Here is a 256,650-nt window from a genome sequence, read left to right on the forward strand (position 1 = left end):
ATTAAAGTTTTAATTCCAGTATTAGCTGTATAGTTGAGACAATAAATAACATCCATTGGCTTACTGAAAATTTTGAAATCTGTTGTCATTTCAATGTGGCATTTTGAAAATTACTTCCAATTTTAAAATAACTGAATGATATATGATACATGAACATATAAGAATTTCTTTTTGAATATGTACATGACTGGAAATGCAAATAAACTCTTAAAAAATTTTTTTGTGAAGGCTGAAAATGTGTTTGTTAAATGTTAACATTTTAGTAGTTGATTCATGTTGATGTGTTTTTAATTTTACAATTTGATTATGTTCCCAGAAGAGCTGCTTTTGTTTGTTCTATGCCCAGTTCACTTTCTGCTATTGGATTGCAGTAAATGGCTTAAGGTCCAATGAGAGGTTGGCTAGCTATTCATGGTGTTGAGCACTACCCATGTTCAGACACCCATTTGGTTTCAGAGACTGGCCACCTACCACATAGAGATTTGTTTCTGTTCAATAGCCACTGCTCACCTCCTTTCTCCCCTCCTACTGGTTATCTTCAGGTTTCTTCCTTTGCCTGAACATCAGAAGGCAGCTGGCAAAAATTCCTGTTAGTTAGCTGTCTAACTGCAACATGTATTTGGATAATAAACAAACAATTAAATAAAAATAATACATATGCACACACATACATTTATACATACATACATACATACCCACTGAAAATGAACTTTCCTGAGTGGTTGTTTGTAGAACTATTCAAATGAGGAAACTCTCATCCCTAACAAGCAGAAACCAAGTCCTATCAGAGCACTGTTCCACAGCCCTTACATTCTCAGAACTTAGAGATACTCAAGAGGCTGCACTTAATACTTTTACTTATTTTGTTCATAAGCATTACATGTTCCCCTTATCCTCTGGCAGCATCTCCTCTAGTTAGGGTTCTTTACCTGATAGGGTGATCCAAAACTTCATCCACAGCAAATAAACGTCAGCAGCTTAATTACCTTTGGTATTTTGAATCCATGACTACAGCCAAGAGAGTAACACAATCTTTGACTGAATTCTGAAGCAGAGGAGCTCAAAATAATCAAGAAACATTCATGGTTTATAATCTAAGTAAATCATGGCCATATCATTCCTCTTTTGAGAAATGCAACCTCCAACTGCCTGACTTCAAGTTTTAATAATGGAAAACAAACTTGTCTAAGGAAAATGGTGAAGCATACGTGTAGGGGACTCATTACCATTTTCAACCCCTTGAGACCTGAACCATGTATTCAAACTAAAATACAGAAGACTTTTTATATGAGACTCTGATTTGAAGCATACATTGCATCCTTTGAGACAGCAACTAAAATACATAGGATATTGTCTCCCAGCTAAAACCCTGAAAATCTTTCATTAGCTAAGGGGGAATTTGGTAAAATCAGCAAATTCCATGAATATTAGATTTTGCTGCATTTCCTTGGCTGTAAATATGTTTCCTGGTCATACACAATGTTGATATCAAAACCAACATTTTTACTAAGGCCTCATGTGCATAGTTTGTGATCTGGCAGAAATACTACAGATAAGGTGAAGGGGAAATCTGTTATCTTGAAATTATAACTACTTCTATGAAGAATAAAATGGTTCATTCTTTCAGTGGAAGGTGACCAATTTTTCTACTTTCTAGCTAGCTAGAACCTTAGGCAGTTTACCATATTGGGAAGGAGGTGGGGACATATTTGCTAATAACAGATTGAGCATGTAACAGCTGGCACAGCCAGATGAGCCTTGGTGAGGTGAACTCCTTGCTGTGCATTCATACATAGTTTCATCCCAGTCTTCACTGCTTTGTGCATGAGCTTTATGATAAAATTCTGGACTGTCTGGAAAAAGACTCCAACAGGACAGGACTGCTCATCCAAACCACCTTATTATTGATACCGTTGTCTATAGCACATGACTTCTGAAGGGAATTTTTACAGAATATAAGTATCTTCATAATCTATGCAAGCTCCAAGAGGCTTATTCACATACCTCTACCCTCAGATCTTCTTGCCTTTAATCTTCTCTCTAATTATTCCTGTCTTTGACAAACCACTCAATCCATTAGTCTTTGCCTATGAATCTATAGAGTTGTAAAGCACCTTTTCCCCATAAAAACAGAGTTACCTAGATATACTCCTTGATATTTTACACATGGGGAAAATTTTGTTTTCACCACTATCTTTCAGAGACACCTTTCAGTGGAGCTGTAACAATGGCTACTTCCTGCTGCTGGGAGAATATCATGTATACTCATACATAAATTAGCCCTGGGAATGTTTTCCCTATTTTCAAAGGGTAATTCCTTTGTGATTCTGAAAGTGAGGATTGACAAATTTATTTAAAAATATTCGTTAAGTTCCATGAGAGTCTAAGCCACCTGCAGAGAAAATTTACTTGTTTTTCTGGGCCTGCTTGGCCTGTTCTCATATATACTGTATCTATTTAATTGTGTTATGTTGCTGCTAACGTTCAGTCACATTTTTCTTGCTACCACAACATAGGCCATCACAAGTAGCAGAGTCACTTGGTGCCCATGGTCAAGTGTCTCATCTCAGCCAGAGCTCAGTAATAAGCCAGGAGATGTTTTTTTTTTTTTTTTCCTATGGGAAAGAGATATCATGAAAATGGATCATATTTTTGCTTCAACATCCTAAGATTCTCTTTTTTGGGGGTTGTCAAAAGTTTATTTAACATTGCTATCTGGTACTGGCATAGTAGTTACCCTTGGATTTTCTTTATTATTGTGGTAAACAAAGCAACACATGAGATCTACCCTCTTACCAAAATTTTAAGTATATGGTACAGTGTTATTAAAGCATAAGCCCAGTGTTTGTACAAAAGATCGCTAGAGATCATTCATCTTGCATAACTGAAATGTTTTGCTTCTTGAGCAGCAACTCCTGTTGACCCATCCCTCTAGCCTCTGGCATCTACCATTCTACCTTCTGCTTCAATAAGTTTGCTTACTTTAGACACCTCGTATAAGTGGAATCATGCAGTATTTTTTCTTCTACGCCTGGCTTATTTCACTTAGCATAATGGCCTCAAGTTTCTTCCATGTTGTAGCATATGACAGGATTTCCTTCTTTTTTTAATGCTGATTAATATTCTATTTTATGTTTATGCCACATTTTCTTTATCCATTCATCTATGGGTAGACATTTATGTTACTTCCACGTCTGAGCTATTGTGAATAATGCTACAAGTAACCAGGGAGTACAGATATCTCTTTGAGATACTGATTTTAATTCTTTTGGAGAAGTATCCAGAAAAGGACTTGCTGTATCATAGAAAAATAAATTTTTAATTTTTTGAGTAATATCCATACTGTTTTCAATAGTGGATGCATCATTTTATTTTCCATATGTGTTACATTACTTACATTTATATTATAACAGTGCACAATGATTCTGATATCTCCATATCGTCACCAATACTTTCTTTTATAATGGCCACTCTAACAACAGATGTGAGGTGATGTCTCATTGTGGTTTTGATTTGCATTTCCCTAATGATTAGTTATGTTGAGCATTTTTTCATATACACATTGGCCACCTGTATGTCTTCTTTGGAGATATGTCTATCCAGATCTTCTGCTCACTTTATTCAGATTTAATCACACAATTTCCATGCAGATGACAAAAGTCACCTAAGATGTTTCAAACAAGATCACTTCAATGAAAAGAATACTTAGCAAATATCTGGGCAGTGTGAAGGATACTAAAAGGAATGGTGAGGCCCCCAGACTAACAACAGTTCAAACCATTAACCCATTAGGCTAAGGCATAAAAGAAAGCGGTAATATTTCCAGAGACTAGCGAGAATAGGAACTGTGTAGGAAGAAACCAATGACAAGAGATGTAGTAATGGAAAGACAAACCAATTGCCGAAGACAAGGTCCCAAATCAGGGAGGAAACAGCAAAAAAACTACAATTGCTCTGTTCTACCATTGTCTGAACCAGAAGTGACAAGGCAGAGGAACTCACATGATACAGTGCACAGATGTGAGCTTCCTGAGAGCCAAAAGTAGAAAAGAAAATTGAGGATAATAAATCTGGGAATATAAATAAAGAATAATTAGAGCATTCCAGGTCCACCATTCAGAACAGAGACAAAGAAACAGAAGTTATAAAGTGAGAATAAGAAAGAATGACTAGGTATCAGGAGTAAAACTGGAGATTTTATTGTTAGGGAAACCAGGAGAGGATGCTGCTTCAAGAAGGAGGGAAAGAATAATTGTGAAATTATTTAAGCATTCTCATTGATACATGATGCAAAACCAGGGAAACTTTTACAATACACTAACTTTTAAGACACGCATGAGTTATCACTGAGAAGGACACCAATGTAATCAATTTTACAGATACAATTGTTTACCTGAAGGTCTAAACTTATTTAATCAAATAACTATTAGAATTAATAGAAGCTCAGTAAAATGAGCAGATACTAAAAATTCTACATCCTTGAACTTACTGAGTAAACTTTTCCCAAGTATTTGTGAGGTGATTTATACACATTTCTGTAGTACTTAAAACAACTCCATGATGCAGACATATTCATCTTAGTAGAATGAGTAAGAAAGCCATATGTATGTACTTAATGTTATTTTGTGGGGACATAAAATCAGAAGATACATCAGGGGCACCTGGATGGCTCAGTCCGTTGAGTGTTCAACTTCAGTTCAGGTCATTATCTTACTGCTCGTGAGTTCAAGCCCCACATCAGGCTTTGTGCTGATGGCTCAGAGACTGGAGCCTGCTTTGGTTTCTGTGTCTCCTTCTCTCTCTGCCCCTCACCCACTCATGGTCTGTCTCTCTCTCTCTCAAAAACAAATAAACATAAAAAAATTTTTAATAAAAAAATAAAAAATAAAATCATAAGATGCATGAAAAAACAAATGTTTATATATAACTATGTACATAAACTACATGTTAACAGTGCATATATATTTTTATTTTTATAATAGTCTCCTCTTACATTTGACTTAGAATTTTTTTTAATATAATTGTCAAATTGGCTTACATACAACACCAAGTGCTCATCCCAACAAGTGCCCTCCTCAATGCCCATCACCCACTTTCCCCTCTTCCCCATCCGCCATCAACCTTCAGTTTAGGGGAAAAAATAGTTACATATAACTCATTTATATAAGTATAATTACACTTGTAAAAATTATATGTGCTAATGAACAATGACTAGAAATATGAAACTTCATTCAATGTTGATTTAATTCACTCATTTATTCAACAAATATTTTTAGAGAAAACATGGAGAAATTTTGGAGAATAATTGTGCTATTACAGAGGATATGATAGTTAATAAATTAAACACTGTACTTCTTTATGAAAAATGAGTAATTTTCTAGAGAAAAGAATTGCAAGTGTGGATATGAAAATAATATTGAGAAGTTTATGACCATTATGTCTTTCTGTATTTTTCTACCATAAATATGGCTGTCCTTATCCATTTATCAACAACAGAAATTAAGTTAGGTGCCCTTTAAGAGCTTCTATTAGATTTCAAGTTTTCATAGAGAAAAGTACAATGAAAGGGAAGTGTCCAGGGAGGAGAAAATTAAGATGGACTCCTGGATTTCTACCTTGTGAGTGTATTTGGACAGAGTGTGCTTTTACAGAAATAGAAAACAACTTGAGGGGCAGCTTCACTGAGATTAATATGCTGTGTTCTGTCTCGAACTTATTTACTTTGAAGAGCCAAAGTGATATTTGGATGGAGATTTTTAGAAGTCATTTGGATAACACAAGGTCTCAATCTCAGCAAACAGCAAAAGAAATAGATTGAAACTCAACAGCAGAAAGGAGACTTTATGGAAATGAGAGACCTAAACATGGGTTGGTTCTCTATCAGTGTGATGGTAGATTGTTTTTAAGTAAAAAAAAAAAATTGCATAACGCATTCCAAGTCTCCAAAAAAGAAATGTAGTGTGTTAGGGATTTTGGAAAGAAACAGTACTGAGAAGGAAAAGATAGTAACAATAAATAGGGACCAATACTATTTAGCTAATAATAGGGTCTGTGAAGAGAGGCCATCTTTTGCTTGGGTTGTAGGAATATGAGTAAAATCTCTTTGGGAAGATTGCAAGGTAAAGGAGGGATCTTGATTCCTATTTATGGTACAATGTGTACTGATGTTTGAAATTTTATTTCAAGATTTTGAATATCCTTTTTTTTCCCTAGTCAAGTTATAGTTGCAATCCAACCTCGACTGAGAGTTACTATTGTAGGAGTAATGAGTCAATATTTATTAGACATAAAAAATAAGGCATGACATTTTTCATGGCTCTCTAGATAATATCCCATTCTTTAATATTATATTTTTTCTTCTACTCTCATTTTTCACACATAAACACACACACATATTCACATGCACATACACATACCACACAATGAGTCACAATTCTTCACAGTCATCTCAGTGATGCAAGATGGGAAAAATTATACTCTTCCTCCCTTTCCAAATTCACCTATTGATATAAAATCTTGTGCAGTTTGAGTACTGCTGGAAACATTTTCATTCAACAGGGTAGACATTGTATATTGAGTGTGTTAATAAAAAAAGAATTACATTGATGTACATTCATTATTAACATGGAGGGATAGATAGATAAATAGATGAATGATTATCCACTTCATATCTTGAAACATTATCATGTACTTAAATCTTAATATTCAAGGGGCATATAAACATTCCCATAAAGTTGTCTTATTAAATCAATCACTGTAGGGAAAAAAAATCTCAAATAGATGATATTTTATTCCTAGACCTGCTGTGTTTTGTGTATCACATCTTACCTAATGATATTATCAGCCATTTGGTTATTGAGGCAGAAATCACATTTCTTCACCTCTTTGTACAAAACCATACATCTTTACTCTAATATATTTTTTCTAGTCACAGACCTAATCAGTAATTACAAATTTCAACTATGTTTCTAACATTTACTAGTAGCAGTCCATGTTTCAGGCTATTTTGATTCCATGTTTAAGTTATTAACCCATATTTTTAAAGATTTTCTGTTCTTTTTTTTCATTTTCTGTTCTTTAAACTCTTGCCTTTGTATGCCAATTTATATTTAGCTGCCAGAACTGTCTGCTAAAGGAAAAATTTGATCTTGTGATTTTTTAAACCTAAGTAAATATTTTTTGCCTATGAATTAAAATCCAAACTTATTTTATATTATTCAAGTTTAACTTAATGTCTCTTATGTCAATCCAACTTTCTTCTATAACCTACTGCCCACAGCTTTATCTGAGATCCATATCCATTTGAATACTTCCCTAATATCCTTTAACTTTCCCCCTTCTTCTATATATCGTGAAACCTGCCTTTTTGCCATACTCTGCCTAGATTCTACCAAAGCTTTCATCTCATCTCATGTGTTATCTGACTTACTAAAGTTGTTTCTAATTGTTCCATAGCAATAATGACATTTATTTTCCTCTGGAATTCTGAACACCCCGCACTATTTATTTGACTTTTACCAATGTATTCCTCTAGGTATCCAAGTGTATTTAAGCAAACTAGTTGCTATTCCACGTTGGGAAAAAGATGTGGAATATGTTTGCCTAAACCACCTGGCTCCTTTAAACATAGTGTGTGTGTGTGTGTGTGTGTGTGTGTGTGTGTGTGTGTGTTTCAATGTGTGAAATACTAATTATAGAGCGTTCTTATTTGTTGTTTATCTCATTGTCAATCCAGAGAATACGTGTATCTCTATTTTATGTTAGTTCTATAAGTTTGGAATAATTTTTCCTAGGTATTTTTGCCTGTATGTTTTATTCTCTCAATCAACATAAAACTTGCAAGCAATAAATAAAATTTTTCCTTTAAAATTAATTTTTAACTTTTTCTGTGTCTAAACTGTCATTTTTTCTCTGCATCCAGCAGCAACACACTGCAACCTCTGCAGAACAATGTGTGAGGGTGCTGTTGTCTTGGTGTCCGAGAAGGGGGCTAGGGCAGTTCTCCTGTTGCAGCTCTGCTCTGGTTGTAGACTCTGTGGGAAGATTCTGGGGTTGGCCCTGTGACATGAGCCACTGGCTTCATGGGAAGATCATTCTGGACAAACTCACAGTGAAAGACCATGAGGTAACAGTGTTGACTCCTTCATATGCTCTCCTCATTGACTAGAAGAAGCTTTCCTGCTCTGAACTTCAAGGTAATCCATTCAGTGGATATCAAAACATTATTTGAAAATTCAAATAATAAACTTATAGACCTACCTCTTAATGTCTTGCCAGAATTAACATACTGGTAGTCAACAATGAAACAGAGATTTCTTTGTCGAAATGACTGAAACTAAAAAAGTCCTGTGGGAGAGTATAATCTACAATCACATTCCAGGAAATCAACTACAATGTAATGATTACAGATCCTGTGATGCCCTCTGGGGAGCTGGTGGCAGAATTGCTTGCAGTCCCTTTTGTGACCACGTTAAGAGCCTCTGTAGGAAGCATGAAGGAGAAACATTGTGGGAAACTTCCAGCCCTACCTTCCTATGTAGTTGTTCACATGACAGGATTAACAGAATGTCCTTTCCGGAAAGAATGAGAAATGCAATGCTTTCTGTTTTCTTTGACTTCTGGATCCAGGACTATGACATTCATTTTGAAACAGTTTTATAGTGAGGCATTAGCTAAGAGACACTGCTTTTCATTTTAAACTTGTTATCAGAAGAAATTTAGAAAGATTTAAGTGAAATCTATATCAATGAAAGGAATACATTTTAAAACATTTGTCTTCCATTTTAACTCTGCAAGTGACAACAATGAACTGGTTATCAAAAACTAAGCGAGAATGGAGACAAGAAATTTCTTGCCATGGTTACTCTTTATAGTCATCAAATCATTTCCCATAAGATACCTTCATATTTGTTAAATTCATGTCCAAAACAATGCAAAACACTCAAAAAATTATTAATCCTCTGTAAGAGAGATTGTTTATCAGGTTTGGTTATGACATACAAGTTCAGTACCAAGAGTTTTCATATAGGAAGAAATTGTAGATATTCTTGGTAAAAATAGTATAATATTTATTCTAAGAGTAAGATAAAACCTACTTACTGACACCAGTAGTAAATTGAAATATGTCAACATTAACAAGGAGATGAACAAAAAGATTTAATTTATCTGAATCTGCTCCAAAAATTATTGATAATTAGGGATTATTACACCCAATCTTATACCATTCCTATTGGAACAGACTGCTCATCATTTTTGCCCTCTTATAAATTTTAGATGAAACTTCAGAAAGTCATATTTGGAAAGTTTCATCATGGCTTGTCACTGAAAAGTTTCCTAGAATGCTTTATATTTTTGGAGAGAGTACCATACAAAATCCTGAAAAAGCAATTAGAAAACTCTAAGAAACATTGTTTCTTAGCAGTAAAAAAGAGACGTTTTTTTACTTCACTGATATAAATTTATTCTACTTGTTTTTAATTCCTTGCCTTTTCTGATAAAAATGCTTTTTCTTTGGAATTTTCATAAACTCAAGTATGGTCAGAATCGATCAACTCAGACTTCCACTTCAATTGTCTCTGAGTATTAGACATAGATATGAAGTAATGAACAAAGGTTCATATTAGAAAGAAAATATTACCTAATTTAATTCATTGAATGTCTAATTATCTCACCAAATTGATGTTCAAAGGAACCCACTTCAAAAGTCCTTAGATTTAGACATGATTTTAATTTAAATGCATTGATTTACTATATTTAATTAATTTAATAATCAGTACACATTGCCTAGATGCAGACTACATGTTAGACTATATATAGATTGGGTAAAAAACATAAGGATCTTGGCCTCAAGTCCACCTCAGAGGTAAGTTAAAGAGATGGAACTATAAATTGGTCACTGCCATACTTTAGTAAAATTGGATTATTTTAGTAAAGACCTCTGGAAGGACTCATGTTGATAACAAGAGGACAGAAGCATTATCAAAGGATAATTAAGCGGGGGGAAACAGCCTAATGTGTTTAGGTGGGGGGAAACAGCTAAAGTGTGTACTGGCCATGCTTCAGGCAATCCCCAAGAACTGTAAATATTTATGCCCCAAACCTGAAACACCAAAATATATAAAACAATTAATAACAAACATAAACAAACTCATTGATAATAACAATAATAGTAGGGGACTTTAACATCTCACTTACAACAATGGACATATCATCTAAGCAGAAAATCAACAAGAAAACAATGGCTCTGAATGGCACACTGGACTGGATAGACTTAACAGATATATTCAGAACATTTCATCCTAAAGCAGCAGAATACACATTCTTTTCCAATTCACATGAAATGCTGTCTAGAATAGATCAGATACTAGGTCACAAGTCAGGCCTCAAGAAGTACAAAAAGATTGATGTTATACCATGCATATTTCCAGCCATAACACTATGAAATGAAGTCAACTGCAAGAAAAAATTTGGAAGACCACAAATACTTGGAGGTTAAAGAACATCCTACTAAAAAATGAATAGGTTAACCAGGAAATTAAAGAAAAAAAAAGACAGAAGCAAATGAAGATGAAAACACAACAATCCAGAACCGTTGGGAAGCAGCAAAGACAGTCCTAAAAGAAAAGTATATAGCAACACAGGCCTACCTCAAAAAGCAAGAAAAGTCTCAAATAAACAACCTGAACTTATACGTAAAGGAGTTAGAAAAGGAACAGAAAGTGAAACCTAAAGCCAACATAAGAAGGGAAATAATAAAGACTAGAGCAGAAATAAATGATAAAGAAACAAAGTAAGAGTAGAACAGATTGATGAAACCAGGAGCTGTTTTTTTGATTTATATATAATTGATAAACCTCTAGCTAGACTTATCAAAAAGAAAAATAGACCCAAATAAATAAAATCACAAATGAGAGAGGGGAGAGATCACAACCAACACCACAGAAATTCAAACAATTATAAGAGAATATTATGACAAATTATATTGCAACAAATTGGGCAATCTGGAAGAAATTGATAAATTCCTAGAAACATACAAACTCCCAAAACTGAAATAGAAGAAATATAAACTTTGAACAGACTGATAACCAACAAAGAAACTGAAATCAGTAATCAAAAGTCTCCCCAAAAACAAATGTCCAGGGCAGATGGCTTCACAGGGAAATTCTACCAGACATTTAAGGAAGAGTTAAGAGCTATCCTTCTCAAACTATTCCAAAACACAGAAACTGAAGAAAAACTTCCAAACTCACTCTACGATGCCAACCATACCTTGATTCCAACACCAGACCAAAACCCACTAAAACAGAGAATTACAAGCCAATATCCTTGATGAACATGCAAAAATTCTCAACAAGATACTAGCAAATCCAATCCAATAGTACATTAAAAGAATTATTCACCACAAGCATGTGAAATTTATTCCCAGACTGCAAGAGTAGTTCAATATTCACAAATCAATCAATGTCATTCACCACATTAATAAGAGAATTAATAATAATATGATCCTCTCAATGGATACAGTAAAAATATTTGACAAAATACAGTATCCATTCTTGATAAAAATCCTCAACAAAGAAGAGATAGAGGGAACACACCTCAAAATCATAAAGGCCATATAACAAAGAAACACAGCTAATATTATCCTCAGTGGGGAAAAACAGAGGTTTTCATGTAAGGTCAAGAACAAGAAAGGATTCCACTCTCACAACTTTTATTCAACATATTACTGGAGGAGAGGTGGATAGGGGGATGGGATAAATGGTGCTGGGTATTAAGAAGGGCACTCGTTGCATTGAGCACTTGGTGTTATATGTAAGTGATGAACCACTAAATTCTACTTCTGAAACTAATATTATACTATGTGTTAACTAACTAGAATTTAAATAAAAAATTGGAAAAAAAGACAGAAAAAATGAAGGGGCATCCCATCCAGAGACCACAACAATGGAAGATATAGAAGATACTTAGTAATTATTAACTGGAATAGTGAATAAATAAGGAACCCTCATATTTACTAGACAGACAGAAGCTACTATAACGGGGGTGGGGAGGAGGTGGAAAACACTAAGTGGAGCAAATAGAAGGTAGATGAAAAGCCTGGAGAATATGATAAGTCACGAAGTATAGGAAGAATTTTAGCAGATATAGGAAAATGCTATTAAATTTAGGTCATATAAATAAAACTACTGATACATTTTTATCCAATTTCAGCAGAGAACATAGTTATTACTCTATTTGGGATCCATAATTTACAGATAAATTTTGGGGATGGTTTAGTCAATTAAGTGTCAGCCATTCTGTTGTCTAAATTAAGTATCAAGTATGTATGTCATTAAAAGCCTATGCATAAGTTTTACCACATTTGTGCAAACTAAGTAAATGATTTTAAAAGATTCCTTCCAAAGTATTAATACTATTCAAAAGAGTGGCATTCCTTGTTTCTATGCCATTCATTGGTGCACATGAATTTAGTCACACTGTTTCCACATTCCCTAGGTCCTGATTTTGTTAGTCTTATCGAGTCCAACCATGTCATCTATTGGCCAGCCCAGAAATAAGTTTATTTAATGTCTTTTTCTCAGAAACAGCTTTGTGTGATACAGTGGAGGTAAGAAGCCTGTGTTATGATTGTCTTGCTCCCTACATGCTTATGTTCCACTGTATGTGTTTTATCCATATCAGTCTTATTGATGAGTGGCCATTTTCTCTTTAAAATCTATTTTAGTTTTCTCCCATTTCTGCTTTCTGCAAAAGAAAATACCTTTTGAAAGTTTCAACATTATTATTATTTATTTTCTATTTTATTATCAACAAATATGCTACTTACACTGTGATGTCATAGTATTCGCCATTTCCAACACACTGAACATTACCAGAAATCATGTTACATGATTTTCATATAGTAACTTATAATTCTCAATAATTCCATATGTTGATGTTGTTGATGTTGTCATTGCACTTTACAGATAACATTAATAGACTCAAATCTCCTCAGAACATGCTAGTCTGGCCTTTCAATCAACATATCCAAATATGAGTTATGAAATGAATCAACAGGAATGACTTAGGTGATAAACCTGAACATCAAAAGTAGGTTTTCTACACTGCTTACTATTTATTTCTGCACAATGTCAAATACAGTCTTCTCTAAAAATAATTATATATAATGATTATATACATAATGATTATATGTAACATATATTGATTATATAATGATTATATAATGATTTTGTTTAGATATTTTATTTAAACCCACAGCTACATTATTCCTCACAATCATTCAATGTTTAAATATCAAAATTTTGATATCTTATCACTTAGGCAAATACTGGTTTTTTGTTGTTGTTGATTTTTTTGTCCTTTATTTTAAATAGGCAGACTTATTTTTCTGTTTTGTTTTTCATTTCACTCAGTAAATATAATTTGCATTGTTTTAACTTATAGTATAAACCTAGGGATTTTATTTTGCTATGGTTATCCTTTGATTCTTTTTTTTAATGCTTATTTATTTTTGAGAGAAAGACAGTGTGAGCCAGCGAGGGGCAGAGAGAGACACACACACACACACAGAATCCAAAACAGGCCCCAGACTCTGAACTGTCAGCACAGAGCCTGACAGGGTGGGGGGGAATCGAACTCACAAACCACGAGATCATGGCCTGAGATAAAGTCGGACGCTTAACCGAATGAGCCACCCAGGCACCTCATTTATCCTTTGATTCTTAAAACAATCTTGTATGTATAAGAAACAGAGGTCTAAAAAGGTTAAATGGCCCAGTTAACACAATTTGTTAATAGCAAAGACAAAATTCAAACCTAGTTTTTTTTTTCTCTTTTTTTTTCTTCTAAGATTTTATTTAAATTCAAATTGCTTAACATATAGTGTAGTGTTAGTTTTAGGAGTAGAATTTAGTGATTCATCACTTACATGTAACACCCAGTGATCATCCCAACAAGTGCCCTTCTTAATGCCCATCACCCATTTAGCCCATTCCCCACCCACCTCCCCTTCAGCAACCCCTAGTCTGTTCTCTATAGTTAAGAGTCTCTTATGGCTTGCCTCCCTGTCTGTTTTTATCTTATTTTATTTTTCCTTCCCTTCCCCTATGGTTATCTGTTTTGTTTCACAAGTTCCACATTGAGTGAAATTATATGATATTTGTCTTTCTCTAACTAATTTTGCTTAGTATATACACTCTAGTTCCATCCATGTTATTGCAAATGGCAACAGCTCATTCTTTTTGATTGCTGAAAAATATTCTTATATTCTTATATATTATATTACTATTACATATTATACATTATATATTATGATTATATATATTAATCATATGTATTATTCATATATATATACACACACATACACACATACCACCTCTTCTTTATGCATTCATCAGTTGATGGATATTTGGGTTCTTTCCATAATTTGGCTATTGTTGATAGTGCTGCTATAAACATTGGGGTGCATGTGTCCTTTCAAATGTATTTTTGTATCATTTGGATAAATACCTAGTAGTGCAATTGCTGGGTCATAAGGTATAAGTTGTTTCTATGAGAGAAAGAGATTCTGAACTCTAGACTACTAAGTTACAAGGAAAGTTTTGGACCTGTCCATTAGCTAAAAACAAAATGACAAGCGTTGGCAAATATGTGGATTAAAAGGAACACTTGTGCACTGGTGGTGGGAATGTAAAATGGTGTAACTACTATGGAAAATTATAAGTTCCCAAAAGTTACCATATGATGTGGAAATATCACTTATGCGTATATATTCAAAGTGATATTTGCACACTCATGAAGCATTATTTACGATAGCCAGGATGTGAAAGTCATCCAAATATTCATTAACAGATGAATAGATAAAATGGGGATGCACATACAAAAGAATGTTATTCAGCAAAAAACAAAAGAAATCTTATCACTTGCCATAACACGGATGAACCTTCAGAACATTATACTTAGTGAAATAAACCAGTCACAAAATGAAAACAAAAACAAAACCAAAAAAGTTGTAAATTAGAGTATGAGTCCTCAAAGTATACATCTACCATCACTCCAATATTAAGAGAATACAACAGTGACAGAAAATATATATTCTGCTCAAATGAATATTCAAATTAATCTAAAGAAACCAAGTATTATATTTGAACAGGCATTGATGATGAGCTCTTTTTCAATACTCTAAAATAGTTCTTATTAAATATTTATTAAATATAAAAGAAGACTCATAGAATTCGCATACATTTTAAAGCAGTGATTCTCAAATTTTAATGTGCAACAAATCACCTGGATTCTTGTTAAAATGCAGGGTCTGATTCAGGCAATTCAGAGTAGAACCTGTTTCTGCAGTTCTAACAAAATCCCAAGTGATGTCAGTGTTCTCTGTTTTGCAGACTCTCCTTTGAATGGCAAAAGTACTGATAATACAATGATCACTTGTGTACAATGATGACTTCTTTCACATTCAATTAGAAACTACTCTGATTAAATTTTAAGCACTTGTATTCCTATCCTCTAAATGTGGCTTTTAGAAAAATGTTGGTAGTTTGAGCAATGTTTCTCAATTTTATTGACATTTTACATCAGAACTACTATACTCAATTTCAAATGCTGGCATAGGCAGGCTGTCCAAAGTTCAGTCCATTCACCATTAACTGGATGAAAGAATGAAGTATGGAATACATTTATCATAACTCTGGATTATGAGCTTCCTGTGCTTGATTTGAGTCTGGGTTTAGTTAGAGCAAGACCTCTGTTTTTGTTTTTTTTTTTATGTTTATTCATTTTTTGAGAGAGATAGAGAGAAAGAGACAGAGCATGAGCGAGGGCTGGGGGAGAGGAGAGGGAGACAGAGAATCCAAAGTAGGCTCCAGGCTCTGAGCTGTCACCACAGAGCCAAAGTGGGGCTTGAACTTACGAACCGTGAGATCATGACCTGAGCCGAAGTCATTTGCTTAACTGACTGAGCCACCTAGGTGCCCCTAGAGAAAGACTTTTTTAAATGAAAAATTAAAATGACTTTAGGAGCTTCCTCTGGCATGTAATCTAATTAGGGCAGACCATATGTTAGGTAACTACTGCTAAGGTATCAATTAAAGAAAACACACACACACACACACACACATATACACTTTTATACTCTTACTGCCAATATGTCTATACTTAAATGTTTTATAGTAATATAAGTATATTACATGATATCAATACCAAATCACAGGAGAAAGATCTAAAAATCTCAATTTTCATAATTAGTTTCATATTGCTGCTCATTTCTGAGTCCTATATATTTCTCATTTATTAAAGTCCAGAGAAATAACTGCATTTATATTGTAGTAATAATTTAGTCCTTCAAAAGAAAAAACAAAATTGTCTGTCCTGACAAATCTCAACAGAGCTGTTTTTTCAACCCATATTTCCCTACACAGCAACTACAACTGCCACCATGTACTTAAAAATCAATCTTTATTCAAACCACCAATATCACAAAAATTGCTTGAATAAAATACATCTAAGTGTTTGGCAGCTTTTCTATAAATGCATTTTAAAATATAACCTCATTATAGATAAGTTTCAAGCTTTAATCACTAACGCTTATTTTCTTCATGATAGTGTCACATAGCTTCACCTGTATTTTTCGTCTGAGATAAAATAGCGTTCTAGCTTTCTTTGCTCCAAGAAATTCTGATATGCAAAGAATTCTGTTTTTAAACATAATTCTTGATTGTAGCATTTAGAATATGAACATGATGCTGAGGGTATAGTTTGCTCAATACAGAACAGAATGGACTATTGTTTGCTATATTAAGGAATAACCTTAGAGACTTGTTCGAATTATACAGTTAGGAAAATGCCCATGGCTAGGTGATGCCAACAAGATGGCAGAATAGGAGATCCCTACTCATATCCACCAACAGCAACAATAATTTTGCAGCCATCTGCCAACAAAAATGCTTTTGTGGGAGCTTTGGGATTCAGGTAGGAAGTTTGGAAACCCCGATGAAGCCTAGGACTAAGAAGGGCTATTTTTAAAAAGGCCTTTAAAAAGGCAGGCACTCAGGTGGCAGGCTGGCCAACCATAATGCTAGCTACAGACCAGAAATATACCATACCCTTGTGGATTTTGCTAGAGTCATGACTGATCCTGGTCCTGCCATTAGTATCATTTAAGGAGGGACCCAGGAGGAGCTACGCCTATGTGTGCCTTGGGTAACAGGCCTGCTGACCTTGGTCCCTGCTATGAATCCTTGAAGTAGTTCTGTAACTCATGAGGCTCCAGCCCCACCCTAGCCATGGTGCAGCCCAGAGGCCCGATGGGAGACATGCCCATCGTTGTCCCCTAGAGGCCGGTCTGCAAACCTCAGTCCACTGCAAGTCCTGATGCAATCCTTTCATTGAGTTCCTACCCCTCCTAGTCACAATCCAGGAGATGTCTTGCATGAGTAGGAATCTAGTAGGAGAGATGCCTATTAATGCTCCCACAGGCAGGCCTGCAAACCTTGGATTCAGTTGTGGACCTTAAAGCATCTCTGTGACTTAGTTCCAGACCCCACTTAGCTGTGGTACAGGGCTAGTCTTACCTGCCCAAGGACCAACCCAATGACTCAGTAGGAATCCTCCCAGGAACATGGAGAGAACCACATTCATGCAAGCAACCTGGTAACAGGCCTTCTGTAATGCGGACCCAACTTTAAACACATGAGAAAACTATAACCATTGGGACAATATGACATTAGAGCAGAAAGGCAGATTGAGAAATGGAACCAAATGCATGTATGGATATTTGCTATATGACAGGAATGATTGGAGGCATAAGAGGAGAAGGGTACATGTTCCATTTTACTGCATTGGGACAATTGTGTATCTTCATAGGAAAAAAAAATCCCCTTTTCTCACAGCATACAAAACAAAATCAACCCCAAGGTATGGAAAACCTGATGTGAAAGGCAAAACTTCAACTATTTTAAAAAGTATGTTATAGAACAACATTTCCATGATCTCAACACAGAGAAAAATCTCTAGAAAAGAAGACAGTGATAGCACTAATCATAAAAAAAATTACAAACTTAAGCACATCAAAGGAAAGAACTTTAACCCATTAAAGACACCATGAAAACAGTGAATAGACAAGGCATAGAGTGAGTGGACAAGTTTGTAATGGACTTTATCATATGACCAGAAGTATCTGGCCTAACTGAAAGGAGGGGTGGCTTACTGATGAGTAAGTTATGGTAACACTTGAGAGGCAACACCTAAAAGGTGGGGTTCTTTGTTATAGGAGATAGTGTATGCTTTGATTCAGAGACTGTTATATAGTGCTTCTCCTCATAGCCAGAATATATGGGTGCAAGAATCAAGGGGTAGAAGTGGGATTACACTATTACCCCTGCAGAATTTTTGCTTCCCATTCCAGCAATTGATCTTAATCCTCAATGGGAAATGTTTCTGCCAGGGAACACAGTAATGGTTCTATTGAAAGACGAGATGACCACCTAGCCATTTTGGACTTTTTATGCCTCTGAACCACAGGGTGGAAAAAGGTAGTCTACTGTATGGAGTGGTTTATTCTGATTAACATGGAGAAGTTGTTACTGCTACACAATGGAGGTAAATAGGACCATGTATGGAACCCAGGGGATTCTCTAGAATGCCTTTTTACTTCCATGTCAAATTGTAAATGTTAAGAGAGCACTAACAGCAACCAAAAAAGGAAGAATGACTAAAGACTCAGACCTTTCAGAAATAAAGATTTAAGTCACTCCACCAGATAAAGAATCCCGAGAAGTTTTTGGCTGAAGATAAGGGAAGTATGAGATGGGTGCTAAGGAAGGAAGCCATCGATATCAACTATGACATCATGACCAATTTACAGAAGTGAGGACTACAGTAGCTTTGACATTTTCTCTTTGCTTCTCACTTACATGTTTTATTTGTATATACTAACCATTTTCCCCTCTTTCTTTCTCATTTTATGTCTTACACAAGTCATTAGAGGTTAGCTCACAATATAATCTTTGGATAATAGAATATTTATTGGGACTATGACTGAATATAGTGATTTTTAAATATTATTTTGAAGAAATTATACATGCACGAAGTCAATCATCTATATATATTTGAATGTAAAACTTAAGTGAACAGAAGCCAGTGTGCAAAATAAATATCACAGGACTGAAGTAAGACTATTATTATGTGTTGAATAAGTCTAATTTTTATACAACCATTGCCTCTAATAATTATCTTGGTCACACATCTCCATTTCACAATCAGATGGCCCACCATGTGACAAGTTCTATGATTTTTGGCAAGATACTTTTTATTACCTATAAAATATGGATCGCTTAGGGTACCTAAAATGCTCCCTAAGCTTCTTTGTGACTTCAGATTATTCATTTTAGTCTTTTATTCCCACAGATCCACAAACCCACTGATTCATTTCAATCACCATCCAGCTTTCTACTTTGATTCTTTACCATTGATGAACTGTTTTCCTTCACGTCACCTTGCATGCCTTTCTTCGGAATCTCATTCCAAGAGCTTATTTTCTGTGACCTGTGATACATGATTAATTTTTACAGATTTATACTGGAGACTTTGGTCTTGGCCTATGCTTCAACTCACTGGCACTGGTATCCTCATGTATTATATATATACAGACAAAGGTTAATATTTTATTAGAACTCAAGTATTTATTTCCTCTGTAACTGTAAATTAATCTTGCATACCTTCTTAGTCTTTGAGAGTAATTATTACATTTATGCTAAGGACAGTTAAGTTCCATTCAAAAGGGATTTTTTTAGGTTACTAAAATGTTTACAATAATGCCCCAACCAAAAATGCTTCACATATCTTAGTAAATGGCAGTGAGGGAACATCTCTCTTAGGAAATATAAATTTGGATAGGTGAGTGATATTCTAGCTATGGAAGGTGTCTGTTAAAAACACCACCCAGATCAAAAAAAACTAACCTAATGGTCTTCCTTGGTGCTTGGTACAATGTCTTTATGAGTAATATGTTGGGTTTTGAAGTCAGGTTCCCTCTATTTCCTTTTATTAAATGCAATATGGAAGTGATTAGGTCCAGGAGCCAGACTGCTGCTAATTTCAATCACATCTCCACCACTTTCTCTCCATGATAGCTAGGGTAAGTTACCTGAACTTTCTGTACTACAGTTTCCACATCTGTAAAATGAAAAGAATAATAGTGCCTATAAAAAGGATTTCTGGGGGCGCCTGGGTGGCGCAGTCGGTTAAGCTTCCGACTTCAGCCAGGTCACGATCTCGCGGTCGGTGAGTTCGAGCCCCGCATCAGGCTCTGGGCTGATGGCTCAGAGCCTGGAGCCTGTTTCCGATTCTGTGTCTCCCTCTCTCTCTGCCCCTCCCCCGTTCATGCTCTGTCTCTCTCTGTCCCCCCCAAAAAAAAAAAAAAAAAAAAAAAAAAAGGATTTCTGGGGGCAACTGGGTGGTTCAGTGGGTTAAGATCTGACTCTTGATTTCAGCTCAGGTCATCATCTCACACTTGTGGGAATGAGCCCCATGTTGGGCTCTTTGCTGAGCATGGAGCCTGCTTGGAATTTGGAATTCCCTTTCTTCCTCTCTCTCTGCCCCTCCCCAGCGCTCTCTCTCTCTCTCTCTCTCTCCCCTTCCCTCCCTCTCTCTCTCTCAAAATAAATGAAAACAAACTTAAAAAAAGTAAGGATTTCTCCGTGTGTTTTTCATGAGTTAATAAATATAGAAGATTTTCTTGGAGACAGTAAATTCTCAACAAATGTTTATTAATTTCCCCTTTAACCAAAAGACATAAGTGAAGCTCAGTAAATTTTTGTTATTGAATGAATGTGATCACAGAATCATGACAGGAATCAGTCGGATATGAAAAATACATTGGACCCTCAAATATTTCTTCATTTTTCAAACTGAGGAGAAGTGCTGAATCTAGCATCAAAAAACAGAAATTGATAATTCTAATGTAATTCCCAATATTTTAGGTTTACTTAGCAGATAATTTTGATCCAATGAAAAGAAAGGAGTAATAGTAAATAATTCCCAGAAATAACTCATCCACAACTAGGCAATTTTCTTTCCTAAGGGAGATATTCCATGATCAGATCAAAGAAATAATACAGATATAACTGAAAATTGAATCTAGAAAACAGATATCAGAGACTTTGATTTTCAAAGCTGAGTGGAACCTTAGCTATAAGTTCATAGAAATGTTTAATTGTAAAGGACAATAAACTTAAAGTTCATGCAAAGTGGTCATACTTCCATACAGATAAAGTATATATTTTTATTATAAACAAATTTGGAAAATATATTTCCCCAAGACTAACTTTCACTTGATTTCATAAATATATTTAATGAAGTTTTTTGCTATAGTATATTAAAAATGGTTACATTTTTTTGCAATTTCTCCTATCAGGGGGTGAGACTATTTCTCCAATCTTTGATTGGACTTGCCTCATGACCTGTTTTACCAATAGAGGTGGCAGAAATGACATAGATTGACTGCTACACTTAGGCCTAGAACTTTCATGCAAGCTCTTGTAGACTTCTGCTGTCACTAGAAAAAGCACAAGATGGTCCACTGGAGAGACCACATGAAGTGAGAATCAAAGTGTCCTGCTAATCTAGAAAACCTAGCCACATGAGTGACACTTTCCTGGACCTTTCCTCCTTAGTTAAGTTGAGAGCTAGCTTCAGCCTACTGAGTGAGCCCAGGAAAGCCCCAAAGAAGAAACATTTCCTTGAGTCCAGCCCAAATTGCTGGTCCACAGGATCATGAGCAAATAATGTTTCTGATTTAAACCCTAAGTTTTAAGATAGTGGGTTACACAGCAATAAACAGAGACATTAGGATTTGTGAAAAATACCATGCATATTTTGCTCTTCAAATAAGCCCTAAGAATGTAAATATAATGGATAAATGTTTAACTGGAGAGAGGTCTGGACTATTACAGGATACTTTGCACAAGCTGTCTATAATGGCCTAAATATATTTTGACTAAGAAACCATCATATTTCCACTTCCTCACTACTCCTAACAGATGTAAAATATTTTAATTCATATATATGAATATATGTATTATATAAACATATATGAATATATGTATTATATACATATATGAATATATGTATTATATAAACATATATGAATATATGTATTATATAAACATATATGAATATATGTATTATATAAACATATATGAATATATGTATTATATAAACATATGAATATATGTATTATGTACGTGTATAATATATAATATATCATATTAAATTGTTATAATGATTATGTGTGTATATATGTGTGTGTGTGTGTATATATATATATATATATATATACATACAAACATACATATGTACATATGACACAAATCAAAGTTTCTATTTAACTGCAGGGAAAATGTAATAAATAAACAATTCACTTACCTAATACTCCAGTGTTGACCCAGAGAGCCCCTGGACAGTGTGAACTGAAATATTTATTACTTTCAGCTATGGTGAATGGGTTCATATACTTTTGGGAGAAAAGGCACTAGTAGTTTGATATTTCAGGTATTTGATAAACAACTCCATCTCCTGGAGTTTGAACACAGGACAAATTACGAAGACAGTGGAGATAGTGGTTTCTGCAAAATTCATGCTTTGGAAAATAAAATGAAAAGGTGATGGTTATTAACCATCAAATTAAGGCAAAGTGTGAAAGCCAGAGAGGCCTCCTTTGTGGCATATAAAGAGATTCTCATCTCTAGCAAAAGGCAAAAAAAAAAAGTGTATATTTTTAAAATAGGACATTTCCAGTTCTACTTAAATTCCCAACCTAGTCTGATCTCTTACCAATGTCAGGGCCCTAGTTGAAAGAGAATAGAATCCCAAGTCATATGAGAAATGGTTAATTGTATTTGGCAATCTTGAATCCCAAGATTCCCCTGAACGCTTTGAGTCTACAGTGGCCTGCTCCTCGCTGTTAAGAAATAACACTTTTCCATTGTTTGAAGATGATATATTATGATCTTTTCCACAGGGCTTCATGTGTCCCTCTCAGAACCATAGCTCTTGGCCATAGTTCAATAAGTAGGGTTAAATCACATTGTCAACAGCCAGGTATAAGCTGGACCTATTAAGGGAGAAAAGATATTACTCTAATTCAAAAGAACTGGAGGACCTAGAAAATATCTCCTAGTAGTAACTAGGAGATTATATTGGAAACTGTATGCTGAGGGACAAGATTAAGGAAAGTAGAATGTAAAACTGCAGAAGGAAGAATAGTTTTATTTCGTAGCACTCTCTCAAAACACAGAATACCTGTGTTCAAACTCCAGGACATGGTGGTAACAGACTACTAGGATGCCCACAGAACCTTGGGAAAAGCAATGGCCTACACAAAGTAAAACTGACAGGCTGAAAGTGCCATGGTAAATAGTGGAAGAAGGAATCAAAAGGCTTAGAGCAGTGGATATACTAAGATAGAGGTACTATATAAGTCTGGAAAATCTACCAGTGATTATTTACTTAAGTTACAAGAAATGCTCAATGTGGCTGTTCTCTGACAATTAGTTCTTTTGGTAATTACAAAACTGAGTTTTAGGTTAATTATAATCAAATCTGAAAATAATAGAGACACTTGATGGTGCTTCGGTCATCAGAAGTCAACCAAAAAGGATGATCACAATGAGCAGTAAGGTCAGAGTGGCAGCCAGGCAGGCCTAAAGCTATGGATATGGTTATACAGCAGGCAGAGCTAGGGACAAAATAGATAAGCCACCAAAAACGGCATTGCTCAGTCTATACTACCAGATTACTTCAAAGATAGATATCTAAAGGGTGAGGACAATTGCTTCCCTAGAATCACAATCACTTGCCAAGTTTTTGGACCTGAGTATTTTCATACCTCAAATTCATTGACTGATATAAGAGTGGGTCCCCCAGAGAAAAAATCCTGTAACATCACAGTGCGTGTACTTGCTAATAACTCCCTCAATTTTTTTCCTAAAGGGACAACAGAATCCCTGGAACAACTGATGATTTTCTCAGTCCCCAAAATATATAATTGAAGAGGTATACTTTGTCATTGGCACAAGCCCCAGATTGCATCCTCAGCCTATGGGATAAGGTCATAATAGAAAAGACCAAATAGAAGCGCTTTTCATGAGTTTCCTAAAGCTGCTGTATCAAATTAACACAAAGTTGGTGGCTTAAAACAATAGAAATTTATTGTTCCAATAGTTCTGGAGGCCAGAAGTCTGAAGTCAAAGTGTTGTCAGGGTCCATTCTTTCTGGAGGCTTGGGGAAAAATCCATTCCATGCCACTCTTTTACCATCTGATGGTTTGACAACCCTTGGTGTTCCTTGGCTGTGGCTTCCCTCCAATCTCTGTCACTATTTTCACATTACCTTTTCTTTTATAGGTATCAAAATCTACCTCCATCTTTCTTCTTATAAATAGTCCTGTCATTGGATTTAAAGCCCATCCTAAACCCAAAGGAATGTATTTGATATCCTTGACTTAATTATATTGCAAAGACTCTTTCTCTAAATAAAGTCACTTTCATATATTCTGGATGTTATGACTTGGACCTATTTTTGGAAGGACCACTATTGAACCCTCTATATCCTTGAAATAACTTCCTTCCACCATCTCCCTGGCCACAACCAAAAGACGAATAGAATATAATATCACATCTCTGGGGGATGGGTGGACATTAAATGTCTTAAATTCTAAAATAATTTAAAGGATGTAGAATGATGGATTCCATTACATTTCCATTAGCTCTGTTGCAGTTTGCCACTGCAAACCAACAGATCCTGAAGACTGATAGTAGACTCCTGGAAACTTTACCAAGTAGCTGCTCCAGTATCATCTCTTGTGCCAGAGGTGCGCTCCCTGACCGATCAGATTAACTCATCTTTGAGGCCATTGCTTTGGTGTCCTCTTTCAACCTTATCTGGAAAGAGGATCAGAAACATTTCTCATTCTTATAATTTTCATTCTGTTGGAGCAGTCAGTCATTGCCATACATTTACAGTTCTGCCTCAGGATTATATAAAATAACTTAGCTCCAGGAGATATGGATTATATGGAAATCCTTCAGAAAATTTCTCTAATCCACTATGTTGATGTCATTATGTAAATCACACAGAATGAGCGAGAAGTGGCTAGGATTTTGGACACTTGTGTGAGATACATGAGATCCAGAAAGTGGGAGATAAACCTTGACACGTCCCAAAGAGAATGTATTTTCACATTTTGCCATTTTCTCCATTGATAAAGGAGAGAATAAAATGAAATAAACATTGCTAAAAGTGTTGTTTAAAATGGAGCTAGGAGGACATTGAGGAACTAGGGTTTATGCACATCTCCTGTCTCTAATTCTCAGAATTGTTGCTGAACTCAGTTAAAAGCCAAGGAATCTTTTCCCATTCCGTTGGTTGCCTTTTAATTTTGTTGGTTGTTTCCTTTGCTGTGCAAAGATATTTGCAAATGACATATCGGACAAAGGGTTAGTATCCAAAATCTATAAAGAGCTCACCAAACTCCACACCCGAAAAACAAATAACCCAGTGAAGAAATGGGCAGAAAACATGAATAGACACTTCTCTAAAGAAGACATCCGGATGGCCAACAGGCACATGAAAAGATGCTCAATGTCGCTCCTCATCAGGGAAATACAAATCAAAACCACACTCAGATATCACCTCACGCCAGTCAGAGTGGCCAAAATGAACAAATCAGGAGACTATAGATGCTGGAGAGGATGTGGAGAAACGGGAACCCTCTTGCACTGTTGGTGGGAATGCAACCTGGTGCAGCCACTCTGGAAAACAGTGTGGAGGTTCCTCAGAAAATTAAAAATAGACCTACCCTATGACCCAGCAATAGCACTGCTAGGAATTTACCCAAGGGATACGAGAGTACTGATGCATAGGGGCACATGTACCCCAATGTTTATAGCAGCACTCTCAACAATAGCCAAATTATGGAAAGAGCCTAAATGTCCATCAACTGATGAATGGATAAAGAAATTGTGGTTTATATACACAATGGAGTACTACATGGCAATGAGAAAGAAGGAAATATGGCCCTTTGTAGCAACGTGGATGGAACTGGAGAGTGTGATGCTAAGTGAAATAAGCCATACAGAGAAAGACAGATACCATATGTTTTACTCTTATGTGGATCCTGAGAAACTTAACAGAAACCCATGGGGGAGGGGAAGGAAAAACAAAAGAGGTTAGAGTGGGAGAGAGCCAAAGCATAAGAGATTCTTAAAAACTGAGAACAAACGGAGGGTTGATGGGGGGTGGGAGGGAGGGGAGGGTGGGTGATGGGTATTGAGGAGGGCACCTTTTGGGATGAGCACTGGGTGTTGTATGGAAACCAATTTGACAATAAATGTCATATATTGAAAAAAAAATAACAATAAAAAAAAAGCCAAGGAATCTGATGCATATTAGAATAGACATAAATGGACTTTCTGCCTAGCATTTGCCCTAGTAACCAATCACATATAGATTCATGTAACTGTAGCTATACCAGCACCAATCAGATTTCGTTCAAAGCAACTTGTATCTTTCCTCTTTAAAAACCCTAAACTTCTTTGTCTCTCAGAAGCACATGTTTGATTTTAGTCAACTCTCTCTCCCAGATTGCAATCCTAAGATCCCAAATAAACACATGCATTTTATTTTGCAGTTTTTAGTTTTGTCATTCATTGGTTGCCCTCCTTAAAAGGAACACAGTGACATGTAGGCCTCTTCAGGAATTAAAGGAAGAATATTCCATCCCCCCTCCCACAACCCCTCCTGTAACCCTTAGTTTATTGTCCATATTTATGAGTCTCTTCTGTTTTGTCCCCTCCCTGTTTTTAAATTAGTTTTGTTTCCCTTCCCTTATGTTCATCTGTTTTGTCTCTTAAAGTCCTCATATGAGTGAAGTCATATGATTTTTGTCTTTCTCTGACTAATTTCACTTAGCATAATACCCTCCAGTTCTATCCACATAGTTGCAAATGGCAAGATTTCATTCTTTTTGATTGCCGAGTAATACTCCATTGTATATATACCACATCTTCTTTTTTTTTTTTTTTAATTTTTTTTTTTAACGTTTTATTTATTTTTCAGACAGAGAGAGACAGAGCATGAACGGGGGAGGGGCAGAGAGAGAGGGAGACACAGAATCAGAAGCAGGCTCCAGGCTCTGAGCCATCAGCCCAGAGCCCGACGCGGGGCTCGAACCCACGGACCGCGAGATCGTGACCTGAGCTGAAGTCGGACGCTTAACCGACTGAGCCACCCAGGCGCCCCATACCACATCTTCTTTATCCATTCATCATCGATGGACATTTGGGCTCCTTCCATACTTTACCTATTGTTGATAGTGCTGCTATAAACATGGGGGTGCATGTCTCCCTGCAAAACAGCACACCTGTATCCCATGGATAAATGCCTAGTAGTACAATTGCTGGGTCGTGGGGTAGTTCTATTTTTAGTTTTTTGAGGAACCTCCATACTGTTTTCCAGAGTGGCTACACCAGCTTGCATTCCCACCAACAATGCAAAAGAGATCCTTTTTCTCTGCAAACTTGCCAACATCTGTTGTTGCCTGAGTTGTTAATGTTAGCCATTCTGACACGTGTGAGGTGGTATCTCATTATGATTTTGATTTGTAATTCCCTGATGATGAGTGATGTTGAGCATTTGTTCATGTGTTGCTTGGCTATCTGGATGTCTTCTTTGGAGAAGAGTCTATTCATGTCTTTGGCCCATTTCTTCACTGTATTATTTGGTTTTTGGGTGTTGAGATTGATCAGTTCTTTATAGATTTTGGATACTAACCCTTTATCTGATGTGTCGCTTGTAAATATCTTCTCCCATTCTGTTGGTTGCCTTTTAGTTTTGCTGATTGTTTCCTTCGCTGTACAGAAGCTTTTTATTTTGATGAGGTCCCAGTAGTTCAGTTTTGCTTTTGTTTCCCTTGCCTCTGAAGACTTGTTGAGGAAGAAGTTGCTGTGGGCAAGATCAAAGAGGTTTTTGCCCGCTTTCTCCTCAAGGATTTTGATGGCTTCCTGTCTTACATTGAGGTCTTTCATCCATTTTGAGTTTGTTTTTGTGGATGGTGTAAGAAAGTGGTCCAGGTTCATTCTTCTGCATGTTGCTATCCAGTTTCCCCAGCACCACTTGCTGAAAAGACTGTCTTTATTCCATTGGATATTCTTTCCTGCTTTGTCAAAGACTAGTTGTCCATACGTTTTTGGGTCCATTTCTGTGTTCTCTATTATGTTCCTTGATCTGAGTGTCTGTTCTTGTGCCAGTACAATACTGTCTTGATGAATACAGCTTTGTAGTATAGCTTGAAGGCTGGGATTGTGATGCCTCCTGACTTTAGTTTTCTTTTTCAAAATTGCTTTGTCTATTTGGGGTCTTTTCTGGTTCCATAAAAATTTTAGGATTGTTTGTTCTAGCTCTGTGAAGAATGCTGGTGTTGTTTTGATAGCGATAGCATTGACTATGTAGATTGGGTAGTGTCGACATTTTACCAATATTTGTTCTTCCTATCCAGGAGCATGGAATCTTTTTCCATTTCTTTGTGTCTTCTTCTATTTCTTTCATCAGCTTTCTATAGTTTTCAGGGTATAGATTTTTCACCTCTTTGGTTAGATTTATTCCTAGGTATTTTATGGGTTTTGGTGCAACTATAAATGGGATCGATTCCTTGATTTCTCTTTCTGTTGCTTCATTGTTGGCGTATAGGAATGCAACCAATTTCTGTGCATTGATTTTATATCCTGCAACGTTGCTGAATTCATGAATCAGTTCTAGCAGTTTTTTGGTAGAATAGTTTGGGCTTTACGTATAGAGTATCATGTCATCTGCAAAGAGTGAAAGTTTGACCTCCTCCTGGCCGATTTGGATGCCTTTTATTTCTTTGTGTTGTCTGATTGCAGAGGCTAAGACTTCCAATACTATGTTGAATAACAGTGGCAAGAGTGGACATCCCTGTCTTGTTCCTGACCTTAGGGGGAAAGCTCTCAGTTTTTCCCCATTGAGGATGATATTAGTGTTGGGTCGTTCATATATGGCTTTTATGATCTCGAGATATGCTCCTTCTATCCCTACTTTCTTGAGGGTTTTTATCAAGAAAGGATGCTGTATTTTGTCAAATGCTTTCTCTGCATCTATTGAGAGGATCATATGGTTCTTGTCCTTTCTTTTATTGATGTGATGAATCACGTTAATTGTTTGCAGTGGAATTGTTGCAGTTTTCCTTCCAGTTCTATTTTTTGGAACAGCTTCAAGAGAATAGGTGTTAACTCTTCCTTAAATGTTTGGTAGAATTCCCCTGCAAAGTCATCTGGCCCTGGACTCTTGCTTTTTGGAAGATTTTGGTTACTAATTTGATTTCCTTACTGGTTATGGGTCTGTTCAAATTTTCTATTTCTTCCTATTTCAGTTTTGGTAGTGTATCTGTTTCTAGGAATTTGTCCATTTCTTCCAGATTGTCCATTGTATTGACATATAATTGCTCATAATATTCTCTTATTATTGTTTGTATTTCTGCTGTGTTGGTTGTGATCTCTCCTCTTTCATTCTTGATTTTATTTATCTGGGTCCTTTCCTTTTTCTTTTTGATCAAACTGGCTAGTGGTTTATCAATTTTGTTAATTCTTTCAAAGAACCAGCTTCTGGTTTCATTGATCGGTTCTGCTATTTTTTTGGTTTTGATAGCATTAATTTCTGCTGTAATCTTTATTATTTCATGTGTTCTGCTGGTTTTGGGTTTTATTTGTTGTTCTTTTTCCAGCTCCTTAAGGCGTAAGGTTAGGTTGTGTATCTGACATCTTTCTTCCTTTTTTAGGAAGGCCTGGATTGCTATATGCTTTCCTCTTATGACTGCCTTTGCTGTGTCCCAGAGGTTTGGGGTTGTGGTGCTATAATTTTCATTGACTTCCATATACTTTTTAATTTCCTCTTTAACTTCTTTTTGGTCCATTCATTCTTTAGAAGGATGTTCTTTAGTCTCCAAGTATTTGTTACCTTTCCAAATTTTCTTGTTGTTGATTTCGAATTTCATAGCATTGTGGTCTGAAAATATGCACGGTATGATCTCGATCTTTTTGTACTTGCTGAGGGCTGATTTGTGTCCCAGTATATGGTCTATTCTGGAGAATAGACTATTCTGGTCTATGTGCACTGGAGAATGTATATTATGCTGCTTTAGGATGAAATGTTCTGAATATATCTGTTAAGTCCATCTGGTCCAGTGTGTCATTCAAAGTCATTGTGTCCTTGTTGATTTTTTGATTAGACAATCAGTCCATCGTGTGAGTGGGGTGTTGAAGTCTCCTACTATTATGGTATTACTACTGATGAGTTTCTTTATGTTTGTGATTAATTGATTTATATATTTGGGTGCTTCCACATTTGGCGCATAAATGTTTACAATTGTTAGGTCTTCTTGGTCTATAGAGCCCTTGATTATGATATAATGCCCTTCTGCATCTCTTGGTACAGTCTTTATTTTAAAGTCTAGATTGATATAAGTATGGCTACTCCAGCTTTCTTTTGTTGACCGTTAGCATGATAGATGGTTCTCCATCCCCTTATTTTCAATGTGAAGGTGTCTTTAGGTCTAAAGTGGGTCTCTTGTAAACAGAATATAGATGGGTCTTGTTTTCTTATCCATTCTGTTACCCTATGTCTTCTGATTGGAGCATTGAGTCCATTGACATTTAGAGTAAGTACTGAAAGATATGAATTTACTGCCATTATGATACTTGTAGAGTTGGAGTTTCTGGTGGTGTTCTCTGGTCCTTTCTAATCTTTGTTGCCTTTGGAATTTATTTATTTATTTATTTATTTATTTATTTATTTATATTTTCATCTTTTCTCCCTTCAGAGAGCTCCCTTAAAATTTCTTACAGGGCTGGTGTAGTGGTCACAAACGCCTTTAATTTTTGTTTGTCTGGGAAACTATTTATCTCTCCTTCAATTTGAATGACATCCTTGCTGGATAAAGAATTCTTGGCTGCATATTATTCTGATTCAGTACATTGAATATATCCTGCCACTTCTTTCTGGCCTGCCAAGTGTCTGTGGATAGGTCTGCTGCAAACCTGATCTGTCTTCCCTTATAGGTTAGGGACTCTTTTTCCCTTGCTTCTTTCATGATTCTCTCCTTGCTTGAGTATTTTGTGAATTTGACTATGATATGCCTTGTTGATGGTCAGTTTTTGTTGAATCTAATGGGGTTCCTCTGTGCTTCCTGGATTTTGATGTCTGTGTCTTTCCCCAGGTTAGGAAAGTTTTCCACTATGATTTGCTCACATAACCCTTCTAACCCTATTTCTCTCTCTTCCTCTTCTGGGACCCCTATGATTCTGATGTTGCTCCTTTTTAATGAGTCACTGATTTCTCTAATTCTTAAATCGTGCTCTTTTGCCTTAATCTCCCTCTTTTTTTCTGCTTCATTATTCTCCATAAGTTTGTCCTCTATGTCGCTAATTCTCTGTTCTGCCTCATCCATCCTTGGCACCACTGCACCAATCCGTGATTGCAGCTCAGTTATAGCATTTTTAATTTCATCCTGAGTAGCTTTTACTTCTTTTATCTCTGCAGAAAGGGATTCTAATCCATTTTCGACTCCAGCTAGTATTCTTATTATCATGTTTCTAAATTCTGGTTCAGACATCTTGCTTGTATCGGTATTGGTGAAGTGACTGGCTGTCGTTTCTTCATGCTCTTTCTTTTGGGGTGAATTCCTTCGTTTTGTCATTTTGAAGGGAGAAAAGGAATTAGTGAGGTAGAAAAAATTAAAATTAAAAAAATATTAATTCAAAAATTCGAAACACACACACACAAAAAGTTGAATAGCTGATGCTAGATCCTAGGTGTGTTTTGCTCTGTGTGTGGAAAGTGGCTTGATAGATTAGAGAAAAAAAGAGGAAAAGAATTGTTTGAAAATTTGAAAAAATGAATACACTGAAGTAGACTAAGATGAGATGATGGAAGTAAAACAGAATTTGAATAAATTTTCACAAAAGTAAAAAATATAGTAGAAACAAATTTTTAAAAATATGTTTAATAAAAATTGATAATAAAAATGATTTTTTTCTTTTTCTGTATTCAAGAAAAAGAAAAATGAAAAAGAAAAAAAAAGAAAGAAAGAAAATTGAATAGATGGACCAGCTAACAGACTCAAACATGACTGAAATTCCTTCGTTTTCCCCTAGAAGTCCAACTATGAGGCGCTTTATAGTTCATAAACTAAGTAGGCATGAGACTTGTGTTCCTGAAGAGCGAGGTTGGCCCAGTTGGGCAGGGCTTAGTGTAACGGCTCTGTTATCCACTAGATGGCGCTGCTAGCCTACTGGGGTGAATTGTTGTGGCGCTTGTAGGTGCGTATGTGCATGCGCAGGAGTGGTGAAAATGGCATCACCCACCTACTCAGTCTCTAGTATTGGAACTCTATTCTCCCTGGTCAGCAATCGAGCACCAGTCCGTCTTGGGTTCAGTCCACCCCTCTTTTCCACACTGTCCATGACCAAGCTCCAGGAAGCACATCCCTCCTGAGTTTTGTCTCAGATGCAGCTGCCTTCTCCAGCCCCCCACTTCTGAGGAACTGCAGCTTTGACCCACTCTCCCCCTCTGTGGAGGGTCTCACTGAGCAATGGCCGGGTGCCGGCCGCACCCAGGAATGCTTGTGGGACTGTGCTGCTGCCAACGCCCATAGACTGTGGCCAGGTGCCAGCCCACCCCAGAAAAAGTTTGCAAGACAGTGTAGCAGCAGTGCCTCAGGGATTATGGAAAATCACAACACACATCTGGCACCAGGCTTCACCCACAATGAACTTGTTCCAGTAGCAGCAAATGTGGCCATTCTCTGGGGTCTGTTGGGCCCAGGTGGTCTCACAGCCTCTACCAAATGTCCTTCCAACAGTGGAACCACTTCTCCCCATGTGGCCCAAGAACCTCCTAGACCCCACTCTGCTCTTGGGTATTCGCCCTTCCCACCAGAGCACCGCCAGGTATTGAGCTGCGGAGTTTCAGACTCTGCGCTCCCCCCTGTTTACAGTCTTAATGGAATTTAAACCCTCTCCTTTCTCCTTTATCCTTTCTCCTTTCTCCCTTTTTAGTTTAGTCCCTGCGGCTGTTTCCAATTTTCCACTTTCTCTCCAAGCTGCTTTTGGGGAGGGGTGCTTTTCCCGTAATCTCCCCACCATCTCCATTCTCTCTCTGCACGCAAGAGCACCTCCCTGGCCGCCGTGGCTTCTCTCTCCCCAAGTTCACCTCTCCATGCTTCATACCTGCTGAATTCTGTGGTTCAGGTTGTGCAGACTGTTGTGTTAATCCTCCAGTCAGTTTTCTAGGTGTGCAGGATGGTTTAGTGTTGGTCTGGCTGTATTTCATGGACGCAAGACATACAAAAAACTTCCATGCTCTTCTGCCATCTTGGCTCCTCCTCCTGAAAAGATCAGTTTTGACAAAGTCATTACCTAATCTGCAGAAGTTAACTTCATTAAGAAAACCAATAGGTTGGAATTCAGTTTCAGTATTGCACAGTGGGGCTTCCTTATACCTCATGCTAATGTATACGTATGTGTAAGGTTTCTCTCCTCTGATGCCTCCCCCGCTCTCCTATTTTTTTTAAAAAAGATATTAATGTATTAAAGAACACTAATGCCTTACTTTTTTTCTTTTTTGTACTTTACTATTATATGTTCCAAGTTTAATAAATATTCATTGTTTCCTTTCTGGATATTATTATAATTAGTTTCATCAGTGATTATTGCTGAAAATAATTTTGTTGTATAGAAGAATGCTATAAAAATATCCCTGTATATCAAAAGTGCAAAGTATGCCTCATTTCTGTCCAACTGTTTAAACATGTCTCTTGTCAGGCAGAAGAACTGCTCTTAACTTGGTTTCTTTCTTCTCTTTGTGGTTCACTTTTTAAGTTGTGTTCGAAAGGCTCGATTACCAATATTTAAAGGCAAGCTTTGGAGATCTTTTTGCTATTTCAAATGTTTTCTTATGCATGGACTTAAAAATTGTTGCATACAATATTTGGTTCTTTATGCCATCTGCAATTTATTTTTCTATGAGATATGTGGAAAAAAATCAACAAAAAGACTATATAAGTTTCTGTTTTGATATTCTCAATATCCCAGGTATTAGAGTTGGAAATATCTGACTGACTTGACAAGGTAAGACCAAAATATGGGCGATCATATTGCAGGAGGAGGGAAATCTAACATAATCCAGAGGGTTGGGCCAAATCTTGCTGGGCCTCACCTAGCATTCCTACCCTCCTTTTATTTTGTGTTTTACCATCCATTTATAAAGCATTGTTCGATAGATTGAGAAGAGTAATTGAAACATATCCAAGGCTTTGTGTGGAAATTATCTTTAGTCTTTTTAACCAAAGATCTTTTTTACTGGTTGCCCAGATTTAGGTAGGAATCCAGTAAGAACCATTCAGATTCCTGTAACAAAGGATATTTACAGGAAGGAATATTTTGTACTTCATGAGGGTTGTGAACTGTAAACACAAAGGACTTGCCTAAACACTGTGCTTAAGGGACTTGTCCAAATTTTAACTTCTTTTCCATCTGTATGTAGGTCATGGTTTGTGTCCTTCAAACTGGCTCCAGCTTCCTTATTTAAATCTTTGCTCTGGGGCGCCTGGATGGCTCAGTCGGTTAAGCGTCCAACTTCGGCTCAGGTCATGATCTCACGGCTTGTGAGTTTGAGCCCCACATCGGGCTCTGTGCTGACAGCTCAGAGCCTGGAGCCTTTCAGATTCTGTGTCTTTCTCTCTCTCTCTGTCCCTCCCCCACTCACACTCTGTCTCTCTCTCTCTCTCAAAAATAAATAAACATTAAAAAAAAGTCTTTGCTCAAGAAATTATGATCCTACCAAACAACAAAACATACATTGTCAAACCCAACTTGCCAAGCCATTTTCAGTAATTTTCTACTTACTCCTTTCTGTAATCTTCCATTTCCATGTAGTCACCTCGTCTCTTTTTTGTTTCCCTTTTTACTTTTCCATAGTTCCTTTTTGTTCCTTGTCTGCTCTCCCTTTAAAAACATCAGTCACCTTTATCTTAGTTGGAGTTGAACTCATTTCATACTGGAATCTCTCTCCCCTTCTATAAATGGATGAATAAAATCTATCTTGCCACCTTTAACAACTGTTCAGTTGTGTTTTTCTTTGTCAGGGACACATATGTTCTATTTGATTGATTTTATTTATACAGTAGATGTTTCTGAAAATGCTTGGTAAAAACAATCAGGCTTCTCACTCTTAAATCACAGAATAAGGCTCTAGTGAAATCCCTGTTTTTTTTCAGTTAGGAAATTATATATGTCAGTATTAAAGTAGAATTATTTGAGGATTTATACAATTAGAATTATAAATTGAGCATAATCCATCTATAGGTACCACATCTTCTTTGATTTGATGAACAGAATTGAAGAATCTCAAGATAAATATTGAAGAAGTGTTTGTCAAAAAATACATAGAGTTATTTCTCCCTTAGGGTGGAATGGGTTAACTAACACAATATGTTTAGCCAAGAGGAAAATATTTGGATATGGCACACATCTTACAACATGTGGAGGAGAATCTGTCACAACTTGATCCACAGTGGTTGAATTAAATAGAATGACTTTGCTTGTGCTTACTAGCTATTTCAAATGTTTACTACGCCTACTGTGTCTCAAAAGCCTACTCCCTGTTTTTTTCTTATTTTCTTTTTTAAACTTTTGACAACAAAACAAGCAACATTTTATGACACAGAAAGTAGCAATTACCACACAAGCCAGTAGGAATCCGATCACATCCAAAGAGTGGTCCTGGAAACAGGTGAGGTTGTAAGAAGCTGGCCGTAGGTGCTCGGCAACTTTGTGCCGTGTGACAAACACAGTCCAGAAGACTGCTCCATCCAAAGGCTTTAGAAGCTGATCATGATGAATGGTTGATAACCACATAGCATTCTCTTTGTAGCTGGAGGAAAATCAAATAATTTATAGAACAAACTGGAGAAGTATGTTGATTTTCACGTGGAGGGTAAAAATGAGTGCCACATAACCCTGGAAGAAAAATCTATCATTTTTCTTAGAGATGATTATAGAGATCTTAATGGGCTAGAATTTGCTAATGTCTAGGATTTCAAGCTGTGAAGAAAAAGAGAAGTTGGGCAAGGACAAGTATTTCTAGTTTAGAAAGGCAAGAAAAAAAAATGAAATACATGATTTCTGTGTGCAAATTTTGAATTATCCAGTAAGGAATTGTTAATAGATCTGTTGAGAAAGTTTCAAAATATTATTATAATCCAGAGATAGGATATAAGTCCATGATGAGGTTAATGGACATGTCCGGGCAGAGCTGATCAGGAGCTGGTATTGACATGATAGCAGTGAAATTAGTGATTAGAAGTGTGGAAGTGGATTGTATTGGCTTGAATCCTGACTCTGACACTTGTGTGCTTTTTTTAGTGTTTCTGTTCCTCGGGTTTTCATTTTTGAATGGATAGGAATAGTACTTTTCTTATCTGATTATTTTGAGGAATGATGTATTGATTCTTGGATTTGACCCTATCATTTGGTGACCCAGTTTGTGTTTGCTGTTGTGGTTTTTCTTGTTGGTATTGTCATTTTAGAATCTGGAGAGTGCTCAGCATTCCACTTTCAGGCATTGCCAGTTTCATTGGTTTCTACTGTTGAAATGATTATGAACTAACAGACAAGGAAGAAGGCTAAATAAAGAGGGCTTACAAACTTTAAATCACAAAGTGCTACAACATGGGACTGTAGCAGTACAGTGGAGGTAATATCTGTCTCAGTCCTGTAAAAACCAGTGAGAATGCTGGGTTTTTGAGAGGAGAGAAGTAATCCTGAAACACATTTGTAATACAATAGGCAAAGACTATAGTGAAGAAGTTACTTACTCCCTACAAAGAATTTACTAGTACAATGTGTACCATATCACAAACATTCAGTATACATCAGCTAGTTTTCTTTTTTGGGCACAGCTTTACCTTATTAAAAATTTTAAAATGTAGAAAGACATCTATATTAGAAAGATGTGATTTGACATAAAACCACCAAATGGAAGATACAATCCTTAAAAAAAATGTGCTTCTCGTGGTGCTTATTTAAGATGAATAATAGTTGGACTAAATTAAAACTAGACAACATTGTTTTTAAAATGCAAATGTCCATTTAAAATGCAAATGATACTATAACCAATATATATTCAAGCAAAATTTTATTTCTAAAGTCATTATGAAACCAAAAAGAGAAAATGTATACATAATTATGATATTAATAATAATAGGAATAGTAACATCCTGAACTAATTTGGAAACCAAATATTTCTGATACAGAAAATTTGACTTTTAAAAGGAATATTCCAATATATCTCTTCTAAGTCAACTGCTTTTTGATTTTATGGTTCTTCTACCAAATAAGACAAAAACAAGTATAAACAAAATTAATAGAATTTAACTAAATTTATAAGTAGTGTTCACATAATTTTTAATCGAGTAAATTTGAAAGCCCTAGTTATTTATCATTTATCTGTGGTGGGAGCAAAATATTACCATAGAAAATTTGGGAAGTATTTAATGGGAATTTGCGACTGATCAGGTCATACTGGTTTACAGAAAGTAAACTATTTTAGATGAGTTTTAAAACAATTTAGTTCTCATGCTGAAAGAAAATCATAATTGTGCAGATTAGTACTATAACAGTACTAATCTTTTTTTTTTTCTGTTTACTTTTTTTGATTTTTTTTTGCATGTCCCATCTAGCTTGGGTAATGAAACTAGACTGGTCAGTTTTATTCCAGTTTCTGTAAAACTCAGTTTTCCTTCCTGGTTTTCTGAGACTTGTGTGTTGGTTCAGAGCCCTGTGGGGAGTGTTGGAAAGCAGGCGTACTCTGTACCTCCTGTTTTTCTGAACCTCGCAGATGATGCCAGTTTTGATATTTTCCTCCTTTTCCTTCTCCAGACGTCCAAACGGATTCTTTGGACAGAGGTGTTTGGAGAAACTGCTTTTGCGATTATACATGTCAGAGCCTAGACAAAGTATGTTTGAAGATACAGACACTAGTCTCTGCTCCTTAGAAAGCTTCTGGGTATAGTCTCCCCAGTGTAGGGCATAGGGCCAGGTGTATTGGTTGTTTTGATATTTGGCTGTTTTATTTCTCCTTGTTTTTTTGTATTATGGTTTGTTCTCTTGTTTTGCTTTGTTTTTCTTTTCTTTTTAATGTTTTATTTATTTTTGACAGAGAGAGAGAGAGAGACAGAGACAGAGCATGAGTGGGGGAGGGGCAGAGAGAGAGGGACACAGAATCTGAAACAGGCTCCGGGCTCTGAGCTGTCAGCACAGAGCCCAACACGGTACTCGAACTCATGGACTGCGAGATCATGACCTGAACTGAAGTAGGACGCCCAACCAACAGCCACCCAGGCACCCTGCTTTGTTTTTCATTTTTGCCCTAATCCTTGGGTTTAAAGTTCAGGGCTGCAGGTAAGGGGCAGAGTGGCAAGGCCAGTACAAGTGGTACCCGTGCAAAGGAACCCAGCTGGCATCACTATAACAACATTCATGGTTCCCGACTTCAACTTTGTTCTCAGTGCTTCCTCTTAATCTTTCTGTTAACCATTTCAGTGATTCTTTTTATTGATATTTCAAAATTTATCCACTATTCTTTGTTTTAAAATTTTTAAACATTTATTTTTGAGAGAGAGAGACAGACAGAGTGTGAGTGGGGTGGGGGGTGCAGAGAGAGAGGGAGACACAGAAACCAAAGCAGGATCCAGGCTCTGAGCTGTCAGTACAGAGCCTGACTCAGGGCTCAAACCCACGAACCATGAGATCATGACCTGAGCTGAAGTCAAATGCTTAACTGACTGAGCCACCCAGGCACCCTAAAATTTCTCCACTGTTTTTAAAACTGTTACAAACTTTTCCCCTAAAACCATTGAAGAAAATTTACTGTGCCACTCAAAATGGGTTATTCATGGCTATCTTCAAAACATTGAGCAGATCTTACTCATAATTGTGTTCATGTCAGGACTCATTTTTGCTCACCTGACCTTCATATTAGCATCTCTCTAGAAATAGTATCTAGTAAAAAAAAAAAATTGTACTCGTGAAGAATCATTAATGACTCACTTCAATGCATTGAGCAAATCTGTACTTGACATTGTGTTCAAGTTCAGTCTAACAGCTGCTTTTCTGGCCTTTATGTGAGTGATGTTACCGGGTTGATCCACAAGCAAAGGAATGCCCACCATTGGATCCCCGTGATAGATCATCAGTTCCACCATGAGTTATACAAGCTTCAGTTTTTGGATGACCTAGAATTGAGTGAATTTTACTAAAATTATTTTATAAGTCTTTAAAATGAGAAATGAGCATTATAATGCACTGAATCTAGAGGCAGTATTTTTTAGATAACAGAATATTATATATGTGAAATTGCATTTAAATTGCTTTCAGAGCTCAGAGCAAGAAGCATGTAAGTCTGCTGGAGAGGTAAATGAAGACTACATGAAAGAAGTGGTGTGTCATTTGAACTTCAAAAATGAACACAAGATTGGCAGGTGAACAAATTGGAAGAACATTTTGGATAAAAAGAAACATGTGCAAAAAAGCAGGGGGCATGTTGGAAACATTCTCTTAAAGTAGTGAAGTCATTGAGTCTGATATAAAGGACTTCAGGGCAGCAGAAAGGGTGATGGTGGTGGCACTGGAAACAGAATTAGGAAAATCCACATTTATTCATGAAACGTATTATTAATTAATGAAAAACATTGTATACTTTTTCCTATAGAAAATGGAGTACAATAAAAGCGCTGTTATTTTTCAATAGCATTTGAAATACCCCTGCAACTAGGAGAAAGATAGATAGGTGTATGGAGAGAATTAAAAGACAGCAACAATTTTGGAAGTTATTGAAAAATTCACCTGTGAAAAGTAATTACACCTGAAATAAAGGTATTTTGATTTGGGCCATAAGGAATGTAATGAAATGCCAACTCTTACATTTTTTCCTTAATTTTCCTAGGACTGGAAATAATAAAAATAACTTGTTTTATTTTTTAATATTTCAATAATAAATGCTCACTAAATTTGTTTTTTGTTGAGCTATTATCGCATTGCTCAGCTGTTATGTTTTCAGTTTTTGTTCTCCTGAGTCATACCAGGAAGGTCATTCTGGGGGATCCACATATACAGCCGAGAATTGATTGGGTCCTAAGGTTTCTGGCTTCTTGCCATCAAATCACCATAAAACCTGTTAAGATAAAGAAAATACTTTTCTGTAGTTGAACTTCAAAGTTACAGCGTATTAGGATTCTAGGGTGATTCAAAGACATCCAGTTAAATCCCTTCCATATGATGGATGAAGAAATGAGGACAGGAGGTGTTAGGTAACGAGAACCAGTAAGACACTGTTATAATAGAAATGCTCATATAACATGTACATATTTTTTATGTTAAGTCAACTATGGAGTAAAGTCACATATTATGGTGTAGGCAAATCATAGTGGCATAATCAATGACAAATTCAGATATTTAAGAAATTGTAAGACTGTCATGATTCTAGAGCAGAAAACAGTGGCAAATTAATCTACACATTTATGTTACTATATATACTAGCTCTCATTTTCTAAACTTAATATTAGCCTGTATTTGTTTTTGGCTCTTGTAGAAGGGAATTTACTTATATCCACTTGTTTCTCAAGTTATTACATGGAGTTTTGTATCTTTTGATATACAAAAAGGCTAATATATGCAATCAACTACTTATGAGAAGTATTTGTATTTCCTTATAATTCATAATTAATTCGGCTTAGGAAATAAATATAACTTCTTTTAGATTATAGATTGTTAAAACACTACCCCCAAGAAAAATGTCAATTGATAAGTTTTGACATGAATCCAGAGTATTAACACTACTGCTGGTTTGGAAATTCTTTCGATGTTGATAATGTATAAATAGCAGTGTGGCTGTTGAAAAAGTTCCAAAATTGTAATGCTAAAATTTATTCAGCTGACTTCCAGTACTTAAAAAATGAAGCACAAAGCATTGACGGCATTGTTTAACATGGTTTATGTATATACCAGTACCAAAATACGGTGCCAGTTTTGGAATTTCCAAGCAATCCCCATGACTTGGATTATAATTTACTAGGGTTTAACTTCTGTTTGTTAAGCAGAATGTAAAGTAACTTTAGATTTTCAGCAAAAAATGAGCATAGGTGATTAAGTGAAGATTCTATCAGATGGGAAACTAAAAAGTAGTTCACAAATACCCAAAGACCCCAGGTATTTTTTTATATGTTAGTAGAAACTATTATATCTTAAGGTGAAGGATGCATCTGAGCCCTTTACATGCAGTCTTCCCTCTGCTTGACTCCTTTTATTCCTTCTTTCTCCATCAGGAGCAGTAGTTAGAAGCAGAGTCCATTTGAGGCCAGATTTTATAATGCACAGGGTTCACTTAAGGACAGGACCCATCTCAACTATCTTTTATTTTCTTGTTTCAGATTTTAGTAGGGCCCAGTCAACCAGGACAGACTGATTTTTCTTTCTCTAAATCATCGTGGCTGGCTTAGATACCTGGACACGGCTTGGTGAGCTCTGGCCATCCTGAAAAGCACACTGAATAGGCCTATTCAAAATTTAGAGGAAAGAAAAGAAGGATTATATGGCATGTGTAAAAACTGCATGATGCATTCAGATTTTTATCAATATTGCTTAACATTATTGTGCTAGTACAGCTACTGTGAAAGTTTAACTTTTTTTCTGATAACATCTACAGCGTGCACAGTGTCCTCAGGAATCCTTCAGTGAAAAGGAGCAAATGATAAGGTCGAATTTAGTGATTTTGTACCTGCCCACAATACCATTATAATACCAAAATTTAATCGTGTACCTCATATATAAATATATATACACACACACACACACAAACACACACATATATATAATTTATATATGGTATATAGATATATATTACAGTGTCAATGTCAAAGTTACTGTCAGACACCCTTGATACTACTTTAGCCCCTGCTGTGTTTTATTTTGGTTTTTAAATGGATATCTGAGGTAAATTTGTAGGCATAATAGTTACCTGTCTTGCAGGAAATGTTTATAATCAAAACTTTTACAGAACTTGACTTATTAAGTAGCTGTTTGTTATAAGATACTTTACCTTCTGTGGAATCTGGCAAGGGCTGATGCAATCACGTCGGCTCTTTTTTCTGTCATGTTACTGACCATTGACCCCAGAATAAAAACCACAATACCATTTTTTTCCAGAGCTCTGGGAAAACTTTCCCATTTCCTGTGAAAAAAGAATTTGCTCCATCACAAAAAAAGGAACAGCAAAGCCAACACTATTTAAAGGATACCTGTAGAAACAAACACGTAAAATATAATCAGGAATTAAGGGAGCAGCTGTTTTTTTTTAAATTGTAAAATGCATATAAATTTTACCATCCTAATTATACCTAAGTGTACAGTTCAGTAGTGTATTCGTTGTGCAACCAATCTTCAGAATTTTTTGTCTTGTAAAGCTGGAAGTCTATACCTATTAAAACTCTCTATCTCCCTCTTCCCTAGCCCTTGGCAATCATCATTCTACTTTCTGTTTCTATGAATTTGACAAGTCTAGATACTTCATGCAAGTTGAATTGCACAGTATTTGTCTTTTTGTGACTGGCTCCTTTCGCTTACTGTCAACTTAGTCCGTGTTGTGACATGTGTCAGAATTTCCTTCCTTTTAAAGGCCAAGTAATATTCCATTTTTTGTTTATACCATGTTTAGTTTATTACTTTATCTCTTGATGGCCACTTGGGTTGCTTTTGCTTCTTGGCACTTGTTAATAGTGTTGCTGTGAACATGGCTGTACAAATCTGTCATCTGGATCCCGATTTCAGTTCTTTTGGATATATACCCAGAAATGAAATGGCTGGACCATTTGATAATTCTATTTTAATCTTTTGAGGAAACTCCTTGTTGTTTTCAGTAATAGCTGTTTTTTAACAGATCTAATCCCTCATATCCTGGGAAAGAGATGTGTCCATGAGGTCAATTTCCTCTATTATATATATTTGTGCAAATGAGTGTATGTGTGTGTAAGCAAGAAATTAAATAGAGCCAGTACACAATAGTGTGGAGGAGATACTCTTAGAGAGTATTATATTCAGACTCTTTATAAATAATGCTATCAGTTACTACTGTGGGGGCCCCTGAGTGACTCAGTCAGTTAAACGTCTGACTTTGACTCAGATCATGATCTCATAGTTCGTGAGTTCAAGCCGCGTGTAGGGTTCTGTGCTGACAGCTCAGAGCCTGGAGCCTGCCTCATATTCTGTGTCTCCTTCTTTCTATTCCTCTCCCGCATTTATGCTCTCTCTCTCTCTCTCAAAAATAAATAAATATTTTTTTAAAAAACCTTTTTTTTTTTTAAATTTCTACTGTGGATTTTTGGAAGAGATCCACACAGCATTTTTTTTTTCTTTCTTTCTTTTTTTTTTTTAATATATGAAGTTTATTGTCAAATTGGTTTCCATACAACACCCAGTGCTCATCCCAAAAGGTGCCCTCTTCAATACCCATCACCCACCCTCCCCTCCCTCCCACCCTCCATCAACCCTCAGTTTGTTCTCAGTTTTTTTTTTTTCCCAAAGTTTATTTTATTTATTTATTTATTTTTTTAATTTTTTATTTTTTAATATATGAAATTTATTGTCAAATTGGTTTCCATACAACACCCAGTGCTCATCCCAAAAGGTGCCCTCCTCAATACCCATCACCCACCCTCCCCTCCCTCCCACCCCCCATCAACCCTCAGTTTGTTCTCAGTTTTTAAGAGTCTCTTATGCTTTGGCTCTCTCCCACTCTAACCTCTTTTTTTTTTTTTTTCCTTCCCCTCCCCCAAGGGTTTCTGTTAAGTTTCTCAGGATCCACATAAGAGTGAAACCATATGGTATCTGTCTTTCTCAGAGAGCCACACAGCATTTATCGTTTATTGTTATACTTCTACTAAATCATTTGTGTTTATTCCAGGCAGGTTTTCTGGAGAATTATTTTACTCATTAGAATTTCATTTACCTGACTATGAGCACTAGGAAAATGTTACTTACGATTAAGATGAGTTTATATCTAACATTATCTCAGCCTTATAATTCTTTATACCTTACCTTCAAATTTTTCGAAATTTCCCAAACTCTCTCCTTAAATTACTGATTGCTGACATTGAGGAGTACAGTATTATAGTTTGAACTTTTGTGAAAGCATCCTACGAATCCTCTTTATAACCCGGAAATATACTTCTGTAGTTACATATTTGAGTAACAATATTGCTGGGTTTGTCTACATATGATACCATATGCCCTGAAATTATATTGTAAAATTGATGTCTCATCAGAATGTGCTCTGTGTAGCTGGAAGTGAATGGAGGGGTCCTGGTCATCACCACAGTGAGTGTCTCAGAGAGCACTTGCACTACGGTGGGAGAAGTATGCAGGGCTTTGTCCAGCAGACATGTGGTCATCCTCCTTAGTAGTTCAGTTCAAACTATATAAGGCTCCTGGTGAGGACATATTTGCCTGCAAATGTTTCAGAATCACCATGTCTTGTCCCTGATCCATGGCGATTAAAAACAAATATTACTTTCTACGCTAGACTAACTCCACGTTGCTCAGTGTACCCTCCTACCAAAAAAAGAAAAAAGAAAAAAAAATTGTAGAGGAACAAAAGTTTCCTGGATACCTGGTCGAAACCATATACTCATCTTTGTCTCTTTTTTTTTTTTTTTTTTTTTTGCTTCTTTTCTTTAAATTGGTTATTAGTTCTTTTCTCTCTGGAACATAATGATCTAACTTTCCAATATAAAAACTCTACTTTCTCACCCTAATCATTGTCAAAAAACTTCTTTTCAAAATTTTTTTACAGAAAAAGGAAACTGTTTTCAAGCTTTGGTGATCCTGCGGACTATTTTTGTAGAGCATTCTTCAAAGTATAATTCCACCCAGATGACATTATTTTTAATATGAGGATCACTGAACTTTCCTGTAATTCACCTAGTGCATCCTTGTAACATGTGTGATTTCAGTGATGTGTACCAACAGTTAAGGTTACCTGTGTTCAGTGTTTTGTTTCATTGGCCTAAAGCTTCTTCATTTGTACTGTGGAAGATTGTTCCTTATGGTATTACAGTAATATATCCTCTGTGGATTAATGACTGATGTGCACTGGTTGTTCTCATTCCCTGACATGCTTATGAAAATAATTTAAGCTTATTGCAAGAAAATTTGCAAAAGTATAAAAAATTACAAAGAAGGAAATAAGAGTTACTCATGCTTTATATCAGGATATGCCTGGCTTAATATTTTGTATGCTTTCTTTTTTTAAATTGAAATATGATATATAACATTGTGTAATTTAAGGTACACAACAGGTTGACTTGATACATTTGTATATTGTGATATGATTGCCATTGTAATTATAGCACCTCTATTGTGTCACATAATGATTTCCTTTCTGTGGTTGGAATAATTAAGATCTAGTCTCTTAGCAAATTTGGGGACTATAATACATTATTTTTGTATTCACTATACTCTGCGTTAGCTTTCTAAGACGTACTTACTGCTAGTTGCAAGTCCGTACCCTTAAACAATATCTCTGCTATTTCTCCACTTTTTTTGGTGGTTAGCCCCTGATAACCACACTAACCACTCTCTGTTTTTTATGAGTTTGGCTTATTTAGATTCCACATATGAGAGATATTGCATATTTTTTCTCTGTCCTTTTGAAAAGATAAACAAAATTGGCAAAGCTTTAGATAGACTAAGGAAAAAGACTCAAAATTAGAAGACGTTATAGTTGATAATTCAGAAATGCATAGGATCACAAAAAACTACTATGAACAATTATATGCCAACAAATTAGATTACCTAGAAGAAAGGGATAAATTCCTAGAAACACAGAACCTATCAAGACTGAATTATGAAGAAATAGAAATCTGAACAGACCAATAATGCGTAAAGAGATCGAATCAGTAATCAAAAAACTTCCAACACAGAAATTCCCAGGAACAGACAGCTTCACTGGTGAAGTCTAACAAACATGTAAAGAAATATTAATGCGGGGCGCCTGGGTGGCGCAGTCGGTTAAGTATCCGACTTCAGCCAGGTCACGATCTCGCGGTCAGTGAGTTCGAGCCCCGCGTCAGGCTCTGGGCTGATGGCTCGGAGCCTGGAGCCTGTTTCCGATTCTGTGTCTCCCTCTCTCTCTGCCCCTCCCCCGTTCATGCTCTGTCTCTCTCTGTCCCAAAAATAAATAAAAGACGTTGAAAAAAAAAAAAAAAAAGAAATATTAATGCCAATCCTTTTCAAATTCTCCCAAAAACTTGAAGAGGAGGAAGCACTTTCAAAATCATTCTCCAAGGCCAACATTACCCTGATACTAAAGCCAAATAAGGACACCTCAAGAAAGAAAACTACAAATCAATATCCTTGATGAATATAGATGTAAAAATTCTCAACAAAATATTAGCAAACTGAATTCAAGACCATATTAAAAGGATTATACACCATGACCAAGTGGGATTTATTCCTGAGATGCAAGGATAGTTCAATATATGGAAACTAGTAACTCTAATACATCACATTAATAGAATAAAAAATAAAATAATCCAATCCTAATAGATACAAATACAGGTTTGATATAATACAACATCCTTATGGTATCTGTCTTTCTCTGTATGGCTTATTTCACTTAGCATCACACTCTCCATTATGTGGATCCTGAGAAACTTAACAGAAACCCATGGGGAGGGGAAGGAAAAAAAAAAGAGGTTAGAGTGGGAGAGAGCCAAAGCATAAGAGACTGTTAAAAACTGAGAACAAACTGAAGGTTGATGGGAGGTGGGAGGGAGGGGAGGGTGGGTGATGGGTATTGAGGAGGGCACCTTTTGGGATGAGCACTGGGTGTTGTATGGAAACCAATTTGACAATAAATTTCATATATTAAAAAATAAATAAATAAATAAATTTAATTGTGAACTCCTCAAAAAAAAAATAATACAACATCCTTTCATGATAAAAAAAAAAACCCCTCAACATATTGGTCATAGAAGGAATACAACTCAACATAATAAAGGTTATATCTGGCAAATCCACAACTAACACTATACTAAATGGTGAAAAATTGAAAGCTTATCCTGTAAGATCAGGAAGAAGATAAGTATACTACTCTTGCCAGCCCTATTCAATATAGTACTAGAAGTCCTAGATAGAACAACTAGGCAAAATAAGAAGTAAAAGACATCTGATTGGAAAAGAATAAGTAAGTTGTGTTTTTTTGCAGATTATATAATTTTGTATATAGAAAATTCCAAAGACTCACCCAAAGAAACTGTTGTAACTAATCAACCAATTTAGTAAAGTTGCAGAATATAAAATTGACATACAGAAATCAATTGCATTTTTATACACCAGTAGTGAAACATCTAAAAAATAAACAAAACTGTCCTATTAATAAAAGCATCAAAAACAATAAAGTATCTGGGTATAAATTTAACCAAAGAAATGAAAGGTCTATACAACAAAAACTATAAGACATTGTGGGAAAAAAAAAAAATAGAAGACTCAAATGATAAGACCTCCCATGTTCATGGATGTAAAGAATTAATATTGCTAAAATGTCCATAATACCCAAAACCATCTATAGATCCAATACAATCCCTATCAAAGTGTCAATGACTTTCTTCACAGAAATAGAATAAACAAGCATAAAACTGTTATGGAACCACAAAAGACTACAATTAGGCAAAGCATCCCTCAGGAAGAAGGACAAAGCCGAAGTCATAACACTCCCTGATTACAAACTGTGTTGCAAAACTATAGTAATTAAAACACTATGGGACCAGCATAAAAATAGACATATAGGCCTGTAGAACAGAATACCGAGTCCAGAATTAAACCCTATATAAATGGTCAACTAATATTCAAAAAGGGAACCAAGAATAACCAATGGGGAAAGGATAATCTTGTCAATGAATGGTGTTAGGAAAACTGTGTCAGAAAAATGAAATTGGACCTGTATCTTATACCAGTCACGAAGACTGACTTGAATAAATCAGAGACTTAAACATAAGATCTGATACCATAACACTACTAAAAGATAAGATAGTGAAGAAGCTCCTTGACATTGGTCTTGGCCGTGATTTTTTTGGACATGAGACCAAAACCACAAACAACAAAAACAAAACCAACAAGTGGGACTACATCAAACTTAGTAGCTTTCAAACAGCAAAATGAAAAGGCAACCTATAGAATGGGAGAATATTTGCAAGCCATATATTGGATTAGTGGTTATTATCCAAAATATATAAGGAATTCCTACAACTCAATTACAAAAAAACAAACAATGTGATTAAAAAATGGGCAGAGGAACTAAATAGACATATTTCCAAAGAAGATATCCAAGTAACCAAGAGGTACACAAAATGATGCTCAGTATCACTTATCATCAAAGAAATGCAAATCAAAACCACAATGAGATATAACCTCATATCTGTTAGAATGGCTATTATCAGGAAGTGATAAGTGTTTGTGAGGATGAGGAGAAAGGGGAACCTTTGTACACTGTACATGGGAATGTAAATTGGTTCAGCCACTATGAAAAACAATATGGAGATTCCTCAAAAACAAAATAGATCTGCCAGGGCTCCTGGATGGCTCAACTTTGGCTCAGGTCATGATACCACAGTTTGTGAGTTTGAGCCCCTGCTGTTAGTGCAGAGCCCATTTTGGATTTTCCGTCCCCTTCTCCCTGCCCCTTCTCCACTCACACTCCCTCTCTCTCAAAAATAAAACACTAAACAAAAAATATATCTACCATATAATCCAACAATTCCATTTCTGGGTGTATACCCAAAAGAAATAACAGGATATTGACAAGATATATGCACTCCCATATGTATAGAAACATTATTCACAACAATCGAGGGAAACAGCCTAAGTGGCCATCAACAAATGAATGGTAAAGAAGATGTGATATATAGATATATATATAGATAGATAGATAGATATACACACACACACACACACACACACACACACACACACAATGGAATATTATTTACCTATGAAAACAAAGGAAATCCTGCTATTTGGGACCAAATGGATGGAGCTTGAGGACATTATGCTAAAATTTGTATGTTTTTATTCTAATCTTTATTCATATAATTAAATCTATATTATGACATGTTTTGAAAATTTTAATCCTAATTTATACTTTTTTTCATTCTATAAGGAAATTGTGCTCTTATATTTACCATTTTGTCCCTTTCTTTTCAACTAAACCTCATATTACAGCTAATTTAGTGTAATTAAGCATTATTTGATTAAACCGATTATAATGGTGTAATATGCACAAATATAAGTTATTTACTCATTGCTTAATTTTGGATATTTACGATACTTCCATTATTTACAGTGTTTACTCTTATGAATAATTGCCCAAAATAGATTTTGCACCTCTGGATTATTTTTCTTTGTATAGTTTTATGAGTATATTATGAAGCCAAAGGCTATAAACATTTTTAAGACTCTTGATGCATCTTGCCAAATGTCTTAATTCTTAAAAAGTGTACAAAAATTTTCTGAGAAGGTAATAATTAATGGAAAAGTAAGTAGTGTGTAGAAACCATTTCTTTGTGTAACAATGTCTTCACAGTCACTGACATGGATTCAAATCTTGGTTTTGCAACTTAATAACAACAGCTACTATTAGCAATCATTATTATCTGCCACACATCCTTCTTGTCCTTCTCTTCCTCCTTTTTTTTCTCCTTCCTACTGACAATTATTTTCTCAAAACTGAAAGAGGAAATCTTTTAAGAATAAGGTTAGCTAAGGTAGAACTTTCACTAATTTTACCACTGTCATTGAACTTTGTGAAACTTATCAGAGGTAGCATAAATAATTTGCAATCAAAAGATACATTGTGTTTTACTCTCAAATAAGATACCAGTTTTATGTTGCTACCAGTAAAGAGGTAGACAAAAGGATCTCTTAAGAATTGTAAAGTAGTCCACTAAAGATCATTTGCTTCCTATTTATGTTTTAAAGATTTATCAATTTAAAATGTATTAGATTATTGTTTTCCTTCATAAGGAATATCATCCTATAAACTGAATAGAATTGTTTGTAATTTTAAACTGTGGGTAGTTTTAAGATTCAAGTGGTAGAGATTATTTGATCTTTATTATATGGCAGAATTTATGGTTCTTATTATATATGAAGTCTACATTTTCTCTGTGCTCATTCTGTCAGGCAGCTATGATGTTGAGACCTATATTCCCTAGGGGAGCTTTACTGAGGTTTTCTGTAAATTTGGTGTAGGAAGAAAACATCTGTTCTAACAGACTAAGTCACTCTTTTAAAATGCTCTAAGATGGGGGGTGCCTGGGTGGCTCAGTCGGTTAAGTGTCCAACTTCAGCTCAGGTCATGATCTCACACTTTGTGAGTTCGAGCCCCGCGTCGGGCTCTGTGCTGACAGCTCAGAGCCTGAAGCCTGCCTCAGATTCTGTGTCTCCTTCTCTCTCTTTGCCCCTCCACTGCTCATGCTCTGTCTCTCTCTATCTCAAAAAGTAAATAACAACATAAAAAAAAAAACTTTTTTAAATGCTCTAAGATGTAAAATCATGGGATTTCATATGAGGAATGTTTTTTATTATTAATAATTTATTTATTTTTCAATTTACATCCAAGTTAGCATATGGTGCAACAGTGATTTCAGGAGTAGATTCCTTAATGCCCCTTTACCAATTTAGCCCAACCCCCCCTCCCACAAACCCTCCAGCAACCCTCTGTTTATTCTCTATATTTAAGACTCTCTTATGTTTTGTCCCCTTCCCTGTTTTTATATTATTTTCACTTCCCTTATGTTCATCTGTTTTTTGTCTTAAAGTCCTCATATGAGTGAAATCATATGATATTTGTCCTTCTCCGACTAATTTCGTTTAGCATAATACCCTCTAGTTCCACTCACGTAGTTGAGGAGTGATTTAAATACTGGAGCAGATGCAAATAAATGTTGGATTTAGCTCCAACACTGTTAGGGAACACATTTATATCATCGAGGAATGGTTTTCCTTTTAGTTAGAGAACTGGCAAAAAGCCTTAACCCTTACCAAAAAAGGTGAGCATTTTAACATGCTTGTCTCATTGCCAATCCTTACACATATACTTTTAAACAACTCCATAGGATACCTGCTCTCTAGGACTTTTCTAGAGAGTATAATCTTGATGTGTTAGAAAACCAGTTCCTATTAAATGAGGAATTAGATCTGGGTGGTTGGCACCATTGGGTTGATTATTAATAGTATGTGATAGTACCAAAATAACAATAATACCGAGTTAACATTTCTTCTGGATTACTGAGTATGTGCCAAAGATATTTGGGATGTTTTATGTGTACTATTTTTTCCTCCACAGCAGCAATACGAGCAATGATGATTATTACTATCATCTCTCTATGAACAGTGTAGTGTAGTTTTCCATAATTGCTGCCTATATTTTGCAACAGCCTGCTGAGTGGTCCCCCTTTTCACTCTTGCTCTTTTGCAGGCTAACTCAGTGACTACATCCCGAGGGATTTTTTAAAGAAGGAAATGTGATCATATTACTCCCTTTCTTAAACCTTTTCGTTTTCTCCTTAATGCCCTTACTAGAGGTTTGAACCTCCTTATGATTGTCTGTCTCCAGCTTCTCCCTCCAGCATCATCTGTCCTTCACTTGGCATCTTCCTGCTAGGCTAAATTTGGAGCTCTTGAGAACTGTCATCCTTCTTTTACATGCTTTGCTTTTGTGTCTTCCTTACTCTCTGCTCCCATCACTTCTACATATCCTTCTGTATATCCTTCTGCATATCCCGTGGATTGCACCTTGATTATCAATGACTGAGATATGCTCTCTGTGATTCCCACTGAATGTTCCTTACCGCTGTGATCCTTCATTATTATAACATGTTTCATTCTGTTTTTATTATGTGCTTGTATTCTGTCTTTCCAGATAGAGTGTCAGGTCGGTGATCATGAAACTACAGTTTCCCTGCATGTTGGCACTTACCTTTAGAATATGCTAACTACTTTGGAAGTATTCTTTTAGTGAATATCTGCTACTTACTTATGTATTGAATAATTTAGGCCTTGATTTAACTGACACTATTCTCAAAGTCTCCCAGGAATTCCACTTTATTTTGTAATGTTAACGAAATTCAGGTACTTGTGTTGTATAGAAATACGTGAGTTTCTAATTGGCAGGTCACTTTAGCTTCCCATATCTCTCTCACTATAAATAAACTAAGTAAAGAATAGAATCATTCATATTGAAAATGCAAAGTGACCAAAGCAAAATAAAGAAATATATTACCTTAGGCAGGGGTTCAGCAGGTTTGCAGGTGAGTCCCCCAACAAAATGAAAATGTGGTAAGAGTGGACGAGAAAATTCAAAATCCCAGTAGGTTCAAATGAGCCATATTTGAGCCTTCGCCATTAACTCAGATAATATATTGGTTCTTTGTGGGTGGAAAAACACATACAAAAACATAAAACAACTGTTAGACGAAATGAGAATTTTGTCATATGACTGTAGTAATTTTCTGAAAGCAATTTGGAATGATGAGCCAAAGATGTTTGACAGTGTTCTTTGATAAAGCAATTGTGTGTGGGTGTTGTGTATATCTATATAGATCTACATATATATTTATATATATATATATATATATATATGAAAGGTGATGTGAGAGAAATGTGAGAGGAACATTTTATCTCTAATGTCATTCACATCAGTACATTCACCAACAAAATACTAACAACCAAATTCAAAGGCACATTAAGATCTTTCACCATGCCAAGTGGAAATCATCTCTGGTATGCAGGGATGATTCAACAAATTAACATGATACATCACACTAACAGAATGAAGGATAAAAGTCATATAATTATTTTAATAGGTGCAGGAAAGCAGTTGACAAAATTTAACATCCTTTCATGATAAAAGCTCCCACCAAATTAGGTATACCAGGAACATACTTCAGTATAATAAAGGCCATATCTGGCAAGCTCACCTCTAACATCATACTGCTTGATAAAAATTTGAGAGATGCCTGGGTGGCTCATTTGGTTAAGCGCCTAAGTCTTGGTTTCAGCTCAGGTCATGATCTCAAGGTTAATGAGTTTGAGCCCTGCCCTGGGCTCTGCACTGACAATATGGAACCTGCTCCCAAGCAGAAAAGAAGTAAAATTCTCTCTGAAGGTGGCATGATATATATAGAAAATGCTAAAGACTCCACCAAAAAACTGTTACAACTAATAAATGAATTCAGTAAAATTGCAGGATCAAAAGCAACATACAAAACCCAGTTGAGTTTCTATACACTAACAATGAACTATCTGAAAGAGGAATTAAGAAAGGAATCCCACTTACAGTTGCATCAAAGGGAATAAAATTGTTAGGTGAACATTTAACCGGGAGGTGAAAAATCTGCACATGTGCACGTTGTCGTTTTTCATGGGTATATACCGAGAAGTGGAATTGCTGGTTCATATAGTCACTCTCTGTTTAACCTTTGAGGAATTTGCAAATTGTTTTCCAAAGTGGCTGTACCATTTTTAATTCCTAGAAGCAATATATAATGATTTTAATTTCCCCACATTCTTGTCAACACTTGTTATTGTCTTTTTGTTTATAGTTATGGTACTGGGCATGAAGTTGTATCTCATTGTGGTTTTCACTTATATTTCCCTGATGCCTAACGATGTTGAGCATTTTTTTTCATGTGCTTATTGGTCATTTGTATATCTTCCATGTAGAAATTTGTTTTAGATACTTTAGATACTCATTTTTTATTGGTTATTTTCCTATTATTGAGTTGTAGTATTTCTTTATATATTTTCAGTACAAGCTCATTATCAGACATGATTTGCAAATATATTCTCTAATTCTGTGGGTTGTTTATTTTTCACTTTTTTGATGATATCCTTTGAAACACAATAATTTTAATTTTGATGTTCAACTAATACAAATTTAATTTGGTTGTTTGTGCTTTTGGTGTTTTACCTAAGAAAACATTGTTGAATCTAAGGTTACAAATATTACCCCATATTTTTTACTAAGAGCTTTTAAAATTATTTTTCTAAGTCTTACATTAGATTTTTTATTTATTTTGAGTTAATTTTTGTATATGGTTTGAGGTAGAGTGATCCAACTTCATTCTTTCACATGTGGATAATTAATTTTCCCAGAAGGAATTATTCTGGATTTAAAATCTATTGATCTATACATCTATCGCTATGCCTGTAACACACTCCCTTGAGTACTGTAGATTTATAGTTGGCTCTGAAATCAGGAAGTGATTTAGATAGTCTTTAATGTCCTTCCACAGTATTTTAGAGTTTTCAATGGTGTGAGTTTTGAATTTCCTTTGTTAAATTTATTCCTAAGTATTTTATTCTTTTTGATGGTATTGTAAATGGAATTGTATTCTTAATTTCATTTTGGAGTGGTCATTGCAAAATATATAGACACTCAATTGCTTTCTGTGTATTGATCTTGTATCCTGAAAACTTCCTTAGTTTGTGTTTTGATATAATATTATTTTAGTGTCACCCTTAGATTTTCTCTACATAAGATCATGTCATCAGTCAATAGTTTTACTTCTTCCTTGCAAATTAGGATTTATTTTATTTCATATTCTTGTTTAAAGTCTTAGCTAGTACCTACATACTACATTAAATGAAAGTGAAGAGACTGGCTTTCCTTGTCTTTTTCCTTATCTAAGAATGAAAGCATTAGGTCTTTCACCATTAAGTATGATGTTGGCATGGATTTTTTGTAAATGCCTTTTCTCAGTGTGAGGAAGCTCACTTCTATTCCTTGATATATTGAGTATTCTTGTCATGAAGGTTGTTGGAGTTCATAGAATAACAACAGTGAATTTGTTTGCATTTATTGAGATAATCATGCAGTTTTGTCTTTTATTCTATTTGTATGTGGTATTATATTAATTGATTTTTCAGATATTAAAGCCACTTTGCATTCCTGGGATTAGTTCCATTTGTGTGTGTGTGTATATATAATTCTTCTTACATGGTTAAAGATTTGGTTCACTAGCATTTTTTTGAGGGTTTTTGGGTATATTCAAAAGGGATATTGGTCTGTAGTTTTCTTGTGATGTCATTGTTTGGTTTTAAATTTTTTTTTTCCAACGTTTTTTATTTATTTTTGGGACAGAGAGAGACAGAGCATGAACGGGGGAGGGGCAGAGAGAGAGGGAGACACAGAATCGGAAACAGGCTCCAGGCTCCGAGCCATCAGCCCAGAGCCTGACGCGGGGCTCGAACTCACAGACCGCGAGATCGTGACCTGGCTGAAGTCGGACGCTTAACCGACTGCGCCACCCAGGCGCCCCGTGTTTGGTTTTAGTATCATGTTTTATTGAATGTATTTTCTGCTCTTGTATTTTTTGGAGAATTTTAAAAAATAATTGATACTAATTTTTCTTTAAATTCTTGGCAGAATCACTCAATGGATCCATCTGGGCCTGGGCTTTCCTTTGTGGTAGTTTTTTGATCCCTAATTCAATCAATCTTTTTGTTGTTGTTGTCATAGGTCTATTCAGATTTTCTGTTTCTACTTGAGTTCTTTTCATATTCATGTCTATCTAGTGATTTGTCCATTTCACCTATATCTCATTTGCTGGCATACAGTTTCTGTTAATGTTCTCTTATGATCCTTTTTATTTGCCTAAGGTTGCTAGTTGTATCTCCAATCTCATTTCTTATTTTAGAAATTTGTGTCTTTTCTTTTTTGGGGTGTCCATCTAGCTAGAGATTTATTAATTTTGTTGATATATTGAAAGAACCAAATTTTTGGTTCTGTTCTTTTGCTTTACTGTTTGTTATTCTCCGTTTTTGGGTATCTCAGCTCTAATCTTTGTTATTTCCTTTCTTCTACTATATTTGAGTTTTGTTTGCTCTTCTTTTTCTAGTGTCTGTGTTTTAAAAATCTATTTTCTGGTTTTACTAAGAGATATTGGCATATAACACTGTAAGGTATACCACTTAATAATTTGGTGCATGTATATATTGTGTGTATATATATAAGTTTAGTTAATATCCATCACCTCACATAGGTACAAATCTTTTTTCTTGTAATGGGAACTTGTAAGATCTATTCTTTTAACAACTTTCAAATATACAATACAATATCATTGATTATAGTCAACATGCTGTATATTACATCCCCAGATCTTATTTATATCATAACTAAAAGTTTGTACTTTTGACCACCTTAACCCATTTCCCCCAAACTCCAGCTTTTATCTCTGGCAACCACCAGCCGGTTCACCATTGCTGTGAGTTCAATTTTTTTGATTTCACATACAAGTGAGATTATACAGTATTTGTCTTCTCTGTCTGATTTATTTCATTTAGCATCATGCCCTTGAAGTCCATTCATGTTGTCACAAATGGCATGATTTCTTTCTTTTTTATGACTTAATAATATCCCTAGGTATATATCAATACACCACATTTTCTTTATCCATTCATCACTGATGACACTTAGAATGTTCCTATGTTATGGCTATTGTAAATAATGCCAAAGTAAACATGGGAGTGCAGATACCTTTTTGAGATAGTGATTTCATTTCCTTGGGTGGCTGGGTCATACAATAGTTTTACTTTTAATATTTTAAAGAACCTCCCTAGTGTTTTCTGTGGTGGCTGCACCAATTTACATTCCCACTGAAGTGCACAAGGGTTTCTTTTTCTCCACATCCTTGCCAACACTTGTTACCTCTTGTCTTCTTGATAAGGGCCATTTTAATAAGTGTTAGGTGACATCTCATTATTTTGTTTCTGCATTTCCATGATGATTAGTGATGTTGAGCATCTTTTCATGTACCTGTTGGCTATTTGTGTGTCTCCTTTGGAAAAACGTCTATTCAGTTCATTTACCCATTATTTTAATTGGATTGTTTGTTATTTTGCTATTGAGTTACATGAGTTATTTACATATATTTTGGATGTGAACTGCTTATCAGGAAGATAATTTGTAAATATATTCTCTCATTCTACAAATTACCTTTCCATCTTGTTGACAGTTTCCTTTGCTATGCAGAAGCCTTTTATTTTGGTGTTGTCCCACTGGTTTATTTTGCTTTCGTTGCCTTTGCTTTTTGTGTTATATCTAAAAAGTTATTGCAATGACCAGTATCAAGAAGCAGATCCCCTATGTTTTACTCCTAGAAGTTTTATAGTTTCAGGTCTCATATCTAAGTTTTCAATCCATTTTGAGTTAATTTTTGTGTAGGGTGCAATATAGGGGTCCAGTGTTCTTATTTTGCATGTGACTGTCCTGTTTCCCCAATATTTATTGAAAATAGTGTCCTTTCCCCATTGCATATTCTTGCCTCCTTTGTCTTAAGTTAATTGACCATATATGTGTGAGTTTATTTCCAGGCTCTCTATTCTGTTCCTTTGATCTCTTTTGCCAATATTTTACTGTTAAGATCACTATAGGTTTGTAACATGATTTAAAATCAGAAAGTGTGACACCTCTAGCTCTGTACTTGTTTTTCAAGATTGCTTTCACTATTTGGGGCCTTTTGTGGTTTCCTACAAATTTTAGGGTTGCTCTATTTCCATGAAAAATACTAACGGGTGTCTGGGTGGCTCAGTCGGTTGAGCATCCGACTTCAGCTCAGGTCATGATCTCGCAGTTCGTGAGTTCAAGCCCTGCGTCAGTCTCTGTGTTGACAGCTCAGGGCCTGAAGCCTGCTTCAGATTCTGTGTCTCCCTCTCTCTGCCCCTTCCCCGCTCATACTCTGTCTCTCTCTGTCTCTCAAAAATCAATAAACATTTTAAATAAAAGAAAAATACTAAATACTATTGGAATTTTGATAGGGATTGCATTGAATCTATAGATTGCTTTGGGTAGTGTGGACATTTTAACAATGTTACTTCTTCCCATACATGAGCATGAAATATCTTTCTATTTATTTGAGTCTTCTTCAGTTTCTTTCATCAGTCTCTTTAATTTTCAGTGTACAGATATCTCGCCTCCCTAGTTAAATGTATTTAAGTATTTGTTCTCTTTGGTACAATTATATATGGGGTTGCTTTCTTAATTTCTCTTTTTTTAACACAAATATGACATGCACATAAGCTGTCTATTCATTTTCTTCATTGTGCAGCATGCACTGGAATTGGTGACTCTGATGGCCAACTGGGCTGCTCTGTCCATAATGACTTTACAGTTCTTAGAGGAGACATTGTGAGCAATCTCTGCACTGTAAGATTTGCTGAAGAACAGTAGTGCTTTAAGCTCCTTGATGTTGTGGACTAGGAACTTCCAGAAGCCACTGGGCAGCATGTACTTTACTTTCTTGTTCCCATAGCCAATGTTGGACATCAAGATCTGGTCATTGAATCTTCTGTGCACCTTATTGCCAATGTCTCTGGGTTTCTTCCAGTTGCACTTAGTTTTGACATATTGAATTTCTGACTGGTGCTGGATGAATTTCTTGGTCCTCTTTTTAATGATCTTTGGTTTCACCAGAGGTCTGAGGGTGGCCATGATGCCCAGTAGGAGATGGCTGCCACTTTTTCAGGTAGCACTGAGGAAGACAGCTTAATTTTCCTTTCTGATAGTTGATGTTAGGGTATAGAAATGCAACTGAGATTTGTGTTTGGATTTTGTACACTACAAGTTTACTGAAATCCTTCATTACTTCTAGTAGTGTGTGTGTCTATGTGTGTGTGTAGTCTTTATGGTTTTCTACATATAATATTATGTCACCTGAAAATAGAGACAGTCTTAATCCTTCCTTTCCAATGTGGGTGATTTTATTTTTTTCTTGCCTAATGCTATGGGAAGGACTGCCAGTACTATGTTAAATAAAGGTGGCAAGAGTGGGTATCTTGTCTTGCTCCTTATCTTAGAGGGAAACCTTTCAGCTTTTCACCTTTGAGTACCAGCTGTGAGATGGCCATAAATGGCCTTTATTATGTTGAGGTGTTTTCCTTCTATACCCACTTTGTTGAGAGTTTATGTCATAAATGGATGTTGACTTTCGTAGGTAGGTTTTTTTCCTGCATTTATTGAGATGATCATATGACTTTCATCTGTACTTTTTTTGATGTGGTATGTTACATGGATTGACTAGCAGATGTTGAACCATCCTTGGAATAAATTCCGCTTGATGATGGTATGCAATTTTTTAATACATTCCTTTAATCTGTGGTTAAATTCAGCTTGCTATTATTTTGTTGAGGATTTTAACATCCGTGTCATCTGGGATATCGACCTCTAATTTTCTTTTCTTATAGTGTTCTTGTCTGATTTTGGTTTCAGGTTAATGTGGGCCTCATAAAATAAATTTGGACTGTTCTCTCCTATTTTTTTGGAAGAGTTTGAGAAGGATTGGCTATAATTTTTCTTTAAATGTTTGGTAGAATTTGGTAGTGAAGCTACCTGCTCCTGCTCTTTTATTTTTTGAGTGATATGATTACTGTTTCAATTTGCTTACTGATAAGTGGTCAGTTCAGATTTTCTATTCCTTCATGATTCAGTCTCCGTGGGTTGTGTGTTTCTAGGAATTTGCCCATTGCTTGTAGGTAGTTCAAATTGTTGGCATGTATTTTTTCACAGTAGCCTCTTATGATTTGTCATATTTGTGTGTTATAGCTGTTACGTCTCTTCTTTAATTTCTAATTTTATTCTTTTGAGTCTTTTCTCTTTTTTCTTTGTAAGTCTAGCTATAGGTTTTCTATTTTGTTCATCTTTTTAAAAAATGGCACTTAGTTTCATTTATCTTTTCTATTGTCTTTTAGTCTCTATTTCATTTATTTCTGTTCAGATCTTTGTTATTTCCCTCCGTCTAATAATGAGTGTGGTTTGTTCCTTTTCTAGTTCATTGAGGTGTAAAAAAACTTTTTTTAATTTGGGATCTTTCTTTTAAAGTTAGTGTAGATGTTGGGGCACCTGGGTGGCTCAGTCGGTTAAGTGTCCGACTTCAGCTCAGGTCATGATCTCACAGTTTGTGAGTTAGAGCCCCACGTCGGGTTCTGCACTGACAGCTCGAGCCTGGAGCCTGCTTCCGATTCTGTGTCTCCCTCTCTCTGACCACCCCGCCCACCACCACCTTCCATGCTCTGTCTCTCTCTGTCTCAAAAATAAACATTAAAAAAAATAAAGTTAGTATAGGTGTTTATCCATATGAACTTCTCTCTAGAACTGCTTCTGCTGCATGTTATAAATTTTCTTACTTTATACCTGTATTTTCATTTATCGTTAAGATATTTTTTGATTTCCCTTTAATTTCTTCTTTGACCCACTGGTTGTTTAGTAGTATGTTGTTTAATCTCTACATATTTGTGAATTTACCAGTTTTCTTTTCTGAATTGATTTCTAGTTTCTTAATGTAAGAAAACATTCCAGTCTTCTTCCTGTGTTTCTCCTTACTCTTATACTACTACCATGCTAAAAACATTCTTGACACAACTGGCCACCAAATATGTGTTTTGTTTTGTTTTTTACCATATCAAGAAATTCTCTGTGATACCACCTGGGTGTCCTCGAATTTGATTCTGACACCAGCTACCTGGAGGCAACAGATTTCACAGGTTAAGGGCTCTTGTCCCATGAGATGTCACTTCAGATGCCAATTACAAGTAGTCCATACTCTGGTTACCCTCAACTTCTGTTCAACTTGGCTACAAATTGTAAGTTTCCATGGCCTCCTCCCTCTTTGGATTTGATAAGTTGCTAGAACAGTTCACAGAAGTCAGGGAAACACTTAATTATGTCTATCAGAGTATTAAAGGATGTGAACAGCCAAATGAGAAGACACGTAAGACAAAGTCTTAGAGGTTTTGGATTGTAGTAGGTTCTATATCAGTGGATTTGTTCCATGTTCCATTTGTTCTATGTTCCATTTGTTCCATTGTTCCCCCAATCCATGGATGTGTTCTCCCATTTAAAAGCTCTCTGAACCTTGTACTTTTTGGAGTTTTTATAGAGGCTTCCTCATGTAGGCATGATCAATATTAACTCCAGTCCTAGCTCCTTTGCTCTGTCTAAAGCAGTGGGGAGTGAGGTTGAAAGTTGCAAGATCAAATTATGCTGTGGTCTTTCTGGTGACCAGATCCCACCCAGGAGTCGGCCTAGAGTTACCTCATTAGAATAAAAGATGCTCTTAGTGTTCTTATCACTTAGGAATATATAAGAGTTTTAGAAGCCTTGTGTCAGGGACAGGGATCAAAGACCAATTGTTAGAATAGAAGATGTTCTAGTGTACTTACCACTAAGAAATTTATAAGGAGTTTAGGAGCTCTCTGTCAGGACCTGGGAATCAAGACCAATCTATATATTTCTTATTATTCCACACTACAACACTTCTGACACTTCTGACGAAGTCAGGAAAGTTGCTTGATATGATTTCAATTTTCTTAAGTTTATTTAGACATTTTTGTGACCTAATGTGTGATGTATTTGAAGAATATCCCAGAACCAAGGATCAAGTTTGGTGTTTCCTGTGCAGCTGCCACAAAAACTGGCATGTCAGACGTGTGTACAACCTCATTCCAGTGAAGCAGTGGTAATCTGCAATGGGCAAAAATGTGAACATGAAAATGGTACCCACAGGCCTCCCTGGACTCCAGGGAGAATTGCAATCTGTTGATAGATTTGTGCTGAATTGGAAGCCTATTCCTTGGGAAGCAGCTTTTAAAGTACGAAATAGACCTCTTTCAGGGAAAGACTGGAAGATGGGCATTTCTGTCTGCTGCCTCTGTGTTGAGCCTTAAGAGGTTAACCAGGTAGTAAGACCTTACATCTGTTACCTATCAAAGGCTGAATATGAGAGTGAAAGCAGCCAGGTGAATATTTTTTTAAAAATATGTATGTTTATTCATTTTTGAGAGAGAGAGAGACAGAGTGCAAGTGGGGGAGGGGCAGAGAGAGAGGGAGACACAGAATCTGAAGCAAGATCCAGGCACTGAGCTGTCAGCACAGAGTCCGATGCGGGGCTCAAATTTGTGAACCATGAGATCATGCTCTGAGCCAAGTTAGACACTTAACTGGCTGAGCCATTCAGAAGCCCCAGTCACGTGAATATGTTTAAAGGTCAGGAAGAAAAGAGAATTTGGTCATGAAATCAAAGACTTTCACATAGTTCAATTTTATAATAGGATGCAGGTGTTAGTGGTTATATTCATTTATTTTAAGTTTATTTATTTTGAGAGAGAGAGCAAGCACAAGTGGGGGATGGGCAGAGAGAGAGAATCCCAAACAGGTTCCACAATGTCAGCACAAAGCCAGATGTGGGGCTTGAACTTATAAACCATGAGATCACGACCTGAGCCGAAATCAGGAGCTGGATGCTTAACTAACTGAGATACTCAGAGTAGCTCATGGATTGGAAGAACAAATACTAAACTGTCTGCACTACCCAAAGTAATTTACAGATTTCATATAATCCCTATCAAAACACCAACAGCATTTTTCACAGAGCTGGAACAAACAATCCTATAATTTGTATGGAACTACAAAAGACCCAAATAGCCAAAGCAATCTTGAAAAAGAAAAAAACTGGAGGTATCACAATTCCTGAATTCAAGTTATACTACAAGGCTGTAGTAATCAAAACAGTATTGTATTGACACAAAGACAGACACATAGATCAATGGAACAGCATAGAAAACCCAGAATGAACCCACAATTATATGGCCAATTAATCTTTGACAAAACAGGAAAAAATATCCAATGGGAAAAAAATCTCTGCAACAAATGATGTTGGTAAAACTGGATAGCCACATACAAAGTATAAAACTAGACCACTTTCTTACACCATACACAAAAATACATTCAGAATATGTTAAAGACCTAAATGTGAGACCTGAGAACGTAAAAATCCTAGAGGAGAGCAAAGAGAGTACTGTCTCTGACATGAGCAGTAGCAATATTTTTGTAGATATGGTTTTCTAGATTTTTCTCCTGAGGCAAGGGAAACCAAAGCAAAAATAAACTATTGGGATTACACCAAAATAAAATAAACCTTCTGTGCAATGAAGGAAATAATTTTCAAAACTAAAGGGCAATTTAACTGAATGGGAGAAGATATTTGCAAATGATATATACAAGAAAGCGTAAGTTATCCAAAATATATAAATAATTTGTGCAACTCAACATCGCAAAACCAAATAATCCAATTAAAAATTGACAGAAGACATAAACATACATTTCTCCAAAGAAGAGATACAGATAGCCAATAGACACATGAAAAGATGCTCCACATCAGTTATCATCAGGGAAATACAAGTCAGAACTGCAATGAGATACCACTTCACACCTTTCAGAATGGCTAAAATAAAAAACACAAACAAGTGTGGAGATTTCTCAAAAAGTTAAAAATAGAACTACCCTACGATCCAGCAATTGCACTACCATATACCCCAAAATACAAAAATACTAATTCAAACAGATACATGTACCCATATGTTTATAGCAGCATTATCTATAATAGCCAAATATGGAAACAGCCCAAGCGTCTGTAGATTGAATGGATACAGAAAAATGAAATCTTACCATTTGCAATGACATGGATGGAGCTAGAGAGTATTATGCTAAGTGAAATTAAGTCAGAGAAAGACCAATACCAAATGATTTCACTTATGTATGGATTTAAGAAATGAAACAAACAAGCAAAGGACAAAAAGAGAGAGAGAGACAAATCAAGAAACAGACTCTTAACTGTAGAGAACAAACTGATGGTTATCAGAGGGGAGGTGAATGAGGGGAATGGGTAAAATAGGTGATGGGGATTAATGAGCGCATTTGTTGTGGTGAGCACTGAGTGATGGATGGAATTGTTGATTCACTGTATTGTCACCTGAAATGAACATAACACTGTCTGTTAACTATGCCGGAATCAAAATAAAAACTTAATAGAAAAAAAGAGTAAATAAGTAAGTACATAAATAAATGAATAAATAAATAAATAAATAAACCCACACCAAGCAACAGGTAGAGGAGATGAAAGTAATATAATGTGAATATATGAGGGAATTTTCTGAAAGGAGTTTGGAATAATTTAGCCAAAAATGTTTAAAAGTGTTTGTGGTTTAATTATGCACACACACAATACATATATGATACAAAGCATGTATGATGATGCAAACATATATAATGATGCAAATATATATTTACATATATATGTTGTTCACATGTATATATAAAAGACAAAGTGTAAGAGGCTCATTTCTAACATCACAGTAGTACATTCACAATCATAAACGATTATTAAACCTAAGCCACTATCAAATTAAACACACATCTGTTTACTCTGAAATGCTGCAAAGGTAACAGATGCAAATGTAAGCAACTATTTGAGCTCCCCAATCAGTTAACCAATGGAAACACCTTTCCCTAGAATCCTGTCTAATTTCTATAATTTAGCAAGTTATTTCCTTGATCCTAGATTTTCCAAGAAAACTGTGAGGTTTTGAGGGTATGGCTTGATTCCTTGTGCTTACCATTGCAGTTGGTTCATATGAGTAACTTAATAATTTTTGTGTATTAAATAATATTTGCAAATAACAGCTGGAATATTTTCATCAAGTATGGAAACACGTGCCCTGTTAACTTTGGCTCATTTTGTCTTTAATGGAGTGACATAGTTGTGTGCACCCTTCAACAAGATTTTTAAGCCTTTAAAACATGATTTGTAAGGCCTTGTGAAAGAATGTGTAATCATTAGAAACTTCATATTATAGGTTCCTGAGTCTGGGATAGAGCCACCATATCTTCCAATTGTGAAGGAATCTTTCAGGTAATGTGACAAAACACTTTAAGTTTTAAATGAGGAAACTGAGGAGAAACAAATGAAAATAATGTCCTCAATACTCTATACAGACTGTTGTGCTAGAAATATGGAACTCCTTAGTCTACACGTCTGCTTACATCAAGATGGTGAAATTTCTAATGCCTTTTCTTAAAGATGGGAAAAGTATAGTAAAATGGATATGTAGGAAATAGGTGCAGCAGAGAGGACTTTTAAGGCACTACTCTGATATAATAGTGGCGGGTACATGTCATTACAAATTTGTTAAAACCTATAGAATGTACAACACCAAAAGTGAATTCTATTGTAAACTATGGACTTTGGATGATAATGTGTCAATATAGGTTCATCAGTTGTAATGAATGTACCATTCTGGTGGGAGATGTTGATAATGGGGGAACTTACGAATGTGTGGGGACAGGGGTTATATGGGAAATCTCGATTCAGTATGCTGTGACTTAAAATTATTCTAAAAAATAAAGTATATCATAAGTAATATTTTCACCCTGTATTTAATAAACAAAGGAAGGATTAAACACTTTACCCAGAAAAAAGTAAAAAAAAAAAAGTTTAAATATTAAAAACAAACACACAAATAATGGATATGTAATTGCTTCAAGAAATCCTCGGTGCTTTATTTATGGGTATTGACTTCCTGGAGTATAATGTATTAATACTGGACCACAGGTTCAAACTGACCCTGTTGTATAAGTCTTTCCGTAATATTTGTGAGATTGAGGATTGAGAGATCATTTCATATTTTCATTTCATCGTTTCACTTATAAAAGACAAATTCCTCTGACTTTATACAAATGTACCTTCCGAGGCACTAGGATAATTAAGACTTCATGCCACCAGTGAAAAACATGACTTAGTACTTCACTGTAAAACTGATCCAACCTCTTCTGATTAAATGTTTGGAACCAAAAGTCAAAATAAAGCACGTATATCATATTTTTTACTCTTTCCACGAATGCCATTTGATCACTTAATTCTGACATAATAACAGGTACGTAAGATGGAGGGAGAGAAAGTCCTCCACTATACTCTTCAAATGTAAAGCCCAGAGAGAAGTGGAGACTCTACACTAAAGGTATTTTGAGTAGCTCAGCCAGCAGGTCACCACAGGGTCCAACGGTATCTGCAAGTATGACATCAAACTTTGATTCCTGTAATTTTGTCATGAGTTTCCTGTTCAAAACTGTGTCTTTACAGAGCTTTTCAATACAGTCAGAATATTCCCACGAGTTTTCTTGCAGTTGTGAAAAATATGCCCAGAATGTATCTTTCGATAAATCGCATGTCCATTTGGTGATCAATTTTCTGAAGAGAATCCTAAAATCATCTTTCAGTAAAAGTGTAGGATAAATCTCATATTTAATAGTAGATGATTTGCTTGGATCAACAAGAATGGAAGCTCAGGATGTCAGAACAGTCACTTCATGACCTCTCTGGACAAGTTCATCCAGGATTGTCTTCATGTTGATCCAGTAGCTGTATTCTGTGGGCCACACCAGCACCTGTCCACAACTCCCAGAGCTAAAGTAACAGCTCAGCTGTAGCAGCAGAAAAACTGAAATCCATTTCATAGACATCCTGGTGGAATGTAATGCTTCTTTTCAAATTCCTGTTTCCTTCTACCATCGCTTGTGCTAATACCCAAGGAGAAGTCAATCAAGAAGTTAAAATGTAACGCTTACACTCAAAGTAAACACATTATATGAACAGTCAAAGCATTTGGATGGCAAGCGGAAAAAGTCAAAGGCAGATGACTTCATCTATGTACACATGTGCTTAGTGTCTGTTTGATGATTATAAGTTCTATTATCTAGCTAAGAGCCAATGACCTTGCATGCGCAAATCACCTATCTTATGTAATATATTTTGAAGAGGCAAGAGGTAACTGTGTCTGCAATCTTCTTGACACAAGAATTAAAGTTATTATACAGTTGAATTATATTTCTTGGATATGATTGTTCAAGGGATTTTTTTGTTCTGTTCATAGAAATTTTGTTGACATGTAATTCACATATTATACAACTGCCAAATTTAAAGTGTACAATTTAGTATTTCATAGTATATTCACAGAATTGTGCAACCATCGTGAACAAAACTGATCAATTTTAGAGCACTTTCTTCACCCCAGATGGAAACCTTTACCCTCTAATGAAACTCTCCATTTTCTTCATCTCTCAGCCCTAGCCAACATTTTATCTACTTTCTGTCTTATATATTGCCTATTCTGAGCATTTCATATAAATGAAATTATACATTATGTTGTCTTTTGTGCTGGTACTATAATTAGCATAATGCTTTATTTTAAAATTTTGTTTTCTCACTTTATTGAGATATCATTGATATAACATTGTGCAGGTTTAAGGTGTACAAATATATTGTGAAATGATTACTCCATAAAATTAGTTAACACATCCTTCACCTCACAAATTTTTTTTTGTGGCATGGACTTTTTAAAGATAATCTTCTTTTCTTTTTTTTATTGAAGCATAGTTGACACACAATGTTATATTAGTTTTAGGTTACAACATAGTGATTCAACAAGTTATCTGTTATGCTACGCTCACCACAAATGTAGATACTATTTGTCACCATACAGCGCCATTGAAGTAACTTTGACTATATTCCCTATGTTGTACCTTTTATCCTCCTGACATTCATTCCATAACTGGAAGCCTGTGTCTCCTACTCCCTTTCACCCATTTTGCTTTCCCCTTCCCCCTCTTTTTTCTAGCAACCATCGGTTCTCTGTATTTTTGAGTCTTTCTGCTTTTGGTTTATTCATTTGCTTTGTTTTTTAGATTCCACATATAAGTGAAATCATATGGTATTTGTCTTTCTCTCTCTGACTTACTTCACTTAGCATAATACCCCCTAGGTCTGTCCATATTATCACAGATGGCAAGATCTCATTCTTTTTTCTTTTTTTTACGGTGGAGTAACATTGCATTGTCTATATATACTATATCTTCTTTATTCATTCATCTATTGATGGACTTTTGGGTTGCTTCCATATGCTGGCTATCGCAAATAATGCTGCAGGAAACATAGGGTGCATATATATTTTTGAATTAGTGTTTTTGTTTTCTCTGGGTAAATACCCAGTAGTGGAATTACTGGATCGTATGATATTTCTATTTTTAATTTTTTGAGGAACCTCTATACTGTTTTCTATTGTGGCTGCACCACCAACAGGATGGTGGTTCCTTTTTCTCCACATCTTTGTCAATAGCTGTTATTTTTTGTCTTTTTGATTCTAGCCATTCTGACTGATGTAAGGTGATGTCTCATTGTGGTTCTGATTGGCATTTCCCTGATGATTAGTGATGTTGGGCATCTTTTCATGTGTCTGTGGGCCATCTGTTTGTTATCTTCTTCTTCTTCTTCTTTTTTTTTTTTTTTTTAAGTAGGCTCCATGCCCAACATGGGGCTTGAACTCACAACTCTGAGACCAAGAGTCATGAGCTCTACTGACTAAGCCAGACAGGCACCCCTTCATCTATTTGTCTTCTTTAGAAAATGTCTATTCAGGTCCTCTATTTTTAATTGGATTATTTTGTTTCTTTGGTGTTGGATTGTATAATTTCTTTATATATTTTGAATATTGACCCCTTCGTGGATATGTCATTTGTGAATATCTTCTCCCTGTAACTTGCCTTTATGTTTTGTTGATGGTTGCCTACCCTGTGCAAAACCTTATTTTGGTGTATTACCAATAATAAAAATAGAAGTTTATTTTTGCTTTTGTTTCCCTTGCTTGAGGAGACATACCTAGAGAAATGTTGCTGCAAATAGTGTCAAAGAGATCGCTGCCTATGTTTTCTTCTAGGAGCTTTATGATTTCATGTTTCATATTTAGGTCTGTAATCCATTTTGAATTTAATTTTGAATATGTTGTAAGGAAGTGGTTCAGTTTTATTCTTTTGCAAATAACTTTCAGTTTTTCCAGCAGCATTAACTGAAGGGACTGTCTTTTCCTCATTGTATCTTCTTACCTCCTTCATTATAGATTCATTGACCATATAAGTGTGGGTTGATGTCTGGGCTCTCTATTCTGTTCCATTTATCTGTGTGCCTGCTTTCGTGTCAGTACCACACTGTTTTAATTACTATAGTCTTGTAGTTGTCTTGAAATGTGGGACTGTGATGCCTCCAGCTTTGTTCTTCTTTCTCAAGATTGCTTTGGCTATTTGGAGTCTTTGGTGGTTCCATACAAATTTTAGTATTATTGATTTTTGTTCTATGAAAAATTTTATTGGTATTTTGATAGAGATTGCATTGAATCTGTAGATTGCTTTAGGTAGTATGGACATTTTAACAATGTTACTTCTTCCAGTCCATGAGCATAGAATATTTTTCCATTTGTTAGTGTCATTTTTAATTTATTTCATCACTGTTTTATAGTTTTGAGTAGGTCTTTCAGCTCTTTTCAGCTTCCTTTATTCCTAGGTTTTCTATTCTGGGAAACTCTTTATCTCTCCTTCCATTCTGAATGACATCCTTCCCAGGTAGAGTATTCTTGATTGAAGTTTTTTCCTTTCAGCCCTGTGAATATATCATGTGTTCCATGAAAGGGAGATTTATGCAAAATGATCTCTAAAGGCCAGAGGAACCATAAGACAAAATATAAAGACTGACAAGTCCTGCTTGACAATAAATGGTTTATTAAGGGGACTTAAGGGCAGAAACACATCTTAGGTAGCTGCAAGTATATCTCCACAACCCCACCTCCTGTAAGACCTGCTTTTATAACTCCAGTGGCTGGGGAGTATGTGCTGGTAGGCCACTGGGGAGGAGATGTTTGAGAATTATAGTCATATCTCGAAAGCAGATCAAGGACATTATGTCCCAAGGGTGTATTTAAGGGTCGATTAAACAAAAATTGTAACCACTAATGTAGTTTACTTATTAAAACACATAGGTTATTCACGAAAACAAGTTTCAAGATCTCACCTCACTGTGTCCAACAATCCAAAGTTATGTCATAAACTTTTCCCAGTTCCAACCATTGCCATGCTTTACAAAATCTTCCTTGTGATTACCAACCCAGGCCCCAGCACCTTAGAATGATCTTCCCTTGACTTCCTTCTTCTCAAATCATAGTAAAACCCTGTCAAGGTGCTGTTCTCCCTTCTTGTTATGTCAAATAAACCTAGCTTTGATTGATCAACTTTTAATTAATTTATTTATTTATTTTTGTATTCTTTTGAGGAGTTGGCAGTTGACTTATATATTCAAAAGGATCTGAAATGCTAACAGAAATCCTTGAATACAGTGAAAGACAAATCCATAACTAGGCTTCTTATATTTGTGTGTCATTGTGTCCAATATAGGTGTTATTGAATCGATCCATATTTCTTCTTCACAACATTTCATGAAGTCTCTTTTGATATATAGATTTTCCTGATTGTGAAGGCTACATATGATAATATAACCTAATTATGAGATTACATATAACTACTTTGGTAAGAGGACAGCACTCTTGTTAAAACATTGAAATGCACATAAGAAAGAACCCTCAATTTATTAACCACAACCTTTCCTTGTGTTTCAAATTCCCACTATCAGTAGGCTCCCCAAGTTTAAGCTTCAGCTAAGATTTATCCATTAATCCTTTTTTCTGGTGGTATTATATTAATTGATGGAGACAAAGATTTATGGAAATATTTTCCTTTTCTTAAGGTTTTATATCTTTTTTCTTTCTGCCTTATGCTCTGCTAATATCTGGCATGGTATATTAATCTCATCTCACATTAAGGAAATAACTGTTCAAAACCTCGTATACTTTTTTTCTTCGTTTTTACTCAGAACTTTTTACTCAGAGTTCTAACAAAATTGCAATGATGTGCATTAACATTATTTTTATATAAAATGATTAAATCTTGTATATAAATGTGATGCTATTTCTGATCCCGGCCCAGATATTTAAAGGGAGCCAGAGCCATAGTTATAATAATGAGTGTGACAAATTTTGCTTATAAACTATTTCAGGTGGATTTTACTCCTTGACAGTGTGATGTAATGGATAAGACATTTAATCAGTCTATATATAAACTAATTGGAGTGCATTACATAAAGTTATTTTATTTGTATTTCTAACTTTGTGGCTTCTTGTGTAGGTTAACATTAAACTGGATATTTCCTTCCTGGTATCTTACTTACTATATTTGTCTCAAGCCTAGCCAGTGATACTAAGCAATTTAAATGATTGAAATAAAATTATTCAGTTTATGCACTAAAGAATGAATTTTAGTGCACCAGAACAAATAATTTCTGAGAAAGGCTTCTCAGAAACTATTCACAGTAGTTATGTTCTATAACAGAAGGTGTTAGCAAATATTGAATCATTGCTCCCAGGGGAAATATACAGTTAGGTTCCTACTAGTCTCTCCTCACATTTTCCTCAGTTGATACACATATAACTTTGTTTCAGGTGTATTTCTGTTTAAAAACACTTTATTTAATATATATTATTGATTCATTACCATCAAATTCATAGTCAAAAGTGCTATAACTAATGGAACTGAATGAAGCTTAGCCAACAAACATATTTTCTCTCTGAGGCACATCACAATCTTCTTGCCTCCTCTTAGGAACATTAGAAAACACTTCAGCACTGTCCTCAGGGGCCATTCTAAACAATGAAATCACCAAGAAAGAGCACAGAAATGCAAAAGATATGTAATAAAATATACTAGGAAAGGGACACTTGTTTATAATCTGAAATGAAACAACAAGGCAGAGTATGGCCTTATTCAGCCTCAACGGGGAACATGCCTGTTGGGTGAATCTACGTTTGTTGCTGCTCTGTGCATATCTGTGAGTGACCATGAAAGCGCTACACGTATTGGTTTGGGGGTTACCAATAAACTTTAGTGAGTAGACAAGTTTGAAAATATGTCATCTGCAAATAATGAAAAATGACTGCCATAGAGCTTTTTATTCTCACACCGATCCAATAAGGTAGGTATGCAAAACCTTTTTTTTTCTTCCCATTTTTCTCTCTTTTTTTTTTTTTCTTGTACAACCATATTTTACGGAAAAGGTATTACTGTCAGGATTGGGGTCTTTGTATATTTTCTGGCTATCATAATACAATGTATCAAAACACTAGACTCTATCTTATCTTGATTTCATGAGCAGTAAGTTCATGACCTGAGCTGAAATCAAGAGTCAGGTGTTTAACTGATTGAGCCACCCAGGTGCCCCAACATCTATAGTTTTCATAGCTGCTTATTCTATAAGTTTCCCAAGAGCAGTGACTGCATTTATGTCATTCACTCTCCTTCAGTGCAGAGGGTGGAATCTAGCATCTAGCGGAAGCAGCACACACATTTGTGGGAAAAATTATCCTTTCTTAGATGTTGGACAGTGAAAGACTGTTTTATAGTGGCTATATCCACATGATCTTACACTTCTTTCACACTTTTCTCAACGGTTACGTAGCCCGGAATCTTCGGTGATAGGTGAACTATGAAACACTGTCATGTGAGGGACTGGTGTGAAGAAATTTTACACATTGCCCCATGTCTTTTCGGTAAGATGTCTGAATGTCGGATGGAAGACTCTTTCTAAGGGATTAAAGTTTTACATTAGGCAATATTTTGGCAAGTTTTCAGTAGAGTCCTCCAATGAATGCAAAATTAGTTAATGGGGGTGGGATGGGGAGGAGGGGGTGAGGAAATTCAAAATCCCAATATTTTGTATCAGCCACATGCCAGCTTTTCCCATCATTTCACATAATGTAGTGGATCTTCCTGAAAAAGAAAATAGAGAAACAAAGATATATTAGTTTGTGAATTTTTGTTTGTATTTCTTAGAAGATATAGTAATACAGTTTCAGATCTCTGTGGGGCAGGATGTTCAAAGTATGCCCATGTTTTAAAGTTTAAACAAACATTTAAACAACAAAAATGAAAAGAAGACCCTGTGCGTGAAAAGGTTACGTATTTAATAAAATACTCCCACTTCTGCAGCCTTTCTAGGTTCAAATATTCAATAAAAAGTCATTTTCTTTCATGTATTACAAATTCAAGATGACTGATATGTTTGTGAGTATTTCTCTGTGAGCATTTATATGATTTATATTACATTCTAAATGGCTATCTTGTTTTCCATCTCCGTATCATTAGGCTTGTGTCTCTTTTATGATATTTGTGGTATTTTTACTTAACCCTATGGCATTTTAAGTGTGCTTTATTTTCCGTGCTAATGATCCTCATCATTTGACGAAGACACATGTGACTGAGTTTCACATGGCTCCTGGGCCCAGCTCAGAACTCACTTTGCTCCTCACTGAAAATGGAGAAATGCCCCAAGGTTGATGTGAGTGACTGAATAAAAAGTTGTTTTCTTTTTCTTTTTTTTTACTGATTTTTTTTAATGTTTATTTATTTATTTATTTATTTATGTCTCATTTATTAACTCGTTTTATTTTTTATTTTTTTTAAATTTACATCCAAATTAGTTAGCATATAGTGCAACAATGATTTCAGGAGTAGATTCTTTAGTGCCCCTTACCCGTTTAGCCCATCCCCCTTCCCACAACCCCTCCAGCAACCCTCAGTTTGTTCTCCATATTTATGAGTCTCTTCTGTTTTGTCTCCCTCCCTGTTTTTATATTATTTTTGTTTCCCTTCCTTTATGTTCATCTGTTTGTCTCTTAAAGTCCTCATATGAGTGAAGTCATATGATTTTTGTCTTTCTCTAATTTCACTTAGCATACTACCCTCCAGTTCCACCCACATAGTTGCACATGGCAAGATTTCATTCTTTTTGATTGCCAAGTAATACTCCATTGTATATATACCACCTCTTCTTTATCAATTCATCCATCGATGGACATTTGGGCTCCTTCCATATTTTGGCTATTGTTGATAGTGCTACTATAAACATGAGGGCGCATGTGCCCCTTCAAAACAGCACACCTGTATCCTGTGGATAAATGCCTAGTAGTACAATTGCTGGGTCATAGGGTAGTTCTATTTTTAGTTTTTTGAGGAACCTCCATACTATTTTCCAGAGTGGCTGCACCAGCTTGCATTCCCACCAACAATGCAAAAGAGATCCTCTTTCTCTGCAAACTTGCCAACATCTGTTGTTGCCTGAGTTGTTAATGTTAGTCATTCTGACACGTGTGAGGTGGTATCTCATTATAGTTTTGATTTGTATTTCCCTGATGATGAGTGATGTGGAGCATTTTTTCATGTGTCACTTGGCCATCTGGAAGTCTTCTTTGGAGAAGTGTCTATTCATGTCTTTGGCCCATTTCTTCACTGGATTGTTTTCTGGGTGTTGAGTTTGATCAGGTCTTTATAGATTTTGGATACTAACCCTTTATCTGATATGTCATTTGCAAATATCTTCTCCCATTCTGTCAGTTGTCTTTTAGTTTTGCTGATTGTTTCCTTCCCTGTGCAGAAGGTTTTTATTTTGATGAAGTCCCAGTAGTTCATTTTTGCTTTTGTTTCCCTTGCCTCCAGAGACGTGTTGAGTGAGAAATTGCTGCGGGCAAGATCAAAGAGGTTTTTGCCCGCTTTCTCCTCAAGGATTTTGATGGCTTCCTGTCTTACATTGAGGTCTTTCATCCACTTTGAGTTTGTTTTTGTGTATGGTGTAAGAAAGTGGTCCAGGTTCATTCTTCTGCATGTCGCTATCCAGTTTCCCCAGCACCACTTGCTGAAGAGACTGTCTTTATTCCATTGGATATCCTTTCCTGCTTTGTCAAAGATTAGTTGGCCATACATTTGTGGGTCCAGTTCTGGGTTCTCTATTCTGTTCCATTGATTTGAGTGTCTGTTCTTGTGCCAGTACCATACTGTCTTGATGATTACAGCTTTGTAGTATAGCTTGAAGTCTGGGATTGTGATGCCTCCTGCTTTGGTTTTCTTTTTTAAGATCGCTTTGGCTATTCGGGGTCTTTTCTAGTTCCATACAAATTTTAGGATTATTTGTTCTAGCTCTGTGAAGAATGCTGGTGTTATTTTGATAGGGATTGCACTGAATATGTAGATTGCTTTGGGTTCTATCGACATTTTAACAATATTTGTTCTTCCTGTCCAGGAGCATGGAATCTTTTTCCATTTCTTTGTGTCTTCTTCAATTTCTTTCATAAGCTTTCTATAGTTTTCAGTGTATAGATTTTTTACCTCTTTGGTTAGATTTATTCCTAGGTATTTTATGGTTTTTTTGTGTTGTCTAAATCTCACCCTGATCTTCCATATTAAATATGGGTCTGTAGCATGAAAAATTTGCATTGATCACACTTATCTCAATCTGGTCTTCAGTTGCACTCAGCCAGCCACCACAGCAAAAACAGGAAGCTGATTTCCTTTAGAAGTATAGGGAAAGGCAAGCAGAGAAAACCCAGTGGCTCAAAGGTCCTCCCTGATGATGCAGACCTCACCAGGAATCAACATGCCTCCCTTTCCATAGCTTTGCAGACTCATCCTTTCCTGTATATTTTACAAAAGAAAAGTTATTGCAGGACCAAATTCCTGGACTTTCTATAATCAGTAAAGTGCATCATGAATGAGATGCACTACATAAAATGATGTCTTTCACCTCCACATCCATGTCATGTATTTTTATCTGTTCGAGGAAACGTTAAACATTCTGACATGTATTAATTATGATTTAATGTAAAGGGAAGGCTGCTTGATAACTGGAAAGAATGGGAGCCGAAGAACTGTTCCATGATTCAGTCCATTAAATGTTTTCTAAATTTGTGTCTCTGGTCTCCAGAAAAATAATAAAATGAAAAAACTGAAGATAAATATTACTAAGCATGTGGAGTGGGTGGTAAGAGAGATTCACTTTCAAAGTGTTGTAAATTTTCCTTTTTATATATTTGTAATTTAACCAAGCGATCTCCTTTGTCACTTTCTAGGCCTAGAATAAATCAGCAGTGCTGTGACTGGTGCCTGTTCAAGAAAAGGCAAACAACTTCTGGAGAACTAAGCTGGAAATCTTCTTGTTGTACATGTTTATTTGCATCAGTCTTTTGCATCTTTGTCCCCTTATTTACCCAAAATAAGGGTTCCCTTGCTTCTTTATGACTTTGGATTATTTATTTAGTTTTTTATTCCCACAGACCCATCAACTCAACCACCCATTCCACTCACCATCCGGTTTTCTACTTTGGTTGTTTGCCTCTTGATGCCCTGTTTCTTTCGTATTATTGTGTAAGTCCGTATATTGCATCATCTAAAAGATTATTCTCTATGACCTGTGATTCTTGGTTAATTTTTAGCAGATTTATCTTAGAAACTTTGGTCTTAGTATTATCTCTTTAGTGTTTTTTGTGTTTCAGTTTGGTTTTTGATCATGGATCTGCCCACCTTCTCACTTCATTTACCATCCAGCTTTCTACTTTAGTTGTCATTCAATGCCCTGTTTTCCTTCACATTACCTTTCATGAACTTGCAATGGAATCTCAGAGAGTCAAAAAAGTCCCCAATGTTCTAGGTTTACCTAAAAGAAGAGTTTCTTTTCTATGACCTGTGATTCTTTAATTTTTAGCAGATTTATTTTAGAGGCTTTAGTCTTACTTGTATTCTCTAACCCACTGCCTCCAGTAACCTCATACAAAATATATAGTCACAGGTTAATGTTTTAATAACTAAGAGCTTTATTTTCTCAGTAACCTTAATCTGACATACCTTTTAGCTCCTAAGAATAATTGTGACATTTATGTGAGGGTAGTTAACTTCCATTTGAAAGGGATATTTTTCTTAGGTTTCCAAAATGTTTATAATACTGCTCAACAAAAAGATGCTCTTTCTATTGAGTAAATTGTCATAAGAGAACACTTTTTTTGGTAAAGTTAAGTTTGGGTAGTTGGTGACATATGCTGGCAATGGAAAGCATCCGTTAAAAAGACCACTCAGGGGACGCCTGGGTGGCTCAGTTGGTTAAGCATCTGACTCTTGATTTTGGCTCAGGTTATGATCTCATGGTCATGAGATCAAGCCCCATATCAGGCCACATGCTGGGTGTGGAGATTGCTTATGATTCTCTTGTTCCCTCTCCCTCAGCCCCTCCCCCACTCCTGCTCTCTCTCTCTCTCTCTCTCTGTCTATCTCAAAAAAAAAAAAAAAGACCACTCAGATTAAGAAAAATTAACTTTCTTGGTCTTCTATATAATAGTATACTTGGTACTTAGTACAGTGTCTCTCCCAGTAATAGGTTTTGAAGTTAGGGTCTCTCTCTTTTCTTTCAGTTATTGCAATATGCAAATTTGTTAGGTCCAGGAGCCAGACTGCTGTGTTTCAATTCCATCCCAACATTTCTTACCTATGAGAACTTGAGTAAGTTACCTGAACTTTCTGTACTTCAGTTTTCACATCCGTAAAATGAGAAGAATAATAGTGCCTACAAAAAGAATTTCTATGTGTGTCCTCCATGAGTGAATAAATATGAAGGACATAGAAGATTTCCCGGGAGACAGTAAGTTCTCAACAAATATTTATCAATTTCCCCTTTAAACAGGAAACATAGGTGAAGCTCAATAAACTTCTTTATTGAATGAATGTGCTCACAAGATCATGATTAGAAATCATTCAGATATGACAAATATACTGGACCCTCACATTTTGCTTTATTTTTCAAGCAGAAAAAAACTGAGAGTAAGTAGTTAATCTAGCATTAGAAAACAGATATTGATAATTCTAATGTAATCCCCAATGTTTTAGATTTACCTAGCAGATGATTTTTAATCCATTGAGAAGGAAGGAGTAATATAAATAATGCCCAGAGACAACTTATCCACAATGAAGCAATTTTCCTTTCTAATGGAGATATTAGATGATTAGATGAAAGAATTAGAACAGATATAATAGTAAAAAAAATTGAATCTAGAAGAGAGATATAAGAACTTTGATTTTTTCTTTTACATTTATTTATTTTTGAGAGACAGAGAGAGACAGAGAATGAGCAGGGGAGGGGCAGAGAGAGATGGAGACACAGAATCAGAAGCAGGCTCCAGGCTCCGAGCTGTCAGCCCGACTGGGGGCTCAAACCCACAAACCGCGAGATCATGACCTGAGCTGAAGTCGGACGTTCAACCAACTGAGCCACCCAGGCGCCCCAGGACTTTGATTTTGAAAGCTGAAAGGTACCTTAGCTATAAGTGCACAGTAAATTTTAATTGTAAAGGCAAGCAAGTGTAAAGTTCACACAAAATAGTCATTATTTCTTATATATGAAGAATATTTTAAAACAGAAAGAGGTTTGGAAAATATGTTTCCTCATAACTGACCTTCATTGATTTTATAAGTATATTTAATGAAGTTTCTTCCTGTAGTGCTTTGAAAATAGCTACATATTCTTTGCAAGTTCTTCTATCAAGAGGTGGAGGCTATTTCTCCAATCTTTGGATTGGATTTGCCTCATGACCTGTTTTACAAATAGCAGTGGTAAAAGTGACATAGTATGACTTCTAAGTCTAGGCCTAGAACTTTCATGTGAGCTTTTGTGGACTTTTACTATCACTGGAAAAAGCACATGCTTGTCTTTGGATAGGCCATATGAAGTGAGAATCAAAGTGTCCTGCTAATTTAGCAAACCCTAGCCATGCGAGTGACACTTTTTTGGACCATTCTTCCTTAGCTGGGGCCTAATGAGTGAGCCCAGGAAAGCCCCAAAAGAGAAACATTTCCTTGAGCCCAGCCTAAATTGCTGGTCTGTAGGATCAGCAAATAATGTTTGGTTTAAACCCTGAGTTTTAAGATGCTGGGTTACACAGCAATAAATAACAGAGACATCAGGATTTATGAAAAACACAGTGCTCTTTAAATAATTAAAGCCTTAAGAATATTAATATAGTAGATCAATGTCAAGTGGAGGGACATCTCTAGTGTCACAGAGTTCTAGATTACTTTACACAAGTTCTCTTGAATGGTTGATAAATTTTGATTGAGAAACTATCATATATCCATTTCAACACTAAACCTAAGAAAATATAAATTCTCTTTAGTTTAAAATTATATATATATAGGGGCACCTGGGTGGCTCAGTCGGTTGAGCGTCCGACTTCAGCTCAGGTCACGATCTCACGGCCCATGAGTTCGAGCCCCGCGTCGGGCTCTGGGCTGATGGCTCAGAGCCTGGAGCCTGCTTCTGATTCTGTGTCTCCCTCTCTCTCTGCCCCTCCCCCATTCATGCTCTGTCTCTCTCTGTCCCAAAAATAAATAAACGTTAAAAAAAAAATTATATATATATATATATTTATATATATATATATATAAACTCTACATCTATATCAACTATATCTATGTATCTATGTGTAGTATATCTATGTACAGTATATATAAAATAAGGTTTCTTTCCACCTACTTTAGATAAAATGTAATAAATAAACTACTGACTTATCTTTCACTGTAAAGCTTATCCCAATTCTTATTAAAGGTCTCAAATACAAAGTCAAAATATAGGAGTAATGCAACATATTTGTCACCCTCTTCGTAATTATCACTTTGTCATTAAGTTCTGAGATGACAGCAGGTACAAAGGAAGATCACGTAAGCCTTCCACAGTTTTGCATACATATTGCTAGTGGTAAAGTAAAGACAGTAGACCAAAAGTAGGTTAAATGATTCAGACAGTAACTCACCACAAGGAGAAATGGCATCTCCAAAACTAATATCAAAGTTATATTCTTGCAGTTTCTTCATAAGTTCCTTGTTCAAAACTGCATCCCTCACAGAGCTTTGGAAAAGTATCAGAATATTTATTTTTTTGCATTTTTGAATCATACGTCCACATTTTACTCTTTGGTAATTCATATACCCACATCTTGAACTTTTCATGACAAGCAAATCAAATTCATTCTTAGTAAATGATGTAGCATACACTTCAAATTTCAAAACAGATGGTGTGGTGGAATCCGCAAGGATGAAACAGTCACCTCATGACCCCTCTGAGCAAATTCAGACAGTATTGTCTTTAAATTGATTTAATGATTATTCCAATCACCACATTAGCACCTTGCCACAGGTCCCACAGCTGAGATAAAAATACAGCACGGAAAGATAAGTCCGTTTCTTAGACATTCTGGTAAAATGAATCCTTTTTTATAAACCTCTCTTAACTTCTGATGCGGCTGTCATTCACACACAGGAATGAATGAATGAAGTAGTTAAAATATAACTGGTACGAACTAACAGTAGAGGTTTCGGTAAGCAAATAAGGAAAAGGGTAGATGATCTTATCTTGTATTTGTATGTGCCTCTAATTAATCCCAGTATCACTGGAAATACTGTTATCGCTGGGCTAGAAAGAAACTACCTTGCATATAGGGAATCTTCAGATAAGAAAGCAGCATTGTGTTAGAGCAAATCTTTTCTGATTTGAGCATTTCCAAACCAGCTTTCTGAATTTCCTCTTCCATATTTTACATGTTATATTTAGCTCTATTTCATTTCTTTGCCTTTGTTTTTCTGACTGTAGATACTACTACTACTTTTTTTTTCTTTTTATCCATACTTGGGTGCCCTTTGAGTCCCACTTAAATTACTTTCATTCATTTGAAAATGCTACCTCCCAATTATGATATTTTCCTTTTCTGAACATTTGCAAAATTCTTATGTTAGTTTTACTTCCTCAACACTTTGACAAAGTATTTATCCTCTAGGTATCTTCTGAACTTTGTTTTGCAGTCTACCTTCGTAATCCATGTAAATTGTATTTTAAAAATCTTATCAGGAAGTCTCTTCAAATTAGAAGTAGAAAGGGGAAGACTCATGTCATGGAATAGGTTTGTTTTCTTGCTATCAATAATCTGTTGACTTGAAATGAGAGGAGATTCTCTCTTAAAAAGGATTTGGACAGAAGATTCTAAGCAAAGCATTGTCCACAGAGTTGCAACATCCTTTAATATGGCAATGCCCTTTGGTGGATGTTTGATGTGTTACCCAGATTCTCCTTTTGGGAATATAGAAGTTATTCCTCCGCTGCTGAGAAGATTGACAGCTCTCATCTATCAGCTTCCTTTAAGAGCTGCTTCTGCTGAACAGAACTATATAGTCTAAAGTGATGTCTTTTTCCTGGGGCAGCCCATATCCAATGCCTGACTCTTCATTTCAATTTGGGGAAACTCTTAAAGGTGATCTTACTTTCAGATTGGGTTGGTTGAGACCTAGGCTGAAGCTTCATTGCAGTAGTCTCCCCACCCCTTATCTGCAAGGATATGTTCCAAGACCCTAACTGGATGCCTGAAACCACAGATAGTACCAAACCCTGTATATGCTATGTTTCCATATCCATACATACCTAAGCTAAAGTTTTAATTTATAAATTAGGCAACAGTAACTAAATAACAGATAGAAAAATTAAAACAGTATACTGTAATAAAAGTTCTGTGAGTGTGGTCTTTTTCTCAAAATGTTTTACTGTACTGTGCTCACCCTTCTTCTTGCGATAACATGAGATGATAAAATGCCTATGTGATGAGATGAAGTGAAGTGAATGATGTAAGCATGGCGATATAGCACTAGACTACCTTTGATTTTCTGATGATATGTCAGAAGAATCATCTGCCTCTGAACTGCAGTTGACCAGGGGTAACTGAAACCACAGAAAACAAAACTGTGGATAAGGGGAGGGATACTGTAAGTCTCTTTTTTTTCTTTTTTCTTTCCATCTTTTTAAATTTTTTTAAAGTGTTTATTTTTGAGAGAGAGAGAGCACGAAAAGCAGAGGGGCAGAGAGAGAGAGGAAGACACAGAATCCAAAGCAGGATCCAGGCTCTGAGTTGTCAGTACCGAGCCCATTGCAGGGCTCAAACTCACAAACTGTGAGATCATGACCTGAGCCAAAGTCAGATGCTTAACCAACTGAGCCACCCAGGTGCCCTGTCTCTGTTTTTTCCACTGTTCAATCTTGCTTCAAATCCTTCATTTTCACAGACTTTGTTTCCAAGATCACTCCTTAATAATCTCCCTGCAAGCTTATCTTCAGCTTGATAATGGAATCAAGAATGGAATCAGAGTAGGGGCGTCTGGGTGGCTCAGTCGGTTAAGCGTCTGACTTCGGCTCAGGTCACGATCTCGCGGTTCGCGAGTTCAACCCCCGCGTCGGGCTCTGGGCTGATGGCTCAGAGCCTGGAGCCTACTTCCGATTCTGTGTCTCCCTCTCTCTCTGCCCCTCCCCCGTTCATGCTGTGTCTCTCTCTGTCTCAAAAATAAATAAACGTTAAAAAAATTAAAAAAAAAAAATGGAATCAGAGTAGACACTGAGATTGGATTTTGGAGCTGGCTCATTCACTGCCAGTTGTAACGAGGAAGATATTACTCAAACTCAAAAAACTGGAGGACATAGCCAATATCTCCTAGTAGGAACTGGGAAATTATATAGAGAACTATATGCTGAGGGACTGGATTTAGGAAAGTGGAATATAAGCTTGCAGAAGGAAGCATAGTTTTATTTTGGAGCACTCTCTCTCAGGACATAGAATTCAATACCTTTGTTCACACTTCAGGAAGCAGTGGTAAGGAATGGCCCACACAAAGTGAAACTGACATGCTGGAAGTGCCATGGGAAACAGTGGAAGAAGGAATCAAAGGGCTTGGAGAAGTGCATATATTAAGATAGAGATGCTACATAAATCTGGAAAATCTGCCAGTGATTGTGTACTGACTGAAGTTATAAGGAATGTTCAGTGTGGTGTCTTCTGATGGCCAGGTCTGTTTGTAGTTACAAAACAGCTCAAAAACAAGTTGATAGCACTCAATTGTTAGAAGCCAAGTGGTCACAATGATCACAATGAGCAGTAAGGTCAGAGTGGCAACCAGGCAGTCCTAACCCATGTAAAGCTATGGATATGGTTATATACAGCAGGCAGAGCTAAGGGTAAAATATATAGGCAGCCAAAAAGGCTTTGCACATTCTATACGTGTGGAATCTCTGGCAAGCCTAGGAGAATAACAGCACAGCCAGATGATGCCATCTGGACTGAAGGATTACATGCATTTGAAAAAAAGAAATCCTGGCATGTTTCAGGACCCTGTTAGAACCCTTGACCATGAGATGCCATGTTAATGCCCACCAGAGAACATCTATCATGGAATAGGTGCTAAACACTAAAGTAGGCAAAATCACTCAGCCAGTCTCTATAAACAGCCATCCCAGTGCTGGCCCCAATAACAAATTAACGAAGTGACCATCATAGCAGACAGTAAGGCCATGTTTAGGCCTGCATGTATGGACTTCTATTTACCAAAGTGATCTAACTACTATTTAAACTGAGTGTCAAGAATATCCAATCTGCTAGCTATAGAGTCGAACACTGTATCCCTGATATGGAATAGTTGAGGGTGCCAGTTTCCCAAATTGGATCTTTTCCACTCTGGCTATTTTCCCTGACAGCAATAGCCACGTATACTGAGAATTACTTTATCTTTCTTATCTGCATGGGCTCTGTGGAAAGGTCACATTCCATTAACCTGGAATTTTAGCATTTAAAACAGTTGATAAGGCTGAGAGATATAAATTGGTATTAAAATCAAGATAGTTTAAGGTCATGTGTGAAAACTGACTTTTGCGTGTCAAAACAAAGCCCTTTCTCAGTATCTTAATTTTCAGTAGAAAATAGTGTGGGCTATTTTGAATTTGCAAATTACATAGTGGCTATAGTCAGAAAACTGGAGAGACCTTAAGATTCACTTCATTAGTTTACCTTCTTTTAGTTATCATCTTCCTGTGATGCCTAATATTCAATGTCTGAAAATAATTGTTATATATAATTTTCGCATTTTCTATTTATTTACAGTAGAGGTCTAGTCTGCCCACAGTAACACCATAAGGACCAGAAATGGAAGTCCAAACCTATTTTTAAGCAGTGCAAACAACTAGGAATAGTCTTGAGTAGACAAATTAAAGCAGAAACTGAAGAAGCTTTGTGGCAAGGGAATATTCTTTTTTTAAAAATATTTTTAATGTATATTTATTTTGCAGAGAGAGAGACAGAGCAAGTGGGGAAGGGGCAGAGAGAGCGGGAGACACAGAATCTGAAGCCCACTCCAGGCTCTGAGCTGTCATGAACCATGAACTGACTACATGAACCATCAACTCACGAACCATGAAATCCTGACCTGAGCCGAAGTCAGATGTTCAACCTACTGAGCCACCCAGGCACCCCAGGAATATTCTTAATATAGATGTTTGGTGACTTACTGAACTGAGAGAGTGCACACCTTCTTATTTTTCCAGACTGCCTAAGATTAAGAAAACAAAATAAGCACCCTTTTCCCCTAATAAAGAACAAAATAGTTTACACTCATGCCAGGATGCACCTATTAACATTGCACAAATAATACTGATAACAGATAAGTTCACTGGCTGTAGATTAGTGGTTTTTTAGCAATTCTGTGGTGAATAACAGATATAATCAAAATAATGTCTGATTTAGGGAATTTAAAAAAATGAACCAAAGCATAAAGTTAGAAAATAAAATATGTGATTTGAAATGCCTCACTTTATTATTTGAGTAATGATTTCTTCACATTTTTAGCCCCAGTTTCAGAAAAAAGTGCTATGGTATGTTAGCTGGGGGCTGGTGAATTAGATACATGGTCATTTCCTCTAGAGCTCTCCAGATTATTTGAGGAAAAGAAAGAACACTGTGTGTGTGTGTGTGTGTGTGTGTGCGCGCGCGCGCGTGCGCGCACACGCGTGTGTGTGGTTGAAAAAGCTAATTACAGTGTTTTATTTTTCTATTTTATGCTTATTTGGTTGTCTCCTTGTTTAAGGAAACTCATGTCAGATGTCTTCAAGTGTAAGTATATTTTTCATTAAATATGCTGGTTCCTTTGAGTTGGGAGTTTATATTCTTAAACGGGATAAATACTTTTCCATATATTTCTCATTCAAAACTATTTTTTAAAGCATGGAATTAGAATTCCACTGAATGCCTAATTACTTTAAGAAAGATAAGAAATGGGAAAGGACGTTTGGTTAAGAAATAATGACAAATTTGTAATTAGAAGATATTCTTAAGGACAATCATTGGAAAGATCTTTAATGATCTGAATTGCAAAGAAAATACTAAGTAACTGTAACCCTAAGGGTTTTCTTATAGTTTAAGTTGGAGTGAGATAATTTTTACTGATAAGTTTAATTAGGAAATATACCAAACTTATATGTACCAGTTTAAAAATGTTATTTTTTCCCTAAAATCACCTCATACTTTTTATATGAACTTAAAAAAATCCTGTTGTAAACTTTCCTGGCAGGAACATATCATTAGAGTTTTATTTTGAAATGGATTTAGGCTGTGAGATTAAGACTATTTTGTTATTATAGATCTTAGATCATGAACTTCTTGATCAACTGAGATATTTACACGTCTCTCCTCATAGAAAACTCATGAAATAATTTTTGTGAGGAATTGTTAAATCTTTGTGAATTAGATTCTAATTTTTCCCAATATCTTTATAATTTTTTATTTTGTCATTTATTAGAGACTTATATTACTTAAAACACAGAGAAGGAGTTATTTTTAATATCACCTCTGCTGAAAGACTCCGTGTTTATATGTTAAAGAGATGAGATGAAAGAAAGAGCTTTGAGAAAACATAGAAAGAATGAGAAAAGAGAACCTAAATTTTGTTTACGGGGAAAATAGCTTTATATACAACTTATTTATAAAAACACTTTCAATAACACAATACAGCCTACAATTTTGAAAGAATAATTATTCAAAGACTTTAACTTCATTAGATGAATTGCATTTGAGAACTTTCACTATTGAAGGATATGTGTAGAGGGAGAAGATCTAAGTAAAATATCTTTAAAGCCATGAGGAAAAATTACTGTAAGTTGTGAAAGAAACAACTTTCCTAAATAGCTCCATATACCATAATAAAATTTAAAATCTAATGTAAATTTCTTTTTGAGGTGATCTATTTTTCAAACACAAAATTCTGGCCATTCCCTTTGAAGGAATTTGCCTGCATAAGGAGGGATTCTAAGGATGGATGTAGCACTATTGATCTCTCCAAACCTGATCAAAGCTGGACTCTAAGATTCAAATCTAGAATTTCTGTTTTCAGTGAGTGATGAAGCTGTAGGAAGTAAATCACATTTAATTAAAATATGGTGAGCATTTGCCAACAAATATTCTTTAAACTAGTTTGAGCACTTACACTTCAATAATCAAAGTACGTTTAGCACTTGAAATGATTTTTATTTATTTTTAATTTTTTTTCAGTGCTCAAAGGCCAAACTCACACTTCCCCCAACTCTGTGAATGGCTACTTGGACATACATCTGAGATTGGCAGTAAAAGTAAGCTCTGTTAGAAAGGGATCGTGCACAGAAAATTAGCCAAGGTCTATGGGCAAGGGAGAAACCACAAACTTGAACTGTAGTGTCTCTTTAGGAAAACAAAAGCAAAGTTTCAAGCAACTGGCCTGATGAGCTTTAAGATCTGGAAAAGACATAAGAAGCTTAAGGTTTCTGCCACAAAAGGGGGCAAGAAGCATGAAACAGGCGTATCCATACAACACTGAGAAAGCCCCAGATATAAGCAAAACCAATGTAATGTATCTCTCAGTTGTTAGCAGTTGTAAAAATTGGAGGAGGTGACCAATAACCTCAAATGCAAAACTCCAAGGAACATCAAAAATCAAGGAAATATGGCATCACCAAAAGGTCACAAAAGTGTCCAGTAACTATCACAAAGACTCAAAATTCTGCAACTTACCCAATCAAGAATTCAAAATAGCCATTTTAAGGAAAGTTTATTGGCTCCAAAAAAACCATAAATAATTCAATAAAATCAGAAAAATGATACATGAAGAAAATAACACATTTAACAAAAAGATGGAAATAAAAAAGAATCAAATAGAAACTGTAGATCTGGAGAATACAGTGGATGAAATAAAAAATATATATTTATTTAATAGAGACCATCAACAGCAGAATCGACCAAACAGAAGATAGAATTAGTGAGTTAGAAGATAGGAATTTGGACATAAGCCAATCAGAGGAGAATTAAAAAAAAAAAAAAAAATACAGTGGAAAAAGTCTATAGAACATCAGTAAAAAGAAAACTTATCTACATATAAGTGAATCATTGGAATTCCAGAAAGAGAAGAGTGGGAGAAGGAGGCAGAAAGTTCATTTAAAGAAATACTAGCTGAGACCTGCTCAAACCAGAGAGAGACTTGGATATCCAACTTAACAAAACTAATAGAGCACCCATAACTACAATTCAAAATAATCTTCTCAAAGACATATTATAACGAAGCTGTCAAAAATCAAAGACAAAGAGAGAATCCTGAAAGCAAGGGAAAAGAAGATTGTAATCTAGAAAGGAACCTCCATTAGGCTATCAGCAAATTTTTTTCAGCAAAACCCTTACAGGCCAGGAGGAAGTGAAAGGATATATTGAAAGTGGTAGAAGAAAAAACTTCCAGTCAAGAATCCCCTATCGGGCAAAGTTATCCTTCAGAATTGAAGAAGAAAGAAAGACTTTACCAGACAAATAAAAGCTGAGGGAGTTCATTATTCCATATTTGCATTGTAAGAAATGCTGAGAGGAGTTCTTTAGCTGAAATGAAAGAAGTTCTTTAAAATAAAAATTACTACACATCCACATTACAAGAAACAGTGAAAAGGAGTACTTTAGCTGAAATTAAATGAAAAAGTCCTTTACCCGACATGTTTTCAATGAAAACATATGAAAATATACAACACAGTAGTCAAATAGTAAATATACATATAAAGGTTAAAGGAAAAGAGAATTAAAAATAAATATGACAACTGTAATTTGTTAATGAATACACAATATAAAAAGAGGTAAATTGTGACATCAAAATAAAAGGGGTGAGTAAAGGGAAGAACTTTTTATGCAATTGACTTTAAGTTGTTATCAGTTTAAATAAATTGTTTTTATCTATAAGATGTTTGATGTAAGCCTAATAGTAACAACAAGGCAGAAACCTATAGTAGATTCACAAAAGATAAAGAGAAGTGAATCAGAGCACACAACCATGGAAAATCACCTATCCACAAAGGTAGGCAGAAAGAAAGTAAAAGGAGGACAATAAAACTACAGAACAGCCAGAAAGCAATTAATAAGATGGCATTACCAAATCATTACAAATCAATGATTATAATAAATATAAATGGATTGTTCTCCAATCAAAACACACAGGGTGGCCTGATGGATTTAAAAAAAAAAAAGACCCAGCTAACTATACGGTGCCTAAAAGCTTCTTACTTCCACTTTAAGGATACACATGGGTTCAAAGTGAAGGGATGGAAAAAGATATTCCATGCAAGTAGAAACCAAAATAATAATAATAATAATAATAATAATAATAAATAAAAATTTAAAAAGAGAGAGGGGGGACAACTACACTTATATTAGACAAAATACACTTTAAGCCAAAACTGATAATAAGAGGCAAAGAAGGTCATTATATAATGATAAACGGGTGAGCTCATCAAGAAGATATAACCGTTCTATACACATATGCACGAGAGAGAGAGAGAGAGAGAGAGAGAGAGAGATGGAACGCTAGCAGAGGAGGCCAGAGACAGAGGGAGACACAGAGCAGGCTCCAGGCTCTGAGCTGTCAGCAGAGCCCCATGCGGGGGTCGAACCCACTAAGGGCAAGATCATGACCTGAGCTGAAGTTGACGCTTAATCGACTGAGTTACTCTGGTGCCCCTAGGGCATTTTTTAAAATTACAAGTTGTTATGTACTATATGCTAGGTCATTTCTAAAATAACACTGTGATATAAGTAGTGTAGGTTTCTTGGAAGGAGTTTAGATCAGGCATGAGCCTGGCATGTAGTTCAAAAACAATGAGAAAGCTGATCTTATAATTTTAGAAAAACACTAAGATTGCAGAGGGAGAAGAGTGTTTGTTTCTTTTTCCTAGGTTAGACATAATTCTGCCCACTTATTTTTTAACCAAGTGTATATCTGTACACTCTTACCCCAGCTGAGAATGTTCGAGTTGTTAACCTTATTTTTTAGAAGAAATTGGATTGATTGGCTTGATCACGTTCTGGATGGGCAAGTGAGGAAACATTAAATTCAGGAACCTATGTCCCAACATTTTTGTTGCCATTTCCCACCTGAAACTAGAAAAAGGACTAGCGATTTTGGACTGGCTTTTGGTTTTTCTCCTCTACTCCACAGAGTTTTAGTGGACTCATCATGGCCTATGAATCTCTCTCAGGAGATAAAATAAGTATGCTATTCCCAAATTTTACACTGCATTTGGTTTGGCAAAAGAGGGAATATGAGCAAAGGCAGGAGTTAGAGGTCATTTTAATCTAGAGTCAGAGCTTGTAAACTCAACACTTTGCCAATTCTACACTGGTTAACAGGTAGTGGGAGTAACATGACTCCCTCTGAAACTGCCCCACCCCCTCCAATGGGAATAAAGCCTGCCTGATGGATGAATTTAGAAATTCTTTTGCTCCTAGCCATACTGCCCGAATTTTATCCTTAATTTATAACATATAACTTCCTGAAAGCAATCCAAAGCAAGATTTGCAGAATTTAAGCAAATGAGTAAAAAGATATCTGGTTACACGTGCATTTTGAAATATTACCTCCTTTTGTAGAAAGCAATGTATAGTATGATAGAGTTTAAAGTTTATCTAACTTTCCATAAGATCTGGGCAAGGGCCACTGATTATGTTTGTGTTTTCTTCTGTGAGATTTTTGATTACTGATCTCAATGAAAGCATTGCAATACCATCTTCCCCAGAGCTCTGGGCAAATTCTTCCATTTCCTATAAAGAAAGAATTTCCTCATCTATGAAAGAAAGTCAACATAGGGTTTTTTTAAAAAAGAAATGGGAGCATATACTTGGAATTAAAGTGTTAATACAAACTCTTATGTCTAGGAGTCCTTGGAAAGGAGACAGGAACTAGAATGAGGCATGCTAATCAGCATAAAGGCTCCCCAGGACAGAGTGGGTAGCTTCCCTTAGTCAAAGAATCATGATTTGATAATCTGACAATCACTTTAAAAGTAAAAAAATAAGTGTCTGCATTTCATGGTATCATACGGATTGCTGGTATCATATGTGAAGGGAGTTCAACTGAGCGGAGGAAAGGACCGTCTCTGGGAAAAATAATTGACAGGAATTAAAGTGAGAGATTAAGATTTCAGTCTCTTTAGCTGCGTTTAGAGCCAGAATCAGAACAATGGCAGAACTGAAGTGGGACTGAGAAGCAAAGAACCCGGGGAGAAAATAAAAGTGAGATTAGAAGGCACGTAGTGATTCAGTGTAAATTGTGGAACTTACATTTTTCTGTCCCATAGGCAGCAGACACATTTTAGTCTCAACTACAACAGTTTAAAATATCATAAATATAGAGGTGCCTGGGTGGCTCAGTCAGTTAAGCCTCTGACTTCAGCTCAGGTCGTGATCTTATGCTTCCTGAGTTCAAGTCCAGCATTAGGCTCTGTACTGACAGCTCAGAGCCTGGAGTCTGCTTTGAATTTTGTGTCTGCCTCTCTTTCTGCCCCTCCCCTGCTTGTGCTCTCTCTCTCTCTTTCTCTCTCAAAAAGAAGCATTAATTTTTTTAAAAAATAAAATACCACAAATACAAAAAAGAAATTCACAAATACTATTCCCTTTAATGTAGGGAGTATGGTAGATCTGAGCCTGCAGGTGAATCATTACTTTTGGTAAAATATGTAGAATATATGGGGTGCCTGGGTGGCGCAGTCGGTTAAGCGTCCGACTTCAGCTCAGGTCACAATCTCGCGGTCCGTGAGTTCGAGCCCCGTGTCAGGCTCTGCGCTGATGGCTCAGAGCCTGGAGCCTGCTTCCGATTCTGTGTCTCCTTCTCTCTCTGCCCCTCCCCCCTTCAAGCTCTGTCTCTCTCTGTCTCAAAAATAAACGTCAAAAAAAAATTAAAAAATAAAATATGTAGAATATAACAGAAACAAATCCCTCATTGAAAAAGCCAAACAAGTTTAAAAATCAAAACATACAATATGAATGAATTTTTATTCACATGTAGAACATTCTTTGTGCTAACATATGTGCTCATGTACAAAACAATTACATCTACCTATTAGCATTTTCAATTAAATTATGATCTACGTTTTAATTGACTAGAAAAGCCAGAAGTCATTAAACTCCTGAAAAATGTGTTCTTATTAAAACTTAAACTGGAAAAAATGTAATGCTTCAATGGTTTTATTTAGCCTTTGTATACCTAAAATTATTATCAGAGTTTATATATTTAATATTATGCTTTATAGATTATTTAAATAGGCAAATATTTCTTTTTAAGAAAAGCTTTCATCTCCACAAGGTAGAAAATATTCCTTTAATTGTTAAGGTAGTTGTTTTGAATAAACTCGGTAATTGCTAACAAGGTATGCAAATCTTTACTGTAACTCCTTTATGTCATTTTATAACAAAAAAGAGAAGGAATATCTTTAAGCTATGATTTTAAAGACTATTATAGGAAAGCACATTATCTAATTGCCAGATAAAATAATTCAGCAATATGATACATTGCTTTGATAGATCTTAAACCAAGCAGCATTAGGGTTTACATTTTGAAACTTTATTCTTCAAAGCATCATAATTATTTTCAAATTCATCAAATTGAGAAAATATGTTGTTTATATTTCTTTATTGTTAATTTAACGCCTAAGAATTGTTTGCCTTGCTGTTATTTAGGCCACTATTCCTGTAAAACACAGATAATCCTCCAAATGATTTATATTGTTCTAAGATGCAGCTATAATTTTAGGTCTATTAAACTTGGATTATAAATATCAAACTGTGGTAAATCATTTACTGAGTTTGTTTAATACATAATTCCAGTTGGATTAAATAATTCTTCAACCTCAAGGGTAAAGAACTGGCAGATGTACTGGAAGACAGTTTTTTTAGAAAAGAAAGGGAGAGAGAATCCTTACTTCTACTGAAATTCAATGTATATCCTCATGCTTACTGCAGATTTCTGGCGAATGCTAGTTATCAAGAAGCCTAACTATTTGTGCTTGGTATAGTGGTCACAGTACAGTTTTTGAGAGGACCAGGAGAAGTGCTGGGGTAAGGGAAAGGATGAAATGGGAAAACCCACTGCATTTCTGTTAGATGGAGAAATCATCCCCACAGCAGACAGAATTCTGAGAAATGCATATCCCCCCCCCTCAAATTATCTGCAGTGCAGTTAAAGAGTTATAGTTTTGTCTCTTCTTTCCAAACATGGATATTATAAGTAAAATTGGTGGGAAGAGTAAAGGGCAGGTATTAAATTATAATTGTTTGGTTTTGTTCCACCATACCATCTATAATTCTAAGTAATCGAAATCAACTAGTTCTCTAAAGTCACAAAGTATTATGGTACAAATCTGGTACTATTATTATTAATTTTTAAATCAAGGGCAATCTTCAAATCAAAGACAAAAGATAGTGTTTTGTACTCCAAGGGGAACAAAGATCGATGTGTCATATGAGATGAAATTAATGGTTTTAAAACATGATTCCCAGCAGAGTAGAAACTTTGAATCTCCTAATATTTCTATTAGAAGGGAACCTCTGCTTTTTTTCTACTTTGTCTAGTTTAGAGAATATGCAATCATTATAACATACTGGATGCAAAATGATGTTAAGTATTTAGAAAAGGTTTAATATGATTGGTACTGAAAATAGAATTTATTATTGCATTCCTGAGTTCTCAAACACCATCCTAATTTGTTGAGCTAAAACAAGTGAATAAAGTACTAGGATTTTAGTAGTAGGAACCTCCATGTGTTTATCTTCTCTTTTTAAAGAATAAGGTATTATACATCTTAACTCTAAATCATGTGGTGAACTCCTTGGGTGATTCTTTGACCTTTGACTTCATAAGCTGAGGAATGGACAAGAACTGGGAAAACTAGGAAAGGAATCTGTTCAAATCACTGGCTGGTTAATTCAGATGGGCCCTGTTTTCTATCTAAACTATTAAACTATTCTCTCTTGTTCTTCTTCCCTGTCTTACCAAATTTCCAGCAACAAAACAGGCAACATTTTGTGACCAGGAATATAGTAGTAGCCACACAGGCCAGCAGGAACCCAATCACATCCAACGAGTGGTACTGGACCCAGGTGAGGTCATGGGAGGTTGGCCGAAGGTGTTTGGCTCCTTTGTGGCGCATGACAAATTCAATCCAGAAGACTGCTCGATCCAAGGGCTTTGTAGGCTGATCATGGTGAATTCTTGATAACCTCATAGCATTCTCTTTATAGCTAAAGATTGGATACATAGATAGCAATTTGAAAAAATTCATTAAGAACATGAGATACCTAAAATTATGTTTCTATCAGTAAAAGGATATTACATAATTATATAAGAAATTGTCATAAATGATATCGAGTACAGAATGCCTATGACAATTTATTTCCTCTTGAGAGATTTCTAGATACGTTGGCCCTATCAGCAGAATTGTTTGTAGTTTAAGTAATAATTGGAAGTAAGGGAGAAAAGACTTGCTAATTGGAAATACCATTAAAAAGTTTAGAAACAGGAATGTAGAGGGACACCCGGTTGGCTCAGTGGGTTAAGCCTCTGGCTCCTGGTTTTGGCTCAGGTCATGATCTCACGGTTTGTGAGTTCAACCCTGAATGGGGCTCCTTGCTGACCGTGTGGAGCCTGCTTGGATTCTCTCTCCCTCCCTCTCTCTGCCCCTCCCCATTCATGTGCACTCACGAGCTCTCTCTCACTCTCTCAAAACAAATGAAAGTTAAAAAAAAAAAAAAGAAATATAGAATATGTAGGCTGAGAATACAGACTTTTGATCTCATTTGCTAAGCAAGGTATTAGGAACGAGCTAGTGATAGGAAGCAGTATTGAGGGGCAGGCCAGTGATAAGGGGCCCCCTCTCCCCCTGCCTGAGTTTGAGCTGGAGTGTGAGTGGGATGATGCAAGCAAAATGAATCTGTGTTCCTTTTCTTCTTGGGATGTTATTTTCAGTTTGTTGTTGTTGTTGTTGTCGTTGTTGTTGTTCTGATGTGTTGCTAAAATTTGTTAAGTGGACTCTAGTTCTTTTCTGGAGCTGTTTTCTTTCCTGGAGGGCTCTATAAGGTTGACCTTTGCCAGGCAACAGAGAGGCTAGGGTCTTCATCTTGCTGTTTGGATCTCTCAATTGTAATGTATCTGCTTTCTCTTGTTTTAAGTTAGTATATACCAATATAGGATTTAAAAAAAAATTTTAATGTTTATTTATTTTTGAGAGAGACAGACAGAATGCGAATGTGGGAAGGGCAGAGAGAGAGGGAGCCACAGAATCTGAAGCAGGCTCCAGGCTCTGAGCTGTCAGCACAGAGCCAGACACAGGGCTCAAACTCACAAACTGTAAGATCATGACCTGCGCTGAAGTCAAGACGCTTAACTTACTGAGCTACCCAGGCACCCCAATATAGAATTTTTTTAATCAAAAAGTAGCATGATCCAATTTTTATAAAATTATTTCTTTTTCTTCCCTATTTATAGATTAGCAAAATATTTCTCTACTGCTAACTAGTTATATCTGCATCAGGAAAGTTATTTTTTATTTTTATTTCTCTATTTTTTGTTACATTGCCTAATTCTTTATACTGGTAATATTTGCAATTTTTAAGAAATAAACAATAAAATTGTTAGTAAAAAATAAAGATCTGCGTCTCTTCAACAATAACTTATTTTCTTTAAATAAACAATATTTCTTTGAGGTTGTAATCTATTACCTATTAACGGTAGGTGAATCAAAAGGCCTACATAAAATTTGAGAAGTATAAAACAATTGAATTTGATATTACCTAAAAGTGTCAGCTTAGGGCACCTGGGTGACTCAGTCATTAAGCATCTGACTTCGGCTTAGGTCATGATCTCACGGTGAGTTTGAGTCCCACATCCGGTGAGCTCCAGCCCCACTTTCGGTGAACATGAGCCCTGTTTCAGGTGAGCCCTGCTTCTCTCTCTCTCTGTCTCTCTCTCACCCCCTCCTTTCTCTCCCTCTTTCCTTCCTGCCCTGCCCCCTGCTCACTTGCACCCTCTCTCTCCATCTCAAAAAAGTGTCAGTTTAAAAATTGAATGAAACAATTTACTCCTTTTAAAACACCAGATGCTTCTCAGAAAAGAATATATTCTATACTTACGAAGGGTTGTTAATAACTGCCTTCAAAGCGTTAAGTAGATCCGAACTTGTCATTGTATGTAAGTCTACTTTAAGAGCTGCCCCTTTGGCTTTCATACGAGCAATATTATCATACTGATCACCAAACATGGGAATTCCCACCATAGGGACCCCATGGTAAATAGCTTCATAGATCCCATTGGTTCCACAGTGAGTGATAAAAGCTCTGGTCTTGGGATGACCTAAGAGGAAAAAACATATCATTATTCAAAGTTGTGAGAGTTTCAGAAACAGAAAATCGTGACACCTATAAACCATTGATTCAATTAGGTAACATATACTTAAATTCAAGTTAGTTAACATGCCATGTGGTATTGGTTTCAGGAGTAGAATCCAGTGATTCATCACTTTCATATAAAACCCAGTGCTCATCCCACAAGCATCCTCCTTAATGCCCATCACTCATTTAGCCCCCTCCCTCCCTCCCTCCCTCCAGCAACCCTCAGTTTGTTCCATTTTTTTATGGTTATTTATTTTTGAGAGAGAGAGAGAGAGAGAGAGAGAAAGAGAGAGAGCATGAGCTGGGGAGGGACAGAGAGAGAGGGAAACACAGGATCCGAAGAAGGCTCCAGGCTCCAAGCTGTCAGCACAGACCCCTACATGGGGCTTGAACTCACGAAGCGTGAGAACATGACCTGAGCCAAAGTCGGATGCTTAACTGACTGAGCCACCCAGGCACCCGTTCTATGTCTTTAAAAGTCTCTTATGATTTAGGCAGCATCTTCTACACAATTCTGTGCCATGAGACTATATATAAATTCCTGTAAGATCTAAAGAAAGCAGCAATTCGTTATTCCAGGCTAAGCAGCAATTACTTACTCTAGCAAGTAAGTCATTTCACAAACCTCTAAGAAGGTCTATGTGGACTTTAAATGATGGAGAGTAGTTGCCAGTTGGACAAATTGGGGTGAGGAATTAATAAAAAAAAGGATGGAGTGATTTAAAAAATGAAATTCTTGTATGGATAAGGGAAGGAGTGGTGGGAGGTACAGGGTTTCAGTGGGAGAATGTTGGCATAACAGTCTAGGAAGATAAATTAGGGAAAGTTCACGAAGCACTCTGTTTAATAAAATGGGATTTTACATTTGATTTTATAGTAGTATAGAGACATTTATAATCTTAGAGATGGTGAATAGGATTCTTTTTTTTTTTTTTCAAACAGAAGAGGAAAGAAGAGAGGTGGGAGTAAGTGGATATAGAGAACCAGGAGGCTGCTGCAGTATTTTATGCAAGAGTTAATGAGAGCCTGATCTAAATGTGTGTCGACTCTGACTCTGAGGAGTCATAAATGGGAGAATTCTATTTTGATTGTAATTTAGAGCTCGGGAAAGATTTGCTCCTTGACCAAACTCTAGTCAAATTTCTTTGAACTCTCTTCTCAACTAGGCTCTGATTTTGGAGCTTCTGAATTTCTCTCTGCATTGCCCAATTTTAGCAAGAATCCTACTAAATCAGTTTAGCTAGACTCCCCCAGTTTGGTATCTGATCACCCATATTTATATCTGATTGGTTTCCTCATCCTTCACCTTCCCCAGGTGGTGTCTGATGACCCTGGTCTGTTTTCGGCAAGAATCTGCTTAGGTTGGTGTAGCCAGAATCCCTCCCTTGCCCTGATGTTTCCTCTTAGTATTCTTCTACCCAGTGACCCCCACTCTGCTCCTTGGCTATAAGATCCCCACTTTTTCTTATTGTATTCAGAGTTGAGTCCAGTCTCTCTGCTTCACTGCAAAAGTCCATGAACTAGTATCTATATTCATCATAATGGTCTTGAATAAAGTGTGCCTCACACTTTTTAACAAGTATCATGAAGAATTTTTTCTTTAACAAGTTCCAGAAGAAATGCGAAGAAGAAATTAAAGAGTTTTTTGCTTGTTTTTAACACAAATTTGTTGGATTGATCCGTTACTAAATTATCATTCAGAGGATCCCTCATTCAGCTCTGTTTAGTTTTGCTTCTCTTTGGTCTTACCAAGAAGATCATTCTGGGGAATCCATTCATATAGCCGGGTATTGGGTCCTAATGTGTCTGGTTTCTTTCCTGTGTATCTCCACAGAACCTGTCAAAATAAATACCTTTAATCTATTAGAAGATTTTCAGAAGCACATCCTTTCAAAATGAGACACTTACTCAGAATTAGCCTAGTTCAATGCCTCCCTGTAACAAATGAACAAAATAAGGCCTTAAATGATTAAGTAATGAATGTTTAAAGCACTGAAACGGCAACTATGTTTTCAAACGCTTGCAATAATCCTAATAGACTGTCATCATCAGGGCCATTCTCAGTAGGTGAAGAAATAAAAACAGACAATCTGTATATGGAATAACTACATATTGGTGTTATTAGGCCTTTGTGGGAATTTTTGGTAATTTTTTTAAACAACGTTTAAAATTTTTTTAAACAACGTTTAAAGGGAATTTTTTTAAACAACGTTTCCAGAGGCAAAGGAGAAGGATGTTACATTCCCTTTAGGAATTTGTAAGTGTTTTGAACTTTTGTTATAAACTTGACAGTGACATAGAAGCAAGTATTGTTGGGGTGCCTGGGTGGCTTAGTTGGTTAACCGTCTGACTTCAGCTCAGGTCATGATCTCATGGTTCGTGAGACTGAGCCCCACGTTGGGCTCTGTGCTGACAGCTTGGAGCCTGGGACCTTCTTCAGATCCTGTGCTTCCCTCTCTCTCTCTGCCCCTCCTCCGCTTGTGCTCTCTCTCTCTCAAAAATAAATAAATAAAACATTTTTTAAAAAAGAAGCAATGTCTTTTTTATTGTGGTCGAATATATGTAATGATATTTAGCATTTTAATGTATTATAAGTATACAATCCAGTGGCATTAAATACATTCACAATATTGTAGAACCATTACTACTATTTTTAACTCAAATGTGTCTGTCCATCATCTCCAACATGAACTCTGTATCATTAAACAATTAACTCCCTATTCCTCCGACTTGGCAGACTTTGGTTACCTTTATTCTACTTTCTGTCTCTATGAATTTGACTGCTCTAGGTACCTCATCTAAGTGTAATCATACAGTATTTGTCTTTTTCTGACTGCCTTATTTCACTTAGCATTATGTCCTCAAGGTTCATTCATGTTGTATCATATCAGAATTTCCTTCCTTTTTAAGGCTGAATAATATTCCATTGTGTGTATATACCACATTTTGTTTATCCATTTATTTGGTGGTTGTGAATAATGCTGCTATGACCATTGGTGTACAAATATCTCGTTGAGTCCCTGATTTCATTTGTTTGGGTTTTTTTTGGATATGTAGGTAGGATTGTAAACACTGGGTCATATGAGAGTTTTATGTTTAATTCTTTGAAAAACAAAACTGTTTTTCATAGCTACTACATTATTTTGCACTCCTACCAACAATGTGCAAGGGTTCCAATTTCTCCACATTCTCACTAACACTTGTTATTTCCCAATTTTTAAATAATAGCTATACTAATGGATTTGAAGTGTTATATCTTTTGTGCTTTTGATTGCAATTTCCTTAATGATTAATGATGTTGAGCACCTTTTCATGTACTTATTGGCCATTGTATATATTCTTTGGAGAAATATATATTCAAGTCCTTTTCCATTTTTGAATTGGGTTTTTGTTGTTGAGTTTTAGGTGTCCTTTATGTATTGTGGACATTAATCCCTTATCAGATACATGATTTACAAAGCTTTTCTCCAAATCTGTATGTTGTGTTACTTTCTTGGTAGTATCTTTTGATGCACAAAAGTTCTTAATTTGATGAAGTCCATTTTTTTCTTTTGTTGCCTATGCCTCTGGTGTCATATCTGTGAAATCAAAGCCAAATCCAATGTGATGAAGTTTTCCTCCAATATTGTCTTCTATAAGTTTCATAGTTTTTCTTCTAAAGTTTAGGTTTCTGATCCATTTTGAGTTAGTTTTTGTATACGGTGTAAGATAGGGTTTTAACTTCATTCTTTGGCATGTAGATATCGGGATTTTACCAGCACTTTTTCAGAGACTCTCCTTTCCCTACTGGTCTTATACCTTTGTTGAAAATCAACTGATCATATATGTGAGGGTTAACTTTTATTCTGTCTTTCATGCCACTGGTTTATATGTCTCTTCTGCCAGTTCCACATTGTTTAATTTACTATGGTTTTATAGTAAATTTCAAATTTCAGAGTTGAAAAATGGGAGTCCTTTAACTTTATCCTTTTTCATAGATTGTTTTGTCAATTTATGGCTCTTGCAGTTCCATATGAAGTTGAGGATTGGATTTTCATTTGTACAAAAAAGTCTGTTAGAATTTTGATAGGCATTGCATTAAATCTGTACATTGCTTTAGATCATGTTGACAACTTAACCATGTTAAGTTTTTCTATCCATGCACATGGTATGACTTTACTTGTTTAGATATTCTCTGGTTTCTTGAAGAAATGATGTTTTGTTGTTTTCAACATACAAATATTTCACCTCCTTGGTTAGATTTATTCCTAAGTATTTGATTTGTTTGGTTGCTCTTGGGAATGGAATTGTTTTCTTAATTTTATGCTCAGATTGTTCAAATATGTGTGTATAAACACAGCTGATTTTTGTGTATTGATTCCACAATTTTGTTGAGTTTGATTATTAGCTCTATTAGCTCTTTGTGGATCCTTGGGGATTTTCTATGTATAGGATGATGTCATCTGCAAATAAACATTATTTTACTCTTTTGTTCCAATTTGGATGCTTTTTCATTTCTTTTTCTAGTGTAATATGCCCAGACCATAACTTCTGGTACAATGCTAAATAGCAGCAATGAGATTAGGCATCCTTGTATTGTTCTTGATTTTAGGGAGAAAACTTTTAGTTTCTGCCATTAAGTGTGATGTTAGCTATGGGTTTTCCGAGTTTACTCATTATCATATATTGAGGAATTTACCCTCTATTCCTAGATTTCTGAGATTTTTTTATCATGAAAGAATGTTGGATTTTATCAAATTCCATTTTTGGGTAAGTTGAAATAATCATGTGGTGTTTTTTTTTTTCCTTCATAAGTATTAATGTGATGTATTGCACTGATTAATTAACTTCGGCTGAACTACTCTGGCATTCCTGGGATAAATCCCATTTATGGTGAAACACCTTTCAATATTATAGTGGATATCATTTTTTTAAATAATTAATTTTTTTCTAGTGGATTTTATTTGCAAATATTTTACTGAGTATTTTTACATCTATATTTACAAGGGATCTTGGTCTGTAATTTTATTTTCTTTTACTGTCTTTATCTGGCTTTTGTATAAGGGCAGATTTGGCCTCAGAATCATTTAGGAAGTGATCCCTCCTCTTCAATTTTTCTGAAGAATTTGAAAAGCATTAGTTTATTTAATTATTTCTTAACTGTTTGGTAGTATTTACCAGTAAAGCTATATGTCCAGGACCTTTTGTCATTGAGAGGTTTTTGATTACCAACTGAATGTTTTGAGTTGGTATAGGTTTGTTGAAATATTTGTTTCTTTTTTAAAGTAAATTGTGTTTTTCAAGGAATTTATCCATTTCTTTTAGGTTGTCTAATTAGTTGATATACAATTGTTCCTAATAAGCTCTTATAATCCTTTTTATCTCTGTAAAGTCAGTAATCTGCCCAGGTTCATTTCTGATATTAATTATTTGCATCTTCTTTTTCTTTTTTTAATTCCTCTTTGCCAGCCTGGCTAGAAGTTTCAGAAATTTGTTGATATTTTCAAAGAACCAACTTTTGGTTTCATTGATTTTCTTTATTATTTTTCTATTGTCTTATTTCTGCTCTAATGTTATTTCATTCCTTCTGGTAACTTTGGGTTTAGTTAGCTTTCTTTTTAGGTGTTCTTTTTAGGTGGTTCTTTAAGGTGTAAAATTAGGTGTTGACTTTAGATCTTGCCTCTTTTTCAATGTAGACATTTATAGCTATAAACTTTCCTCTGAGCACTGCTTTCATTGCATCTCATATATTTTGGTGTATTGTCTTCATTCATTTTCAAAGTATTTGTAATTACTCTTGTGATTTATTTTTTGGCTTATAAGTTGTAAAGTACAATAGCATACATTAACTCTGCTCCTTCATAGCTACATCCCCCACTCTCTGTTCCTGATGACACAAGATACACATTTATACATTATGTTTATAAAAATAGATTAGATTAATAATGGCTATTTATGCATTTTTAAAAAATCTTTGAGAAGGTTTTAAAAAGTAGAATACAATAAAATATTTGAGATTTTAAAAAGAGGAATACAATGGCACAAAAACAGACACTCAGATCAATGGAACAGAATACAGAACCCAGAACTGGACCCACAAACGTATGACCAACTAATCTTTGACAAAGCAGGAAAGAATATCCAATGGAATAAAGAGAGTCTCTTCAGCAAATGGTGCTGGGAAAATTGGACAGTGACATGCAAAAAAATGAACTTGGACTGCTTTCTTACACCATACAGAAATATAAACTCAAAATGGATGAAAGACCTAAATGTGACAGGAAGCCATCAAAATCCTCAAGAAGAAAGCAGGCAAAAACCTCTTTGACCTTGGCCGCAACTTCTTACTCAACACATCATCTCCCGAGGCAAGGGAAACAAAAGCAAAAATGAACTATTGGTACCTCATCAAAATAAAAATCTTATGCACAGGGAAGGAAACAATCATCAAAACTAAAAGGCAACCGACCAGAATCAGAGAAGATATTTGCAAACGACATATCAGATGAAGGGTTAGTATCCAAAATCTATAAAGAACTGATCAAACTCAACACCCAAAAAACAAATAATCCAGTGAAGAAATGGGCAAAAGACATGAATAGACACTTCTCCAAAGAAGACATCCAGATGGACAACCAACACATGAACAAATGCTCCACATCACTCATCATCAGGGAAATACAAATCAAAACCACAATGAGATACCACCTCACACCAGTCAGAATGGCTAACATTAATAACTCAGGCAACAACAGATGTTGGCAAGGATGCGGAGAAACAGGATCTCTTTTGCATTGTTGGTAGGAATGCAAACTGGTGCAGCCACTCTGGAAAAAAGTGTGGAGGTTCCTCAAAAAACTAAAAATAGAACTATCTTATGACTCAGCAATTGCACTACTAGGCATTTATCCAAGGGATACAGGTGTGCTGTTTCAAAGGGACATATGCACCCCAATGTTCACAGCAGCACTATCAACAATAGCCAAAGTATGCAAAGAGCCCAAATGTCCATCAATGGATGAATGGATAAAGAAGAGGTGGTATATATATATATATACAATGGAGTATTATTTGGCAATCAAAAAGAATGAAATATTGCCATCTGCAACTATGTAGGTGGAACTAGAGGGTACTGTGCTAAGCGAATTTAGTTGGTCAGAGAAAGACAAAAATCATATGACTTCACTCATATGAGGACTTTAAGAGACAAAACAGATGAACATAAGGGAAGGGAAGCAAAAATAATATAAAAACAGGGAGGGGGACAAAACATAAGAGATTCTTAAATATGGAGATCAAACAAAGGGTTACTGGAGGGATTGTGGGAGGGGTTTTGGGCTAAATGGGTAAGGGACTTTGAGGAATCTACTCCTGAAATCATTGTTGCACTATATGCTGACTAACTTGGATGTAAATTTAAAAAATGAATTAAATTTAAGAAAATAAATAAGAAAAAAAGTAAAAAGTCGAATACAATTAAAACTACAATAATACTAGCTTTTGTAATTGCCTTAGTTTTTACCTTTGCTGCACATCTTTATTTTTTCATGATTTTGTGTTACTGTCTAGTAGCCTTTCATTTCCACCATAAAGACCTTTCATTCTTGCAGGGGAGGTCTAGTGGTAATGATCTCCCTTGCTTTTGTTTATTTGTTAATGTTTTAATTTCTGACCTCATATATGAAAGAAACGTGCCTGAAATGAAATTCTCAGTTGGCAATTTTTTCTTTCAGCACTTTGAATATATCAACCCATTACCTTTTGGCCTCAAGGTTTCTGTTGAGAAATCGTCTAGTCACCTTTTGTGTGTTGAGTTGCTTCCCAAGATTCTCTCATTGTCTTTGTCTTTCAACAACTTGATTATGTATCTTAGTGTGGATCCCTTTGAGTTTATTCTACTTTAAATTCATTAAGCTTCTGGATTTTTAGATTTGTGTCTTTCATTGAATTTGGGACCTTTTAAGCCATTATTTCCTCAAATTATTTTTGCCCATTACTCTCAGGAACTCTCAGAGTGTGTTTGTTCTTCCACTTTATACTATCCCATAAGTCCTTTAGGCTTTGTTCACTTTTCTTTGTTTTTCTTTTTGTCCTTCTGTCTTGATAATTTCAATTATTCTTTCTTCAAGTTTATTGATTCTTCTGCTGGCTCATAACCGATTTTGAATCCCTGAAGTGAATTTTTTATTTGTTATTGTAATTTTTAGCTGCAGAATTTCTTTTTGGTCATTCTTATGATATCCTTCTCTTTACTGATATTCTTATTTTGTTCCTACATCATTTTCTTCTCTTTATCAGGGTCTTCCTTTAACTATTTGAGCATCTTTAGGGCAATTGTTTTCTTTATCTAGTACTTCCAACAGCTAGGCTTCTTCAGGAATGGTTTCTCTCAGGGTGCCTGAGTGGCTCAGTTGGTTAAACATCTGATTGGGCTCAGGTCATGATCTCATGGTTCATAGGTTTGAGCTCTGTGTTGGGCTCCACACTGCTGGTGTGGAGACTGCTTAGGATTCTCTCTCTCTCTCTCTCTCTCTCTCTCTCTCTCTTTCTCTCAAAATAAGTAAATAAACTTTAAAAAAAGGAACGATTTCTCTCAATATATTTTGGTCCTTTTGATAGGCCATAGTTTTACATACCTTTGTATGCCTTGTCACTTTTTTTGTTGTTGAGAACTGGACAAACGATTTTTGTAATCAATATAATAACTCTGGAAATCAGATTTTTTTAGGCAATTTTTTTTTAATTTTAGAGAGAGAGCATACAGGCAGGGTATTGGGCAGAGGGGGAGAGAGGGAGAGGAAGAGAGAGAGAGAGAGAGAATGAATCTTAAACAGCCTCCATGTTCAGCATGGAGCACAATGCAGGGCTTGATTCCATGACCTTGGAACACGACCTGACCTGAAATCAAGAGTGGGACGCTCAACCAACTGAACCACCCAGTGCCCCTGGAAATAGGATTCTCTCTTTCCTTAGGGTTTGAGGCTTATTTGTTTATTTTCATTATTGAAGAGTGTCTCTTTGCTAGGAATCAGACTGAGGTGAATGCTTTAGATCTTCTATATCTAAAGCATTTTTTTTGAACCTGTATCTTTCCCTTGACATAGATATTGCTTTCTAAATTCCATTGTAGGTCAGGTTGTTTTGTTTTTTTTTTTTTTTTTAATTTTTTTTTTTTTGTCAACGTTTTTTTTTTTTTATTTATTTATGGGACAGAGAGAGACAGAGCATGAACGGGGGAGGGGCAGAGAGAGAGGGAGACACAGAATCGGAAACAGGCTCCAGGCTCCGAGCCATCAGCCCAGAGCCTGACGCGGGGCTCGAACTCACGGACCGCGAGATCGTGACCTGGCTGAAGTCGGACGCTTAACCGACTGCGCCACCCAGGCGCCCCAGGTCAGGTTGTTTTGAATGGCCTCATTCCTTAATGTCTGGCTCACAGGCAGAGAAAAGAGGGAAAAAGAAAAACAAACAAACAAACAACAGTGCTGCTTCAACTAATGGGTGTTGAAATAATTATGACCAACTTTTGTTTCTACATATCAGTGGATGGAAGGCAATAGTTAGCAATCAGAATGCAGAATCATAATATTTAGAGGATAAGATCCTTTTTGTCCATCTTGGCTCCATCAAATCACACAGTAATACAGGCAGGTTAGCTGCCATGAGGCTGGGTGATACAGGATCTGAAGCTCCTGCAATGCCAAAATTAACTACAATTGACCAAAATTAATTACAATTGATCAGCCAATATTTCACCGCAAATTGCAAGTGCTCAGATAGACTGCAGAGTTCTAATACAGTTACTTCAGAGTTTTTGCTAGTGTAATTGCTGTTTAGGTGCTTCCTTGGTGCTTCCTACTTTACCTTGATGTCACCTCTAAACATACTTCAATACAATTAAAAATTTAATACTTTTATGAAGATTTTTAAAAATTAAATATTTAAATGGGTACTGCTTCCACAAACAATTTTCCAAAGGAATTTAGTTATGAATTTAAGCACTGTCATGATTGTTTGGAACTTAAAAATACATGTAATTGTCTATTTTGACTAAAGCTAGAAAACAAAAAAATATCCCTGGTAGTTTAAGAACATTATTAAGTTATAACCTAGAATGTTATTAACTTAAAAATCAGATTTTGCTAGGAACATCATAGAGTGAACTGCACAAATTTTTTATTGTATTACTAAAATTTTTAACTGTTTAAGAGAATCCTTATTTAGGAGTATTCTAGGAAGCGAAGCTGTCAGTTCCAGGCTAAACCAGGACCTGGTTCAAAACCATCAATTAAAAGTCCCAATTATATATAGTCCCAATTATGTCCCAATTATGAATTAAGTTCATATTTTTAAAATATCTTTTCCTTTACGATCATATTCGTTATAACTGGCATGTGTGCCTCAGACTTAAAAATAAACAAGAACAACAAAATAAGATTAGATTACATAGAAGCCTTAAATCCTAGACATAGAGCCAACAGATTGCTTCAGATTAGTGAATGATTTATTTTATCCTATTAGTAAAAATAAAAATACTACAATATGTGTTCCTGATAGTAATGCCAAGTTTAAAGCAAGATAATAATCAAATGTTTTTAGTGGCCCTCTCTAGCATTTAATACTTTTTCCTCAGAGTTCAGTTAAATTGATATTAACAATACTAATAGCTTTTCTTAACATTCGTTAAGTAGATTTTTAAGGAGAACTTCATGGATTTTAAAATGGCTGCCCCTCAAAAAAAGATAAGATTATCCGACCTTCTGTGGAATCTGGGCAAGGGCTGATGCAATTAGATTAGACTTTTCTTCTGTGAGGTTTTTGATCATTGAACCCAGAGTAAATACCACAACTCCATCCTTTCCAGAGCTTTGGACAAACTCTTCTAACTCCTGTAAAGAAAACAGTCTTTGTAATAATGAAAATTTAGAGCTTACAAGAACAAGAAAGCCATATAACTTTAGCACTGTGTTTGAATTATTGAACAGTTCTGTCTTTCCATGTTAACCATTTTGGAGTATGAAATATGATCACTGGTTATCAGGCAAATAAAAATAATTTAGTTTGGAGGTTCCCTTCCAATGTGTTCTAAACACTTTTGAGGTATGTTTGTGTGTGCCTGTGTTTACAAATTATTGACTATGTGTTATCTCCTGCCATGTGCTGAGGTCTTTGGATGCATTATTTAACTTAGATATATGGTGAACTTAAGAGATACGTATACATTTCCACACGGGAGAGCTGTTTCAGAGAGGTTAAGTAATTTGTGCAACGCTACACAGCAGTAGCCGGCAGAACCAAATTTCTCAGTGAAGCTTGTTGACTGTACAGCCAGTGACCATACTTCGTGCTCTCTACTGCCTCTAACATCCTCTCCATAATGCCCCAAATGTGGCATTTGATTACTGCTTTAAGTTAAATTCTTCTGGTACTTCACTTTATATTTAGCCTTGGATGCTAAGAAGATTATCATGAACTTTTATGTTCATTCACAGCCAGAATAATGATATGCTAATGGATACTTACTTTTTTTCTGTTTCTAAATTTAAATTTTCTTTTGGTTACATTTGTGCTTTATATAAGCTTCCAGTACCACATTTAGAAATCAGGTAGCCATACAACTTATCAGATAAGTAACACAGAAATACCTATAATATAATACCTATAAGTGACAATAATATTATGGAAATATATGGCTTTGCATTAAAGATAAAAATGGCATATTTAATCCTGTTGAAGTCAAAAGCAATCTTTTTATCCCATTTTTAAGTACTAAATAAACTAAGCCAATCAAGTAAGACAAGAAAAAAAAATGTATGATGACTGAAAGGGGAAGGCAGGAAAGAGATTCATTTTAAAGAATTGGATCACATGATTATGGAGGCCGACAGGTCCAAAATCTGCAGGATAGGCTATCAGTCTGGAGACTCAGACAAAAGCCAATACTGTCTTTCAGTTCTGAAGGCTGTCTGCTGTCAGAATTCTCTTTTGCTTCAGAATGGTCAGACTTTTGTTTTATTCAAGCCTGCAGAGGTTCACCAACATAATGGAGAGCAATTTGCTTTACTCAAAATCCACCTATTTAAATGTTAATTTTATCCAAAAATTACCTTGCAGAAACACCCAGAATAATATTTGACAAAATATTTAAGTATTTGGCCCAGGCAAGCTGACACATAAAATTAACTATCACACTGTGATGATAGATGGATTGACTTAATATGTAAACCCAACAGTCTCTTTAATTTTCAATTACAGCAAAATCTTCTTGAGAAATCGGCAAGTATTTTATAATGTATGTAGAAGAATATCTTTCATAAATAATTAACGAATTTTGGAAAATAAAAGGAAATACTTGGAAGTACCTCAGATAATAATATGTAATATATAACATGAAATATGTAAAATGATTGCTCTGATCTCCTAGTAGATGATGTGAACAATAGAACAAAAGTGGTAAGACCAGAAAAAGAACTGAGTATATGAAAGCCTGCCATGGGATAAGAGTGATGTCAGAAGTTAGTGAGACAATCAGTGAGAAAAAAAATCACACTGAGTAGATTATTAGGAGTGGTGTAATAATATATAAATTATTGAGACAAAAAAGGGAAGTGAATATTTATCTCCTACATATATTTATATGATATCATAATAATAATTTAAAATCTAAATAAGCCTGTTCAAGCCTTTAACTGACTGGATCACCCACATGATGGAGAGCAATTTGTTTTACTCATAATCCACCTATTTGTTAATTCTTTAATATGCAAGCATTTTCGCAAAATTTCATTCCCTGAATAATTCAGGTGTTTAGTTTTGGTGTTAGAATATTGCAGGATTTTCAGTAATATCCCTAATTATAAAAAGCAGATTAAGGACACTAAATGTATGTTACCTACAAATACAAAAGTCAATGTGAATGTACAAAGTAACCCATAATGAGGATGAAAAGTGAAGTAATCATGAGGTTTGAGGCTCTAACAGAAAGAAACATGATGACAAAATCTGATAAAACTTGATTCTTTCCACAAATAATAACCACATTTGTGTGCTGTTTTTGAGTTAGTGTTTGTACACTTTTGGAGTGTCCCTGGGGTCCTACTATGCTCTGGTGGGAAGAGATATGGGAAATAAGATTGCATTGGAGAAACATATATTATTGGTGAAATAAATAATTATGTAAATACACACAAACATAGATTATGTAAACACATATGGTATGTTATGGTATCAGTAATAAGGCAATAGGAGGGTTCTGAATAGTACTGAATTATTAAGATATAGCAAATAAGCCTATAAGTAAATCTTACACTATCCTGACAGTTTTTTCTTTGTCTTTAGAATTGAATCTATACAGTGCATGGATATTTTATCAAAAACTATGAAATAACATAAAGAAGGCTCAGAATATTTAAGTGATTACTTATTTTTTAATGTTTGTTTATTTTGAGAGAGCAAGTAGGGGAGGGACGGAGAGAAAGGAAGAAAGAAAATCCCAAGCAGATTCCATAAGGTCAGCACAGAGCCCAAAATGGACCTTGATCTCATAAACTGTGAGATCATGACCTGAGATAAAATCAATAGTTGGAGCTTAATAGGCTGAGCCACCCAGAGGCCCCTAAGTGATTACTTTCTGAGCAAAAGCAATAGTTTAGAATAATATAGAATGGATTTCCAATATTATTTAAGTTGTCAAAATATTAATTTATATAATAAAATAAAGTAAAACTTCCTGTTACATGGTTTAAAAATTCCCAAATATTCTCAGTCTCTTCGATGAGTATTCCATATACTTTCTGGTCTTACTGAAAATTGGATTTTGCCCTATAATCCTTTAAGTATACTCTATTCATTCTACCATACTTGTATCAGTCAGGGTCCAGATAGACACTTGATCCGTGTTCTCCTCTCTTCTGACTGTATTTCCAACGGTTTCCTTTACTATGCCTTAAAAAAGTATCTTCATCTTTATGTTTTTAATCATAAAAACATATCAATATCAATAACCCATGATTCCTAATGCCAATTGTCAATCTTTTAGGAACAGCCCCCATTCACAGAGGCATCTAGTTCATAGTCTTATGCTCCACCCCAACTTCTGTTTTTACTCTGGGTAACTTAATGTTCACGATAAGCACCCAATATGAAATCATGTTTTTTTTTTTATCCCTTGACATCCCTAATTTAAGACCATTGCTTATTTAAAAGGCAAAACCATGGAGGCAGTAAAAAAGTGGTGATCCCAGGGATTTAGGGATAGGGATAGATGAATAAGTGGAGAATAGGAGATTTTTAGGGCAGTGAAACTGTTCCGTATGATACTATAAGGGCCGATACATGACATTATACATGTATCAAAACCTATAATATATATAACATAAAGAGTTAACTTTAAGTTATGGAAATTGGTTGGTATTGATTGTAACAACTGTGCCCCACTAGTGTGGGATATTTATGGTGGAAGAAGCTGTGTGTAGGAAACAGGCAGGAATTCTCTATATTTGCTGCTAAATTTTGCTGTGAATGTAAATGGCTCTAAAAACAGCGTATTAAAATTAAAAGAAGAAAAACACAAATACTGCCTATCCCCTGAGATTAAGACACTGTATTCAACAGCTGCTTACTTAACATCGCATTGGTACCTCAAATTTAGCATGCCCAAATATGAACACATTATTTTCCCTCACAGCTGCTCCCCTTTAATTCTTCACTTTAGTAAATGCCACTATTCTCTGCTAAATTGGCTGTAAGAAACCAACAAAGACATATACAAAGAAACAACAAGCCAAGGATTCATTCTCGAACTCTCTCCCTTAATCCCCACCTCCAGCCAATCACCAAATCATAATGATTTTTTTTGTAAGTACTTCTTAAATCTCTCTACTTCTACTCAAAAATTACTATCATATTATAGTTTGGATCTCTATAATCTCTTGCAGGAATTATTGCAACTGTATCTCAGCTCATTTCCCTGTGTTAAATCTTGCTTCATTCCAAACAATTCAATAGTCAATGTTTATGAAAAGGTAAGTCAATGTTTATGAAATGTTTTGCTGTTTAAAAATTATACACTGATCTTTCATTGATCTTAAGTTTGAAGAATACTTAGTATTGCCCATTTGTTGTTTTTTTGTTTTTTTTTTTTAATAAACTATCTCCTGATAACCTTCTCAGTCTAATTTCTCTTCTTTGTTAAAACCAAACAGTTCATCATTGTTGAATTTGCCAGGTTTTTTGGATGGGCCATTATATCTCTATTTGAAATATTCTCAAAGTATTATAATTTCCCCACTATTATCCATTTCTAAGACTAGGTTATGCTAAATAACATGCAGCTACAAAATCTCAGTGGCCTAAGACAACAATTTATTTTTTTCTTATGTTGAATCCTTATCTATTGAGCTGCAGCTGGTTTATCCATTCTTTAATCGGGAACTCAGGTTGATATATTATCTAGAACACTACCTGTAGCTACTATCTATAGCCCTTTGACATAACAAAGGAAAAGAGAACTCTGTAGTAACCAGATCTGACAATTAAATAGTGGGCCTAGAAGGGATACATACCACTTTACCTCAGTCTCATTGTGCAGAGTACTCCATGGTTCCACTATACTCAGGGGCTAGGAATCTCATCCTTAGCAAATATGTGACATAGCTGATGAACAACATCACTAGTGGTTGTCATGATAATGTTATAAGATACCTATGGTAGTATAATAGTCTAAGAAAATAATGCCCATTAATTGCTGTGTCTATGTTTTCAGCTTAGGGATTAAACATTATAAATAATAAACTAGAAATAATTCCAGGAGATAAAAAGTTAAACAATCAAAAATAAGCACACTTATTTACCTTCGGTAGGGGCTTTGCAGGCTTGCAGTGCAGTCCTCCAACAAATTCAATGTTAGGTAAATAAGGGTAAGGAAATTCAATATCCCAGTAAGTTCGAATCAACCACATTTCAGCTTTCCCCATAATCTCACATAATGTGGCAGGTTTTCCTGAATAAAAATGAAGGATAATGGAAAACAAACTGGTATATTAAATAGGGAATGTTTGACCATCTAATTTTCTAAGAAAAATCTTTAAAGAACCAATATTGGGCCCATGCAAACCATACAAAATCAATTCACCTTTTCCTGAAGGCACATAATAGTGAGATTTTGAATAACCAAGCAAGGATTTAAGTCTAGAACAAGACCAAAAGCCTGCTGCTTTCTCCTGCCAATGGAGTCTGTCTCTTCAGCTAAGCCTGAGCCCTACTTCATGCTCAGAATTGGCAAATACTCTCAGCAAAGGATAAGAAACAAGCAGTGATCCTTGGCTCATTGTAGTAGGGTCTCTGACTCTTCTGGAATTACAATTTATCTCATTCTTGTTGCTCCAAAAGCCTTTTGATTTCTTTAAAAACTGACCTTTGAAATTCATCTGTCTTCTCGTGTTTTCGAGTGTGCTGTAAACACCTAATCACATCCAGCCAGGAATAGAATCTTTTAATACATTTTTGAAAAGTCTTATCTCCTTTGCTATGCAAAATTAAAGTTCCTGTTTCACAAGAGTTTGTCCTCTTTGGTGGCAAAATATTAGCTATTCTGACATATTTAGTTGACTGACAGCAACAAAGGAGTACCTTTCAACTGATGTGGCAACCAATTGAACATTAACAGAATAAAAACTCAAATTAGTGGCTGAATTAAATGATTTTCCTTATTTAGGAGCCAGAGCTTTATTTCTGAATTCTAGTCAATTACTATGGTGTAAGGAAACTTACCCACAGGTTTTGTGTCCTTTTGAAATATATATTCAGTATTGCTGATACGAGGAAATTGTAACTATATAGTTTTCCACCATAAGGCCTTTTAAATATTCTCCTTGATAATTCTAAACATGTTAAAATTTTGATCAGAAAATATGAGGGATTTTGAATTGACCAGGACAATCTATCTGTATAAGCAATCACAAACAAATCTCAGTAATTTATGGGTTTGATTCTGGTAATGGCAATGGTATTGAAAATCCAACTTCATACTCAGTACATACTCCATTTTAGTGACTTCCTGGTGTCAGCCACGGATGTAATCTTCTTCTCTTTGTGTAATGCTTCACTCGCCCCACCTTTTTTATAACAGTTTTGTAATTTATATGCCATACAATACTTCCTTCTAAAATACACAGTTCAGTAGTTTTTAGTATATTCATAAAGTTATGCAGCCATCACCATTATTTAATTTTAGAATATTTTCATTACCCCCTCTAAAAAACCCTGTATCCATTGGCAGTCATTCTGTTTCCCCTTCTTCGCAGCCTCTGACAACCACTACTCTACTTTGTCTGTATTGGTCTGTTCCAGAATAATCTCACTCATTTCATATAAATAAATTACAAATGGTCTTTTGTGCTCCCATTTTTCACTTAGCATAATGTTTTCAAGGTTCATCCATGTTGTAGTCTGTATCTGTTCTTCATTACTTTTTATCGCTTAATAAGATTTCTTTATATGGATATGCTTCATTTTCTTTATCCATTTATCAGTTGATGATCATTTAGGTTGTTTTCATTTTGGGCTACTATGAATAATGCTGCTATGAGCATTCATGGGTATGTTTGTGTAGGCATATGTTTTTATTTATTGTGGATACACAGCTAAGAGTAGAACTGCTGGGTCATAATGGTTGATTCATTTCTTCATAACAAGATAACGTCTTTTTGCTGTTGAATCTCCATTCCTGAGATATTAGGACATTAGGATATTTAGGACACTTAATGCTATTTATTGAAATGAAGTCAATATAGTACAAGGGAAGTAAAAATAATTGATTTGGATAAAGAGATTTTTAGAAACCATTGTCTCAAATTTGGAAGTCAAAAGAAACCACAGCATGCCTTTTTGATGTCATACTGAGACACTGTTAAACAATAAATGATGGAAGAATTATTTAATTCTTTAGAAGAATGTGCCTATATTTTACTTTTTTATTACTGATTCCCTATTTACTTTTGAGTCCACATATACTTGGGTTAAATGTTAGCTTGCGTATTTCTGTCTGGTAGAAAATATCATCCCCCAAATTATGATTTTATTGCTCTATATGACATTAAGCAGTTTTGTGTCTAACTTTAGTAGTATTACCCTAACATTACTTTTTCCCCCCAGTTGTTTACAAGTAGCTCCTCAAAATATATTTGAACCACACTTGCATTCTTAACTGGTTTCCTCCTCAATGATTGAAAATATATATATACATATATACATATGTATATATATATGTGTGTGTGTATGTATATATATGCATACATATATATATTTATGATTCATTTAATGATTGTATAAGAATTATGGGTTGTATTTTTTTCAAAAATAATTCAAAAAATACTTGGAATACGTTACATAATGAAGATCCTAAATTCTGAATAACCCTAAATAAAAAACTTTATTCTACTAAAGTAATAGAATTTTTAAACTTCTGAGCCAAAGAAATGTTTTTCGTCTACCTATCAAGCCTTCACATTCTTCTTTCTCAGATTACTGATATATTCCCAAAAAGAATATTCTAGGGTGCCAAGAGCTAAGAATCAGAGACAAAGTCATGTTCCACCAATGATGGTTCACCATAAAAGAGGTTCCAAAACTTCATGTTAAGTTTCTGGAACCAGAAATAAACAGACAACTTAGATCCAGCAACAGATCACTCACCGCTTTATTCATGACTCAGAAAATGTCTCCAAGATGAGATGCTGTTACCTTTGCTCAGTTTTGCCTTTTGCTGTTTGGCCCCTGACCATGGGTAAGTGATGGGCATAGCAGTTTCTGTCCACATGTTTTTAGGGCCAAATCTAGAAGAAATAAGCACCTGCTTCCATCCACAGAAGGCCCAGAAAAAGTCACAGTGCTGTGTATTAGATCTTATACTGTCCTGAACTAATCACTGGCATATCTTGGGCAGCATACTTCATCAGCAAAGGCAAATGCTGTTTGATATCGATTATATGCAGAGTCTAGAAAAATCAAACTCATGATAAGAGAGATCCGATTCGTGGTTGCCAGAGGCTGAGTGTAGAGTGGACGAATGGGACGAAGGTTGTCAAAAGATGTCCATTTCCAGTTATAAGATAATAAATACTGGGGAATATAGTGTACAACATAATCATTATAGCTAAGAATACTATTTTGTTTATTTGCAAGTTTCTAAGAGAGTAGATCTTAAAAGTTCTCACCATAAGGAAAACAATTATAAGTATGTGAGGTAATGGGTGCAAACTTATCATGGTAATCATTTCACAGTAATACATCTCTCAAATCATTGCGATGAGTATCTTATAAAATGTTATACCTCAACTGTTATCTCAGTAAAAGTGCAAAAATTCATAACAAGAAAAGAGTTTTGGTTATCACCTATTACTCATGATCTTATTGGAGCAGTCAGTCAATGGAATACACAGCACACACACATACACACACACACACACACACTCACAAAATCACACAAAAACAAAAAACAACCCTCCAAAACAAACCAAAAAGTGAGATCAACTTCTGAAAGAAAAAAAATGACTGTCATTACTTACTGACTTTTTTTTTAAATTTTTTTTAACGTTTATTTATTTTTGAGACAGAGAGAGACAGAGCATGAATGGGGGAGGGTCAGAGAGATAGAGGGAGACACAGAATCCGAAACAGGCTCCAGGCTCTGAGCTGTCAGCACAGAGCCGGACGCAGGGCTCGAACTCACGGACCATGAGATCACCCGAGCCAAAGTCGACCGCTTAACCGACTGAGCCACCCAGGCGCCCCACTTACTGACTTTTTATGAATTGGCAGTCCAATCTAAATCTAACTTAAATACTAGTAGAGTTGCTAAGGGATTATATTTAGGTTGCTGAATTCAAGAGTGAAATACAAAAGCACCAACGGATCTCCTTATCTTTATAACTATAAAAAAGAGATATTAATGGTAACTAGACTATAAAAATAATGCTAGAAATAAGTGAGAGTTTTAGCAAAGAATGGTAAAATATTACTGATTGTTATAAAAAAGATCTGAATAAAAATTTGTTTTGAAAAACTTTAGATGTTCAAGAGGTCAGTTTTCCCCTGATTGATCTCTGAATTCAGTGTAAACTTAACTCAGTAAACACATAGAATGCTTCATAAACTTTCCATAAAGTTCATTTGAGAGGAAAGATGCAGAAGGCTATCTACAAACATTTTATAATAAACAAACATAGTAGGAATTTATACTCTTAAGCTCCAGAGATATAACTGAAGAATCTTATATGGGAGTTTTTTTCCCGACATTATTGTGTTCTGGCATTGAGAAGAATGAATAGAGAGAAACCTAAAAGCAAAGTGAAACTAATATGTATAATGTGAAAATGTCTCGCATCACAAGGAAGTGTGATTCAACAGTAATAGTTGATAAGTTATTTGGCCATGTTAAAATTTACACTTAAGGTATTAATATTCTAAATCTTTAGGGTTACATAGAAAAACTTCATAGGGAGGGTAAGTGATTATTTTGTTATTGTTAAGATGCCAGTAGTAATGCCAGGGACCAAGTTGTTGAGAAGAGAGATTTTGCTTTTAAAATATATTTTAAAGAGAAAGACAAGGATGTAAGATGTCCAAAATATGCAGACTTGTAAACTGGAAGACTAGGCAAGCATAAAATAATAATGAAGATACTTTCTATTCTTATAGCTTTTTTTTTTTTTATGTTTATTTTTGAGAGGGAGAATGAGCGCACAAGTTGGGAAGGGGCAGAGGCAGAGGGAGACACAGAATCCGAAGCAGGCTGCACACAGAATCCGAAGCAGGCTCCAGGCTCCTAGCTGTCAGGACAGAGCCCAACATGGGCTCAAACCCACAAACTGCGAGATCGTGACCTGAGCCAAAGTCGGTGCTCCCTCAACTGACTGAGCCACTCAAGCGCCCCTATTTATATAGCTCTTTGTAATGTAAAACAAGACAAGCCATAACAGCAAAAACTTCCTCACCTTTTGGAAAAAAGAATTATTATTATTATTTTTAATGTTTATTTATTAGAGAGGGAGGGGGGAGGGGCAGAGAGAGACAGAGACAGAACCCAAAGCAGGCTCCAGCCTCTGAGCTGTCAGCACAAAGCCCAATGAGGGGCTTGAACCCACAGGCTGTGGTATCATGACCTGAGCTGAAGTTGGGACACCTTAACCAACTGAGCCACCTAGGCGCCCCTGGAAAAAGAATTATAATGAAACTTCCCATTGAACTAATCTATAGTATGGGAATGTAGAATATAAAGAGGTAAAAGGAATTGCTGAAGTAAGAGAGAAAACAGTGTGCTCAGGGTCAAAGCTCACAATTTGACCTCTAATGCAATTTTGAATAGAACAAAAAAAAAAACAAAACAGTGAGATTTAAAAATCTGGAAACATGGTCTTTTAGGGGAAAAAAAATCACATTTTGCCATTGGGAGAGAACTGCATATGAAACCAGTATATATTTATTTATTTTCTAGTTTTGTGCTCATCACATGCTAAACCCTGCAACCAGCAATAAAACCTAAATTGGATGCAAACAGAAAGCCTGAGAAAAAGCAAGTCGATCAGGAAAAAAAAAAAAACAAAAAAAAACCCCCAAAAAACCAGACTGTATAAAAGCAAAACTAAACAAGAGAGGAATAGTCCAGAATTATGTCAAATTCAGCACACAGTTTTCTAGATATTCCAAAAACATTAGTAGCAGCAACCAGGATTTATGTGTATACATGGAGAATATTCTTCCTATGATAATTTGTAAAAAATCAATCATCCAAAACGAAAAAAAATTTTTTTTGTTTTTTTTTTTTTGTTTTTTACTTAAAAAGCTTGGGTCCTCACTTAAAAATATTTTTTTAAGGGACACCTGAGTGGCTCAATCAGTTAAATGTCTGACTTGGTCTCAGATCATGATCTCACAGTTTGTGGGTTCAATCCCTGCATCAAGCTCTGTGCTGACAACTAGCTCAGAGCCTGGAGCCTGTCTTTAGATTCTAACCCTCTCTCTCTGTCCTTCTGCTACTTGCACTCTATCAAAAATAAATAAAACACATACAAAAAAATTTTAAAAATACGTTTTTTAAGATTTTATATCGTCAGGTAAACATTTACATTTTATTTTTTAAGTGTTTATTTTGAGAGAGAAAGCACACAGGTGTGAGTGCATGAGTGGGGGGAGAAGCAAAGAGCGAGGAGAGAGAGAGAGAATCCCAAGCAGGCCTCGGGCTTGATCTCATGATCACAAGATCATGACCCGAGTCACAATCAAGAGTCAGATGTTTAACCAACTCAGCCACCCAGGCACCCTTTTTCTTATGAAGTAAGAATCTTTAATGCATGCAAATATATCTTACCTAAAGCCTTGCTGTAATAGTCATCCCATTCCGGAAATACAAAATATAAAAACATAATATCAGTCACTATGTACAGTAACCAATTCTCTAGTCTCTGTACAAAAGTCATGCGGTCTGTCAGTCCCGATGTGATGCCAGGAACATATGAAGAAGGGATAGGAAGCTGAGCACACAGTCTCTCAATGACATTCCCATAAGAAAATCGAAAAGAGTATATAAATGGAATATTGAGGAGCTCAGCCAACAATTCCCCACAAAAGCTTAAGGGATCAGCTAAACAGATATCAAACTTAGCTGCTTGTAGCCTGCTGAGTAACTCCTTATTTGTGATAGCACTCTCACACATTCTTTTGGCTGTCCTAGAAAACCTGTAGACAAGTTCTGTCAGTTTTCCTTGCATGCTCCACCATGAAAGTTTTGGCACTTCAAAGGAAATATCATAGAGAATACCATTGAACTCTTCCATGAGAGTTTCTTTAGTTACTGGAAGTTGAAGGATCTCCACATTAAAGGGAATCTTGGTATGATCAAACAGATAACTTGGTGAAGGTACCAGGACAGTTACCTCATGCCCACGAAGCTGGAGTTGATCCAGGATAACTTTTAAATTAATCCAGTGACTAAAATCCAAGGGCCACACAAGTATTTTCCCAGTCCTTCCAGAGTCGAAGAAATACAGATGCAGCATGAAAAGAACCCAGAAACCTTTTACAGTCCTCATGATCAACTCTTGCTCTAACTAAACCGAGGCTTAAACCAAGTTCATGAAGTTCACAATCCCACAGATCTCTTTCATGACTTTCTCAATCAATTTATAGTAGGTTGAGCTGAACTTTGGAGTACATAGTTGGTTTTAGCAAATGCAGCTGTTTTGTTTTAAAAAAAAATCAATACAGTTGGGGCGCCTGGGTGGCTCAGTCGGTTAGGCATCCAACTTTGGCTCAGGTCATGATCTAGTGATTCGTGAATTTGAGCCATGCATCAGGCTCTGTGCTGACCCCTCAGAGCCTGGAGCCCACTTCAGATTCTGTGTCTCCCTCTCTCTGCCCCTCCTCCACTCGTGCGAGTGCGTGTTCTCTCTCTCCCTCCCCCTCAAAAATAAACAAACATTAAAAAAATGTTTTTAATCAATACAAACAACAAAATGAGTTAGGTAGAAAATAGAATGAGAGTTTTAAAACTTCTTTTAGAGGATATGAAAACAAAAAGGCTTAAACACAAATTGAGAATAAATTCTAAATGATGTTAAAATCCATCACCATGTGAAGCATATTCAATTAAGGCTGGGTATTTTGGTAACTTTTTCTCTGGTATCTTAAGTTCCTTTGAACAGAATGGTCTGTGTAGTATTTTTCTTATGGACAACTCTGCTAGGAATTCTAGAGGAAAGAGGTTATCACCTACTTCCAGCAGCAGAGTATATGTGCCAGAGGCATTAGGGCAGGGAGAAAATTTAAATCCAAATGTTCTCATGCTGAATTCAGTGCCCTTTCTGCCAAATCACATCTATCTTTAAGAGAAAAAATATTTTTTTTCTTTTGCTATTACTTCATATATGAATTCAAGTTCTGATTCTAGATCAGATTCATATTATGTTGAAAAGAAACAGAATAAAGGCAAGTCATGAAGAAGATACCTTAATAATCTTATTCTTCCTTCCATCACACTCAATTCTATTTTCTTTACTTTCTTGTTCTAACAAACTTTTTATAATGTAAAATTCTATTTTCTTTTTTTTGCTTGGATCCCTACACCTGGAAACCACCACCCCATGTAGAAATGGGTCCAATGATATTTAGGACAATAACTTTATCAATAATCCTTTTGCTTAAAAAGTTGATTTTAGGGGCGCCTGGGTGGCTCAGTCGGTTGAGTCTGACCTCAGCTCAGGTCATGATTTCACAGCCCATGGATTCGAGCCCCACATGGGACCCTGTGCTGACAGCTCTGAGCCTGAGGCTGCTTTCGATTCTGTGTCTCCCTCTCTCTCTGCCCCTTCCCTACTTGTGCTCTGTCTCTCTTTCTCTCCCTCTCAAAAAAAATAAAAAATTTTTTTCTTAAAAACAATTGATTTTATACAAGGAATTAGTAAGAAATATATCATAATAACATTATCATTTCCAATATCATAAGAATATCTGACTAATAAAAAACAGGATTGAGCAATTATTCAATTGATCACCGTATCTATAAGTTCTACTCCCAAGTTATATATTGATCTGTTCTTCTCTGTCAGTTGTTATTATCACTTTAAACCTAGCCATTTTCATATCCAACTTGGATTTACTGCAATAGTTTTCTAACATCCCTACTTTCATTTTTACACTCTCATAACCCGCTTTATACAAAGAAACTTTCCTGACTTTCAAAAAGTTTGTTTCAGAGAATGTCAGTCTTGGGTAAAATATGTTAACTCTCTTTTTCGTGTATGTTAAAATCTGTATTCTCTGAAATGGACCCATGAATCCTGACTGATATTCTAATCTTATGTTATTCTACTTTATTCCTCCATCCACATCAGCTTTCTTTGAGCTTTTTGATTATTAGCAATTGTTTTCTGAAGTGATATCAGCAAGAATTATGGACTCCATCAGTAAGCCTGCCTACCAGCTTTTGGGGACATCTCATCTTCACACCTCCCTTCCCCAGCTAGGCCCACAGTTGTCCCCAACACTGCATGTACCTCACTCCTATTACCTTTGATAGCTCAAGGTGCATGACCCCATTGTGGTGAGACTAAGCCTTTGTAGACAGCTTTTGGGCAAGTGAAAAAGGCTGGCCTGAATCTGTGGGATTGGGAGAGTTTACACAAACTTAAACATTTCAGGGCTCTGCCCTAGGGAAAATGAATGGGAAGCTCTCAACACTAGGTCTGTTTTTGTGGGTTAGGATAAGTCATACAATCTGAAGACATCCCCTCAAGAGGGAACAAGAAGTAAGGAGCAGACATCCATAGAAAAGGACTGAGAAAGCTAGTGGGACTGACGGGTGAAGGTGTTTTTCTCCCCCAGAGCCAGTCAGCAAACCCTGGAGGGAATGATCACTTCTTTAATGTGAAAACTGACACAAGACTTCAAGGAACAAGAAGAGTCAAGGAAATATGACACCACCAAAGAACACAAAGAAATGCAAATCTGTGAATTGCCTGCAAAAATTACAAATTAGATTGTTCTAAGGAAGCAGAGTAAGCTTAAGAGAACACAGAAAAATCAGTGAAATCAGAAAAACAATACATGTACACAATGGCAGTTTCAATACAGATAGAAATCATAAAAAAATGAGCCAAAGATAAAGTTAGAAAAAAATTAAAGAGGATATTTTGCTTATATGAGGACCAAACAAACAGAAATATTGGGTCTGAAGAATATAATGAATGAAATGAAAAAATGAATACAGATCATCAACAGCATACTCTATGAAGCAGAAGAATCTGGGAACTCAAATACAAGTTATTGAGATACTGGAGGAGCCAAGATGGCAGAACAGCATGGAAGTTTTTTGTGTGTCTCGTGCCCATGAAATACAGCCAGACCAACACTAAACCATCCTATACACCTAAAAATCTAATTGGAGGATTAACACAACAATCTGCACAACCTGAACCACAGAATTCAGCAGGTATGTGGCACGAAGAGGTGAACTTGGGGGAGAGAGAAGCCAGTGGAGGGCAGGGAGCCACTTTTGCAGGCAGAGAGGATGGAGACTTGGGAGGGGGAGGAATACGGGAAAAGTACCCCTCCCCAAAAGCAGCTGGAGAGAAAGTGGAAAATTAGAAACAGCCGCAGGGACTAAACTAAAAAGGGAAAAGGAGAAAGGAGAAAGGAGAGGGTTTAAATTCCATTAAGACTGTAAACAAGGGGAGCGCAAAGTCTGCAACTCCACAGCTCGATACCTGGCGGTGCTCTGGTGAGAAGGGTGAATCGCCAGGAACAGAGTGGGGTCCGGGAGGTTCTCAGGCCACACGGGGAAAATCAGTTCCACTGCTGGAAGGACATTTGGTGGAGACTACTGAAGCCACCGGTCGCAGCAGACCCCAGAAAACAGCCACATTTGCTGGTGCTGGAACAAGGTCGTTAAGGGTGAAGCCTGGTGACAGATATGTGTTGTGATTTTCCATAATCCCTGAAAAGCTGCTGCTACACTATCTCGCAAACTTTTTATGGGGCAGGCAGGCACCTGGCCACAGTCTCGGGGCACGGGCAGCAGCAGGGTCCCACAAGCGTTCCTGGGTGCAGCCAGCTTTTGGCCATTGCTCAGTGAGACCCTCCCAGAGGGGCAGAACGGGTCAAAGCCACAGTCCTTCAGAAGTAAGAGACCAGGGTAAAAAGCCGCATTTGATACAAAACTTGGGAGAGAGGTACTGCCTGGGTGGGGCCTGGTCACGAAGAGTGAAAAAGCAGGGAGCAGATGAAAGCTAAAGAGAGAGGACAAGTGCGCAATTGCTGATCGGGGAGAACATAGATCCGATACTAGAGACTGGGTAGCTGTGTGACATCATTTTCACCTCTCCTGCGCACGCGCATACACACCTACGAGCACCACAACAATCCCCCCCCCGTGGACTAGCAGTGCCATCTAGTGGAGAACGGAGCCGTTACAATGAGCCCCGCCCAACGGGGCCAACCTCGTTCTTCAAGAACACAAGTCTCACCACCTACTTAGTTTATGGACTATAAAGCGCTACATAGTCTGACTTCTATGGGAAAACGAAGTAATTTCACTCCTATTTCAATCTGTAGGTCCATCTATTCAATTTTCTTTCTTTTTTTCTCTTTACACTATTTTTCTTTTTCTTGAATACAGAAAGAGAAAAATTCATTTTTATTTTCAATTTTTAGTATTTTTAATTTCGTTACTATATTTTTTACTTTTGTGTAAATTTTTTCAAACTCTCTTACTTCCATCATTTTATTTTAGTCTTCTTCAGTGTATTCACCTTTTCAAATTTTCAAACAATTTCCTTTTTTTTTCTTTTTCATTTCTATTCTTTTTCTTGAATGCAGAAAGAGAAAAACTTCATTTCTACGTTCAATTTCTATTAAAAATATTTTCCTTTAATTTTTTAAAGGAAATATTTTTTGATTTTTGATTTTAAAGGAAATATTTTTTGATTTTTGATTTTATGTAAATTTTTTCAAATTCTATTTTACTGCCATTATTTTATTTTAATCAACTACAGTGTATTTATTCACTTTTTCAAATTTTCAATCATTTCTTTTTCATTTTTTTTCTTGAATACAGAAAGAAAAAATTCATTTTTATTTTTAGTTTTTATTAAAAATATTTTTAATTTTTTTCTACTATATTCTTCACTTTTGTGTAAATTTTTTCAAATTCTATTTTACTCCCATCATCTCATTTTAGTCTACTTCAGTGTATTCACTCTTTCAAAATCTCAAATGATTTCCTTCCCCCCCCCCCCGCCTTTTTTCTCTGTCTAATCACTATCAACACCCAGAACAAAACACACCTAGGATCTAGCACCATTTATTAGATTTTCTGTGTGTGTGTGAGTGTTTATTTTTTAACTTTCATATTTTTTAATTTTCATTTTTTCATTTTAATTTTTCTACCTCATTAATTCCTATTCTCCCTTCAAAATGACAAAACGAAGGAAGTCACCCCAAAAGAAAGTGCAGGAAGAAACAACAGCCAGGGATTTAACCAACACAGATACAAGCAAGATGTCTGAACCAGAATTTAGAATTGCGATAATAAGAATACTAGCTAGAGTCAAAAATAGATTAGAATCCCTTTCTACAGAGATAAAAGAAGTAAAAAATAGCCAGAATGAAATTAAAAATGCTGTAACTGAGCCGCAATCATGGACGATGCAGTAGCAGAAAGGATGGATGAGGCAGAACAGAGAATCAGCAATATAGGACAAACTTATAGAGAATAATGAAGCAGAAAAAAAGGGGACGATTAAGACAAAAGAGCACGATTTAAGAATTAGAGAAATCAGTGACTCATTAAAAAGGAACAACATCAGAATCATCAGGGTCCCAAAGGAGGAAGAGGAGAAATAGGGGTAGAAGGGTTATGTGAGCAAATCATAGTGGAAAACTTTCCTAACCTGGGGAAAGACACAGACATCAAAATCCAGGAAACACAGAGGACCCCCATCAGATTCAACAAAAACCAACCATCAACAAGGCATATTATAGTCAATTAAACAAAATACTCAGGCAAGGAGAGAATCACGAAAGCAGCAAGGGAAAAAAAAAAGTCCCTAAACAAGGGAAGACAAATCAGATTTACAGCAGACCTATCCACAAAAACTTGGCAGGCCAGAAAGGAGTGGCAGGATATATTCAATGTGCTGAATCAGAAAAATATGTACTCAAGAATTCTTTATCCAGCAAGGCTGTCATTCAAAATAGGAGAGATAAAAAGTTTCCCAAACAAAAATTAAAGGAGTTTGTGACCACTAAACCAGCCCTGCAAGAAATTTTAAGGGAGACTCTCTAAAGGGAGAAAAGATGAAAATATATAGAAAATACATACATACATACATAAATAAATACCAAAAGCAACAAAGATTAGAAAGGACCAGAGAACACCACCAGAAACTCCAACTCTACATGCATCATAATGGCAATAAGTTCATATCTTTCAGTACTCACTCTAAACATCAATGGACTAAATGCTCAACCAAAAGACATAGGGTAATAAAACAGTAAGAAAACAAGATCCATCTATATGCTGTTTACAAGAGACCCACCTTAGACCTAAAGACACCTTCACATTGAAAATAAGGAGATGGAGAACCATCTATCATGCTAATGGTCAACAAAAGAAAGCCGAAGTTAGCCATACTTCTATCAGACAACTAGACTTTAAAATAAAGACGGTATCAAGAGATGCAGAAGGGCATTATATCATAATCAAGGGCTCTATAACTAAGAAGACCTAACAACTGTAAACATTTATGCACCAAATGTGAGAGCACCCAAAGATATACATCAATTAATCACAAACATAAAGAAACTCATCAGTAGTAATACCCTAATAGTAGGAGACTTCAACACCCCACTCACAGCAATGGACAGATCATCTAATCAAAAAGTCAACAAGGAAACAATGACTTTGAATGACACACTGGACCAGATGGACTTAACAGATATATTCAGAATATTTCATCCTAAAGCAGCATAATATACATTCTTCTCCAGTGCACATGGAACGTTCTCCAGAATAGACCATGTACTAGGACATAAATCAGCCCTCAGCAAGCACAAAAAGATCGAGATCATACCATGCATATTTTCAGACCACAACACCCTGAAACTTGAAATCAACAACAAGAAAAAATTTGGAAAGGTAACAAACACTTGGAGACTAAAGAACATCCTTCTAAAGTATGAATGGGCCAACCAAGAAATTAAAGAGGAAATTAAAAAGTATATGGAAGCCAATGAAAATGATAACACCACAACCCAAAACCTCTGGGACGCAGTACAGGCGGTCATAAGAGAAAAGTATACAGCAATCCAGGCCTTCCTAAAGAAGGAAGAAAGATCTCAGATACACAACCTAACCTTACGCCTTAAGGAGCTGCAAAAAGAACAACAAATAAAACCCAAAACCAGCAGAACACATGAAATAATAAAGATTACAGCAGAAATTAATGCTATCAAAACCAAAAAAATAGCAGAAACGATCAATGAAACGAGAAGCTGGTTCTTTGAATTAACAAAATTGGTAAACCACTAGCCAGTTTGATCACAAAGAAAAAGGAAAGGACCCAGATAAATAAAATCAAGAATGAAAAAGGAGAGATCACAACCAACACAGCAGAAATACAAACAATAAGAGAATATTATGAGCAATTATATGTCAATACAATGGGCAATCTGGAAGAAATGGACAAATTCCTAGAAACATATACACTACCAAAACTGAAACAGGAAGAAATAGAAAATTTGAACAGACCCGTAACCAATAAGGAAACTGAATTAGTAATCAAAAATCTGCCAAAAAACAAGAGTCCAGGGCCAGATGGCTTTCCATGGGAATTCTACCAAACATTTAAGGAAGAGTTAACACCTATTTTCTTGAAGCTGTTGTAAAAAATAGAAATGGAAGGAAAAATTCCAAACTCTTGCTATAAGGCCAGCATTACCTTGATTCCAAAAGGAGACAGAAACCCCCACTAAAAAGAACTAGAGATCAATTTCCCTGATGAACATGGATGCAAAAATCCTCAACAAGTTATTAGCCAACCGGATCCAACAATACATTAAAAAAATTATTCACCACGACCAAGTGGGATTTATACCTGGGATGCGGGGCTAGTTCAATATCCACAAAACAATTAACCTGATTCATCACATCAATAAAAGAAAGGACGAGAACCATATGACCCTCTCAATAGATGCAGAGAAAGCATTTGACAAAATACAGCATCCTTTCTTGATAAAAACCCTCAAGAAAGTAGGGACAGAAGGAGCGTACCTCGAGATGATAAAAGCCATATATGAACGACCCAACACTAATATCATCCTCAATGGGGAAAAACTGAGAGCTTTCCCCCTAAGGTTAGGAACAAGACAGTGATGTCCACTCTTGCCACTGTTATTCAACATGGTATTGGAAGTCTTAGCCTCTGCAATCAGACAACACAAAGAAATAAAAGGCATCCAAATCGCCCAGGAGGAGGTCAACCTTTCACTCTTCGCAGATGATATGATACTCTATATGGAAAACCCAAAAGATGCCACCAAAAAACTGCTAGAATTGATTCATGAATTCAGCAACATTGCAGGATATAAAATCAATGCACAGAAATCAGTTGCATTCCTATTCACGAACCATGAAGCAACAGAAAGAGAAATCCAGGAATCAATCCCATTTACAGTTGCACCAAAACCCATAAAATACCTAGGAATAAATCTAACCAAAGGGGTGAAAAATCTATACACTGAAAACTATAGAAAGCTTATGAAAGAAATTGAAGACACACACAAAAAAAGGAAAAAGATTCCACGCTCCTAGATAGGAAGAACAAACATTGTTAAAATGTCGATACTACCCAAAGCAATCTACATATTCAACGCAATCCCTATGAAAGTAACACCAGAATTCTTCACAGAGCTAGAACAAATAATCCTAAAATTTGTATGGAACCAGAAAAGACCCCGAATAGCCCAAGCAATCTTGAAAAAGAAAACCAAAGCAGGAGGCATCACAATCCCAGACTTCAAGCTATACTACAAAGCTGTATTCATCAAGACAGTATGGTACTGGCACAAAAACAGACACTCAGACCAACAAAACAGAATAGAGAACCCAGAAATGGACCCACAAATGTATGGGCAACTAATCTTTGACAAAGAAGGAAAGAATATCCAATGGAATAAAGACAGTCTCTTCAGCAAATGGTGCTGGGAAAACTGGACAGCGACATGCAGAAGAATAAACCTGGACCACTTTCTTACACCATACACAAAAATAAACTCAAAATGGGTCAAAGACCTCAATGTAAGACAGGAAGCCATCAAAATCCTCCAGGAGAAAGCAGGCAAAAACCTCTTTGACCTTGGCCACAGCAACTTCTTCAACACGTCTCCAGAGGCAAGGGAAACAAAAGCAAAAATGAACTACTGGGACCTCATCAAAATAAAAAGCTTCTGCACAGCAAACAATCAGCAAAACTAAAAGGCAACTGACAGAATGGGAGAAGATATTTGCAAATGACATATCAGATAAAGGGTTAGTATCCAAAATCTATAAAGAACTTATCAACCTCAACACCCAAAAAACAAATAATCCAGTGAAGAAATGGGCAAAAGACATGAATAGCACTTCTCCAAAGAAGACATCCAGATGGCCAACTGACACATGAAAAAATGCTCAACATCACTCATCAGTGAAATACAAACCAAAATCACGATGAGATACCACCTCATACCTGTCAGAATGGCTAACATTAACATTTCAGGCAACAACAGATGTTGGTGAGGATGCTGAGAAAGAGGATCTCTTTTGCACTGCTGATGGGAAGGCAAAGTGGCATAGCCACTCTGGAAAACAGTATGGAGGTTTCTCAAAAAATTATAGAACTGGGGCGCCTGGGTGGCTCAGTCGGTTAAGCGTCCGACTTCAGCTCAGGTCACGATCTCGCAGTCCGCGAGTTCGAGCCCCGCGTCGGGCTCTGGGCTGATGGCTCAGAGCCTGGAGCTTGCTTCCGATTCTGTGTCTCCCTCTCTCTCTGCCCCTCCCCCGTTCATGCTGTGTCTCTCTCTGTCTCAAAAATAAATAAAACGTTAAAAAAAAAAATTAAAAAAAAAAATTATAGAACTATCCTATGACCCAGCAATTGCACTACTAGTTATTTATCCAAGGGATACAGGGGTGCTGTTTCGAAGGGGCATATGCACCCCAATGTTCACAGCAGCACTATCAACAATAGCCAAAGTATGCAAAGAGCCCAAATGTCCATCGATGGATGAATGGATAAAGAAGAGTTGGTATATATATATATATATACACACACACACATATACATATGTATATACACACACATATATACATATACACATATATACACATATACACATATATACATATATATATATACACATATATACATATATATATATACACATACAATGGAGTATTACTCGGCTCAAAATGAATGAAATCTTGCCATTTGCAACTGCATGGATGGAACTGGAGAGTATTATGCTAAGTGAAATTAGTCAGAGAAAGACAAAAATCATATGACTTCACTCATATGAGGACTTTAAGAAACGAAACAGATGAACATAAGGGAGGGGAAAAAAATAATATAAAAACAGGGAGGGGGACAAAACAGAAAAGACTCATAAATATGGAGAACAAACAGAGGGTTACTGGAGGAGTTGCGGGAGGGGGGATGGGCTAAATGGCTAAGGGGCACTAAGGAATCTACTCTGAAATCACTGTTGTACTATATGCTAATTTGGATGTAAATTTTAAAAAATAAAATTAGGGGCGCCTGGGTGGCTCAGTGGGTTAAGCGTCCGACTTCGGCTCAGGTCACGATCTCGCGGTCCGTGAGTTGGAGCCCCGCGTCAGGCTCTGTGCTGACAGCTCAGAAGATGGAGCCTGTTTCGGATTCTGTGTCTCCCTCTATCTCTCTGACCCTCCCCCATTCATGCTCTGTCTCTCTCTGTCTCAAAAATAAATGTTAAAAAAAAATTTTTTTTAAATAAAATTAAAAAATATAAAAATACGGTTTTTTGTTGCAAAGTAACTACTATAATTGAGAAATAGTGTGTGAAAAGATTTCCCCCCACTCTAGTAGACATAATTTCAAGGCCCCCTCTATAATGCCTCATTCATGGTATAATACCCAACATTTTTTTCTCAGGCCTTTTTGCTCTTATGGAAATGACAGGTACTTTAAAACATACTGGATGTTAGAGTTTGCTTACAGATTGTTGAGAAACTACATGAATACGAACTATCTCATTAAAAATTCAGATTATGTATAGAACACCGTATCTTAAGTGTTTTCTGTTTCAAGTAGAAGTACTTTCTCTTAGATTTTTCTTTTTACTTCATAACACTTGTCATGGTCTTTCAGGTGGAAATGAGGTATAGTCAGCATTGTTGCAAATGCACCTACATTCCTGTATATATTATGCATTTGTGCATAATTAACCTCATTATAAACTAAAAGCCACATAAATAATGCAAACTGTCCCTGTGATAACTGTGCATATCATAATGTATCTAAGTGCTGGATGTAAATGTGGATAAAAGCATCAGTGAAACTGAAAATATTTTAATGTTTTCTGCTCTGCAACAACAATTTTCAAAGCTTTAATCACTCAGAAATTAAATACCAGAAAGGTATTTAATAATACCAGGCTTCCTTGGAGCCTTCTCTGGTAAGAAGATAAGCTAGTATTTTATAGACCAATTTGGATGCCTTTAACATAACATAATTTCTAAAAGATCCAGTTTTATAAATCTAGAATAATGGTTAAATAGAAGGCTTTACCAACAGTTTTGTTCAAATAAAAATAAAAGTGCGAACAGTCAAAATCTAAATTAACTGTAATTATTTTCTCCTAAGTGTTGTAACCCTTGTGGGAAACAGCATTTCTGGCAGTATTCCCAAAGGACTTGAATATAAAGCAAACCTAAAGCACAAGCAAAATTGCTTTTATTTACATTGTCCTTGAGTTAAGCACCTATTCTTTATATTTGCATACATATTAATAATTTGTGTTAAGGGAATTAAATTACTTTAAGTGTAATTTTATTCCACTGTATTTTAGCTTGATAAGTAATTTTTATAAGTTGACTACAGTGGCTTAAAAACATGGAATTTAAGTAAAATCTACGCTGAAAATAATACCTGTAAACCACACCAAAAATAACAGAAAATGGGTTAGGTAGTATATTTGGTATACAAGGTAAAGTTTTAACAATATATTCATCATACAGTGTATAATGTTATTACCAAAAATCACTTTAATAATAAAATAATTTTATGTCATTGTTATAATTGCATTCAGAAATTAAAAATGTTTTTAATTGTGTAATTTTTAAACATGTGTTTTGACTATATTAAAATGTAATAAATAGTTTTATTCTAAAAAAAATTGATCTTTGCAATTCTTAGACCATATAATCAGATACATAAACCTATGTCCAATTATACATGATCAAAGAATCCTCTATTCACTTTAATTTTGCAGTTTCACATAAAGCAATATATATACATAGAGTTAGGAAAAGACGTGAACATAAAGATACATTGAACAGAGTCACAAAAATCCCATTATACACTGCAAAAACTACAATACTATCCATGTGGTTGTTTCTTCAAGATCAATCCTAACACCTTTCAAATGTCTATGTTGTCCAAAAAGATTTAAACACAAAAACTCCAAGCGGTTACACAGAATGACAGGATTGATGTAACTTTTTCATCTTTATAATCTCTGTGTTAATACTGTTTATTTCAAATATACAGCTTACAGTCAGAATTTTGTAAGCAACATAGAGGTCAAAGACAAAAATCAAGTGATTATGAAGTTAATCTTGAAAATAACACAGGGAAGATGGGTCCATCTACATCAGGAACTGTGTAGGAGTTTTAATTTCCATATAGAATGCAGTATCTATTAAAGGATAAGTAATACAAATAAGTAATACAAATATTAAAATTTCTTATATTTTTAAAAGTATCTTTAGAATTTTTAAGTACATTTTTAAAAATATATGTTCTTAAAATCCAATAATATTCACAAAAATTACCAGATAATAATAAAAGTCACTCCAGGGACCTCTACTGGTGAAGCTTGACATTTATCCAGTTAGCAAAGAAGAAATGTTTACAGGGTCCAGATTCAAGATCACAAAGCTGAATCTGAAGCTGAGACACAATAAACTGAAAACTGGCACGGCAGATATTCCAAATTTCTCATTTTTTAGCATCCCAAAGATTCTGTACCTTTGGGTACTGCACCATGATACAACTCAGATGAATAATTTTAAAGTGAAGTCTGTGAAATGGGGGTTATATGAAGCCCTGACAAAGATAAGCATGAAGGAGGCCCACCGAATCTTCAGCCCCATTGATCTCCAGAAGTATAATCCAAGTAGACATACGAGCAGGCTAGATTCTTTGTATCAGTAGTAGTAGCCCAGTCATAGTTAGAGGGAGTCATTCTGTTAGGCCATGTGTAAACCTTCATCTCTGCACCCATCACCAATCTGTTGAAAGAGCCATCAGACCAGCTCTAGAGTAACCAGTTATTTGGTGCTTCTCCTATGGTGGATATTTATTTTACCAATGCAAAACATATGGAAATGCAGTTTATTGGGTTTAATTGGCCATCTTTTTGTATGTTTTTTGTCTCTTCAGGTTTATTGTTGTTTGCACGTACTGCACACATTGTCTACTGTGGTGTTTTTTTCTACTGACTCTTCTTTGGTGAAGACAAGTTGCAAAGGGTAAACTTAATCTAAAAAATATAGAATTCTGGGGTCATGGATGACAGGGCCCAGAGTGGCAAAAAAACAAAGATTGATTATACGATCAAAAATAAGATCACATAAACTAGCAACAATTAGAAATACTAAGTCAGAGATGAACTTTGGAGCTATGACTGATCAATCATAATGAGGACATGCAGGTTTTGAGAGTCAGAATGGAATGAAATAAAAACTGGGGCAAGGGGACACCTGGGTCGCTCAGTTAATTTACTGTCTGACTCTGTTTTGGCTCAGGTCACAATCCCAGGGTTGTGTGATCAAGCACCACATCAGGGAGCTCCACGCACTGAGTGTGGAGCCTGCTTAAGATTCTCATTCTTTCTCTCTCTCTCCCCCACTTGTGCACTCAATCTCTCTCTCTCTTTCTTAAAAAAAAAAAAAAAAAAATGAGGGGCGCCTGGGTGGCTCAGTTGGTTAAGTGGCCGACTTCAGCTCGGGTCATGATCTAACGGTCCGTGAGTTCGAGCCCCGCGTCGGGCTCTGGGCTGATGGCTCAGAGCCTGGAGCCTGCTTCTGATTCTGTGTCTCCCTCTCTCTGACCCTCCCCGGTTCATGCTCTGTCTCTCTCTGTCTCAAAAATAAATAAACGTTAAAAAAATTTTTTTTTTTTTAAATAAAAAATAAAAAATAAAAAAAAAAATGAGGGCAGCTCGGTCTACTGAGTGTTGGACTTTGGCTCAGGTCATGATCTCATGGCTGAGTTCGAGCCCCACATCAGGCTCACTGCTGTCAGTGCAGAGCCCACTTCAGATCCTCTGTCTCTGTCTTGCTCTGCCCTTCCCCCACTTGTGCTGTCTCTCAACAATAAATAAAACATTAAAAAAATTATTTAAAAAAAATTTTCTAATTGAGGCAAAGACACTGAAATCAATCCCAGATGCTTCAATAAAATATAGGATAGGTGATCAATGCCAGGAGAACAATTAGAAACAAAAAAGCCTTAGAAGTACAACAGGTAACCATCAGAGCTCTAATGTAGGCGGTCAGCATGTAACACCTCTATTTTAATCAGTTTACTGTAAATTCCTAGAGTCTTTAGGTCTAGGGGGCTCTATCAGTCAAGGTTCAGTCAGGAAAACAGAAAATTCACTAATTCTATCTACAGCTGATCTTGTTCGCTCTTCTATTCATCCATTCAGTTCAGTTTCACTTCATATAATATTAAATTTCATATAATAAATGAATTTCTGATTTCTAGAATTTTGGAATGGTTATTTTATATATCTTTCTCAACTCATTCCATTCTTATATTAACTTACCCTTTCATGTCTAAACACTTTTTTTCTCTGTCTACAATCTTTAGGTGCAAATCATCCTATTTTGTATAGTTGTTATCTCATGTGGTTTTCATGAATTAATCTTCAATAGGTGCTGATCTCTGCAAACACTCACTGCACATGTCCTGGATTGTGAAAGCATCCATTCAGAATGTTTTTTTCTGACCTCCTTTGCTGCAGCTTAACGTGATCACCAATTTCATTATAATTTAACTTTTTTAGCCTGAAGTCACTGCACTCTACAGATAGTGTAAATTTTGATGCCTATTGTTAAGGCACTTACCTTTTTAAAAAAATTTTTTTAATCTTTTTTTTAATGTTTATTTATTTTTGAGACAGAGAGAGACACAGCATGAGCAAGGAAGGGGCAGAGAGAGAGGGAGACACAGAATGTGAAGCAGGCTCCAGGCTCTGAGCTGTTAGCACAGAGCCTGACGCGGGGCTCGAACTCACGAACTGTGAGATCTTGACCTGAGCCGAAGTCGGACGCTTATCCGACTGAGCCACCCAGGCGCCCCAAAAGTTTTTTTTATTCTCCCCCAAAACCACTTTTTTATACTTCCTACAAGCATCTATTCATGGAATTTCCTTTTATTAAACCTAACAATCGGTGGATATCCTTTCGTGGTTTCATACTTGGCTGTGTATGTTGTTCTATGTTGTCTTTTCTTCAGGATGTATATGCATGCGATTGAAGCAGAAGTGGAAAAGCATGGAGTCCATTAAAATCAACTCAGTCCACTACACTGAAGAGAACTCTTAATGTACATGTTTGGGAGAAGGAAATTCCTTTTAATTAATGATGTTTTAAAATTTTATTGCACTATAGCCAAGAGTTGTTTTACATAGATACGTTAGAAATTGTTGAGGTTTTATCTGTGACCATGTCTAAGTTCAATTTTACAAAATTTTTCATCTGCACTTGAAAAGAATGTACATACTTCCTTTGAGCTCCCGAATTCAACTGATGAATCTTGTTACTTGTTTTGCCAAAATACTCAACTTCTGGAGCGCCTGGGTGGCTCAGTAGGTTGAACATCTGACTCTATGTATCAGCTTAGGTCTTGATCTAGTAGTCGAAAGATCATGCCCCACGTTGGGCTTTGCACTAACAACATGGAGCCTGCTTGGGATTCTTTCTCTCCCTCACTCCCTGCCCCTGCCCCACCCCCTCTCTCTCTCAAAATAAAAAAATGAACTTTTTTAAAAAAAATCAACTTTCAACTTTTGTTACAAAAACAATTTTCATACTAATTTATTGTTTGCTTGATTTACTGGTTTCCGAGGTATACTGAAATCTTACAATTTTTCTTATTTGTTAATTCTTAGTGAATTACTTCTATCCATAGAAATGTTTTTCTTTATTACATTTCATACTGTGCATCTTTTATTCTACTTTGATATTAATAGCATTACATTAATTTTCAGTTAGTACTGGCTAAATACAGACACATATATAAAACAATTCAAGGTCATTCTGTGTTAGTTATTTTCATTTTAAACAAAAATAAAAGGTGGATTAAACAATCTTTCTTAATAGATGAGTTTACTTGATGCATACTTAAATTAATGTAAAAGTAATACATTAAATGAAAATGAAAGCAACTACATTAAAATACTAGTTTGCACTTACCTGTAACAATTTAACATTTAATTACCATGTTTTTTCTCACTGCATTCTCTTTTTCCTGCCTTTTTATTAGAATGATCAAAATGTTTCTATTCTCTTGAACTGCCAATAAACGTTATACTGTACACATATTTTTCTCAACTCTAAGAAGGGCCTAGAAACAGTAACATCCCAGCAACAATAAGCACACCTACAACCCAGATCTTAATTTCTGTATATTACTCCTCAAAAATAGGAACCACGGCTTCCTGGACAAATGACTGATTTTAATTCAAGGCAAGAAAAACTACAAGATGAGCATGAATCATCTTGAAGTACATTAAACAATGGGAACACATCAAAAGGGTAGTGAGCAACTGGAGGGCTCCGATGAATCAAATCTGGAATAATTTGAGTGTAAAAAATTAATAATGATAGTTTTGGATTAAACTCCATAGGATAAATCAAATACCCATAAATCTATACTGACAGAAACAAAAATAAATAAAGGAAAGGGAAGCTCTTCCTTATGTTCTAATTCCAATTAATAATTAATGGATACTAAAAATAGAGGGCAAAAGTATGATGACAAACAGGATATTTACACAGTTTCAAGGTATCTCCTCACAAAATACTTAATTTCAAAAGGAAAAATTGTAACATTATAGTGCAGAAACCTGCAAACATCATCTTAAGTGATCAGAGCTAATTTTACCATTAATGAGATACATTAACATCATATGAGCCATGAAAATCATAATGAAAAGAGCATATCACTTCTGTCATATTCTTGCCAAAAATGCACAACTGGAATTTAATCATAAAGAAACATCCAACAAACCTAAGCTGAAAGTCATTCTATAAAATAACTGGCCAATAACTCATCAACAGTGTTAAAATTAAGAAAGACAAAAACAAAACAAAACAACAACAACAAACACCCCAAAGGATTATCTCAGATTAAAAGAGACTAAGGAGGTATGATAACTAAATGCAACATATGATCCACGACTAGATACTGGTACAGGAAAAAATATATATACATATCAGCTTCTAGACACTTACACTTGTGGTCCATACACTTCTACCCTCCTTAATCCCCGCCCCCCCCCCCCCCGCACTGACCACAAAAAAATTAAGAGTCCTCTTCTAAAGGAAATGAAATAAACAGTCCAAGATGAAATAACGTAACCAGAATCAATGTACCACATACAAGTAAAGCCTTTTTCATTTTGACATTTATAGTACTTAGTAATGTCTAGTAATATACACATATTTAGCATAAAAGTCAACATCAGTCAAAAATAAAAATCTCAAATTAAAAAAAAAAACTAGCCAGTTAACAAGTCCTTCACTGGTGCAGAGACCCCTGTGAGTCAAAATGCATGCGCACACACGCACACACATACACACACACACACACACACACAGACCCTCAGGACACAGTGAAAAAGGATAACTTTAAAAAACGAAAGGTTAACTGTTTTAGCAAATATAGATATCCAAAATATTTCATCCATATAAATAAGATACTGTAAAACAGAACAGAAAAAAGGGAGGACTCATATATTTCACACCTCTTATGCCCCACCTCATATCTCTTCAGCCCATTTTTCTCCTCCAGTTTTTGCTGTGGCAAGGAGCTTCTGCACAGTTGTAACCTAACAGCATAGATCTCTTAGCTTCTGCACTATGACTTCTTTGGCACCACTGCATTCTGCTGAAGAACCTCACCTAGCACTCACATGTATATAATTGCAGTATGTTCAGTAGGAGTGCTCGCCTATACTTCAGGTAGTCAGGTCCCGGCTGGATTAAGTCCCAATTGTTCACAGTGATGATCAGCTTGGTATTGTACTTTCCTCCTTTCTCTGGACTTTCCTGGTTTACCTTCCCCTGTTCCCTACTCCTATAACCCTTGGATTTCTCAAAATAAACTACTACATTCTGATCCTCATTTCAAGCTCTGTTTTCAAGGAGAACACAGACTGAGACAGTCTGTAACAGAACTGGAAATAAGAGCAGAGCCACAAAATAAGACTTGGGAATTGGACAATTAACTTGTAACTGGCAATAACAATCTCATTGCTGATGACATGAGCAATAACTATAACATGAGTGATAACTTCTAGAACTCAATGAAATCAACAACTTATGATTCACACAGGGGAGTAAAAAATTGGGAGATGGTAAAGTACTGATTTATGGACAGTATGGACACAATGGTAATTAAATAATATATATAGAGAAAATGGCTTTTGTTAACAGTTTTCTATGCCTTGTAAAAAAAATGACAGCGTCAGTTTAAATAAACATCAAATCAAAACATGCTGTCAAAGTCAGAAGTTCTCATTGGCAGTGTTTAGACTCTTTTCTTCTGAAGCAGCAGAAAAGCAGTTTAGAATTGCAAAGGTAGCAGAGCTACAAAGGAGACTCAACTCACAACTTCAACAGCCCTCCTGTGCGAGAGTCAGGACCTAGACAGAAAAAGAATGAAACCCTGGGAGACTTGGGGTGAGGGGAAAAAGCCTGAAAATACTGAATCTCCCAGATTCTTCTGGGTTCTGTTTCTGGGGGTAGGTTGGTAGAGAAATTTCTATCAGAGGACACAGTAAGGTTTCCACTCACCTAAAGCTATGACTTGCTCATTTTGGACTCCTCGTATCAGTGGGACAATGGGCAAAGAAAATAGTTATTATTAGTGGGAACAACTAACTTTGACAATTACCCTGATTAGGATCACAGTTACATGGTAGGAAAAACAGATTTTTCCAAGACCCAGGAGATGTAGAGGAGTGCCTAAAATTCAGAGTGGTAGAAATCATTGCCTAATGATAACTCTTACGAGTTTACCTGCAGCAACCATGATCGAAGAATGCTAAGGTAACTTGGGGATGAAGGCTCATGTCATCCCATCAGACTAATAGTTCAGAACAGCCAAACTGCAGGCCCAGAGAGAAGGAAACAAGAAATTTGTAAAAGGGGAGGAGGATGATAGATACTTTATTAATCCTTCAGGGCCAGCTGCAGTAGCTAAGACCAAACTCTGTTCCCACTAATTCCCTTTGGTAAAGGGGAATGAACTTGGCCACCATATTGAAAACACTGTAACTAACTGTACTCAATAGAGGGCACCAAGGGATATGCGCATTGCAAAATGTGGACTATAGTTATCACTCATTTTGCCCTACCTCACCTCTCCACTGCTTTCTACTCCCCAACCATCCTTCAGCCACTGCCATACTCAAACCAACTTCCTTAAAGAGATAACCAGACACTAGCCAGTGGTCCTGAACAATCTTGCTTTCTGCCCTGGAGTTTCTCTGATGTGACTGTGGGACGTCTATGAGCAGCTATGTTGACCACATGCATCCAAATACGGCAGAGAGTTACTGGCACCTTACACCAACCTTGACAAATGGGGGACAAGAGCCAATAATACATTCTCTCCTTCCTCTACTATTTTTTAGGTGGCCTAATTAATCTAAGAAGCATTCTACATACCACCTGAAATGGTCCCAGGAGGATAGAAACCAACTCTCCACAGTACTGACCAGGCGGGTAACATACCCTGGTACTGACTTTCCCTCCTTCCTTATGTCACTTTCCTTGTCCTACACTCCTATTTCATGGAATCAGTTCTAGAAACAAAACACTAACATGCAAGTCCTTTTCTTAACTGCAGCTTTCTGGGGTAACTAAGCTAAGAGACACATTCTTAGAAGAGAAAAAAACACAGTGGCTGAAATTGAAATAGGTGAAAACAAAAGGTATGTTGGAACATAATATAAGGAAATCTCTTAGAATATATAAACAAAAAACAAAGATGACAGAAAATGTGAGAAATGAGATAAAGTGAGTTATTAATAAAGTAGAGGTCCAACTAAGATCAAATGAAGAAAAAAAGAACTGAGAAAATAAAAAGCAGCAAATTATTAGCAAACCAACACAATGAAGTTTTCCAGAACACAGACATGTATGTAATCTTCAAAAAGAAACAGCCAATGGAGAGCCAAGCTGGATGCATAAAATATTCATTACTATGAAATTTTAAACAAGGATAAATGGAAGATCCTAAAAGATTTGAGAGGAGGAAAATTTTGATGACCAGCAAAGGAATAGGAATTGCACTGCCATCAGCATATCATCAGCAACAAGAAATGCAAGAGGACAACATAACAATGTCTTTATATTCCAGAAGGAAATGGATTTTTAACATAGAATTTTACATCTCTCCAAATTAACTATCAAGTATTCAGAAAATAATATAATTTGAAATATTTTAGGAGTTACACTCATATCTTTCTGACGTCCGTCAGGATATACTAGGTTATGCTGCAATAATCACTCAAAACTCTTCCAGGCTTAAACCAATAAAGGTGTATTTCTCTCTCATGTTATATGTCCACTGCAGTTATATTGAGAGTTCTGTGTCAAATAACCCTCATTCTAGAAACCAGACTGACAGAACTGCCACTATCTGGAACACTTCTAGTGACTCTCAGACAGGAAAAGAGGCTTTTCACTGAAAAGTTAAACTTGAAAGCAAGTTAACTTTTAGGCAGCAGAACTATACAAACCTACAGTGTGCCTAGAAGTTGGGTGGTGTGTGCAGGGGAGAAAAATACATGCTATACAGCACTAATGACTATTATACTTTCTCAGGCAGTTATGTGAATTTACCTCAATAAAACAAAACTCTAATCCAAGGAACAAAAAAGAAACTGGAACCACCGAACGGTGGACTCACAGGGGAACTGCTGTGCCAAGTGTAGGCACCATCAAGTTGGAAAAGGATGACACATGGCTCGCAGAAGACTTAGTTAAAAATGAGTGAAAAAGACGACTGAGAAACTGGAAAAAAGTGAGGACATGATGAAGAAAATTATGGGGTGGGGGTGCTGAGGAGGAGGAGGAAGAAAAGAGGTGAAGAAAGAGGAAAAAGGAAGAAGGGAGAAAGATGGGGGCAGGGAAAGAAAAGAAATCCAATTAAAATTTACCCTAGGAATATTAACCATTCAGTAGCATGGGTGTCACAACATGGAACATGTAAAGAAGTAAACGGTATTATTTGGCTTTGGAGTAATAGTTGCAATATACAAAGCAAAGAAAACTGTATTTATTGACTGTTAAGAATCAAACTATAAAGACAGAAACTTTATGCTTACAAAGCAATACAAATGTCACTAACCTTGAAAATGTAAAAGCAGCAGCGTATTTTAGAGTAGTTAGGTAAAGGCAGGAGGTAAATGGAGGTAGAGAGGTAGGTGGAAGGATAGAAGAACCAATGTCCTGATCTTAAAAATGAAGACACAAGTGACACTGTCTCTTAAAAAAACAAAACAAAACAAAACAAAACAGTGGTTGCAGTTTCTCAGTGGAGAAACTGAGACTAAAAAACTGGAAGGATTTGAAAGGAAGTAAAAAGTTTTACAAGGGTTAGGTAAATTTATTCAACACACATACATTATCTAAACTTTAGAAGTCTTTTTGTTTTTCTTTTTAAGTTTGTTTATTTTGAAAGAGTGCCCCAGTGAGCAAGCAAGGGAGGGGCAGAGAGAGCGAATCCCAAGCAGGCTCCGCACTGTCAGCGCATCCAGAGCTGGACTTAGGGCCTGAACCCATGAACCGAGAGGTCATGACTTGAGCTGAAACCAAGAGCCAGACATTTAACCAACTTAGCCACCCAGGCACCCCTAAACTTTATAAATCTTCAAATAGCTACATATCATTATCTAGAGATGTGATAACCATCAGTAAAAACCAAAACTGAAATGGTTAAATAAGGCAGATTGTCAGAAGATACTTTTTCTTTTTTTTAATGTTTTTTTTATGTTTTTGAGAAAGAGAGACAGAGAGTGAGTGGGAGAGGGGCGAGGAGAGAAGGAGACACAAAATCCGAAGCAGGTTCCAGGCTCTGAGCTGTCAGCACAGAGCCCCATGCGGGGCTCAAACCCACGAACCATGAGATCATAACCTGAGCTGAAGTCAGGCTTAGCCAACTGAGCCACCCAGATGCCCCACTTCTTTTTCAATAAGCCCATATATACCATTTGATCTATCTAATCACAATTATAAATTCCCAGGATTTTGCTAAGTTGTGTTTATTTTTTTCCTTTCCCCAGTGAAATATTATCCTTGAAGTACTGGACAAGAATGTTTAGTTGTTAATCTGAACTATTCACTATGGTACTGGAAGTCCTAGCCAATAAGAAAATTATGTAAAAAAATAAATAAAATTTGGAACACAGGAGGAGAATTTGTCATCATTTGTGAGCAATGTGGTATTGAAGAAAATCAAACACAACAAATAAAAAATTATCACAGATTATTTTAAATTCTCTAGGATAACCAAATATAAGATCAGTATTAAAAATCTAAATATTGGGGCGCCTGGGTGGCTCAGTTAGTTAAGCAGCTGACTTCGGCTCAGGTCATGATCTCACGGTCCGTGAGTTCAAGCCCCGCGTCGGGCTCTGTGCTGACAGCTCAGAGCCTGGAGCCTGTTTCGGATTCTGTGTCTCCCTCTCTCTGACCCTCCCCTGTTCGTGCTCTGTCTCTCCCTGTCTCAAAAATAAATAAAACGTTAAAAAATAAAAAAAGTAAAAAAATAAAAAAATCTAAATATTTCCTGAGAAAAAAAAATCAATCATAAGGTATTGTAGAATTTGCCACAATAAACAGAAACACAAAATAAAGGATGATTTCTCAATGATAAATCATGTTGGAACAATTATGCAGTGAGATCTCAATACCATATTCTCACAAAAACAAATTTCAAATTGAATATTACATCTTTAAATGCAAAAAACAAAAAAACCCGAAACTTTAAAATTTAAAAATATGTAAAAAAAAACTTGAGACGAAAGCAGTAGAAAATCAAGAACTCATAAATAAACTACTTACATATTTAACTATATGAAAGATTTTAAACATTTATATGAAGGAAGATACCATAAACAAACAGAAAGCCTATCATTGGTAGAGAATACATACCACAAACCATTAACATTCATGTGTATTATTCATATGCATAAAGCATAATAAAAAAGTAAACTCATAAATATATGAGCAGAGACTGCAAAAAGACAATTGCCACAAAAAAAAATATAAATGGTTAAATGAATTATGAAAAGATGCTCAAACTTATAAATAATTATAGAAATACAAATTAATACAAAAATGAAAATAGTGTTTTTCTCTTGCTAGAATGGCAGGAATTTAATGGCTCTATATTTTCCAGTACTGATAAGAAAATATAGTAAATGGGCAAGTCTCAGAGACTGTGTAAACTGTACAACTATTTAGAGAATGACTTGACAATACCTACGAAAATGTAAACTGACCAAATTGTATCATTCAGTATTTTTGAAAAATAGTATAAGTGTTAAAATACATGTGCAAGAATATCCATTACAGCACAGATGCAACAGCAACATTTAAAAGTTCTCTGCCCAAAGATAAGTAAATAGATAAAGACGTTTTGGTTCATCTATACACTAGAAAATATGAAGCTACTAAAAAGAAAAAGGGATGGCTGGGTGGCTCAGTCAGTTGAGCATCTGACTTTTGACTTCAGCTCGGTCATGATCCCAGGGTAGTAGGATCAAGTCCTGAGTCGGACTCCATGCTGAGCATGGCCCCTACTTAGGATTCTGTCTCTCTCTTTTCCCCTCTCCCCCACTCGCTCCTCTCTCATTTTCTAAAATAAAATTTAAAAAAAAAATTTTTTTTTAAAGAAAAAAGGCAGTCAATATGCACTAACTCAGAAGTATGTTCATGATATACTGTTGAGTGCAAAGAAGCTATCTACAGAAGTATTTATTATTCTCTAACACAATAATCTTAAAACATAAGTATACAGATGATTACAGAAATATAGGGGGAAAAAAGCCTGGAATAATAAATAACAAACTGATAACACACTACCCATGGAAATGAGATTCGACTGGAAAGTGAGACTCCCATTTTATGTATTTTAATTTAGTATTTGTTCAAGGGGCATGCACTACTCTTATAATTTCAAGAGATAATTACAGTACTTTTTCTACAGTTATTGCTTTACATAAAAAAACCATTCCCAGCAAATAATTCCTGGCAATCTAGCTCTAACATAGCTTTTGAATACACTTTCAACTATAGTCCTCTCCCATGTTCCAACACTCCACCTTACATGTAGCATTTCTAAATCTCACCCATTTTCCCCAAACAATCCTGCTTCATCATCTGAATTTATACTCATATTCTTCTTGCTTATGTACTTTATCTCCATATAAGATTTAATCTCGGGGCGCCTGGGTGGCTGGCTCAGTCAGTTGAGCGTCCGACTTTGGCTCAGGTCATGATATCACCATTGGTAGGTTCGAGCCCCTGGTCGGACTCTGTGCTGACAGCCCAGAACCTGGAGGCTGCTTTGGATTCTGTGTCTCCCTCTCTCTCTGCTCCTCCCTGGCTCATTCTGTCTCTCTCTCTCTCAAAAATGAATAAACATTAAAAAAAAAAATTAAAAAAAAAAAAAAAGATTTAATCTCCTTGAGGGCAGAGATTGTCCTTTTATCTCCCAAAGTGTCCCACTGAAAATGTTTAATATGTTGTTAAATTGAATTAATGTAAATTTACAGATATGCTATATTGAACATACTTTGAAAATCTGCACTAGTTCATATGTGTTCACCATTTTTTAAGGGAAGCTCTAAGAAAACTAGACAGAAGTGTTTTTATAGGAGATAGTTCAAGACAGTGATACAGAAAAGATCCTCAATTGGCCTCCTCCCACAGACAAACCAAGTCTACGGCTACATATGTAATGATTTCCTCCAAGAGAGACCTGAAAACTACCTGAGTAACTCCTTCACATTGGGCAAATGAGAAAGAAGCGACATTAAGGCAGAGTGCAGACCCTAAGACCCAAGCTCGCCATAAGCCCCACCCCCAGTGCAGTGAACCACAACTGGGAGGGAATGCACAACCCTGAAGCTTCTTCCTGAGAAGCAAAGGGTTAGTCCCCCAAATTAGACACACCAACTTTTAAGACCCCCAAAACATATGCCTTGAAAGCTAATGGGACTCCCGTCCACAAGCCTCAAAGGACTGTAACGAACTAGAAATGGCTCTTAAAGGACTTATGTGCAGACTCACTCACCACAGGGCCTAGCGCAGAAACAGCCACAAAGCACAGAAGCAGCCATCTGAGAAAAGGTACCAGACCTTATGTGAAAGAAATTCATTTGCTGACCTTAAAAGCACTGGCCAGAAGGGCAGGGGCTTTTGGGGATCTCTCAGGGGATGGAGTCTGCTGGGATCCACTTTTGACATTTTCCTCCCTCTCTTCTTGTTATCTTCACACTCTCCCTCTACCACTCCCCAGAGTGCCAGTATCTCCCAGAGGGAAGTTTTTACATTCGTCTGGTGCCCCGGTTTTTACATCTGTTTTCGCATCTGATTTTACAGCTGCAACTCAGGTGAAACCCCTGGCTCACTTGGCCCTGGGAGGCCTGTGGGGCTTGCATTCCTGGGTACCATGGGACTAAAATAACTGGGAAGGTGGTTGTTAGCAGATTCCAGTCCCCATAGTACTGCACAGATAGCAGACAGAAAGACATCTGTGGCCTTTCTGAGAAAGAAGCCTATGTACATAGGAGCTTTGGCCTGAGAGCTAGGCTTCTGGTCTGGCACACTTCTAGAGGCCTATGGAGATGTTCTCAGGGAACTGTTAAAACTAATAAATTCAGTGAAGAGTATACAAAATCAATATTAAAAAATCTGTTGCATTTATATACACTAATAATGAACTACCAGAAAGAGAAATTAAGAAAACAATCGCATTTACAATGCATCAAACAGAGTAAAATACCTAGCAATAAATTTAACCAAGGAAATGAAAGAGCAGTCTACTGAACACTATAGACACTGCTGAAAGAAACTGAAGATCCAAATAAATGGGAAAGATATTCTGTACTCACAGATGGGAACTGTTAAAATGTCCACACTACCCAAAGCAATGCATAGACTCAATGCAATTCTTACCAAAATTACAATGACATTTATCACAGAAATAGAAAAATAATCATAAAATTTATATGGAAACACAAAAGACCCTGAACAGTCAAAGCAATCTTGAGAAACAAGAACAAACCTGGAGGCATCAACTCCCTGATTTCAAACTACATTACAAAGCTATAATAATTAAAATTGTAAGGTACTGGCATTAAAAAAAAAACAAAAACAAAAAAACACAGAATAATGGAACACAATCCAGAATTCAGAAATAAACCCATGCATATATGGTCAATTAATTTACAACAGAGAAGCCAAGAATACACAATGAGGAAAGAACAGTCTCTTCAATAAATGATGCTGGGGAAACTGGACAGCCACATATAAAAGAATGAAACTAAAATCACTATTTTACATCATACACAAGTTAAGTCAAAATGGATTAAAGACCTGAACTTAAGACCTGAAACGATAGAACTCCTAAAAGAAAACACAGGTGGCAAGCTCCTTGACATTGGTCTTGGTGATGATTTTTTGATAGGACTCTAAAAGGAAAGGCAACAAAAGCAAAAATAAACAAGTGGGACTATACCAAAGTAAAAAGCCTCTGCACAGAAAGGAAACCATCAACAAGATGCAAAGTCAACATACAGAATAGTAGAAAGTATCTCTACGTACAGAAAGTAGAAAGAAATCATGTATCTGATAAAGGGCTAATATCCAAATAAAGAATTCATACAGAGCTCCTGGATGGCCAGTTGGTTGAGGGTCTGACTCTTGACGTTGGCTTAGGTTATCATCTCAGTGTCCCGGGGTTGAGCCCTACATTGGGCGCCATGCTGAGCATGGAACCAGACCGCTTGGGATTCTCTCTCCCGCTGCCCCTCTCCCCTGATCACACTTTCTCTCTCCAAAAAACCAAACAAAACAACAACAACAAAAACAAACAATCTAATTTAAAAATGGGCAAAGGATCTGAACAGACATTTTCCCAAGAAAGGCATACAGGTAGGCAACAGGTACATGAAAAAGTACTAACATCACTAATGATCAGAACCACAAGATATTAGTCACGCCTGTTAGAATGACTATTATCAAAAAAGACAAGCAATAGTAAGTGTTGGTTAGGATATGGAGAAAAAGGAACCCTTGTGACTGTTGGTGGGAATGTAAATTGGTCATAGCCATTGCAGAAAACAGTGTAGAGGTTCCTCAAAAAATTATATAGCTACCATGTGACCCAGCAATTCCATTACTGGGTATCTATCCAAATGAAACGAAAATACCAGTTCAAAGATATATATATGCACCCCCATTTTCGCTGAAGCATTATTCACAATAGTCAAGATATGGAAACAACCCAAGTATCAATCAAAGATAAACAGATGAAGATATGATATACACACACAAAAAGGACTACTACTCAGCCATAAAAGGAATATTTATCTTGTCATTTGCAACAACATGGAGAAACCTTGAATGTATTATGCTAAGTGAAACAAGTCTAACAGAAAAGGACAAATACCATAGGATTTCACTTATATGTGGAATCTAAAAAAACAATCAAACAAAACCTAGACTCACAGATGCAGGAAACAGATTGGTGGTTGCCAGAGGTGAAGGGGGTGAAGGTGGGAGATGACAGGGGTGAAGGCAATTAAGAAGTACAAAAAACAATGTCCAACTCTTGACTTCGGCTCAGGTCATGATCTCATGGTTCATGGGTTCAAGCCCTAAAACTGGTTCCTTGAGGAGCCGGCTTGAGATTTGGTGCAGAGCCTGCTTGAGAGTCTCTCTCTCTCCTCTCTCTGCCCCTCTCTCTCAAAATAAATAAAAATAAACTTAAAAACAAAAGAAGTACAAAGGTCCAGTTATAAAAGTAGTCATGGAGATACAATGTATAGCATGGGGAATATAGTTACTAACAATGTATTAACTTTGTAAAGTGCCAGTGACTAGACTTTGGTGGTAACCATTTCGCAGTACACACGAATGACAAATCACTATGTTGCATACTTGAAACTAACATATGTCAATTTACCTCAATAAATTTTTAAAAATAAGATTGTGGGCTACTGAGTTAAAACAATGAGGCTCAAAGCCTGACTTTATTGCATGCTGGCAATAAAGTCTGAGGCACCTACCAGAGATGATGTGAGAATTAAATATGACATCATAAAAGCTCTCTTTTGCTTTTCCTCCTTTACCTTATTTTTTACTATGCAACTCCAATGTGCTCTGAGCACCTTTCTGCCCCCATCCACGCTTGGGTCTCATGAGTCCAGTCATAAAACCTATCCCTGTGTGATTTCTAAACGAGCAGAAATGTACTTTAACAAAATCTATTTGTCCCTATTAATCCTGCACCCTCACCCTCTACTTTATTCAGATGATCTCTTCCCAAATAGTTTTTGTTTCTGTAAGTCTCTGATCATGTTTAAAGGATCTTTAGGGGGCGCCTGGGTGGCTCAGTCGGTTGAGCATCCGACTTCGGCTGAGGTCATGATCTTGCGGTCCGCGAGTTCAAGCCCCGCATCATTATCTGTGCTGACAGCTCAGAGCCTGGAGCTTGCTTCTGATTCTGTGTCTCCCTCTCTCTGCCCCTCCCCCGCTCATGCTCTGTCAAAAATAAACTTAAAAAATAAAAAATTAAAAAATAAAAAATAAAGGATCTTTAGGTCAAGGTCCAGTGGAAAAAAAAAAAATTTCCTCAAAGATTAAAGAAAGTTCTATTCTATGGGGGGCCTGGGTAGCACAGTCGGTAAACTGTCCGACTTCAGCTCAGGTCATGATCTCACGGTTCCTGAGTTCGACCTCCACATCAGGATCTCTGTCAACGCACAGCCTGCTTCAGATCTTCTGTCTTCCTCTCTCTCTCACTGCCCCCCTCCCGCTCGCACACACTCTCTCTCAAAAATAAACAAACATTAAAAAAAAAAAGTTCTATTCTATCATGCAAGATATTTCTGGCTTTGTCTTGTTTGTTGGATTTATCTTAAACCAGTTTCCTGAAGCTGACAAAATAGTTCTAACAACTTCAGGCTTGTCACATAATTTAGTCCCCTAAGGTGAAAAAGTATCTATTCTACTGTCTCTTTCCTAAGAGCAAGTAAATCTCTTTTCCAGAAATCCTCAGAAAAACTCTCACAGCATTCATTGGCATATGTAGGGTAAACTGCTCAGTTCTAAACCAAGTCTTGGGAAAAAGGAATGCCATGCCCAGACTGATTTAGGAGTTCCTGTGGGAAAAAACGAATACAAGGCAGAGCCAGTTATTTCTGAACCACATGGGGGGGGGGGGGGGATACTTCAGTGATAGTTCAAGAACTGTTAGGATAAATACAAGAACGGAGCCATACAGGAAACCAGTAACGTTCACCATAACCGTTATTTAAAATTTATTAATAAAAGGAGTCAGTGGAATCTGTTCTCAAACTCTTCAACTGTGTGTCCTCATGGCAGTGGTAACAGACAGCTGCTATACTAAAGGCAATGTATGTTTCTAAAGATGTCTGCTTGCAAAGTATGAGAATAGCCCACTTTTGCATGAGGTTTTCTACACAGGACATGGGTGTGATTTTGAAATAAGATATGACAAAAATGGGATTTAATCATACCCAAAATCCCCCAAAGAAAGTCTGTATACAGTACATATTTTATATGCGTTTAAAGTTTGAAAACACAAAAATAAAAAAAAAAACACACATTAAGTATTGTGAGCTGAAAATTAATCCCAGTAACATTCTATCTCCACAGATCTCAGTTAAAAACTCTCTCAAGTTAAATAGACAAAAAATACTTCATCTAGAGAATGTTCCCATAAAAACCACTTAAGTCTTAATTTGTACCACGATTCTCATACACTTCCGAAATACCACCACAAATGAACTGGGAAGTAGGCATGTTTGCATTCTATAAGCCAGTTATGTGCCAAGTGATCCAATATTTCCAGCCAAAAACTAAGCTTACATTTCAAATCAGAGTCCCCTGGAAACTTTGAGAGGCTAACTGTAGCCTCCTGTGTTCTGGCCATATAATTTAAAAAATAAAGTTCCTTTCAGTGGCATCAGTGGAAGTCAAATCTAGAACAATAATTTACTGACCTGTTACACCCTGAGTACCGTTAGTAGGACTGAACAGTCTTTCAGATGCCACACAAGAGACAGAAAAAACTGAAAGGGAAACACAAAATGTAAGATTTAGGGTCACGGAAAGAGGCAAAAATATTAGATGACCTGTATTACTATAAATTAAATTCATAAGATTCCTATCCCCACTACAATGAACTTGAGGTCTGAAAGTTTGCCCCTCCCCTCAAAAAAATAAAATTTTGCCCCCATAGTGTCATATGTCTCATTTTTAATTTGTGTATCAAATTGCGTTAGGCATTTTCTATCCAAACCAAACAATTCTAAAATTCAGAACAAAATGACTTACGTGGCACCCTTACCTTGAGGTCGGGGAACTCTAGCAAAGTCAGTGAAATGCTGGCAACAATTCTCATTTCCTTCTTTGTATTCCATACATCCGACATCCCTTGGGATCATTTACAATAGTATAGCAAAGCAGAATCTATGTCCTTCAGAAGAGTGACCAATGCATTCTACAGCAAGAAAAGAGATATCCAGGAAAAGGAAGCTATGCCTATGACAAAATATTCTCAGTGAGTGAAAAGTGAAGACATTCAGATGTTAGTTCTGTATGAGATCACACATTTTTATCAGATATGTTACTCTGTCCACCATTTGGAAGCCATCCTTCCTGACAGAATTCCTCTGGAGCTGACCATTATCATCTCCTGCCTCTTTTGCCTCCCACACTGGTTGGTCAAAGAACCCCACTTCCCTGGACACACATTAGGTCAGAGCTGGCTCCATGAAACTAGCATGGCTATTCAGAGTCCTTCTGAGGAAGTGCTATAGAAACATAGTGGAAAACTGGTCTCTCTCTTTCTGACATTGAGAAGTATATGGATAATGGAAGGCTGGAGATGATGATGGACATTTATAGAACACTTAAGACTATGACTGGGGCACTTAGGTGGCTCAGTCAGTTAAGCACCCAACTCTTGATTTCTGCTCAGGTCATGATCTCACAGTTCATGAATTCAAGCCCTGTGTCGGGCTGTGTCGGGCTCTGTGCTGACAGGGCAGAGCCTGCATAGGATTCTCTCTCTCCCTCTCTCTCTCTCTGCCCCTCCTCCACTTGTACTCTCTTCCAAAATAAACTAAAAAAACTTTTTAAAAAAAGACTATGACTAAGAATAAAGCATAGAGGGAAAGCCAAACCAAGAGAAGTGATACACCTGGATTCACACTCTTGAACTTTTGCTCTTGCCAATAAAATCCCAGACTGATTTTTAAACTTTGAATAACTGAAATTTCTTTTACTTGAACCTATGTTATATGTTACTGATTAGAGATTTTTAGAATTAACATCATAGAGTACACAGAAGAAACCATGCCTCTCCCAGTAAGAAAAACGATCATGTCTTCAACTATTTACTATTATGACTCCTTTGCAGAGGGGAAAAATTATAAAGCAATCTTTCACACTATGTTCCTGTCAGTTTTTTCGTCCAAACAAAAATTAGAAGAGAAATCAATTCTTGTGAAGATTAAATGAGCTAACGCAAGTATACAGAATGCTTAATAATTAGTAAGAACTCAATAAATGTTAATTTTTTAGAATAAATTAACTGGATAGCAAGCTTATAAAGCATAGGTTAACATCTAAGTGACTACACACTCCAGGAATAACTTCTCCTTAGTAAGAAAGCTTTAAGAAAATGTTTAATATCCTTAGGAGAACCTAGCACCCTGGTTTTAAACATGTATTAATTTATGTTCTCTTTCTTTCCAAAACAGATGAGGTGACTTCTTTGGAAAGACCAAATTAGATACAATATGGATGGACACTTGCTCCATCAACTGCTACCTTTGTACTCTTGGGCGAGTTTAATCTCTCTGGGCCTGTCTCCCCATCTATAAAAAGAGTAAGTGAGATGTTACAGAAGGATGAAATGAGTAATGGAAGCACAAAGTGCCTTTTTATACTAAGCACTCGATGATTTACAATTTATTACTATTATTTCAGGAAAATGACTTTAGTATTACCTAATTTTGCGTAACTGGTTATTTCTTAAAATAACATTTTTGGTGATTCCTCTAAATCTTAGAAATTTTCAGTTTAAAACTTGAAGAAAACCATTAGCTATTAACTTCTGTACCTTATTGATGAATACCAACAAATGTCAGTTATATTATTGACTGTTTTAAGTCCAATTAAAGGCAATGCTGCAACTAGAACCCAGGTTTCCTAACCTCCCCCCACCCCACCCCAGCTAAATGTTCTTTCTTCTCTACTACACTGCACATAATTGAAATAAATCCTTAGGCTTTATTTCTGAAACAGGTAAATAAAACTACTAATTATGAATGCATGGAAAAAACATTCTAAATGCCAGGCAGAACATAATACAGTGAACATAAAAGCAGTATCCTGGTAGCTTTAACATCTTTCAAGACTGAAATTCCCGCATTCCCCTTTTTAGACCAATACAGATTACGTTTCTGTAAAACTGTGATCATGATTTGGTACACAGTGCAACAGTAAATGCAACACTATGTAAAAAAAGAAAAAAAAGTGGCCAAATATTTAAATATCCCAATGCCTGAACATTCAACTTAATAAAAGTCAAAATTTCAAGTTAAACTCAAGAAGCTGAAATACAAAAAAGGCTTTTATACACTGTTTTGTGTGGCCCTCTGTTTTATATAGCTTGTTACCACTAGGAAGGATTGATGGTTAATTTAAAGTATGTAACTGTAAGAAGTTAAATTACAAAAGTGTATTTTAAAAGTCAAACAGAAAAACATCTGTAAAATAATTTATTCATCAAAGATGAAAACAGAAAAACCTGAAATAAGAAAACAATCCTACGACCAGACTAGATCCAAAAATGTTATCAGATGAATACTTAATCAAATACTAACTCAATCACATACCATCAGTTCTTATATTAGAAACAGAAGTAGGCTTTTAAGATTAATTGGCCCAGATCAATCATTTCTGCTAAAATATGCAAAAAATGGGAGGGTGGCAATCAGGGTTCTTATAGTACCCAAACATAAAGCATCATTTTATGTCCACTAATTCATAAGAACACAAACTGGCATCCAGACAAAAATGAAGTACAACAGGTAAGTGTCAATCTTTACCAATTTATTTTATACAAAACAGTAGCAATGTAGAATATGGAATATCTTCCGCTGCCACACACATAAGTTGTGAACATTCCAAGCCAATGTATACAGTTGGAGGGGAAGGCTAACGATAGCATCAACCATGCTACTGAACATAGGAATTTTTTTATTTAAAAAGATTAAAAATTAGATAGCAATGTCTTCTTAATATTGCTCTCATCATTGAAGACCGAAGAAAAATAAAAAGTGACTTTTTAAGATTAAAAAAAGAGGGAAAGGGAGAAACAAAGAGGCTGCTACAACACTGCCATACTGTCAAACCATCATACTTCAATATTTGCATACTTGATAGCAGCATTATTTTTACTGAACCGTGTGCAACTACATTTAGAAACACATCAAAGCAAAATATCATGGCAGTCATCAATCAAGATCCAAAAGAAAACAAACAAAAAATAACTCTAGGATGAACACACTATAAGTAGATGAACATTTATGGAGAATGAATCAATATCTACATTCTTGGACTGTTCCATTCTGCTCCTTTAATAAAAGTGTCAACTCAAATTGTCAACTGTGCATTTTTGGAGGATTTGAGTTTTTCCAGTTCGTATTATACTGCATGCTTGGAACATAAAGGGATATAATAAACCCTTCTACACAATGAACTTTAAGTAGACCGCTGAAAATAAATTTACTACTTGTAAACACACACAAAAAAAAAAAAAAAAAATACAAGATTTTCTTTATCTTTAAACAATCAGTGCTTCCAAAAGCGCATTATCTTCTATATCGACCTCTCTCCCCTCGGTCTCTGTCCCGGTCACACAATCGCTCTCTTTCTCTCTCTCTATCACGTCCTCTATCTCGTTCTCTGTCTCTTCTGTTATCTCTAGGGCGGTCTCGCTCCCGCTCCCGATCTCTTTCACGGGGTCTACTTCTCCGACCACTGACAACAGCTTGTGTGCGACGAAGGAAATCATCCACTCTCATGTCATAATCATGCTAGAAAATAAGAAATGGATTAGGTATGTCAAAAATCAAATGGAACTTATGAGTCCCCATACTGTAATTACTGTATAGTATGGAGAAACAATCTACAGAAATGTACTAACGCATTAATTCACAGAATGTAATTTTGACACTGCTTAGAAAAAGATTGTGACACCTAACTAGTCACCCACAACAGTTGATTATTCAAACCTCGTTGCAACAACTCACTTCAGGAAGTTTCTTATACAACTCTAATGACTTTTCTAGCCAATTCTTTTTACTAAGATTTAAGCCAAAATAATCACCTAGTGATGACGATCAACTATCATGGATGCAAGCCTGATGCCAACTATGCTAAATATCATCCATGTTTTTCTCCAACAGGTGAACCCTACTTTTTTTCCTCCTTTGACTCTACAACCTGAACCAAGTCTGCCCTCTTAAGGTAAAACTAGGAGTTGTTACATTCCAGATTTTCTTTCAAACTAAACCATTGTTAATGACAAGCAAGTTTCGAAATTTGATAGACTTTTAAGAAAAGAGGGACATCTGGGTGGCTCAGTTGGCTAAGCATCCGACTCCTGATTTCAGCTCAGGTCATGATCTCACTGTTGTGGGATCGAGTCCCACATCGGGCTCCATGCTGGGTATGGAGTCCTCTGCCTCTCCCCGGCTCGCTCTCTCTCAAAAAATACAAAAAAATTTTTATTTAAAAAAATTAGAATTTTAAGAAAATATGTACTTTAGTAAGATTGTGAGGTCTACTCCACATAGATCTAAATATACATGAAAGGCTGGGGAGAACAAGAGAGGGTAAGATGAGCAACTGTCTAAGTGAGGTGCAAGGTGTCACTGTGACTACTTCTAAGCTTAATCCCTGCTCTAGCTTTCTACTCTTAGTTCTCAACTCACCTTTCCTTACTGAACTTGGTCTTTTTCCAAAAGTCAGCTTAAATATTCAGATTATTGTGTTCAAAAACAATTCCACCCTCACATACCTTGAATACATGAATATTATACTAGCATAAAATATATACACTAACCAAAAAATTACATACAGATGCTTAAAACTTAAAAGGACAATAATACCTTTTAGTAAAAGAATCTTAGAAAGAACTCCTAGTTTGAAAATTATGTAATCATTTATAAAAAGTACCACAACCCATCTAGCCAACTAAGTTTTCATCATACATAAGCCGTACATTTCTTCCTGTATGACTGAAAAAAAAAAACTATGAACATCTATTAGTCAGTTAGGATTCTCAGATTGTTTCACTGAATATTAAAGATCCTAATAGGATTTGATTTTGAAAAGTTACTGTCTTTATGAGAATAAGAAAATAAATAACAGACAAAAAGTTATCTCAAAAACGGGCTAGGCCACTACTGCTCTGACTGGCCCTCTCAAATATGCATGCTCTTCATCTAAGTGGGAAGATAATGTTTATTTGGCTCAGCCAAAAGACTCATCACCTCAATTTGGTTGGGGGGGGGGGGGGGGGCGACAGAGGGTTGAAGAAGGTGTCCAAACTGTACATCCTACTTTAACAACCTAACTACGTAAGACTACCAAACTTATATACAAAGGAATTATGCTAACAAGTGCCAGGAGACAATTTCAGTTTAAAAAATGAAAGTATTATTAGGGAAAGGGGAAAAAAAAAAAAAAAGGAATATCAACCATTTAATAAACAAACTCAACCCAACTAGTATAATGGAAAAAAAACACCCATAAATCTCAAACTAGAGACTGTCTTTCATTCACTCTGTTTTGAAGAGATCAAAAAATGCTTTTCATATCAACCATATCAAATTATTAGAACCAGTAATTACTAAAGGAAAATTATCCATCTGCCTTTCTTAACATCTGTTTATTTGTTAGCATTCTCTTAAGAGTCAGATAGAGGAGGTGAATTGACAAAATTTGTCACAGAAACAAGTAACTAAATAAGACCAGAGACGATCGGTTAACTAACTTAATACATACCATCCAATCTATGAAAATTGAGTCAGAATATACAGAAAGCTTAAAAATACCTATTTACAATAAAAATTACACAATTATTTATAACTGAAGACCCCAGTACAGAAAGAAAATCTAATTCACCATATCCCTAGGACAGTATTACCTAAGAGTTATATGTAGAAGTTGCCTCCACTTGAGCAGTTTGTTTGATCGGTGAAAGAAATAAGTCTATTTAAATAATCCAAAGGAATTAGCCATTCTTAATAAAAACAAGTTGTGAATTACTCCAAAACAGTATGGAGTAAGAATATCCCCACATTTAAATTATCTACAGAATTCAAGGTAGTTCCTTCACACTTTTGCCTTCTTGTGCACTTACTACTCGTTTATCTCTGTATCTTGCTTCATGTGGTACTGGGTGATGTCCTGAGTAAGGGGGATGAGCTTGAGGAGGTGGAGCATGGTGCTGATAGTAAGGATGGTGTGGAGGTTGTTCCATTCCAGGATAAGGAGCCTAAGAAAAGAAACCACTTCCATAAGCATCTACCAAATATCCGTGTAAATAAACCATTTTTAGAATTCCACTATCCAAACAAATAATTTAATAATCTGTCCTACCCATTTACTTCCACAGAATTAGGGTTTGTCAGAATACCCTCTTGTTGTGCTTGTTGGAAATATGTGCATAACAAACTAATTACACATCCTTGAAGATTTAACACGTTTGGGGCTCCTGGATGGCTCAGTCGGTTAATCATCTGACTCTTCATTTCCACTCAGGTCATGATCTCCCGGTTCGTGAGTGCGAGCCCTGCCTCAGGGTTCCATGCTCACAGTGTGGAGCCTGCTTGGGATTCTCTCTCCCCCTCCCCTGCTGGTGCACACACCATGCACCCACCGTGCACTCTTCTCCCCCTCTCTCTCAAAATAAATACACCAACTTAAAAAAAGAAGATTTAATATGTTTACACTTTCATGTTGTGTCATTTAAATACTAATAGAACACAGTAAACCCTTAATCAGTGCTTACAATGAGCCAGACACTGTCCTAATAAGCACTGAGGGAGGCACCAACAACTGGTTAAGTAACTTAAGATCACACTGCTAGTAAAAAGGTGGAGCTGGACACCATAATCAGGCATCCTGGATCTAGAATCAATCATCTTAATCTTAACATCTACCCTTAAAAAAAAAAAAACAAGGGGCGCCTGGGTGGCGCAGTCGGTTAAGCGTCCGACTTCAGCCAGGTCACGATCTCGCGGTCCGTGAGTTCGAGCCCCGCGTCAGGCTCTGGACTGATGGCTCGGAGCCTGGAGCCTGTTTCCGATTCTGTGTCTCCCTCTCTCTCTGCCCCTCCCCCGTTCATGCTCTGTCTCTCTCTGTCCCAAAAATAAATAAAAAATGTTGGAAAAAAAAAAATTTAAAAAAAAAAAAAAAAAAAAAAAAAAAAAAACAAAAAAAACAAAATCTCCAGAACCTAAGGAACTTTTAAATGCCATTATAAAATGTGTAAGAGCAAATCAAAGGTTACTTTCCTAGTTAGTGCCAAGATAGTATTTTGACATTTAAAAATTTTCACAGAATCTAAGGAAAGCAATCTTATTAATCCATCTATCTTGTACACAGTACCTTAAGTGAAACAAGTCAGATGAAGAGGCCACATTACAGGCAGCATTAAAAAAAAAAAAAAAGATAAGAACTATTTAAACTTCGAAGTTTTTTATTTCTTGGGAATTAATTCTTCAGCTATCCTCAATACCTTAAAAGATACTCTTAAGAAGAATATTCAGCTTTCTTACAGGAAAAAAAATTTAATAGTTATGAACAGCATTTAATTAACCTTATTTTATAGAAAAAAAATTAATGAGTGTTGGGATCAAGCACTTTACTAAACTTCACATGTATTTTATAAATCATTTTGACAATCCCATAGAGTAAACACTGGTATTCATTAAATTTCAAGCCACAAAAGGACAGGCACAATGTCGATTTCATTCACCAACCAAGCCTAAAGCAGAGTGCCTTGCACAGAACGAGTACATTAATTTGATGAGCCAAAGAATGGACAAATACCCTCTGAGTTTTACCGATAAAGAAAACTAAGAAAGAAACCTATTATGAAATTTGCCTAAGATCACAGAGTTAAGAAGGGAAGGTATCTGAACCCAGGCAGTTTGCAGTACTAGCTACTACAAAAATAAACTATAACACTTACTAATTAATCTTGTACTATTAACACAAATCAAATTATTCACTAGTTTTTAGTTGTAAAAATAGATTCCAACAATTTATTTAATGGATAACTGTAACAGTCATCTTCCAAATAAGCATTCAAAATATATGAAACTGCAAATGAAGTGAAATAATTTGCAAAAAAAAAAAAAAAAAAAAAAAATACAAACCATTCCTTGCCAAGGTGGTGGTGGTCCCATGTTATGAAATTCCCTCACATAATCATTGTAGGACTAAAATGAAAAATAACAATGTCAATAATAATAAAAATCAAACCCAGAACTATCAAATAAATCAGATCCTGGTTTTACGAACATTAAATGTATAAAATGAAATGCTTACCCCATTTAAAAACACATCTCGGCGAACTCCTGAAAATCGTCTGTTGGGAATAAGATTTGTGAAACTAAATTCAGGTAATTCATAAACTAGTTCTAAGAATGTAATTTGAAACTAAGCAAGAGTGAACCCAACTTACCTGTCTACTTCCTGGTATCGTGGATCCTTTAAATACCCTGTTCAAACATCAAGCATTTTAGTAAATCAAATTTATATTTTTTATTATGGCATTATAATTAAACCTTCCTTACCACTCATTTCAATTCTTTCCAAGAAATATAGTGATGCTATTAAGTGATGCTATTATTGTATTATTCCATTTTCAGATTTTCTTCTTAGATTACATGATAATCTAGAAAGTAACTAATAACTTACTGATACCACAGAATTATAAACTGCTAGAGAGGTTTTCATATGAATCTTCTAAATCCATACCCCAATTCTCGCTAGATAGAAAATTTCTTCATTCTGCTCCATAAGAAAAGTAAGGGCAGAGGAATTATCTTGAGGACACTGTAATAGGACTTCCTTAAAAACAAACGTTTACTTTCCACCTTAGGTATTCACAAGCTCTGCTAAGTCAACCACAGACAGTTTTTAAAAATGCAAACTTAAGGGGGAGAAAAACAAGTCCCAAAAATGAAGATGTATACATTTTAAGTGAAAGAACCATGACAAAAAAAGAAATATTCTTTCTCCCCATCTTAAAAGATGGAAGGACTCAGCAAATTAAAATGTAAAAACATTTGAGTGCTCATGTTTCTGAGGAAAAACTAATTTCACTCTCAGGAATATCCATTTTGGAGAAGAATAAGGTTTATCAAGCCAAAAAATGCTGTAATGTTCACTAATACCAACTTCCAAATTGCCTAATTTTTGTAAGTGTATTATAAGCACCGTCTCTTAAACTCTGCCTTTTTAAATTCTGATAAGACTAGCTGAAAGCTGCTTTCTAGATTATAAACCAAATATTTCTCATTCCTCTCTAAAAACATGTGAAAGATTTTTTTTTAAAAAAAACACAGCATAACTTCAGTTTCCAAATAAAGCTATATACCACATGAAATACTAAGTATCATAGAAAATGAAAAACATAATAAAGTGTAAGATGGCTGCTTTCCCTAATCATCTTTAATCTTAAAACACATGTGCAGTTTCCATTTGTGAAATAATTGTAAATTAGCAACATCAGGTAATTAACAGATGATGATGAGTCACACTAAAATAGATAACCTTCACGAAGTAGAATTTAAGTGACAACTATTGATAATTTCCTATGATTTAAGCAGTCATGTCCTAAAGTTTTCTCACTTTTAGAACTACAAGATTACAATAAATGTTTTTGTGTCGTTGTTGTTTTTGTTGTTGGTTCATAATTTTAAGTCAAATATCTGCAGGATTATAAAATATTAACCTGGTCTCTGGTGAAACTCAGGGGCATAGTCAATCCTTGGTTTCTTTCTGCTGTTATGAATATCATAATCTTCTGGTCGACGCCTACACAAATTAGACACATTAGAAATTAAACCAAAAACTGCTGGGAGAACAAACAGCAATGCAAGAGTTTCTGACAGAAATAAGTACAAAGAATAGCCCATTATTTCCTTTAAAATAACATCCTAATTTCTGGTGAGCAAATCTTAAAATTTCTAAATTTTAATTCCTCTAATTACTATATAAATCAATCCTTGAATGTATTGCTGGAAGTAGATATGCTCTATAATCTCATGCTATCATGAAAAACTTGGAAAGAGCAGTCTGCTCAAAATATGTAAATCACATTTTAGTATTCTAAACAGAAGTAAATGAGCTGCTCTCAAACTAACGTAAACATCCAGTTTAACAAAACACTTTCCCAAATAAAGTCTCCATTCACGTGAAAAAACAAAGAAAAAAAAAAACTACCACCATTACACAATAGGTAACTCTAAAATCTATATATTCAAACTTATTAATACCATCTTAGAAGAAGTCTACACAGAATTAATTATTTCTTGCTTTTGCTTTGCACAAAATTATGCTTTTCACATGATCATACAGAAAATTTGATACTTATTCCAAGTGACTTTACAGGAAAGTTTTGATAATCTTAATACTTGGAAAAACTAATTTTCTATAATTAATAACATTTAAAAACTAAGGGAATTTTTCCCAGAGACAATGTCTTAAAATAAAACTGGAAAATAATGGAGCAATTTAACAGAGTTCATAAAACGAGTTCAAAGTATATATTCTTTAGAAAGTGAAATTTTACTGTCTGCAGAGGGCTGCTCTTTATGGTCTCCCATAAATCTCAATGGCTAATGTAATACATCATTAAGTACACTTCACTTTATTTAGCATTTAATAAAGAGCTACACAAAATAAAAACAAGAATTCCAAGTTTTTTTGGCAATAAATGTATCTTTTTACCCTTACTTTCAAATAAAGTCTATATAATAACCTAGCATCACTAGTTTTCCAGCTGTTTGAGTTATCAACTGCTTTCATTAACTTTTCCAAGACAAGTTCACTCAAACTGCAAAGTGCAATTACCCCAAGCCCCCGCCCTCCCCAACAAAATAAAAACAGTTGCATCTACAATAAATAAGACTAAGAAAATTAAAAGCTGGTTTAAAAAATAAACATACCGCTTTCTTGTAGTTTGGGGAGTGCATTTACGACCGGTATAAAACATGATAGAAACAGTTCATATAGTAGTCCAACTACTGACTTTAAGCTGTAAGCCATACATATATGGAGGCCCTGGCAGGCTTGAGAGAAGGTGTAGTGGTGTAATAAGTATAGTTTGCAGTCCATTGCAAAACTGAGGTAAAAACTTCACTTGTATATATTGTATTGCACTGGAAACCTCTTAGCTTAAACTTCAAAAGACATCTTGGTGTTCAGTCCTTTAAGGCCAAAAGTAAGGGGGCTCTGCCAGGTGTCCTCCTACCTACTTGACAGTGTCCTTTTTAAGCTCAAAGAAATGGGGACTCTTGTTGGATTATCTGTACCTACCACAGGATGTTTCCACCAAAAGGAAACTTAACCAAAGGTTTCATCCCATCAACCATACATCCAACAGTCTTTAGCAGAATATTTTAGATTTAGCTGTATGCAAATCTACACAGGGGAAGGTGTTGGGTGGAAGGGCTTAAATCAGTCCTTTGCAAAGACTTCTCCAATTCTGTAACAAGTTAAACCCCCTTTTCCTGGAAAATGCTGCTTAGTTCATAAAGTAGTGATCAATAACCATGACGATCCTCTAAAAAACATTTTAAGTCCACAGGTACTGCCAGCATCTGGAAAAGTTGTAAACAGACACAGCAACAGCCCTTCTTTTCGGTTTGTTGCCGGGTCTCCCAGGGCCACTTGATCCCCTTTGGAAAGAACCTATTGTTTTCAGAAGCTCAGCAAGATGTGTGAATTCACTGGGTACATGTTAGAGAATATCTGGCAATGGGGTTAACACATCACGGTGATAAAATTTGAAACAGTCCCAATAATGCTCCTCTTGAATATCAAAATAACTTAAAATATTTTATCCTCTAAATGAGGCGTCATCTTCTGAAAAAACATTAGTGATCCTTTATAAAAGTCCCATATCTGATAAGGCTTATCCAGAGACACACCTGAAAGAAAAGGCTTTTTACAAAATATTAACAATTTTTGCAAATAAAGACTTCCTTCTCTCTTCCTCCTTTCTAGCCTGTTCTGAGCAACAAAGGCCTACCTCATTGCAATTGCATACATTGTATTATCAGAAACTATCTAATTTAAACTGGTTATCACTCTTTAGCAAATAATTTTTTTCTGCATAAGGAAAGATCCCCATTTTCCTCTTGAAAAATGACTGAGACCAAGGTGACCATGTGAAATCCTCAATGAAGCCACAAACTAGTCCATGCAGCTTGATTTGAGGATTTTCTCTTTCTTCTTTACCGCAGGACAAACTTTTGACGAATCACATTCCTCCATCATGTTATTCTGATACATGTGCCTATTATCAGTCCAAAGAACGTTTCTAACCTTCCCACATCCCGGACTGGTTCTCGACGGGATGGACGTCCTCTTGATCGGGGCTGAGAATGCATTCTTCTCTTGTGACGCATTTTATGAATGACCTGATACAAGTCAATACTTTCATCGGGGGGAAATAGAAGACAAAGCTGGGTTCCACATTCAAGTTCAATTTCCTAGAACAGGAAAGTAGTAATTTACAAGACGAAAACAGGAGAAATTTTCAATAGACTTGTTGTATTTTCCTGAAGTACAAGAACAAAAACAGACTGACTTGAAGACTTCCTTCTTAAAGCTGATGATCATACAGGATTCCAATAAACTTCCTTGAAAGGTTTTAAAAAACCTTTCAGAAGTGTTTCATGTATTTATATACGGGTAAAAACTAAAAGTTATATAATCTGCAAAGTTAAATACACAAATGCAGTTGCTTAAAACTCTACGACAATCATCCTCTGCAAACAAAGGAATGTTTCTTTGTGCAAAATACAAAAACATCAGGACAAAGTTCTCTACCTTAACTCAGCGGAGGAAAAACATTGTTAGTGTGTGCCAAAATACATTACAAAACTACATTACAAAAAATACATTACAAAAACTACAAAGGGAGACTAATGTATGGCTTTTTAAAATGAAGATTTATTTTCAACCACCAGCAATTTCATTTATGAGTAATGAAAGCACACCGCTTCTGGTTCAAAGTTACATGTAGAAGATTCAGGTTTAAATCACTACACTTATAATTTCATTTGCAGACTTGAAAACCTGGGTATATATACTTTTCATATAGCTTCCTTCTAATTAGAAAACTTCAGCAAAGATGTTAAATGGCATTTCTAAAATTATACAAAGTGCAGTAAATAACATAATGAAAAACAATTTAAAATCAGGACCAGAATTTCTCATCAAAAACTTTTCTTTCAATTGTATTAAGTACCATATACAGCTACCTATCTTTCAACATTTATGGAGGTCTTACTAATTGGTCAAAACCACAGTGACTGTGAGTTCCAAATAAGAATATTTTCCCTTAATCTTTCACACGAATTCTTTCAAAAATGGCTTAAAAATGTCCTTCAATAAAATTCTCTAAAAGGAATGATTAAATGTATGTGTTTTAAATAATCAAGTAAGACAACAAACCTGTCCATCACGTCCAATCTTTACTGGCTTATGTTCATTCCAAGGATTGGTGAGATGAGCTGACTTAGTGAAGGGTAATTCACGCCTAAATACAAAGTAATACCAATTATATTCTTTTGTAGAATCCTTTAGAGACCTTATATTACTTCAGCAGTTAATCCTGATTTAAACATGACTAAAATTTAAAGAATTACTTAGGCTAGAAGCATTCATTCCCCAGAGAGGGAGCACCTTTAAGAGAAGGGTTCTTTCCACATTCTCCAGTGTTCTCAAAAATAAGCTAAATAATACAGTGTGTAAGAACATGAGCTTGGAAACCAAGACAGTTTGGGTTTAAACCCCAGCGCGTGCTGGCTCGCTCTCACATGCTCGCTCTCTCTCTCCCTCCTCTGAGCTGCGCTGAATTCTTCAGCTTATAAACAATGGTATCACCACCTACACTTCATACCTGTTTTTAATAGTGTGCAAATGGAACGACATATAACATGTTTAGTTAGCTCGTTTCTGTGTAAACAAACCGCATTTTTTATTAACTAATCAACAAAGAGCTGAACCTTCATCAGATAGTTAACACCAAATGAAAGTAAGTGTTCCCTATGCTTCGTTCAGAACTGCTCTCCCAGATTCCAATGTCCTCTCCTTTTCAGGAAGACAATATTTCCCTATCACCCATGGAATGACTCTTGACAATACAAATGTTTATACGTACAAATTCATATGTCTGCACATATGAATTATGCCCTCCACTTAGGTGCAGTACTTATATAACTTAAAGAAACTCATGCTCTAAACTCTGAGCCACAGGGCAAAATGGTCTCACCAACTTAAAAGAGACAGCCTGTATTTTTATATTCTTTATCAACCTAGCATAATGCTAAATGCAATCATTCTTATTAATTTTCAAGGAATAATCAAGTTAACAGCACTTAATAAGGCTTTATCTATGTGTGTGCAGAGTAATGCCAAATTAAATAAATGCGTTAAAGAATTATTTATTGTATCTACAATGCACATGAAACTGCTCAGCCCAAAGACATACAAAGATGAGTAAGATAAAGAGCTGCTTGCATTCGTAAATTTCTTCCACAGCTATCAAAGAAGAATAAACGAGCACAGAAAAGTTTTGCTGGTCACATCTATTTTGGAGAGAAAGAAAATAATCAAAAAATGCTTCCTGGAAGAAGTAGCATATGGAATATGCCTGAAAGAAAAGTGACCCAGGAAAAGCCAAATGTAAAGAGCTAAGGAAGGGTTACGTTTGAAGCAATGAGAGAGCTTGAGCAAAGGTATAATGGAGAAGAAAAAACACAACCTGATCTAGTGGATAAGCTATATAGTCATATGTTCTACTCTTACACCAATTTTCTTAAAGATGAATATAGAATGCTGAAATTTTATAACTTCTTTAAACTTTGGGGAAGAGTAAAGTGTATCTAAAGTTAACACAGTGGCATGCTCTGTGGTGGTGATCATGTGAATATATGGGGGAAGTGGGCTATGAATTACGGAAATACCCACTAGGTATTACTAAAAAGCTTGAATTCTTAGTGTAATAATATACATCTTACTTCACACACCAAAAGTGGCTCAAGAACGTATACCTAATATGTATACAAAATATATACACACATTTTTTTTTTTTAAACTTTTCAGCTCTCAGAAGTTAAAAGAAACAAGTCTATACCAAAGCCTAGGGTATCCAGAGGGAAATCTCTAGTAACAATTCTTTGTACTTTAATACTTTCTTAGATTTTCCCTCTAAATTGCCAGTTAAAAAACAGTTACAGGAGAGGAATAAATAACCTACAAGCCACCAAAATACAGGAAGTTACAAATTGTTCCTGCAGAAAGTTATCCCTGTTATTTAAATATTAGCAATGAAATACTGAAGGACCAACATAAAACCACACATTGAGTTGGGTTGAGTCACTTGTAGTTAAGCTTCTCGATGGCATTGGTTCTAACTAGATTCTACAAATGTTTTTTGTGTGTGTTGACAAATTAATACCTACCAGAGTATCACCAAGAACTGTGAGGCCCTAAGCAAAATAGGACTCAGAATGTATTTAGAGAAACTACAGGACCACAGTCATCGTAGTTATAGAATAAACATCCTAAAGTTACCTTTTAAACTGACATGTGTAATGAAGACAACTACAGATGACCAGCTTTATTGTGAGTAATCCAATGAACATGGAAGTAACTCGCTGATTTAAGGGGTTTGGTTAAGTGGGACAAATTTAACAAAAGAACATACAACTGTACAAAGGCTCTTATGTACTATATAGAGGTTTGGCTACTAAAGTTAAAAGAAATAATGGAGAAATTCTAAAAGAAAAGAGAAAATGGGCTAATTGGAATGAACATGGAAGGGGTGAGTATAAAATAGCATCAGTAGATGCTAATTTAATTCTGGACAAATGACATTTTATAGAGTATAGCCTTATTTAGAGCTAATTCCCAGTGATAACTTAAGTCACTTTTTATGGCTCCTCTCCTATCTGCTAACACGCACCATGTGATCTTAAACTTCAGTGTGCCTACAAAACACATGAGCCATCAGAAATTCAAGAGGTTTGAGGTGTGTCTTAAGATTCTGCATTTTAACGATCAGATACTACTGACACAAGTGGTCGAGAGACCACACTTAAATAAACTTAAGTCTAGTTATTATTAAATCCAAAGGGTGCTTAAATAAGTCTATCAAAACTATCATAAAAAGAAAAAATATCAGTAACAATTACTATTACTGATAGAAAGCCTTCAGCATTTATATTTAAAGTTTGATCCTCTTAACTGAACCAAATGCAATTCTCATTTTATACACAAAACTTAAGAATACAATAGACTTACCCAAGGAAATACCAATGTAATATTACATGCCCCTCAGAATTCTTCATTATAAAACTACTCTTGAACTAAGTGATGAGTATTGTAAAAATTAAAGTTGTAGTTTTTCTTTAAGAATATTCTTGAGGATACAGGAGTACTGATGCATAGGGGCACTTGTACCCCAATGTTTATAGCAGCACTCTCAACAATAGCCAAATTATGGAAAGAGCCGAAATGTCCATCAACTGATGAATGGATAAAGAAATTGTGGTTTATATACACAATGGATTACTATGTGGCAATGAGAAAGAATGAAATATGGCCCTTTGTAGCAACGTGGACAGAACTGGAGAAGGTTATGCTAAGTAAAATAAGCCATACAGAGAAAGACAGATACCATATGTTTTCACTCTTATGTGGATCCTGAGAAACTTAACAGAAACCCATGGGGGAGGGGAAGGGGAAAAAAAAAAAAAGAGAGGTTAGAGTGGGAGAGAGCCAAAGCATAAGAGACTCTTAAAAAATGAGAACAAACTGAGGGCTGATTGGGGGGGGGTGAATGATGGGTATTGAAGAGGGCATCTTTTGGGATGAGCACTGGGTGTTGTATGGAAACCAATTTGACAATAAATTTCATATATTTAAATAAATAGATAAATAAATAAATAAATAAAACCTCAATAAAGAGAAAAAAAAAAAAGAATATTCTTGAGGTATGTGGGTGGCTTAGTCAGTTAAGTGTCTGACTCTTGAATCCAGCTCAGGTCATGCATGATCTCATGGTTTGTGGGAACAAGCCCTGACAGCATCTGCGTTGGCATGGAGCCTGCTTAAGAGTCTCTCTCTCCCTTTCCCTTTGCCCCTCCCCCCGCTGGTGCACACTCGCTTACTTTCTCCCTCTCTCTCAATAAATAAACATAAAAAAAAAAAAAAAAATTCTTGGGGCGCCTGGGTGGCTCAGGCGGTTAAGTATGCAACTCTTGATTTTGGCTCAGGTCATAATCTCACTGTCATGAGATCAAGCCCCACATGGGACTGTGTGCTGGGCATGGTGTCTGCTTAAGATTCTCTCTCTCACTCTCCCTCTGCCCCTCCTGCACACATACTCTCAAAAAGAAAAAGAGAAAGAAAGAGAAAAAGAGAAAAGGAAAAAGAAAAAAGAAAAAAACAAAAGAAAAAAAATTTTTTCCAGGTCAACATAAAACTTAAGTACAATAAAGAAACTTTACTACCCAAAGTTCTGTACAAAACGTTAGTATTTTGGGTTTGTACCTCTTGTTAGTGAACACATATCAAACAAGTTGGTAAAATAGCCAATAAGTCAGTGAGAAAGACAATACATGAATAAATTAAGCTCACCTTCTGAAATTAAAAAACAAATTTCCTTATCACGAATTGGGAAATGAAGGTTAATAGAACAAGTAACATTCAAAACAAAATTAGCTGCAACCAATTTAAAATGGGTAATTATTTTGTCTTCTAATCCTAAGACAACATTATCTCCAAATACTTTCCAATAACACCAATAATGTTTCTAGTCATAAAACCACAGACTAACAAACTTCTTTGGTTTTTACACAGTTATAGACATCCAAATAAATAAGTCTATCTCTGCTAAGAAATAGCAAGCACCTTGTTTTCCCTAAAAACTGCCACCAGATCTTTAAATTTTATAATTTTAATTTGATTATAATAGAAGTATAACTTAATTATAACCTTAATTTCTGAAGAGCCATAAATTTTTATTTAAAAATCCTGGGTATAACGGAGTAGGGGAATTATCACCGACACCCTCACCAACATAGCACTGCATTCCAACATTATAATTATGCAATTTTTCATTTGTTTTTTCCATGTTGTCACATGGATAATTACTTCTGTGTATTACATTTAAGTGACAAACCATAATTCACTTAACCAGTTTCCTATATGGAAGAATTTAGATTGCTTCCAATTTTTCCCTATAGAAAGTAATGATGGGATGAGAAGTGATGATATATTTTTATGCAGTTTTGCTACTCTATCAACAATCAACCTAATATACTATTTTCACTATATTATTGCTTACGTAAGTTCACAGTTCTTCACTTTCCCATACATAAAAGTTTAACTCCTTTGGCTGGCCCACATTACTGTTCATCTCTATCTTTTATCATCTGTTTCATTAAAAAAAAAAAAAAAAAAAAAAGGACTCCCTATCCCACTCACATACCTTCCCCCCCCCCCCACCGCTTTCCCATCTCCTAAGCCCCATGGCTTCTGCTTGTGTTTCCATGCTCTTCCTAGTCTGCCTTCCAGACCAGATATGAATAGCATTTTTCATTCTTATCCAATTCTTCCATCCTCATCAAAATCCAACACCTAAGCTAATTTCAACTTATAAAAAATACATATGGTCTGTTTCAAGTAATATTTTTTTACTGAAATTAATTTTATAGGCAATAGATATGTACATGCCATATAAAGTTCACTCAAATACTTAGTTTTTTATGTTAAAATAACTTTCTAGGCTCAAGATGTAGCCGCTCCTGCTGGATGTGTCATGTCAGCAAACAGAAGCTTAGATCTAACTTTTGTGTCCCTGTATGTGCTCAGCTTGACCAGAAATGCAGTATATCCAATCAGCCAATCCCCAAACACCAAGCCACCTTTAGTCTGGGCTTTCTCACCCCAAATGAGGTTGACAACGTAGCCCTAGGCAATAAGACATTTTCTATTTGTCTCTCTCTTGTTATTTATCCTATAAAAGCTTTCTGGGATGCCTGGGTGGCTCAGTTAAGTGTCCAACTTTGGCTCAAGTCATGCATGATCTCAAGATTCTTCAGTTTGAGCTCTGCATGGGGCTCTCTGCTGACAGCTCAGAGCCTGGAGCCTGCTTCAGATTCTATATCTCTCCCTCTCTCTGCCCCTCCTCTGCTTGCACTCTGCCTCTCTCTCAAAAATAAACATAAAAAAAATTAAAAGCTTTCTGCCTTCTGCCCCATTTTGCAGCTCTCCACAGGAGAGTGTCCATTTCATGAAGTGTTAAAGTTTGTATCACCTAAATTTACTTCTTTTATCATTTTCTTTTTTTTTTTTTTTTAATTTTTTTTAACGTTTATTTATTTTTGAGACAGAGAGAGACAAAGCATGAACGGGGAGGGTCAGAGAGAGGGAGACACAGAATCTGAAACAGGCTCCAGGCTCTGAGCTGTCAGCACAGAGCCTGAGGCGGGGCTCGAACTCACGGACCGCGAGATCATGACCTGAGCCGAAGTCGGCCGCTTAACTGACTGAGCCACCCAGGCGCCCCTCTTTTATCATTTTCTAACAATGCATATTCAGTAAGAACACAACAATAGTTGTAATAACTCAGTTATTTCTAATAAACATATTTAAATCTTAATTACCATTTTCAAAATATAATACCAACTAAACATGTTTTGCTATTTCCTTAAGAAAAAGTACTTGTTCACAACTAAATTAGTTACCTCCAAAATATGAGCCAAGTTAAACAGTGGCTATTTTCCTATACCAGTTACTAAATGACACGTTAAAATCACTAAAATCACATAGATCTATCCAGGTAACATTCCAAGCAATTGTCTAATTCATGACAAACTTACTGCTATGTTACTAATATAGAGTACAAATGAACTACATAAAACTCCTGACTACATAAACCTTTGCCTTTACATCCTATAGGAAATATAAAGACAGTGAACAAGATAAGCAAAACGTATTAATGTTTAACTTTACTTTAACACTGTTAATTTTTTTGGATCCAAATCAGCCTAGGAATGAGTCCGAAAAGAGAGTATAATCATCAGAGAGAATAAATTAAAGCTAAAAAACTGTGGAGTTTTAACATTACTCCCAATTGGCAGCCATTTAGTGCAGATTTAATTATCTACACTAGAATGTATAATTTACCTGCAAATCCAGTCAATTTTAAAAACTCCTCCCAACATTTTAGCATTCATTCCTGCTGGAAGCACCCAATGTATAGGAGATCCTCCATGATGTGACTCTGAAGAAAGTCTTGCAAATCCTAAGGGGATCAAATCACAATAAATAGGTGCCTAATATAAATGATGTTTTTATATATCCAAATTATTTTTATCCTTACCTTGAAATTTTCCACTCTCTCTGACAGAAAATATTAAGATAACACTCCTTGCAGATCTGAATGCAGCATTTAATTTCTTCTCATTTACTGGCAGCGTGGACCAAACACCCTACACAAATAACATAAAGATCACAGACTGAAATTAATGCAAATCTTTCACCACTGCAATTATATCTGCAAAAGACCAAGGCTACTGATACTGCTGTATTTTAAATTTAAGTCAGCTATAATTAAGAAAGGTCTTACTTATCAGCTGTCAAAATAATGTGCTAATTTATTAAAAACTCAAGAAAAATATGGAGAAAATTCCCAACCTTAACAAAATCATTAAAGATTTTGGGGGAAGGATGTCAAATCTTATGATATAGAATTCTACATAATAGAAACAATCACCTAGAATTATTTTAATTATCACAATGATTTACTGTGGGTAAAAACATGTCTGAAGGTGAATCACAGCATGTACATTTTTCTCCTTAAACTACTTAATCAAAATAATTAAAAATACTATATTGGTAAATTATAACTGGAAAATTTCTGTCTGGTTTCTAGCATTTCTCATTTTTCCTATTTAAGTTCAAATTTTTAGGCATTAATTAATAGTTTGACTAAAAAAAGCCTCCGTTGTACACAGAGCAAGAACAAAGCTACTAATTTCTAAAGCATTTTAATCTATTACTTGTTCGTGAAAAGATCAAAAGAAATAGCATGGTAAGGTAAGGCAGAAGCTCTAATTCAGTCAGTCTAGTCTTACAAACTAGATCTCATTCACACTAAGTGCTTAATTACTTCTGCCTAAATTCACTCTAGCAGAGAAACAGAATAAACTTCCACGGGATAGCTATTTGGTATATTATTCCACCTAGTTTGATGGATAATGACAAATATAAGACAGTAATACTGACAAAATATGGTTTGAAAAATTATTAATTTTCTAAAAATCAGTAGAGGCTATAATGATTCATTTTAAATCAAGAAAAGGAAAATTTTGTAACGGTGTAACAAATATAGGTATTTTAAAAGAAAATTCATATCTTACAACATCCTAACAGCAACTAGACATATCCTTTTTGTAAAGCCTTGCTTGGATGGGCCTTTTAGCTAACTCTTTCTCTTTTCTTCTAAATCCAAGTGATACAAAATAAATAAATAAAATAAGTCCAAGTGATGTCACTTCTAAAAATAAAAGAAACTCCCCATAAAAGAATGATTTCTTTTCAACAACATCAAGGTGTAAAACCAGCATCAATATAAAACAAAAAATGGTTGTAGAAACTTTTAAAACGTTACTTCAGTAAGTTAGCATTTGAATACAGAAACACAAAAATCCAAAAAAATACTTCTACAGTACAAAGTATAAAACATACATAATTCTTCAATATCAAATATTCTGACTTCTAAAATCACCTTCAGACTGAAAAGAAAACTCAAATTACTATTAGGTCGCTTACATGGCCACAAAGCAGACCTTAAGTGGCAAGTGGGCTGTGGATCTTTAAAGCTCTAATGAAAATCACAGTATACCACTCAAGATACTCAAGTCTACCTTCACACTTAAAATTTTCAAAACTGGGATAGTTTCAACAGAACTGATGCTAATACCTTAGCTTTGGCAAGAGACACATTCTCATGGTTGTTACTCTTTATGAGAAAAAATCTTGCATCCTGTAGTACATATTTGAGTTTACTGGTTTGATCTGAAAAAAAGAAACCCAAACTGATTAACCAGAAGCCATTATCACAGACATGTAAGCTGTACCAACTGAAATTAGCCCTCTACAACCCAGCTAAACTTTTAAAATTCATAATCACCCATTCAACCTGGAAAGCTAAGCCACAACACATAATAGAGCAAAGCTAAGAAAAGACACCAGCATTCTGCAAGAAGTTAAACCTAATCTAGTGATGTTCCGATATATCAGATTCATATTTAAGTATGAAAATGGTTACAAATTTTATAGATTTCTTTTCCAAAATCACTCATTTAAAGACAATTATGCTATTAAAAACATATATACTATCCACGGTGTCCAAAACTATAAAATATCCTGAGATTTTTGTTACTGTTCTAAAAGGTATGCAGTAAGAAGTAAATGTGGAGCTGTCTCTATGTAAAACTACATCATTAATTTTTTCTTTAATGCAATATATCAGAACATTACTACATTAAAACCAACTATTAATGGAGAACTAATAAGGCAAAATAATGACTTTATGCAGCATGCAATGAAAACAATTTCAAATTTAAATGATACCTTTTCGGACAGCACGAACGGAAGATGATAATTTCTCATGCTTCTTTTCTGAACCTGTATTTAGCCAAAGTACATTTGTTCAGATTGAGCTTTAATAGAGATAAGACAAAATTTCTACAGTCTTGTCACATAAAGTTCTCATTCAAGACAAATTATTCTTCCTGGCGCACCCACACACAAAAAAAAATACTTCTCAATGTGTACGAGTGTTTTGTTTTTTGGGTTGTTTGGATTTTTTAAAAATATATTTGAACAGTTTCCCACTCAGAAAACTAGTCACTGAATCATCATCTTCCAAGAAAAAAAAAAAGTGAAATTCCACTTAAGCAGTAACAGAACAGGATTAAAATAATAAGAAAAAGCTTAGTTTTCTCTAGAATTATTACACTGAACATGCCAAAAATCAATACTAATGAACATCAACAAGTTCACACTAAACTACAGCCTCCACACTTTCTACAGCAAATTACATCAGAATCAGTCAGATATGACCACAAATGAAAGTAAAATGAGGATACCTGCATAGGACTCTGATGCAGAGCTTCCACTTCTATCAAAAACAATTGGAGAGATGCCTCTAGCTCTCTTCCTTTCCTTCTTTTTCTCATCTAAAAAGAATTCAAATGAGATTTTTAAAAACATTACAAGACAGGTACTCAAACAAGAACGTATCACGTGCCTGGTTTCTGCACAATCTCTAATAGTCATTGCTAATCTCTCCCCTGATCCCTCAATTTCCTCAGAAGGTGTTCCATTTCAAAGGTTTGTTCAAACACAGAAACATGTTTCTCCCACCAACTTAAATTAAAAACACATGGCCATAACTGAGAATGACTTATCCTATATATAAAGGTAGTCCTTTGAATAAAGTTTTCCAAGAGGGGGAGGAAATCTGCAAATACAACTTTTGTTTCAGTAAAATATACTGTTTCTTTCTACATATGAGGTACCACTGTTCCAAGTCTCTCTCTAAAAAGTATACTATCATTCTTCATTACAATTCCAACTCTGATTCTTAGGTGTCTGATGAGCCCTAGAACCCAAAGCTTTTCAATGTAAAAAAAATTAATAATAATACACTAGAGTAAGTTGGTGATTGCTTTTCTGGTTGCCACTGCCTGCTCATGTGTCTTCGAGTTCATTCTTCTTGTCCACTTCCTTCTTGGATTACTGGTCTTTTCTTCAAATTCAATTTAAAGTTTATTCCAAAAATCTTACTGATAGCCTATGTATTTCTACTAAAAAGCTAGGAATCTTCAGTGGATCCAAAAAGTTTACATTACCGGTCAGTTAAGAACCATTTTAAGTTTAATTTGGAACTTCATTAAGCTTAAAAACAAAGACCTAAAATGGATTAGGCTCTCCTGTCTCTGTTTATTGGTATTTTAATTATACCATTATAAGCTCTTTTAATTTCCAGCTAGGAAATAAGAAGGAATAAATATGAAGAGAAAATGCACAAATTTATTTGTATAAAAACAGCAGAAAAATGATCAATGATCCCGCATAAAATTTTATATTATAGAATGACTATAAAGAGTTACCTACTTAAAAAGATTTAGCTAAATTATCTCCTTAATCCTCATAACAAACTCATGCAATACTTAAAGCCATTATTCTCATTTATTGAAAAGGAAACAGAAAAGAGGAGTGGTTAAGCAACATGGCCAGGGTCCCAGTTTCTGGGTACAGAACCTAGTTCAAATGCAAGTCCTCTTGAAGCCCTGAGCTCTCTTCTTAGGAGCAAACAGAAAAAGTATTTTACTACTGAATGGGGCTTCCAGATCTAACTAGTCTGGAGATGGAAAATCCCAAAGACATTCTAAATTCCTTTTCTTTTAGTTTAAGCATCTTTCCCTTTTTTTATGTTCTGCGGCCTCTCCAAATAGACATAACAATAAGCTTGTGAGTGAGGCTGGTTTTCCTACTGGAGGGCTGAAAGAGAAGAGCAAAGCAGCACATATAAGCACAATTACAAAGCCAAGCCCATTTAAAGCTAGCATCCCTCAGGGGCATAATGGTATCTCAAATAACCAGCTATAGATAAAAGCATTTGTTTCCAGGCTTGCCTGCTTTAAATGATACCCAACTTTCAAAAGTTTTAAGAATCCTTTCCCTCAGGGCAAACTAGAAGACTGCAACTGAACAGACTGAAGCTTTTTAGTATAAAATGGCTGAAAATCTCACCCAAATAGATGAGAGCCAGGAGGTTCAAATCCTAAATCTCTCTCATACATGTCTGTTTTGTTCACTGACTACACATTCCTGCATAGTGCCTGGCACTCAGCAGAAACCCAATTCGGTGACTCAATAAATAGGAAATTCACAGAGATTAAAAGTAAAACCTTGTTAAATTTTTATTTAAAAATTCTAGCATGTTTTATCATTTTTTTCTCTTTGAGTATGTAGGAGTCTAATGAGCATTATGAACTGATCACTAATGATAATACACCTTTTGCTGCTGCTTAAAAAACAATACTTTATGGTTCAATCTCACTAACATGATACAGGAAAAAAGAAAAAAGAGAAGCAGAGTTAAGACCCTGCCCAACTGTTACTTTTTTTTAAGAGAAAGCTTCTAAACTTTTAAAATAAATACCATTAGAAATAACTCCCACTGCTCTTAAGAGTTTATGATCGCCTCTTCCAACTATTATTTTCAGATCAAAAGAACAATGAAAGTCATCTAACAAATAAACCTTTAATGACCACCAAATGTCACTTTTATAAAGAAGTTACCAAAGATTCTGAGAAAAAAATAAGGTAAAATAAACTAGAATCTGGAAAATTCATGACACAGAAACTAAACTGTGATCCCCCATGTTTAAAAATAGACATCTCCTAATTACGGAGTTCCAAATCCACCCCCATTTTTCTTTCACACATTATGATGAGAAAGTACTCCATGATAAAGAATAACTTCCTGCCCACAATACAGTCTCTGAAACATGTCCCACATAAGGGATCTTCCAAAGACAATAGTTTCCTTTAATAAGGAAAGTAAGAATTCCAGGTATCTCTTTTATAATAATAAATCTCTTCTATAAATAGTTTTGATATCAAGGTTCATGAAACTATTGGTTACCACTGAATTTGAAATGTCTTATCCACAAAAATATGAAGTATTATTAAGCACCTTGATACAGTATCAGCAGCATCTAAGAGCTTATTAAAACTGCAGACTGTTTCAAGTCCTACCCAATTTAAATAAGTCACCTTTGTTTGACTTAAATAAGACATACAAGAAATATTGTTCATAACATGGATACCAAAGATGGCTATAATAAAATATCCTCTACCCCCCAGATGTTTCTTACAGTCGTCACAATAAATGAACAAACATTCATTCGTATTGTCAATGCACTTTTTGTTTTCCATCCATTATTATAAATTACAAAAAATACATCATCTCATCAGTTTGCAAAAAGTATAACAGGAGAATAGAATTAAAGATTCTACAAATTATGGGGCCCCTGGGTGGCTCAGTGGGTTAAGTGTTTGACTTCAGCTCAGGTCATGACCTCACAGTTCGTGAGTTTGAGCCCAGAGTTGGGCTCTGTGCTAACAGCTTAGAGCCTGGAGAGCCTGCTTCAGATTCTGTACCTCCCTCTCTCTGCTCCTCCCCCACTCACACTCTTAAGTCTCCAAAAAATAAATAAGCCTTAAAAAACAAAAAAAAAAAAAAAGATTCTGCAAATTTTTATATCAAACTTAACTACCCATCAATTCAGTTTAACTCTTTAAATCTCTTAAAATCCTGTCTAAACTCTGAAACCTAGAACTCCAGTGAGCAAAAGGTTGAAAGCACTTCAGTTGCCAATCACTAGAAAATAGCTGGCCATTTGCTCTATCACCTATACAATTTTAAGAATGTGACTTACTAACAATGTACTATCAAAATGATAAAACTCTATTAATAATGAAATTGTAACTACTGTGTAATAACAAAAGAATAGAATTGTTCTTATATTCCAAAGTTTAGTTCGTTTAGTATATATAGCAGATCTGGCTGCATTTTGACATAAGACAGTCATGACAGTATGTGTAACCATCATATAATGGCAAGGGTTCTTTGAAGTACCCTGACCTCTCCTTGTTGTACTCTGAATTTTCCCCCAAAAGATGGTCCCCTCTTAGCCTCATGACTGCAACTACCTACCATTCCTATATTTACATCTCATTGATCAGACAGGGATAAAGTGGTAGGACATGTAGTATTGAAGGAATAACCCAAGACAACTCTTAACCAATCTCCCCACAAGAATCTTACACTCTTATTTTCCACCTCTTGTACTTTTACACCAGCCTTTGGGAGATCCTGCAAGTCTGTCAATCCACAGGTACAGAATTGGAAAAACAGTGTGTGTTCCCAAGAGAAAAAGAAAGTTGTTTTGATTTCTATTGCCAAATGATAGAAATCTACAGGCATCAGACATAGAAATACTGTAATGCCAACCAGACAGGTTCCATGTCAGTATCAAGTAGATCAGGTATCAGTGTTTAAACAAACTGCTGACCGGTATGAAAACCTAAGAATTTATAACCTTAAAACCTGAAATACATTTCCATTGAGAAACAATCAGACTTGCATTCATTTAGAATACAATATGAAGTTGGGAAACACATTTACTAAGATATGTAAACCTTACTCAAATGTATTTCTAATACTCAAAGGCATATAATTGTAAAAAAATCATGAGACAGTCTTATTAACATCCCACATCTCAAAATATTTTATAATTCAATTTAAGTATGTTCAAAAATAAAATCAGGTCAATTTTTTTTCTTAAGAGAAACTTATACATACAAAGAGTAGTACCTGATCCATCTGTGCCTGAACCAGATCTGACAGATCCATCTGTGAAGGAAACGGATTCAGAATCAGAGTCGCTAGCTTCACTTCGAGTGTCATAATCATTTCCCTCTTCCTTCTGGTCTCTCTCATCCTGTTCATATTCTTCTTCTTCCTCCTCCTCCTCCTCTTCTTCCTCCTCCTCTTCCTCCTCCTCCTCCTCCTCCTCTTCTCCATCTTCGTCCACTTCTTCATCTTCCTCCGCATCTTCTTCTACCTCTTCATCTTCTTCCACATCTTCCACCCCTTCCTCCTCATTCTCAGTGTTGTTGCCTTGCTCATCAGAAGAACCACTGCTGCCAGTCTCATGGTCAGAGCCATATTCTTCAGAGTTAACTTCTTCCTTAGAAGATTGGCTGGATCTGCTTGCACGTCTATCCACTTCAAGCCCAATTCTCTGATGTTTAAAGAAAAAGGGAATCAGCAGTCATATAACAGATAAAGTCAGACTGAATAAATAGTTCTAATGCCTCAAAAAGAATTGTTTTCTGTTTTATATCTGCAATAACATTTACTACCTCAGAACCATCTGGTGTAGGGGATTTGGTCCTCCTTTCGGGATCCCTTTTCCGGAGACAAGTTTTTTCAGGCTGACTCTTATAAGGTTCTCTAGAAGCACTGCTTGACAAACGAATCTTCCGATCAGCTTCTAGACGCTTGCTTCTTTCAGATCTTTGATATTCCTCATTTTTATACTCTGCAACTGACTTTCCCTTGGTACTAACTATTCTTTTGTTATTGCTGACAGATGAGCTCAGTGGCTTAGAAATCAGCTGTCTTGAATGAAGAGAAGGCTTTTGCCGCTTGATGTCAGTAGATTCCATTCGGTCACTTTTTCTTTTTGATCCTTAAAAATACAATTTAAAGAACACATGTAAGTGTTTTATGTCTTCTACTTATTTCACCAAAGATTAACAGAGAATATGTATCAGAGAGAAAAAGAGCTCTTATCTTTAAAATGTCTTCTGAAATATTTTTACTGCAAAGTTAATCATAAAGAAACCATAGTTTGCAAATACTGGAATAAATTCATGTATTTGAGAAATTTCACACATTTGAAAAGAAATAGATTACTTTTATTCATATTGAATTCGGTACCACAGTTTGTTATGCTTGGACACTTTTGGTGTTAACTGACCCCAGGAACAAGAGCAAAAGCAAAGTCACTTTCTTAATAAATTAAATCTCTATTTAAACTTTTTAGGGACACCGGGGCAGCTCAGTTGGGTAAGCATCTGACTCTTGATTTTGGCTCAGGGCACAATCTCACAATTCATGAGTCTGAGACCATGTCGGGCTCTGAGCAGACAACACTGAGCCTGCTTGGATCCTTCTCTCTTCCTCTCTCTCTCTCTCTGCACCTCCCCAGCTCACTCCCTCCCTCTCTCTCAAAATAAATAAAACATTTTTTAAAAATTTTAATAAAAAAATAACCTTATTTTAACAAAAAAATTTAAAATATTACATACCCTTTTTCTCGTTTTTATCTTGTTCACTCTCTGGATTATACAGTTCATCATCCTGTTCTGGTACTTCAGTCAAAATGTCATCTAGAACATTAAGTTCTCCATCTGAAAGCAGGAAATTAAAAATAGGGAAAAATCATTACCATTAAGCATTTATCTTTGACTATGTTGGGTCTACGTAAATATGGAAACATAACCGTCAAAGATCTTTTATTTCAGGATCAAGACACGACAGTAATTCTATAAAACCATACAAGATAAAGGACATGATACAGAACTCTGGACTACAAAGCCAGGAGTAGTGTACACCCACTCCATAGGGTATGAAAGGACATAGTGGAGTATAAGAGAAAACGTTAAAAACTTCTATATCTGTACTTCAACCTCTAATTTCTCATTTTTGTAACTGCTTTAAAATGTGCATAAAAAATTAAAACAGAAATACTTGTGTGTAACATAAACACACACCTACCAAGGATGGTGAGTACTCCTCACAACCTACTTATTGATTACCAAGAAAAAAATAATTTTACAGTGGAGAAACCTGGCAGATTCTAACTTAACCAAGTAATCAAAATTAACATCACCAGCAGTATGTCCAATCAGTATTACAGACTTGGCATGATGCACTAAGAATAAAACAATTCTGTGATATTCCCATCCAAAATGCAAACTCTGGGGGTGTCTGGGTGGCTCAGTCGGTTAAGTATCCGACTTCGACTCAGGTCACAATCTTGAGGTCCATGGGTTTTGAGCCGCGCATCGGGCTCTGTGCAGACAGCTCAGAGCCTAGATCCTGCGTCTCCCTCTCTTTCTGCCCCTCCCCCCTCACGCTCTTTCTCTCTCTCAAAAAAAAATTAAATTAAAAAAATGCAAAAAAATGCAAACTCTGAACCTATACTTAAGGAAACATCAAACTGAAACAAAGGGTCATGAAATAATACCAATCCACTAATACCAATCCACTAAGAAACTACTCCAGATTAAAAGACTTAGGAGACACAATAACTGAACAAGGCACACGACTGGGAAACTAGTGAAATTTAAATAAGGTCTGTAGAGTATGGTACCACTCTGTTAATTTCCTGATTTTGATACTACTATAGTTAAATTAAAGAAAATCCTATTTCTTAGGAAATACACACTCAAGTATTAGGGACGAAGAAGCACCATGTCTAAAACTGGCAAACAGTTCAGGAAAAAAGTGTGTCTGCATATGCATATATCCACATATATACACAGAAAGAAGAGAGAATGAATTCAAGAAAAACAATGTAGTAAAAAGTTAACATTTGTGGAATATAATTGAAAGATAAAGAAAATTTTTGTACTATTCATTTATCTATTCTGTCCAAAATATGTCAAAATAACATTAAAAGTAAAAAAAAGTATTGATGTGCTACACAATCAAAAACGTTTGAAACTGCTGATATCAACTCTGAAAAGTGTAACTTGTTCAGTCAAGAGAACTACTGACTACAATTAACATACTGAATGATCATGAAAACCTACAACTCAGTTTTGTCACTGCATCCCCACGTATACAACAGGACAAAGTAAGTTCTAAGAAATACATGTAAATATTTACTACCTTAAATTGATTTTTTTAAATAATACACTAAAATTAATGGTAAATGCTTTGAACACTTAAGTATTCTGGTGTCAAAAATATCTTTCCAAATTCAAGGTGTGGTAAAGAGAAATGTGAACTCATAAACGTTGATGGGTTAGGACAATTACATTTATGGTTCAAGCCAAAAAGCAAAGCCCATTCAAAAGTATAGCAAGCATGGAGCCACCTGGATGGCTCAATTGGTTAAGCGTCCAACTTCCTCTCAGGTCATAATCTCACAGCTCGAGCCCCACATCGGGCTCTCTGTCAGCACAGATCCCGCCCTTTGGATCCTCTGTCCCCTTCTCTCTCTGTCCCTCCCCCGCACACATGTGTGTGCACACACACTCTCTCTAAAATAAACATTTTTTTTAATTAAAAAAAAAAAAGTATAGCTAGGGTTACTTTTTTATATATATAGCAAGGGTTATTAACCTGACATGAGGTCTATAAACAATTAAATCAGACTAAAATATCTCCAAAGGGAGACAGAAATCAGTGACTGAAGAGTACTAAAACACAATGTAGGCATGATAGGAAAGTAAGCAAGGTTACTTACATAGGATACAGGAAAAAGTAACATCTCAGTATTTGGAGTCAAACACAGTTTCTGTGTAAGAACATCAAAAGTGACACTGCCTGGAATGGCATAGCAATTCCTTTCTTTGGGTGGTTAAGAGTATTCTTTACTGTTTTTCTAAAATATATACATTATATGAATTTTTATTTACTTCTAGCTCTCTGATCAGTAAAACACTGGATCCAACAGATGTTCACAGAATTAACTATATTTCTGAACAACAACAATTATCACAACGAAATAAGCAATTAAGTAAACATAGTGCTACACATCTTTTCATGAAATCACGAATTCCATTAGTAGAAAGAACAACCCAAAAGCCTGAACATTCACCTTAAATTATATACTTTACATGTGCTAAACCTAACACAGAATGAACTGTACAGGTTAATTTAAATCAATATAAATTTCAGGCATGAAATTAGATCATGGTTTCCCTATTAAAAAAAAGGTCATTATTGTTTTAAAAAGCCTTAACAAATAAGTGTATTAATCAAATGTAGAGACGGGTTGCAGTTTTAAAAAGCAGCTACAGGGGCACCTGTGTGGCTCAGTCAGTTGAGCATCCCGCCTCGGCTCAGATCACGAACTCACAGACTGTGAGTTCAAGCCCCGCATTGGGCTCTGTGCTGACAGCTCAGAGCCTGGAGCCTGCCTCTGATTCTGTGTCTCCCTCTCTCTCTGCCCCTCCCCTGCTCATACTGTCTCTCTCTGTCTCAAAAAATAAATAAAAACATTAAAAAAAAAATTTTTTTTAAAGTAGCTACAAATTTTTAACACAACAAATATTAACCAATGCTTCCTTTTTTTTCCTTTTAACATTTTACCACTTTCACATATATCCTATATACATAAATGAATCACCTAAGGTATGTTTTATCGTCCATTACTTCACAGATAAAGAAAAGGAAGCTCAAAAGTGCCAGGTGACCAAATTCACTTGTCTAGAAACAGTTGGGGGTACAAGCCTACAGTTCAGGTTTTCTAAAATCTATAGTTAAATTAGAAGGGAAGTAGTAGTAAAATCTTTAAACAAAGTATAAGGGCACAAAAAAATGCAAAATATTATTAAAAAGTAATGTGCACTAGATTAATTTCAATTAATGCACCAGAAAGCCCTGTATGAGTGACACTGTAACATCTTGAAATTTACTTTAGGATCAAACACTACATTCTCACTTGATGGTCTACAAATTTTTATGTATTATACTCCGTGACATCAATAATCTGTGGTTTTATCACAGTATTGGCAAACTAAGGCCTGCAGAACAAATTCAGCCTATGGCTTGCTTTTTTTAACGAGTAAGGTAAAAATAAGAATGGTTTCTGCATCTTAAAGGTTGTGTTTTAAAAAGGGGGGGGGGGACAGACACACACACAAAAAAATGTGACAAACCCTTCTGTGGCCCACAAAGCCTAAAATGTCATTTACTATATGACCCTTTACAAAATGTTTGCCAACCCCTAATATAAATGACATTTTTTTTATGTTTTCTTGAGAGAGAGAGAGAGAGAGAGAGCACGCGTGAGCGCACACGCACACGAGGAAGGGCAGAGGAAAAGGGAGAGAGAGAATCCCAAGCAGACCCCATGCTGTCAGCACAGAGCCCAACACAGGGTTTGAGCTCTCAAACCATGAGTTCATGACCTAAGCCAAAACCAAGAGTCAGACGCTTAACTGACTGAGCCACACAGGCGTCCCTAAAATGAACTAATTATAAAGAAAATGAAGATTATTTAAATATTCTCAAACTACTACTGCTGAATTCTAATCATCACTGGCATATCCTTTTTGGAAAAAAAAATAGTTCTAACATAAAATAACACCCACTAGTTCTCTAGCATGACCTTTAAACTACCTTAACAAATTTAATTTTTATTTTAATTTTTTAAATAAACCTTTAATAAAGAGTTTTAAATCACTCTTTGCCCTAAAATTATACACTAATATACTGTATAAATATTCATATACATTCAATTCCATCATAGTAGCTTGACAGCACCCAACCTAAGAATATTAATACTAAAATGAACAAAGGTTAGTAAATGTCATTAAGAGTTCCATGAACATACAATTCATATACTACAAAAATAACCCTAGTATATACTTCTATGAGATAAAGCACTTCACATTGTTTTTGGAAAAATCTACATAAAGAATACGGTATTTTTTTAAAGCTATTTTAAAAACTCAAAAACTGTTCAAGGTTTCTCAACAGAATGAATTTTGTCACAATGAATTAGCTCAAATGAAACAAAATTACTCATTAAACAGTATTTCTATTTACAGCTAAAACTCAAATCCATCCAAAGTTATACCCTAACAACTTGCATGAATCTAGCTCTTGGACACTGTTTTGAAAACTGTAAGGATTTAATATAAAAATCCAGACCTTGCATTTTTTGAACGGACTATTTGGTCATTAGGGATCCAGATTCTCACCTGAAAGCAACCAGCTGGAGCAGTCCTGATAGTCTTCTGTTAAGACAGAGAGGCAGTAACATGTCAAGGCTTTGCAAGAGACAATCTGGGTTTATGCCGGATGAATACGTGCATTTACAAATACTGCTTGCACACGGACCGTGCTTGCTCTTTTCCTTTTGTTTAACCTAATACCTACCATTAACTATTAAAGAAGTACTTTATCTGCTAGACCCTAGTATGCATAAAAGCCTGCAACTCATGAATAACAATGTCAAATAACTGCAAATAAACTTAATATGCATGATACTTTGTGAAAGAGTAGAAACAGTAAGGAGGACAATCCTACTCAACTCTAGTTGATTAACTGCCTTGACAAAATTCAAGCACCATGTTGTCAGATCTTCCAAATTTTCAAGGATTCCCAAACTCAGATTTTCATGTGGACTTAAATGATGGACTTAAACATTGTCTCAAAAACAACACAAAGCGGCTTGCTGCTAGCTTGACTCCTCTGTGGAAGTGCAATCATCTGTGAATGTTTTGCATTCACAATATATGATGTATATGAACCTCATTATCATCACTGGTGCAAGCTAGCACAATCTTAGTTACCGTCACAAACTATTACCAAACTGAGTTTTCCAGGGATATAGGAGGCAACAGAAAATAAAAACAATCATTGTTTTAAAGCCTGTTCAAAAATTTTCAAGATGTTAGGACTAACAAAACTTCTTTTTTATTGTTTTATTGGGGGATTTTTTTTAAGTTTATTTATTTTGAGAGTGCGTGAGTGAGGATGCGCATGAGTGAGTCCACGCAGGCGTGCATGGGTTAGGGATAGAGAGAGGGAGACGGAGAATCCCAAGCAAGCTCCACGTTGTCACACAGAGCCCACTGAAAGAGATCGGGACCCAAGCCGAAATCAAGAACCAGAAACCCAACCGACAAAGCCACCCAGGCACCCCAGTTTGTTTTACATAATCATGGGAAAATGGAAATCTAACTGGCTTTCAAAGTACTTTAACCACCAGAAGGTTAGGTATATAACAAGAATTCCAGAATGCAGCCCACAGAATTGAAGTGACATAACAAAAATCTCACAACTATGCATACAAATGTAGTGCTCTTTCCATTATACCAGAATTACACTTTAATCTTGCAATTCCTGGCCCAGGAAGGCCGCAAGCCTTAACTCCAGGGATATCAGTGTAGAAAATTAACCTTTATCTGAGAAAGCAGCCCATTGTTTTGGACCTGGAAACTTCTGGGTCAGGAGATACAAAGTGCTATTTATTTGAGGGTCGGGAACAAAGACCTAGAGTATTTAAAGAAAACTGGCCAGTGCACTTTTTGTTTTACGTCACAGAACACCGAAGTACATTATATCTTTTAATTCATTTAATACAGTTTTAGTCGGCTTTGACAATGAAGCAAAATTTCCTGGAACCTACCTTTCTGTTACATTTTACATTAGACCAGTCTCAGTTACTTTGTCATTCAAAACTGTCATTCCTCTAAATGAAGTGGAGAGACTTGCATTTCCCATCACATCCAAATTTTCTGCTCTAAGCATAATAAGCATACAATCTGAAGTTTAAGGAGAGTATTTTAAAATTTTTTATCCTATTTCTATTTGGGTAAAACAAATACACTGGGTTATCAAATACATACTCTATGCTTTCTAAAGCCCTAACTAAAGTGAACCAAGAAAGTCAATCTTTTTCTAAGGACTCACTATAGAGAGGGCTGAAGTATGTTCATAAAATATGTGTATGTATATATAACTGTGTGTACATATTTATGTGCTCTTGCCTGTGTGACTGTGTGTATACATACACAATTTAAACTGACAAAATCCTTAGCTTTGGATAGCAGAGGCAAATGTCTCATGGTCAGTTATGAACCAAGTCCAACCTTGCAAGTCATTTCTTCAAGGCACTGAGTCATGATTACTGTACGTCAGGAACCTGGTAAGACAGACATACTCTTAGCCCTCATGGAGCTTTCCATTCAGTAATGCAGAAAAACATGTTACTTATGAAAGTGGTAAATCACTTTCCACATTTTGGATAAACTTTTACACTGTTTTTCGGAGAGAACTTCGTAAGACCTTAAGAAATAAAATGCATACAAGGTATTTAAAATAGAAAAGATCTGTATTCCTCATAAAGTATTAGTATCATTCAAATCTATTTTTTGGACAAATAATCACCACAGGAATCAGCGGGAGTTGGCAATTTGTCAAGTTATATAGGCTTCAGGTTCTAAATATGGGTATTATAGAAGTATAATAGAAGGTAATGTCTATTTGTTACATAGCCAATGTAGAAAGCCCAATAATCCCAACGACTCTATAACCAAGTCTTTTAACTGTTCTGTGACCAACAGCAAACGTCTGCAATTTAAGTTCATTTCTCATCAAGATTTTACATCATTCATGAAATCATTTAAGGCCTGTGAGGAGTCTAAGATTCTTAGAGGGCTTAAGTTTATAATTTCATAATGTTTTGCATAAGGTAACTACTGACAAATACTTCATTTCCCACTTTTTCTTGCAGAAGTATAAGGAAGAGTGAATTAGGTATTCTAATTCTGGCTATTTTTCTGGCTGTGTAACAATGATAAATAAAGTTAAGTGAGACACCCTGGAACTCAGTTTCTTTATTTGCAAAATGAATTATTCTGGAAATCTTCCCATTACAAAATTAAATAAGCAATTCCAATAGGTTTTATATTTGCTAGCTTTCCCACTAGAGACCATCTTTGAGCTAATCTATAAAGACAAGCACTAATATCAAAGATTTAAGAGATATAAACTCCACTATGGGAATTAACTTTTTTAAAAAACTACAAAAATGTGAGTTCTTTCAAAAGTTGGATGACTACCCTAAGTATTGCTAATAGGTGGCATTACATGTTCTTAAGAACTTTCATCACTAAATCCATCTCTAAAACAATTTTTAAAACATCACCTACTTTCAGGGCTCCTGGGTGGCTCAGTTGGTTAAGTGTCCAACTCTTGATTTTGGCTCAGGTCATGAGTTCGTGAGATACATGGGCACTTTGGGCTCTGCGTTGAATGACAGCGCAAAGCCTGTTTGGGATTCTCTCTCTCTCTCTCTTTCTCTCTCAAAATAAATAAACTTGAAAATTACTCTTCTTCCAAAATGCACTTTACTGTATCTACTCTATTACTAATTTAACTGTGTTCATTTTAACAATGAATTCTTGAGAAGTACGGACTTTTACTCATTTTGTATTTGGTTTACCTTACCCATCACAACCAGCACTCACTCCAACACAGAGCTCACAAATTACATTCTGATGCAATCAAATGTCAACTGAATGAATTCTTACTGATTGAAATGATCTATTGTAATAACTAAATTTACTACTAATTAAAAGCAGTCCCTTTTTTGTCACTAACACCTTGCAACCCGACCTTCACATTCTTTTCGTGCTTCTCAAAGGGGTGCATTTTTTAAGACTTAGGTCAAACTAAGACAACCTAATCACTGAATTGGTTTAAGATAGCCCCAACTCCTTAAACATACTTCCACACACTCCAGGCTCCAAGCTTGTCCCTATCCTAGAGCAGTTTAATGAAGCATGAAGACTCCTCTTTCTCTTAAGGAGAAAAACTAAAGAGATGGTGGGCCTAACGCAACTTGACTCTAGAATCCATTCAACAAATCCCCACCCCAAGTTGGTTGGCCACCCTGAAGAGGAGATCTGTGAGGTATATACAGGGCAGCAGCAGCACCATATTTTTGTTAACTATAACCTTCCCAAAACTATCATGATAATCTTACGGTTAGAAAAGACCCTAAAAGCAGCATCTAAACTAGACCACTCTCCAGACAGGTATTGATCCAGGATATACATAAACATCTGTAGCACTTGGGAGGTCGGTTTTTCAAAAGACATGACATCCCTTTCTACCAACATCGGTTTTTCCCACATTTACTGTAACTGTATTACTCCTTCAGCTCTCTATAAATTACACCCATTTGTTCCTGGTTGTACCTTCTGGGAGCTAACACAACGTGTTTCTATCAAAATAGTGGCTAGGATTTTTTTTTTTTTTTTTTTTGCCATGTCTAAGTCATATAATTATTGCTTCAAACATCATGTTTTCCAAAATAAGTGTTCGAGGAACCAGAGGGGCAATTCTTGCCACTTTGCCTATTTAACAGGAAGAGCCACAAATTACTTGTAGATATTTCTCGAGATAACTAATCCACCTGTACCACTTCTTAAAAATGCTCACTTACTAGACTACCAGCTTTGGCCGTGGCATTAAGGATTTTCGAAATTTTGCCTAAAAGAAAGGGTCGTTCTGAAAATACGCATTACACCCGCATAATCCTACCAGGAAATAAACCCAAGGGCCTGCCACTAAGAACAGGCCCTCTCAGCCGCGCCCAGGACTGCAGAACGGAAAAAGAAGAGAATTAGGATCAAAACACAAAACAAAACAAAACAAAAAAACCCAGGAGAGATGAAGTGCTAGGTGGTTCGGAGATCGAGGACGCAAGAGCAGGCCTAGTCTCTTCCAGCGGGTCCAAGTGTCTCGGTTGGGACGGATCGGCTCCGCGCGGGGCAGGCTAACCTCCCCAACCCCCACCCCGCAACGACAACCACGGCTCCATCGACCGACTCCCGAGTGTCGCCTCCGCCCATCACCTTTCTCCGCACTAACCTTTCTCCTCCCGGCTGTCGGCCGCCATTGCTCCCCTCCTGTTTCCGCTGCTGCTGCTGCTGCCGCCGCCGCCGCCGCTTCGACGCGACCCGCGCGGGCGCCGCAGCCGCGGCAGCCGTAGCACGGGCACGTCCGTCAGTCCGTCCGCTGGGCTGCGCGCTTCGCACCTTGGCCTCTACCGCTCACCTTTCTCAACTCACCCTTTTTCTCCTCGCTTCTTCCCTTTCTCCCTTTTCTCCTTTCACTCCAGCCTCTGGCGCCCTAGGCCCGGCCTTCCCGTTGGGGCTTGGGTACGGGAGGGGGTAGGGGGAGGGAAGGGAAACAGATGGCGACGGCGGGCGGCGCTAAAATGGAGCCTGCTTCCTGCTTGAAACAATCCCGCTCCCGAAATGCCCTGCGCTGTTTACGCTTCGTTCCTCCCTGGGACCGTCACAGTGCGGAGAGGGGCGGGAGAAACGCGGGGTGGGCAAGGGAAACGTGATAACGTAAGCACGTCGCTTCGTCTCCCACAGCCCGGATGTCCACGGATTGAGTCTTTTCAGCGATTAGATCGCCGAAATTACGGTTTATTGAGCACCCCGTAGCGATGCGTACACCCTGGTGGCGCTGTTTTCTCACCTGAAAAGCCTACTGACGGACCTTCCCGAGGACAAAAGATGCTTCTGATTGTTACGCGGATCTCCCAATTCTGGAAATCGGAGATTTAGGATAAATCTGGGCGGGTCCCTTTGCCGCCGCCACTTTGTACTCTTAGTGCCAAATAGGCTTTCATAGTTGGTGCCCTAGGGTTAGCCAAAGGCAGCGCAGGATGCAACCCGCTCACTTGTCACAAAAGCCTACTAGTGTTGCTGTTAATTGGGGAAATTAATTCTATTGTACTTTAGTATAGCTTTGTAATTCATGTAATAACATTTGATTTAGGTATTTATTGAGGCGCTGGGGTACACAGTTGATTTAAACAGAGTATTGAGAAATTGAAACTACTGAAGTGACCAAAAATTACTCAACTACATAATGTGGTAAAATCTGCAAGGAAACTTGCATAAAGTTCATGGTCCAAAGGACTGAAAATGTCATTTTGCTTTACTGCTCGGTAACTGAGTTTACGCGGGAAGGAAATTTGGCAGGGAAAAGAAAGTGACATTGTTATATAAAAACAAATAGAATGTTCAAAGACAAATAATCTAGAGTCTTGGCTCTTGATGGCCATTGTAACAAATTGAGAAAAGTCAATGGGAAGAATTTAAAGAGGGCTTGTAGAAAAAAAACGAAAGAAAAACAGTAAATATAAAACTCAGCTCTGTATCATCAGATGCATAGGAATCAAGGGTAAACAGGACAGTATTTCTGCCTTTAAGGAATTTTCAGTATAATATATGGAAGAAATAAGTTAGCAAGAAATTACACTCTAACGATAATTGCTGAAAACTGTGTGTTCCTACTGTGCGCCAGGTATTGTTCTGAGAATTTGACCTACACAATCTGATTTCATCTTCCAAAACCCCAATTAGATTATATTACCTTATTTTACATACAGGGAAAGTGAAGTAAGAAATTGAAGTGTCCAAGGTCACCAGTAGTAGTAATTAATATGGCTCAAGTTCAGGAGATTTACCTCCAGCCCTCCAATTGATAATACTCCCTCAAGTAAACTCAGAATGTTACTGTAACCTTCAGGGGCATGTTACTCAGACTGGTGGGGGTGCAGAATAGAGTCAAGGAAAGCTTCCTGGAGAAGGAATTAAGCCTACTTGAAAACTAAAAGACTATTAATAGTCTAGGTGAGGAGAGAAAGGGCAAAGGTGATAAAAGGATGTTTTTCAGGAAAAAAAGGTCCTGCGTAACAGAGCTACCAATGGTTTGGTTCAGGTTGATATTAAATAGGTAAGAAAAGGCTGAATCAAGAAAAGTGTTATAGGGGTGCCTGTGTGATTCCATCAGTTAAGCATCGGACTCTTGATTTCAGCTCAGGTCATGATCTTGTGGTTTGTGAATTCAAGCCCTGCATCAGGCTCTGCACTGACAGTGCGGAGCCTGCTTGGGATTCTCTCTTCTCTCCAATCTCTCTCTCTCTCTCTCTCTGTCTCTCTCTGTCTGTCTCTCTCTCTGTCTCTCTCTGTCTGTCTGTCTCTCTCTCTCTCTCTCTCTCTCTCTCCGTCCCTCCCCCATCCATTCTCATGTGCTCTCTCTTTATAAATAAATAAATAAATAAATAAATAAATAAATAAAATAATGTCCTACTCAATTATTAATTCAGTCAACTAGTATTCATTAAAATGCTACTCAGTCCCAAATATTGTTACAGGCTCTGGGATTAAGAAATATATTTAGTATAAAATCTTGTTTCTCTCTTCAAGAAGTTGAACTCTACATTCTAGTTAGGGAGACAAAGCATACGTAAACAAATTAAAAAACGTGATGAATTCTATGCAAGAAACAAGTAAGAGGCTATTATGGTGAAGCCAGCTTGGGGAGGAGAGCTTTCTATGAGAAAAACTAGAAAGGCCATTGTGAGGAGTTGAAGTTGAAACTGATACCTAGTAAGAGGTGGAGGTAAGAGGTCTTCCAGGCAGAGAACAGCACATACAAAGGCTCTGAGGGAGAAAGAAGCCATGTTATGGTCAAGGATCCAAAGAAAACACCAATGAGCTGGAGTCCAGATAATGGATAACGAGAAGACAAGTGACTGAGATATTGTTTGAGGGACAGGCCACATCTTAGGAGTAAAAGCCTAATCAGGACCTAGCCTAAAACAAAAGCAGTACAAGATTTGAGAAGAGAGAATTTCGAGGTTGAGCCCACGAGAGGGTGGGAATGAAAACACCTCAGGCTTTCTAAAAATTCACACCTGCAAAATGTAAAACCACACATACACAATTTCAAAGTGATCAACACTTTCAGAGGAAGACCATAAAATCTAGGGTCTCTGAGACATATTTTTCACAATATTCAACATTAAATCAGGCCAAGTCTAGGTCCTATAACGCAGGTTACAAATTGGTGCTTGCTGATCTAAGACCTTCCTTGAACCAACACAGTGTTTGTATGGTTTTGTTGAAGTGTAATGCTTTCAATCAGACACTTTTCAATTAGACATGACCTCCACCACCACTCTCAGTTGCCTTACCCCTGTCCAATATTACTGATTGAAGTGTCTATGTATCAAGTGTGTGGACTCAGGGGCGGGGTGGAGGGGGATGGAGGCAGTTTGATTCTTTTGCTCTGGGTAGGTTATATAGAGTGAGGAGTAATGGAGACTCAGTCCCAAGTCTTAAAGAATATGGATCTAGAGACGGCAAATGTACAATATGAACCTGCGACATCTTGCTATACCAGAAAGCAGTAATCAAAGAATTCTAGGATCCTGTCAAAATGACTCAGAAGAGTTGCTAACTAAAGTGGCTCCCACTGGCCAATAGGCCAATGGCCAAGTATGAGCCATTTTGAGCATAGGTAAAGATAAAACTGCATTGAAATATGTTTCAATCCATAAATTCCCTAATAGTTCCAAAAAACCCCTCAGTCCTCTTCAGATAATGCTAGGGAACAAGTTCATTATTTTGAAAACTGGTAAACAAAGAGAAATCTTCATAGATCTTGTTTCCAATTAGAACTGTATCTTGGGGTTACCAATCAAATAATTGATGAAGGAAAGTTTCTCTGTGGAAGAATTACAGCTAATACATGGCCAGAGTGAAAAATCACAGAACTAGGACGTTAGAATTTTACAACCATTAATGAAGTACAGATCAAGGCAATGATTATTAAAGGATACTAATTTACATAACAAAGACAATCGGATCTTATGTGCCTCTTGATGGAAACACATTATCTATGAAATAATCTTGCCAAAAAACAAAACCCAGGAGAATGTCTGTCAGCATTTTTCAACCAGGGATGATTCTGCCCCCATGGGATATTTGGCAATTTTTGAAAAAATTATGGTTGTCACAACAGAGGTGTGACACGCTATTAGTGTGTAATGGGTAGAGGCCGAGGATGCTGTTAAACATCCTATAAGGCTCACAAACCTATAAAACTCCCACACACACCCCTACCCACTAACAAAGAACTATCTTACCCCAATGCCAATAGTGCTCATGCTGAAAAATCATGCTCCAGAGAATAGGCAAAGCACAGGTGAATATTTTAAGCCATCCCATGCAAATACCATTAGCAATAAGAAACTCTACAGGAGTGGAGCGCCTGGGTGGCTCAGTTGGTTGAGCGACCGACTTCGGCTCAGGTCATGATCTCAGGATCCATGAGTTTGAGCCCCGCGTCCAGCTCTGTGCTGACAGCTCAGAGCCTGGAGCCTGTTTCGGATTCTGTGTCTCCCTCTCTCTGACCCTCCCCCGTTCATTCTCTGTATCAAAAATAAATAAGCGTTAAAAAAAAAATTAAAAAAAAAAAGAAACTCTACAGGAGTATTATAAGAAATGTTAAAAATATAAAACAATTATAATTCATGAATGTTATAGGTTGAATTGTGTCCCCCAAAATAATATTTTGAAGATCTAACCTGAAGTACCTCAGAATGCAAACTTATTTTGATATAGGGTTGTTTCATATGTAATTCATTAAAATAAGGTAATAGTAAAGTGGAATGTGCCCTTAACCCAATATGACTGGTGTTCATATAAAAGGAAAAGAGACACTGTAATAGAGACACACAAGGAAACATGTGACAACAGAGACAGAGATTGGGTGATGCAGCCAAGGAACTTCAAGGGTAACAGGCAAAAACCAGAAGCTATGAGCCAAAGAATGATTCTCCCCTACAGGTTTCAGAAGGAGCATAAATAACCCTGTCCACTCCTGGATTCAGACTTCTAGCCTCCAGATCTGTGAGAATAAATTTCTATTGTCTTAAGCCACCCAGTTTCTCATACTTTATTACAGCAGCTCTATGAAACTAATACCTTGGACCTTATTTAGGGACTAATTTGAATACATGAGTACACACACATACATATACTCACATGTACCTATCAACAAGCTTTGAAAACTTTGAATTATAATTTTAAAAACTTGCTGTTAATTTTTTTAGCTATAATAAGTTATGTTGAAAAAACACTTCTTTCAATTTCATGACACATACTAAAATATTTGCAGATGAAATGATATGGTATCTAGAATTTGCTACAAAATACACTATATAAGAGCAGGGGTTATAGATGGGGGTCATATATAAAACAAGTCTGCTCATGGGCTGAAGATGGGTGATGAACAGACATACTCTCCTCTCTACTTTTTAAAAAATATATTTGAGATTTTCTGTAATAATTTTAAAGAAAGAGCAAGAGAAACAGCCAAAAAAAATTGAGGTTATATCAAAATGCCATTTTCCCTAATCCATAATTATCCTATCAGAGCTAAATAGTAATTGAAAATAATCTTCACTTACGCCTTGTAAGTTTGTCTTTTTATAAAATAACACAATCAAGAAGTTTAGCATAACAGAACACAATATTAGCAGGAGAGCTAAAAACATTCAGTAACAAGATGAATAAGTTCAGGGAATCTAATATACAGGATGGTGATTATAGTTAATAGTACTTTATTGCAGGGGCACCTGGATGGCTCAGTCAGTTAAGCAACTCTCTTGATTTCAGCTTAGGCCATGATCTCATGGTTTGTGAGTTTGAGCCCCGAGTCAGGCTCTGTGCCTGCTTGGGATTCTCTCTCTCCCTCTCATAAGCATGCACTCTCCCCCCACTCATAAGCATGCACTCTCTTACTCTCTTTCAAAATCAACAAATATTTTAAAAAACAGTACTTTATTGTACACTTGAAATTTGCTAAGAGACTTGATCTTAAGTTTTCTTACCACACCCAAACAGAGCATAACTGTGTGAGGTGATGGATGTGTCTATATTAACTTGATTATGACAACCATTTATAATATATATGTATATCCCATTGTACACCTTAAGTATATACAAGTTTTATTTGTCAATTATACTTCAACAAAGCTGGGGAAAAACAAAGTTAAAAAAAAAAAAAAAAAAAAAAAGCCTTTCAAGGGAAAATGGGTCTCTCTGGCCTGACCAGAAAAAGGAAAGGCCAAAGGACTTGAAAATCCTCAGGAGGAGAGCAGAAAGCTAGAAAAGAGAATCAGAAGCAAAACTTTAGAGAGGGAATGTCCTGAACCCATCCAAAGTAGTAGTATAAAAAATCAAAGATAGCTTGATGGGAATCATTAAATATATTTGAATATGTGTTCTGCACCCCCGTCTAGAATTTGACTGAATTCATGTCTGGTTCCTAGTAAGACTAGGTCTTTTCTGGTAAAGAATTGCTTGAAGGCTCTTCTGGAACTGCCAAAGAATGAAAAAGGATCACCTTAACTATACCACAGTAAATGCTGCTGAGCTATTGAATGTATGAAGCAGAGTTCTTGGTGTAGCACTAAGTTCTCACCAGCACAATCCAGCATATTATAGAATCTTAAAATAACGCTTGACTAGCATTTACTTAGAACTCACCTTTCACATGTATTATGTCATTTAAACTTCACAACCAGCTTGTGAATCAGATTCAATAAACATTTTTAATAACAGCAAAATTATATTTTTAAATAGAAAAAGCTCAATAAAAATAAGAATACTATTTAAATATTGAGGGCATTTTACATTTTGAAATGTATTAATCTTCTGATTTGAACAGGTACCTGAACCCTTTTTCCTGCATCCAGATGTCAACATCAAGTTTCTTTTAGTTTTTATGCATCCCACAGAAGGCAGCCTTACCTCCTTTAACAGAAATTATATCGATTTAATTCTCACAATAGGAAACAGATTTTCAAAATATAAGTATTAAAAAAAAAACAGAGTTTTGCACAGCTTTAAAAAAATAATTATCTACTCCTTGGATGTTTAAAGAAATCTGGGCTTCTAAACTGTTCTGCTTACTTCTCAATAATATTGGTAGCTCACATTATTGAGTACTGACTCTGTGCTGGTCAGTTCTGAATGCTGGCTATATTTTACCTCAATTCATCTAACCCCAGAGGCATTACTGTTTTCTTTATTTTACTGAGAAGGTAAGTTTCTTTTAAGTAATGTTTTGTCTTTAGGGTTTTTGCTTTTTTCCCTTTTTTCCTTCTCTTTTCTTCATAGCATCTTGGTACAGGGATGTGCTGTATATCTCTGGCTATCCTAACCCATTTTTCACACTCTCCACCCTACTTTGTACCTTAGAAAGCTGATCCATATGGACTGCCCAGTTGGTTCCCTTCCTTGGTTTTGGTTGATTTCAAACAATGGAAGGCACAAGCATGAGATCTGAAAATAGGAGGAAAGTAAGAAATGAACTGTTGATTTTCATGACTCCCTTCCTGTAGGGTTACCAGAGGTCAGCTCTGTCCCTGTATCCACAGCCCCGATTCCTAGCAGTCAATACTATCCTATCTGGGTTCTGGTAACCCCATCCTCAATTTGCTCATTCTAGTGTAGGGTCATGCTATGGACTGAATTGTGTTCCCCAAAACTCCTATGTTGAAGCTCAAATGCTCCAACGTGTGTACTTGAACATAGGGCCCATAGAACCCAGGGACAGCCCCTGAATACCAGTGTCTCTGCTTCAGTGTCATTCATTCTCAGTATTTTGCTTGTTTTGGGGGGCTATAACAGGAATCCAGGCTGACAGAGCTGGAGCGAGTTGGGGAGCTGGAACTCGGGAGTTCTACAAAACCAGTAGCAAGTGCTGTGAAAGGCACAAGACTAAAAGTAAAAGGGACTTAAGGTACTAAGAGCCTCTCATGACACACTTGGACTAGCACAGAGAAAAAGAAAAACCTAGAAACCCATGGTTCCACCGAATTAAATCTGTGAAGCAGAAAAGACCCAGGGTTTGAGCCCAGCTCAGTTCTCCAGCTCTGAGGTTGCCCAGGTCTGGGAAATTCAAGGACTGTACCTGATGGTGTTCTACTTTTCAGTTCTTTTTTAAAAATGCTGCTTTTTCCCCCCTTCTTTCCCTTTGAATGGGTACAAATTTAGGTCTCTTTAGCTGAAAGACATTCCTCCTACACTTTCCCCCTCTTGGCCAGAGACAGCACCCACAGGTGGTGCTTGGTCACTCAGGTACTGGGGACAGCTGGATCACTGCTTGGACTCTGTTTTAAGGAGGGATGGTAAATATGTAGCCTCCCCTGCCCCATCCTATTCCCTTGCCAGCTTCTTTCGTCGCTACAGAGTTTCATTGAGCCCAGCTGCAGCTGCCTGGCCGTGTGGACATTGTCCTCTGGATAGCCATAAGATACACCTGGGGCTGGAGCCTGTTTTTTCTCCTCTGCCCAACAGGATGTCATCATGGGAAATAGGGAAGAGAATGTGGGGAGCCAATCCTTATGTCCCTCTCCACCTACCACTCTCCTACATTCCCCATCTGTGTCTCTTTTGCTCAAAAGGAGAGGAAGAAGCAATAAGGAAGGAGACTTTGTATTACTTATCCATTTCTAAATAAACATTTGTTACTTTTAAAAAACAGATAAACGGGGCACCTGGGTGGTTCAGTCGGTTAAGCGGCGGCTGACTTCGGCTCAGGTCATGATCTCGCGGTAGGTGAGTTCGAGCCCCGCGTCAGGCTCTGTGCTGACAGCTCAGAGCCTGGAGCCTGTTTCCGATTCTGTGTCTCCCTCTCTCTCTCTGACCCTCCCCCGTTCATGCTCTGTCTCTCTCTGTCTCAAAAATAAATAAACGTTAAAAAAAAAATTAAAAAAAAATAAAAAACAGATAAACAGAAAAGCAGGGAATGGGTAGTCTCTTTAACATATGCTGCTAGGAAAACTAGATGTCCACTTGCCAAAGAATGAAATTGGGCACCTATCTTATACCATACACAAACATCAACTCAGAATGGATTAAAGGCTTGAATGTAAGACCTGAACCATAAAACTCCTAGAAGAAAACATAGGGGTGAGCTCCTTGACATTGGTCTTGGCAATAACTTTTTGGATTTAGCAACAAAAACAAAAATAAGTGAGTGGGACTACACCAAACTAAAAAATCTTCTGTACAGTAAAGGAAATCATCAACAAAATGAAAAGGTAACCAATGAAATGGGAAAATCATATCTCATAAGGAGTTAACATTAAAAATATATTTTAAAAAATGCATACAATTCAATAGAAGGAGAAGCAGAAGCAGAAGCAGAAGCAGAAGAAGAAGAAGAAGAAGAAAGGAAGAAAACAGAAAAAAAAAACCAGTCCAACTGAAAATGGACAGTGGAACTGAAAAAAACATTTCTCCAAAAGAAATAGCCAACAGGTACATGGAAAAGTGCTCGACATCACTGATCATTAGGGAAATGCAAATCAAAATCACTATGAGGTTTCCCCTCACACCTGTTAGAATAGTTATTATCAAAAAGACAAGAAATAACAAATGTTGGGTAGATATGGAGAAAAGGGAACATTTATGCATTGTTGGTGGGAATGTAAATTGGTGCAGCTACCATGGAAAACAGTATGGAGGTTCCTCAAAAAATTAAAAATAATACTACCATATGATCCAGCAATTCTGCCTCTAGGTATTTAACTGAAGGAAATGAAAACATTATCTTGAAAAGATATCTGCACCTCCATGTTCACTGCAGCATTATTTACAAAAGCCAAGATGGAGAAGCAATCAAAGGGTCCACGGATTAATGAATGGATAAATAAAATATGGGGTATAAGTATGTGTGTGTACACAATAGAATATTATTCAGCTATATAAAAAAAGAAGAAAATCCTACTATTTACAACAACATGGATGGACCTTTGAGACACTATGCTATTAAAATAAATAAAATACGGGCCACTGGGTGGCTCAGTCAGTTAAGTGTCCAACTTCGGCTCAGGTTATGATCTCACAGTTTGTGAGTTTGAGCACCATGTCAGGCTCTGTGCTGACAGCTCAGAGCCTGGAACCTACTTCAGATTCTGTGTCTCCCTCTTTCTCTGCCCCTCCCCAACTCGTACTCTGTCTCTGTCTCTCAATAATAAATATACATTGAAAAAAATAAAAAATAAATAAAATAAAATAAGTCAGGCAAAGAAAGACAAATACTGTATGATATCATTTATATGTGGAATCTAAAAAAAAAAGCTGAACTTATAAATACAGAGCACAGATTAATGGTTACCAGATGCAAGGAATGAGAGGGTAGGAAAAATAAGGACAGGTGGTCAAAAGGTACAAACTTCCAGTCCAGTTGGAAGACAAAAAAGTCTTAAGGATGTAATGTACATCATGGTAACTATATGTAATAATACTGTATTGCATATTTAAAAATTGCCAAGAGAGTAAAGCTTAAAAGTTCTCATCACAATAAAAAAAAGTGTGTAACTATGTGTGGTGATAGACATTAACTAAATTTATTCTGGTTATAATTTCACAGTATATACATATATCAAATCATTAGATTGTACACCTAAAATGAATATAGTGTTATATGTCAATTATCTCTCAAAAAAAAAAAAAAAAAAAAAAAAAACCAAACAGTAAAGTATGCAGAAGCGCAGAAAAAGTGATAGATAAGCCAAAGACCATGAATAAAAAAATCTCCAGGGGGGCACCTGGGTGGCTCAGTCGGTTGAGCATCCGACTTCGGCTCAGGTCACGATCTCACGGTCTGTGGGTTCGAGCCCCGCATCGGGCTCTGTGCTGACAGCTCGGAGCCTGGAGCCCGCTTCGCATCCTGTGTCTCCCTCTCTCTCTGCCCCTCTCCCCCTCTCACTTTGTCTCACTCTGTCTCTCAAAAATAAATAAATATTAAAAAAAAAAAAAATCTCCAGGGTCAAGAATGGAAGACAAAGGTGCTGTTAGTGGCATAAAGAGTAGTCAAAGTTAAAAAAAAAAAAAAAATGAATCAACACTAACTCACCATAATGATGGATTGATTCTAGGAGAAGGAAACGAGAAATTTCCACCTCTGAGAGATATTTGCTAGAGATTAAGTCAGTAACTGATTTGCTACTGATTAAGTCAGTGACACTTATGAAGCAATCAGAGCTATTTCTTATATCCAAATTATGTTCCAGTTGTTTATTTTTTGTGTTTGTGGCATTTGCCTAAAAGGCTGTGTGTTGGGCACCTCATTGCTCCTTCTAAGGATTCCAACGTGCCTCCTAACCATGACATCTTCTTTCTACCTTTCTTTTATTGACTTCAATTTTACTCAGTGTTCTATAAGTATGTATATTTGTAGAAAGGAAAACTATTTATGTATTTTTTTTTGAGATATCACCCAGTTTGTCTCATGTGACCACTGCCTGTTCTGTTGTCCCATGACACTTGGGTTTTCCTTGTGTCCAAACTCATAGCCATCTCTTGGTAAACAGTAACTCACCTTTAAAACCGCCATCCAATTTTTTGAACCCAATTGGAATGCATACAATTTGAGTGACAAAATGGTACAATTGTTTATAAAGTGTTTATGAAAACAAATGATAAACAATTTTTAAAATCTTTTGAAAAATTAGAAATGTCTGGTCCTTATCCTATCTATAGCTTTATCCTCCCATTGTATTAAACAAGGAGCTATTCAACCAATATTTATTGAATATAAACATGAAAATGAAATCAAAAATACTTATTTTTTTCAGCATATATTTGAGATTCTAACTTGAAAATCTAAATTGAGGACAGGCCCGTTATATCAAGGCTATAGGCTGTACATGGGTGAGAGTTTTATACATATATATGTGTGTTGGGACAGTTAGGGAAACTACAGATGAAGGCAACTGATACTTGGACAATAATGTCCCAAGGTAGCTATTCAATATTTACTGAGTAATGATAAAAGCATTATAAAAAATGCTTTATGTGCATTTGCATTTAACTCTCATTTGACAGATTACTAGATACAAGTTCATAGCTAATAAATTCCAGAACTAGAGTCTGAACCTGCCTCTTTTGATTCTAGGATCTGGGCACTTCACCTCTATCCTTATTGCCACGGATAATAAGATTAGAAAAATGGTGGAAGTCAATCATTTGAAGAACGAATTCTACCATAAGTAATATATTTGTATGTGAGTGTCTTTGAAGCTTCATCAACAATAAAATTCTAATCATGCTATGAATATCACAATTCATAGAAGAAACTATTGTATTGGAATCAATTCTGTCATACCAGTTTGAAGGAATTTATCTTCTAGTATAGTAAAAGTAGTAGACAGTAAGGTAAGGGGGGATCTTGACTCCTTTAACCAGAGGTGAGCTGGCAAATATTTAACAACTGGCTCTCCAGAACAGAAACCTTCTTTCTAGTGTTTACCAACTTCTGTGGCATAAATACTTCCACTATCACCTATTTCAAGCTACCAATGAGACATCACATCATTGAATACATAGTTGAGAAGTATGCAGTAATACCATTATATATTATTTCCACTCTGCAGAAGCAATGGTTGTAAGCATAAATAACCTCAAGAACATAGGTAATACTAAATTTTAATTGAAAAATTAGGAAATAGTGAGTTTTGGGATTTGTTACTTTTGTTTTTAATATAATATACTTAACTATCCCTTTATATAATCTAACTTTTAATAATCCCTGTGTTAAGCAACCAGCTTGCAGAATTTCTGAGAATTCTAAAAATCTAACAATTACAAGACAGCTCCAGCACCCTACTGCCCTTAACTGCCCCTCAGATAAACAACTCTCGGTACCCATTTTTGTATGTTATAGTTACCTCTTGGCCACAGCTAAGGAAAATGAAGTAGGAATAGGAACAAGTCCAAAGTCACTTCTCTCAGGATTTGGAATTCAGGAATCAGAGTGGGAATCATTTTCTCTGCGTGACTGAAGCTATAACATGAATGTTTAAAGCTAAACATTTCTTGACCATAATGTGGACTGAATAGCAGATAAGACCAAAACATTATGTCCCAAAACCTTTGTGATACAGCAAAAGCAATCATAAGAGGGAAGTATATAGCAATAGAGGTTGACCTCAAGAAGGAAGAAAAATCTCAAACATACAACCTAACCTTACACCTAAACGTGCTAGAAAAAGAGCAACAAATGAAGCTTAATGTCAGCAGAAGAGAAATAATAAAGATTAGAGCAGAAATAAATGAAATAAATGATATAGAAGCAAACAAACAAAAATCCAGTAGAACATATCAATGAAACCAGGATCTGGTTCTTTGAAAAAATTAATAAAACTGATATACCCCTAGCTAGACTTATCCAAAAGAAAACAGAAAGGACACAAATAAGTGAAATCACAAATGAAAGAGGAGGGATCACAACTAACACCACAGAAATACAAACAATTATTAGAGAATACTATGAAAAATTATATGCCAACAAACTGGGCAATCTGGAAGAAATGGATTAATTCCTAGAGGCATATCAACTAACAAAATTGAAACAGGAAGAAATGGAAAACTTGAATAGACTAATAACCAGCAAAAAAAAAATTGAATCAGTAATCAAAAATCTCCCAACAAACAAAAGTCCAAGGCCAGATGGCTTCCCAAGGGAATTCTACCAAACATTTAAATAAGAATTAATACCTATTCTTCCTCAAACTGTTCCAAAAAATAGAAATGGAAGGAAAACTTCCAGACTTATTCTACAAGGGCAGCATTACGTTCAATCCAAAACCAGACAAGGACCATACTAAAATAGAGAATTACAGGCCAATATCCCTGATGAACATGGATGCAAAAATTCTTGACAAAATACTAGCAAGTCAAATCCAACAGTACATTAAAAGAATTAGTCACCACAATCATGTGGGATTTATTCCTGACTTACAAGGGTGGTTCTATATTCACAAGTCAATCAACATGATACACTACATCAATAAAAGAAAGGATAAGAGTCGTATGATCCTCTCAATAGATGCAGAAAAAGCAAAGACAAAGAAGAGCATCCATTCTTGATTAAAACCCTCAACAAAGTAGGGATAGAAGGAACATAGCTCAACATCATAAAGGCCATTTACGAAAGACCCACAGCTAATATCATCCTCAATGGAGGAAAACTGAGCTTCTTCTCTATGGTCAGGAACAAGACAGAGTTGTTCACTTTCACTGCTGTTATTTAACATAGTACTTGAAGTCCTAGCCTCAACAATCAGACATCAAAAAGAAATAAAAGGTATCTAAATCAGCAAGGAAGAGATCAAACTTTTACTATGTGCAGATTACATGATACTCTACGTAGAAAACCCAAAAGACTCCACCAAAAAATTGCTAGAACTGATACACAAATTCAGTAAAGTTGCAGGATACAAAATCAATGTACAGAAATCAGGTGCATTTCTATACACCAATAATGAAGCAGCAGAAAAAGAAATCAAGGAATTGATCCCATTTACAATTGCACCGAAACCATAAGACACCTAGGAATAAACCTAACCAAAGAGGTAAAAGGTCTGTACTCTGAAAACTATAGAAAACTTATGAAAGACATAGAAACTTATAGAAACCTATGAAAGATGACACAAAGAAATAGAAAAACTTCCCATGCTCATGGATTGGAAAACCAAATATTCTTAAAATGTCTATACTACCCAAAGCAATCTACACATTTAATGCAATCCCAGCATTTTTCACAGAACTGGAACAAACGATATTAAAATTTATATGGAACCGCAAAAGACACTGAATAGCCAAAGCAATTTTGAAAAAGCAAAGCAAAGCTGGACACATCACAATTCTGGACTTCAAGTTATACTACAAAGCTGTAGTTATCAAGACAGTATAGTACTGGCACAAAAGCAGATACATCGATCAATAGAACAGAAGAGAAAACCCAGAAATGGACCCACAGCTATATGGTCAACTAATCTTCAACAAAGCAGAGAAGAATATCCAATGGAAAAAAGAAAATCTCTTCAGCAACTTGTGCTGGGAAAACTGGACAGCAACATGCAACAGAATGAAACTGGACCACTTTCTTACACCATACACAAAAATAAAGTTAAAATGGGTGAAAGACCTAAATGTAAGACAGGAAACCATCAAAATCCTACAGGAGAACACAGGCAGTAACCTCTTTGACATGGGTTATAGCAACTTCTTACTAGATACATCTCTGGAGGCAAAGGAAACAAAAGCAAAAATGAACTATTGGGACTTCGTCAAGATAAAAATCTTCTGCACGGTGAAGGAAACAATGAGCAAAACTAAAAGGCAATCTTTCAGATGGGAGAAGATATTTACAAACGACATATCTAACAAAGGGTTAGTATCCAAAATATATCTTAAAAACTTAGGAAACTCAACATCCAAAAGGGGGACCCTCTTACCCTATTCGTGGGAATGCAAACTGGTGCAGCCACTCTGGCAAGCAGTATGGAGGTTCCTCAAAAAGTTAAAAGTGGAACTATCCTACAACCCAGCAACTGTTCTATTAGGTATTTACCCTCATTTACCCACAGGATACAAAAATACTGATCTGAAGGGATACATGCACCCTGAATTTTATAGCAGCGTTATCAACAATAGCCAAACTAGAGAAAGAGCCCAAATGTCCACTGATCGATCAATGGATAAAGAGGTGGTATATCAGATATAGGTAGATATAGATATAGATGATATAGATATATAATGAAATATTACTCTCCATCTCTATATATACACATTTATATTATACAATTATAGAATATTACTCAGCATCCCTCTCTGTCTCTCAAAATAAATAAACAACAACAACAAAAAAAGAACAAATGCAAAGAGAAAAGCAGAAATGGGAAAACACACATCTTGTTAGACCTATAGTAATCTAGTTTTCAATTGGAGTTCTTCCTGAGGCCTGGCTGCATTTTACCCTTGGACGTGGATAGAGAACCTTCTGTTAAATTAATCAAACAGGGAGGCTATTAAACTGAGGCACCGCAATCACCATGGTGGCTTTCATAAGCAAATCAAAACCTAAGCCTGTAAACGCTTCAAGCCTTTCAAATCAAAACCTTAGGACAACCAATCACAAACAACCAACTAGTCTTTAAGCTATAGCCAATCAAACAACTTCCTTTCTTTGCTTCCACACTTTCTCTACGTGTCTTTCCCCTAGCTTCTATCAGCGGAGGTCTCTTAGTCACTTTCTGATTTGGCACTGCCCTCTTTGAATTCATTTTTGCTCAAAAAACTCTTACATTTTTTAATATGCCTCAGTTTATCTTTTTAACACTGGTAACAACACAAGGTTGTATAGCCACTTTGAAAGGTAGTTTGGCGATTTCCTACAAAACTAAAAACATACTTTTACTGTATGATTCAGCAATCATGCTCCTTGGTATTTACCCAAAGGAGCTGAGAACTTATGTCCAGACAAAAACCTACACATAGAGGTTTATAGCAGCTTTATTCATAATTGCCGAAATTTGGAAGCAACCAAGATGTCATTCAGTAGTTGAATGGATAAATAAACTGTGGTACATCCAAACAATGGAATATCAGTTGACACTACAAAGACATGAGCTATTAAACCATGAAAAAACATGGAGGAAACTTGAATGCATATTGCTGACTGAAAGAATCCAATCTGAAGAGGCTACAAACTATATGATTCCAAATATATGACACCTGTAAAAAGCAAAACTATTAAGACGGTAAAAAAATCAGTGGTTGCCGGGGGGGTAGAGGTGGGAGAAGGATGAATAGGTGAAGCACAGAGGATTTCTAAGGCAGTGAAACTACTCCACATGATACTATAATGATAAATACATTTGTCCAAACCTGTAGAATGTAGTGAAAAGTGAACCCTGATGTAAACAATGGACTCTGAGTGATAACAATGTGTCAATGTAGATTCATCACTTGTAACAAATGTGCCACTCTGGTGGGGGATGTTGATGAGGGAGGCTACCCATGTGTGGAGGCAGGGGGTACATGGGAAATCTCTGTACCTTTCTCTCTATTTTACTGTGAGTCTAAAACTGCTCTTAAAAATATCATTAGGAGACTTTTTACTTGGGTAAGTTTGGATTTCAATTGTGCCAGGCTTCTGAAGTAGCATTCAGGCCACATTTTCAGGAACATTTAAAAAATTTGCGGGCTAACTGGAATGCGCAGCCACTACTTTTGTGCATGTGTGGCTGTGTATGCCTATGAAGGACCTCAACACAAGCTGTAAATTAATGTTTCCATCTAAAGGGATTTGACCAGAACAAGCATTCTTATGCCAATGTAAGCAGAGAAAGGTATAATAAAGAGAAGGAAAGAAAAAAAAGCATTAAAAACCTAAGTAGTTAGGGGTGCCTGGGTGGCTAGTTGGCTGAGCGCCAGGTTTCGGCTCAGGTCTTGATCTCATGGTGCCTGAGTTCAAGCCCCACATTGGGCTCACTGCTGTCAGCCTTCCAGTTTAGGATCCTTGGTCCCCCTCTCTCTGCCCCTCCCCCACTTGCATTCTCCCAAAAGAAATAAAATAAGTAAAATAAAATAAAAGCTAAATAGTCAAATTGATACTTAGTTAATCATTGCATTTGTTTTTCCAGGGCTATGTTACCTTTTGGAGAAAGAAAAACAAGGTGGAAGGCAAAATGAAGGTTAGAATTAATACGGGCAGGCAGAATTTCTATAGGGTATCTAGTCTATTCTCCTTATTTCTGTCTTAGCCTTAATTTTATCTAAAGTTTAAGCAGCCAGTCCTACCTTCTCCACTTCCTCCTCTCTCTGCCTCCTTGTTTTGTTTTTATTTTTTTCACAAGTATTTATTGAACGTTCATTTTGTGGCTGGCACTGCTCAAGACATTGGCTTTTGTGCCAAAATACAAAGTTTGAACTTGATCCTCTTGATGTGGAGTTTCCAAAGTCAAATCTTGTACTGTGCATAAGATCCATAAGGAAAATTTATTGAAAATGCAGCTTCCTAGTCTTAATCTTAGAGATCATGTTCAGGGGCTTGACATAGGCCTGATAATCTGCCATTTTAGCTAGCATCTCAAGTGATTCAAAAGAACAGCATTGTTCAGATTTACATTTTAAAATAAGTCTATTGGCTTCTGTGTATCTGGTAATTTGGTTTGTGGGCAACCCAACTCTGCAAATTTTGACCTCTTTAAGACTCTGGAATCAGGCTCTCTATTGTAATCTAGACTCTGCCATTTAGGAGCTATTGACCAAATGAACCTGTTTCCACTCTGTGTCTTAATCTCTGAGGGTATGTGGGAATCAGAACACCCAGCTCAGAGAGTTACTGTGCAAGTGTCACAAGTAGAGCACGTGTGGTATCCGGCACACTGTAGCAAGTGCTCAAAAACCAGACATTATTGTTCTTATTATCGGTGTTGTTGTTCTTGCAGTTATTATTGGTGGTAGTTTTACCCTGGCTTTGTTTTTTTAGAGGGAAGAGGAGTAGGACATAAAGTTTGCCCACAATAAGTGGTCAGGCTTCTTGGGCCTGACTAGATATTTCCTTGGGTGGAAAGAGAAAAGAGTTCACACTGCTTCTATTATCTAGAAAAAAGTGGAGATTTATTTTATTACTAGTGATTTTATTTTAAACTTTCCTTGTATTTACTTATTAAATCCCTGTGTAACATGTCCTACCATTATTGCTGCTCTGAAATTTTCTTCTTGTTGCTTATTTTAGTTTATTTAAAAAATTTTTTAGTGTTTATTTATTTTTGAGACAGAGACAGAGCATGAGCAGTGGAGGGGCAGAGAGGGAGACACAGTACCTGAAGTGGGTTTCAGGCACAGAGCCCGACACGGGGCTGGAATTCATGAACTGTGAGATCATGATCTGAGCCGAAGTTAGAGGCTTTAAGGACTGAGCCACCCAGGCATCCCTCTTGTTGCTTATTTTAAAAGAACCAAAATTATATGTAGCTCAGAGAAGGAAATAATATCTGTTCTTGACAAGCAAATAAAAGATGTCATTAACAGAGATAATGATTATAAAAGAAGAATCAGGATTGTAAGCAATGTAAATTCAATTTGGGCCAAATTCTTCACCACTTACATACACCTAGGACCTTATTCCCTTTTTTTTTTCTTTTTTTAAGAGAGGGAGAGAGAGCATGAATAGGGGAGAGGGACAGAGGGAGAGAGAGAATCTTAAGTAGCCTCTATGCTCAGTGTGGACCCTGACACGGAGCACAATGTCACAACCCTGGAATGACCTGACCCGAAACCAAGAGTTGGATGCTCAACAGACTGAGCCATCCAGGTGCCCTGGACCTTATACTCTTAAAAGCTAAAATGTAATTGCATGCATTTTTTCACCGAATCCTTGTAATAACCATGTGAGGAAGATATTCATATAATTTCATTTTTAAAGATGAAGAAACTGAAACAGGTTAACTTATTTGGCCAAACAAAAGTATGTAGAACTCAAACTTGAATCCAGAACTAACCAGTCTTAATCTCATGTTAGCCTGCATACCAAACTGCCTCCTAGTCATGGCAGCCTGGAAAGACCCGGTAGGGCCACAAAGTGGCTTACAGGATGACCTCTAGTCATTTCTAGAGGTTGAAGAAAAAAAATAAGTGACATTTTTTAGAAACTGCCTTGCAGTCCTTGCAGTCCATCCTCTGAATGACTGATGTTAGCTTTGATCTACATTGCATAGCCTTTTTTTTTTAAGGTTGACTTATTTTTTAGAGAGAGAGAGAGAGAGAGAGAGAGAGACAGTGTGTGAGTCGGGGAGGGGCAGAGAGAGAGGGAGACCCAGAATCCGATGCAGGTTCTAGGATATGAGCTGTCAGCACAGAGCAGGATGCTTGGCTCGAACCCAGGAAGCACAGGATCATGACCTGGGCAGAAGTCAGATGCTCAACTGACTGAGCCACACAGGTGCCCCTACATTGCATAGTCTTTATCCCAAAGGTGTCTACAAATATATTCAGAACATACTGGTGTGGTCCCAGGTTTACAAAGTTTTCAAACGAAAATATGATGACTGAATTATCTTGTAGAACGGATACATTTAAGTAAACATTTTGAGTTTATTTGAGCAAAAATCAATTCAATTTGGGTAGTGCCAAGCCAAAAGTAGGTAGGGTGCTCCATCCATAGGAGCTGGGGAGAGATTTCATAGGGAAAAAGCGGAAGCAATGTAAGGAAATTATCGATTGTCTGTAGCTTAAAGCCTAATGAGCTGTTTGTGATTGGTTGTCCTTAGCTTTTGACCTAGTAACCTTGAGGCATTTACCAGTTTAGGGTTAGGTTTGCTTACCTGGGCCCACAGGGCATTTAGAACCACCTCAGTCTAATGGCCTTCTTGTTTAATTCATTTGACATAGGCAAGTGTAATTTATATTAGAGGGAAAGGCATTTCTGTACTGTTCCCTTATCCTCCTATAAGGAATGGAAATAACAAGCAGAAGACCACTTGATTCACTGTTCAGGATTAACAAAAATGAAAAAAAAAAAAAAACAAAGCCACCCTCCCACCTTCCATTTCTTCCCAAGAATTCACTGAACAATTGGAAGCAGGAGATATGCGGGTCTTCCACTGTTTTTGTGGGTTTGAGCAAATCTGTCTTAAGATTGAAGGACAGGCTCCCTCAGATGATTACCCGCATTACTCCTAAAAACAAATGCTTTGGAGGGAAATTGGTTAGAATAGCAATAGTGGCTTAAGGTGAACAGCAGAAGGGAAATCTTTTTAGTGCCCTGAGTTAGAAAATCATTTGTAATTTTCCCTAAAACCAGGTTGAACTTAATACACAAATTTAAATGTTTGCTCTTAAAGACATAGAGGCCCTTTAAGAAAACAGTTTTTGGTGAAAGTAATGATAGATAAATCAGTGGAAAATAAATTGAGCCCGTTAAAAAAAAGCTAGGCATTTACTCCTACCTCATTAAATCTTAATTTTGACAATGTTGATGAGGGATAGAAGCAGAAAAATGTTCACCTTTAGCCCAGAAGGCTGACCTATAGCTTGCATAGATCCGATAAGGATCAAATAGGTACTGGTTGCTACAGTCTTAAAGGGTCTCATGACTGTTTACGTAATCTCATTGATAGTTAATATGGAACTGAATGATAAGCACCAGAGAGATCTTCCGAAAGTAGTTTTACGAGTAGAAATTTGAAGAAGACATTTAAGATCTAATACTCCCTGCATATCCCCTCCCCCCTCCCCCTTGAACACTAAGCATATAAGCACTAGCTACATACAGCAAAAGTGCAGCTCTTTCTACCTGATGAGGGAGTGTGAGGCAAGCAGAGGGCAAAGTCCAGGCTAAAGGCACCCCCGCCCAGGTGGGACATGTATGATATTCCTTGGACACTCCCAGCTACCCCAAAACAGGAAAGGACAAATAAACAAAGGTTAAACTATAGGAATGTCCACCAGTTTACAAGAAAAAGGCAGTCCCATCTGTGGTCTGAAGTCCAGGAACTCCCTACTGTCTTAATGTTAATGCTTTGCTAGAGGGGAAAACAACCTTAGCTTGAAAGTAGGTAGGCCTCTGATAAGTCTTTAGCATGTGAAAGTCTCTTTGGAAACTCCCTCTAGACTTTATCTCCCCCGACTCCCTAAAACGGTTACCCCCCCAACACTTGCAGTGCAGCTTTTTCTGCCCATGGATCCTGTCCCTGTGCTTTAATAAAATCGCCTTTTTGCACCAAAAATGTCTTCAAGAATTCTTTCTTGGCCTTTGGCTCCGGACCCCCCACCACCCCAAAACTTCATCACTACCCACAAGTCCTGCCCCGTGCTAAATAAATTTACTAAGTTGCACTGCAAAATGTCCAAAGATTTCTTTCTTGACCATCGTGCTCAACAATCTCACAAAAATGAGATTTTTAAATTGATGTGTCATAATTGCATCGTATAATGAGTTGTTGGATATGGTTCACTTGCAGACTGTTCTACCTAAGTTAAGCAGAAATTTATTACTGGGTGTGCGATGGCTTAAACTCTTTGGAATGGCAGGAACTAAGTGAACTTCTTATAAGAACTTCCACTTGGGGCGCCTGGGTGGCGCAGTCGGTTAAGCGTCCGACTTCAGCCAGGTCACGATCTCGCGGTCCGTGAGTTCGAGCCCCGCGTCGGGCTCTGGGCTGATGGCTTGGAGCCTGGAGCCTGTTTCCGATTCTGTGTCTCCCTCTCTCTCTGACCCTCCCCCGTTCATGCTCTGTCTCTCTCTGTCCCAAAAAATAAATGAAAAACGTTGAAAAAAAAAAAATTAAAAAAAAAAAAAAAAAAAAAAAAAGAACTTCCACTTGCCCGCTAATTCCTGATTCCTGAGGCAGCACTGACACCGGGAAGTCATCAAACTAAGAGGCAGAAACAGAATAATGCAGTCTCCTGTTATGCTGTTATGTTTGCAGCACCAAAAACAGCCCCTGCTGTGAGTCCTGTGTCTGTGGATCCAGTGTCCCTGACTGGTGGAACACAAACCCATCCACAGCCATAACAGTGAAGGCATCTGGGAAGTGTAGTTTTTACCTTCCAACCTCAAAGACACAGAAAGATTAGAAGTAGGTTCATATGAAGTAGAGCACTGAATCATAGATTATTCAACCATTCTTTGAATTTTGATTTTAGATTGATACATATTTTCAATTTTGTATACAATTTAAATATTGATACATATTTATCATTTTATGATAATTAAAATAAATTCCTAGAAGTGAAATTTCTAAGTCAAACAGTGTGAATTCTGTTGAAGTTTTTCATAATTATTGCAAAATTGCCCTCTTGGAAACTTATATCAGTTTATATTCTTTACAGCCAACTTTGTCAATCATGATTAATGAGTTTGTACTTTTAAAAAGAAAAATGACACATCAATTAAAAACTAAGAATTTCAGAAGTGCCTGGCTGGTTCATTCAATGGAGCATGTGACTCTTAATCTCAGGGTCGAATGTGCAAGTCCCACATTGGGGATAGAGTTAAACAAAAAAAAAGCTTAACTAAGAATTTCTTTTGCTAGTGAGTTTGAACATTTTAATTCTCACCATAAGTGAATTACAGTCACTCGTTGCTCTAGTATTTCTCAACAATGCATTTATTCATTATCTGAAGTAATGAGAAATGTAACATTTGTTTTGCTCATCCAAACAAATTTTGGATGTTTATTGTAACTTTAAGATCTAGTGACCTCTTACTTTAGCCCTGTTATTGGTAGGTAGACAATCCTTTGTCTGTCTTTCAAATAAGTATTAAGGAAAGTTTCTTCTTTTACTGTCTCTAAAATTAAACTTGGTTGAGTCTATAGGCTTTAACTTAAAAGTAAGGGTATGTAACTTGATTATGATGCAGTCACCTCAATTTGGGTGGAAATGCTAGACTTGAAGGTAAGTGTCTGAATATCTATCAGTATAATTTGATGAGGTCTGTGGTTTACTTGTGCATGAGTCCAGGCTCTGAATGTCTTGCCACTAACAGTAAGAGTTCTGAAAGGAGAGAAGTTTTGTAAGGAAGAGCTCTTTGATTCAGGAAGGTCTGAAAGGTCCAAACAGACAGCTGTCGTTCCATCTGCTAGAATCGGCTGATGGAGTCACTATCCTTTCCTGATTAATGTGGCTGGATCAATTCTGGGGACCCCTTGGCCTGTCAGGACAACCGTTCACACATCTTTTTCTCCTAGCAGGCAGCATGTACAGCATCCAGACTGAAATATTAAGAGATTGATTGATCGATCCATCAATTGATTGATTACTTACTATTCCTGGGGCTAACAATTCTCCCTTTTCTTCCCACATAAATATAGGGTGATTTAGAGGAGGAATTAAAAAGAAGCCTTGTTTTATTCATATGTAGTGATTTAGAGGGGAAAGAACTTGTTTTAAATCCACCCTTGAAACTAGAATATTAATTTTTTGCTAGATTGAAACAAGACCCCATACATATGCATTACCCCTAAATAGCTATCTTTAAGGCCGGCTATTTACACAAGACTGTACACAGGTCATCATTCTCCATCTAGTGGCAAGATAGGCTAATTGAAAGCAAGTTCCTAAGAAGCAATAGTCTGACACTTGAGTGTTAGAGCCAAATATTTTAAAAGAGAACAGTAAGTGTTGTAAGTGTCAAATAAAGCTCACCACTGTTTTGTTAAATTTTGATATAAATAAAAACTCTAGGGGCTCCTGGGTGGCTCAGTCCATTGAGCTTCTGACTCGATTTCGGCTCAGGTTATGACCCCAGGGTCATGGGATTGAGCTCTGCATGGGGTTTAAGATTCTCTCTCTCCCTCTGCCCTTCTCCCCCTCTCCCCCTCTCCCCCCCCTTCTCTCTCTCTCAACAAAACAAACAAACAAACAAACACACTATGTGAAATAATCCATGATTACAATTTTGACATTGGGTCAGGTCATCTAATTTGGAATTAAAAAGAATACCCTTGCCGGATAATAAACAGAATATTCATAACTGCAGGCTTTTCTTGAAAGTGTTTTAACATCTTAAATGTTTTATGATCTTAAAAAATCTTGTTCATAATAAAATGTGAATAGAATTTTAATTATTGCAGGGAGAAGATTTCAAAAATATGCTACCAACCAACTTAGGACAAATCAACATCAGAATTAGGTCATTGGGCAGAGAGTTTTGGTACTTATCTAAGTACCAAGAACTTTGCAATCTGGAGATATTAATCGGTATATGCAAGAACTTGGCAATCTGGAGATATTAATCAGCATACGATGGTACGTATAACTAGCAAAGGTAGCTGATAGTCCCACATTGGGCTAACATTCAGCATTGAGACTATATCAGGTAGTTACAGTGGGCATCCATCTCTTCCAATAAGTTCAATATTCTATTAGGATTAGTGTCCATGATATCTGGTTATTAAATCATTTAAATATTACTCCAGATCCTAAGGGACACAGGAAAAAAATAACAAAGTAGAAGGAATGAAAGTACTTTGAAAAGAAAGTAAGCAAATGGATAAATCTTTAAAAGAGGAAACCAAATGAATGGATCAGACCAAATAAGAATTTTTAAAAAGCATAATAAATAATAGAGAACTAAAGGAAAAAATTAGAAACATGAATCAGGAAAATCAATTATGAAGGACCAATTGAAGATACTGAATATGAAAAATCTGCTAGATGAAATAATACAGTAAAGGCACTATCAGATATACCTTGCTACTGTTTTGTGGATACTGTTTATCAGACTGAATGTTCTTGAAACAAATTAGTAAGCAGTGAGATCAGGTCAATGAAAATTTCCAGAAGGAAATTACAAAGGATGTTACAAAGTTGTACTGAAAAACTAGGAGAAGTTAAGACAGTGACAGGGGTGCCTGTTTGGCTCAGTCAGTTAAGTGTCCTCCTTGGTTTCAACTCAGGTCATGATCTCACAGTTTGTGAGTCTGAGCCTTGCATGGGGCTCTCTGTGCTGGCAGCACGAAGCCTGCTTGGGAATTGCCTCTCTCACCCTCTCTCTGTCCCTCCCCCCATTTACACTGTCTCTGTCTGTCTCAAAATACATAAATAAACTAAATAATAATAATTAAAAAGGACATAGTGACAGAATTTTGAGAGATTAAAAAATAATAGGGGCACTTGGGCTGAGTAGGTTAAGCGTCCGACTCCGACTCCGGCCATGATCTCATGGTTCCTGAGTTGGAGCCCTCATCCGGCTTTGTGCTGAGAGATCAGAGCCTGGAGCCTGCTTTGGATTCTGTGTCTCCCTCTCTCTCTCTCTCTCTCTCTCTCTGCCCCTCCCTCACTTGTGCTCTGTCTCTCAGTCTCTCTCAAAAAAAAAAAAAAAAAAAAAGAAAAGAATAAACATTAAGAAAAAAGAATAATATCAGTTTGTAGATAGAAAGAGCACAGAGAAAGTGTTGAAATAAGAGAACTTGGAAGCTAGAACTTTTTATCCAATTAATTATATGTAAGGCTGAATAAGTTATTGTAAGATACACAAGACCTCAGAAGGCTGACACACAAAGATACTATTTGAAAACACGGTAGGAGGAAGTGTTTGATCAAGAAAAGGAATGAATTCAGATGGTAACTAGGAGTGGAAAGGAAGAAAGAAGCAGAGCTTTGCATTGTGTTTGGAAGAGAAACTGCCAGAGGCATCTTTAATACAAACAACTTTAGGGAAAAGCAAGACTGGACTGTTTTCTTTACCCCAGAGATTCCAGAGAGCAAGCATACGTGTCATACTTGTCATATGTATATGTGTGTATTTATCGGAGGAACAAAGGCCAAAAACACCTACCATGAATTTATTTACAATTCAAGTTGTACATGTGAATATGCACTATATCCTACCAATTGGAGGTGATATTTAAAATATATAATAAGTAGGGGCACCTGGGTGGCTCAGTTGGTGAAGAGCTAGACTTTTTTTGTTTTTAATGTTTATTTTTGAGGGGGGGGGGGCAGAGAGAGGAGATAGAGGATCCAAAGCAGGCTCTGTGCTGACAGCAGATGTGGGGATCCAACTCACAAACTGTGAGATCGTGACCTGAGCTGAAGTTGGATGCTTTACTGACTGAGCCACCCAGGTACCCTGAGCATTGGACTCTTGATTTTGGCTCAGGTTATGATCCCAGGGTTTTGAGATCAAGCCCAATGTTGGGCTCTATGCTGCTTAGTCTTCTCCAGCTCTCCCTCTCTATTTGCCCCTCCCCCCACCCTCTCTCTTTCTTTCTCTCAAAATAAATAAATAAACATTTGAAAAATAAAATAATATTTAGACAGTATAGCACAGTGCACTGACCAATCAGTGCAGACACCAGCCGAAGTGCTGCAGCACGTCCTGGGAGGGGGCTGTGCTTTTTCACCTGGGGATTATGAGTATATTTGGGTCAGCCTGGGGCAGTGGAGAGGCCGTGGGGAGGGACTCAGGGTGGAGCCAATTTACCAATGGAGTTGTGTCAAAATGTTAACAACTGGTATGGTCGTGCATACTGGCAGAATAGCGATATGCCTTCACATTTGATGACTTGCATACAAATGCCTGAAACATGCTTTACTTGTTTTCTCTTTTTATAACAAACCTTGGGTCGATGTTATATTCCTAGAGATTAAGACAGTCTGTAGTAAAACAATTTGGCATATTCGAGAATCTTCTTTACTTAAAAAAATTTTTTAATGTTTATTTATTTTTGAGAGAGAGAGAGAGAGAAAGAGAAAGAGAGAGAGAGTGGGGGAGGGGCAGCAAGGGAGGAGACACAGAATCTGAAGCAAGCTCCAGGCTCTGTCTGACCTGTCAGCACTGAGGCTCGAACTCACGCACCGTGAGATCACAACCTGAGCCGAAGTTGGATGCTTAACCGGCTGAACCACCCAGGCACCCCTGGAGAGTCTTCTTTACATTGGAAGTCAGAATATGTAAGTAGGGAATATTAAGTTTTAATAAAAAAAAATCAATTATCTTATTCAAGATATTTTCTTGACAAGGAAGCCTGCAAGGTTTTTTGTTAGGCTTCCTGGGTTGTAAATGTTCTGTACTATTTCTTATACTTCAAAGAAAGGCAATTTAAAACATGGAACCTATTAAGCAACATATTTTTTTTTAATTTTTTTTTAACGTTTATTTATTTTTGAGACAGAGAGAGACAGAGCATGAACAGGGGAGGGGCAGAGAAAGAGGGAGACACAGAATCGGAAACAGGCTCCAGGCTCTGAGCTGTCAGCACAGAGCCCGACGCGGGGCTCGAACTCACAGACCGTGAGATCATGACCTGAGCCGAAGTCGGACGCTTAACCAACCAAGACACCCAGGTGCCCCCATATTTTTAAAATCTAAAGGAGAGTTTCTCCTCATCACCAGCCTCAACCAAACTGCAGGCTGGAGCCGAGCCCAGTAGATCTCAGCAGAGCCACAATGTACAGCAGACCAGTCTGCACACCCATGAGAGGAATAAACATTTGTTCTTGGGCCATTGAGTTCTGCAGCTGTTTATTATGCAGCTAAAGACATTCATTTGTCATGTGTTCACTTATTCATCATTCATTCAATATGTATTGAACATCCATGTGCCAGGCATTGCTGTAAAAATCCAGAGCTAGTTTTTCTTTAAAAAGATTAATTAGATAAGTTTCTAATAAAACCAAACAGGAAAGAAGATGAAGTCAATAATAGCACCGATAAAGTTTGCATTCTACTGTCAAAAGAGAAAACACATAAATAAATAGAGAAACCCAGAGGGCTAATAAGCACCTGAAGAGTTATTTGCCCATACTACTAATCAAAAAATGCAAATTAGAATAGTAATTAGAAAGTCTAATAATATTAAGTCATGGTGAGGATGTTGGGAAATAAGAAACCTCCCACACAGCTTAAGGGAGAGTTATCTGGTGCAATCATTCCAGAGAGCAACCTGGAAGTACTTGGTAAATTAACCATACTTACATACTCTCTATGATGTAGTAGTTATATGCTAGGTCTTTTGCAACTGTCACTAACAATACTTTTTATAGCAGTGTTTGTGGTAATAAGAATGGAGGGAGCCTAATGTCTATCAGGAAGTAAATGGGAAGTAAAGTGAGAGATAGACATATAATTAAGTTACATGCAGCACTAAGAATTAGTATTCTATATTAATATGTAGCTAGGCGGATATTTAAATATCATGACAAGTGGGAAAAAGGAAACTATGAGATTTATAAGAGAATATCTGTCAAGGAGATCAAATGCACACACCTAGAAAACAATACTACATTTATTTTTAAGGATATGCTTGTATCTAAATAAGCAGAAATGACAGACTAGTAAGCACATATTAAATATACAAGAGTGGGAGAGAGATGAAGATGATAGATGAATGGAAAAAATAATAAAATAAAAGTAGCCAAGTAAGAAGAGAAAGGCATTGCACAGATACTGATAATGTGCAGTGAAATGGAGAGGGTGATTAATTCCATTTTGTGAACTTGATAGTCTAAAATAACTTGATAGTAGAACCTGAGGTATGAGGACTAGGGTCATTTGAGAGAGAATATGGAATTCAGTGTTGAAAATGAGCGTATTTAATCCTTAAGCTTCTGATGATCCCCTGCTCTTAAATCCTTTCTAGGGTTAGAGGAAGGTAATAAATATCACAGTAGCTACATTTTAATTGTGGTTTTCGTTTGGCAAGTGATAATAATGGGACGAGCTATAAAACCCTAACTGATGCATCTATATTAGTAAACATAAATGTAGAAAAAAGAAAATGATGTTCTATATTCATCAAAGTCCTTACCTTCTACCATGACAAATATGGTGATTTTTTTTTCCATAGGAAAAAATAGGAATTTCCTTTGCAATTATCTTGTTAATTGGTATAAGTGAGGCTTAAACTGCATTAACAGACTTTAATGTGTTGTCATTAAGAATTATTTAAGTTGAAGCTATCATTTTATTTTTCTTTAATCATCATTAATGACCTTGGATGAGGATTCTCTTTGGAGCTCAGTGCCTCTCAAAATTATTTGTCTTGCACTTACCCTGTGCTCTGTATTCTTACTGTCTTGTTTCCTTTGAACAATCATAAAAGAAAGAAGGCAATTGAATATACAGCACAGCCTATTAGAGGAAATAGCTGAAATAACATTTTCTTAACTGTTGGATGTAAAAATCAAGAGGATATTGTGCTTCCATGTAGAATGTATAACTATATTCAATGTGTTTTAATATCACTGATTGCTCCTTAATTGATGGGATAGTGAATGTTTGTCACGGAGAAAAATGCCAAATTGCATCTGAGGGAATCTGAAGAATGTCTTCAGCTGCAGATTAAAGTGCTTCAAAAGTTTAAAGAAAAGAATGTGCTTGTTTTGGGGGGTGAGGAAATATAGACATTACCATTTGAGAAAGAAAAAGCTTATTATATCACTTCATGATCATTACAATTTAGCTGTCAACTGTTTATTTCACCTTCTAACTAGTGAACAAGGTTAGGTTAGTTATTTCTTTGACTAGGTGGATCAAGAAGGAATAGATTCAGAAAGATTACCTAATGAAACGGATTAGTATTGTGAATTGATTTGCAGTCACTCTGTAAATGCTGCTGCTACTGCTGCTTTCCTAGTGTCGTTGTAATTATGTGTATTTTTTTTCTGGTTATTTCATGTGAATTTTTATACATATTGCATTTCAAAATGATTTTGCGATTGCAAAAATGATTATTTTGACCCAAAGACAGATGAACAAGCTAACCCTTTCAGATCTGATCATGCTGGAACTAGAAGCTCCTGCTTATTTTTCTCAGCATTTGCCTTCTGGTTGCTGATTGCTGTTAGCTGTTCCTTATGATTTGTTTCCCAAAGAAGTAGGATTTGTGAGACTTGGTTCTACCTCCCATTTTGATCCATCTTTCTGGGGCAGGCTAAGTCACAAACTCCCTAGTTCGTTGCCATAATAGGCAAGGTAACTGAGAATAACCGGTAGTACTTTCAGAAGCTCCTTCTTCTACTCACTGAATGTTAATTACTAATTGTGCTCTGGGAGAGGAACATTTCCTTTGCTCTCTGTAGGAAGAAATACTCTTCAGAGATCCACAGTTCTTTTATATCATAATGTAGGAAAAGTACTATGTTCTTTAATGAAACATCTGGAATTCCAAAGTTTCTATTTACAATAGAAAACAAGCAACATTATTTTCTATTTCGTTCACCTTTTCTCCCTTAAGTTGTTCGACTTATAACTTATATGACTCATGTAAGTCATATGACTTATATGACTCCATATAAATGTAGGCAATTCTCTTGCTACATTAGTGAAAGAGCAGACCTATGCCGGCCGACTCCATCTTGTTCTGTGTCCTCCACCTTGAGTGACTATGTCCCCGACATGGTCCCTTTCCGGGAAAATCACAGAAACCTCAGACCACACCTCCTCCCCTTGAGTAACCTCCCGCTCACCCGTTCAAACTTCCTGATCAAAACACGCCCGGCGACCTGCGTAATGGGACTCCGACCCTTCCCCAGCCAATTGCCTGAGGCCACGACCCTTGCCCAGCCAATTGGCTGAGGCCACAGCCATAAACTCACCAACTGCCCCTAGACTCCTATAAAACCTTTGTGCTTTTGAAACTCACTGGCTCTCTCCGGCATCTCACCACTGCCTCAGTGCAGGTAGGGAATTGAGCTTGAGCTAGCTGGAATAAAGGCTCTTTGCTTTTGCATCAGACTCGGCTCCCTGGTGGTCTTTGGGGATCACGAATCCTGGGCATAACATTAGGAATTGCAGTTTCACTGGTTAAAGAGAAATAAGTCATAGAACTCATGCACATAGTGTATTTTTGTAACTTTGGAGTTGCTATTGGCTAACCTTCATCAAAATCTATTAGTGTTCGCTTCAGCAGCACATATACTATAATTGAAATGATACAGAGAAGATTAGCATGGCCCCTGTGCAAGGATGACATTCAAATTCGTGAAGGGTTCCATATTTAAGAAAAAAAATCTGTTAGTTAAAAATAGTATTGTACATATGAAGTCAAATTTTGGAGGCTCTTATATGTTTGAATAAAGTAATGTTGAAATTAGATGGATACGTCAACATAAATCTTTAAAAATATCTTCAGAATCTATTAGTATAATCTTGATATTAAAATTATTACAATAAAATCAGGATCTTCAATTTCTGAGAGCTTTCAAATTCATAAAATACTTCCATATACAGCTTTTTAGAGGCAGAAACTATTTCATTGGCTTTTATCCCTTGAACACAGAAATTGTCAGATATAGCTCAGTAAGTGTCTTAAGTAAATATTTATCTTTTGTTGTTCTCTTTGCCCCAAGTGCAAATCCCCTTTTTATACTTGGGGAATTATTCACCACATGCATCTTTGACAGAAGCCCTAAAGTCACGTGCTCTATATCCCACCTTCCTTTTCAGCTATGGCACAGGAGCATGTTGTGGGCTCAGCTAATTAGCTGTATCCTCTCAACTTTGCATCAGGAACTAGTGACACAAAAGGGCAGGAGTGGTGAAGAATCTACTGTGACATTGGCAGCAGCATCCTGTTCTATGGCATTGGTAGAAGTAGAGCCAGTGTGGCATATGGCATCCGGTGCCAAGAGGTGGGTGGCTGTGTGGGTGGTGGTTCACCACTGGTGGGAATAGGATCCTCATGGCCCATAGGTCCCTGGTCTTACTTGTGGTCTGTTGCCTAGTATCCTTTGTACTCTCCCCCTTTCAGATTGTGGTGCTCTAGTTTTCCTGGCAATTCTCTTAGCTATATAAAATCCTTTCAATAAATTATTTTTTGCCTAAATTAGAGTCAGTTTCTGTTACTTGTATTAATAACCCTGACCAATAAAATATAGAATCAAATTACATATCCTTATGACCTTATTAAGATAGGTTTTCTTTTTTTAATTTTTTTAACGTTTATTTATTTTTGAGAGACTGAGAGAGACAGTGTGAATGGGGGAGGGGCAGAGAGAGAGAGACAGAGAGAGGGAAAATCCCAAGCAGGCTCCAGGCTCCAAGCTGTCAGCACAGAGCCCAATGCAGGGCTCAAAACCACAAACTTCAAGATCATGACCTGAGCTGAAGTCAGACATTTAACTGACTGAACCACCCAAGCACCCCTAAAGATATGTTTCCTGAATAGTGTTTACATATTGGGAAACAAAGATTAAGAGACATTAATTAACTTGGCTAAGATGAAACATTTAGAAAGAACTAAGAGCCAGGATTCAAATATAACTGCTCTAAGTCCAGGGCTTTTTCTTTTTATCATAGTGTGACTACATGCTAAGCAATACTTTTTCATTTTACTAAGCACACAGGAAGCTTACATTTCACAGCCTCTTTTGTCATTAATTGGGGCCAAGTGACCGATTTATGGACAATGAGTGAAGATGATGTTTGCCCCTTCCAGTGTTGGCCACAAAACTGTCTCCTCAATCTTGTATGTACTCTCTAAAGGGAAAACCTTAGGTTTTCTTCCCCCTATGTAATGAAAAACCCATTTCTTCCCTATTATATGCTTCTCTTTTATGAGTCTCCTTTATTATTCATACAGAACAATTTACTTCTGACACTTCTGGTCATTAAATATGTGGAGGTTTTCCCAATATCAGGCAAATTCTCTGTGACACCAGATAAGTGTCTTACAATTTAAGTCAGTTCTGACTCTATCTATGTGGAGATAGCATCAGATCTCACAGGCAAAGTCCTCAGTTCAAGACTGCTCCCCCCCTCTACCTTCAGATACAGGTTGCAAGCCTAGGGTTATCACCTGTGCTTCTGACCACCCAGTCATAGATCAGAGGTCCAAATACCTCTCTCCTTGGGTTTGATTAATTTGCTAGTACCATTCACAGAACTCAGAGAAACCCTTCCTTATGTTTACTAGCTTATTAAAGGATGTGATAAAGTGTATAAATAGTCATATGAAGAGATGCACAGAATGAGGTGTGAGAATGAGCACAGGAGCTTCTATCCCCATGGAGTTGGGGTGTATCACTAACCCCACGTGGTTTTTGCCAGCCTGCAAACTTTCTGAACCCCACACTATAAAGATTTTATGGAGGCTTTCTCACATAAGCATGATCAATTATTAACTCCATTTCCAGCCCCTGTCCTCTCTCTAAAGAAGGTAGAGGGTGTGTGTGTGTGTGGGGGGGGTGGTTTCTGCAGTGAAAATTCTAAGCTTCTAATCATGGCTTGGTCATGACCACCATCCAGAAGCCATCTGTGAGCCCACCCAACATTGCCTCACTGGAACAAAAAATGCTCCCAGTGTTCTTATCACTTTACGAGAGTCTTAGGAGCTTGTGTCAGGGATAGGGTCAAAGATAAATATTAGAACAAGAGATGCACCTAGTGTTCTTATCACTTAGGAAATTACAAGGGTTTTAGGAGCTCTTTGCCAGGAATTGGGGGTGGAGTCCAATATACGTATTTTCTATTACCTCACATTCTCTTTCTGTTCAAGTGGTTTAAAGTATGATTGAAGACCCTAACCAAGAAAGGAATCCAAAACTGAGTCATTATTTGGAGTAGAGTTACCTGAAAGAGCTACCTGGGGCACATTATGAACTGGAGACAAATTTTTGTTGTGTTATGCTCCTCTTATTTGAAGGTTTATTGTCAAAGAGGCAAGTTAACTCTTTTTAAAAATTTTTTTTTCTTAATGATTTATTTATTTTTGAGCGACTGAGAGAGAGAGAGAGAGAGGAGAGAGAGAGAGCATGAGCAGGGGAAGGAGAGAGAGAGCACGCGCACGGGCATGTGCACACGTGCGAGTGGAGGAGGGGCAGAGAGAGAGGGAGACACAGAATCTGAAGCAGGCTCCAGGCTTTGAACGGTCAGCACAGAGCCTGATGTGGGGCTTGAACTTGTGAACTGTGAGATCATGACCTGAGCTGAAGTCAGACGCTTAGCCAACTGAGCCACCGAAGCACCCCTAGTTAACTCCTTTTAACACAGTAATTGGTAACAGAAGTGAAGTACTGCCATAACAGAATCCTAAAATATGTGACACTGATTCAGCTATTGGCTCTGGATAGTGAAGAAATAGTTACTGGGTAGCTACGTTATATGGTGGCAAAATTTTCAGTATATTTGTTACCTGCTTTTCCTTACAAGACAGACCATGTGCCAATTGGGCTTGTAAACTCTACAGGAAGAGTTTGGAAAACCAAAAGTTGGCAGTGTCTTGGGAGACTATTGGCTCATTTGGCAAAGTATAGTTAAAAAAAGAGATGATCCCAGGAGAAAATTGGCTAACTGATAAATAGAAATGATAAGAAAGAAAGAGAAAGAATAGAAATTCAGGGCCTTAAAAGCTTGAAAGTCCTAATGTCTAAACCCTAAACAATCAGAGCTAGCCTTACTAAAAGTTGTGAATGAAAAAAGTTAAGTACAACTTGATGGTTAGATAAAGGGACTCATGGAAAAGATCAGATTATGAGTATGTCCTTAATTTGCTCAAGATAGATTCAAGGTGGCTGCCATTAAGTAAAAAGGAAATCATAGGGTGAAGCAACAACACAAGTCAGACTGCAAAATCATGTCTAGAAAAAACTATTGGTGTGGCTACCGGCACATGGAATTGATTGGAAAGAGATTGAAAAGTATTAACATTTTTTTCAAGATTTATTTATTTTTGAGACAGGTAGACAGAGCTCAAGCCAGGGAGGGGCAGAGAGAGAGGGGGACACAGAATGTGCTGTCAGCACAGAGCCTGATGTGGGGCTTGAACTCACCAACCATGAGATCATGACCTGAGCTGAAGTCAGATGCTCACTTAACCAACTGAGCTATCCAGGAGCCCCCAAAAGTATTAAATTTTTGAAGAAATGATTTGCCAATGAAACTAAAAAAGTACAATAAAAAACATTTCTGATATTAGGATTTAAAACAACTTGCAGATCCCCAAATTTGCAGCAGTAGGCAGGCTTTTAAATCTGTACATTCCCTAAACAGGGTTTGCTGCTCAATACCCAAGCCCAATGTAGTCAAGGAAAGTAATGGATAAGGAGGAGGCTTCCAGAGGTTGAGAACATTGGATAGTGGAGTTCTCCCCAGAAAACATAATTGAGCCTAATCAAGATTTTCCCTCTCCCCAGGGCAGTGTCTGCCCAGTGGGATTTCAAAATTGGTTCAAACCAGCAACTGCTGTGTTTCTTAGTCTCCTAAATGGAAGTATTGATTGTGGTTATCTTATCCCTACTCCACCACTGTAATTAGATATGTGTTTAGGTGAGGGTCACTTCCTAGTCTTTTTAGCTCATAGGTCTCCAGAGCCTGGGACATCACATCTTGATCAGATGGGAAGAACTACATGGCAACCTGAGAGCCTGGGTTTCAAGCTGATGCAGTTAGTGATTAAAAGTTTTGGGTTAGTGATGGAGGTGAATGTGTTTCATGCATGGGAAGATGAATAAAAGGATAATGAGTGGCCAGAAAGGAGGACTGGCTGGATGCTCATTAACCTTATTTCCTTCTTTTGGGCACATGGAAATGCTACAGTTCAGAGTGTCTCCTGAAGTTAGATCAGCTAGATTGCAGCAATATGAGGTGATAAATAGAACATGGACAGAAGCCATTTGTGTCACTTCCCAGACCTGGCTTTTTAAAGATCCTTCACTACCTTTCATACATTCTCTCCATTGTTCCATGACTGTAAGCAAAGAATCTGAGAGAGTAGAACTTCCTGAGTCAACACTTGTAAGAGAGCTGCTCAAGAGAGCTGCCATACCAACTATGGACTGTGAATTTGTCAAATCACTAACATTTTATGATGGTGAATCAAGGGACGGTCACATTCAAAGATATGATACAGAAGAAATTATGGAAGCATATTAAATAAATCTGTATATATACTTAATAAATAACTATTATACAGTCTGAATTTTGTCTGTTGGCATGTTGGAAAAGAAAGAAACATGGAAGAGGGAATTCTTGGGTTCCCTGGAATAAAGCAGAGCATATTTTAAGCATACATAGAATCACTAGCAAAGAAAGTGATAAATGGAAATGAATTGTTACCTCTTTGAAACAATAAAAAACAGAAACCAACAAGGGGAAAATAAGAACTGATATCAGATAGTGATTCCCAAGCCTGGGAATGGGCTGAGAGGAGGAGTTAGGGAGTCATGTAACTGAAAAAATTTTATGGAGAAGGGGAAAGTTTTGGAGAGCCCAATGAATGGGAATTATGTGTTGTTGTCCTACTCAGCGAATAGCCTCTGTGCCAAGGAGGATAAAAAGTTCACAATTGAAACCATAAGAGATTCTTAAATACTGAGAACAAACTGAGGGTTGATGGGGGGTAGGGGAGAGGGGAAAGTGGGTGATGGGCATCGAGGAGGGCACTTGTTGGGATGAGTACTGGGTATTGTATGGAAACCAATTTAACAATAAATTATATTTAATAGAAAATTTAAAAAAAAGCTCACAATTGTTCATCTAAGACATGAATGTTTAAGAATTCCCATGGAAAAAGTTTAGTCGGTAAGATGATGGAAAACTGGTTTGAAAAGAAGTGAATTATTAAGGAGAAAGAATTACATTTTTTAAGGGGACTCAGATTTGCTGACTTTTTAACTGTTAATAGTTCCCATATTTAGAAATAAATTCCATTTATATATTATATTTTGTAGCATTTGCTACCCTTCCCTTCATTATTTATCCTATTCATAAGGAGATAAATTCATTCCTTTATCTATGCTTATTATCATTTCTAGGGTTCAGAGAATTCAAAGTACTTTGTATACTGTGAGTGTTAAAAGAATAAAGATTTCTTCTTCAAATTTGTAATTCATTTCAACAAAAACTATTAAGCTCCTACACTGTGTCCTCAGCAGCGGGGATATAAAGATGAATAACTTAACAACTTATTCAAGGAGTAAACAGTCAGTTCTTAAGGAGGATTATTACACAGCACTCAGTTCTGTTAGGTAGGTTTTTTCCAAAAAAGACCCACCAAGCAATTCTCTGACACCAGCTGGGTGTCCCACAGTGCAACTTAATTCTGACACCATCTACCCAGATATAGCAACAGCTTCCACAGGCTAAAGGTTCAGTCCCACAAGACTGACTTTCACTTGAGATGCCAATGGCAAGTTCAGGTTGTTAACCTGACTGACTGGCTGTAAATCAGAGGTTCCTATGACCTTCCCCTTGGGTTTGATTAAGTTGCTAGAGCTGCTCACAGAATTCAGAAAACCAATTTACTCATTAGATTAGTACTTTATTACAAAGTATATTAAAATATACAAGTTAACAGACAGAAGAAATACATAGGGCGAGGACCTCAACAAAGTAGCTTTGACCCTGTGGAGTTTGAGGCCAGTCAGTCACCTTTACTGGTTCAGCAACTGGGAAGCTCTCTGAACTCTGTTCTTTTGGATTTTGACAGAGGCTTCATTATTTAGCATAACTGATTAAATCACTAGCCATCGGTGATTGGATTCAATCTTCAGCCCATCTCCCCTGAAGGTCAGGAGCAAGGACTAAAGGGTCCAAACCTCTAATCACTTGGTTGGTTCCCCTGACAACCAGCCCCACCCTTAGGTGACCTAGGAGCTTTCCAATAGTCACTTCACAAACATAATAGAAGACACCTTTGTGGCTTTCTTCACTTAGGAAATTCCAGGAGGCTTAGGGGTTCTGTCCCAGGAACAGAAAGAAGACCAAACATATACTTCTTATTATAAATCACAACATCACAATGATCTAGGCATGTAAAGATACTGTTATTACCCAGTGAAATAGCACAATGGTTAAGAGCTTGGATTTTTAAGTGGGATTCCCTGGGTTCAAAACCGAATAATTAATTTACTAGGTGAATGACATTTGAAGTGTTACTTAACATTTGTGTCATCAATGGTAGTAACATTAGAACCTTCCTCATAAAGTTACTTTGAAGTTTAAATTAATTAATATATCTAAAGAATCTGGAATAATGCTCAGCACATAGTAATCATTGTACATATTAACTATGATCATAATAGAAGAATCTATGATGTACTCTGTGAACAAGGAGAAGGAAAAGTAATTTAGTTTACAGGGTGGAGAAGAACATTCGAAGAGCTGGGTTTTGCATACCAAGGGGGAGAGACTGGTATTAAATCATATTTGAGGATCTTTATAGACTATCAGTTTTTAGAGGGTGAAGTCAGGATAGATCCCGGTTTGGGTGAATCCTTTAGCATGAACTCATCATTCAAAGGATGACTCCATTCCAAATGAGTTTTATACCTGTTAAGGTCTTATATAGTTACATCTGACTAGAAGAAGCTTGATTATACCCAGCTTACCGCTTACTACTTGGTCTATAAAGCCAGGTTTTTTGTTTTTTGTTTTTTGTTGTTTGTTTTTTACTCTCCCTTTTGTTAGACCACACTTATAATAGTTACGCGGTTTAAATCCTTATTCAGAGCAAGGAAGAGGATTGACTCACACTTTAGAAATTTTCTCTCCATGTTACTCCTTAAAAACTTGCTCAACTTCATAGTAACTGGTGACTCCTCACCTGAGGGTTTCATGGTGTTTTCTTAGAAATGAGTCAATGATATTAGCTCCAATGGCAGGTGAAAAGATGTCTAAATCACATCATACTTTCAATAGACTATTTTAGCTGAGAGAGTAGAAGAGACCAAACAATGCCAAAGAAGTCTTTTCTTTAAAAAAAAAATTTTTTTTAACGTTTATTTATTTTGAGAGAGACAGAGCATGAGCTGGGGAGGGGCAGAGAGAGAGGGAAAGAATCTGAAGCAGGCCCCAGGCTCCAGGCTCCAAGCTGTCAGCACAGAGCCCAACACAGGGCTCGAACTCACTAATTGTGAGATCATAACCAGAGTTGAGCGAAGTTGGATACTTAATGGACTGAGCCACCCAGGTGCCCCAAGAAGTCTCTTCCAAGTAATAATAAAAGCATTTACGGGGAGCCTGGGTGGCTCAGTCGGTTAAGCATCTGACTTTGGCTCAGGTCACGATCTTGCGGTTTGTGGGTTTGAGCCCCTCATTGGGCTCTGTGCTGACATCTTAGAGCCTGGAGTCCGTTTCAGATTCTGTGTCTCCCTCTCTCTCTGCCCCTCCACTGCTCATGCTCTGTCTCTCTCTCCTTCAAAAATAAATAAACATTAATAAATAAATAAATAAATAAATAAATAAAAGCATTTGCCAATCCACTGAAAAATGACTGCCTCTTCTCTATATAAATGAGATGTTTTGCTCTCTGAAAATGATGAGCTGTTAAGTTTTTAATTCCATTCCCAGGAACTTTCAAATTTTCAGGCATTACTGTGAATGAGTCTGTGCAGCATTTAGAAGGCTAAAAACAAAGGGAGGAAAGCCAAAGAGAAACACCCGTTTTTCAGCATTTGCCCCAGGGCTTTGCAACCAAAGCACCACCCCATTTCTTTTTGAGGTGACTACACCCTCTCTTCTCTAGGCATTGGAATCTCTCCTGTATATGTAAAAGCTTTTTTCTCTCTGACAAAGTTTCCTTGTCAGGGAATTTCTAGATAAGAATCTTGAGTTAAAATCTCAAATTATATGCATCCACCCACCCTTATATTATAATTACTGTCTTGGGCTTTAAAAAAATAACTACACACATCAACAGTTTCACAACTGCTTCAGAGAATGGTTAAGATTAGTAGGCAAGCTCCTAGAGAAATTATGCAGGTGACCACAGTTATTAATGTAAACATGGTTAAAATGTTTGAATGCTGTCATGCTGGGACCAAGAGGCCAAATTTGAAGATTTTATCGTGATGCTTTTGGCTCAGCACTTGAGAACTAAAATAAAGGGATTTGTAAGTGTTGTTGCCTTACCTGCATGCTGTTTGCGTGCTTTGGGGTTTTCCCTCGTAAAGAACATCATGCAGTATTTGGGGTAACATTAAGAAATTTTTCTTTTAAGAACTACAGCTACCATTATAATGTGGTAGCTGTTTTGCTATGTCTTTCAACAATTTTTTTTTCCCATTAATTTCACTTTGGTCAAATTTTTTTTCAGAATGAAATTCAAAGATTGGAATTTCCTGCATATATGTAAATTCATTTATTATGAAACAACATATAACATCGTAGACCACTAGAATTAAGAAAAACCACAGAAATGTTGATTTTACTGTTTGGTCTAGGAAGTGAAGGGCTTGTACATTCTGGCTGTGTAGGGCCTGCACATTTCCTGAAGTTATTCCTAGACCCTTTACCTCAATTTCTAACTCAAATTAGCATTATGCAAGCTATCAGACAGTTCATTGAACAGTACTTGCTACTGTGAATCAATTGGGCTTGCTCTTTCCATTCCAAACCCTTTTTATCTGTCTGTCTTCCTGGACAGGTTGGGGAGAGGAGTTGGTATCTCAGCTCCTCCAGTAGGAGTGGTAAATTTGCCTGCATCTAACCAAAAACTTACCCATCCAGGGCCGGATTATCCTTCTGTACTGTTCATATACTGTTTTTGCATTTGTTGATTCATAATGAAGTCTTTTTATTGTGCTTGCGTCCTAAATTTCACCTTTATATACACATCGGCACTTTATGTCTTTTTAGACATAAAATAATTATCCCTTTTTTAATTTATATATAACTGTAAACATTTGGAAAACTAAATTAAAATAGGAGAGAGAAATCACTTTATATGAAATAATCATTTTCTTGAAGGAAAAAGAAACTTTGTATTTGTTCCTAGCCTATAAATAGTAAATAAATTTTCATTGATGAAACTTCAGACAATAAGCAAAGAGAAGTGAAAAAAAATCTAAACTTCATGTAAAGATATTCACTGTTACATTATCGTGTTTTTGTTGTTGTTTTTCTGTGCATGTGTGTGTGTGTCTATGTAGTCAAGTGGTTTGTTTTCAGGATTGGAATAGTATAAGAAGTATAGTTTATAAACTTTATATTCCATTTAAGGCTTAGTTACAAGTATTTCTTCATTCTTTAAATGGCCCTCAAGGTCATGATTTTTAGTGGAGGTATGATAGTCAAACAGAGGGAAATAACATTTAACTATTCTCCAAGTGGCAGAAATTTAGGTTATTTTTGCATTTTATTATAAAATACTGCTGTAATGAATATTTATGTACATAAGTATTTATATTTGTTTCTGATATTTTTAGGTCAAATTCTTTTAAGTGGTATAGCTAAAGACAATTTAAGCTTTTATTTATTTAATTTTTTATGTCTATTTATTTATTGAGAGAGAGGCACCCAGACAATTTAAGCTTTAAATATAGATATTTGAATATATCATCAAATTGTCTTCCAAAATTTGTACCAGTTTTTATTTATTTTTTATTTATTTATTTTTTAGTTGTACCAGTTTTTAAACTCAGCAATAGTCACTAATATACCCTTACTGTGTGCAACACTGAGTATTATCATTTTTTTTTTACTACCTAATGCTGATTGGTGAACAACAGTATATTCTATTTCAATTTGCATTTTAAAATATCAAATGAAACTAACATGTCTCTCCATCCTTTGTATATCTTCTTATATGAATTGCTAGTTATTTACTTATTTTTTTCCTATTGAACAGGCTCATCTTTTTTTTTTTTTTTTTTTTTTTTAAGATTTTTTTCTTTCAGGGTGCCTGGGTGGCTCAATGTTTAAGTGTCCATAATTCTTCGTTTTGGCTCAGGTCATGATCTCATCATGGTTTCGTGGGTTTGAGCCCCGCATCCAGCTCTGTGCTGACGGCATGGAGCCTGCTTGAGATTCCCTTTCTCCCTCTCTCTCTCTCTCTCTCTGTCCCTCCTCTGCTCATGTTGTCCCTGTTCTCTCTCTCTCTCTCTCTCTATAGATAGATATAGATATAGATTTAAAGATTTTTTCTTTTTTAAGTAGGCTTCATTCCCAGTGCATCTCATGACCCTGAGATCAACACATAAGTTGAGATCAAGAGTCAGATACTTAACTGACTGAACTACCAGGAACCCCTAAAGATGCTATTTTTAAGTAATCTCTATACCTGGTGTGTGATTTGAATAGCCCCAAGATCAAGAGTTGCATGCTCCACTGACTGAGCCAGCCAGACAACCCAAACATGATAATGTTTGTATTGTTTTGTAATGTTTGTAATGTTTTGTATTGATTTTTAGGAGGTGTTTTTTTTGGTTGTTTTTTTTTTTTTGTTGTTTGTTTGTTTTTAATTAAAGGCATTAGTACTTGGCCATATATTCTCCTTTTTGTAAGTTGCTTTCTTATCTGGTTTACATGTTTTTAGGACTAGATTGTGGTGCTAGTAACCTAGTTATGAGGAAAAATTAAACAAAGACAGATGATTGGTCTGGGAGGAACTGATTGAGATTGGGGCATGAATGGTGGTCTTTGGATTGCATTAGAATTTGAATGATTGGTTTACTATTTTGGACAATGAGATTATAATTTTGGTACTCTAGCCTCTACTATTTTTAACTTTCAAAACAACTCTTTACACTGCTATCATCATATGTAAGGCACAGATCTTCTAAAGTGGCAAAGGCAGACTTACAAGCCAGGTTTGTCCAGCACCAAAATCTATTCTTATGATTATACCACACTACTTTTGAAGATTACATAAGTGATTTTTCATCCCTATGCTTTCTCAGTATGTTTTTAAATGCCTTCCTGATATTCCCTACAGTTGGTGTTCCATAAACTCACCATGGTTGAGTTTGTTTCTCAACTACATAGATAAGGACACAAAGGAACAGAAAAGGATAAGTATCTTGCCCAAGATGACCCAGCTAGTAAAACTAATTCAGGAAAAGCAGAGAAGGCCAAGAGCAGTGAGATCTATCCTGTCAATCTTTTCATCTTGTGTTTCTTCATTTGTTTTTTATGCCTAGAAAGTTCTTCTCTGCCTAGAGGTGAGAGATAATCAATTATGTTTCCTTCCACTTGTTTCTGGTGCTGGTTTGCATATTTATATTTAACTCAAGACTATCTGGAAAATATTTTGGTGAGAGAAATAAATTAGAGATGTTTTAGTAAGGTGAGGAGCTTGATGAAATGATTCAGAGTTTTATCTGGAAGAATATATAGATGATAATTATTGAGAAATATTTGAAGAAGAGTACCAGAACAGAGAACTAGTATTGCCAGAAATTTAAAAAATAACAACGATGCAATAATTAAATCAGCATGCACTGTTTTAAGAAAAAAATCAACTCTGTTCAGTATACAGGAATAATTACAATGATGTGAAATTCTATTTTTCTCAAAGAGCATATTCGGTTATTAATTTGGGATTTTATGATTTTTCAGATCCAGAGAATGTCAAAATAATAATTGAAAAAATACAAACACCCCAAATAAAAATCCAAACATACCTAATGCTTGTTTTGGTAGATTATATACTAGAATAGGAACCATGCAGAGATTAGCGTGACCCTTGCTAAGGATGACACACAGATTTGTGAAGCATTCCCTACTTTTCAGTTATGCAAGATGAATTTTATACCTCAGTAAAGCTGAAAAAAAAAAGTCCAAGCCTAAATTTTCTATTAACAAGGCTTGCCCTTAATGAATTGTGACAGTGAAATAATCCTTTTGACATGGGGCAATTACTGTGGCCATAAACATAGACTCATGGCAGATGTTGACTTCAGAGGCTACTGAGCTGATAAGCGAACATTTTTGGGCTTTGTTTATGTGCACAATAGGCACTTTCTGCATGCTCCACACCCTGCCTCCTAGCAAAGTGCATCTGCTGCAGAACTCTGTCTTCCCTCTTAACCTATCTTTCTACTTTTGAACTGCAATAGGGTTGGGTCGTCACTGGCTCTGTCTACTTCCTTGTTGTGCTGAGATGTGGATAAACAGGAACCTCTCCCTGGAATTTTGAGGATGTTCCAAAGGGCCTCCAGGTGGAAAGCATTTGGCCTTGACATCACATAGAAAAGAAGGGAGAGGTTGGAAAGACAATAATCCTAGAATCAAGGGATTTTAAAAATAGGAGAAAGGATTTCTTAATCTTCTATGATTCAACCAAAAACCTATCAACATATATGTGGTTTTCAGGATAAGGATCTTAATATCAGAAATGGAAAACTCAAGGTTGGCTGTGTATGAGCTCTGAAGTTTGGGGAACTCTTTGCTAACCCTTTTTTCCTTAATGACATTTACAGAAGTAGAGGAAATGTACTTCCTTCTAAGAAAAGCAAGCATGGCAAGATATCAACTTTTCTATAGGAATCAGTCAATTCTATTTTTCTTCTTCTAATTGTCCCAGATTCTTAAATAACTGACTTCTAAACTGTCCAAGTCATGGTCTGGATTAAGCAGTTTTCATTGTCTCCATCGAACATACAATCTTGCTTAAGTGGAGGATCATGCCTTACTTGTAGTACTCAAATGGTGTAAGTTAAGGCTTTTTATCCCCCCAGACGAGGGATGTTAATATAGGAAAGTCTGCCACTCTGGTTTGCAAAATTTATACAAACTCCAACTTTCAAGAGCTAGTCTATGAGGAAAGGCTGTTTACTTTTCATCTTTGCATTTTCTAGGGTATCTTTGAGCATAGAGTCTTACACATGTAATTTTTCAACAGTTAAAACAATAAATACAAACAATAAATATTGAACTGAGGAGTGTAATCAAAGGAAAACCTTTCATTAATTTTGAGACCAGGAGGCAGAAAGAAAGAAAGAAAGAAAGAAAGAAAGAAAGATGTTACAAACCTTACTGATTATTTTTCTTCCTTACTTTAACTATTTGCCTTAATCTTAGTAGAAAGATCCCCCAATATCTCAGCTTTATCTTCTAGGAAGACTATATACAGGCATCATAGAACATAGATACTCCCTTTTGCCTTGGAATATTTATCCTTCTGCAATGTTATAGGAAAAGTTTAAGATCATAGGCTGACTTAAGAAAAATGAATGACTGGGGCACCTGGGTGGCTCAGTCATTTGAGCATCCTATTTTGGCTCAGTTCATGATCTCACAGTTCAAGAGTTCAAGACCTGCATTGGGCTGTCTGCTGACAGCATAGAGCCTGCTTGGGATTCTCTCTCACCCTTTTTCTCTACCCATTCCCTACTGTCTCTCTCTTTCTCTCAAAATAACTAAACTTAAAAAAAATAAAAATAATTTATTCTTTTGGCAAATATTTCTAATGCATAATTCACTTTGACTGCCTTGATGTATGCAAGCCTCTGTTGGGTGATGTAAGTGAATATTTTCAATTTGCTTTTCAGGAGGAATAGCAAAATAGATGTGTCTACCATAGTTTTCCTAAAGCAAAGTCTCTAATTGCACATGTGCCACACTAGGCAAATTTTCTATAATGGCATATGCCACATGTTGGAATTTTTGCCAGTTAGTTTCTACATATCATTTAACATTTCTCATGCCTAATGAGAGTTTGTGTGTGCACAAATGGATGTGTCAAGACCATTTGCCAATTAATCCATTAAAAAAATTGTTATAATGCCTTTTCAAAAAAGGAGAGGATAAGGCATAAAGTATTAATGCGTGTGCCTTTCCTGTGACAATAAAGAGCATATCTTATAGTATTTTAAAATCCAGGTAATACTATAAATTTAATATCTAAGTAGCAAGAGAACAGGTGAGAGAGAGTTTTCAGGTAAGACAGCCTTCATTTGCTTTTTTCCTTTCTTTAAGCAAGACTTATTAACTACTTGCCTGGCCTCTAACTATGGTTGATTTGAGAGGAAAGGACATCTTTCCATGATTACAATGTCATCCTACTCCTTTTTAAGTAGATTGAAATGATCTTGGAATCATTTTCTTGCTCTCCTATTTCTTGGTTATCACTGGTCTCATTTAATTTCACCCATTATTTTTCCTTCATGATCTCTGTGCCTGAAGCAGCAACCCACACTTCAGCTGCCAAGGTCAGTTTGCCATAGTTTGCCAAAGAGGGTGGCCCTTTTAAGCTTGTGCACCAAACCTATAAAAGGGCCCTCATGGGCTATGGTGATAACTGATAACTTTAAGGTTATCTTGTTTCCTCTTTCTTCAGCTTTTCTATTTGTTTTTTTTTTTTGCATACTCTCTAAAGTTATACATTGAAAAAATTTGAGAAGATGGAAAAGAAAAACCAAGAAAATTAGAATGTATATCAATTAGTTAAAGCAAACAAACCCAGGCTGAATAGAAAATAAAAACAGGAATCATTTCAAAATATCATTGGATTCATGTTTTCTCACTATCCTCTTCCTCTTTCTCCATCTCACTTCCTCCTCCCATATTTCTTCTTTCTCTTTCTTGCGGTAATTTCTAAGATAACCAAGGAGCAAGAGTATGCCGTTACAAATATTCTAATCCTAAAATGAACATATATGCTCGCTCTCTCTCTTCACCTTGATAAAAAGAAAGATAGATAAGCAGATTAGTATATATACACGCTTGCATGGGAATGTATATCACATATTCTAGATTAGATTAAGGCGTAAGATATAAGACCATAGTGTTAGTTTTGCACATTAGGAAGTAGCTCTAGGAATAAATATTTGTTGCATGAATAAATGAATGAACCAATAGTTTACCGAGTGCCAGATTCTGTGCTTTCCTTTACACGGATAATCTCAGTGAGTTCTCACAATGCAAAGGTTGGGAAACAGAGACTACTGTTGACCTTATGGCAAGACCTAGGTCACAGATCCATGGACTCAGGAGAGACGGTGAGGCCTGAATTCACAACAGTACCTACTGTCATGGTATTAGGCATGGGCTCAGATTTTGTGGAATAAAGCTGATCAGAAATCCTCAGTTTAATTATGCATTCCATGCACTTAAGCTTGGGATTTGTTACATTGTATTGTGGTACAATATGCTGATCCAATATTTCAGATATTCCCTACGAATACTGGGAAAAGAGTGAAGGGAGAGAATATTTTATTTGTCAATATTCCAAGGAACTATTTGATTTAGAGAGATTCATGAAAGAGTTCAGAGTTTCCAGTCCACCACTTGACTAATGAAATACTTACCTCTGACTATAGCTGAAGTTCAAGTCTCTCAGATTGATCAGCAGTGTTTTCGGAGATAAGTAGAGTTTTCCCTTAATTAATTGATATTTATGCATCTATTAGGTATCTTTTCTTCACTGCTCATACCTTGAGCTGTTTAATACTAGTAGATTAATTTGAAATTATCCCATCCATGGACTGAACTAAAGTCAGTAAGTCATGATTCAGTATTAAAGGATAGGATGGCACCTGGGAATAAACGACTGAGTCATAGAGCCTGTAAGACTACACAGTGCTGGGAACAAAACACAGGTGATGGCCAGCAGGGAGGAGAGAGGCAAGGTAAAAGGAATTAAGAAAAGGAAGAAATCTGTTTGAAAACTGACACCTTGGACCTTGAAATACAGCCAGCAATACATTGATATCTACGAACACTGGGGGTCTAGGGCTGCGATTAAAGACATAGGTACCATCTGACAGACCTACTCTGATTTCTAGCTATGGGGTTTTCTCTGGTTTTCACTCAGTGCCCATCCTCCTTAGAGTCTGTTGTACTTCCAATGTCTTTCTCTTCTCCCCATAAAGCCAATAGTTTCTCTGACACTCCTTTCCAGAAACTGGGTGCTCACCTTCAGAGTTAGAGTTCCCACTAGCTGAGAATTCACTGAGATAGTCAGTGCCCCTGGATTTCTGTGTATTGCCTACTGACAGACTACCTTCCTGCTATCTCGTCCTGTCCATATTCTGTCACATTTTTCTCACCTGGGATTTGACTGCTTCTTGTCATCATTCTTCCCATCTAGAGTGTTCTACTTTGCTTCTCTGAGCAGACCGCACTAATGCTAAATCTGCCCTTACATGCCTTTAGGCAGAGCTGGTGCTAGACCTGTATTTTGAACTGTCCCCATGGTTAAAAAAATATCCTGGTTCTCATTTATCTGTTCATGCATCAAACTTTATTTATTTACTTATTTATTTATTTATAATGTTTTTAAATGTTCATTTATTTATTGAGAGAGAGAGAGAGAGCATGCGCAAGTGGGGAAGGGGCAGAGAGAGAGGGAGAGAGACTTCCAAGCAGTCTCCGCGCTGCCATGGCAGAGCCAGAAGTGGGTCTCGAACAGACAAACTGTGAGATCATGACCTGAGATGAAACCAAGAGTTGGATTTTTATTTACTTATTTATTTATTCAAAAAAATTTTTTTAAATGTTTATTTAGTTTTGAGACAGAGAGAGAGAGCACGAGCAGGGGAGGGGCAGAGAGAGAGGGAGACACAGAATCCTAAACAGGCTCCAGGCTCTTAGCTGTCAGCACAGAGCCTGACATGGGGCTCGAACTCACAGACTACGAGATCATGACCTGAGCTGAAGTTGGACGCTTAACCAACTGAGCCACCCAGGTGCCCCAAGAGTTGTATTTTTAGCCGACTGAACTACCCAGGAACCCCATCAAATATCATTTAAAGTTTTTTTCTTCTTTCTTTCTTTCTTTCTTTCTTTCTTTCTTTCTTTCTTTTGTTTTTGTTTTTGTTTTGAAAGAGAGGGAGAGAGAGAGAGAGAGAGAGCAGGGGAGGGACAGAGAGAAAGGGAGACACAGAATTTGAAGCAGGCTCCAGGCTCTGAGCTGTCAGCCCAGAGCCTAATGCGGGGCTCAGATTCACAACTGAGATCATGACCCGAGCCGAAGTCAGATGCTTAACCGACTGAGCCACCCAGGTGACCCTCAAATATTTATATTCTTACTATGTGTTGAGCATTGTCTTAGGTATTTAAGATATAATGACAAATAACCATAGACGGACACAGGAACTCTCACATACTGTTCCCGGGAGTATAAATTGGTAAAAGACATTGGGAAGCAATTTGGCAATATTTTGCAAAGTTGCATTTGGACACACCCTATTATCCAGCTATTTCCTGTCTCAGTTTGTACTTCTAAAACCTCTTCTTTCTCAAACCAAACCAAAACACAAAACTCTTATTTCTCTACATTTGCTTCACATGTTTCTCTTTCATTTATAACATATAGATTATATAAAATTTATAATTAGCGGACATTGTACCTAATTACTTCTCACAATTACAAAGTGAATTAAAAAGTTATTCCTTGGGTGACGCCTTGGTGGCTCAGTCTGTTAAGTGTTTGACTCTTGGTTTCGGCTCAGGTCATGATCTTGAGGTTTGTGAGTTCAAGCCCCATGTTGGGCTTTGCACTGACAGCATGGAGCCTGCTTGGGATTCTCTGTCTCTCCTTCTCTCTTTGCTCTTCCATTGTGTGCTCTCTCTCTCTCTCTCTCTCTCTCTCAAAATAAATAAATAAACTTAAAATCTTATTCCTTGTATAATGATGCTCAGTGGGAGATCCAACTCTTGTCTTTACAAGGTTCTTTCCAAAAAAAAGATGCCCACCCCAGTTCCCCATTACATCTGAGCTCAGGTAGTTCAACTTCTGTCTAAGTTCTCAGTCTTCAACTGCAGCACAGCGGATCCTTCTAAATGCAAATACAACAGCACAAATTGTGCATTGTTAATTCTTTAAAATACAGAATTATATACAATTCTATTATCTATATGCTGAAAATAATCACATGGATTAAATATTTGTGAAAACAGAGGAAAGTAAAAGGTTTAAGATGTGCTTTCAAGGTGTGACCCACATTTAAAAGAGTGCTACTCCATAGCCATTAAAAAAAATGTCACCCCCCCTCCCCGCTCCATTTCCTGTTTCCAAAGAAAAACTGCTTAATTTCTGCTCTATTTAAAGCCAAAGCATGCCTTCACATGCAGATCAGACTGAGCGATAAACAAATGAGAAATGAGAAAGTGAAGAGGTGACCAGGAGGTGACCCCTCCAGAACTTGTGCAACACACATCTCCAGCTTCATGAGCTCATCACTACAAACTGAGGTTACATTTCTGTGTCTAGATGAACATGGCTAAAGACTCTGTCTATCTGATTATCAGATACTGGCACCTGTTTGTCTACCACACTGTTTGGAGAGTTTCCAGGGTACTGCCTTCCATGTGGCTAGGAGCTCTGCTAAGGTCAGGTTCCTACCCCCAGCCTTCCCATCCTGCTGGCTCACAGGATGTTTGCTACCTTTCTGCTCCTGATTTTTATCAGACTGCCACTCTGCCTCTAACTACCACTGACATTGCTTGCCCAGCTGCTGAGTGGTGACACTGTTCCGGTAATTCTCCATAAGATGCTTGAACCCCTGCTAGGAGCTTGGCAAGGCTTGGGAGGCAGAGGAATTGCAACTTGAATGTTGACAGAAGTCTAGCTAGTAACGGAGGAGTGTGAGGACTGTATGGTATAAGAAAAGTGGCCATGACAGGGGCGCCTGGGTGGCTCAGTCGGTTAAGTGTCTGACTTCGGCTCAGGTCAGGATCTCACAGCTGGTGAGTTCGAGCACACGTTGGGCTCTGTGCTGACACTTCAGAGCCTGGAAACTGCTTCAAATTCTGTGTCTCCCTTTCTCTCTGCCCCTCCCCTGCTCACATTCTGTCTTCCTCTGTCTCTCAAAATTAAACATTAAAAAAAATGAAAAAAACCAAGATAACAAAAGTGGCCATGACAATTGACTTAAATGTCAACAAATAATAGACAATGTGAGAGTGCTGGTGAACCGGCCAGCACATGCTCCCTCGAAGAAGAGAAGCTGCTGTAACAAAGACCTAGTTTTGCCAGACCTGATTTTGCAAGAAAATTAATAATTAAAAATCTTTTTAATGTTAATTTATTTTTGAAGGAGAGAGAGACAGGATGTGAACGGGGTGGGGTGCGGAGGGGCAGAGAGAGAGGGAGACACCTAATCCTAAACAGGCTCCAGGCTCTGAGCTGTCAGCACAGAGCCCGACACGGGGCTCGAACCCATGAACTGTGAGATCATGACCCCGAGCCGAAGTCAGACACTTAACCGACTGAGCCACCCAGGCACCCCTGAAATTAATATTTTTAAGTAAAACTTTTCTTCTCAACAGTGGCACTTGATTCTTTTATTTTTTATATGACACTGCCATGGCCAAACGCAACATCTCTGTGGACCTCAATAGGACTGTGGGCCACTGACTTATATATCATTGACTAACAGCTGCTATTATACGTAGCTGCTCTTAGAACCCATAGCCCAACTACATTTCCAAGTCCCTGCATAGCAACCATCAGATTTCCACATGGCATGCATGAGTCAACACACACATGTGAGGGAGAACACGTGAGGGAGAATTCCATTCTTATCAGAGGAAAACCCACATCCTTTCCGCTAATGGAATCCGGCCTAACCAACTACTTAAAACAGTCACATGGTTTATCCGATTCCATCTCAAATAACACTGTAAAGGAAAGGATTACGTTATAGTCCTGATGCCACTGTACCAAATTCAATACAGTTTTCCTCAGTCTCACCTTCAGGATGAGGCAAGGAAAAGTTCTAAGTGCACATATAATACAATTTCATCTCTTACCCTCCTGGAGACTGAACCACCTTGAACAGAGATTATAAACACAGCTTTGAGGAATAAAACAGTAACTTTCAGGTTTAAGAGAAAGTGTCTTCAGCTCTGTGGAGGCAGCCTTGGTAGACATCAAATTTATAATACTGAGGAAAACACTTACGCCCAATGTCAGGCCTCTGTGCTGGGGGACTACTTCTCTACATTCAGGACTCTCCTCAAGAATAATGGAAAGCTATTTGTTTGTAAGTGTAAAAGGCCCACCTAATTTCCACACCATGCAGGAAAACCGCATGTCACTTTTTCTCCTTGGAAGCTTCTCCTGCTTCAAAATTTACAGTTTACTTTCCACTAGATAGTTCAGGAACTCCAACTGAAGGCAAAGCAAATTTAAAGGAAGAGCAATTCAGCCACGGAAGCAGAAACAAGCAGAATCCCAAGGTCTACTATCAGCAGTAAGAAACAACATCATACTGGGGAGAAGGTGAGAGGCCACCTCTAGTTTTTGGATAACCCAAAAGGTGGACATCCATTGTGGAGAAGACACATAAGGTACACTGGAATTACCTAACTAATGTCTATTGTGATTGCATGGTCAGTAGAGAATATTCTGATGGTTTGATTTTCCCAGTAGATTTGCCAACCAGAAAAGAATGTGCTGGTCAGGCCAAACTAAAAATTATGGTCCATTTAGCTAGATTGACAATATTTCTCATTGGAAACTAACAAATTTTCTGGTTATATACTTTATTTATTTATTTAACTATTTTTAAATGCTTATTTATTTTTGGGGGAGAGAGAGAGAGAGCGCGCGCACACGCACTAACTAGCGGGGGTGGGGCAGAGAGAGAGAAGGAGACAGAATCAGAAGCAGGCTCCAGGCTCTGAACTGTCAGCAAAGAGCTAGAGGCGGGGCTTGAACTCAATGACTGAGAGATTATGACTTGAGTCGAAGTAGAATGCTTAACCAACTGAGCCACCCAGGTGCCCATCTGACTATATACTTTAGTTACACAAATACATGACTATGTGGTATAAACACATTGGGAGTGCTTTACGTATTTTCCATACTCATATATTTGATAACCTGATTTAATTTTTTTTATTTTTTTTAAATGTTTTTATTTATTTTTGAGACAGAGAGCATGAGCAGGGGAGGGGCAGAGAGAGAGGGGGACACAGAATCCAAAGCAGGCTTCAGGCTCTGAGCTGTCAGCACGGAGCCTAACATGGAGCTCGAACTCACAGAATGTAAGTAATCATGACATGAGCTGAAGTCGGAGGCTTAATCGACAGAGCCACCCACGCGCCCCGATAACTTGATTTTAAATAGGCGTTCAGATAGCAACATGGGTAAATTAAAGTATCACCTGGTGCATTCAACTCATTTTTAACTTTTCTTTATTCATGGACTGGAAAATGAATTTTTGTTTCTATTTCTCAAATTATTTTTCAAGGTTAAATGAATTTATATTTCTTTATCTGCAGAACTTGCACTGCTGTTAACAGGAAGGAAGTGGAGAAAACTCAAATCTTTTGACAGCCTACTATTGTTTTGGCTCCTTAAATATATTATGTCATTTGTTTTGCCCAATAACCCTGAGGTAAAACAGATATTTTCCTCATTTTATTAAAATAGGTGTAGGCATGTTTACATGGCCCAAGACTGGTCCTGGGTCACAGAACTAGTGAATTACAGGACTAAGATTTAAATTTAAAGAGGCTATAGCCAAATTATGGAAAGAGCCTAAATGTCCATCAATTGATGAATGGATAAAGAAATTGTCCATCAACTGATGAATGGAAAGAGCCTAAATGTCCATCAACTGATGAATGGAATACTACGTGGCAATGAGAAAGAATGAAATATGGCCTTTTGTAGCAACGTGGATGGAACTGGAGAGTGTGATGCTAAGTGAAATAAGCCATACAGAGAAAGATAGATACCATATGGTTTCACTCTTATGTGGATCCTGAGAAACTTAACAGAAACCCATGGGGGAGGGGAAGAAAAAAAAAAAAAAAAGAGGTTAGAGTGGGAGAGAACCAAAGCATAAGAGACTGTTAAAAACTGAGAACAAACTGAGGGTTGATGGGGGGTGGGAGGGAGGGGAGGGTGGGTGATGGGTATTGAGGAGGGCACCTTTTGGGATGAGCACTGGGTGTTGTATGGAAACCAATTTGACAATAAAATTCATATATTAAAAAAAAAATTTAAAGAGGCTAGAGGACTCTTTAATTTCTTTTGATTTATTATTGACACATTGTAGCCTCAAACTCTAACGTAACATATAATCTTGTATGTTTCTAAAAGTTTTAATTTGCTCTAAACAAGGTTTAAATGGTATCTGGATGAGCCGGATTGGGATAAACCTTGTCTCAAGTCTGGTAGATATGTAGGATTGTAGAAGGATGGGCTTTCGAGATATGGGACTCAGGGCAGAGACATGAGACTCCACATAAATTTAAAACCTATGTCATTCTAGGGGCCCCTGGGTGGCTCAGTCAGTTGAGGCTCCAACTTTGGCTCAGGTTATGATCTTGTGGTTCATGAATTTGAGACCCTAGTAGGACTCTGCGCTGACAGCTCAGAGCCTGCAGCCTGCTTCAGATTCTGTGTCTCCCTCTTTCTCTGAATCTCCCCTGCTCGTGCTCTCTCTCTCTCTCTCTCAAAAATAAATAAACATTAAAAAAAATATTTTAAAAAGCCCTACATCATTCTTTGTGAGGCAGTAGGAATAACAGGTAGAAAATAAGTGTGTGACAAAGGAACAAATTGAGTGTAGCTTCTAAAGAATTGAATTAGTTGCAGGGAAACTAGCAATCACATTCATCCATAGCAGGCAATTGGCAGGGGGACCTAAGGACAGGATCAGCTGCATATTATGTCTGAAATATGGTTAAAACTTGTTTGATACTTAACATTAAGCTAAACTCATACAGAACTAGAAAACAAGACCATTAAATTCCCAGTTATTGTTTTCTCTGAAAATGGTTTGTTTACTTGATAACTTGACTAACTATAGAATTTCAGTCTCGAAGGTTTTTCACTCAATATTTTCTTCATTTTTTTCATTGTAAGCAATATGTTGATGCAAAGTCTGTTTTTATTGTCCTGTAAGGAATCTATCTTTTCTCTCAAGTGGCCTCAGGATTCTCCTCTTTCACTTTATATTCTAAGATTTCACTATTTCTTCTCTGTATTTTTAATTTTGTATGGCCCTTGCTGACTCTTTGTGAGGTTTCATGTCCTTGTGCAGTTCTGGAAAATTCTAGACGATTCTGTCCTGAAATATTTCTTCTACTAAATTCTCTCTAAATCTAGCGAAGGAAGTTATACTTGATAGGGTAACTTAATAACTGGTCTGGCTTTGAATTCTCCCCATTCCTCTTTGTGCCGCTAGCCCTCAAGAACATTGCCCTATTTCTCTGCAGTAAGTGCCCATATTCATCTTTCTTGCCTGGAGGTAGATACTGCCATTTCTTATGCAGGATGGGGAGGAAGGAGATATGCATGGGTTGACCTGCCTGGCTCTTGCTTCTGTGGTACTCCAACTAATCATCCTACCAATTGTTTCTCAGTCTAGCTCCTTCTCCTGGATTTCATTATCTCTATTCATGGAACATGAATCATATATCATATGATATATCATATATCATAGGTAGATTAAACTATAGTTTGAAAATATAATCCTTCATTAAATGATGATGGAGAAGTAATGAAGGCAAACCAAGAGGGTATGGTTGATATATTAAAGTAGTTGAATTTTAACCTTATTAGTCATGACTATGGAACAGAGATGGGGGAAGCATTCATTTAGATTTTAAGTTATTTATTTACAGCTTGATTAATACTATTCTGTTATTTTTCCTAATGTTTAAACATTAGGATTTAGGGGAAAGAATAGTTTTCTTCATGCCAAATAACAGTCCTAAGAGGCCAAGTTTTTTTTTTTTTTTTTCAAAAATAATATTTTTAAAGTTATTAATAGAATGGACTCATCATTAAAACACTTCTTTTTAACTGTAGGTATTTGGCATGGAGAGCTTAGCTGTGTTCAACTTTGTTGATTTGCTCCTGCATTTGTGAAATTTATTTCTCAGTTCTTAAATATCAAAAGCAAATCAGAAATAAATTCTGGGAGGGCCTGAGTGGCTCATTTGGTTAAGCGTCTGACTTTGACTCAGGTCATGATCTCACAGTTCATGAGTTTGAGCCCTGCGTTGGGCTCTGTGCTGACAGCTCAGAGCCTGAAGCCTGTTTCCAATTCTGTGTCTCCCTCTCTCTCTCTGCCCTCCCCCACTCACACTCTGTCTTTCTCTCACAAATAAATAAACATTAAAAAAAAAGAAAGAAAGAAATATGGGTCATCTGGGTGCCTCAGTCAGTTAAGCATTGGAATTTGGCTCAGGTCATGATCTCGCAGTTTGTGAGTTCAAGCCCCACATTGGGCTCTGTGCTGACAGCTCAGAGCCTGGAGCCTGCTTTGGATTCTGTGTCTCCCTCTCTCTCTGCCCCTAACCTGCTCTTACTCTGTCTCTGTCTCTGTCTCTGTCTCTCTCAAAAATTAATAAACATTAAAGAAAAATAAACTCTGCATATACATGTATTTTGAGTTTTTATTGACTGAATATGTGTTTGACTGGAAGAGGCTTATTTTTTAAAAATAAATAGTATTTGTATGGTGCCTATCCTCATAGTTATTATTTTAAACCCAACTACATATCCTGCTATAACTCAGATCTTTTAACCTCTCAAAGTAATGAAAAATAAAAACTTATCATGTGACTGACTATCTTAAATCTTTAAGTATATCATGCCTTAAACAAAATGTCTCCTACTGGGAAGAAAAATTAACTTTTTTTTTTAGGTTTGATATCAAGAACTGACAAACAATATGGAATATGGAGAATATACATAGGGAGTTCTCAGAAAAAATTCTTAGGGATTTATATTTTTTTGTTTTGAATATTTTTTCTTTTTTAAAAAAATGTTTGTTATTTTTGAGAAAGAAAGAGAGAGAGTGGGGGTGGGACAGAGAGAGCGTGAGACAGAGTATCCAAAGTTGGCACTGTGCTGATAGCAGAGAGCTCGATGCGGGGCTTGAACTCATGAACCATGAGGTCATGACCTGAGCCAAAGTTGGATGCTTAATCAACTGAGCCATGCAGGCATCCCTATGTTTTGAATATTTTGATAAATAGCCCAAGGAAAGGTCCTCAGTTCTCAGACTGGTTTATAAAAGAGAACACTCACTGTCATTATGCTTCCATGAGCATTTATAGAAAGTCCTGTTCAATGGGATTTCTACCTTTTTCTTACATACAAACCCAAGTTCAAGGATGCTTCTCTGTTACTTGGAACCTGATCCCCCATGGTTCTCAGGAATACTGCCCTGTTGCATCATCAGTCCTTTCTTCATTCCTTTAACTTATTTCTCACTTGCTCCTTATCCTCATACCTGATAGAGAGTTTCTAAAATATTGACATATTTGTCAGACCTACTTTTGTCCTCAGCATACTCCCAAACCAACTTTTGCATCACAGATCTACTGCTGTGCCTCCCCATTGGCTTAGACCAACTGGAGGCCAGAGGACATAAGAATCCATTAATGGTGTCTATATGGGTCAGCCTCCCAGGACAAAGAGTAGGGTAAAGAAAGGTAGAAGGAGGGTAGAGGGAAAACAGCACATTCAGAGGGGCAATTAAAGGCACACCAAAGGCAGAGTAACTATAATAAAATATCTCATTTAGAGAGAAGAAATGGAAGAATGTGATCTCTTGTTAAGAGTATGCACCATAAAATCCATAAGAAATATAATTCCATTGCCCAGACCCTATTATATTGTAGGATTAATTTTCTAGTCTACTCATGGAGATTAGATAGATATTTTAAAAATTGTGTTTGACTCTCCAAATACATTCCTTCTTATTCTCCATTGAATAGAAGCACTCTGGTTTGAAAAATTGACCTTAGCTCAATGAGTGAGCCTAACTGGTATAAGGAGAATCACAGGGAGGGGAGAAGATAGGGTCAAGATACTTATCTCCTGGCTTCCTTTCTGCAAGTTTGCCTTCTGTGTCCCTCACGGAAGGCCACTGATCGTCTCAAGCCAAATCACTCTACATGACTCTCTCCTTTGGTAACTTCTGGTATAGGGGTCATAGCTCAACTGCTAAAAAACTCCAGGTTCCTACTTCTTACCTTGTAATTCACACATCCATTCCTTAGTAAATAGTTCCTTTGTAAATACTCCTCCTTGAAGTTAACCTATTTAATTGTGCTATCTATTTCTTCTTGGGACCCTGATTGAAGAATAGGAAAACTCATCATCTAACCCACGGCTGACATGAGTCTGACTCAACTGTACTGAAGGAGATTGTACAGAAAGCTTGAACTTGAAGAACAGTTACCACAGGACCTTGTGAAGGTCGAATAGACAGGACTTAGTACAAATTCCCATTGGGAATGAGGTGGGTGTTTTGGGTGGCACATGGGTTGTGCTTGGTGAAGATATTTTTGGAGCGATAGGTATGTCTTTGGATATGTGCTAAGCAATTAAAGAGTAGATTGTAGTGAATATTCACTGTTGTTCTATTTTATGCCAATAAATTTAATTTTCTATTCATAAAATAATCTGAATTAGGACCCTTGCCAATTCAGCAGCACTATTTTATTAGAACAAAGGAGATGAATAGGACATAAATTAGCCTGTCTGTTCGTGAAATCCAAAATAACGGGAGTATTTGAGATTTTGACAAACCACCTCAAATTAAAGGCAAATAACCAGGGAAGTGGCACAAGTGCAAATTTAGTAGAGTACTGATATTTGCAATATTTATGGCTTAACGATGTTCTTTTAATCATGATACAGTATTTGATATGACTAGTTGACTATTCACACACAAATTATTGCCCCTTTTCACACTTTCTATACCCATATTAGGGGTCCTTGATAACAGATAAGAATGTTATAGCTCAAAGAAATTATTATCTATTCTTTTTAGATTATCCTAATCCTAATCTGGTAATACAATGTCCTTTTTGAGAAGATTGCATCCAGTCAAAGGATAGCTGGTTAACATGACATATCAAATTTAAAAACTCTTAAATGGGACCTTCTCAAAACCTACCTTTCCCTACAACAGCCAGAGTTTCTTTGGGGAGCACTATTTTCTGACACTTCTGAATGATGCATGAATATGCTGGGAAAACAGTCCTAATAAATCTCTTGCCACTGAACTCTACCTTTGCCTGGAGCTCAGTGAGGAGGAACTTTGCATGGCATCCCGCGTGAGGTGGCAGAATTGCTGTAGTATCAGGTTACAGGAACATTTTCCTTAATGAAACGTGGTGCAGAGAGCAAAATGGAGTCTCTCATGTCAAGCAGGAGCCTGTGTCAAGCAGGGACTATGTCAAGTGATGATGCAAGCAAAGGTACTGCAGCTATGATATATCGCTGGGATCAGCATCAGCTGACACCCAGAACTGGTAACAAGCAGAAGCAAAGGAGGTTGGTAGGGGGCCCAAGACCGATTTAACTCCTTTTTAAAAGGGAAAGATTTTTGCAGCAAACTGTCAGACTCTTCAGACATGACCCCTCTATGTCTGGCCACTTAAAAAAAGCAACTGTGCCTGAAGACTCTGCTGGATTGATCTCCAAACAGAACTGAGATCCTTCACCGCTTGAACATAATAAGCAGGAAATTCTGAGAGCTCATCCGGACTCAGACCTGGTCTTTATTTCAACTGTGCACCCATAGACTGACTTCTAGTTTGGTTTGTTAACTTCCTACACCCTTCTGTTGTCTTGTTTGTTGCGTGGTTTGTCTTATGTTCTGCTCTGTGTGATTAAACCAAGTTTAATCACATGGTGAAAGGTCATTGAGTTTGGAACCCTGAACCTGCTTTATAATTGTGATTGACTTTGCTTTGTGATTGAATAAACCTGATGTTGTGGAAAGACACTACTCGTGTGTGTGCCTTCATAGCCTGCTCATGACAGGTGGAAACGAACACAATGCCATCTAAAACTTTCCATGGATTCACAAGAAAGAACTGCTATCTTGGTGTCAAATCTTGAACTTAGATAAAATAATTTTGAACATACAGCTGCTATTTATTATTACAGTGGCCATTCAGCAGATGGGCAGTTTGCCTTCAAAAAGGATACTGATATTGAGACCATGTCTTTAATAGAGTCACTGCTAGGGAACCTCATGCATTTAGCAGTACAAGAAGATTGCATAATACACTTTGGAGATGTTGGCAAGGTACAGGTACACAATGGAGTACTACACAGGCACTCAAAATGATGCTGAGGAATTGAATTTACTGTTACAGACAGATGTTCATGATTCATCCTTAAGCAGAAAAAAGACTAAACTGCATGCTGTCAGGATAGTTCCAGCAGCAAGTAACAGAGCATCCAATTCAAAATGAATTCAAAATGATATATTTGTTTTTATAGCTAAAATTATTAGATTTATTCATTCAATTCATTAAGCACAGATGTAGGACGCCCTTCAGGGTTGGTGGATTCAGTGACCCAATGATGTTATCAAGGAACCAGGTGGTTTTACTTTGCACTGTCATCCAAATTATGCATCATCCTACAACTGATTCTCCAAATATGAGATAGATTCCAGGTGCAATTAAGAATTGCTTGCTTCCTCATTCATATTCAGATAGAGAAGTAAAGAATGGCTTTCATTTGCTGTAAATACTGGAAGAGGTACTTTTCTAGAAGTCTCTAGCAAATGTTTCCTCATATATCATTGGCTAGAATTACATCATTTGCTGGTAAAGGGACTGTGATTCTCTTTAGATCAGTCAGGCTCACACACTGAGTTAAGTAAGGTTGATTTCTGAAACCAGAGTGCTGCTATTCAATGGAGAGTAAGGTAGAATGAGTTTGGAGAGTCAAACACACTTTTTAAAATATCCATATAATCTCTGAATAGCTAGAAAATTAATGCTAAAATATGGTAGTGTCTGAACAATAAAATTATATTTCTTATAGATTTAAAAAAATTATCTATCTCTATGTATAGATAGTCTAGAAAAATAATACTACAAAATGGTGGTATCTGGGTGATGGAATTGTATTTTTGTACATTTTCTTCCTTTTGCTTATCGGCACATTAATTTATAACTAAGCACCTTAGTTTCTTTACATTTTTAGTATGAGAACTTTCAAATAAATAAAAGAATAAAGGAAATAGTATAATGAAGCCTCAGAGTATCTATTACCTAGTTTCAACAATGATCAATTTGTGGCAAATCTTGTTTTAGGGATTGCCTTGTAATTGTTTGTAAGAAACACTTGATTTTAGTTAAAAAAAACTTAGGATCTAGTCACCTATTTAACATTTTCTCTAATTCATAGAATTCACCTTTATGCAAATCAGAAAAACCAAGCTACGGATAGCCCAATACTGTTCTTGTAAATTGCTCAAGATCCCTCTTGAATTGGGCCCAATGTATCTGAAAGTTTGGTTTTGTTCAGCACCTTACCCTACCTATGCTTCTCAGAAATTTGTACTGCTGGATCCCCAATATGAGGGGGAAAAGCATATGCCTCTAGGAACCTGGGCATACAAATGAAGTGTCTCACTGAAAGCTAGAGCTATTTTGAAATCTCATTTTTATTTGTAAAATCTGTGAATATTGGCATTTCACTCTCTATATATTTAACAGAAATAGAATGTTTTAATTTACTCACCATTGAATAAATCTGACTTAGTAGGAAGTTGGTCCATGTTGGTCTTATGGCTTCCTGTCCTCCAAGGCACCCTGACAAATACTCCTGTGAACACAAGGTCCTCAGTTTGAGAGGCACAGCCTAGGATTTCTTTTCATTTAAGACTCTGATTCTGCCATTAGATTTTTGTTTTCTTGACTGTGAAACTCCATTCTTTTTAAGGACTTTGGCTTGAATTTAGTCCTCTTGCTTTTTCTACCACAGACCTCCTCAGTTAGTGTGTCCTTTCCTGGGAAGTAATCCTCAGTTGCCAGCCCTATTGACTCCTGTCCTGGCCAGGCCTGATCCAGTACCCCACAAGAGGATGTTGGGGCCATAAACCCCAAACAATGCAACACTCATTCATTTAATAGATTTTTATTGAGTGCCACCTATGGGTCCAGCACTTGGGCAGGCCTTGGGAATACTGTGGTTAAACACAATCCTGTCTTTAAGGAGCCTACACTGTCATGGGGATACGAATGTACAGACAGTTACAAAGTGGGCTAAGAAGTACAACATTATGTGAAGTACTGTGTCCTATGAAGCACAGAGCAGGGTCCCTTAAGTGGCTCAGGAATGTCTTCCAAGGGGCGCCTGGGTGGCTCAGTCGGCTGAGCGTCAGACTTCGGCTCAGGTCATGATCTCACAGCTCGTGAGTTCGAGCCCCGCATCGGGCTCTGTGCTGACAGCTCAGAGCCTGGAGCCTGCTTCTGCTTCTGCTTCTGTGTCTCCCTCTCTCTCTGCCCCTAAACCACTTGCATTCTGTCGTCGTCTCTCTCAAAAATAAATAAACATTAAAAAAAAAAAATTAAAAAAAAAAAAAAAAAAGGAATGTCTTCCAAGAATGCAATGTAGTATAATGACAGGAAAGACAAGGAAGGGAGTGGCTAGGTGGTAATTTTCTATATTTGAAAGAAAACTTAGTCTTATACAACCATGCAAAATGTTTTCTGAGAAGTAAAGGGATTGTTAAAAAAGAATTCAATATGGGAACTTATTTCCAGGGTTACTGATTACGCTGAACCAACAAGAAGGGACTGGCACAAAGAGTTTGATCACTTAGGGGTATGGATTAGGAAAAAAAAATTGTATTTCTTTCAGATGGAGTCTTTTTTTGGGTGAACTGTAGTTCAGTTATACAGTTATAACTGTAGTGTGTATTTTATCCGTCTCAGTACTTTTGCTCATGAACTTTCTTTGTTATCCTGGTGAAATCTTCATTATTTGTGAGTTTTTGGCTTTCTGTAAAATTTCTGCCAAACAGAATCAATTGCTCCCTTGTCTCCCTTCCCTTAGCCCTTGTTTCCATACCGCACATGGAGCATCTTCATTTGCCTCTCCTGCTATGTCTTCCTGCCAGTGGAAAGCAATTGATGATTTCACCTCTAACCTCAGAACTCAGTATAGCACTTAGATACAATAGATATTTTAACAAATATATGGATTAAATATATTCAAATTTTATTTTCATAGTCTACTGATTATTTTGATCACTTTATCATTAAAAGTCTATACTATCTCAGGATTCAGAAATTTTAGGTTTATTTTCTCTTTCTTGTTTCTCAATACAAGAATGAGGTATTGGTGGTGACATTGGCATTTGTTCTGAAATTGTCTTGATTGGGTGAATATGATGTGAGACTCATTTCCTACTGAGTAATTCAGCAACAATCATTCCCAATCAATGGTGAGCTCCTTTAAGGTGGAGAGAGAGGGATAGGCCTCATCCACACACAGTGGATCAGGGCTGGGTAATAAAACTGAAAGAGAAAACAGATGAAGAAAGGCCTGTGCCTACCCTTTCCAGGCCCTCTATGGATGTATAGCCCTGCACCTCAAATTACTTAGGCAAAAGACTGTTTGATGTTTAGACTTTTATTTTCCAACTTTAGCCCTCCTTTCTTTTCCATTTCAGGTATATATCAGACACAAATATACTATAAGTTGACTCTTGACACTGGATATTCACCTTGAAATATTTTCAGACCATGAAAAAAATGGCACATCCATTCTGACAGCCTGTTTGGGGGTTCCAGTTTTAATAATTTACATCCTATACTTCCAGAAATTCTACACATAGGGCAGGGTCTCATTATCATTTGTGTGTTTTGTTTTAACTTTATTAGGCCCAAACAAACTAAAAGTCACTAACAGGTAGAAAAACATATCACGGTAGTATATTAGGATTTGGGTTGGTAACAGGAAGTTGTGGCTTCCAGAGATCAAAATAGCCTTGTTTGTGACATTAAAAGGAAATCAAAAGAGTTGTTCATCTTAGGTCAGGTTTTAAACAAGTAGAACAACATATTTTATGATAATATTTCTGGTCATTCTGTAAATACTTTTGGGTGAGTCTGCTGTTCTAGGCATTATGCTAGATGCTTTGAAGAATAAAAGATGAATAAAAACAAAATTATTTCCTTAAAAGAGACTGCAATAACAGTTAGCCTTTCCATTCATTATGAACAAGATAATTTTGTAACTCCCAGAGGCATTGTGCCAAACACAACTTGCTAGAACTTATTCGGTCATCGCTAGGTTCTGCAGTCCAATTTTGATTAATTTAGCACCACTTAACCTCCTTTAACCTGGACACTTCTGGTATTAGAAATGTCAGGGGCTCCTGAGTGGCTCAGTGGTTGGGTGTCTGACTTTGGCTCAGGTCATGATCTCACGGCTCATGGGTTTGTGCTGACAGCTCAGGGTCTGGTGCCTGCTTTGAATTTTGTGTCTCCCTCTCTGCACCTCCCCCACTTGCATTCTATCTCTCTTTTTCAAAAATAAATAAAAATTTAAAAAAGTCTTTTATATTATCATCCACCAAATAATTAATATTGTTAAATATTCAGTCCTATCTCTTTTTTTAGAATGAGGCATTACATAAAAATACAAGTAGGTAAGTTTAAAAAAGAAACCAACTAAGACATTGTATCTTTGACTGGATGTTGAGTAGTGATTGCCTTCCCACAGATAATTTAGATAATTTACATATATTCTTTTTCTGGTTAGCCTTATAGATTCAAAAGGGGCAGTCTTTCAGGTCTTGAGTTTAATTACTTATCAAAAATACTTTAATGCTGGAAAACCACCAATCTAGAAGTTAAAAATGCACTATTAAAGTATGGTAGCTAACAACCCAGCCTATAACCTAGAACTAGACTGATTGGGCTCAAATCCCAGCTTGGACACTTACCAGTGTGTCACTTAGGTTGAGTTATTTAAGTCCTGGCAAAACAAAAATGAAAAAGGGGCACCTGGAGACTCAGTCGGTTAAGCGTCCCACTCTTGATTTAGGCTCAGGTCATGATCTCACCATTAGTGAGATCGAGTCCCTCATCAGGTTCTGCACTCGCAGCATGGAGGCTGCTTAGGATTCTGTCCATGTCTCTTTCCTTCTCTCTCTCAAAATGAATAAATAAAAATAGAAAAAACAAAATCAAAACCAAAACCAAAAAACAACCAAATAAACAATAAACAAGTGGGGATACCCAAACTAAAAACTTCTGCCCAGCAAAAGAAATCATCACTAGAGTCAAAAGGCAGCTTATAAAATAGGAGAAAATATTTGCAAACCACTTATCTGATATAGGGTTAATCTTCAAAATATATAAAGAACTCCTACAACTCCAGCAAAAACACTAATAACCTGATTTTTAAAATGGGCTAAGAATTTAAATAGACATTTCTCCGAAGAAGATTTACAAATGCTTCCCCCCCCCCCCACACACACACACACAAATTCTATATCAATATCAGGGAAATGCAAATCAAAACCAGAATGAGATATCACCTCAAGCCTGTAAGGATGGTTATTATTAAAAACAAAACAAAACAAAACAAACAAACCAACAAAAAATATTGGTGAGAATGTGAAAAAAGGAAACTCTTGCACGCTGTTGGTGGGAATGCAAAATGGTGTAGCTACTATGGAAAATAGTATGGAGTTTCCTCAAAAAATTAAAAATAGAACTACCACATGATCCAGCAATCACATTTCTGGGTATTTATCCCCAAGAATTAAAATTAGGAGCTTGAAGTGATATTAGTACTCCTATTTCATTACAGCATTATTTACAATAGCTAAGACATGGAAACAAATTAAATGTCCATGAACAGATGACTGGGCAAAGAAAATGTGGTATATAAAAACAGCATTTTTCACAGAACTAGAACAAATAATACTAAAATTTCTATAGAACTACAAAATACCCCAAATAGCCAAAACATTTTTGAGAAAGAGGAACAAAGCCGGAGGTTTAAATTCCAGATTTCAAAATACACTGCAAAGCTATACTACTAAAAAAAAAAAAAAAAAAAAAAAAAAAAAAGATGGTAGTGGCACAGAAACAGACACACAGGTCAATGAAACAGAATAGAGAGCTCATAAATAAAACCACATATATATGGTCAATTAATCTCTGACAAAGACATAAAAATATACAATGAGGAAAAGACAGTCTCTTCAACAAATGGCATTGGGAAAACTAGACAGCTACATGCAAAAGAATGAAACTAGACCAATTTCCTACACTACACACAAAAATAAACTCTAGCTGGGTTAAAGACCTAAATGTGAGATCTAAAACCATAAAAATCCTAGAAGAGAACACAGGCAGTAATTTCTCTGACATTGGCAGTAGCAAATGTTTTCTAGATATGTCTCCCAAGGAAGGGAAACAAAAGCAAAATTCAACTATTGAGATTACATCTACATAAGAAGATTTTGCACAGTAAAGGAAACCATCAACAAAACAAAAAGGCAATCTACTGAATAGGAGAAGATATTTGCAAATGATATATCTGAGAAAGGGTTTGTATCCAAAATATATAAAGAACTTACACATCTCAACACCAATAATAATAATAATAATAATAATAATAATAATAATAATTTAATTAAAAAATGAGTGAGGACCTGAACAGGTAGTTCTCCAAAGAAGACATACAGATGGCCAACAGACACATGAAAAGATGCTCAACATCACTGGTCATTAGAGAAATACAAATCAAAACCAAATGAGACATCACCTTATACCTGTCAAAATGGCTAGAATGAAAAACATAAGAAATAACAAGTGTTTGCAAATATGTAGAGAAAAAGGAACTCTTGTGCATTGTTGGTACGAATGTAAACTGGTGCAGCCACTGTGGAAAATAGTATAAAGATGCCTTCAAAAATTAAAAATAGAAATAGTATATCATCTAATAATTCTACTATTGGGTATTTACCAAAAGAAAATGAAACATCAGTTTGAAAAGATATGTGCATGCTATGTTTATTGTGGCATTATTTACAATAGTTAAGATATGGGAGCAATGTAAGTGTTTATCTATAGATAAATGGATAAGAAAGATTGGTACACACACTCACACATGAATACTATGCAGCCATAAAAAAAGAATGAGATCTTGCCATTTATGACAATGTGGATGGACCTAGAGGGCATTATGCTGAGTGAAAGAAGTCAGAGTGAGAAAGACAAATACCATATGATTCCACTCATATGGAGAATCTAAAAAACAAAACAAATGAATAAGCAAACAAAAAGCAGAATCAGACCTATAAATACAGAGAACAAACTCATGGTTGCCAGAGGAAAAGGGGTTGGGAGGATGGGAAAAATCAATGAAGGGCATAGGAGATGCAGGCTTCCAGTTATGGAATGAATAAGTCATAGGAATACAATGTACACACTGAGAATATAGTCAATGATGTTGTAATAGTGTTGCATGGTGACAGATGGTAGCTACATTTGTGGTGAGCATAGAATAATACACAGAGTTGCTGAATCACCAGGTTGTACCTTGGAAACTAATGTAATGTTATATGTCAACCATACTCAAAATTTTTTTACACATTAAAAACTTTAAAAAAATTAAAGAGGTTATACTAATACCATCCCTTTTGCTGAGATGAAATAAGTATTCATATTTTTAAAGGTTATGGTGTAATATGTTTCCTGATGAATGTGTTTTCAATTTAGCTTAAAAAAGAGAAACTATAGTATATCAACATATTGAAATGCGATTTAGCCTTAAAAAAGGAGGGAAATCTGAAATATGTGACAACACGGATGGACCCTGAGAACATTATGTTAAGTGAAATAAGCAGTCACAGAAGGATAAATATTACATGATTCCAATTATATGAGGTATCTAAAATAGCCAAATCCATGGAATCAAAGAGAATGGTGGTTTCCAGGGACTGAGGGGAGAAACAGGGAGTTACTAATCAATGGGCATAAAGTTTCAGTTACACACAAGTTGAATAACCTAGAGATCTGCTCTGCGATATTGTACTTATAGTCAACAATAATGTATATTCAAAATTTTGTTCAAAGAGTAAGTTTCACATTAATTGTTCTTACCACAATAAAGATTTTTAAAAATTACATAAATCTTTGTACCATAGTTCCCTTCTCTGCAAGATGGACATAAAAATGATGCTTGCTTTACAGGCTTGTTGTGAAGATTAAAACATACATGAAGTGTCTTGAAGAGGATATGACACAGGTAAACATTTCATAAATGTTACCTATTATTATTTTTTACTTGAAGATAAAAACCTGCTACCTAATTATACCAGTAGTCTCCTATTGGGACACAAAGAGATTGGGTACAAAGAAATGCTCAGTAAATAATTCAATCAATGAGTATTTTTGAATGCCATGTTTTAGGTGCTGTCTAGGTAATAGGATAGAGCCAAAGAAAACAATATAAAGATCTTAGTCTTAAGGGTTTTCATCCTAATGGAAGAAACTGTAAATGATTTTAACTATTAATAAATATTTTGAAGAAAAAGATGGCAGGCTAACAGGATGGAGACAGATGGGAGATATTAGTGGCACAGACTGTTTTAAATAGAATTGTCAGGACTCCCTGGAGGAAATAATATTTGAGCATAGACAAGAGTGAAGTGATAGTGTAAGTTCTGGGAAAATCAATGAGAATTCTAGGAAGTGAGAACAGCCTGTGTAAAGAAAATGAGGCAGAACTAAATTCAGGGGTCAAGAGCAAACAGAAGGAGTGACATGTAGCATTTGGAGATAAGGTGGGAGTAGCCAAATAATTTTGGATTAATAGTAGATACCTTCAATGGATCAATAGAAATGATGGAACTGATTTAAAAAATACTCCAAGAAATATAAAATATTATGGAAATTAGGGACCGCAATAAGATATTTTTTTTTTAATTTTTTAATGTTTATTTATTTTTGAGAGACAGAGAGACAGAGCATGAGTGGGGGAGGAGCTGAGAAAGAGGGAGACACAGAATCTGAAGCAGGTTCCAGACTCTGAGCTGTCAGCACAGAGCCCAACATAGGGCTTGAACCCATGAACCATGAGATCATGACCTGAGCTGAACTGGACACTTTAAGCAACTAAGCCACCCAGGTGTCCCTACCATTAGATAAGTTTGTAAGAAAGACTTTAGGATATTGAATAGAAGGAGTTTTTCTCTTGTTCATAACTGAAAAGAAGAACTAAGTCCCACCCTTCCTATGAGAAACTGCAAAGAGATACCAAAAATTGGGGCCAGACCCCATCCCTCACCAAGAGTAGACACACTGTGGGATGAAATAACTTGTTCTCCTAACAGTACCCAGCACTCAACTCTCAACATGTATAAAGAGGAAACTAGGGAAAAGAGTGGTGAAATTCAACAAACTCTTGGACACCACAGTATTCATAGGAAAAGGTTATTCCTCTTTCTCTTCCTGAAGCTCAATGATAAAAGCACATTGGGAGAATCACATGTAAAGATCACATGTGTGTCCACATGTGTGCAAGTGGGGAGATTGGTTTCTCTTTCCTCAGCTGGATGGATGATAGGCTATTGAACACACAAGTCTTCCTGGAGCTTCTATGGCAGAGTCGTGTGGTGAGAGTCTTCTTGGAGAATTTAAGAACTTGCCACTGAAGTTGGGGAGCCACTTGTGAATCAAACATAGCTGCTCACTTCTAGTCTTCAGATTTGAAT

At 36.5% G+C, this 256,650-nt stretch overlaps 2 protein-coding genes, 2 non-coding genes and 1 pseudogene across 7 annotated transcripts; 2 read left to right on the top strand and 3 right to left on the bottom strand.

The window, feature by feature from the left end:
* Positions 1 to 35,687: 35,687 nt before the first annotated feature.
* On the bottom strand, positions 35,688 to 66,534 carry LOC122218496 (annotated as a pseudogene).
* A 24,957-nt stretch (positions 66,535 to 91,491) lies between these two features.
* LOC122218179 (UDP-glucuronosyltransferase 2C1-like) lies at positions 91,492 to 149,624 on the bottom strand. 2 transcript variants are annotated; one of them, XM_042936248.1, is made up of 7 exons: positions 149,003 to 149,624; positions 148,656 to 148,724; positions 111,158 to 111,306; positions 106,064 to 106,195; positions 97,077 to 97,164; positions 95,070 to 95,289; positions 91,492 to 93,182 (listed from the first exon to the last, which is right to left on the bottom strand). In XM_042936248.1, exons 1-7 carry the CDS (start codon positions 149,097 to 149,099, stop codon positions 92,903 to 92,905), a joined length of 1,035 nt encoding a protein of 344 aa, XP_042792182.1. In that variant the 5' UTR covers positions 149,100 to 149,624; the 3' UTR covers positions 91,492 to 92,902. The 2 variants fall into 2 exon arrangements, with proteins under 2 accessions (XP_042792182.1, XP_042792180.1); XM_042936246.1 differs by lacking the exons at positions 148,656 to 148,724; positions 149,003 to 149,624 and adding an exon at positions 117,673 to 118,594.
* A 2,131-nt stretch (positions 149,625 to 151,755) lies between these two features.
* Positions 151,756 to 187,667, bottom strand: YTHDC1 (YTH domain containing 1). Of its 3 annotated transcripts, XM_042936249.1 has the most exons (18): positions 187,265 to 187,667; positions 182,581 to 182,616; positions 177,949 to 178,050; positions 176,998 to 177,326; positions 176,447 to 176,876; positions 172,146 to 172,235; positions 171,628 to 171,681; positions 170,975 to 171,069; positions 169,373 to 169,481; positions 169,177 to 169,294; positions 162,433 to 162,517; positions 161,299 to 161,465; positions 158,702 to 158,784; positions 157,427 to 157,463; positions 157,291 to 157,354; positions 157,119 to 157,181; positions 155,096 to 155,230; positions 151,756 to 152,762 (listed from the first exon to the last, which is right to left on the bottom strand). In XM_042936249.1, the coding sequence occupies exons 1-18, from the start codon at positions 187,290 to 187,292 to the stop codon at positions 152,538 to 152,540; spliced, it is 2,250 nt and encodes a 749-aa protein (XP_042792183.1). In that variant the 5' UTR covers positions 187,293 to 187,667; the 3' UTR covers positions 151,756 to 152,537. The 3 variants fall into 3 exon arrangements, with proteins under 3 accessions (XP_042792183.1, XP_042792185.1, XP_042792184.1); XM_042936251.1 differs by lacking the exon at positions 182,581 to 182,616 and having other exon boundaries at positions 157,291 to 157,330; XM_042936250.1 differs by lacking the exon at positions 182,581 to 182,616.
* Positions 187,668 to 218,413: 30,746 nt separating this feature from the next.
* LOC122218747 lies at positions 218,414 to 218,520 on the top strand. Its single transcript, XR_006202079.1, has one exon. It is a non-coding gene; the product is annotated as a U6 spliceosomal RNA (small nuclear RNA).
* A 12,341-nt stretch (positions 218,521 to 230,861) lies between these two features.
* Positions 230,862 to 230,965, top strand: LOC122218819. The gene has a single exon (XR_006202136.1). It is a non-coding gene; the product is annotated as a U6 spliceosomal RNA (small nuclear RNA).
* Positions 230,966 to 256,650: the final 25,685 nt, after the last annotated feature.

Source organism: Panthera leo, chromosome B1, assembly GCF_018350215.1.
Source record: "Panthera leo isolate Ple1 chromosome B1, P.leo_Ple1_pat1.1, whole genome shotgun sequence".
Classification (NCBI taxonomy): Eukaryota; Metazoa; Chordata; class Mammalia; order Carnivora; family Felidae; genus Panthera; species Panthera leo.

What these genes read in the sequence shown, in the direction of transcription:
- YTHDC1 (XM_042936249.1), bottom strand. Translation starts at nt 187,292, where the DNA reads ATGGCGGCCGACAGCCGGGAGGAGAAAG. An exon ending in AGATAAAAACGAGAAAAAGG is followed by an intron (nt 177,327 to 177,948) that starts GTATGTAATATT and finishes TGTATTTTTAAG; the next exon opens with GATCAAAAAGAAAAAGTGAC. An exon ending in TGCATCAGAGTCCTATGCAG is followed by an intron (nt 171,682 to 172,145) that starts GTATCCTCATTT and finishes GGCTAAATACAG; the next exon opens with GTTCAGAAAAGAAGCATGAG.
- LOC122218179 (XM_042936246.1), bottom strand. Translation starts at nt 118,393, where the DNA reads ATGAGGACTGTAAAAGGTTTCTGGGTTCTTTTCATGCTGCATCTGTAT. An exon ending in CTATTACAGCAAGGCTTTAG is followed by an intron (nt 111,307 to 117,672) that starts GTAAGATATATT and finishes ATTTTTATTCAG; the next exon opens with GAAAACCTGCCACATTATGT. An exon ending in TTGCCCAGATTCCACAGAAG is followed by an intron (nt 97,165 to 106,063) that starts GTCGGATAATCT and finishes TTATTTTGACAG; the next exon opens with GTTCTGTGGAGATACACAGG.